This window comes from Lates calcarifer, linkage group LG20 (assembly GCF_001640805.2).
Source record: "Lates calcarifer isolate ASB-BC8 linkage group LG20, TLL_Latcal_v3, whole genome shotgun sequence".
NCBI classification, from domain to species: Eukaryota; Metazoa; Chordata; class Actinopteri; family Centropomidae; genus Lates; species Lates calcarifer.
In genome coordinates, this window is record NC_066852.1 from 13,394,090 (window position 1) to 13,637,882 (window position 243,793).

A 243,793-nucleotide genomic window follows, 5' to 3' on the forward strand; every position below is an offset into this window, starting at 1 on the left:
TTGCATTTGTAGTTAGTATTTAGTACAATGAGTGTAAGTCATTACGCCTCATCATCCACCAAATTGCACAGTCCACAATAATGTACAGGCACAATGTTTCCGCTTGAAGAGAGGAGAGATAGAAAGAGTGAGGGAGGGAGGAGAAGGAAAATGAAGATGAAATGTTTGATCTATGTCTCGAGAGCAAGAGTGGCCTTAATGATAAAACACTGCCAATGAATTAGTCTGCCAGTGGACGGGGCAGGCCTGTCAGCGTAAGCATAAAAGGTGATGAGTGAGAGCTTTGCTCTGTTAAACCTTCATGCTCCAGGATGCACAGTGTTGAAGGCACAAGAAGAGGTCTGTGAATATAAAACATAGCCATAATTAAGTGCTGGTATAAAAGTGGCAGCACCCACCCTATTTTGCCACAAATAAAAAAAATAGTTAAGTAAAAAACATGATTTGCTTCTGAATCAGAAAACCTCAATTTCAGTAAATTGTTTGCAGCATGAAGAATGTGACCAGAATCAAAGCCTTGTTAATAATTTCAGTCAACAAAACTCAGCGTGTTTAATCTTTGTTCATTATTTTACCAACTGTATGAAATAACTGTTATTTTTCAAGGGAATAACTTGAAGTGCAACAAAAATAATTCAGTCGTAGACGTGATTTAGCTGTATGGAGGTAGACATGGAAAATTGTTTTTTTTCCCCCCGACATGTCTTCTGTAAACAATTTTGTAAGACGAGTCTTAATAAATCACCATGAGAGTCAGAGGTGGCTGATTTGAAGTAACGTGTGTGTGGGTTTCATTTATTAACTCCATTGTGATCTCAAGGTTAAAGGGGAAATGCACCAATTTTACACACCAGTCTGTTTGTGGGTCTTGAGGAGAACTAGTGCGTAAGTGAAAAAAGTTGTTTAAAGCATTTTGTGGCTCTACAGGGAGCTGTGTGAAGTTTGATAAAGTGATGTTACTTGAGTCCGTGTCGGTTGAGTCTGAAGACTACAAATTTGAACATGAAAAAAATCTGGACATTACAAAGAACTGAATTTACCAGCCTTCTGTTGCCCGCTCCCCATCTCTGCTTGAGGCCAGTGGCTCAGGGCTACATCAGCTGTAACTAGCATAACACTCCAAATCTCTGACTGAATAAACAATGTGATACCTCTGATTCAATTGCATAGATTTAGATTCTTTAAAACACAACAGCAAAAACAAACAAAACTATCCATTGTGAGTCCAGCAAAGTATAGGAGTGTAATTGCTAATGTCCTCATAATTAACAAAGTTCAGTACAGTTCACACAGACATTGTAAACTACTCCCTCTTTGAATTCACCATCCAATCAACATCAGCCACTCTGAATATCACTTGAAGCCACAATGTCATAAACAGTTAAAGTCAAAAGCCGAACCACTGGTGATGAATGAGGAGCTGTAGCCAAAAGTTTTGTAGACTAACAGAACATTACACACTCAAATGATTTTTATTCTGCACTGCTGTTGCCATATCTGCAAGTGATCAAAACAAGTTCTCCCTTTAGCCAACAGGCACTTTTATCAGACACTTGAAAGCCTGCTTTGAATAGATTACCATGCATGATGAAGTCCGTGTTTTAAAAGTCTGAGGATATCTTGTTTTGCATTTGGTCTTGAATTCATTTTCACTGCCTTGTAAACACCTGTTGGCAAAGAAAATCCAAAATTCTATCCTAATAGGAGCACAGTGAGATAAGAGCTGAGATATTTCAGTTCAATTTTAATGAAAATAAATCAAGGTTTTTGCCAGTGTTTGGTTATTTGTACACTTTTGCTGTTTCATTCTGATACATCATATTTTAATATATTGCTCATGTGTGATCATAGCACAGTCTCACAGAGCTGCTAGCATGGCTATAAACTCTTACTCTCATTTAAAACAGTCGACTCTCACTTTGTTGTATTTCACCTTGAGGTTTAAAATCCACCTTGAGATTTGAAGTGCTCATATTCACACACTATTTTACTCACACACAGAAACATGCACACACACCAATGGACATACACACAGCGTTGACAAACCAAACACGCTCCCACAATTATCAGCACATACACAGAAAACGCGACTGTTATGACGTTATAAATGCCAGCCAGAGTGTCTCTCTGATGATGTCACTGCACTTACTTCTGTTAGACAGACATGACGACCCTTTGTTCTCCCAAATATACTGGCACAGTCACTTCACATTCAGATTCATCACTTCATACTGTAAACAGGCACAACCTAGATATTTACCAACATATCCATGAGAATCATCCTAACAGACAGATAATTTGAAATGCATTTTCATGGTGTGGTAGTTTGTGATTTTGTCATTTAATATTATAAAAGTCATCTCAGGGCAGACATCAGCTGATACTCAACTGGCTTTGTAGCCTTTTGAGCGCACCAGTGGTCAGACCTTTAAAGCCTACAGTCTGCTAGGGTGAGGTTTACACAAAAGCACTTCCCCTCTATTGAAACATGTACAATGGCAGAGGCCCTTTCTGAGACTTTTGCTTTGCGGGTAAATTATGCAACTTAATGGATTCATCTGCTGAGATGGATAGGATGGAGAGAATGCAGAGAAATCTCTGGGAATGCGGAGAATTACAGGGGGGATGAAGGGATATAAGAATGGGAGTGAAAAAGAGGAAGGAGAAGAAGAGATGGGATATCTCAGAGGTAAAGATGTAGCTGAGGGCTTTAAAGCTGTAAATCCTTCTTTCTCTAAGAGATGTGTGGCTTTTTTTCCTTCCTCCTCACACACTCACTTACTCTCCTCCCATTTCACCCTCTCTCCTTGATCATAGACAGACATAAACTCAGATGCTAACATTAATGCACAAAACACACTCCGACGTTAGGTTGCACTACCCATAAAATTCAACCATTTATATGGAATAGCCTGAAGTGCAGGAGAGGAACAGAAGAAAATATGCTCTTACATTGATGACAAGAGAGTGGTGAACAGGGAACTCAGCTTTAATAACAGGAAATGATCATCTGAATTACCTGTGAACCAATGTCTTTCAGTTTCTGTGTCATCCAATTTCCTCATTATCGATCTCCTACAGTGACAATGATGAACAGCAATGAATATTAAATATCACCGGCCAACTTTGCCAGTAATATTCATCTCCTCCTACTTTCATGAACGTGTTTATAGTCTTTGCTGTTGTAGCAGGAGGAAAAAGGGGGGTGAAAGGAAACAGGAAATGACATGCTGAAAAGGTACAAGGAGGAGTCACACCTGGGAGCTGATTAGGGAGGGAAGTTCAAACAAAGGAGTGAGACTGGAAGGAGGTTTGAGACTGGAGGAGTGAGAAAAAAAAGGAAATGGAGAGAAAACAAAAAAAGGACTAGTATCTTGGATAAAACATGGATTTACATGGTCTTTTACTGAGTTTGAGATGGAATGTTGAACTTGTGGAACTAAGACTGTAGGAGGAGTAAAGGGAACCCTGGAGCAGCTGGACCTGTCCTGCTCGGTTTTCTAAGGCTTTTCTCTCCAGTGCAGAGGACACTTTCATCATCCACACCCCAGATAAGTCCCTTCACTACCCAAACTCTCCTAGCTTCTCCCATGCTCACCTGAATGCATTTCTGCTCTCCCTCTCCCTCTCTCTACCCAGAAACATTCACACACCTACATACACCCTGAACTGAACTGAACAGAACTGGACTGAGTTGATTCACTTTCCCACATTCATCCATTCACACCTTCACCCTCCTTAAGTGACTGTACACCCCAAATGGACTCACACACACTCTTACCTGCATCCATACCCCCACTGGTTACTGAACTATAAAATGAGACTGACTAATGAGATTTTGATTTGTGAGATTTGATTTTTTTTTTTTTTTCTTTTTCTCTCTTTCTGGAGGCTGAAATTGTGATTTTCATCATTGATGTGAAAGAGTGAAATAATACAAGATACATATCACACCTTTATTAGTTGGTTTTTCTCCTGTTCCTTTGTAGCTAGGATGCAAGGCCTCTCTGATTTAAAGTTATTAACAAAAATAAATTTGACAGGTATAGGTGGATAAGTTTATACCTAGCCTGTCTGGTGCCCAACAACCTTATTAATTTCTGTTAAGAGAGGCGCCTACATTACACTGTGCAACAATGCTTGACTTTTAAAACTCTCTTAATTTCTTCTTTTATAATGTAAGATCTCATTCTCTATTTAATCTCACTTGAGAAATTAATTGTTCATACTTTCAAAGCTGAAACCTCCCCTACCAGTGTCAGGATATTATGCACTAGACACACACAATCTTCAGTGAGGGAGTGTTGACAGTGTGCTGTAAGCAAAAATTGTCTCACGAGTGTGGTCAGTAACCTGTTCAGCGTTTATCCAACTCCAGAAGATGCAAGTCAGGAAGATGCAAGGCAATGCAACAAGAAAAAACCTTTCTCACATGCACTTTGGGAAAATTTGGCCCCACCTTTGTCAACATAGCATCCCGTTCAGTAATTTCAACATAAATGTAATGATGTTAATGTGCAAATTATGATGTCATTTGCTTGACCAGCCAATAGTTTATATCACTGGACAACATTGGCAACATTGTGAGGGACAATCCTGTTGACAGTCAATATGATCAAACAACTCAGTAATCAAATCTAATGTGCAGGTAAAGTAAGTGACATTTTAAAATAAGCAATTACTCCCTTGTTCCCCATAGTCTTGTTGTTGTTCTGTACTTAAATTTATTTGGAAGGTATTTTATTGATACCTAATTCACACAGTAAAATTACACTGAATCATCAGGAGCTCTATTATAAAGTGTTAGAGCATGAAAAGAATGTAATGGTGGCAGTGTTACTGATATATCCATTTTATACCACAGGAAAACCAATACAGATCTGTTAGGGGTAAAAATAGCAAGAAAAGGGGTGATTTCAATTAACTTTCTAAAACAAAAGGTTACAGGACAATTACTAAATTACAATTACTAAACTATATTTGGACAGAAGGTAGAGTTTTGACAACAATATCTGTAAACAGTCTATAAGAGACTATGGGGCATATACTGAAACTTGTGGGACAGTTGTTTAGTTGAGAAAACCACAGGACACAGCTGACAGAGTAGAAGTGAGGTGAAGAAAGTGGGTGTCTGTGCACGTGCGATAGAAGAACACAAGCTACAGAAAGCATAGGAAGAACAAATGGTCAACCTATCTACTGTTTATTAAACGAAACTGGCATTGAATCAAGACGTCTTGCGAGAGCAGATAGAGGGAGTTGGAGAGGAGTGTGTACAGATTAAGAGTGGTATTAATTCTGACCCGTAATCTCTCTTCCTCTGTAATTGAGGTCACACATCAGGGGAGGCTGAGCTTGGATAGTGACTGGCTCTCTGCTTTACTAAGCTCTGAGGAGACACAGAAATGAACTGAGGTGATGTGATCCTTCCCAGACCTTCTGACTGTAGAGTTTGTGTTTAGAGACAAAGTGAAAGGAGACAGCCAGGGACACACTGAGGACGACTTCAGTAAAAAAAAAAAAAAAAAAAAAAAAAAAAAAAAAAAAAAAAAAAAAAATATATATATATATATATATATATATATATATATATATATATACAGTTTATGTGTCTGCAAAAAGTGAGTAGACCACAACTCCCAAGAATAAAATAGAAAAAGACATCACCAAAAAACAAGTCAAAACAAAAAACCTCACGTAATCAAACAAAAAGAAAAACATTTCTCTTGTGTGGAGACAGCTACAATTTGCAGTAACTATTCTGACATTCCCATTAAAAAAAAAAGCATCTGAGGATACTTAAACTGTCTACCTCTATTACAGCAATACCAAACTTAGCTTAGTGTCCTCATATGTGGTCCCAACCCATTGATTCACTGCCTTTGCTCTTCATGTCTCAGCCTCTGGAACTTCACCCCTCTATTCACTCTGTTCTTCTGCATCTGTTTGAGATCAATATTGTAATAACTGGAGAGGAGGCAGCCTCATCATAATCAATAAGAGCAACGTATAGCCAGGCAGAGGTAGACAGAGAGAAATCATTCTGCCCAACAGCAGAGCTGAATGTTTCTGACACCTCATTCATTACACTATTGAATAATCCATTGGCTCTGTCACAGCCACAGAAGAACAGAATAAGCTTCGGTGCGAGCACATCTGCAGGCGCTCGCAGCAGGGGGAAAAAACCTACAGAGAGTTTTATATTTCCTTTGATTTCACAGAAGATTCATATAAGTTTAAGAACATATTAATGTATCCACAGGAGGCTAGAACATGTCTCAGAGAAGTCTCAGGACTGTCAGAGCAAAGTGTCAAGTCAAATTCCAAGTCTAAACTGGAAGTCAGTGCTGCAAGTATCTCAGGTTTCTGTTTCAGCATCGCCTTTTAAAACAGCTGATAAAGTTTAGATATATAACTGAGACCCATCACATTACTATACCTATGTCTTATTTATCCCTTAATGTTTATTTTAACTTGAAACTTGTATGTTTTTGCCTCAAGTCCACTCCAATATAAAGTAAGTTAAACAACTCATTTAGTTCAGCTAGTTCATCGTTTCAGTCACCTCTCACAGCGTGTCATGCAGGGGTGTCAAAGTTTGGACTTTGGACTCACGATTTCATTCTTTACAAGTTCATCCATTGACAGCAACATCAGTTCACTAAACCCTGAGGTGTGAAAAATGTCATGCATATTAGTGGCTTATTACTTTCCAGCACAACACTGAAACCTGGCTCTGGTTTCTGGGGACAAGTAGGACACTTATAGATGATGTGATGTTATCAGAGTGGCTCTGGGAACATTTTTTTGTTTGATCTTCAGTTCAAATCAAATTTGGCCTCGCTCTGGTCAGAATTATTGCAGCTGTCGCACACGCAGCTGGCACCCACCTCCACTGAAATCATTACACCATGAGTGCAGACACCAAGGTGGGAGGAGAAACACTCAGACATAGGATGCAAAATCATCAGCTCAGATCCACATGTGTCTGACAGACAGAATGAAACACTTCTTAAGAATTGCTCTTGGAAGGGCCTGGAGGGCCTGTCAGTTGACTTTGGTGCGCTTTAAACTCAGGGCTAATAAGGATGTGCTGTTGGGAATTTGTGTGCATGACAGCTAAGCAGAAAGAGAGACTCTGATTAGCTACGGGGCCCATGCAAAGGAATCATAGCACAGAGACCAGATGCAGACCTGAACCAAAAAAAAAAAAAAAAAAGGTTACAAAAATAAAGTAGCAGTTCAAGAAGGTTTAAGGAAATTAAAGTGTACAAGTTGCATCTTCTCTGTCTGGGTATAGTGCATTTAAGGTCAAATGGGCAAAACAGCCTCAAGGTCAAAGACATTACTCATGCATTGAGTAATGTCCCTGACAGCTGTAGAAAACACATCAGCAGTGCGATCATGTCAAACACTACAAGCACCTTTGTGACATTTCAGCCAATCACCACACGTGAAATCAATTGAGGTTGTCAAACTGGATCGAGGTGCAGAACAAAGCACAAGTAATTGTTGTCAGGGTAACACACAGGATCAGCGTGTACTTGTATCTGTAAACAAGCTTTGACGGTACAGAGGAGAACGTCATAACTCATGAATCAACCTTAACACATGAAATGTGGCAGATAATGATTAGAAAACATCAGGGAGTCTCTGTGGGCGCCCCAGTCTAGTCCAGTGGGTGCTGTTTTCAGTTTATTTCACACTAAGAGGAACTCATTAAGATGTTGTGATACATTTGATTTGATTGAGGGTTGCAAAAAATATACTGTGACCATTTTGAGAATTTTTTTTTTCAAACGACAGCAATAATAACAGCTCAGAGGTGAAACCAATCCAACACAGATACATACACAACATTCATATTCATATTTGCACACTGTCACCTCTCTAAGCCGATTAGAGATCAATTGATGCTGCTGTGTGTGCACATCTATTTGATGCTACTAACACAATAATGATTTTTGGCTTGTGAAATATATTTCAGCGAGGTATAAACACACAATATTGAATAAAACAATAAAAATAGGTGAAAACACATAAACGCTGTTGTCACTGTGAGTTCAGAGTACTAATGCCCTGGCAATTATCATGCCAGTAGCTTTGGTGGAGGAAAATGTAGTTATCTTGTTATGTCTTCCTGAGCTTGAAAATATTGTTTTTCATTTCACTCAGTCCATCTGACTTGAATTGTTACATTTATGCAAAAATCAATTTCTTTCTTTTTGTCATCATATAACAGCTGAAATAGTAATAAGTGCAGGTTTAGAAGCATCCATACAGTAGCTACCTTTGCTATTGGTTATTGCAAAAGCTTTTGAAGACGCTTGTATGCATTATTGTGATATGAGCAGAACAAAATTACAATGCTTGCATGGTGACTTCAGAAACATGGTAATACCTCAGACAGAGGTCACTCAGACTTCACCTCCTCTGTCATCCAACTGAACTCTTTCATCAGGAGGTTCAACATGATTGACCCCAAGGGAGAGACTGGACTGCAGCCTCCTCCAATCATAACAGAGAGCAGGAGGATGGTCTTCATCATGTCGCACTCGATGGCTAGGAGCTCAGGGAAAGTTCAGGCCAGTAGAAGGATGTGATGACATAGGCACTCCAGCTGTTTGTAGACTTCAGAGTCATACTTAAGGTGGTAGGTGATGGCATGCCCTAGTCATGGGTGACTTTAAACGGCCTGAAAACCTAGTTTTTTCTATCAGCATCTCACTATTATGTGATGGCACCCTACTTGAACGCAACATTTTCTGCCAAAGTCAGAACAGTTTTGGATATTTCATAGAGATATGTGTTCTATTTTTGTCTTTGGTCTTCTCAATATGGATAAAAATGAGTGGAGTTCAGTTGGGACAAGGTGATGTCACGTACTGCCACGAACCAATCAGGATTTAGCAGCATTTGATTCAAAATGTAATGACAGTTGGTGCTTTGCTGATGTTGCTGGGCCACTGTCAATCAAATCTGCTGAAGCTGAGGTTGAGTGTTAAACTATAATGTACAGCCTCAAGATTCAGCTGCATATAAATCATACAATACCAGCATGTTGCTCTCTCTCCCATTCGCTCTATTTGCATCAGATAATGATCAGTCCAGTTAAAAGAATAAACATGTCCTCCATCTTTCTGTAGTAATTAGGCAGTTTTATCCATTTAGTTTTTCTCCTGTTATGACTGAATCTAAAAGCAGAATTAAAAGCAGTTCCAAGATCAGGATGCAGCATTTATGCCTTATTAGACAGTGTGTGGAGGAGAGAGTTGGGGGAATTTGGGAGTGAATTGGGGAAGATGTGCTATAAAGGTCACGTTTTGAATTTAAATCAATAGTTTGCACCTGGTTGATTTCTACCTTTTTTCTTCCTCCTCCTCACATCTGTGTCAATTAATCTTACTAAAGAAAAGGTAATTTGTTTTTTCTTTTTTTTCTTTCATATATGCAGACTAGCGTGACTTAAGAGCTCCTGACAGAGCAAGTGACAAGATGACAGTCTGGGGAAGGAGTGGAAAAGCAGTGAGAGATTCTTCTGGACAGCTTCATATTACTTGTTATTACCCTAATGCATAATGATTCTGAAACTGTTTACTCCCTGAACCTTAATTGGCACAGCTCATGTAGATGTGCAATGATTTATAATAAGGATCAAGAATGCAAATAAAGTCAAATGGGGACATGTTTCAAAAGCCACTTTGTTCCCCTGACTCCCCGCCATAGCCAACGCCAATGCTGAAATTTCATTACTGCTAAAAGCATAGCATGCAATTTTGAGTTGTATAACACTGCTTTTCTCACATAGCAGTAACAAATAACTGACTCTATTGACTACAGGAAAATATAATATTTTCAAGCAGCAGTCAATCAAAAAATTCTTTTAGGTATCAAGAGACGCCAGGATGCCCTTGGTCTGTTACCTTGAAATCAGCTGCAAAACCTCAATGTAGTACAGAGATGGGGAAAAAAGTCAGAGGAAAGGCAAAATTATGAAGAGCAGCTGTGATTTGGCCCAACAAAACTGTTAAGAAGATGTATAAATAATACAAGAGCAGCCAGGCCAGCGAGTGCAGACAGATGGCAACATCTCAAGGCAAAGCAAAATGAGAAGAGAAAATATGGGTGCAAGTACACCAAAGAAAGATGATGCAATAAAGCTTTGACACTACAGAGAAAGATGGGAGTAGAAGAAGGAGATGGATAGACGGAGGGTGAAATAAACTAGAAATCAGTGGGAAAAAAAAAAAAAAAAAATTGGATGGCGAGCAGCCGTTCATACCCACGCGTTTACAGAAGACAGAAAACATGGAGCAGTAGAAGAAGAGAGGTAGACGCTAGAGATGTGGGTGGGTGGCCATCAGTGCACAAGCCCGGAGCGATGAAACATTACGCCGGGATAATGAAGATGGTTCTGCTCGGTCACACTCCACATTAGCCCAGAGTCAGGCCGACCCCAAAGTGTCAACAAGTTAATAGACTGGGTATCAGTGACTCTTTCACACTGCTGCTCTCCACCACAAACACCAATTATTTACAGGGATTTTGCAGATAAATAAACGTAGACACCTCTACATGAAAATTAATAACACGGCCACAGCCTGAGGTACAGTCAGGAGTGCGATCATTAATGAGTGTGTAGAATTGTTTATTGCCATGTGGAGCGTGTGGCCACCAGTGTGATAACATTGTTAGTTTCTAATGGTATTTCTGTGTAGGCGAGTTCAAGTTAACTGTGGATCCAGATGCTTTTATGGACAGCAAATTCAAAGTCTGGACAATCATTATTTGTTATAGTCACAGTAGGATGCACAGTATGGAAAAAATAGCATGTTCTTGTCTTTTAATTTTATGTATTTTCTTTTGATGGAGGGTGCTGGGGTGGGACATAATGTAGGGAGTGATCATTCTAAAACGAAAATCAGTGGGGTGTCGTGTAGTGAGAGAAAGGCAATTTTATTTGATAGGATGGCGTGAAGCATCGAAACTGTCAAAAATCAGTTTGATTTTCTGACCACTGGTGCAGCATGAGCTCACACTGTAAAAACATTTTTGATATAAAACAGGTGGCTGTAGAATATAGATCAGATGTAAACACAAACAGGAAATATGCAGAAAAAGCTGTTTTGTGTTTTTTGTTTACATTTCTGTTTACTCATTTGGCAGATGCTTTTATGCAAAGCAACCTTGCACCATTAAATCTGTTGAATAAGACAAAGTGCAATGAGATCAGGTGAAGAAGTGCAGAGTGAGTGTGAGTTAGGTATGTTAAGATGTTTCAAGAATCAATAGATTCTTGAAGATAGAGAGGGGCCCTGCTCTGATAGTGTTTGGTAGCTCATTCCACCATGGGGGAACCATAAACAGGAACAATCTGGACTTTCCTTATGTGTTGCTGTTTGTTTTTTAAGGGTAAGTATACCAGGATTTGATGATAAAATCAGAGTGCTATGGCACTCCTGTGCACTGTGTAGCACTGACTTGTTTTCCTTGGCCATGTGAAACAGGCAAGCTAATTAGATAATCAATCAATTAATTATTGGGTAAAATAAAAATCTGTATGGGATCTCTTACTTCATTTAGTGTTATGACCCTTATAACGTTTACCCTCAACAGGTTTCCTTCTTCTTCTCCTACAAAAACATCTTCTACAATACCAACATGAAACAGGGCAATCCACAGTCATGCTAGCAGCTCTATAGACTGAATGTAAATATTGTTATACAGAGTTTGTACTTGGTGCTTTGAGTGTAATGCCAACATGCTCCCCATGACAATGCTAACATGCTTTTACCACCTTTACCATTCGCAAATGAGCACCAACTACTCCACAACTATTTAAACTAATATCTGTTCCATATCTTATGGCAAATTATTCAATACTTGTCAACACATTTCACTCCAAACCACTGTGAATCTCATTGGATAAAAACATATACATTCTGAATCCCAGTTTTTGGTGGAGTTGGTGGCCCCAACCACCGGGGAGGCGCATGGTTAGAAGTTATTCATTTTTTTTAGGCTGAACAGCACTTTCCTACAAATCTTCCATGATTCATTTCTTCACTCTGTACACAATGAGAGCGATTTAGTGTGATGCATTCCAATGACATTACGATAAAGACTAGCTAGTTGCGGCTCTGTCCTTTAAGGCACTTTTAACCCAAAGCCTTGAAGCCATGAATTTTAATTCAAATCACTGATGAAATATGCCATTCTTTTGGCTTGAATAGACACCACACAACGAACGCATGAACAATGTGTGATCTTGAATAGAGCTGAGAGCTATGTAACAGCCACATGGCACATTTGTGAATCCTGCATTAATCCTCATGTTGAGTCAGGAAGTGTTCCTGTAATATTTAAGTAACATTTGCCAGTGTGAAATACTGTACTCTATCATATCATGGTATAAAATCCAATCCCTCTCAAACTATTACGGCAAGTATATCTTTGAGTGTAGAAATCCAAGGCACTTTAAATATCTCAGTTTATTTTGGTTCACACAGCGGTAAACATTCAAAGGAGGCAGCCATAAACAAATCACGCATCTCCAAGTTTTTATTTGAGCAAAATTAAATAGAGGGGGAGCTCTTTAAGACAATTTGCAACCCTCTATCTCAAGCAATTAGGTGGAGATGGGATTGACAGCAGCAGAGAGCAGATGCAGAGATGTGACAGGCAGCCAGTCGCTCTGCAGCGTGCTACACCCAGTGCTCCTAATACTTTGGCTTGTAGATAACTTTACATATCAGCTATGATTACGTTGCTTATTAATTCAATCAGTCAGCTCCGGCTGGCTGCTCTTTTATTAGTGCAGTCTTTTACTCATTCACTCTACAAAGGCAGATGTGAGTGATGCAAGCAAAGGGAAAGGAAAAGAGAGACAGAGGAGACCTTTGGCAAACTCTGCAGTAATTGCCTTGAGTCATTTAAAAAAAGGTTTTGAGGATGAAAAATTGATCCATAGATCTATTTAATCAGGAGCTGTCTCAAGAGTTGTCCTTTAGAGTACCTCTGGCTGCAGACACGACTGAAATAAAAAATGGGGCATTATGGTTTAGATTTTTATATTTCTGACATTCAGAGTAGCCCCACAATAATTGACTACATCAGAGGCCTCTGCTTCTCTCATCAGGTTTCTAAGGATTCATGACAAACAACTCTTCTGAAAACCATTAGAGACCTAGCAGAGCATTCCTTCTTTCTTTTCTTTTTCCCTTCTTTTTTTTAGGCATAAGGTCACAGTAACAATCATCTTGAATTATTTACGATATCACATGTAAAGTCTAAATCTTAAAAACAACCTAAATCCTTAAAATATTTGAAAATCATAATTACGTCTTCATAAAAGCTTTATGAAGCTGCTATAGTCAGTATGGTTCAAGGCTTTTAAGAAAATGAATGTATTTATGGCTGTGGATTATATATTTCTTTTGCTTCTGACACATCAGAAAAACACTCTTATCACATCACAGCTGCATCAGAAAATGACATAAAACACAAAACTGTATTAGAACCATGTTACAGAGTCTGTGCGTAGATTTGCAGTGTAGTGTGTTGCTGTGATGCGCAAGTGTGCTTTCTTTTTTCTGGTTTGTAAAACCATAACACTATAAAATGCTCTGACTTCCCAGTGTTTACACATGAAAAATTCATTTCTTGTCCTTCTCCTCTCACTCACCCCCTCTCTCTGTCTTTGTGTGTGAGAATACATCATATTAACTAGAATATAACAGCATATGATGTTCTGTTATGAGGACACAAAATGCACTTCAACTTAAATAAAATATGGGGCTGAAAGAAAGTTTTTGCATCAATTCGCTGTATGGCTTCCATCAGACGTTTGGAAAACGTCTGGTAGAAGCTCTTTATTTTCCTCTAGAAAATAAATTTTTAATCATTTCTCGGCATTGTGATTGTATGACTGAAAGAAATTCAGATGCATTGCTCCACGCTGGTGTACCTAAAAAGTTTCTGAATATTTAAGCTATTTTGTCACTCATTTGAATGACGGGTTCTATATTAATAATGTAACCATAACATTTCAATACCTCTCTCTCTGTGCACCACAAAAGTCATTGATGTAAAAATAATTTAATTAGAATTTAAAACAAAGGCTCAGTCACATGCTGTTGATTGAGCCTCAATGACAATAACACATCCTGACCACAGAAAACAGAATCAGGAGAATAGACTTGTCCCCTCTCTAAGGGTAAAGCACATGTATCTTAGCTAATAATCTTCAAAATATGCAAAACTCCATAATTATGAAGAATGGCTGTAGTTAGTTTTACTTTACCTAACACATAAAGATGTCACTCAAAATGAAAATACAACTTGATATGCAGTTGTAGATTGCACAAAGCAGTGAGCCTTTTTTGAAATCAGCTGTCTAACCATCTTAATCGTTCTTTTGTCCTTGTTCAACATCAGTTTTTAATTATTCTGCGTAGTTGTTAATTAATTTTGTTTCAAGGCCACTGCGCATATTTAAAAGCCTGAAACAAAGACCAAGACAGAGAGAGAAGAAGAGGAAGGGATGCTTTTTTGGTTTCCAAATGAGCACGACTTCCTCAGCTTTTAAGAGCTGAAAGAGTTTTGCCATTTAAGTGCATGAATAACGCCAAGAGCAGTCTGAATCGGGGGGATAAAATAATGGCATAATGGGGACTCAGTGATGTTTCGCCTCTCTTCAAGGCTTGATGAGGTCTTCAGCACACTACTGCTGCCACTGCTTCTGGGCCTTGATCTCAAAAAAGGAGCAGCTGACTGTCAGTGGTTGAGATGGCGCACATATCTTCACACACAGCGATGCACTGTGTGATGTCCTTGTGTCAGTGGGTTCCTCTAAATTGACCCAAGCTGCTACGAACATTAGGGAGTTTGTACGTTTGAAACACTCCCTGAGAGGAGCAGCATGACGTGGTGAGACAGTCCCAGCAGAGCCTGTGGGAGCAGGCGGTAAGCGTCAGTGTTTGACATGAAACTCGAGTGTTTTGTCCACAGGGGCATGTCATCTTTCGCTTGTTGTTTGGGAGCTCAAAAGGCAGCTTGGTGTGGTTAATGTTACCAAGCACGATAACAGTGCTAAGCGTGGGAACCCTCCACTGAGGAGATGTGGCCATCCACTTCACAAAAGAAGGCAGTGGCTTCTAGCGGGATGTAAACATTAAGTCTCAACAATGGAAAAGAACTCTCCACAGAAGAAGAATGGACTCTGTGGAAGAGGTGAACAAAACTGTGAAATGCTACAGTATGTGGAGATGTGGCGCCGACCGTGAAGCAAATAACCTCACCTTTAAATTTAGAGGGTATTTCAGTTCACCTGTCAGCATGAAAAATAGTGTGGTCTGGAGGGGTCATTTCAAGCTCTGTTACAGAGTCATACTTTTGGTCTGAATAGTTTGCAAGAGTTCATTTCATACCTGAACAATTGGATATTTAAAACCCCTTAACATACACTTCTCTCCCTTTTAATCCTCTTAAGCTTTAAAGCGGTTATAATCAATACTGTCTGGTCTGCAACCATACTGTTTTGGTTCACTCTCACTGCTCTTGTAGGATTGTTTTCAGGTGCAGCAGGTCACTGTTTTCTATAAAGCTATAAAAACCTGCTGTTTGATGGTGTGCACATTACCTGCACACCATCAAACAGCTGACAGCAACTACCTGGTAAACATAGCGGGGCAGTTAGCAGCTGTGTAAATAAGCAACTGTTTGCTAACACGTTTCTCATATCAGCTCAAAAGGTGATGATACAGTATGTCAGTGTCAGTGGTCACAGCTTATGCACACTGACACCAAATGGAAATATTCTAAATGTTTTTTGCATCCTTTCATAATGTTCAGACTCACATGTTTGGTGTTTTTTTTTTTATTTTTTTATAGAAACTTTGGGATCACCACCAGAATTTAAAATAGAGCATTCAGGAGTTTGAACAATAGTTGGCTCCACAGTGTGAGTTTGCGACGGCTGACCCAGCAGCAGGTCAAAATAGCAGCTTCGGTTACTGAAACTAGAGAGGTCAAATCTTTAACCTCGGTGTTGATTTCCAGAGTTCTGGGCGTCTAGGAGAGAGGCAGTCTTAAAACTGTGTATGTGCTTTGTCACTGGTGTTTAGGAGGTCCAAATGAACTGTTATGACAAGTTGGTTGGTACATCACATTTACATTGATCTTGGATACTATCATCATCAGTCTCTGTTACTACAGTGGCCAAGAAACACTTTGTTGTTCTAATGCTAATAAAACATTTTTGTCAATTAATTTTTGGGAGCATGGATATGGAGCTGGAAAAGGAGTGATACACACTGTTGAGCCCTTTGATTAATTACCGGAACAGAGTAGAACATGTAAATTTGTAACATCTCTTCTGAGGAAAAGAAGAATTGATACCAGAATTCATGTACAAAGTCATGAATCATAAAATATTAAATAATGTATTTACATTGCCTTGGGTGCAGCAACCTATCATCCCCAACCACGCTCTGTGCTGCCATTTCTGACCTAAATTACATCTGTTAATAATTATGTTTGACTGGCTTATTACATGTCGAAATTCATCCATGCACCATAACTCCTGCAGTTGACCAGGGACCCTGTGATATGAAATTATTAAAAATCTGCTCTCAGTGAAACCAGAGGGATTTTTTTTTTCGTGTTTCAGTTTAAATTCGATTCAGCGTCTGGTTTAAATCAAGGGTGACTCCGACTGACTTATTGTAATTTGTTATGACCAGCTGGCCACATGAGTGCTACCAGCAAAATCCATATTCTCTCACAGAAGACAGAAAGTAAGAGGGGTATCACATTACAGGAAATAATAACAGTGGTGTAAAAGCATATTGCTGACAGAGATTTTCCATACGAATTAGTCAGTAACATGTTCCCAGTGTCCTGTGGAGTTGAATGAGGGGGAGGGGGGGGGGGTTACGTGTAACATTAGATTTATTGTGTCTGCTCCTGCTCCTTTCAGCACCTGTCCCAAAAGGCAAATTAATCCCATTCAATATCTCCCACCCCCCCACCCAACCCCCTCTGCGCACAGACATGACACATCTGTCTCAGCCATTATCCACGGCCTGACATGTCACTGGGACACATCACATGCCACCTTGACATGGAGGATGTGGTCACAGCACACTCTCTGCTTGACTGAGAGCAACTTAAATGTGGAGCTTTTTTCTTTTTCTTTTTTCTTTTTTTGCAGAACCCCTGTCCTCTTTTCCTCCTGTCTCTCCTCATATAACCTCTATCAAAACACTGTCTTCATGGTACAGAATAGACAACAGTTGAGCAGAAAAGATTACCCTGCAGGAGACAACCTATCTCCACACACTGAGGTGTAAAAGAAGGAGAAATTGCCTCAGTGTCACGTCCTGAATAGCATATTTTCCTTTCTGTCAGGAGAATACATGTATTTTACCAAGTCACGATCATACTAAGGCCATAAATATGACCAAGTGCAGACCAGTGCATGACTTTATCCCTGGGAAGGCACTGTGGTGGTGCAGTGCCCAGTGCTCAGGTGGTGGCTGCCCTGATGAGACATGGCTGTCGGCTTTTCAGTCCAACTAAACAACATCATCAACAGCCAATCACAGGGTCCTGATCAAAACCACAGGGACTGGGCATGCACGTAAAGCTGCTTATTCACGCTTACTTACACAAATGGAACAGATGTACAGAAATGTTTCGCTTTAAGGAGAAAATATTGCTGTTTTTTCGATTTGTGCTGAAACATCTTTTCTATCTATTTCAGCCATTTTGTGCTCATGTTATTTTCAAGCTCTTTGTTGCTATCTTCCCTATAGCCATACCAGTGGATTCTAATCTCCCCTTCCATCTAATGCTGCTTTGATACACAGCTGCAAAGGGAAATAAGAGAAGAAGGAAAAAAAAAAGTAAAAGAAGCCTGGATTCTTTTCTAATGATGAGTGTGTATTGAAATAGATAAAAATCCAACTGCATTAAGCTCATTTGAACCTTTGATCTCTACCTTTGAAGAGATAAATTGAGCAGTATTCATTTTATTATTTATACAGAGTCTGTATTCATTCACATACACAGACATTACTGGAATATTTTAGTGATAAAAAAAAAAACAGCAAATCAAAACGAGGTTAAATAATTACTGCATTATATGGATTTTTATGGACAGCCCTGAGTCCCAAGGTGAATGAGTATACACAGATGAAAACGCACTTACAAAAACAATCAAGCGCATTGCTGGCATTATTTCCCTTTCAATTACAAAGCTGTCTCAAAATTCTGTCTCAGCAGCTCCGTCATGCACTTCACTGGCCCATACCTGCAGGACGTGTGTGCATATGTGTGTGTTGGGAATGTTTAAGTGAAGTACTATAGAGGCAAGGGAAAAAAAGTCATCAGAAGTGTGTGTGTGTGTGTGTGTGTGTAAACTGCGTATGTGTAAGAGAGGAAGAGCTGAGTGAAAGGGATGGACTATATGGCCTGTCTCTGCACCTCTTTCACCCTGCTCAGTGAGCCATGTGCTCGGCCTTGTAAACTGCAGTGCTACTTGATTACTTTGTCAGTCTTCTTAAGTGGCTTTCGCTCTGTGGAGAAAATAGGGAGACATGTCCGACAGAGGATGTCCAAGAGAGAGAAGGAAGTGCGGGGAGGGTAGTGGAGACGCTACATCCAAATGAAGGGAAATTATGTTCTGTGGTCTTGTGAGAAAATAATGGAAAATCATCAGCCACATCAAGTTTTTTTGTTAAGTAAGTGGTGGATTTTATGTGTCATGCCAGACCAAACAACCGGAACTCCAGTATCATGCAGCACTCTTGTGGAGGACCTGTTCTCTCTCTGCTGTGAACTGAGCTGAAAACTATTCTATGTCATCCTCACTTACCCTTAAGGAGACCCTGGGGGACCAGAGACAATTAATTTCTCCTGCTAAATTCCCAGTTCAATTCTTTGGATAAAACTCAAGCAATTAAGAAAGACATTTCAAACACACTACCCCTACGGTACCTTTCAAAGAGAAGGGAAGAAGGATGTGGGTTTTCAACGTCATTGTCAGATTTGTGGAGGAATTATGATGATATTGGCAGATCGCTGTGCTCCATTGAAAACTCATTATCATCACGATACTTCTTTTGCTCTGATGATAAAATCTACATAATGTTAAAAAAAAGTTTTTGATGATAATTTTTAATCTGTTATACCAGTAAAACATTGGCTTGGGTACTTTCTTGCTTCTACCGTTGTGAATCCAGTTAGACAGCGCCTCCCCTTGGCAAAATTAGGTACTCCGTTAATCCATCCCCATCTGCCAAACGTCTGCTCGCTGCATATGTATTCTGCTGAGTGAAATGTTAAAGATGTCTATTTGCCCAACAAAGATGCAGGTGCTAAATAAATAAGTGTCACCTGCTGCAGAAAAATGACAAATGAAAAAAACTACTGAATAGACAGTTGTGCAAGTAAAAACAAAACAAGAACGAAATAATTGATTGGTACATACAATATATCAAGTAGAGCTTAACAAAAACATCCATAACACCTACTGTTTATTTGTGCAGAAAACCCCAGCATTAGATAGAGCTGCAACATCACTGACACCTTTGTTAACAGGAGGATTTATATGTAATTTATGCACAAAATAATGTTATGTTTTACATTTATTTATAGAATCTCACTGAATAATTTGAATGAATAAAACCTCTACTGTGCCCCTTTGTTAAATCCTGAAAAAATATTATTCTTAAAGCTTTTGCTAGTTCATCAGAAGGGCTTATTTTCCATAGTATTTTTTTTATTATTAATGTTATGCACCCAGACACAGAGTAGATGCTCATGAATGTGCAGAGGAAGTTTTAGTAATAAGTGCACTGCATGCTATTTCTTCTCAAATCTTACCAAGCTCATGTGTCAGTGGCACATCAGAGTTTATTGATCCTGCATACCTCACACATTCCTTTTGTTTTGTTGCTCTATTGATGAATAAGGCAGCTGTGCACATCACCCATTATGAGCTCTATGATAAAAAAAAGAGAGAGAGAGAAAAAAAGAATTGTGCCTTCTCCAGGATCAAAGTGCCTTTTGCAGTTGTCATGTGGGTTTTAGTGCCGTCTCAGTGTGTGAACACCTGCTAGTCTAATATTTCAAAGGTGCATGCTGGTCCTGGAGTTATCAATCAGGCTCAGCATTCTGTTATTGTGAATATTTAAGCCTTTGGAAGCATTAAGAATTCCTCTCACTTACAAGTTTTCAACTTTGTGTTACTGGTACTGATCTATCTTAGTGTTGTTGAACACTGTAAGTGAACCATTTCCATTCTAATGAGTGTCTACATTCCAAAACCTAAACTGTGAATAAATCATTTTATCATACTGAGGGGAAAAGTGAGAATTTGAATATTACACATAGAGAATCAGTGCTTGTACTTCTGTGCAGTGTGGTGGAAATCCCAAAGCCAGTGATGCTGCTGATTTTGACAGACAGGAACATGATGAGCCATGTCAGCTCTGCGCCAGTGAAGCAGGGCCAAGCACAGAGGCCAGTGGCAGGAGCTGGGCAGGCAATCAAATAAGACACATTATTGTACAAGAAAGACTCATAATGTTCTTGCCCTTTCACAACTCACTGCTGAGTTAGATATTGATGAAATAAGTTACTGCTGTTTCTGTGCAAGGTAATGCAAATAATATTGACAGAACAGGGGCTGGGTTTAGCAGAGCATAAAAGGGCCTTTCTGAAGACATAAATACAGACTGACAGTCTGACAGCTGTTAATATGTGGGGAATTTTCTGATCTCAGACTTAAGTTGTCACCAAGGTATTAGTCATTAATGGTCGCCAAGAGGTTTGGAAAGTTATGGAATACTTGAATCACCACAATGTATCCTGTTATATCATCTAAAATATGCTTTTAAAATAAATAAAATCTACTTCAGTGGCAGTGGTTTGTCTACATCTAAATGACCTGTGGCACAAGATAACCATTGTCCTTTAAATTAGTTGTTTGTAACATTTCAAACCTCAATAATGATGATCTGAAAAGTTGCTTAAAGTATTACTGTCCGATGCAATCCGACTTACCCCTCCCTACCTTTACAAAGTAAAGCAGGGATGTTTGCAGTCCAATTATTCAACAACATGATGTCAAGAAAGAGAAGTCTAAGAATAGATAGCCACTTAGAATTGTTGTTACTGTAAATAGTAACTGGGGTATTTTAGGGATCATCGGCAAGCATTTGAAAACTGTGTAAATGCTGTATACCTGCATGGTGACATGATGAATATACTGAAATGAACTATACTGGAGAAGGAAGGTGGGATGTTTGTAGTACAGGCTACAAAAACAAATTCACACAAAGGCCATTCACATTAACATCTTCAGAGTACTCGAAGCACCTGACTTGGTTACAATATAGCCACATCACAATAATTTGATTGGACAATGAACATCCTATTGCCTTGCTGTAAGTCCAGTTCACGTCAGTTATTTTAACCCTGATCCTTTCAGTATAACCTCGAAAAGTCAGGGATAACCCTGGTATGCAGCAGGGTTAAGCCCTGGGTTAATGGTGGGGATTTCCCACATTTGAAGTTTTGAGTGTGAAATAACTGTAAGCTCAGGGCTAACAGAAGTCTCAGCCAAAGGCCATGCCATGGTGATGTTTCATGTCTTTATCCAGTACATGATTTCAGGTGAAGAAAATAAAGCAGCATTGTTGCTAATCTAAATTAGCACGACACAGGTGTGCATACAAAGTAGGATGTAATTTCAAGTGTTTTTTTTTTTTTTTTTTTTTTTTTTTTACCACTTATGATATTTCAGCATTTGTTCAATGACACAAAACTGCAGGAGAAAGAAATTACTGAGGAGGCATTACAGATAAAGGACCATAATTTAGACTATAAATTAATATAGTCACCATATAGTCAATAATTAAAATTAATTTGCCTACATCACACATATTCTGAGATCTATTTTTTCAGTTTTTGTTGTTTTTGTGTCCTTTTTACAATAAATAAATAAATAATGGTCTTTAATATAGCTCTTGCTTGATAATGTTGTGGTTTGAAAGCTATTCTATGAAATACTACGACAAATACAAGACTTGGGGAATTGTTAGGCTAATCACATGTGGCCATGATACAAATACATAGCAGTGTGTGCAGATTTGTGTTATCTGTGATATATAACAGGGTCAAAATATTTACAGAGACTTTTATTTTGAGAGGAAGAGGAAGTGACGTCATTCCCGGGACTTCTTTGTAACTTCCACCAATCACACGCTTGCTTGCTAAAATATGAAAATGGCGGCTCTCTGTAGTGAGTTTGGGGACCTGGTGCAAATCAAGAAACAGCTAATATCGGTGATATCGCTCTGTAAAGAAAGAGGGCTTCTACATAGCGCCAAGTGGTGAGACTGGCTTTGACTAATGTGCCATTAGCTACCTGTCTTTCTGCTCTGTTACCTCAGTAACTAACACTAAACGTTAACGCCGGGTTACCTGTCTGTTAGCTACGCTAGCAGTGCTGTTGACAAGTCTCGTTTTAACAATTTAGCTAGTGCTGTTTACTAATTATATTAATATATAACACTGTAACTTTATATTTCAGCTAAGAGCGTTGTTAAATTATTGCTTGCCTTAAAAATCCAAGAGGATGGCCTTTTTCATTGTGGTATAGAAAGTCAAGTGTATCCAGGGAGCAAGACAAATAATTTGTAAATTCATTGTCAGTTTTTCTGGACAATACAGCATAGATGTATAGTATCGGTGTTAGCAATGTATGTTATGTGTAGCATTAATGCCGTTACTGGTTTTACTTTTGAGCTGTTGTTGTTAAATGCTGTTGATTAGCAAACACATACTGGACGGAATTTGGATTTATACATTTTCTTCTTGAAGAAATTTTTATACATTTTATACAAGAAATTTTTATACACATTCTAGAAGAAATTTGTATCCATTTTCTTCTTGCGCAAAAAGCGCAAGAAGAAAATTGATGTGATAGCACACAAACCCCGTATCTAAACATGACCCTGACCATAATCAGTGTCACAGTTATGTTACATGCTTCCTTGGTTTACCTTTCAGGGCTTCTGAGTTAGCATTTGCTTTGGACCCCCTTCCTAAGGATGAATTACCCCCATCAGCTCCCTTTACTGAGGTTTGTACACTGTCAGGTCTAAGGCTTCTCTGATTTGATTTGTTTTCATTATATCATTTTTATCATTCTGTAAACAGCTTTAAAATTATGTTAGTCCATATGGCACTATGTAAAAGATGTATTGGAGACATATTTTTAGGCACTAAAAATAAAGTGAGTAGTGTATAGTCATCAATAAATGTCATACTAAATGTGGTAAAAGGTTCAGTTTCCTTGTGAATTGCACCTGTTCTATCTGGCACAATTTTTCAAGCTACTTGCCAGAGAAGTTGTTCCAGGCATCTGGGATAACATGCCACAGTCGTCTGTCTGTCCCTTCATGTAATCCCAGACTGACTCAAGTGAGAGATCAGGGTTCTATGGGGGCCAGACCATCTGTTGCAGGACTTCTTATTCTTATTGGCTGTGTTCTTTGTGCATTGTTTGTCCAAAATACAGGAAGATGCGCAAGACCTGGATGCACTTACACTGGCCAAATCTTACTTTGACCTGAAAGAGTATGACCGTGCTGCTTACTTTCTGAAAGGCTGCTGCAGTCAGAAGGCTTATTTTCTCTATATGTATTCTCGTTATCTGGTAAGATTCTGTGTATATCTGCCATCCCAATATCCTTTGATCTTTGGTTTCATTTCATGAAAAGACTGCTTTTACTTTGTTTGTGGTGCATGTGAACCATTTTGAATAGTATTCTTATTTGTCTTCAGTCAGGTGAGAAAAAGAAGGACGATGAAACCGTGGACAGCCTGGGTGAGGACTTGTCTGTTTGGACCAATAAATGAGAACTAAAGGTGCTTTTGTCACCCTTCAATACTGAGCTTTTATGTGTTTTTGTGTGTGGTTCTAGGTCCTCTGGAGAAGGGTCAGGTCCGCAATGAAGCCTTGCGAGAACTGAGGGTTGAGCTCAGTAAGAAGCACAATGCAGGAGAGTTGGACGGCTTCACCCTGTACCTGTATGAATGTTTCTTCCAAACTGTGCACGCTGTCCCAGATTATGCAGAAGAATGGAATTAAGACTGCTGATAAACTGTATTATGTTTGCACGTGTGTGTGTGTGTGTGTGTGTGTGTGTGTGTGTGTGTGTATATATGTATGGGAGTGCAGGTATGGGGTGGTGCTACGAAAGCTGGATCTGCTGAAGGAGGCTGTGGATGTGTTTGTTGAGGCAATTCACACACTTCCTCTTCACTGGGGAGCCTGGCTGGAGCTCAGTAACCTTGTCACCAACATTGAAATGGTAATGACCTTTGTTTTACACATTTTTAGAAATGTTAGATTATTTTTAGGTTAGCATAGTCTCATTGTTTTCATGTGCCCAGGTCTAAAATAATCATGTACACCCAAAAAAAGTAAATCCTCACAGCCACATTGCTAACTTTACAGGAACTTTACATTTCAGAACAAACAGAATGTCAACAGTGCAAAGAAACTGGGAAAACTATTTTCTAAAAAGTCTGAAATGCTACCATCTAAACTGTCCTTTTTGGTTTTCTCCCCAGCTGAAGTCACTGTCTCTACCAGACTGCTGGATTAAAGACTTCTTCATGGCCCACATGTACACAGAGCTGCAGATGATCAAAGAAGCGTTGCAGAAATACCAGAACCTTATCGAGGCTGGCTTTTCTAAGAGCACCTACATCATTTCCCAGATTGCTGTGGCCTACCACAACATCAGAGGTTTATTTTTTGCCTGCTGAACAAGAATTGTGCCTGTCAGAAGAACGTCACGGGGGCAGGTTTAGTCTTTACAGCACTCTGTCTCGTTTCATTTCAGATATTGACCAAGCTTTGACTCTGTTCAATGAGTTGAGGGACCAGGATCCATATCGCATTGACAACATGGACACATTCTCCAACCTGCTTTATGTTAAGGTGAGTTCACTGCTTATAAAGTGACACCTTAATGATTAACAAAGACAAAGTGTATTTTGACTTATTCCCACAGCTGTTTGATAAATGGTAATAAGTCTGTCTGTCTGTCTTGACCATCTGTCCCACTCAAGGACAGATGGTCAAGGGGTCACTATATCATCTTGATATTTTTATTTGACCTTTAGATGGTAAAAAAGAAAAAAGAAAAAAAAAGATCTAAGTGAAAAAAGTCCTTGTTGAAAGAAAGTTTGGTTGTTTGTGCTGCTGATGGCATTTAATGCTTCCACAGAGCATGAAGCCTGAGTTGAGCTACTTGGCTCACAACTTGGTGGAGATCGACAAGTACAGAGTGGAAACGTGCTGCGTCATCGGTAAGCATTGAGCTAATCAGATCAAATGCCACTGTTCACAAAAGTAGTGTTACAGCAGTTTTGTGGTGATGGGATGATTAGTTTAATTCACTTTATCCAGAAACTCTAATACAAATCTAATTTATCTGTTAAAATGTAAAACAGGTAAAGTTTTACAAGTGCTCCTGTAGTTTTTGTTTGGGGTTGTTTTTCTCTATTTTATTCGATAAGAAAAAGAATGATTTTTTGTTGAAGTTTTGTTGTGTGTGTGTTTTTTTTTATAAATATAAATTATTAACAAAAATAAGGTTTGCACAAATTTAGAATAGATCAACTTTTTATTATTCTTCAGGGTTACTGAGGGCCAAAGCCTTGAGATATTGCGAACAAAACCAGCTCCTGTACAAGTTCTCATAAATCACGTGTCCACAGGTAACTATTACAGCTTACGCTCTCAGCATGAAAAAGCAGCACTGTACTTCCAGCGGGCCCTCAAACTGAACCCTCGCTGCCTCGGTGCCTGGACCCTCATGGGCCACGAATACATGGAAATGAAGAACACTTCAGCGGCCATCCAGGCCTACAGGTCAGACTGAAAATGAAGAGCACAGAAGACATATACGTTTGGTGGATATGTCAGCGTCTTGTTCAGTGTGTGAATGATGGAGTTTTAATTATTACCAGACCTTTCACAAACAGTAGAGTTCACACCGGCTGAATCAGTATTGTGAGCACTATTTCCTCATTTTTATTCATGTTTTTCAGGCATGCTATTGAGGTGAACAAGCGGGACTACCGCGCCTGGTATGGCTTAGGTCAGACATATGAGATCCTCAAGATGCCCTTTTACTGCTTGTACTATTATCGAAAGGCTCACCAGCTCAGGTATGGATTTTGACTAAATAAAAGGGCTTTGATAATGATTTCAGAGACTGAAAAGTATTTTGAAACAAAATGTTAAGATATGCAACATTCATAAATCAAACAATCATTATTTACTATGATGTACTCTTGTAGGCCCAATGACTCGCGCATGTTGGTCGCACTGGGTGAAAGCTACGAAAAACTGTCACAGCAAGTGGAAGCCAAGAAAGTATGTATTTTGAAACAGTCAGTGATTCCTTGTTTGTGTCATAAATTCACTAAGGTTTCTGGTTTGTATGATATAGACCATGACACTGTTTTTGTCTAGTGTTACTGGAGGGCGTACTCTGTTGGAGATGTAGAGAAAATGGCTCTACTCAAATTGGCAAAGTAAGTGTGTATATCTCTATCCTGAGTTTATCTATTTCTTTAATGTTCAAGCACAAAATAAAGATTCAATCTGCTTTTTTTTCATTGTCATATGTCAACATGTTTCTTGTTTTATCCAGAAATAGGTGCTTAATGTAATTTCTGTTAATTCCTTTGGCAGGCTTCATGAACAGCTGAATGAGTCTGATGATGCCGCCCAGTGTTACATGCTTTACATCCAAGACATCTTCTCTTGTGGGGTAAGCGTTTTGAAGCGTCTCTGAATGTGTATGCATTAACACCTCTGTCTACAAACTTATGTGCAGTTTAGGTCTGGGGCTTGGGCCCTCAGTTACAGTTAAGGAAATTATTACTACATCAGCAGAAGTGTGGCAGAAGTTCAGGGAAGGCCCTTCCTGTTTCTGCATGACAGCTCCTCTGTGCACAAAGCCAGGTCTGTAAAAGAATGGTTTTGTTTGGTGTGAAGGAACTTGACTGGCTTGCACAGAGCCCTTACCTCAAACCCATCTAAGACCTTTGGGAGGAATTGGAAAGACGACTGTGAATCTGGCCCTGTCACCCATTTTTACTAATGCTCTTATGGCTGAACAGGAGTAAATCCCTGTAACCAATCTTGTGGAAAGCCTTTCCAAAGGAGCTGAGGCTGTCATAGCAGCAGATTAATGCTTGTGGTTACTGAATGAGTTGATCAACAATCACAAATGGGCATTATATTAAGGAAATATATAATCAAACTAACTCTAATCTTGTGCTGACAGGAACAACTGGAGCACGCTGAGGTGAGCACAGCCCTGCGGTACCTGGGTCAGTACTATTTCAAGAACAAGCTCTATGACGAGGCTTCGCTCTGCGCTCAGCGCTGCTGTGACTACAACGATGTAAGTGTGCCTGCATGATCTGAGCACCCTCTTCTAGTTGTAGTAGTAGAACGTAGCAGGAACACACTAACTGGTGTTGGTGGTCACTCTGTCTGTAGGCTCGGGAAGAGGGAAAGGCTTTGTTGAGGCAGATCTCACAGGTTCGAGATCAGATTGAGACGCCATCGGCAGATCTGTTTGCTCCGCTCTCAAACAACAACACCCCAGTCAGGAGGGTGTCTCCTCTGAACCTCATCTCTTTTACACCCTGACACCCAGCCTCTTATTCACTGGCCTTAAAATGGACAATTTGTGTTTCCTATGAGAGGAAACCTCTTAGAGGTTTGATAGACTTTGCCAAAAGACCGTGTTTGATTTACTTATGGATGTATGCAGAGTTGTTTATGACATTAAAATTGCAGTTGTTTATAAAATTTGCAATCCTGATAATTTTTCTCCAGGATAAGACAAAACCTACACTACAAACATAAACAATCAAAGCTGTTTTAATAAATGCTGGTGACAGTCTGATTTAGATACGACAGTGAACTTAAGACAGAAGGTTTTTCAACAGATTTTTAAATACACAGGCAGGTTTTTATATAATTTACTGCTTGGGTAATGTAAAAAGCACAAGTAGAAAGGATCCTTCAGAGCACAGGCACTTCGTGTGAAGAGGAGACACCTTGAACTATTTACATATACACACACAACATGAACAGAACAAAACAAAGACAGCACATAAACAAATCATGTTTTGACTTGCAGTCAACAATGTATATATGTAAATAGTTTAAATAAAGCATACCAGCTATGCAAGGACTGTTTCTTTGTATTTTGTACAAGACATGAAAACACTTCAGTGAATTAAATGTTGATATTAGTGCATTGAATACATTTCATTTTAAAATGTGCTTTCATAGGTTTTATTGAGAGAAAAAAGTATTTACAGCAAAGGCTTGTGAAGGACTTGCAGAGGCAGAGAGGGTTAAATACACACACATGCACTATTACCATGCAGCCCTTAACTATCACACTGAGCAGCTTTACTGCTCAAGAGAACTTTAATTACCTTAGTAATATACTGCAACCTCATTTAAAGCATTAACTGTTTTACTGGCATGAACATAACTGTATTTGGCATAACAAGAGTTAACCGCACTGCAAAAAGTGAACATGCATATAAAAAAATATAAAAATACTATAAAGTTACCAGCAAGTATGACTTTGTTTTTGCATAATATTGAAAAGGACACACTTCCTTTGAGGCTTTAACTAATTCAGTACTTCCCCCTCAGAGTACGGGGGGTGGTGACAGGGCTGGGAGGTGGAGACCTCTGGCGAGACCGCAAGATCCGTGAGTAGGGGGTGACGTTTGGTTCTTCAACAGGACAAGTGTTGTATTTACGTGTTGGAGTGCGTGTCGGGAACAGAGACTGGAAAAAGGGGCGTTTCTGAGGAGGCCTGTTTTCAGCATCGCATGATGCGGCAGCCCCGCAGCCCCTCTTCTTACAGGAACCTGGTGTGGTGGGGGCAGAAAAGCCGGATGGGGGCAGCTGGGGCCGGGTGGCCTGTGTCTGAGCCAGGGTGTCTGCTTTCCGCCTTAAGTCAGCCTTGACAAGTATCAGGCCGTTCTGGAGCTCCACCAGGATCTGGTCCTAAGAAGAAGTCAGTCAACAGGGTTAGACAAGAACGCAGAGGGGGGAGGTGAAGGATAAGGTTGGAGGTTAAGTGAAGCAAAATGCAGCTCTTGAACATGCTTTGCACTTTTCACCTGGTGGATGTTAGAAACCTAGATTTAGTTTAAAAGCTGGCTGTGCATCAAGATTGTTAGTGAAGAGAGCAGAGGGAGAGAAAAACAGTGTTTTAGATTGAAAATTGCACTTTAAACAGACGCTGCTTTAAAATACTATTAATTACAGTGTCTCTAAAGTTAGAACATCCGTAATCAGCAGCAAAGTGAAGAGAAATATAATTACTGTCAAAACTCTGCCTTAACTGAAATTGTAGGGACAACAGTATGTCAGGTTCAGTACTTTTTTTAGCTGAGCTTTGGCTACTGATATTTTATGTCTGCAGTGGAGAGAAAGCCTTTTAAAATTTCTAATTTGAGACTGGTCTTATCAAACTAAAATGATAAATGAAACCTTTATTGGGTAAATTCAGTTTAGGCCTGGAGTCATTTCTTTGCACGGACAAAAACTTTCTCTCAGAATACAAAAGATGAAGCACTCTGTTAAATTTTAAGCTTAGTTTGGAAAACATTATAAATTACATAGTATTTTACAATATATGTCCGTGGTTGTACCTGTTTTACAAGTGTCTCATCTGCTGCGTTTAATGCCTGCCGCAGCCGTTCCCCTCCTGTGTTGCGACAGCAGGCTCGTTCGCCGGACTGAAGGTCCAACCCCAGCCTCTGCAAATCCAGACGCAGTTGTCGCAGGTTCTGTTAAGAAAGAGTCAAAATTTCAGTCTTTATGAGGGTGGAGACTTGCATGCAGCAAAAAACAAAACTGTGTTAAATGGTTCAGCAGTGACTGACCCGCTGGCCTTCCTCGAGCTTACGGTCAGCAGCACCGGTGAGAGTGCCTGTTGAACCTGGCACTTCCAGCTGCATCTTCAGCTTTATCAGCTCTGTGGGGGGCAAACAAAGCAAGATAGTCAACTACCATTAACAATATCCTAACATCAACACATAATCACAGCAAGCTCCCAGTCAGACTCTTACCTTGTGTCTTGGTGAGGAGCTCAGCGCGGCATTGGTCAAGCTCAGCGCGCAGTTTGCAGAGTTCTGTCTGGGCGGTGAGGCGCTGAGAACGTCGAGGGGCGTCTCCCTGTGGCTCCGACGTGGGGCCTGATCCAGCTTCTTTGTTTTTCTCAAGGGCAGCGGACAGAGCTTCAATCTCTTGATCACGCTCCTGGGAGAAATGATGAATAGAAATAAACTAGTGAAAATTCATAGCACATAGACTCCAATATCTTTTTATTAGTATTGTGGATGCTCGCTGTATTTGGGAAATATCTTATTTAACTGAAGTGCCGATTTTACAGATTACATGTGTACTGAAACACTGCCTGAAAGTGATGCCTGATACTTGAAGCTGATCTTGAACTCTCACCTTCAGCTCCTGGCTGTAGAATTTCTTCAAATGTTTCTGCAGGTTGGTTATCTTGTCCTCGTACCGCTCTTCGATTAAAGCCCTTTCTGCCTCCAAGGTCTCACTAAAAAGGTAAAAAAAAAAAAAAAAAAAACACACATTACAACTAAATATCTGTATTCATCTCAAAGTCCAACATTTTCTTAACTTTTCATTTTCTTCTCAAAGTACAAGTTTTATCAAACATTTCACATCTAAAACATTGTTAGAAATGCTTCTAATGTATGTCCTCAATGCAACTTGGTGAGTATTAAAAAGGCATCTTAAAAACTCAAATATTCTGATTTAAATGAAGCACACACGCACCTGAAACCATCTTGCATGCCAGTGATGACCTCCATCATTTCAGAGACCACCTGCTCTCTCACGTTTGCCTCAAGAATCTCTTTTTCCTCCCGCTGGCGCTGCACCTCCCTCTTCAGAACGTCAATGGCCTGCAGCAAAGCCTAAATAAAGCACAGCCAGCTGTTAGGAACACTGGACAAGTGTTTTGAAGATAAGATAAGATAATCCTTTATTAGTCCCACAATGAGGAAATTTTCAACGAAATTTACAAACGCTCCTTCTACACACTCACTGCTTGAGTGGTTCCAATTGTAGTTGATCTTAATAGCGTCATTAAGATGTTCATTTAAATATGCAAAACACTACTGTTGAAAGCCTAATGGCAACAGTTTACAACTGTTAAATAGATAAGCATGTATCACAAAGTAAATAAGTGTTTTTGAAGTGGTTGTGGAGATAAAAAAAAAAACAGTAAATATTTAGCTCTCATGTATGATGTTAGAGGAAGTTACCTCAGTATTTAACATGGTGATATCTCCATCTTCAACATCACTCTCATCCTCCTCCTCTTCCAGCACCGTCCCTTCATTACCATTTCCTGTGGGCTCGCGCAGTAGAGACAGGATGTAGGCCACTCTGGTCTTTGTGGATGGGCCATGGACCAGCTGAAATGATATGAGGGATATTTTATCTGTCTTTGGGCTTATCCCTAAGTCAGTCACTCTAAAAATTCCAGATGGATACACAACTGTGTCTTACTTGGGTAGCAATAGCAGAGAATTTGAGGGCTTGGAGGGTCTCATCATAGATGGAGGCACATGGATTGATGTTGACCACCATGCTGGAGGTTCCCCGGCCACAGAAAAAACCCTGCAGCACCCGGGTCAGTTTACTGTCCCTGAAGGGCACCACTTGAGGGGGTCGTGATCTGTGGATATATTAGAAAGTTTTCAAAATCAATCTTTCTCAAATAGCACATTCAAATATCTTACTTGTGAGACAAAATCATCTTAACTCAGAAGGTCCACTTAATGGATGCCCAGAGCAGTTAACTATTTTTCCATGATTTACTACACAACCACTGCCACCTGGAATATCTAAAAACAATCACAGGTGGTGTATCTTCATTCCAAGTTATAGTTAAACACGTACTTGTTGTTCTGGTTGTGCCTCAGAGCAGCGATACAGCGACCCAGCGTTAAAAGGGAGGTGTTGATGTTGTTGGCCTCCTTCATCCTCTCACCATTACGCTGCTCTTTACAGCGTTCAGACCCAGCCAGATCACACACAGTCAGTCTAAAAAAGGAGACACAGCACTGTTATATAATATACAAAAATCTGAATAAACCAAAACTGAAATCAGGGTTTCTGCAGGGTTCACTATGAATAACTGATATCGATAAAAACAATAAGACAGCTGGAAGAAATATTTAAAATGTTTTTCAATGCCTTTGAAGGCCTCTTTTTTAAGGGAAACACTTCAAGACCCACAGATAACCTGTGAAATTTAGGGACATCCAAGTAGGTGAAATTAAGATGACATACTCGCTGATGTGCATGGCCTGGCCTGAATCTGCCTCAGGGCGAATGTGCAGGACACGGATGGAGAAGATGCTGTGGCTGAATAAGTGATAAATTTCTGATTAGAGATAATATAAGTGCAAGTCAAACAGATCAGTCAAAGTTAATCAAAATAAGGTTTTGAAAGGTTGAATGTGCTCCTACCTGCGGCTGGAGTTTTGGTTGAGGTGGGTGCTGGCGAAGCTCTGGTTACGACGTCCGGCCCTCAGAATCTTCCATGCTTCTTCTGCACTGCGGACTTGGATCCAGGTGAGGTCTGACATAACAAGAGGAAGAAGCAAAAATTACATTCTTGCAACATGAAAAGCAGAAGAAGTGACAAAACATATTTTCTGTGCTCCAAGTAATAACAAAGTAAACACACTAACACTAAGTGATACACTATGGTAATTAAACTAATTCAATGTACTAAATATGATTCCTGTATTATTCCTGTGTTACCTTTCACATAGGGGTTGCCCTGCTTGTCGTCACTAAGCCGCAGCGTGACTCTTTTTCTGGGCTGCAGGGAGGGTGAAGCATCCAGCAGATCATACAGGAACTCATTGTAGATCTCATAAAAGGACACCCAGATAGAGAACTGCACCCCTTCCTCCAGGTCATCCCCTCCACTGTGAGAAAGGCTGTCCGGCTCCAGACAAACACTGTCAGTGTCTGCAGAGAGAAAAAGAGTCAACAATCAGTGTGTGTCATATTTCAAAGGAAAAGGCTTTTACAGTGACAGTAAACTATAGTCACACTTCAAACTATTTCAAAACACGATTAAACGCATCTCAGGATCTGATCCGACGGTCAGTGTACTAGCATCTGTTCACGAGGGCCAACATTCAGCGGCTGTTTTGTGATGTGACTTTAAATGAAGGTCCGACTGTCCCCCTCACCTTCCAGCTGGCTGGCAATGTTACTCGTTGAGGAGAGTCCTCCAAAGCCGCTGTCCCCGTTTGTGGTGGTACCAACTCGGCGAGAGGTCAAATTCTCATCCTGTAACATATAAATTGAGTATGTCAGCTCCTGTCTGTGCAAGAAAATACTCAAATTCTTTTAAAAGTAAATCAGCCAATATAAACATGAAAAGAACCTAGATATGACTTTTAAAAAGGCCCTTTGAAATGGCATTGAGATTGTAATTGCCTTCCACTTTTTGATGTGTGATTTGTTTATTTAACAGCTGCTGGAGATTTATATTTGAGATTTCAAAAGCTGCAGAACAGACACACAGTATTTTTTTCAAAAAGATAATTAGGCTCCATTCCATCTCCTTAAATAACATCCACTTACAGGAGTGACAAACAAGGCCTTCCTTCACTCTGAGATAAACATACAATCTTTCTGCACTTGATTGGATAAATACACTTCTTCGTACGTTGTCAGTGATCTTTGCTTTCAGTTAAGAGGTATGTGGACATATCATTATATATCTGAGCCAACTACTTAAAAGTTGTACAAGAGATTCAAAAAATCTCAAAAAATTGAATTGGAAGGAATCTGTATCTATGTGTCCAAGTTCAGGATGAGCTGTTGAAAATTAGACTTTGCAGTAAGAGGAAAGGCCAGGATTATAAGACAAAAGAACATTAGTAACATATACATGGCATGATGAAAGCTGGGGCACATTGTAATGACAAGGAAATTGCATTTTTCATTTCAAAGCGGTTCTTCTGTTTACCTCTTTGAGCAGAGAGTTTCTGCGGATTTCCTCCACCCTGACCTCACCGGGTTCAAGCTGTCTCACATCCTGATACATGACAGGCTTCAGGTCCATGGCACCGTAGAGACGACCCTGAAGTTTCCTGAACAGGGACGCTAAAGCTCGGGGCAGGAGGCCGGTCTCTCGACCACTGCCTGTAAGTAAAAAAGCACAAACAAATCCATTTCATAACATCGCAATCAAATCCAGGTCAAACATTATTAGTACAAGAATAAAATCTTACCCTGAATTGTGTATGTCTTTCCAGAATTGGTGACACCATAAGTGTAGAGGAGCCTATTTTCTCCCTGAAGCACATCTTTCACCATTGTCTTCATGGTGCTCTCATAAAACTGCTGCTGTGTGGTCTCTGGTCCAAAGATCTATGGATAATGAAAACAACATGAGTATGTGATTAAATAATATTTTTACTCCAGCTTCTTCAGTATTTATTACTGACATTCGCTGCTACTCACACCCATCTGCCCATATTGTCCATCAACATTTTCAGCAATATGTAAACACTGAGCACAGGTGTACCTTAGAGAAACTGAACTTGTGCATGCTCTGGGTGATGCCCCTCTCTGCAGTCCTCATGTTCTGAGACTCCTTTGGAGCTTTGAGTAGCAGAGTCCCCTCATCTTGGACAGCCACACAACCCTAAAAGAAGAATTAACAGTGAGTACAGTGAGCAGATGTACTAAAACCAATGAATGCACTTCATTTACTAAGAGCTATCATTTTAACAATTGGTACACATGCAGTATAACTGGAGTTATCATGAATAACTGAAAGGTGACATCTGATCCTGCCACTTAGAGTCTTACCTGTTCTTCTCCTCTCTCTCTCTCCGTCTCAGTAAGTGGCCTGATGCGCAGATAAACCTTCACCCTCTCAGTATTTTCTTCACCACTTCCTTGTCTCACCAGTCCAGATTTCACTGCTAGTTTCTAGACAAACAATTTTAAAATATCTTTAATGGCTTGTCGCCGGGAAATGTGTTCAACATGTTTTGTTTAATTGCCTGAACACACACAATGTGTTTCAGTGAGAAATGTGGAATGTAAACAAACTTCCATTTGTTTACAGTGAAGACTTAACTAGGCACTTTGCAGAGACATTCAAAAACAAAGCATACTCCTGTCAGCTCTCACCGGTTCTGCAGTGGTTGGGCGCGGATCCAGGCCGGGGGAAATGACAGAGATCTCAGGCAGACGTGGTCTGCTCAGGCCTCCGTGTTCTGCTGCCGTAGACTCAAACACAGCCATTTCCTCATCCTCATCAGAGGGGCATCCACAAGGGGAGGACAAAGACAGTGCCATGCTTACCTGTTGCAAGAAGACAAATTTTCATGTGTATGACATAATCGCATATTTCAACATGATTTAATCTTAGCCGTGAGCTATCAAAATCCATGGAAAAAGCCACTTTGTAATCTCTATTTGCATATATGCATCACAATGATATGAAGAAAATGCACATATGAGGGCTCAATAAGACCTGTCAGCACTGCTCTGTTACACTAGTTTCACTATTTGTCAGTTGAACAAGTTTGACTGATATAATTAAGTGTTATGTCTTTAATTTTTACACTCTAGGCAGAAGCTCACTGCAGGAGAGGATTACTAAAAAATAAGGTGTGTCAGGAAACAAGCTGAAAAAATACACACATACTGAATGAAACCTACTTTGCCCTTCAAAGCCAAACACTACCTGCTTAAGCAGTCAAACAGGAAAATTACTTCCCAGGCTATCACCTGTCGTGACAGGTTTAGCTTTGGTGCAGAACAGCTCCATCACGGAAACCAATAAATATGTTAATGAACCTTTTTTCCCAACTGAAACAAGTTACGATGAATGTCCTCAAACGTTTTCAATCAAATAGGGCATTTCAGGTTTTCAAGAGAGCAATGACAGCTCTTATGCATACGCTGACTTGGGCTATTTGTCCTTCAGCTAATTGGTACGTTGGATAGAAGGAGCATATACACGAGGCGAGTGTGTGAATACATAAAATTAACGTTATGCATAAACGTACACGAGAATCTGCAACGTTATTTCACCAAAATAACACTATCTGCACGAAGAACCTTCATATTATTGTTTCATAATTACAGATTCACTGTGACCTTATTGTTGTTAAGCACAGGATGACCCACCTTAAAAAGTAAAGTAATTTAACTTACCTCAAAAGTCCGAAGTGCGACGAGCGCCTGGTTTCCAGTGTCTAAATGTTTTGAAATAACTGACTAAATCGCCAGGACTCGAGTACTAGACTTAAACTGGAGAAACTGGGTTAAACCTGTATCAAATCAGGCTACCTGTGACTAACTAACAGCCTCAGCTGAGTTATTTTACCCGACTGCGTTTGGTTTTTGAACAATGCGCTTCCCCTCCAGCGCGAGTCACCGATTGGCTACAGCTCCTGCAGTCTGCCCTCTGATTGGCTGGCTGGGTTCACATGGTGCGCTGTGTAAACGGTACCTCCTTAAACTAAGGCGTCTTTCATGAGTTCCTATCACGCGTTGTAAATAAATGTGGCACTTGATCAAAATATGTGGGCGCTGGGTATGGGTTAACAAGGTTCTCGCAAGCGATTTCAATGCATAGGCAACACATGAGAGAGAGAGAGAGAGAGAGAGAGAGAGAGAGAGCGAGCAGTGGGAGCAATCATTATTTTATGTGGAAAATAGAGAGGGAGGAGGAGGCGGAGGCGTGAATGTGGAGACTCGCTGACCCAGAACTTTAAATGTCATGTTTATTTGACAAAATATCACAAAATTATTACAGTTTACATGATAATAGAGAGTGATAGAAACACAGCATTAGGGTATATATGTATATGTTATATATGGACATGTGTATCAGCTAAACTGCATAAATGTAAAAAAAAAAAAAAAAAAAAAAAAAAAGTAAATAATAATAATAATAATGATAATAATAATTGGGAGACATAGAACAATGTCACCTATAAAGGAAAATGCAGGGAACCTAAATACCATAATTTAATTCAACCAAATGTGGTCAAATGATTAAAAATTAATTAATTACACACTGCAATAACCATATTCATTTACAGTGTTTACCTGATACTGTCAAACTGAGTTGTGTATACACTGACATTTTTTCAATTATATGTATATTCAAAAAACTTTTCTAGACATTAAATTTCAACTTTCTGACCTTGGCCACATTTTAATTGAAATTAAAGCATTTTGCTTTGTACCCACTGAATGCTTTTATCAGTCAGTCATGTCACATTAGTCAATATAATCTTGTCCAGGTTCAGTGTTTTGCACTATAGTGGTGGAAATACTGTGAATACTGACTCGGTTGTGTGAATTTTGAAGCCTTTGTTTCTGCACACTGTGGTGAGCCCCGTAACAAAAGTAGATGATTAAACCTGTTGAAAGAAAAGTTACATTACCAATGGTCATTCTCATATTATTTGATTTTTCTTGCATATTTTTGTTGAATGAAAGTGTGTGTTTGGTGGTGATGTCGTTCACATACCTACAGCCATCCACACTGCATAGCGGATCCATGTGTCTGATCCAAGTTGAACCATTAGATAGACATTGACAAAGGTGCTGAAAATAGGAAGCAATGGCACAAAAGGAACCTGTACATATGAGAAAGCAGAAACATTGTGACAGTTTATAATCTCAATAATGACATGCCACTGGATGAAAAACTACATCATTGGATGCATTCCCAGAAAACCAGCACTTAAGATAGATGAGGTAGCTTTACCATGAAAGCTGCAGTTGTTGTACTTTGTGGTTGTCTCAAGATGATCAGGATACTGAGGATCAGCATCAGTACGATCACAGAGACACAAACTAAACTCCACCACTCAAGAGCCTGCAGGGATTCTACAGCCCCAGATATGAGGAGGCTTAGGATGATAGCTAAAAAGACTGAGGAGAACAATATAAGTTCCAGTGATAATTGACAATGGAAATCATCTATATGCAGCATAATACTTAAGGATGATGTTAAGGAGATCACTTACTGATAAAAACTGTTAAAACAGACACGTTTTTTGATGTCCTCGTGGTGACTTGTGAAGGAGGATATATTACTCCGCTAACTGTGAAGGGTTCTGGTTTGCTGATGCTTGAATCATCGCTGAGATCTGCTTGATATCTGTAAAAGTGAGGATATATAAATAAATGTACCCAGGCATAGGTTTAATATAACATTTATTTCTATATATTGATATAGCTGTGACTTAAACAGGAGGTTCAGGGGGTTTTATTCTTGTTTCGTTGTTATTTCCTATGTTATTTCCACATAAATTTAATCTTATTTACCACTGAAGGTAATTAAATGGAATTAATGTAGAGACTACACAGTATCAGCAAGCTGTTATAATGGCAGTCAATCAAAGTGTACTATTTGCTCATTTACCAAAACATTTTGACAGTAGCACTCTTGTTGTAACTGTTTTACCTAAAGGTGATATTTAGCCAGGTTTTCCACACTACTACTGCAGTATTAATATCATACATGTTTCATTATAGTGAATACTGATGATGAGGCATACCTTAATATGAGGATACATACAGCAACAAGTGTGTAGGCAAAGAGGGTTCCAATGGACATCATGTCAACCAGCGCCTTCAGGTCAAACAATAACGCCATGATAGCTGAAAAGGCATGAACAATGATAATACAAATTATTTAAATAAACTTAAATAACATCTCTCTTATTATCATTTTATTAAATCATATTTAAACTATAACTTCACCCAGGGTTTAGTCTAAAATGATTAACCAGTGATTTAATACGCAAAATTCACGCAGTATGTAGAGAGATATACAGTTTTAACATTTTCTGTGAATATTTTTTAGGTCATCAACTTATCACTTTTCTAATACATAAAATTTATGTAACTGAAACCGCTGGAGAACATATATGCTTCTAATGTTTAGGACGTGACTAACACATCTAGACCAGGATATTACAGAGAAAGTGTATTTACAGTTTGAGATGGACTGTGTGCTTTAACTCAGCAGTTGTCACGTATATTCTGCAGATTTACTCAGCTCTGTATTGTACAGCTTGAAAAGGAAAACATTAACCTTTTGCCAAATATTGTCCCTGAACTAAATAAATACATTTAGACATTAACAAATCAGTGTGGTGTGCATGGACCGTTTTGTGCAGTGAGCATGAGGATGAGCACCTTCTGTTAAAACAGGAGGAGGTTTATATAACAAAACAAAACAGGAACTGACTAAAAATTCCACAAAAATACAAATAAAAGACTTCAAATAATTATGTCTTGTAATTAATTGTTTTACCTGCTACAATCCCTGAAGCCAGGGTTGCTATGACAGGACTTTGTCTGTCACTCATTTTACTGAGAGGTCTGAAGAGGAGTCCATCCCTGGCCATAGCAAAAAGAACACGGGGCATCGGGAACATTGATCCCAGTAGGCTGTGGAACAAAAACTCAAATAACTCCATCAATAACTCAAATAACTCCATCAATGACCATTTGGTTGTTTATGTTAATAGTGATTCCAATCATCTTCATTTACAGTATGCTCTGTACATATTCTACATGTTAGCCAATGATAACGGGATGTGGCTCAGGAGGTAGAGCGAGTTGCCCCCAAATTAGAAGGTCAGTGGTTCGATCCCCTGCTCTTCCAATCCATGTGGCAAAGTATCCTTGGGCAAGATTTCCACCAATTTCCCCTGATCTACCGTTGGTGTGTGTATGTGTGTGTGTGTGTTAGAGTGCTTCATATGTATATAGAACAAGCGCTGTGTGAATGTGTGTAGGGGTGTAAAGTGCTTTGAGTGATAAGTATGACCAGATTAGTGCTATGTATGTATGAGTATATCTGAGTTTTTGCTGATGAGCCTCTAACACACAATTTAAGTAAAATAATCTATTTTCTTAAATTCAACTTTTGGAATAGAATGAGGTTTGCAAATGACATACTGCATTTCATACCTTGTTGACAGTGCACAGAGAGATCCCACAGCCACTGCGTACTTTGCAGGGCCCCAGCCGATGTACGTAAAGGCCACAGGCAGCGGGCTGTGAACACTGAGCAAATAGTATGGCATCATGAGAGTCAGGGCAGCAGACACGCCAAAGTAAGCCAAGAAGCAGATGAGGAGGGACGCAACAATGCCGAGTGGGATTGACTTCTGAGGGTTTTGAACTTCTTCTCCTAAAGAAAAACACATTTTAATTTATACTCATTTGTTGTGTTGTATATTATGCTATGCCCCCATATGCACTTACAGTGTATCTATGTAAATTCACTGTACATTCCAACGACATATATACTGTTTACTATATACTCACATGTAAAAGGTCTTTGAGTGTACATTATGTACACTGTTTAGTGTTTATTTGCGCTGAGACAACTGGAAATATATGTGTTTAACATGTTTATGTCTCAATTATGTCCCACCCAACTGCAGCTGAAAGTCATTCTGATCCTTTTTTTCCACTTGAAATTGTCTTGCTGGACCTCCTTTACCTTACCTGTTGTAGCGATGCAGTCAAATCCAACAAATGCATAAAAGCAAGTGGCTGCTCCTGCTAAAGTTCCCTCAAGGCCAAAAGGGAAAAATCCCCCACTGCCATATCTGGAGGTTTCATTCAGTGATGTGTGGTTTCTGCAGAGAACAGACATGATGATGTTTGGTCACTCAGTAATAATCCACAAACTGACTGATAATAACTCACAATCACTTTAATATTTTCAATTAACAGTATCAACCTGGACACAGTGGTGTGGTATGCTGGAAATGTTGTATGATACATACTCATATCCATTTAGGAGAGAGTCTTCACTGATGTACCAGTTGTTGATGTTCCCCTTTATGAAGCCAGAGAGGATAACAAACAGCAACACCAGGATGTTAACTGCTGTAAAAACCTTATTTACAATGGCTGACTCTTTCACACCAAATGCAAGAATCCCTAGAAAGAAAACACACAAAAAATATAAAGTTTATCATGACTGTGAAAACAGTCAAGCCTTGTTCAGCAAAAATTGAAAGATACTTAATATATATCAACAATATAATGTTATTATCTTACACTTTTGTCCTTCATTTTTACACATACATTTCAATGATAAATTGGATCATGAAACTTGCCTGCCAAGAGCATTATGAGACCAGCTGCAAAGAAGTCTGGGTAGGGAGCTAATCCAGGTAAATCCATCACAGCCTGTTTGCCCAGAGAGTTGGCAATGACATTTCCAATGAGGTCATCGAAGGTCCCACTCCATGCTCTGGCTACACTCGATGTTCCTTAAAAACAGCAAACAAGCAGGAGGAAAAAAGGCTAATTTCTCAAAGAGATTAGTAAATGTTTTTCCTTATGTTAGAATTGAGACTCATAATAAAACCAAGTTTTTGAGGAAATCGAGGCTTAATTTATTTAGATGGAGATTTTCCAAGACAACAGTTAAACATCCATCACTTATTACAAATGTATTCAGAGAGACATTATCTTTACCTATAACGTAAGACAACAACAGGTTCCAGCCTGTGATAAAAGCCCATATTTCTCCCACAGTCACATAGCTGTAGAGATAGGCAGAGCCAGTCTTGGGAACACGAGCACCAAATTCAGCATAACATAGTCCTGCAAAGATGGAGGCCACTGCTGCTATCAGGAAAGAGATTATGATGCTCGGCCCAGCCACAGCTCTGGCCACTTCTCCCGACAGCACATACACACCGGCCCCCAGTGTGCTGCCAACCCCCAGAGCTACCAGGTCGAGGGTGGTCAGGCAACGCCGAAAATTGGACACTTCACCCTCAGGCTCTAGCGGTTTCCTACGTGACAAGCTCTGGAGGAACAGCAGAATGGTGGCACCAGACATCCTATTAATCAAGACATTTTGTAATCATTGTCAGCACACAAAAATAGTATGATTGACACAAGCACAGTCACTAGACAAAAAAATATAAAGCTTGTGAGTTTAAATAGAAATTCAGTAAACACTATGTAATTCCAAAAATAGCAAGAGACACAACAACCAGCTCAAATTCATTCAAAACATTAGACACAAGAAAATGTATTTAAAAGTTAAACATTATCCAGATCTGCAGCATTTGTTTTGTCATAGATCATTTCATCAGAATTGCATTGCAGGAATCTTGAATTTACTCAAACTCAAGATCAGCAAATGTTGCAACAGTCTGAAACTATTAAATTGTCTGAGTGTGAGATACACACAGGAAAAGATCATTTTCACACCATGCCCATATGATTTTACTGTGTGTGCTGTAAGACTGATGCAGTGAAGGTCATTTTTGAGCCTTCCAATCACTCAGACATGAACAATATGACTTTTCATTTTACATTCAGTAAGCTGTAGGCACACACACACACACACACACTAACACACCTTTCATAAATTACTCTTATCACAAAGTGCACAGGTGTTCATGGCACTCATTCCCACAAAATATTGTTAGCGAGTAAGCAAAATTACCTATTCTTAGTCATCCCATATTTATAATCACCTCTAATCATTTCATATGTCAGTATTTGGACAATTTACTATTTACTTTTAAAAGCCTTTAAACAGGAAGAAATTAAAGCAGTAGGTAGCTTAATTACTGTGCATTTATTATCTTACTGTTTATATGATGTATCATGAGTCAAGTTATAACTTTTCTAAAAAAAAAAAAAGATAAATAAAAACTTTAAGAAGAACAAAACGCACATTTCTATACTAACTTAGATTATTTACTGAATTGAAGAAAGACATTCTTACCTTTTCAGCTGAGTGCAGCAGTGTGTGTGACTGTGTTTTGATCTGTCCCGGGCCACACTACATGTGAGGATAAATCCATTCACTGTGAACTCTTCACACAACTCACATTTTTTGACACATTATGTTACATTTCAGACATACGTGCCATTTCTGAAAAAGACAGGACATGAATGATTTGTTTGAGGACACCACTGACATGTCAAACAATGTCATAAATTTTACAAAGCGTTGGATAAAAATTCAATTTGGCTGTTTCCAAACCAAATTTTGTTTTCATTCAGCTTTTAAATCTAATCTAATCTATGATAGATGATTCCTTTATGAAAATTAGTAAACACATTATGAGTTGTAATTCATGGATTTGCAGGAAAGTGCAGGAAATTGATCATATGGTCATTTTCTGACATTTGAAAGAAACAAATAAAATATTTAGTGCTACATTTTCTTTTATGTCTTATTAGTGACATTTAAAGACAACAAAATAAAAAGTGCACAAAGTGAACATTCACTGCCATTTATTTAAACTAAACACTCGTCTGCTGAGACCTGTTTAAAGCACTGCTGTCACCTCATGCCACCTTTAGTGTTATAAATTGTGACATATTTGTTGTATGATTTGTACTCTATCATTTAAAAACACACATACCAAGTTATTATAATCAAATTTCAGCACAAAGTTGAAATGTTTTTGACTCAAATTTAATTGATTTTTTTCTATTTTTGGCTGAAAAGAGAAGTGCTGCATAAAAACAGTTCAACCATCACAAAGTCTAACAAAGTTGGATTTGAAGCGTGAGTATTCTTTCTGGCCTTTTTACTCTAGATTCTGAGATCAGGTAACTGAGAAGGCATATGAATCACATTATTTTCATACTTATCAAACCATTCAGTCTTCCTGTTTCTCCACTCATTTTTCAGGTTTTTCCTTTCTCTGTAAATCTTGGTGATTTGTATTTGATCACTGGCTTTATCCTCCACATGAGGGCAGTGTTTCCAGCTCTGGGAATACAGGTTCTGGAGACCACTGAGCAGGCCTGCCAGGAGTTTTGCTTGTCCCCAGGACAAAATGATCTCCAAAGCGCCCTCCTTTAACCCAGGGCCTGGGACAACTGACCCAGTGTTCCCCAGGCAGTCCTGCCTTCAGGTATTTCTCCTCTTACTGATCAAACAGCTCTTGAGGTCTGCATCTTATTTTCCAAATTGGCTTTTGTTTACTTAATAGACACAGCTAACACCTGGTAGAAAAGAAATTGGGGTACTGCTGCATCTATAGTACATAATATGGCCACGGTCATTAAAAGACCTAAGAAACACCTTTAAATTCAGCGTGATGTATCATGCATCCCAGCAGGACAGGTCACAGGCAAACTTTGCATTTCCTCTCATTTGTCTTTCAGATGAGATTGGGAACAAATGATGTTTTCATTCTCCATCTTGGCTTGAATCTACAGCACTGTTGAAAGAGCTTACATGGAAGAACTAACTCTCTCCACCAACTTGTGTGGTTTAATGTTAGTTAATATCTTCTTTTTCCCAAATAGAATGCTTTTCTCTCAACATGGACAGACATGGACAAGGGAAATTTATCAAGTTTTGCACTTAGGCTTTAAGAAAAGAGGTGAGTTTTTCAGGCATTTCTCACTTTTGAGATTTACTTCATTCTCTTTCAGACTAGTAGAAAGAAAATGTCCAAAATACACATTCAAGTGTTTATTTTACTTAGCGCTTATACTACTACTTTTTACTTAGCATCTATATGTGTCTGTAGATTGCAATTACAATACATATCTTTCAAGGCTATTTTCTCAAAATTGTTTATGGCTGTTGACTGTATCTTCTGGTTTACGTAGTGATATCCAAAATCACCTCTGTGAAAACCTTTGACTGTAATATGTCAACAAAATTAAACAAGAATTTTGAACCTGGCTTTATCTAATGTTCAGATTTTATTTTTCTACCTGTATAAAAAGTATGGGTTCAGGTGCGCCAGACTGCACCTGCCCCTCTGCTACACGTAATCACAACCCCGGAAGTAGTCAGTCGTTCACCTAAAGAAATTGCTGTCCGAACGTGTAAAAAAAGCAGACAAATCATGTCAGAAAGCCATGTAAGTTAAAAAATTTTAACATTTCGGCTAAAATGAACATCCCTGCAAAAGCAAAAACAGAATGATGTGGAAGTGCTGTAGTGCTTTGTATTTGGATGTCCTCCGATTCAAGTTTCAGTGCCATGTATGAGGACGTGTATGCTGGCATACACTTTCATAGTTAGTACGGTAATTTAAGCTCCCTGCAGTCTTGTAACATTTCTTAAAACACTTTTTGATGATATTACAGATTTCTAAAGACAATGCTGAAGTATTCCCTGGGGTAGCTGACTGTGATAATGAAACATTTTCCATTTCATCCCAACAGGTAAGGTCACTACTAGCTACTTTAAAAATGCATAAATACAATAATAATAATGATAATAAAATCTGGTTTTATTCATTGGATACATTTTAACATAGTTTTTTGTGTATTTTTGTTCACTGATTGGCCAGGATGCTACACAGGGGATGGTCTACAATCATGGAGAAGACCCTCACAGGTTAGTGTCTTGTATAGTGAGGTTCCAGTTGGCCCATCACAAAAGTTGTTTGCTGAAAATTTCCCTGTTATTACAACTCAAGTGCTGACATGAACATTATGTACAAGTCAGAAACTGGTAGTTGCCTTAAGTCCAGTATGACACTAACACAGTATTAGTAAGAAATTTGTCAAACAAATGAATCCTTATATGGAGGTTTCTGTGTACCAACCATGTAATCTGGTAGCTCACAGTTATTAGTGTGCATGTTAACAAATGGAAAGAATGAACTTTTCTTTTCTTCATTTTCTAATAATTTGATTATTTGTTTGCACTTTCTTAAAATCGCAAGGAATTTAGGAAGGAATTCAGTAGTTTATGAATGAATTATATATTAAAGGCAGATATGTTTTTCCTGCAGTGATGTGGGACCTCCTGACTGCCATGCTGATCAAAAAACCCTCAGGCAGGGGTAGACTAGTATGATATTTGCTGTAGACTACCACAGATTCTTAAACTTAATGTCCCATAATGACAAAGCAAAAACAGAATTTTAGAAATGTTTGCAAATTTATCATAAAAGTAAAAACTGAAATATTTCTAAATTTTTCTTTTCAATTAATTAGCAAAAATTTAAGTTTTTTGCTTTGTCATAATGGGGCACTGAGAGTTGATTGATAAGGGAAAATTTCTTGTAAATTGTTTCAGCATAAGGCTGGGACATAATAAACTGACAAAAGTGAATTATTACCTTGTCTTGGAAACTGAACAAGAACTTTTTATTCCATGAATGGTGGTATTAAGTCATTCTATGCTTATGTTTTATTTCTCACACTTTTGAGGAGGAAGAAGTACATGAAGAAGAAGGGGAAGAATGGAAAGAAGAAGGGGAAAAAGATGGGGAAGAAAGGAAAGAAGAAGGGGAAGAAGGGGAAGAAGAAGAAGATGGGGAAAAGTAATAACTGATGTCAGTTGGGTATTTTGAATGATGACTGGCAGAAATAAAAAGGAATACATTCCTGTTGATTATCAGATCAAAACTGTCATAAATCAAATGAATAAAATCGATCAAATCAGTTGGCAATTTTTCATTCTTTTTCAGTTCACATATATTTAATCACTTCCATTAATAATTTGTAAGCATTTTAATCACCTCCATTTTTACAATTTAATTTTTATTACTTTCTCTCTTGAGACCACTTTCCTGAAATTATAAATGGCAATTTTGCATTCTGAATGATGAGTATCACAACTGTTTTAATCAAATCACTTGATAATTTATCAACCCATTTTTAAATTCACATGCATTTTTATCACCTCCATTTCTATCAAGTAATTTTTGTTACTTCGACTCCTCATAAGTTGTTACATATTTGCCTGTGAAGTGTTCTTTGTGTCTCTGGTACTTTTAAATGGGAAATGTATTTAAGTTTTACACTCATGGCGAGGGTGATGATTTTCTTCCAACTGTAAAACAGTTGATTGAAACAAACAACAAAACTGAAAAAGAGATTTAGAGCATAGAGCTTTTATCCTTAACATTTTGTCTTATAAACAGTGTTGGGTTGGGACACAGATGAGTCAACATGTTGTAAACCGAAATAGTTTTATCTGGAGACAAGTGCTCAGCAACAAATTGAAGACTGGCTCATCAGAGCATAAGGAGACAGCTAATTGTTTGAAGAACATACTGGCGCAATCCATTGCTTCTAGGGGTTCCTGGTATCATGCTGCAGCTCTGCTGGTAAAATGCAAGAACTTATCACTGGATGTCAAGCACATTCAGACACAGGCACCAAGAACAACTGGAGGAAACTTTCTGTATGCCCCCAGAGTACTTACAGACATTTTATTTTTTCATTGATAAAACGAACATGGTGATGTTGCACTTAATGTGAGCTGTGTTTGAGATGAGATGAGCTTGAATATCAGTCAGAGGTTTTGATAAAATCACTGACTGAAAGTCTTGAAGTATAACATCATAAAATTTGTGCTTGGAGAAGAAATTATTGTTATGTTTGTAATACGAAAGACCCAACATCCGTAAACACAACTTGGAATAAGTACCTGTCTCTTTATCTCATATTCTGAATGTTGCTGGTGACAGTAGGTGCATGATTGTATTCCTGTAGTGCTGAACTAATAGTAGATTATTTCAAATTAAAGAAACCTTCCCAACTCATTCTCTGATACTTTAGGTTGTGATGACTTTGGTTCAGGAGGAGTGAACTGTGAGTAGACTTCATTAGCTAAAGGAAATTGACTACCCCTCTCTCTGTTAATGATTCATCTGCAGAAAGGAGGTCCAGAAGCTAAAAGCATTGTCCAGTGAATTCATTCAGCACCCTGGATATTTAGGGAAAAGGTTTTGAAAGTCAGTGTAAAGCTGCAGATTAAATGCTTTAAGTGCATTTAAAACACACTCAGGCGTTCAGGTGGTAAGTTTGAACTGGTGTTATTGTCCATGTTTGATGTTTTAATAGTTTAACTTTGGTAGTTAAAAAGCAATGAAGATTTTCTTTAGAGAATTTAGAAATAGACAGCATACGCGTTAATTTACCAATAAACAACAACAGATAATATTACTTTAAATTACTTTGCTGATTGTGCTTAGCCAGAAAACTGTGTTTTTAATTTGTATCAGTTTGGAACAAATGGAAATTATGTGATTTATATTTTTATTGTTATTTACAAAAAGGAGACTTGGGGGACATTGGATACTAACACTGGAGACTGGATAATTACTTATATTCTATTATACTTTTGTCGGAAATTATTTTTTTCAATACAAAACATGCTTGCCATCTAAAATAATATCAATTATAAATTAAAATAGATTTTATGTGACTGTGTGTAGAACTTAAACTGTCTCAATAATAGTTAATGTGGCAAACAGTTGCTCTCAAAGCTATTAGTTACTTCATTATCACAGCTCTGCCCCAGCATTTTTCCAGCAGTATTAGCCAAATGCAGTGAGGCTGGTGATTGGGTTGACTGGCCACAGCGTGAGACTGAGCATTTGCAGGAAGGAGGGTCATTAGAGTGTGATTTCACCCTCTGCTCATGTAAATCCTGCTTCTATTTTTGTTTGAGTGGATATTTCAAGCAACATGACCATTACTAAGGTGTTAAATGTTGAAACTGATTTCTGTTTAGAGATATTACAAGGGAAGTCAACTCATTAACACAATCCAGACTCTTAAAAGACAAAAGTATAATAGTCCTGCCAGGTCATAACAGCCTTAGGTCATGTTGGTTTCTAACACTATTCTTCTCACCATCCTGCCCCTGTTTATATGGGAGAGTGAGCTCAGTGATTGTTTATTGCACACTGCAATACACATGCACACACTACAGCACAAGTTTATTTTTTAATTATTAAGAAAATGAAAAGTATTTTTCCAGGCTTGAAATAAAATGTCCTTTTGTACATGTTTATTTTTATAGGGGAAATGCATATCAGATGTAATCATAGCCCTTTTGATTACTCTGAAACAAAGGCATAACAGTTTTTCCCCCTTATTTTCCTACAGGTAGGTATTCTCATCAGTGCAAACATGAAAGACACGAAACAGTGCAGCAGGCAGACTGGTAGGAGAAGATTATACTGAGAATATCTTCATTCTGAGGAGTTGTGGATCCTTCCTGTTAGGGGGGAAAAAAGTAAGATGAAACTAGTTTTGCATTATCTGATACTCTTGGGGTCCAGCTGTGTTATTTCAACTTATGGGCCTCATCAGAGAGCACAGATGACCGGTGATATTTTACTTGGAGGTCTGTTCCCCATACACTTCGGTGTTTCATCCAAAGACCAGGACCTTGCAGCCCGACCAGAATCCACGCAGTGTGTCAGGTAATATTTGAAACCAGTTTACGTATTGACAAAAAAATATTTTTGAACACTGGCTGTGTTCAACTCTTCTAAAATCCATGCCATGTGGTTTTTTGCAGGTTCAATTTCCGTGGTTTCCGTTGGCTCCAGGCCATGATTTTTGCAATTGATGAGATTAACAACAGCAGCACACTCCTGCCCAACATCACCCTGGGCTACAGGATATTTGACACATGCAACACAGTGTCAAAAGCCCTGGAAGCCACCCTTAGTTTTGTGGCCCAGAACAAGATTGACTCCCTGAATTTAGATGAATTTTGTAACTGTACTGATCACATCCCATCAACTATTGCAGTAGTAGGAGCAGCTGGATCTGCGATCTCCACAGCAGTCGCAAACCTGCTGGGTCTGTTTTATATTCCTCAGGTGAGTAACTGAACACCGGCTTTATCAGCACCACATCAATATTTCAGAGCAAATGTCACATAGCCTTACAATTATCTTCACATAAAATTCATTTGCAATGGATTTTACCCTTGATAGGAAAAGTAATACCTCATGGATGATGTTTTTTTAACAACAAAATAACAAAACCTTCGTAAAGATCAACGACAAAATGAAAACCTGATAGATTAACTGAAATCTTTCCTGTTTCAGATCAGCTATGCCTCCTCTAGTCGTTTACTGAGCAACAAGAATCAGTATAAGTCCTTCATGAGAACCATTCCTACAGATGAGTACCAGGCCACAGCCATGGCAGACATCATTGAGCACTTCCAGTGGAACTGGGTCATTGCTGTAGCCTCTGACGACGACTATGGACGCCCAGGGATTGAAAAGTTTGAGAAGGAAATGGAAGAGCGTGACATCTGTATTCACCTAAATGAACTTATTTCTCAGTACTTTGAGGATTATGAAATCCAAGCTCTGGCTGACAGGATCGAGAACTCCACAGCTAAAGTAATCGTAGTGTTCGCCAGTGGCCCAGATATTGAGCCTTTAATCAAAGAGATGGTCCGGAGGAACATCACAGATCGCATTTGGTTAGCCAGCGAAGCATGGGCAAGCTCCTCCCTTATCGCTAAACCAGAGTATCTTGATGTTGTGGCAGGGACTATTGGCTTTGCTCTAAAGGCGGGACATATACCTGGCTTTAGAGAGTTCTTACAACAAGTCCAACCAAAGAAAGACAGCCATAATGAATTTGTCAGGGAGTTCTGGGAGGAAACCTTCAACTGTTATCTGGAAGACAGCCCAAGACTGCAAGAAAGCGGCAGCACTAGTTTCAGGCCTTTGTGTACTGGTGAGGAAGACATCACGAGTGTTGAGACCCCGTACCTGGACTACACACACTTTCGTATCTCCTATAATGTGTATGTTGCAGTGTATTCCATTGCACAGGCCCTGCAGGACATACTCACCTGCACTCCCGGACATGGACTCTTTGCCAACAATTCCTGTGCAGATATAAAGAAAATGGAAGCGTGGCAGGTAAAATAATGCATTTTGCATAATGCATTTTCTAATTTCTTGATATGTGAATCATTCAAATGTGCGTCTGTGTGTCACAGGTCCTGAAGCAGCTCAGACATTTGAACTACACCAACAGTATGGGGATAAAGATGCAATTTGGTGAGAATGCAGACCTGGCAGCGAACTACACCATTATAAACTGGCACAGGTCTGCTGAAGATGGCTCTGTGGTGTTTGAGGAGGTCGGATACTACAACATGCATGCTAAGAGAGGAGCCAAACTGTTCATGGACAAGACAAAGATTCTGTGGAATGGCTATAGTTCAGAGGTCAGCCAAACTGTTTTGTGGCAGATGTATTCCTGTGTTTCCGGTCATTTGGTGTTTTTCGTCATTGTCCTGGCTTGATATTCGTACAGTTTTTGGCAGGTAATCACAGCAAGGAAGGAAAACAGTGAAACCTGCCAATAAAGCAGAGGATTACATGCTGTTCATTATTACAAATTTTCAGGCCTCCTATTTTTTCTTCACATCAATTAGAAGTCATCTTATCTTTATTTCATCTTAGTCTACATCAACAGATTATTATCATTATTATTATTATTAATTTTTTTTGGCAATCAATTGAAGTGATGCCTGTGTCAGCCTGATGAATGAACTCCATTTTAACCCTGTTTTGTTCTCCACCAATTCCTGAGAGAAAGTCTTGTTCTTTTGCTGCAAAATGCTCAGATTAGCTATATTAGCTAACTTAGCATACAGGTGTTTAATATTAACAGAAAGTTTGGGGGTTAAAGATGCTAAAATAATTTGTAGAGCTGAGAGAAGTTGACAAGTTGGGTGATATTTTGCCTACGCTTCATCAGTATGAGTGACCACTTATGTGCAGCTTTAGATTGCTTTAGAGAAATGGAGTCCTGGTTGTTATTTTTTTAATATATATACAAATAATGTGTATTTCCATCCATTCTAAGTGTATTTTCTGCTATTTGTAATGCAACAATTCTGTCAACTTCACATCCTATAGGTGCCATTCTCTAATTGCAGTGAGGACTGTGAACCTGGCACAAGAAAGGGGATCATAGATAGTATGCCCACATGCTGCTTTGAATGCACTGAGTGCTCAGATGGGGAGTACAGTTATCATAAAGGTATGAAAAAGTCAGACATTCACAACCTCGTAATACTAATGTAACACCTTGCTACTGTTGCAGTTTTAACAAACATGATTTTTTTTTTTTATTTATACAGATGCCAGCGTTTGTACTAAGTGTCCAAATAACTCCTGGTCTAATGGGAACCACACATTCTGCTTCCTGAAGGAAATTGAGTTTCTCTCCTGGACAGAACCTTTCGGGATAGCTTTGGCCATATGTGCAGTACTGGGTGTTTTCTTGACAGCCTTTGTGATGGGAGTCTATGTCAGATTTCGCAACACCCCAATAGTGAAGGCCTCAAATAGAGAACTGTCCTACGTCCTCCTGTTCTCACTTATGTGTTGCTTCTCCAGCTCTCTCATCTTCATTGGCGAGCCGCAGGATTGGATGTGTCGTTTACGCCAACCTGCCTTTGGGATCAGCTTTGTTCTCTGCATCTCCTGTATCCTCGTGAAAACTAACAGAGTGCTTTTAGTGTTTGAAGCCAAGATCCCTACAAGTCTCCATCGTAAATGGTGGGGATTAAATCTGCAGTTTCTGTTGGTGTTTCTGTGCACATTTGTCCAGGTTATGATATGTGTAGTCTGGCTTTACAATGCCCCTCCTTCCAGTTACAGGAATCATGACATAGATGAGATCATTTTTATCACCTGTAATGAAGGCTCTGTGATGGCTCTTGGGTTTCTTATTGGCTATACATGTCTGCTAGCAGCTATATGCTTCTTCTTTGCATTTAAATCACGGAAACTTCCAGAAAACTTTACAGAAGCTAAGTTCATTACTTTTAGCATGCTTATATTCTTCATTGTTTGGATCTCTTTTATCCCTGCCTACTTCAGTACTTACGGCAAGTTTGTTTCAGCAGTGGAGGTCATTGCGATACTGGCATCTAGCTTTGGGATGCTGGCCTGTATCTTTTTCAATAAGGTCTACATCATCCTCTTCAAACCATCCAGGAACACCACAGAGGAGGTCAGATGCAGCACTGCAGCCCACGCTTTCAAAGTGGCTGCCAAAGCTACACTAAAACACAGCACAGCTTCGAGAAAAAAATCCAGCAGCATTGGTGGATCCTCTGCCTCGACTCCGTCCTCCTCCATCAGCCTCAAGACCAATGGCAATGACTGTGACCCGACTTCAGGAAAGCACAAGCCAAGGGTGAGCTTTGGAAGTGGAACAGTTACTTTATCCTTGAGCTTTGAGGAATCAAGGAGGAGTTCTCTGATGTGATAGCATATGTATGTATGTGTCAAATTTCAGCTGTATCAGTCCCATTAATAGGGTGTATACTGGACTTTATTTTGAAATGCAATTACATATAGACCTTTTCATCTTCTCATTTTCTTAACATTTTGTCAAAAAGATCACTTGAGGAAAACAACACCACTGCAACTAATAGACTGTACTATACCTGTATCCTGTGACTCTCGTTATTTACAATGTAACACTGATGTAAGCTAAGCCTGCTAATAATAATAATTTTTTACAATTAAAAACATTATTTTAGATCCTAAGGTTGCTGGTGTTTTTTTCCCCCCTTTGGACATTATATCCTGTTTAGATTAGTGAACTCTTATCTCACAAAAGCTATCTAGATCTATCTAGACAGATCTACAATATTGTAACATATGACTAATAACAAAAATCAAAGCTTGGTTAGGACAGACAACTCAGATTCACTGTGGAGGTAACACATGATGTTCAGGACAAAGACCTGGCTGGTAGCATGAAACAACTTTTAACCACTTCACAACACAGCCTCCTAAACTGGTTTGACAAGACTAGAGGATGCATGAGTCATACAGTAAATACACAATTACTGGATGTTGACAGAATGTTCCATACTTGGTGATTACGTTTATTGTGGTCAAACACAAGACAACAAAAGAAATTGAAGTCTAGTTCCTCAGCATGACACTGCCAAATCCACAGCACCTTATTTGGGATGTCTGGGGGGCGTACTTTTTTAGGGTATTCTATATTCTTCAGATGAGACAGTACTTTACTGCAATACAACCATAAAAAGAAAACTGTGAAGCTTGGAGTCACTATGATAAATGTGGACTAAACAATAAAGATAATTCAGTTCTCTCCAAAATATAGATCTGGGTGAAAGAAAAAAAAAGATAAAAAACCAAAACAAAATGATCGACATGCTGATGAGGGTTTACAGTGTATTTTGGTGCAGGGGCTTTCAAAGAACTTTCTCTGCTTGCTTTTCACAGACCTATGACAACTGCAAATAGTGCAGGCCTATCTCACATGTTACTGCCATTCTTCCTATAGGCCTACACCACACAGTCATGTCCTCGCAGGGAAGAGGAGGATAGGGAGGAAGGAAGAGTAGCTTGTGCAAGGCAAGCTTGGAGATTTGTAGCTCAACAACGCCACCCTCGGAAAGGATCCTAGAAAATACTCAGGAAAAATCAGTGGCAAAATCCACCACAGGGATTTTTCCAAAGGGGAATATCTCAGTAGATGAGGGAAACTGATGAAAAAAAAAAAGAAAAGTAGGTAAAAAGGCATTTAAGGACTGCAACACCCCCCACACCTGCTGAGACATTCAGGATCATGGCTGACCTGAAGCAGGCTGGAGCAGCTGGACAACTTCTCTCCTCTGTTAGCAGAAGGAAGACCTTTATCCCCAGAGACAGTGGAACCCAGCAGAGAGAGCAGCATGTTGTATATGTCTGATCTGCAGGACACAATGAGACAAGGCTTTGGACAAAATGGAAGGATTGTGTGATGGGAGTGTTCATCACAGCCCCAGTCCTGGTTAAGAAAGAAAAGAAGACAAGTCCAAGTCAATTATCTAAAAAAAATAAAAATAAAATAAGGCCCTGCTTTCATATTTTATTTTGTGTGTGTTGAGAAGATTAAACCTAGATCGACACAGAACTGGAGAAAAACTATTAAAAGCTGCAGTGTATTTTACATAGATCTAAAATAGTCGTTACATAGATGTAAAATACAGGCACAATGCAGCCAGAAATGGCTACTTTTATTTTGAAAAACACCCACCGGAAGTATTTATAAAACACACGCACCATTCCTTGCTCATTTCCACAGTGTGTGTATTTATGATAGCTTGACGGCGTGTTGTCGTTTGGTTCTTGGGTGATAACCCCATGATAACGTTAGCTTGTGTGAAAGATAGCTGTGCTTACCAAACTGACTGGAAAGGACAAAACTCGCTTGCGTTGAAATAAAGTCTTACTGTGTTTTGCTTTCACAGTGTGCGACTGCATAAGGTAATGTATAACTTGTACAGCACTTTGCGGTAACTTAATAACACAATATCCGCATTCGTCAGCTAGCTAACAGTTAGATGAACATCTGGGCGCGTTTACAGCCAGTTCACGAAACAAAATTTGAGACTGGACATATTTGACAGTAAGCAGGAGAAGAATGAGCTGTCAGCGATGTAAAAGGTAGTGTTTCCACGAACAGCAGCAGATATCTCGGTGATGCTCAGCTAGCTAACGTTAGCATGTCACTGTCCCCAAAATTAACATTATCACGCAGGGCGATGGAGTCGTTGTGAGAGGACAGTTGCTAAACAAAACGTTTAACGTTTTTCTCAATGATTTTTCCTGCTAGAGACAGAAGCTTCTGACAATTTAAACATTTCTAGTTAAACGTATTTGCTTGTTGCTGGTATCTCAGGTCAGTTTTGCTGACGTTACAATACCAACGGTTATAACGTACAAATCCGCCTTCGGTTTAACGGTTTATTTTTTTAGAAGAACATTGAGCGTTACAGATGAGTTTTGGGTTTGTTATGCAAAGATTGATGATTATGCTGAAACAATTAGCCGCTTAATCGATACACAGAACATCAGCCAGCATTAATTAATGGCACACAGCTATGATGATCAGTCTTTCCTTTAGGAGATTGTGATAGGCACTTTCGTTTTTTGCTTGCGCCATTTTCAGGCACTATGTAGAGTAATGATTAATTTGTAAAATAATTGACAGAATGACTGGCACCAAGAATAAAAGTCAGTTGCAACCCTGATTAATAAGCTGTCCTGTGAGTTAACAGCAGTCGCATGTGAGGGGTTCAGTTTCATTGTAGACAAGAGAGGAGAAAGGTTAGACCTAACAGCCAGGCAATTTGATACTAAACTTTGTCAAGTGGCACAGAAAAAAAAACAGGTGTACAGTTACTAAGTAGAAATGTATCTTTCAGGAAGTCCTTTCAGTAGTGTGTAAGAGAACAAATAGATCTGGACAACACAGTAAAGAAAAGAAAAACGAGGAACTAGCGCTAAGGATACTTTACCAGAATCTTTGTTTTCTAGGATAATGTCTCATCTGGTGTTTTTTGTTGTTGTATGAAAGTAATGGATATATCTCTTTAAAATGTATAACCTGTCCTGTCCTGTCATGGTTAGTAATAGGTTTTCCCTCTAACTAAATTTTCAGATTTCTGCATCTTTTGGCGTCATTTCCTTAAACTGGACTTTGAGGGTTCAGTGATGGATTTTCACGGATAAGTATTTGTTACTTCATCAATTGACTGTCTAAATCACCAGCATGTTTCATCACCATGGGATGACTGGTCAGTGAGTCTGTGGCTGTCCATGTTTTTGCTGAAATGTCCTACATGGAGGAAATACCTTAAACTATAGCTAACAGGATCTACAGTCACCACTTTCACTGTGTCACACTAGCAAAGTCAAACAGCGATGGGCCTCTGTTCGCCTGTGTGCAAGATTTTGCGCAGGGGGAAATATTTTGTACTGCTCTTCCTCTCACTCTCGCTGCTGGCATGGATCGCAACTTTTTCAGGCGAAACAGTGAAATCCGCCCAGGTTTCCCCCAGTACAACACAAACTCTTGTGAAAGGAGACAGTCTAAGGGATAAACTCACCTCTTGGACAACAGCACCTGATCGCTTAAATACTCCACCAGCAAAAGGCGAGTGCCCTGAGAAGTCACCATTACTACGTAAGTACACGCAGACATACAGCTGACTAAGTTAACTTGTATGTTATTTTGATTTAACTCTGTTATTTAAAAGAAAAGTAGCCATCTTCTCAGAAGTAAATTAAATTGGTCTGCTTACGATGCCTGCTTGCTAAATAGGAATGGTTTTAGCCATGAACATCAGTGACTACAGCTCAGAGGTTTCTTAAGACTAGTGATGGTTGATTGTGCTATTCATGATGGTGGGAAACAACATTTAAACAGTTATAAAATAATAGGAATTAAAGTAGTAAAAGCAAGACAAAATTGTCATAGGACTTATTACTTGTTAGCTGTAACTGTAGGTGCTACATGTTGTCTGCACTGAGTGGGCTCAAGAACAGAGCAAAACAAATAGTTTGAAATGACAGAGTAGGAAAAATGTTTTAAACTGTTTATTAAGCAAAGCCTCATTTAAATGTGTTATCTTTCTTGTGACTTAATCTGCTGACTGTGGTATGAATCACATATAACAGAATGCTCACTACCACTTGAGACTCAGATTTCTGTTTAACTTTGATAACTCTGTTTCTACAGAGGGAGCTGTGAAGCTGTCCTTCGAGTCCTCTCTGAAACTGAAGGATGTGCAGAGTGACAACAAAGGAGTGACTGAGGGCGAGTATGAGCCCCCAGACTGTAGAGCGAGGCAGAGTGTGGCAATCCTCATCCCTCATCGCAGCCGAGAGAGACACCTCCTCTACCTCCTGCACCACCTGCACCCCTTTCTGCAGAGGCAGCAGCTACATTACGCCATTTATGTCATCCAGCAGGTATTGCTCCACACTGAGCACAGGTTGATGTCAGTTTTCATATGAAATCAACTTAGCATATCAGGGGACTGCACTGAAGTTACAGGAATTCAGCCCTTCAGCCAGCTGTGTGGTCCCACTGGAGACTTGAAACTTGTGACATTGTAGACTTCAAATAATGAAAAGTCATATTGAGTGAAGTACAAAGAAACAAGCAAAACATGTTCACATGCCAAAGGCAAATCATCTGCAACCAAATAATGTTGTCAGTGCTCCAAGGGGAATTGATTATTATCAGTAGGCATGTGGATCCTGAATTAGCCTGAATGGTTTTGCATGTGTCTTTGTAGTACAAATGTGCCAGTGAAGGGACAGAACTAGACAGGCAAGTCAACCATGTACACTCAGTTTCTGATTATTATCTTTTAATTTGAATGTAGTGCACATGTGTCTGTACAAATACATATTTATGGAGATGAGTTGATTTCTTTTCCAACTTGATTGTACTGAATATTTTGTTATTTTTTACCTTGTGTATGCTCATCTGGGTTCATTCTAAGGTAGTATTTGGCTTTCATGTTGATTAATTATAGAAAATAGTATCAATAAATATGTTCCAAAATAACTTTTTGGTATTAACAGGCCTAAACAAGGAGCATTAAATAATTTCTCTGAGCTGCAGCAATTCTTGCTGCCTACTGATTTTTTTTTTTCAGTGGCTGAGGAAAGAACAGAAATATCCGCATTGAGCTTTGAACAGTTTATAGCAGTCTATAAACCACTGAAGCAAACTGTGATTTTTATGATTTTCTTTTTCCTTCTTTAAAGGCTGGTGATGCAACCTTTAACCGTGCCAAGTTACTGAATATTGGATATTTGGAGGCACTGAAGGACTACAGTTGGGAGTGCTTCATCTTTCATGATGTTGATCTAGTTCCTGAGAATGATCACAATTCATATGTCTGTGACAAGCAGCCCAAACACTTGGTAGTTGGCCGGAATGCCACAGGATACAAGTGAGTATATGACTAAGAGTAAATTCCTGTAAGTTATGAGTCAGCAGTTAAACTTTATATCCTTTAGATAAACAATGCAGCATTAATGGATGACAGTCTCCTCAGGAATGATATTGCCTTGAAAGGCCTGATATCATCTGTAAACAAAGAACTGTAATTTTTCTTCGTAATCCTCAACTCTCAGGCTGCGTTACAAAGGATACTTTGGAGGAGTCACGGCAATGAGCAAAGAGCAGTTTCTTCAAGTGAACGGATTCTCAAACATTTACTGGGGTTGGGGGGGAGAGGACGATGACCTTCGCATCAGGTGAGACAGAAAGAAGTGAAAACAGTATTTAAGATAATCAGTTTTTGTTCGCACCAATCTGAAGCAGATTGTATGTGGTGCATATTCCTTCATTCATCAATGGATACATGGGGGTCTGATGTCTCATGCAGGGTTGAGCTGCAGAAAATGAAGATTGTGCGGCCACCTGCTGATGTAGCTCGCTATACCATGGTATTCCACAAACGGGACAGTGGCAATGAAATAAATAAGGATAGGTCAGTAAATGTAGATACTTGGGTAATGTGTTATACATGTTTCAGCAGATTTTAGGTTAATTAAATGTGTGCATTCTTATTTATGCAATAGAAATTTAATCTCTTCAATTAACTTTTTTTCCTCAGGATGAGGTTATTGGGACGAACATCACAGGTATGGAGAAAGGATGGACTCAACAGCTGTTCATATAAGACATTGTCAGTGGAGAGGCTGCCTCTTTATGTGAACATTACTGTGGACATTGGTAAGCCACAGAGTTGAGATTTCAAGCAGGAAGCTGCTGTGACCAAAAAATGTTTTATGATATATTTTATACACTATGCTAGGCCTCTGAGTGCAGCAAAGCTGCATATGTAAAAACACAGCATATTAAGCACACAGAATGCACATTGTTTTGATTAGTTTACATATTAGCTGGCATAGACATTATCTGGTACATCTTTGCACATTTTTGTATATCATGCTGCCTTCATTTCTTCATATTATTACCTGGCTTTCTTCATGAGGTGTCTGAACAGGCTAAAAAAAAAAAAAAAAAAGTAAATAAAACAGTTTTATTTATTTATTTTTTAAAGGAATGTTTGGCTGAAATCAAATAAAGAAGTTGGCCATAAACATTCCTGGTATTTAAAATATATTGCTAAAACATCAGCTGTCAGACTTTGATTCTTTTATGCATAAGCCTTATTATTTGTGTGCATTATATGTTACACATGGACAGTGTGCATTTTGTGTGCTTCATTCTGTGGATAGATCAACTTCCTAAAGTCTCTACACACATACACAGGTGTTGTCATTTATTTTGCTTGAGCAGAGGACTTACAAGCCAGATAACAGAACACTGGTGTGGGTGTGCAGAGCCCATAAGACTAAGTTAATGTTTAGGTTTGATTTAAGGCTGCTTGAAGACTTCGAGGCAATGAGATTTACTGAAAGGGATAGGTTTGTAATAAGCTGTAGACAATGTAATGTAAAGTGAGCACTGGATCAGTTCACAAGAGTAATGTGCATTTAAGCTGTATTAATTGATGCTTGGCTGCTAGATAGCAGAAGGACAAAACACTAACAGCAACAGAGCAATAGCCTATAACAGTACCTGAAAAAAGTAATCATCCCACATAGACTTGCTGTGGTTTAATGTTTTAGTCTAATCTTTAACACTGAATCTTTAACACCTAAATAAAAACAAATTATGAATCCACAGTTAAGATGAATTCATAATCTAAATTGTCTTCATCATCCAGTTATAACATTTCTGGTGTTTGTTCATAGAAGACAAAGTGAACATATCAATAAAGTCCTAGAAATCGTAGTAATGCAAATATCTGGGGTCTTGTTTGTCTAAAACATCCTGGTAACGTTACTGCTCTGTATCATCAAGTGTCAGTCAGCAGACGACACATGAACTTTGAGAGGAAAAACTCAAGAACCACTGAAAAGCAATAATAATATGTAGAAGGCTGATCATGTCATTCAGCAGACATTTTAACTTGTTGCAGTGGGAAATACATAGGACGCTAACTGGAAACTGGTTTACGTACATGAAATGCAGTGTCATTCATGTTATATGTTATGTAATAAATGTGAAAAGTTTATCAGAAGGTTAAATTATATTATTATTTCTTCTCTTAGGATTTTGTCTGCTCTGAAATCTCTGGCTGCTCTGTAGTAAACCTACATTATTACTACTTTTACTGACTAAAAGACTTTGGCTGCCTTGAGCCAACTGGCTTTATTTACAGAACTTAAGAACTTTAGCAGAACGATGTTTTGTCTTGAAAATAAGTTTTTTTTTTTTTGAGACATAATGATAATTTCTTATACTGCATGTTTTTTTCAATATTAGGCCTTATATATTTAAGCAAAAATTATGGGTGGTGGTTTCTTATTTATTATTTTAACATTTTTTAATTAATAATTGCTTGAGACTTGAGACAATAAATATAAATCTTTCTTACTATTATCATTTGTGGAGAAATTTCAGTCAAGAAAAATCTGCATACTTATGCTTTGATCATTGCATGTTGCTTAGAAATGTGTTTCTCATACACTCATATCAAATTTGTTAAACAGTTATATATATTTTGAAGGTATTGTAGCTGTTTGTTTGTTACAATGACAATATGTTTTGTCTTTATTTATCTGACCAGCAAGTACTATTTCTTTTTAGACTGAGCAATATTACTAACGATACAGAGAAACATGATTGCAGTTTACTTCAGTCACTCATTATATTTTCATATTCATAACTTTTAGACATAACTTCATAATAACTACAGGTTGCTCCAAATTACAACATTTTCTGTTTGCGAGTGTGTAAATTATGGCTCGGTTGATGAACTGGGCTACTTCTCCATAAATCTGCAGTATGCTCTTATTGCATTGTTTTCTGTGTTGATTGCATCCTGGCCGTTCATTATTCCATAGTCAATTCTCCACTCCTGAATGAATGTTTTGCTTACTGCTTGTTGGGTTTAAAACTTTTATATGTGAAAATATGTAAAGTGAACGTCTTTTGTAAAATGATCACAACCAAGAAAATTTGTGAGCGTTGTAGCATCAAACATTACACTGACATTTTTTTAATTTTTTTAAATTATATGAATAATGAAATTCAAAGTGATGCCATATTTTTTGATGAAGTCATTTGGTCTATCCATTTCGTATGTTGATTTTGGGTGATTTGTCATGTTTTACTTATGTTGAAGGGAGAACGCTGATCATGACGATTATGTATTTTGCTTCTAATAGGATTGTTTTCTCTTTAGAACACATTTAATAAATTGTATTTTTTCTTATGAATTATCCCATTGTTTAATGTGTTCTGAGGAAAGTAGCCACAGTTTTGGTACCACGATTTTGGTTTATCTTATAAGACATTCACCTGAATATTACAGTGTTTAACAGATACTAAGATTCAGACAATTATGATGGTGATATTTGAGGCTTGTTTTTGTTTAATAATCCATAATATTTTATGATACTAATTCAAACTGGACTTGATGCATCTCATCAACTTCCAGGGGCAGCTCACCTGGTCGCTTCTTAATCTGGAGATTTTAGTCATGGCCACAGCTCCATGCCTTGATCCCTTCCTATGGATGGTTTCAGGATAAAAATGAACTTCCTCTGAAATGGTTCTCCCTGCTTATTTAGAATGCCATGAATAATTCACTGTATTAATATATTATGGAATTTATGTTAATGTCTAATGGTAGCATGTTGTTTAACAGTCCAACCAAGATGGTAACAGTCTGCAGTGCATGGATCTGACCAGTGGAGGGCCTTGAGAGCATAACTCACTACTGGAAAAACATCTTGAGTGTGGTCTCTTGTCCTTGTTAATTACAGAAAGATTGCTTTTATTGCCTTGCAATTTGAGCAACAGTAGCCTAAATGCCTGGTGACAATCTGATTAAGTCTTGTTTGTTTGGACTGTGGGTAGATGTTACACTAAGCATGGACTATATAATGGAAAAAGAAAAACAACATAAATGGGGAAAAATAGTTTCTATCCTGATTAACTGTATTTTTTACCACAGGAAAACAAGAACAAAAAATGTGATGAAGAAATGGGTGAGTTACTATCATATTTTATTCTCTGGGATTTTGAAGTGAATATAGTTCTGCATGTTGCCAGTTTCAGAGGTGGTGCAGCAAAGAGGGCTTGGGTTGTATGTCAGACATTTATTTGGTGAATGAAGTTAGCTCCTCACATTCCCTTTAAAAGCAGTTTAGTCTCTCTAAGACACATTGTTGGTGATAGGAGAGATTCTGGGTGTGAACATAGGCTGTGGCATCCCAAACATGACTAGGCCAGCTTCACACCCCAAATATCCCAGTCAGGGTAGTGTTCCTTTTACAGCAGGATGTTCACCATGTTGTCTTTGCATTATGGCTAGGTGTAATTTATTTGGAGTCACACAATATGGATAATATGTGCAGTATTACGGTGTCACAGTGATCTCTCAAGCTTGATCATGCGTCATGACATTGGTTTCCTTTACAGATTAGACAATTACACACAACTTATTTATAGATAAAATAGAAAGTCACGACAAGTTTTAGGTTTAAAATTAGATTCCACAAGTTTTTTTTTTTTTTTTTTGTGCAGCTAAGTAAAGATGAGCCAAAATATAATCAAAAGGATACAAGGAGAAAATACACTTGCATCTAACGATCCCCTAATCTACAATGAATTTATTTTCTTTAAATTGTGAATGTTACATTTTAATGAGTTTGATTTCAGTCTTGGAGTAAAGAGTTGTTCATATTGACCTAGTGAATATTGATTAGATACGTCTGCTCTATCTCAATAAGTAACATAATTTAAATGCTTTACTTTCACCATCTAATCAAGAATGTTTTTTATATAAGGAGGAGTATTTTGTCCGTCTGCCTCATCGTATCATTTCCACTCTCTCACCCTAACAGACTCTAAATTATGCTGCTGATGTACTAAGACATTGCATCACTCTGAGGACATGTTCTAAAAGTAAATGCAAGAATAACCCCTTATTATTCAGATACAATGAAATGTCTTCTTAGTAGACAGATTTTTTTTTTTTTTTAACCAGTGTGCAAAGAAAGAGCGGGATGGACAGAATGATGTCATCTCCTCTTCCTATGGTGCAGAAAGAAAGCTTTGTCTTGTCGAGGCCAAGCCTGGTCATCTAGCTCACATGTGACATTCACAAAACACTTCTAACACAAAAATATCAACTCTGCAAGTCAGAACACTATGTTAAAAGAATGTCAGTGGTGTGGGTACGATGTGTACTGTATTGTTCCTGCTTGTAAATATAGTAACATTTGTATGGAAGAGTGTAAGAATTCACAGAACGTGCATATCTTTATTTACAACAGCAATGAGAACAATAATTTATAGTAATGCCACAGTGCTTTATATTAAATCTAAAATCCAGATTTAATCAAGTATATGTCCAAACTTTGAATCTACACATGTTCTGAAAAGATCTAACCGTTAAATGGAAAGTAAGTAAAAACTGATTAACAATCATGTTAAATTATTTCATTGCAGTATTTCAGGGCAGCCCAACAGCTTAGTGATACCACAGCATAGCAACAAGGTCCAGGGTTCTTTCTATGGCTGCTCCAGTTTTCTCCCACAGCTCAAAGACATGCAGGTCAGGTGAACTGAAAACTCAACAGTTTGTTTCCACTGCCCCAAAGTGGCCAAAAATGTTGCTATTTCAGGTTTAGCATGCTAAGCCAATTTGAGTCTGTAGGTTTGGCATTTTAATGATATTTGGAGGTGTTAAAAGATCAGAAGCATCAAATTCACTGCCCCCCTGGATAACCATATTTTTGGCCTGTAGAGAGGCCAGTTATGAGGCCAGAAAGTGTTACACCATCATTAAATGTATGCTAGTAGGCATTTAGTTAGGTATTGTGTCACTTTTGTAAGCCATAATCTGATGTTGTGGTTCCAGAGACTTGAAGTTGCTGTTTACTCCAAAACCAACAGACACGTATATAAATAATTAGACATGCCGTTTGATGGCTGCATACAGTAAATTGTCTGCTTTCAGTTGTGGTGTTAAAGTCTGATTTGATAAACGATTACAACCCAGTAAATTACTGCGGTCAGTGGTGGTTTGACAGTTGTCCAGCAGGGGCAGATACACTGATAATAGTGGGTCTTAAAATTAGGTCTTAAAATATCACCTCTGTGAAAGTTCAGTATTTTAGAGCTGGTAAATTTCAGACCACAGTTTATGGAATTTGGGTTTTAGGATCTGTCATTTTCCATGTGAAACTGTTAAAAGTTAAAAAAAAAACATGAGGAATATATCCTCATTTCCCAAGGAGTTTTACATGATCCTTCTCAGGCAGTGTACTCCATTGCAGGGGTGTGATTGGATTACATTTACTCAAACAGGAAGCAACAGAGAAACTTGGAGAAGTGGAAGAAAACTTTATTTACTATATAAAATTAGCATCAGTGATATATATTTAACACATTCATTAATTATGTGTGTGTGTGTAGAAAAGCTGCAGTCCAGTTTTAAAAAAGAAAAATTTGACATGCATAGCAGTTAGTAACAAGAACCATGTGTTGTCCATCTCCTCACCCCCACCCCCACCCCAGTTTCCCCCCATTTCCCATCTGTGCCCTTCAGGCCCTCACTTCAGTCACCTCCCACTTCCCTCTTCCTTCAGAACCCGTCTGTTTTTGTTTTCGAGCCCGGGCTCTTTGGACAGGAAATTGTATACATTGGGAGCATTCAGGAAGGCAGAGAGCTGCTTTCCCGTTAGCTCCGAGTTTGGGCACATGAAAAAAAGAGGAATAAAAGAGGTCAGTAATTCCTAAACTAGGAGAGAAACAGAAGTCAGCTGTTCTCCTCCCCTCACTTCATTTCCCTCCCCTTTACACAGTCTGAACATTTCAAAAATCCCTGCCACACCACTGCCACGAATCCATCTCTAAACATAGAATATTTGAAAAATCTTGAAGGCAAATCAGATTAAAAAGACAACACTAATGTTCCTGAAGGGATTTTCCTCTCATGATACATGTATGCCTCCTCAGCCACAGAGAAACCAGTGAAAAGGGGAGACTGTGTGGAATGAAGGAAAAGAGGAAGAGATAAAAAAGGAGCAGAGAGAGACTGGCTGGGGGTAAAAAAACAACAGGAAACCAACCGATTCTAATGCTGTTTCTGCAAATCCTTCAGAGATAAAGCAGCGGACTGCCACGTCCCGGCCAAGCAGCAGTCACGCCATGTATTTTCTCTGATCATCACTCGAAGTAATGACAATCTAAAGGACTTAAAGTTTAAACTGTGACGTCACTTCTGCTCTCAGCCTCCAACAGTGTGGTTAGTCAGAATGTGAGCGGATGCAGAGTTTTGGGAGCCGATTGCTGGGATTTTTCTATGCGGCTGCTTTTTGACCCACAGGCTCAACCTTTTTCTCGGGGTCATATGGATCAGTCGCCGTGCTTTCAAGGATCTTTTTGTTTTAATCATCTGGACTACTAACTGGAGCCACATGAAGAATAAAGGGACTAAGCAGAAGACCAAAAAGAAAGGAAGTGAAAATGCGTTCGGCTGTGACCTGACAGAACATCTCCAGAATTCGGGACAAGATGGTAAACTTTTTTTTACTTTGCCTTCTTTGAAATCTCTCTTTTACAAGCAGCTATCATCAAACTACACGTGATTTCTTTCATCAATTATTTGAGTCATACATAGACCAGTACACATTTATACTGAAAAGTGAGCTTTAATGGTCATTTCTTAGATTATCATAACTATTATAACCTTTTACATGCACATTATGTGGTGAAATTAAAACAAAAAAAGAAGAAAAAAAAGTCTGTAAGAAATGCAGGCTTGGTTCAAAGGTTACATATATGAATTGTAGGTGTACATGTGTTTTACGTTTAGGAAGGCCATTCATTCACCCATTGGCTATATTAAATGGTCATTTGTGACTTTGGGTGTGGCTCTTACATTTTTTGTGTCAATTTCCTTCAGTGACTATAGTTTCCTATGACTAGTTTTGTGTCTAACAAAAGACTGGGTGGTGCTGCTGCTTATAGATGAGAGAAAATAATGAGCCAGGAACCAAAGAAGCAGAAACAGACAAAACGTGTCATAAAATATCCAAATATGTGGGCAGGTTTGTTTGAGAGCTTTCTGTTCTTTTATCCCTTGATCCATTTTCTTTCTTCCGGTGGTAAGCCTTGTTCTTTTCTCACAGCCATCATCTGTGATTTTTTTTTGGGAGTACCATGATGAAATCCTTTTTTAAAAAAGAGTGAACACAAGTCTCCCATGTGTAGAGGCATATGAATAGCTATGTTGAGGATAACTTTAAGGAAGACCTGTTGGAACAGACACATTGAAAGGCGGGGCATTCAGTGCAGGAAGTGAGGGAGGAGGAGGTATGGGTCGTACCCCCACGTTATGGATGTCCAGCAGACATATTGTGGGCTGCCTTTTAATGAAAGCAGCTGAGTACCCCTGGAAGTAGCTGACAAACTTGCACAACAAGACACAAAGTGGATGTTAAGTTTGGATATGGTAACCATCATAAAACCTTTTTGTTTTGAAATAAATCTCTGTGCAGGGTATTAAAGTGTACCTGATGGCCTTGGTGTTCTTCATAGCTCTACTTTGGTTTGTTTATAGTAAGAGTCAGAACCGATCCCTTTTTAGCATCACAACCTCACTGAAAATCCAAGACAGTGTTATGCTGTTAGATCTCCATACCCAACAGAATATTGTTGAAATATCTAAAATACTAATTAGCAATTGAGAGTAATGAATTAAAAGTCTATGTCAAAGTCAAAACCTGAGATAGATCTAAAAAAGGTATGAAATTCAGACTTCCTGTTTCACACTGACAAACGTGGTCATGATTATGTAGTTCTGTAATTTGTTGCTAACATTTGGGTCATGTTGCCATGATCCAAAAATGTTCCCTCAGGACAGTGTTGAACTACAAAAATGTTTCACTTCACCTATTTTATAGCAAGGGTTTATTAATGTGGTCCTGAATCTTTATAGGTCAGGACAGTGTTACCATAAAGTACATTTATAAAACCTGAGAAAGAGAAAAGACTGCAGGGCTGTTAAAGGTCTTTGTAAAGCCAACCACTGAGCTGCAGCTGCAGTTTCAGCGTTTAATGCAACATTGAACATAACTGCAGAAACAAATAACTTGCATCTGTTGACTGTGCCGAGTTGTATTTTTACTCAAAATGATCCTTGCCACGCATGACGCGTTGATTTAATTTTATATGTTACCTTATAACATCTGTAAAAGTCAGTAAAGAGTCCAACTGTATTTTGCTGCCAATAAAAGAAGCAGCAATCTTCCCTCAGTGCAGACACTGAGAGACTCTAAATGAGGGCTCCAGAGTTGTTCATCATCCAGCATTTGACCACAGGCATGTCGCTGAAAGTCCAATTAAGTCAAATAGATCAGCGTGTAAATAGAAGGTTTTGGGGCTGCAGGGATTACTCAGACACTGACCATTGCCAAAAATATTCACACACTCATTTTGCGGAGGATGGATTCTACCTTTTTTTGGCAGGATGATCATCTTTTTTGCTTAGAAATAAAGGAAGTCTACAAAAGCAGTAGAATCGATAGAATAAATCATTATTCATACATCATGAAATGAAATAATGTTGATTCAGCAAGCCACGAGGTTTAGAAATATGAGTCAGCATGTGGAACTGAAACAGTCAATGATGTTTTTTATACATTATTTTCTATCTGTTCCATGGGAGACTCTTAAAAAACCACACTTTATTAACATTAGTTCCCAATCAAGATAAACCAACATTTTTTTTTCATCTGTGTGAGTATGTAGTTAAAAGCCTGCTGATCTTCAGTGGGGTCACAAATACAACAAAGTCAGCTTCTCCTTTAGCTCTATGTTTTTACAAAGGCCACTGTTTGTATCCCAAGTGTGCATGCATCAGAAATTTCGAAGGGATCAGCCAGTAAACTGATCAAGAAGTCAATTGTTGTTTTCAGAATTAGCCAAAGGGAAGTTGTGGTCTGACTGAATCAGAGCATGTGATTTATCAGACACTGGAAAGCCTCAGTTAAATCTTTTAACTTTTAAAAAAAGTCTGCCCAAACACAGTTGTGTACAGAAGGTGATGTACTGTGGTTCAGAGAGCTGTGTAGGTCAGTGGTAACATTTCAAAAGCCGTTTTCTATTAGAGGAAATGTCGTAAGTAATACCAGCTACAAGGACTGGGTGTGTCAACCTTCCTTTGAAACAAACAAACCATTTTTAACTTCCTGCCAAAGTCCACCTACAATCAGTGGCCCTAAGGAATAGAAAACAGCAATAGTGGAACAAACCCATACCATGAAGTCAACCTTACGTGTATTGTTACCACTGAAACATTCCATTTAGAAGTCTTTCCTTCTCGCTTTTGAGATTTAATGTGACCATCAAGGTCCAATGTGCGACCCTTAAACACGAGGCAGTGTTAAAGAGCTGAAACAGGACAAAATATATGTGGAGATTCTCTGACATGTTTCTAACACAATTTTAATTCTCAAGTTCCACAGGTTCTGAAGAAATGTGCAGAGTTTATTGAGGAACATGGGATTGTGGACGGGATCTACAGACTGTCGGGGGTCACCTCAAATATCCAGCGTCTCAGGTACTCATGCAACATGTTTGTTGAACAATAGTGCATTTCTCAAAGTTCACAGTAGTAAAAAGTCCATCTGATGATACCGTGCAGCTGCACGAGGCTTCAAGAACTTTGAGTCATAAAGAATATTATAGACATCATATGATACTGATTAAGAAGGATGATCTTTATAACAAAGCATGAGTGTTTAAAATCTTTGACTACAGTGTATGTGCTGTGTGTATCACCTCTGTACATATTCTCAGTAATTACTTGAGTATACATGTACATCCTGTTTGGAGCTGCTCCAGTTATTCAGTAGAAACTGCTGCTACACTGAATCAAATGTTATTATCTCAAATTATGCATTTAAAATTAGTCAATCTGAGAATAAATCATTATGGTATATTAAATTATAATATTGTTTTCTCAGATTAGTATTCAGCTTGTTTGCTGATTTTTGCCATAACAATGCAACACTGCACAGCGACAGTAGTTAGCAGGGGTGTTAAACAATCAAAGCATTCAGCTAACTGTGTGTGTGTGTGTGTGTGTGTGTGTGTGTGTGTCTGTGTTTGCGCGCACACAGGCAGGAATTCTGCTCTGAGGCGTGCCCTGACCTTACAAAGGAAGTGTACCTCCAGGACATCCACTGTGTGGGTTCCTTATGTAAGCTGTACTTCAGGGAGCTACCCAATCCTCTGCTCACATATGAGCTATACAGCAAATTCACCGTGAGTACAACCACATCACATTTGAAGTTTGGAGAAAGGGCGAAAAAAATGTTGTGATTTTACAGCAGATTTATTCTGAATTCATGCTTCACAAAGAGTAATTAGTTACAGACAGAATGGCAACCCCAACACTATAAGTCAATAAGGAGTATTTATTCCACATGATACACTATACAGCCCGTATTTATTATCATTTTTCATGAGTGTGACCTCAGCTCTCTGGCTCACTGTTGATCTGCTGTTTTCATCTCTTCCCTTGAGAATACAGTACCATTAGCAGATGTCAACTGAACTATAAGCAAAGAACACATTACAGAAATACAAAAAAAAAAAAACATTCCCTCCACCACAGTATGATTTATTATCATCTTCATTATTAAAAGTGGTAGTTTTGATGACCCTGCATATTTTATGACAAAGTTGATTGTAAAAGATTAAGTGTTTATGATGTGTTTTATCTTTTATGTTTGTGTTTTTTGTGGGTTACCCTGTTGCCAGGCTGTCGTGGCAAATAACAGTGCACTGTTTAACCGAGGGGCTTGACTTAAAGCTGAAAACATATTGTTTCTGGCTCCTCTGGATCACTGTTGGGTTTAAGGTCTGTAATGAAGCAAGGACAAAAACACTGAAAGTAATGAGATCCTAAATGATGTCCCGTGTGGCCAAAATTGGGGTGACACAATATCTACATTTAATACCAGAGAGAAGTTTTATGGCTACTCTCTGGGCAAACTGCAGTTGTGAAAGATACTTTAGACAGGAGCTGGGGAGAAGGGAACAGGAATACCAAACTGTGGACCTGGTTCGTGCTCTCTCTGTGCAGCTTTCTGTGTACCTTGACAGGCCATTTGCATACCTTGGCATTCACACGTCTTCTGCTGCTTGTGCCTGCCTCGTGCCAGTAGTCCAGTGTTTTATGAAAAATCAGTTCCTGACATGGCGTAATACAAAGAAAAACATAACACTGGAACACCATTTCCCTACTGTAGAACTTTTTATTGTCTTAGAGAGAATGAACCCGGTTTTAAGTTTTTAGATGGGTTGCGTACTGGATGTTGGCCATGTTTTCATTTCCACACCCGTTTGATCTGTTGTAGATTGTACTCTTTTTGGATGTGCTATGTAATTCTGACTTCAATTTTTGAGCTTTGGCCATTAGATGTAACAGCACAAGACTGCACAACAGCACATTTTGAAGACCTCACACATGACTAACAAATGCAACTAACATGCTGCTCAGCTGTTCAGACCTCAATCTCATTAGTTTGACTGCACGCACTCCAGCGTGTCTGTTTACATTTGTTCAGCAGGGAAAACTAGGCTGGTTTGGGGGCTGGGTGGAAACCTGCAGGACCATGCAGTGCAATCCTAGCTTTACCCTGCAGTTCATCAATACACTGATTGTGTTAACTGGTGATCTTGGGGGAAACCAGCTGCTAGATTTTATGTTAGAGTAAGGGTATGTATGCATGTTTTGCAAAGAAATCAAAGATCATTATCAGAAAGAATTTCAAGAGCGTTGCAGAGACCACAAGTGTGAGAATTTAGGGGTTAAGTAGCACAACTTCAGAATTCAGACATTTTCTAAGCCATAATCATGAGCTGGGAATGAATAATTAACACAGTGCTGGCTAGACATGGTGATCAATCATCTAAATCTTTTTATTATTTTACCAAACCTAGATACAGATTCTTTTGATATGGACATACATCTGTTTTACTTGCAGGAAGTGGTCTCAGTCCAGGGAGATCATGAGAGACTTTTATACATTCAGAAGGTCATCAAAGAACTGCCAACCCCTCACTTCAGGTGAACTCCTTTACTTTAGCCCTTTTTATTCCCAGAAATTGTCCAACTGATTGTCCTGTTTGCTTGTTCTTACTAATAGTGTTATAAGAAATGTGACAAGAAGTGTTTATCAACTGTCCTCAGGACTCTGGAGTATCTTACTAAGCACTTGGCCCACCTCGCCACCTTAAGCACACAGACAAACATGCATACGCGTAACCTGGCCCTGGTGTGGGCTCCAAATTTGTTAAGGTGAGCTTTGTTTCATGGATGTGCTTGAAATACCTCCCTCACATGCAAATAATCTCTAAGCATTATCTAATGAATTTCAATGCCTATTTTTGGAAAATGTGCAAAAATAGGATTTTAACATTTCGTATTTTCTTCTCTTATTTTCTTAGATCTAAAAACATTGAAGCATCATCCGGTAACGGAGACATGGCTTTCCAGGAGGTGCGGATACAACAGTCAGTGGTTGAGTTCATTCTAAACCACACAGATCAGATCTTCAGCGGTGGTCCAATGCAAATCAAACCCAAAGAAGGTATGACATTCAAAAAACTACAAACAAAGTAATCTGTGGGAGATTGGTAGGCCTAAAACTGACTTATTCCACCTCTCCAGGACTGACTTTGATGTGTGGAGAGAAGTATGCCACGCTCCCGATCAGTGGCCAGTGTGGACCAATGAAACTCATGAGCCTGGAAGAAGCTCAGGCCCGCTCCTTAAGTCCAAACCATCCTGTGCACAGAGAACGTCAGCGAGAGAACAGTCTTCCTGATACCAGCACTGCCACACTCTACCACACAGTCATAGACATTTCAGACAGCAAGTATGACAGCTTTGCGTTCAGTCATAGTCCCTATGAGTATAATTTACAAATTACATGCTTGATGCTTGACTGTCTGATGCATGCATGATTACTGTATTTATTACTGTCAGAGTAAGCTTTGGGATAGCACTAGGTTTAAAAATCTCTTTGTCTGTAGGAGAAAGTTTTCTGGGAAATCAAAGAAGTGGAAGTCTATCTTCAACCTGGGAAGGTCTGTGGATTCCAAGGGAAAACTGAGCCGAAACGGTAGTGTGTTCATTAGAGCACAGGGGATAACAGGTAAAGTATCCAACAGGAAAGATAACAGTGATCACTCATGTACGTTTGAGGGAAAGGTCACTTTGTGTATATGTTGTTCCTGCAGATAGTTCAGTGTGAACATGAACAGTTCCCCAAGCCAAAAAACAGAGAGACAGAGACAAAGCTAGAGATCATCCTTACAGGACAAGTAGGAATGGTAACTAGTAGAGCATCTAAATGGGTTTTCTGCAGATAAGAGAGGGCTGCATGTTTTAATTCAGGGCACCTGATTGGACTATTTTAGACCACTCCACCTCCCAAGGTGATGCAAGAATCTAAGGGTCATGGGATAATTCCTGGGCTAGTAAACAAGAAAAAAACTCAATTCTGCCTCACAAAATCAGGTTTCTTTTCAAGGGTTTTCCCTCATATTTGCTTTTTCCCTTTTTCTTTGGTTGAACTCTGCTCAAAGCCATTTACATATTAGTATACATTTTTGGATGTGTGTAGTATGACTTTAAAGTTCCCTCAAAAAGTGATGCCATGTCATCGTCCTTTGAAAGTGTGATAATATCACTGGAACTTTTTTCCATAGAAAAGGCAGCTCTACGTCCATCGAGGAGCATGGAGTCTTTGTGCTCCTTACCAACAGGTGGGGCTAAAACCTGGATATATTCATTTGCATGAAAACTGCATTTGCATGAAAAGTGTAATTTCACAAACTACCACTGTCTTTGCCCCATTCTAAAATATTGCTCCTGCATCTATTACAGCGAACTGATATTTTTTACGTGTATTATTCATCACCTGTGTTATTTTTACTGCACAGATGATGACAGAACAGGAAACAACAGTCCAGCTGGTGGACCTGGCAACATTTTCGTTCCAGATGTAAAATCCAGAACGCTGGGATCTGACTCACTCTATGACCTGAGTGAACATGACCAAAACTGGGAATTTAAAGGGAAGAAAGCTGGTGGGGCAACAGGTGGCTGGAGCTCTGGCATGAGCCAAAAGGGGTCACCAGGTGCTTCTGCGCCCCCTCAAAAAACACTGCCAGAGCAACTGAAGGTGTTCAAAGGTGATGACCTCAGCGGCTATAAGCCCACATCTCCGAAAAGCAGGAGGATGTTGTACTCGGGCTCCTCCCACAACAGCTCGTCTCGGCCCTCCTTCCCAGGAAGCTTCTTCCCACTGGAGTCCTCGCCAAGGCATCAGCGTCGAGCCGTCAACATATCTGAGCCTTTTGCTGTGTCTGTACCCCTCCGTGTGTCTGCTGTTATCAGCTCTAACAGCACGCCATGCAGGGGGCATACCAAGGACAAAGCAGCTTCTCTGAAACCCTGCAAGGACACCTCAGAGCAGAGCAGCAACAGTGGAAAGAGTAACACTTTCCCCCAGCTGGAACCGAAGAAGCAGGAAGGAACAGAGAAGAAAAATACAGAGGAGCCGACATCTAGAGTACTGCCAGAGGGTGACTACATCTCTCCTTTATCGTATTTTAAAATGACTTGTTTGGGTCAAATAATATGTAAAGGATAATAAGATGTAATGAAAACAAGCTAAAAACATGCTTTTTCCTCAGATACAAGCAAAGAAGCGGTGCGAGAAGGTCAAGGAGGGATGAGCACTTCTGAACTGGAACCGCCGTCCCTTGCAAATGCAAGAGAAGGCAGAGATGCAGTGCCATCTCCTGGGAAAGAACTGCACAAGCAGCCCTTAGCTATACAACTGGTAAATTATTTGCCGTTGAGGCATAGTTAGCAGTGCTGCCTCAAGGGCAGAATTAAATTAGTCGAGATAAAAAACGAAAAATACTTAAATCAAAGATCACATGGGACCAGTATTGATTGGTTGTTGATTACTTGCTAGTGTCTGGTCTGTCCAATTCTCAGGAGTAACAAAGTCATGTCAAATTAAGTCAGACTACTTGGATTTACAAGTGGAAATGGTAGCATTGTCCTCTGAATCCCAGTATTCCTGATTTAAAATAGGTTAAGACATGTTTGCACTTTTTTTTAATTGTATGGGTACATAGTTTTATTTCCCCCAATCCCTTGTTATTGAAATTTCTAGAAAGGGGAGGGAGACAGCACATTTGGGGAAGATTATGGTTGTTTGTTTTAGAAATAAATGGTGGAAATTCATTTTGTTTATATTTAATCCTGTCTTTGTTTCATTTATTTGTTTTCAGGGCAAGGGATGTTCTACTGGGAAAGAGCTGTGGTCTGACCTCCACCAAGAACTGAAGATAACCGAACCTGAAATTGACCTGCTGGATGAGACTTTTAAACCTGTTTTCGGCTTCAGGAGCACTTGCGAGGGCGCAAAGTTAACAATGGATGTCAAGTCAAAGCGAAGCCGTAGCTCTCCATCTCTATCTCTGTTATGTAGGGAGCAGTCTTCAAATACCTCTCTGAGTGATCGTGTATTTGCCACTGGATCAGACTCTGCAAAGAAACAGCCGTCTGAGTCAGACATCTTATTTTCTCTTCACAAAAACTTTGATGTAATTGTTGGTGGAAGCACAGAAAATGCCTGCAGTGCTGACGTGGTGGATGAGAAAGAGAAGAAACTGCATCCAAAAGTCACACCCTTAAGACAAGACGTACCAGCTTATACCAAGCCGTGCCACCTTGCTTTAAAGGAAACATGTTTAGATAAAGTTACAAAACCTCTGACAAAAGAGGATGCTGCAACAGTCAGAGGCTTTTCAGGAGCAGATGATACAGACAAATCACAGAAACATGAAATTCATCAAGAAGACAAAAACATCTCCAGTGATGGGGCAAAGAAGAGTGTGATTCCTGAGCTGGAACTTATACAGCGGCTTTCAGTCTGTTTGGAAGAGAGACGTAACACTTTGGAGCAACCAAACCTTGACGACGATGAAGGATGTGGAGGAAACTCAGAGGACCTGGACTTGGTGGAGCCCTGGGAGGATCTAAGCTCCACCAAGCAGTGGGTTACCAGTCCTCTCCACTCACCTGACGTGGAGGAGTTTTTGAGCCAGCTGTCACCACTTGCCTCTTGTGGGGAAACTTTGAGCTCAGAGGAGGGAAAGATTTCATCCCCTTCAGTTGATAATAACAAACAGTCTGCTGTTAAGAGCGCCGAACGCTTCTCAGGAAACATTCCTCAAACGTCCAGTAGCAAAACAGAAACAAAGTGGATGTATTTGCCTTCAGTACCTTCACGGAGCAGTGTGAACAGCAATAACGCGACACAACCTCACACAGGAAAATGCAGTACAACAAAACAGAAGAATACAGTGTCATCTCATAGGTTTTACAGACAGATGTCTTACGAGGCAGCTGCTCCAGAAAGGAGAGAGGAGAACTGCTTTTCTAAACACAGACCATACTCGCTTAATTTAGACCTGGGGTATAGATGCATCAGAGACATTTCTAATCAGCAAAACCGTAATTCGTCAGAGTTTTCATCTTGTCAGAGAGGATTACTAACCTCATCTGGGACTGTGAACAATGGGCTGCCCTCTGAGTTGGAGTTGTTTCTGAACGATCGCCAGGCACCTCTTCGCCGAAATTCAGCCCCAGTCAGTGTGTCATCAGTGCGAACGGCCTTCATGATAAAAACATGCCAGGCCAAAGCTGTGCCTGTCATCCCTCCAAAGGTGCAGTACAGTCAGATACCTCACTCCAGACTCGAGAATGATTTTGACGCGTTGCAGGAACAAGAAAAGGAATATCCTAAAATGAGTGCAGAGAAAAGCAACGCTACACCTCCGCAGATGATGTCTGATCTAAAGGAGGAACTGGAGAACAAAGAGCCTGTCTCTAAACACCCAAAACACCCAAATGCTGAGAAAACTGTTGAGTCTGTGAAGACCACATCTACTCCAGAACTGCCGGTCATAAGAAGGAGACATGCTCCCAGTTTGGAAGTGTTTGTAGATTGTCCGAGACCTAACAGAACGAACCTTTTACAAAGACCTTCCTTCAGGAACAGGCAGAGACCTCAGAGTCTTATCCTGCTCAGCCCCCCTTTTCCCATCATGGACTATCCATCCTCAGGGGACGATGGCAAGCTCCTTTCATCCATCAAGAACCTGAATGACACGTCAGTGGTGAACGTCTTTTCTAAAGAGATGGCAGAGAATTTCAGGACGGCAGAGGGGATCACTCTTCAGAACAAAATGACTATTCCAAAAAGTGGACAGAGACTGGAAACGTCGACCAGCTGCTTCTACCAGCCACAGAGGAGGTCGATGATATTTGACAGCAGGAGCCACAGGCAGATTGAGTGACTGAAGGGGAAGTCGCCAATTGTGTGACTGGATATCTGTAAATAGATACAATATATAAGGAAACTTAGTGTTGAAACTGAAAGGAAGGTGATGAGGGATGAAATTGTAGTTAAAATAATGATTCCTTTTTCCAAAAGTCATTAAGTATTTGAGGAAGGTTTAGGGAAGCAGTGGTGGAGCCATTTAAGCAGCTAATGATTTTTGTCATTATCCATTAATCTGCTGATTTTCTTGATTAGTAGATTAATTGTTTGGTCTATAAAATACCAGGAAATTGTAAAAAAAAATTCTTATCACTGTTTCTCAGAGCTCAAGTTGACATTGTAATATGTTTGGTTTTGTCTAAAACTAAAACATATTTAGTTTATTATCATAAAAGACTATTAAAAAACAGTAGATAATCACATTTGAGAAATTGAAACTAGTGACAATTGTATTTTTGCTCAAAATTCATTCAACATTGATTATCAAAATTGTTACCAGTTAATCATTTGACTAATCGTTTCAGCACTACTGACATGAGGGACATGTTTTTAAAAGTGCCTTGGAGTGACAGACATTTAGTTTAATGCTCAAGTCAAGTTACAGTATTACTGAAATATAGAAATCAAAATCTAGCCTGTCACCCACAGTGTGGGGTACTGCACAGATTAAGTGCATAACTGCCAGATCTTCTCAAAAGATGTAAGTTTAGATTTAATTAACAAATTAACTGCTGCCATTTGCAGCAGAAGAGACACTTCCAAATTTTACATATTCAGGAAGATGGAGTATGAAACCCCATTTTTAACCTTGGAAATAGCAGCCTGACATTTTTAAAGAAAGAAATTAAACATTTCAACCTGCTTACTTGCTTTTTCTAGAGGTTTCAGTCAGTGGTGGAAGAAGTACTTACATATTAATACAACAGTGTAAAAAATCTCCAATACATGCAAAAGTACTGAAATATTATCAATATGTACTGTTATGCAGTAAAATGTTGTTAATGCTGATGCAGCAGTGTAAGCAGCATTTTATTTTTTTGATTTAAATTTTCTCATCTCAATAACCTTATCTTTCAAATAAATGTAGTTAAAAGAACATTATTTCCCCCCTGAAATGTAGTGGAGTATAGAGTAAGTAAGTTAGTATAGTAAGTATAAAGTAACATAAAATGGAATTACTTAAGAAAAATGTGAGTACCTCAAACTTTACTTGAGATATCTCACAGTTCTTGAGTAAATCTACTTTGCTACTTTCCACCACTGGTTTCATCTGTATCTCACATTTTTTCTCAGTGGACGGAGGTTACTCAGTTGTCATGGAGACAGATCATTGAGCAAGATCCATTCACTGGTGAAGACTGTGAGATGCAGTTGACATCCCCAGAAAAGGTAGAAATGTAAGCTTAAAGGCAAAATTTGTGTAGGTTTTTACTATCTCTACATAGTTAGCATTAGCGTTAACCATTGTTTACTGACCAAGAGCCTCAGTCATTGTTGCAGCACAACTTCTTCATCCTCTCATGTTGGACTGTGTGTAGACTTGATGCCACAATGACTCACAATTGCAAAGTGTTATCACAAAATGGGATGGGACAGGGCTAGCTGGTTAAGCATGCTAACTTCAGTAGAAGAAAAGAAGTGATAGAAATAGAACCATAACATGCCATGTCTTTCCACCACTGGAAACAGCTCATGGCTTGGTGGTTTTATGCTGAACTTGCAACATTTCTTCTGTACTGGTAAACAGCTGTTCATGCTAATGTTGGCTATATAGCGATAGCAAAAAGGTACATATGCCACCTTTAAAAGCTTAAATTTAGAGTTTAAACTCAACATAATTTTCTGTGAAATTCATAAAAATTAGTTGTTTTTGTTACTCCATTTTTGTATCATTTTATGTAGCTCCTATCAATGGGCAGAATTTATGCTGTATTTAATTACAACCTCTTCACATAAATATTAATGTCTGAACTGAATTTATCGCTGAACATGAAGGACACAGTACAGGATGTGTACATTCAGCTGAAAAATGAAATGGCAAACAGAAGAACTGACAATTAAACTGTTAAACAGTTTAATTAATATTAAGCATTTGATAATGTAGGTGAAGATGTGTTTATTTATCCCAGTTACTAAAGTGAACTTGATACCTATGACGCATTATACTGTATGTAGCTACTGGCTTTGTGATAAGCTGATGTCAATGTATTTTTTCTAAACTAATATTTAAAAGGAAATTCCTTTTTCTGAGTAATAGTAATTCAGTAATAGTATTAACCCACAGAAGGACTTTAATGTGTATCTTTTTTTCTGTAATTGCTTTAATTTTTTATTTCATGGCAGTTGTTTGGTTTTTCACAAGAATGATAAACCAGCATTGTGTAAGAGTTGCAGTCTATGGTGTCGTGAAAGGTAAAATCCTGGAGCTGCTTGTCTGACCATTAACTGGAGGCTGACTTTGAACGCACTGACTGTATCCAATGTGTTTGGACCTTGATGGTGCTTTGAGTCAAAGTCAGAGGATAGTATCTCCAGGTTTTGTGTCTTTTGTCTGCATCTGATATAATTACCTTTTGTGCTATTTTTGGGTGAGCACCCATTCGCGTAACATAGTTTGGATGTTAAAGGAAGTTACAGTATTTTTAAAAATGATTTGGATGTTTTTGAAGTTGCAGTGTGTTTTATACTGTAGTTTGGATGGGCTGGATGAATGATTACACTGTTAATCAAAAAAAAAGTTTGGATGTCAATGGAGATGTTTTTTCTGATTGTTTTGTAACTTTTGTAAACTTGTTGATAGTGAAAATGATTGAACAGTGTGTATTCCTAGGAAAAACACATCAACTGATTTTGAGTTTTGCCTTAATTATGTGGTGATGGCACCGAAAAATGTACATAAGACACTTGAGTTTAGTTACAACAAAGCGTTATGAGAATAAAAATGTATGAAAGTCATTGGTTTTGTTAACATATCACTTTGACAAAGCTTTTTTGGAGCTATTCTGTTTATTACCCAGGATTTAAACATCACCAGTGACAGTAAGGACTGAGATTATTGCTGACATTATTCACTAACTGTCTCTCTTCCCAGGTGAAGCACTATTTTGGAAATTTTGGAAAACAGGCTTTTAGAGTAGGGAAAACACAGATTATTAATTTTCCTCATGTATATTCTTAGATGTCAGTGTGGCATCCCACATTTTTACTACTAGTATGTACTTAGCCTTCTTAATTTTGGTAATAGCCTGAGTTACCGTCTGTTGGTTACTCCAGGTGTTAATAACTATCTAACAAATGAGGTATTTAAGATACTGGATGAAAGTACTTATCGCTATTTTTCCTCAGAGTGCAGAGAATTTGAAAACTTTCATAGACTCCTTCATAAAGCACTTCACTGAGAGGGGCGAGATAAAAGAGGCTGTGGTGCTGCTGTGTGAATGAGGAGCATTCAAGGGGCCCCCGAGAGGGATTGGGGCCCTTTGGAGATCAGATGTGATTCTGCACCCTGCTGCATGTGCTGTGTTTGGGACCTATAGCAGCATGTCTGTTTTGTCATTGCATGGGATGTCTTAATATTGTAGGTTACAGTATTAAAATGTTATTGTTAATAAAACTGGAGGTTTTTTTTTTTGTTTTTTTTTTAAATCAAAGTTCTGCAGAGCATGGCTGTGCAGTTTCATGTTGATCGACTAATCTGTTCTTTGCCACCAGATGACGCTCCTGCTCCACCCTGAGGGACCGGAACGAGCCACTGAGCTGCGGGCTGAACAGACCTGCTGGAAACAGTCTGCGTGCATCAGGTACATAACGTACTCCAACACTTCTACACAAACTGTGACCGAGAAGTGATAGTTAGCCTGCCTTTATCTATAGACGAAAACACCACCACTCTGCGAACCATGCTCCAGTACTATGTTTTACTTCTATGTGTTTCTGTGCGTGTACGCATGGGTAGTGCGTGTATGTAACTCCCCTTTACCAAAAAAGATGTGTACTTGCATCTTTGCGGTCCATTTCAGAATAACTTTTTACTTTAAGCTTCATGTTTCCAGATTGCAAAACCACAATCAAGTCCATTCACTTCCCATAGAGTCATTCAGCTGTAGGCTTACATTTCTGCTGTTTTCTATAATAGAAGAGGGCTGATTATCACAAGTCATGATGCACAACAAGTGTTTGTTTTGAATATTTAATAGACCACTGATACTGAATGCAAGTCATGGAGTAAGAAATAATTCTGTTATGTGTACCTTTAATTTTTATTATTACATAGCTTTATTTTTCAATTAAATTAAATTGACTTTTTTTAAAACCTGGATTAAAATACAAGAGATTACCGCCTTCCTTGTTGCTTCCAACATACATCTCAGTCAACCAGGTGGGTCTCTTGTTCCCAGTTTCTGAGCTGAGCCCTGTTCACACGTACACTGACTGACTGCAGGTGACAGCAGTCAAACGATGAGTGGGGGCAAAAAAACCACTGTAATTTTTTTTCCATCCAAATGTCACGTAATATTTTGATCAAAATCCCATTCAGAGTCATTCATTCTGCACCGTGCCTTGGCGCTTGCAGAGGTCACTTCCATGTCTGCGCAGTTCATTATTTCTCGACCTTTGACACTGCTTGTGTATGGGGCCGAGAATTAAAAAGGCGCATTCTCTCAGCACACTGAAAAAGGCAAGCAAGAGCACGGTGCGCGCGTTGAATATTCAATTAGAGGTTGAGGGGGGAACTGAGGAAAGAACGAAGCTGCGTGCCAGTCCTTCATCTTACATTACTGATTAGCTGTTAAACAGATTATATACAGCTGAATGGGCTCAAATGTTGCAACAGAAAACAGTCGCAGTTCAAGGCAATGACGGGCGGTTTCCTTCCCTGCCACTCGAGCAGGCTGAACACACTTTGTCACCGCTAACAGCTCCATAATGAGACACGTTGCTGCTCCAGTTTCTCCCACTTTAACCACAAAAACCACAGAGAAAAACTGAAACTGTTTCCAGTTCATCGTGCGGGTCGAGCTGTTTTGGATGAAGCTGTGCTAAAATATAGAGGGAAATACCTGTTATACTGACTATAGATGTAATGTTGTAATGATGAAGATGCTAAATTAAATCTCTGCCATTTTCAAAACATTGAAACATGCTCAAATTTCTGTACTAAAAAACATTCTCCTTCGAATAGACTATTTGCTGGCGAAAATGAGCTAAAAGAAAAAAACTCCTCCACACACCACAAAGTCATGAAACGTGAAGTTAAAAGTGCATTAAATGCTTATTGAAAAATATCCTCTTGAAAATTGAAAATAGTCCCTTTTCCAACAATAACCCAGTTCTCTACATGTACAGGCGAGGTTGGAAGCCTGGAGCAGCGGGCACTTCTCCTTTAAAAACGAGGAAACAAACACGTTCTAAATGTGCTTAAGTGTTTAAAAGTGTATAAACTATTTTGTTAAAGTTGGTAGGTTAACATGTTGGGTTTACTACACACGTTTATTTAGCGGGATAAGTTTTAAGTAGTTGAATGTGCAGTGCCACAGCAAGCCACGCGGGTCCAAAAGAGCTCTCATTGAGAAGCCACGTGTCCGTTTCCAAAGCCTCTCCAACTTAACCACCTCCTTTGTACGACTAACCCACATCGGCAGCGTCCCTCCACATAAAGGGATTTGCAATTTCAAGATATTTCAGCTTAAATGTTTTTGACAGTTCCCTCGCTTTTACCTCGGCTTGGTTATTTTAACTGTGCCAAATGGGTCACCTTGGGTTGCTGTCTGCGCGCAAAGGGCTTTTGCGCGCATTCAGTCTGAATTTTTTCCAACTTTCCTTGACGGGGAAACCAGCTGCTGGTCGTGAAAAGACGGCTTATTAATTGTCCTTTGTCATGCAGAATTGCTTGATTTCTAAAGAAACGTACAAAGGCTCTTTTTCAGGATTCAAGTATTTTGTTTCGTGCGTATTTTCAAACCATCGAATCAGCTGCAGCGCCGCGCCGTCTACCAGACTCTCAGGTACTGACTGCCTGCTCCCTTTGTCCCCTTTTAATGCTGTTGTAAATCGTGCAGACTGATTTGTTACAAGCTGTTCTTTTAATCTGATAGATAAGAGACATGTCAAAGAAAAGCCGTAAATAAAAAATTAGCCAGAATAAAGACAAGGGCGAGTCTGCTAGATGGGCGCCTGTTGACTCAAGCGGCTCTCCAGCGTCAGGGGAGCCCTCTCCTCAGCTCCGTCAAGGTTACGTCCACAATTCCCTTTTCTTCTTTTTAAAAAGACACCGTAGTCCTTTTTGCTTCAATGAATTGATCGGCACAAAATTAAGAATAAATAAATTGAGCATTTGGAGCACCGAGCGTATAAGCTCCCCCAGGGCGCATACCCCCGGGCTATTGAATGGATAAAGGGCGCTTTGCAGAGGACGTTGTGAGCAAAATGGGGCTCTATGGTGCAATTAACAAAATAGTCTAATCCCATATCTTAACAAATGCAAATATTAGAGTTTTGTTAAAATGGTTAAGTGAACAATTAAATGAAAGTTTACAAGTGAAACCTCACATCCCGAAAAGGCACACTGATGCAGATAATGTGCTGTACGCAATTTAAGAACAGTTTTTACTCCCTTTATAAAAGTCCAGAGATACGTTTCTAAGAAGGGAAATATCATTTAAAGCCCATTCAGCATAATAAATATAATTTTGAGAACCAAAGCTTCAGTCTGACAGCAGCTGTAGCGGTGCGTAAAATAGGCGAACAAAACTGGAACTATATGCTCAACTCATGGCTTTGGTATTTTTGAAGATGTTTTAGTGATCAGATGACATATTTCATAACTGCAGTTAAAATATAAATATAGACCCCTTTTGGACTAATTTAACTAGAAGGGCCCACAGAAGTATTTTTCTTTATATACATTATATAATGTATGTTTTAAAAATGCTGCCTCTTACTTGACTTGGTACACTATTTAATTTCTTGGGTTAAATTATTTACCGTAAAAAATGAATTATATGCTAATTACTAATTATGTTTTTTAAATTTAAGATAACATTGTCTCAGTTGGAGAGGCTTGTATCAGGTCTTCCACACACCTGGAGCTCATAAAACAGTCAATAAACTTGACCACACTGGTGCGTTAACAACACGAACAATACGGGTCATGGACACCAAACTGTGTCTGTCCCTCATTTATTTTCATGTTAGATCGATATCTTAAGATATGCACACTCCTGATGCACCATTATACACCCGCGTAGTGATTATTAACTCAGTCACACGAGACGGATCATTTCAGCTGGGATGGAGCTTGAAAAGAGCTGCATAAGGAGCCAAGTAGTGATATCTGGGGCTGAGTGTCCCCCAGGGAAAGCAACATAAGAGGACCCCGATAACAATGTCTTTATCACCTCTGTGATAAAGATTACTTAGCACTTGATTTACTCCTTCAGCTCATGTGGCCTAATGCGCTCCTTAGATACACAAGCACATTTAGTTTGTTTATACTGGTGGCCAATGTAGGCTGGAACTGTTCTCATCCACGATTTCTTTTTGGCTCCTTGAGCAACAACAAAAAAAGAACCTTGTCTATGACTTTTTCAGTCATAAGCAAATAGTTATTTTTCCTTGCAGAAAGCAGCTTTACCTTCATGTATTATATATATATATATATATATATATATATATATATATATATATATATATATATATATATATACACAGTCTGAATGGCAAAGAAATTGAGTCTTAGATCTGAGATGATACACTGCACATTCACGCACCATTTTCACCAAAGGTGGTCACGCAGTATTTGTCATTATCTCATTGTTCTCTCACCACATCATTTTTAAAAAACTGAATGTCAAAATAACTAATATTAACCCGGGTTTACGCGCGCCACTGTGCGCTCTCAGTGTGCGCAAAAAACCCAAAATATTTAACTCACACGACAACGTTGCCTACCGGCTCAGAAATATTTTTTATTTAAGTATCAACATTTTTAAATAAATAAATATTTTTCAATTACACTGAAGATATAATTTCAGAGTGATCTCAGCAAATGTGACAGTGAGGGAATTTCTCTCCAGCTTTCCATATTTTTAAGTCACAGTTCCATCCACATAGAATGAATCTAACCATGTATTCACCATGTATACAAAATACTGTCTTCCCCAAAATACTAGTAAACAATGTTGCTATTGTTTTTTTTTATCATTTGGGTTTGTCTTTACAAATATGCCTACCATATTCATCGGATTGGCAACAACAAAATGGACCGTTTTCAGAAAAAAACTACATACAAAACGTACAACATGTATACAGCTATACAATAATTCAGGGCAATTCCCTGATTAAATATTCTCTGTCTATGTACAGACGTCTGAACACAAGCGGAACAGTCTTTTTTTTTTTTTTTTTTTTTTTTTACTTTTTGGCTGTTTTCAAAATTGTGAGGACCGGAGAGGGAGGGGGGGAGTTCAGGGGGAGACGGACAGGTCCACATCCTCCTTTTCGGACGAGGATGGAGATATGGGAATGTCATCCTCCTCTTCCTCCGAGCACCTCGCCGTTGACAGGGACGAGCATTTGCAGTTGTGTGATCCAGTCCTTTGGCCGCTGCTCTTGCCCTCCTTTTTGTGCTTCACCCTGCGGTTCTGGAACCAGATTTTCACCTGTTTTTCGGACAAGTTCAGGTACGTGGCGATCTCGATGCGCCTCAGTCTGGACAGGTACATGTTGGAGGTGAACTCGCGCTCCAGCTCCAAAAGTTGTGTGCTTGTGAAGGCGGTGCGCATGCGCTTACTGCTCTGAAGTTTGCCATTGCTGTTTTCTGTGAAAATAAAGACAACCTGTCAGCCACTGAGGTTTTCTGAAAACACGTGAAAATGTGACTTTGTCATCTTGCTTTAAACGTATAATCAGACTCTGCTTACCGATGGAGATGCAGTGGAACTGCCGTGGGTCTGGGACTGAGTACGCAGCTTGGTATATCCCCGGTCCGTGGCTGAGGTTGACGCTGTTGGATGAAGAGTGTTGCCTCGACAGGGCTGAGTGACAGTACTGTGAGCTGAAGGGAGGGAAGGACGCCTTGAGCAGCGGCAGCGTCGGTGGAGACGGGTGGAGCTGGGACGCGGTCATGCACAGCGGGCAGAAGCACAGCAGCCCGGCTTTCCTGGAGTGGCAGGAGCCCGGCAGCCCGTGCGGGTGGTGCGGCGAGTGCACGGCGTACGGGAATAAAGGTGGGTTGTTCTCGTTCCCTTTGTCGTTGGCCTCCCTTAAAATCAAGGAATCCACGAGAAAAGACCTCGGCATGTTTGCGGACTTTGTTTTTGCGCGGTGCGGTTGGAAGTCGAAAGCCGGCGGTGTAGTGAGTTCGCTGTTGTCAGCCTGCTCTCCTCGGGGACGCGGTGGACAGCGAAGTGGTGCTGAAGGCGCACCGCCGCTCCTTAAATAGTCCTCGTGGACTCGGTTCGGCCATGTGACGGTTACGCTGCAAGCGGCCAAGAGCTCTCAATAGGGTTTTGTGCCTTTCTCTCGGCATTCCCACTGCACGCTTCCCCATTATTTCACTTGTTAACTAAATGAACTGCATAATGTAGTCTATTCTTGTCAGCCCCACCCACGCCGCAAGAGGCGGCACTGCCCATTCTCCCTTTTATCATCACTCTCATTTTATCATAGAGCAGAGCTTAAATTCGCGAGAGAAAACGTTTCTGTCACTTTCGGAAAGCCAGCATATGTATTCAAGTTTTGTTTTAGACACTGAGCAGCCTGTTTGCATGTGCATAAGTTCTAGTCTTAATTGAGTCTGTATGAGGAGGCGAGAGGGAGACAACTTTCAGGAAGATGCAGAACTGTTAATGTACATTTACTAATAACAGCAGGTAACTACAGAAGCATTTCCACCTGCTTCTTTTATGCTTCCGGTGAGAAGATAAAACCAGTCATTTATTTTAAAGGTCTGAATCTGGCTTTATTCTTTTCTAAATAAACACCGAGTGTTTGTTGTATGTAGCTATAGTTTGAGTGTTACACGCACCCTGGCACGTCCTTTGCACTTGTGTGGCTACTTCACTGACAGCGCCGAGCGTAAACCCCAAACGCAACAGCTGAATGTAAAGTTTATGCATATCCATTTAAGGTTAATGTGTCATTTCTGGGCACAAAAACAGGGACAAGTCATCGCCCGGAGGCAGTGCTGTTAAAGAGCAGTGATTAATTCCTTTGCTCGGGCCCCTGCCGAGTCGGGAGGAGGGAGGGGAGGGGGGGGGAGAATATGTAAAAATAACCAGGTTTTCACTCTGCGGCCCTTATTGAATGTCATTGTGGAGGGTTTTCAATGAGAGAGAAAGAGAGTCGAATTAAAGTGTGTGACAGCGGCGGATAGACGCAACAAAGGCGACTCTGTCATAGAGGAGCCCAGTGCGCGGCGCGTGAAGCCCCCGCCTCGCGCTCTGATTGAATTAAGTAATAGGAAAACATTTTCTTTCACTTTAAGGCTTTCTGAACAAGACCTTCAAAGCGACGGGAGCCGTAATGTGTGAGTAAATAGTGGAATGTGCTTTCTCTTCCTCTGAGTTTTCTTCTTCTTCTCACTAAAGCAGGCAAACCCGAACCTTATCTGTTTAAATCAATGATAAATATGACATCATAACGGACCATAGCCTCTAGCAATGTGGCCAATGATAACTAAAATTAAGTTCGTACAAAGTTACTACATACATACGCATACCTGTTTTTGCTTTATTGTTCTTACTTTGTATGTTGGCTTAACAAACGCACCCTTTCCCTTTTCTGTTTATTGTTTACATGACACCTACTCCAGGCATTATTTCCTATAAATTGTCACCTCCAGCGAAATTAGCTCCCCAGCTCCAAAACAACGTCCACACGGCGGTGTGATGCTATCTGTTTTCTCCTCATAAAAGAGGCCTAATGTGCTCAGCTTCACACCACTAATCTTCCATAAAGGCTAGACCTGTAATTAGGCTGCGCCATTAAAGTAGGCGCAAATTAGGGAGCAGTTAAACCCTTTAACGAGATCTAGTTATTTGGACAAAAACCTGTTATATCTGCCAGAGCCATTTTCATTTCTGTATTAGTCTGGTCTTTCATTTCCTGCCAGGAATTAGCCATTAACTAGTCCGTCAATCTTGCTGCAATCTCTGAAACCTGTAAATACAAATCTATCGCTTTTATTCAGATTCTTAATGAGGTAATACGCGTTTTCATCACACGTTAAAAGCACTATTATTCTCATGAAGAGTTTGCAGAGAATGCTCTGAAGCCCAAAGTAAAATAGGCAAAAATGTGTATGGGTTTTTTTTCTCCCCCTCAGCTCAGGCCTAAACGCTGCAGATTTAAAAAGAATGATGTCTCAAATCCAGCTTTTTACAGCGGCAGAGAGCCTGTACGCGGTGGCAGTTTGATGTATTGCTCGACATAAAGATGTTATCAAAGGCCCTAATTTTCAAATTATGTACAGCAGTCACCCTGTGGATAGGAATAGAGGTTTCATGGGTCGTCACGCAGGGAGGCTCATCCCTAATTTGCAATCCCAACTGGAGACTGACAAATAGTTTTGACCTCCCTCTGGAGGCGCGGGCCAGAAGTGCAAAGAATCTCATTCTCCATAATCACTTGTTACTGAGATAAATAATCGAGGGAAATAGCCCACTCACATTATAACAACTCTATTATATTTTTTGCACTAGCTCCAAGCTCAAAAAAATATACATCTATAGCCACTTATGGGCTCATGCATCATCACATCCATGTCTGTGTTTTCCCTCACAAACCAATGAGCCAGACTTAATTCAGCAGAGCTTCGTGTGTTCAGTAACTAGCATACAGCTGTGGGTTGGCAAAGCTTCTTAACGTTAATGTTTGATAGGGGGGAAAGCAATGTCCCTGAAATAGTAAATTATTTATAAGATATTAAGTTGGAACAATTGCCATCACTCAAATTCATCCCTGATGATAACGCTGACCAGTGCCTGCTGTGCTGTTGGAGAAGCACATTTTCAGGGGCTTTTATGCAATTATACCCAAAGATCTCGTGCCTGATGACATAAAGAGAGCAGTCTGTTTATGGAGATGTAGTCAATATCTCCTTTTCTTTTTGGTATGAATAATTCATAGTTTAAGACACTATCCCCCCTCACTTAATATGTACACACACTTAAACACCCACACATCTCTAATACAAATGATGGTTTTAGCTGACAGTGTAACAGGATTTAAGGTCCCAGTGGGGTTTGGCCCAGCCGTGGATGGGCGCTGTGACTGTCGACGTGACACAGAGGGCCGGCTGCCCCTCCTAATCTCCCCCTGAGGCAACATCACAGGCTGCAGATCCTGCTGCACCTCTATGGACGCACAAAGGCCTGATTATCATTCATATGCTCACCAGAAACACCAGTCCAATAGATAACAGATGACACATAAGTACCAGCTGAATGGTGCAATATGTTTAGGCTGCTGGAGTCTATAGGGACTAATGAATCCTTAAGAGAGAGAGAGGCTGACAAAGAGATGCAGTCAGTTGAGGTACCATAACATGACAGATATAAGGCTCTACAGGTGAATTTGGACTTGAATGAACCAGAGTAGTTGTGTGATAAACATTTGTGTTGCAGTTGTATATCTAAGGAATTAAATATTAACTCTCTTATGTGTTTTATCATGCTGAGCAGTGACTGATAACATCTAAAAAATGGAGGCGTTTCACTGATTATTTTTGGATGAAGAGGTATTTAAGTGATCATTTCAAGATGATAATTGTGCTGCTTGACTCAACATGGCCCCACAATTAAACTAATCAAACAGCATTTTTATTTTACCTGAAGTTACAAGAATCATGTGGCATCAGGCAAATCAAAATTAAAACAACATTTCTCGACACAAGAAACTATTTTCAGAAGTTGAGTTTAAAAAAAAGTATTTTATGTATTATGTTTGAAATGTTTTCCGGATCAAAAAATTAATGATTTTCTACTATGTTTCCCTTTTTCAGTGTTAAATGTTAGCAGGATAGCACAGGACTGACCCTATTTTGGTTGAACCTTGCCAAGCTATATGTTGTTTGAAAGCACAAAACTTTGCAGTTCTAGCTCTGTAAGTCTTTTTACGATCCACATGCTTATTTTTTAACAGGAGTGCATAGACGAGAGACCAGAAATGTATTCAAAAGAGTTTAAGAACAGAAATACTTCTCTGGCATGTGCACAAAAAATAGTTGTTATGTGGCTAACCTACTCAGGCACATCAAGTGGACACTTGGTTTCTGAATGAATAAGAGTAAATCTTTAAAAGCCATAATGTGTCTGTCTGTGGAAGATCACTGAGATGTGAAGCCTGGAACCACTTGGGTTTTTTTTTTTTTTTTTTTTTTTTGACACCCCAAATTTAATAATTTGTAACCAGGTTTAGCTGAAAGATTTTTATATTTCTCAACAATTGCAGGGATTAAATTCAGTTCTCCCACCAGGATGATGGCTCTCATATTTTGTCACAATTTAAAAAATATTACATAGTAAAATTCTTAATGGCAGAGTTGAACTTTGTCTCTGGTGTCAAAGTTTGCAGCTGCAAAAAATTCTGAGCACTAGTTGCCACCTCTAAATAATAATGCAGGCAACAGTAGCTGCTGATGCCTCTAAAGAGGAGGTCACAGGTGCAAAGGACTGTTTTTAGATTTTATTTTTAGATGCTATTGAGATTTTTTTCTTTGTTTATTTCAGTCCAATCCAGGAACAGCTATGATTAAGCTGAGACCAGCAAAAAGAGAGAGAGAGAGAGAGAGAGAAGAAGAGCAATCTACAGTGTTGACATCAGCTAATGAAAGTGGTAAAAATACATGTGTAGGTGGTTGTTGATTCTGTGGAGGACAAAGTAAACTCATTCGAAGGCCACAGAATGCTTCAATAATATACAGAACATTTTATTCTTTTCTTTTTAAATTTCAGACAACACAAGCGAGAAACTGAATCTCCTGCAGTTACTCTAGAAGTGACACATTCAAAATAAAGATAGGAGCCAAGAAAGTGTTAAGAATTTTCATATGGTACTATGAAGCGTTCAAGTATAACATAACTCTGTCTTTATGTGTCTTCTGATTCTCTGAATGATGGCCATTTACTCTGTGCTGCAACAGGAACTCCATTCATAATACAAAGCAGAGCCGCCCAGTTACACACCCAATAATCATCAGTGACCAGAGCACAACACCATCATCCTAACCCGTTTGCAGGTCAGTATCTACATATACAGGAATAAGATTTGATCTCAAACACTAGGCCAGTAAGGTTGAATTGCTCTTTGCTGCTTCAGTTTTTCTGAGTTTACATATCCACACACAGTCTTCAGTACTTTTAATTTGAAGGATTAATTCAGCTGGGAATTGTTAAGTTACATTTGATGCACACTCAGTTCACATACTTAAACTTAAAAACATGCTCACTGAAAAGTGAGAGCTGCACAGGGAGACATCTCTGTGGTGTCTGAATATGACAAATGACACATCATACGTCATGCTGACACCCTAAGTCTGGGGTGCCATTCATTGAGGTGGGTCGGAAAAATCTCCCAGCAGCCTCCGTTGGGGGGTCAGTTAGAACGATATGACTCAAATCCTGCAGGATCATATATGTAAATATTACTACTGCAGTCAGTAGTTTTGGAAAATTCACCTCTAACAGAAATGAAAACAAATAAGGCATTAATTAGCACATTTCTATGCAAATTGAAAATCATTAAATAAAATGGAATAAAACTCAACAAGATGCACAGAACAACAGCAACGAGTGGGAAAGCAGACAAAACATACAGACAACAGGAACACATAGGCCTGTATTTAGAAATCTATACCTTGCATCACCATTCCTAATTAGGAGAAATGACTAAGAAGAAAATAATAAAATGGAGAACACTGATGTGACTGAAATGCTTAAAAATGTGTTTACTTTCAGAGGGTTTTCTTTTTTAATAAGCATCATACTTGTCATTCTTATGATTTCTCCCCTGATGGCAAATCTGATTGCTGAATTTATGCCTCTCTCTCCTGTGTAGAGCCTCTCTGATGTGGTTGAGTCCAGGTCAAGTGCTGTTGCTAGGTGCGTCTTTGTAGCTATGCCTGTCCACACAGCTGGCCACACTGACAGTCTCAGTGCTGAAAACTATAACGACTGAGCGGAGTCAATGAATAACTAATAATCAGAGAAAATTAGATACCTTGACAGGAGCTATGTTGTGGCCGGAGGTTTATTCAATACTGGTAGAAGTGAGTAGTCTGAGAGGGAAGACTGGCTTTCAAAATAATGGCAAACTGCTGAGCTTATGTGGTGCTAGTTGTTACTCCAAAACCACCTTTAGATGTAGGTCTGTCTTTAGTCAAACCATATAGTTTGAACAGCTCAGCTGGAGGTCACTGGCAAAAGCAAATCGAACACATTTATGTTTAAATATATACAGTGTTTTCTGTCCCCAGTATTCTGCTGGTAGATGGTTAAAATGAGCAGCAAATTTGAAGTTTAATAAATCTTAAACTTCTTGTTTTTTTGCCTCATTGAGTCTACCAGGTTCAGAATGTCAAGCTATTAAATAAAAACAATATGAACACTGATATAGTATATTCTATTTATTTATAGAGCACTTTTCTAAATCGAGATTACTTTGCTTGGGTTCAGAGGTTATATACACTAATTGTGAGAATGTGTGGATGAAGTGGATTGAGATACATTTTGTGTCATCACCAGGTCATCGCCTTTGGCTTAGTATCCTCTACAGTAGTTAACTTTCTGTTTACAAAATCGCAAGAGCAAGAGACAGACCTGGAGGAACTGGGCCGAAATGAAAAAAGAAAAATGCCAAATTGAGCCCAGATTGATACAAGCAATGGCCAAGTACAAAAATAAAGAAGCTATAAGAATAAGAAGTTATATGAATGAGTGTGTGTTTATATTGTATTGTCAAATGACAAACACATTTGTTGCAGCAAAATACAAAAATATAGATAGTTATTTTCAAAGAGCACCTGAAAAGCATTATATTTGTCATCCATTTCTGCTCTTAAAAAGTCTTTTTCCTTGGCATTACTTACCTCCTGAATTACCCTCTTACTTCTTTGATTAGCGGTTTGAAATTTCATTACACTTGACTCTACAAATCATCGCTTTAATAATATTAACATTTACTTTTAAGTGTTTCTGATTCGTTTTACAGAATCATGCTGCTACAATTCAAAATAAAATCAGTATTTCTCTGTTCATACTTCAGCAGGAAAATGCATGCTGTGGGCCCTGGCCTGTGTTTGTCAAGAATAAATGGGAAATGGATGCAAACCTGATGGTCTGGCCTCTCTATTGAGCCTATTTACATCTAAATGTGATACTGTTATGGGAACTAAAATGGTTAAGTACTTTTTTTCCCTAAACTTTTTTTTTTTACTTCAGAATAAGACAAATAGTAAAAACCAACACCATTTCCCTTACTACTATCCAAAACATTTATTAATGAATTTTTCATCTGTGTTGTTTAACTTGAAGGTGATCGATAATCACACTTTCCTCATGGATGAAAAATAATTGGAAATTGAATTTTGATCAAAATGTTGTTAGAAAAACTCCACTGAGCCATTAGAGGTCTAAATATCTTTTGATGTAAATCCATTGGTTCTGCCATAGATATGTCTCAAACTTCCCCTTTGACCCTATTCATATAAAAGCCTTGAAATGCTCTTCAAAAGGGTTTGTTACCCCACCGAGGTCAGTAGGCTATTACGTATGGATGACTCACATTTTTCCAAATCAGCAGACTTTTGGCCTAGAAATAACAGGTCAAACCAATGAATTTAATGAACTCTCCCAGACACAATGAATGCCTCTTGCCATTTGAACCCCAATAAAGGGATATGGGCAGGTCAGCAAGCCCTTTCAAGGGGTTTGTACACAAATGTGACAGAATGCAGTTGCTTCAGTGTCTGCGCTGACAAGTTGTTCAAAGTACTGGGGATGTCAGTGATAGTGCCTTCGTCCACACTGCTCTCTTTGTTCCCCATTTTGTGTCTGTTGCTCTTTCACGAACAGTCCCACAAGTACAAAAGCGAGAGAATGCAAAGCGTCTTTTGCGATGTTCTGTTTGCCTCATTTCTCTTTGCCGAGTGTTATGCTGCTGTCCAACATGTAGGAGAGCTTATTGTGGAGAAAACAAAGCAGAATTACGGCAGAGAACAACTTCTGATGGCAACTCGCTACTCCTCCCTCCTTTTCACCGCTTTACTTTTCTGATCCTCCCCTCTTTCCCTCCCCTCATTCACTTTTCCCTTCATCCATTGTCACATTTTTCTCTCTGATTTTTCATCTTCAGTGCTTTGATGTTTCCAGTGGGTTCTCTTTGACAGATAAATTAAAATAGGACAAGGGAACAGAGGAAGGAAAGAAGCCGGATTTCCTACCAAGTTTTATCTTGAACTTTTTGCAAAAGTATCTGTTTCCTTGTTGCAGCTGCCCAGTTGTTTTGTGCTCAGTTGAGAAAAAAAACATCTTAAAGCATATGGTATTTGTGTGTTCACTTAATTGAATCTATTGGAGGCCCATGGGAAACCACCGAGGGGGGTAAGGGTTAGGGAGGAGGGAGGTCAGAGAGTTAGAGCAGGAGGGAGGGGGGAGATAAACACTCCAAAAATCTCCTCATGTAAACATTACTTACTCATTTTCAGCTCAGCAGTTCATGATTACCTCATTCTCAGTGTGTTACTCTAAACAACAGGATGAGGATGAGCTTCAGGAATAAGTCTTAGAGGAAGCAGAGACTAAAACCACTGTGATTCTTTAAAGTTTATGGTTTTCTCATTAATGACCTCCTGCGGTTTGGCCCATTTCCTCCCCATTCATCTGACATTAGCCTCTTTTCAGGAGTCACCATTGTTTTGGGATTGTTTTCATTTTTTTAGGATACAAATGGCACAAACTGTCGGCACAAACTCTTTTAGTATTTTTATGTTTTAAAACTAAGCCATAGCCATTTTGTCCACTTCTCAGCCACATGATGTAGAGAAATCTGAGTATACATTCTGATGAAAAGAAAAAGAAAATATCTAAACAAATAATTTCACACATTTTACTTTTAAATGTTGAAGGAGGTAAAATTTTGCCATGTATTACCCTGTACCCATTCTTTAATAACTGACTGGAGTGTGTTTCCTGGGTGAGAGCAGCACTCTCAGGGCAATGAATGAGAAATTAAGAAGCATTTGCATGAGTAAGACCAGACCCCCTGTATGATTTTCATAACCTAATATCCCCTTTTCTTCTCAAATTTCTATTGCAGGCATTGTGATTTGCAGTCAGCTTTTGTTTGATTTTTTCTCCCCCCCACTTTGTGGTTGTTGCATTTTACTTCTCCCCCCTCCTCATCCTAATGACCTCTGTGACGGCTTTTTACTCCGTCTCACACTCTGCTTTTGACAAAAACAGGGAATATATGGCTCAGTCTCAACTTTCTCTCAAGAGTTATGACGTAAGCAGTGTGAAAAAGAGGTTTAGGCTAATTCAGTGTCTATATATGACCATATATGTGATGACGGGTCACTGCCCATCTCACAGGGTCCCCCAGTTTTCTGCAGATGCGCTCTATTGAGGAGGCGACACGCGGCGGGACGCTGCTGGGAGGTAGTTACTATTTCTCCATTACCATAGAAACTAACACACTGGCTTTCAGCTGGTCTAGGCCAGGGGTCCACTGACACCAACTTTCACACTACTCTAAGTCCTGACAAAAACCCCAAATGGATCTCAGCACTCTGAATAATACCCATTTGTACCCAGTTCACTTACAAAATGAGCTGCCAGCAAAATGCTATGACAGCCTGGCTGCACACATGACACCAAAAAATAAAGAGGCCTCCTTTCTAGGAGACATTTTGTGATCAACACAAGATGGGAAAATGAGTGCTCGGCCACTGATGTGGAGTGAAGCAGTCAAGTGAAAAGCTGTTTACATATTATGATAGCAAATGCAAACAGGTTATCAGTATCTAGATTCATGTTTATCACGTCCAAGTTATTGTCAGTTTAGGCTCTTTCTCTCACTGCTTGGACCGCTCTCAATACAAAGTGCTCAAGCAGTGCCAGAAAATGTACTAATTACAGTAAAGGAAAAGGTTGACATTTTGCTTCCTTCAAATTTACCATCTAGCTTAGCTTAGCATAAAGACTGGAAACAATAGTAAACAGATAGCCTGGCTCTGTCCAAAATGAACAAAGTCCATAACAGGTCATATCTTGTTTTTTTAATCTGTGCAAAAACTGAACTGTGAAAACAAGTTGTTGCTTTACAGGGGGTTATGTGGTATAGCATATTTATTGTACAGACAATATCTACTGTAGATTCATGATTATCTTTTCGATGGGAGAGAATACCATTGTAGATTGTAGTCTGTTAAATGAGAGTCTGAGTCTTTACACCATACTTGCTCCCAACAAAGTGTTTCTGCAGCTGCACAGCTATCTGATTTTAAAGGAGCTATTTGTAAGTTTTTTGCTTCATAGCCAACATTAACAGGTGTTTAGTTACCAATATAGACAAAAAGTTAGAAGTTCAGTATCAAACTTTATCCCTTTACTCACCAATAGCTGACTCCAGTGGTGGAAAGCAGCAGCACTGTTTCGATTCTGGTTCCATCACTTCTTTTCTTTTACTGAAGTTAGCATGCTAACCAGCTAGCCCTGGCCAGGCAGGCCTGTCTTATTACTCTCTGATTGAAACTCACTGTGGCATTCAGACTGCCCACAAGAAACAGCACTGTCTTTATGCATTGTTAATGCAATGTTTGCTGAAGCTCTTGGTAATCATCCATACATAAAGGCGTACATATAACATGATTAACAGTGGGGTGTTGTGGAGGGAACAGGTACAAGTCTACTTAAAAAAAAAAAAAAAAAAAAAACTCACACTCAGGTACTGATGTTAGTGAGTCAAGTAAAAACTAAAAAATTACAGCAGTTAACAGATTGTGATGCTGCAACAGGTTAGCAATATGTAAATCAATGTTTATCTTGTCTAATAGAGAAAACAGTGTAGGTTTAATTTGTTTCTCTGCTAGTCTGAGTCCTTGTTTACATCCTACTTGCTCTCTAATTGTAAAAACTGTTTCTGCAGCTGCTCAATCATCAATGCCAGAACAAAATTTATTTTTAACCTATGATGTATATATTACATGGTATGGGTAATAATTGGGCATTGTGGAAGGTACAAGGTCAGAGTTCACAATTGATCCCCTCACCCCTGGCAGGTGCAGCTCACAGGAGTGAGAGGAGGCGGCCCCTCATCTCTCCCACCTCTTCACGCTGCTCAGTGAGAGAAAGGGAGGAGTGTAAATGAGTGCTCTCCAGAAAGCCATCACCTGCTCCCTCCACCCTAAAATCCCCACTAACTCTGCCAGACAGAGATATCCTACAACCCCAGCTCAAATTTCTCCAACTCCGATTAATGAGAGAGAGAGAGAGAGAGAGAGAGAGAGAGGGAGGGAGAGAGAGAGAGGGAGAAAGGGAGGGAGGAAGAGAAGGGGAGTTAAAAATTTTAACTATTAGCATCCATGCAGTGATTTTGTTTTTCGTCTGTTTTGTTGTTTAGAGTATGAACGCATTCATCGGCAGCAAAATGTACATTTGTCATGCCTATAGAGGGAACTGAATTGGACTGGAAGGGGTATTGAGTTTGTGCGCACAGAGAGCCCAAGGGTGAGGTTGTGTATTGATGGGTGCCCCTCCCAGCTTCACCCAGATTCCCCCTCTTTTGTGACTTTGAGTGAATGTATCCTCTTGCTAAGGGCACTGGAATGTGTCTTCTCAACTCATGTGATGGATGGGGCCTTGTTTTGCACTCCTCCGCCCCTCCCTCTGAATCCCTCTTTCTCTCCCTCAGCCTTTGACTCTTTTATCACATCCTTTTATTCGGCACCAATAAAAGTCAGTGATTCTTCATCAGCCGTTGTGCAGATCTGAGGGCTGCTGTTATTTTTCATCAGGAGTGTGTCACACATCACCATTCAGCCCCTCCGTCACACAAATTCAGACACTGGCACAGAGGCAGAAGCAGGTGGAGATACACCATCAATGAATTATTCAAATGAGACACTGGGCATATCCTTTAAATTTAATTTAAATACTTGGTTAATGTTGTTTAGTGGGTCCCCATTGCCACTTATGCACAAGGGTGATATACTGTTTTAGCCTGAACAAGTTATAATAGTGGTAGTAGCAAAAAAATAGTAATACTTCTACTACTAGAGTAAAAACAGTTTAATGCAAAATAAAAAATAAATTACATAGAACATTTGGAAAAATGTCTTTTAAAGGCATAAAATCCACAATAAAAATCAGTATATATAAAAACACTGCATGCTTTTTCTTACATTTGTAACTCCAAATTTGAACCATTTCCAACCTAACTGTAATTATCAGACTAATAAGAGAAGTAAAAAAAAAAAAAATCTAAATTCCCGAAACCTTGAATGAATGCAAACTACATGTATGATTAAAATGCAGATCACATCCCTTTCTGTGTAAGATATATTTGAACAAATAAACAAACGTAAAGCACCATGAGCTACCAGCATTGCATACTACTCAGCTGATGTTATTATTTTGCGTTTATTCCACCCTTGACAACATGCAATGAAATCACTGCAACAATGTTTGTAGGGATATTTTTCAGATGTCAATGCTGCATGTATTTTACAATGGTCAATCAGAATAACTAACTGATGTTTAAAGCAATACATTGTATTCCTTTGTTATGTATTACAAAATCTTCATATGTGTAAAGCTAAAAATAATTGGGCACCCAGGTGGCTTAGGGGTTCAAGGCACCAACCGTGAAGTGCACCCTCACTGGTTTAATTGTTATCGCATGATTTCCCTGTCCCTCTTGTTGTTGATGCTCATATAAAGGCTCAAGATACTCATTGATGGTTTGACTATGATGATATCATCTCAATATGATTCTGCTGAAAGTCAAGATTTAGTTCAGTTATCGTTAACCCCCTCTCTCATGCTGCTGCTCATCTTCCACAGGTTTAAATGTGCTGATTTCACGTGACACAGGACTGCTGTTTTTACCGCACTGTATGCCCCTTTCGTAACTGAAGGTAAAGAGAAACCATTCAAGAACTGTCAAATACATTTTTTTGGTTCAGTTCCAGTAGCAAAGAGCAGGCTGTCATTACGTCAAACATCATGTATTACAGCTTGTTTTAGGGCAATAAAACCACCATCTGATGACAGAGTTTTTATTGAGGTTTGCTAACATCTTTTTTGAAGTTCTCCCCAGGTCATCTGCAAGGATCATGTGAAACAAATCAGAATCAGTACCCAAAAAGGAAATACCAAAGTTACTCTAGACAGCTCTCAAAGATTTTTTTGTAATCTTCTGCATTAAGGTGCTATGTGTAAGTTTTTGCTACCGCTAGATTCAGTACAATTTTAGCATCAACATACTTACTAAGAGCTTCAGCCATTGTTTCATTTACAAGACAAGAGGTTATATTGGACTGAGGGCAGACTGGACACTTCAGTGACTCACTATTGCAAAGTAGTATTATGGGATGGGATGCGCCACTTAGCATGCTGGTTAGCATTTTTTTTTTTTTTACAATAACTGCAATGGGTTGCTTACAATTACTGCTGTAAGTGCTGGTTAGCATACTAACTTCAGAAAAGAGAAAGAGGTTTCTGCTGGAGACGGCTCTTTGTGAGTAAAGGAATGAAGTTTGATGCCGAACTCACAGTTTATTCTAGACTGATGAGTAAAGTTAATACTGAAAAAACAAACATTTAGCATCTTTAACACTGCACATCCTGAAGAACACCTGATAGTTTTTAAATATTTTGTATGCAGGTTTATGCATTACAAACCACTGCAGCTCTCACTGTTCACCTTAAAAGCTGAAAGGACCAAATCTTGGGATCAAAACATGCATCCAGTATGTCATGGTGTATCTTAAGTATGTATTTTGTATCCCCATTATTGTCCTTTTTTCCTGTTTGCATTGTAACATCCTAAGATACCTCACACTCAGACATCATTTCCCATCAGTAGCCTTGTGGAAAGCAAGAGTGTCTCTATTTAAAAAGTATTATTCAACAGAGAGTTACATAAAAAGCTCCAAACAGGAGTCAGGCCTCGCAACTGAATCATCAGCTCAGTCATCATGTCAAACAACGATCCTCTGGCTCTTACAGCACTTTATGACATTTTTCACAATCCAAAAAGACTCATACGCACCTAAATACAGACAGAAGTATCACTTAGATGAGTATTAACACATTTTACTTTCTGCATTAGTGTATGGACACATAGAAATGTCAACACTTACAGCAGTAATTGTAAGCAACCCATTGCAGTTATTGTAAAAGAAAATGTGTCAGGTTTAGCCTCAGTAATGGTACATGGATTGTGATTACACATCAAAAGACGGTCAGAGGACAAAAAAGTAACAGAGAGTAAAAAAAAACATTTCATTGTCACAACATTTTAAAGATCACAGACGAATATATATATATATGTATATATATATATATATATATATGAATAATGCACAGATATTCAACTTAGCTATATGCACAGTTTTCTTGTGTCTCCATGTTGAAAATGAAATATTTTTTCCCTCTGAATGCAGTGTTTGACCGCTGTGGTTCCTGTTCATATTTTGGACTCTGGAGCGATGCATCCAGCCAGCTGTTTGGCTTTGAGAGGTAAGTTGCTGCATAAAATGCTGCCATCTACTTTTATCTAAATAGGTTGGTGAGACCTGCCAGCAGCACTCTCACACTTTTACCAGTTTATTAGGCACACCTGAATGATTTTTCTCAATCTGTATCATTTGAACCTGATTTATAAAGAAGTAAATGTGACTGGATTATTGGTGGTGATGATAAGAACAGAAAGTAGCATCTGTCTTAACTTTGTAAGCTTTCTCAGGAAATGCAAACTCCAGTGAGTTTGGTGAGAGTCAATACATTATTTAAAGTATAAAGTCATTCCAACAAATGTTTATAAAAACCACAGTCAGTAGTACAGTGTTTGTTGGGATAAAAGTTGGCCTGGTGACAGAGCTGGTTTAACAAGCAATGAAGTAATGGAGCCAACAAACGCAGCTCCGACTTTTTGCAAGTTTGCAAGTTTTTGCATGTAAAGAAAATATAACACACTAAGCATGAAAGCTTTGTTTAGCCAAGCCAAGATAAGAATATGTCATTTGGTGTCGGGGGTGATGGGGTAAATTTGGGTCATGAGGTCTTTACATTTAGAAGTATCAGATAGGAGAAGCCCACAACTGCAAGAAAATCCAACCCAAATTGCCTTAAATGGTCATAGACCACACCCATATGAAGCCCAGAGACATGCTGGCTGTTATTTGTTTTTTAATATTTGTACACAGAGGAACAAACAGGAATTTGAAGTTGCTGTGCATCAGGTGAGTGGAGCACAGAGGCTGGATTCTGTCTGTCCCCGTCCTTATATGCAAAAACAAACAAATTGTTTAGTATTTTAATCATCAAATTTATTTGTTAATATGTTGAGTCTGTCAATTTCAAATACAAAACAAGTCCAGACATTTATATATTTCATGGCCCATTTTCTAAGAAGCCCATACAGTGAAGTCATTACAGACCAACACTTTGAAGATCTAACTTACATTAGTATGTCATTTCATTTTTACCAGCGCCCTCTGCAGGCTGTTAAAATCACCAGTGCAGGGAGACTTCCCCACACACTGATAACTGTCACCTATAAATTAGATTTAAATTTAATATACTCACTATTTATGAGGTATTTATTAAATACAATATTAGTAATATAAGTAATAACATTTCAATAAAGTTTAAATAGTTTAAATGTGGTTTAGTTCAAATGTAATGAATACATGGCTTCTACAAAAATAAATGATATCAGAGTTCAGTTTCATGAGATTAATCCCAGAATGCAAACTTTCCTCTTCTGTACATTTTCATCACTAGCAAGCAGCATCATTTTATTTCCTAAAATAACGTTTCAATGAACAAAGTTGCTACATTTTCATCCTTTTGTCAACAGGAGCTCAACTACAGTTCAGCATTTTAACTTAGAGCCATTTTGTTTTGGACATGTCTTTTCTTTTATGTTTGCTAAAATCACACAGCAACATTAAATTACATCTGAACAATGAGCTCATATTAGTTTTGTGTTTATTGTGCTGTTGTTGTCTTCCTCCTCCCTCCACAGCACTTTGCAGACTGTTGGTAATGATGGAAGAAAAGGATGAGAAATTGCTTATCTTGCCATCTCCATTTCAGCCACAGTTGGTAAGACTAACTTTGTGCTCAAGTTCAGGATATTTAGTGTTGTTTTGTCCCAGTGATGTTGGGGGTCATATGCAGGCAGGGAGCCATTGACAGGGGTAGACTTAGTATCGCCTCCCAGCAGCTGCCTCTGTTGTCTGCAGCTGTGTCAGGAGTCCCACTCCTCAAACTTTAAACTCTTCTCTTTGCTGTTTAATTTAGATTTTGGCTGAACTTTAATAATTTTGTGGAATAGTCTTGGAAAAGAAATCAGGAATTACCACATTATATTTTCCATTATTTTATTTTTCTGTCTGATCTTTTAAATTAAACAGGATATATACATATGATTTAATCCACCTAAATTTGGATCGGTTTCTTCCTTCCATAGCCTTTGAATTGTTCACTTGGTCTTACATTTGTTTTACGATATGACAATTTTCATAATCATAAATTGTACTTTGAATTTTTATGCACACTTTTTCATATATGACTCATCTAAAATAGACACTGTGTCAGTGTGTTTTCACCTACAATAGAGAAATCAAAAACTGAGTGGCTGAGCAGTCACTTATAGTTATTACAATATGACTTTAAAGTACTTTAAATGGCCATGAATTTGTAGATAGTTAAATCTTAGTCTGTTATTTAATATTTTCAGTGATCATAATCTTTCAGTCCACACATTCAGAAAAAAACTGAACACAATCACACATTTTTGGAAACTGATTTAAATACTTGGATTTATTTATTTTTAAAAAATTTTTTATTGTTCATTTATAATAAATATTTTTGACCAAATGTTTTATCTTGAAAGATTATCTTCCACTTCATCTCTGCAAGGTTAGGGGTTGTGATCATTTAAATCTATACTATTAGATATTTTTTTGAAAATCCATAGTCTCATCTTTCAAAACTTAAATATTAAACAATTAAATACATATTATTAACTATATCTATATGGGATTCCTCAGGTTTTCACACTCTTAACATTAAACACAAATTCACATTGGTGAATTACAACAAGTGATTATCTAAAATTCACCCTCTGTTGACAATTACAGCAATGTTAAATTAAACTGAGAAAGTGATTCTTATAGATTATTTTCAATTTTCTCATTTAAAGCAGATATTGTCAGTGAATTACTGATTGAATGTAACCTTTTTCTAACAAACGGAATTGATATTTCAGGTTTAACAGACACTTGTTTAGGAGGAGGATTGATGGCAGGCTTATCTTCCAGATGTTTTAAATGATGTGCATGCATTTATGTGTGTGTGCATGCGTGCGTGCGTGTATGAGGCAAAAGTCTAAATGTGCATGTTTTTAATCAGTCCTGGTATAACCTCTTGAAGCACAGAGAAATGGCAGAGGCATTAAAAACATAAAAGGGAAAAAGGGCAGTAATGAATTTAGAGGAAAATGGACATTAATGGTATTAGCATTACTCATGTTCCATATAACAAATTATTGGAAATTTGACAAGCACACCAAATTATCTCCTCATGCCTGACGGGAGTGTGGTGAAGTCCTCTCTACCTGCTGAGGAAAGACAATTTCTGCTCATTTTACTATTTTTAACAATAGAACCAACCCATTAAGACAAATTAATGTCATTATCAAGTCTCTATGAAAATGACAAATACCACCGTTTCGAGCAGCTTTAGAGGCTATTGACAATAATGAAATTCGCTGTACAGGTACTGAAAAGAAACACTCCAAGTAATTATTTTCTAGTAGCTTGTTTGTCTGCCATCCGTTCATTTGCTTTCAGCTCAATTATCTGACTCTGTGAGCATGTGGAGGCGCATAGTGCTCTGCGGCCCACAGAGCGAGGGCCCTAATTGGGCAATTACCGTTCTGTTTCGGGGCTTTTAGCTCCAGTGGAGAGTGGAGGGAGACCGCGGTGTGTAAAACCATGAGGACCTTACATGCACAAAACCACACATATACACTGTTTAAACAAAAACAAAACCCCACGTCCTCCGTACACATAACACAGGCCTATATGTATGGTGCGGCTTTAGTGCAGCTTGTGCAACAAACACTAAAAACATGAAAAGTGACAGGAGCTACAGGCCACAACACAGTCATTTCAGCGACACATAATGCAGGTGCAGCACTGAATTATGTGTATTGTAACTTTTCAAACATGCGATTATGTCATTGCAGGGTAAGCTATCTCATGTACATATGCATCCTTCCAGGTTTCCCTTTAAACAGCATCTCATCTGAGTAACCACTGGCTATAAATAGCTGAGAGTACTTACTGTATAACCCTGCTGAGGTTTTTTTGGGGGGGGGCTGAGGTAGCAGGGTTGCAGATGGTGTATAGTGACTGCAGGGTCAACAGTAGGTACCACTTAAAAGTGTTGTGCATCATCAGAAAGCTGGAAATGGCAAGATTCATTTCAGAGCTTAACGGTCAGGTTTCAACAATACTGTTGCTGTTTGCAGTCGTTTCAACTGGAGGTAAAAAGTCAAGGAAGTCTGTGATGGATTCCTCTGTCACCATGTCATTCCCACACAACCTTATGGACTCTGTAGTGTCAGGAATAAATTAAAGGAAAAACCAGAATAAATGAGCAGAGAAATAAAACAAACAGGCACTTCCACACAGAGGCTAAGTAAATGGTTTGATGAGTATAAAAGTGTGTGAATCATATGCCTTCACAGTCACTACTTCTCAACCGAGCTGAGTGCCTATGGAAGACTTCATCCCAGTTTGTTAGTTAACACTCTCCACCACCATCATCAAAACAACAAATGAGGGAATATCTTCTGGAAGAACAGTGGTCATCCCTCCAATAGTGATCAATAGGCACCTTAATTTGGTGTTGTGTTTGTTTACTCAGTCGCAAAACACAACAGAACCAATCAGTGCTTTGTTGGTGGGATTAAGAATGGGGATCTTCTTGTGCCAGAGCCAGAAAAGTGGCCCAAAAAACTAGTTGACACAACTTTACAAGCTGTTGTTGGTTAACTTACAGAAGTAGAAAAGTACAAAAATATATGTGTAACAAAACATTAGGTTGGCCTCTCCTTTAGGTACTGCTATTGCATCCACGTTGACTGGAGATGACATCTACAGCACTGATATGAAAACAAAATGGTGATCCAGTCTGATCAGACCAGAGAGATCCTGTGGATTTGTTCAGAATTTACATGTCTCAAATTTCTAACAGGGTCAGCTGGAGAAGTATTCAGCAGCTCCTGCCTTAGAAAATAAAACAATTTCAACAGATTTTGCTTGATTATGAAATCAAATATTATGAATAGTATAAAAATGCAGTTTAACATAATCAAATTAAACTACATTCTGGCTTCATGGTCTGTACAAATCTCCATGTGTACAGATGTTGATTATGTTTGGGACACAGATGCTCTGGTATCTGTTGTAATGTGCAAAAACAGGAGCAAAATTCTAGACTTTAAACCAGTGAAATAAAAGTTGGCACCTCAACCCCCTTCCCTTCCCATCTCACCCTCCTCCTCACTAATTTTCATATTATCCCTGCGCTGTGTGCTCTCCCCCTCACTTTAACATTCTGTCACGCGCTCCCTGGATCATGTAGCTTGTGTTAATTAAACCCTCTTTCAGATCATTTTCTTGCTCAAGTGGCCTCAGTGCAGCACCCATTAGGCAGAAAGCTCTGTTATCTGAATTTCCAAATGTAGCTCAACATTTATTAAAGTGAAATTCATCCAGTAATTGCCCGCCTCGGTATGCCCCATGTCTCCCTCTTACCTCCAGGGCCACCTGCTCAGAGACACCTCCAACTATTTACCAGCATGACGCAGGGTAATTAGACCTCTCTGACCCCGTCCACTAAGAGCCCCATAATTGCGTTAATAAAAAAATTAACAGCAGCAGCATGAGGATCATTATGTAAAAATACCCGGTAATGAAGCATTAGCCTTGATTTTATTTGGATTAAAAACAGCTATAGGTATTCAAAGGTTACAGTGTCTACTAAAACAATATCAGAGGAGAAAGTTGTTTTTTTTTTTCCTTTTCATTAAAACCTGGTGTAATTACATGACATATAGTCACACAGCTCAGAGGTAAGACGTCAGCTATAGAGCAACAACCCTGGAGTGTCGGTGTCTTCTTCATCTCACTTCAGCAGGAAGGAAACTTCCTGTCAGAGGTTCCAGTTGCTTCCAGTTCCTGCTGTACTAACAAGCAGAAAGAACTTAAAAAAAAATGCAACATCAGGCCCAAGCATGATAATTTTGCATGTTACAACTGGGGCAACTCCATTTGCCATCCCCAGCAATGCTTCATCTTTCATTGCTGCAGAAAGTATCTGATCCCTTTAATGTCTGAACTCTTAAAGGGGCAGATCAGATATTTTAACACATGGTGCCACAGGTTACTAAGTGATGGTGAACAGCAGACAAAAATTTTGAAAAGAACCAAACAAGGCCAAGGCAGCTGTATCCTCTCTCAATATATTGTGAGCAACTGTTTCCCAACAGCATCAGGTGGAGTCACAGGACGAAGAGATTCATTCATATGAGATGCAGAGATGGAGGCCATTCTTTGCCTGGTCCATCTATTAACACAGTTTGGTTTTCAATAGCCTGTGCTTTATTTTCTTTTTCAAATTTGAGCTAACCTGCACCACATGACTCAGTCCACTTTTTTTTTAGAATGACTAAATAAAATCACATCCTGTTGTGAGAGCATCCTGTCACAGCTTTGTGTCCATGATTTGCAGATTAATTGAAAATGAAAACAATGGTTTTTGACTTTTGCAGTAATTATTTCTAAATTTAATGGTGAGATGGTGTCATAAAGCATTATAATTTTCTTATTCCATCCCAGAAATACACTAATAATCAAAACATCCTTATACTTAGACTTACAGTTTCTCAAGAAACAGAAAAATCCATTTTCTCATTAGTTGTGTTGGGTTTAGGTGGAGAAATTATCAGGTGTGATCATGACTATATGAACTTGACAGGCACACATACTGTTTTCTAAGAGATGCTTTAAGATAATCATCTATATAGTGACATCCTATGGGCAAATAGTGCAACTGCAGTTGATGTAGTTACAGAATATGCTGTCAGCCTGTTTAACTACTATTAACCTAATGATACATTAGTGATACACTGTTGTGATCTGCAGAGACTGCTGCATGAAATGTTAGGATTGCACTTCAGATCTGTTGTTATATCTTTGAGTCACAAAGTTATGCAGAGTTCTGTCACACTTACTGTGCTCCAGCATTTCAAAAAGATGAGGTGTGGTCAACTTTCTCAGAATAAGTCCTTGGTCAAGTTTTTTTTTTTTTTTTTTTTTTTTTTTTTTTCCACAGCACACTGTGATAGAAATCTCCTCTTTGAACGCATATTCACTACATTAAGCTCAGTTTTAACAAGACTAAGCTGCATGTCCTCCTGGTTAAATCCTGTTGTCCCCATGACCATCTAAGCTTTCTTCTGAGAGGTTCAGCTGGGACGTGATGAGCTTTAAGTTGCATTTTCTTTACGTACCTGGTAATCAATTCTACCTGTAGCTAAATACCTATAGCTTTTTTTCTAATCCAGATAAATGTCAAGACTAAAGCTTCATTAGCATATGAAGCTATTTAGACATAATGATCCCCCCGCTTCATTTAACATCAGTCCTGCAGATCACCACAGGCTGCCTGTGGTTTTCTCACATCAAACAGCAGCGCTCCATCACCAATGCTCCACCTAGGAATGTTTCCTCTTTCCAGTGGTTCTGCAAAGGTGGAAACCTCCCCACTCCAGTGAAAAAAAAAAGCCATTCCCTATTTTCTCTCATAACCCAGAAAGTCATCCTTCATTTGAAAAAAGAAATTGATATTTTTGTTTTGTTGCTGTGGATAGTTTAAGGAAGACAGAGGGTTGTCACAAGACAACGGTCCTCAGTCAGGAAAAGGTGCTGAATACCAGTATTTCCCCCCTGTGCTGTTTCTCTAATATGCTGCTGCTGCTGATGGGAAATCATGTTGTTGGCCTTTTTTTGCCCTCACTTTGCACCTTTCTCTCTCATGCTCAGTCATCATGGTGAGGGGAACCCAGCAGATGAGGAGCAGAGGGAGAGTTCACAAACGCTACAAAAGCCTTTCCATCGGTTACCTGTCAGGTTTCATATTGTTTATTAAATTATTTTAATAGTTTAATAGTTACTAAAGCTTTTAATGCTCTTTACCAGCCTGTTTGACATGCCTGCAATGTATAAACTAGGATGGCATCAGTCTTTAAAATGTTCCAAAGTCTGGGACAGAGACTTTTGTTTTTATTCTCCAAGTCACATGAGTATTCTGCCCGAGGATCTGAGAGGAACATGCCTCTCTAATTTGGCTTTTGATTAGAGTTTGTTCTTACTGCAATTTGTCTGCTATTTATCTATTTCATTTTTATTATCTCTTTTTCTCTAGTGCTTAATATTTGTGCTGTTGTATTATCAGCTTGTCAGTCCTCTGTAAAGCACTTTGAAAGGTGCAAACAAATAATTTTAAGTGGCTGATGTTTTGTTGAGTCCATCAGAAGGACACATGGCTCTGAACATGCAAAGTCTTGTGACTGCTGTTGTTGACAATAACCTTTTTTCCTTACTTTTACTGCCTAATTATTGACCAAAAACTGACACATTATGATAGATGATGATTAGATCCTGACATCAGCTTCAGACACAGGCTTTTATTATTAAAAATCGAATGTATCCTCACAAGTTGTGAGTATTTTAGATATTTACCATGATGGAGTTGTCTGCCTGCCGTGGCCACTTTATCTCAAACCCTTTAGAAAATCCCACAGAATGCCAGCAGCTGAAGTTACAGACAAGATTAATGTGAGGTCAATAACAATTAGTTTCTCATTTTGTCTGTTGTAAATGTATCTCTTTTTATTTGTACCTTTGTTCAGGGACAACACTGTTCCCTGTTCAGCTCCTTTGGTTAAAGGCTTGAATAGAGAGCTGGGCCGTGGCCTCACTCATTACCAACTGGTCCTGTTAGTATTTACAGCATCATGGTGGGTTGACCTCACAGTATTCATAGCTTCACACCTCACACCCCATTCACTGTTAGAAAATAAACACGGCTGCGCTGGCCCCCGAAAAGGAACCGTTCCCTCTGAAAAGATACAGAAGGTTTTGTGGCTTAACTCAACTTTTTTGTTGGTTTGTGGCAACAATGCAGGATGCTGCACAAGGAAGCAGAATCCCAACACTAATGAGGAAATGAGGAACATCGCCCTTCCCGTCTTGAATGCTCTTTCGGGCATCTTTTTATCTCTGATCGGTCGACCGTGCACAATCATCCACCTGCTACCTCTAAATGATGGACGTTTTTTTGTTTGGATTCCTTCCTAAAAGAATTTAAATGTGTTTTCAAACATGTGCACTTTGTGGCCTGACAACATGGAAAGTACTGCCAGGCCACTGGGGTGCTGGATTGTTGTGTTTGGCAGCCTAACATAAAGTTATTTTATCAACCAAAATAAAAGCTTACAGAATAATACACAGCCTGAGCAAGTCTAGACAATTGGGATACAAAGCACGGTATAACTGCATAATTTTTTAGGTTTTATGTCTTAAAAAAACAGAAAGACACATGCAGTGATTTAAGTATCCAATGTAGAGCTTAACACTACCAAGTTAATAAATATAGAGATAAGTGGAAATAAACTCAATAAAGCCACAGTGCATCATGTGTGAACTGATTTCTGGCTGTATTGAGAGCAAATGCTGTGCTGAGCCTCAAGCCTCACACTGAAGTAAGCATGTGAGAAGACACCTGTGTTGCGAGCAGGTGATGGTGCTTTATTTAAAACAGTTGTTTAAAGACACTCCACTCCATTGCCTGACGCTGAGGTTAAAGCCACAGAAGAAAAGCAAAGATTAGACTCTCTTTATGCTGATCGGCATTAAACATATTAATCTTTTGCTGTTCATTTGACCGTAAAATCTCTGGGACCACTGTTTCTAAAGACCAATGAGTTGGAGCTTATCACTTATAACTCGCCCTCGTGGAAAGTTTTGCTGACATTTGGAGTTCAGCAAATGTGATGAAAATTGCGATCCCAGTGTTTTACAGTCAACTTTGAATGAAAAAATACGATACAGTTTTAACATTTTCCCATATTTTGAAACATCTAAGTTAAGCTAACAACAATAGCCTCTTCATTCAAGCCTCTAAAAAGGGGCTTTTCCTTTGATGGCCAGGCCCAGAGAAACAATTCTGTCAGACCCCCAGCCTCAGCAAAGGCCTACAAAGGCCCATTCCTGAAAGGAGGAGTTCTGAGAAATAATAGAAAAGCAAATGTTGAGAAATGAGAGCTTAGAAGACTAGAACATTTTATAGAATGTGTAAGGATAGTATTAAATGCAACTCCCAGGAGAGAATTTGAAAACAAAGGCCAGCAGAGAGGGGTATCAGCTGAGGTCAAATTGTGTCAACCTGAGTTATGTTCAGATGAGTGCACTGAAGTTGACCTGTGTACCAAGTGTAAGCCTGCACCGGCCTGTTTAAAAACCTCGCTTTCTTTCCAGTTCCTTGATGTCAGTATATCTCCAGTGGGCCATGTGCTTTTAGTTGACAGCCTCCCGGTTTGACGACATTATTTTTTCACAGCCACCCATCGGTGAAAGCGTCCCCAAGATGGGCCACATTTGTGAAATGCCACATTTGTGATCTGGCAACAAATTAGGCTATTCATAAATTCAGAACAATGACAAGAATTCCAGTGTTCAGAGTATAACTCTCAAAAGCCTGTTTCAGTGAATGAGCACAGACATAAATGACTGCGTCCTTTCTGTATGACTAGAGCTTGAAATTGTTTTGAATCTTTGTACAATTTGTTGATGTGATCCAAAAATTAACATTGCGTTTAGATCCTTTATAAAACTGAACTGAATTCCCTCAATAAAGAAGAGTGTTGTGATACCGCAGGTATAGCTCAAACAAATTTTTTAGTCAAGCAAATCTTTTTTCAAACCTTGTATCGGACTCACACATCAGCACAGAAAATGACTTACATTGACAACAGATGTATTTTGAATTCAAGTTTGTATTAAAATACACATTATGGTACTGCTACTGTTAATAGCACATCCCTCCAATTATAGTATCAGCTCTGTCACCTGATCATGGAGACAGCTGATTCAACTGCCAAACACAGAGGAAACACCTGGGAAATGGCAGATATCTAGTATGCTGGAAGCGCTGGCTTGCGGACAGGGTTTTTATTTGGGATAATTTAACTGATGATATCTCATTATTCTAATGGTCATGTATAAAAATGTTAAATACGCTTAGATGCTCTTATTTGTTGCTACCTTGGCCCTGAGAGGAGATGAGGGCAGCTTGTGTGGAATATTTGGCAGCAGATTCAGTTAGAAAAAACTGCATAGCTTACTGGTCTCATGAGAAACTGTGATGATGCTGAAGTGAAAGATATTAGCACATGAAAAAAAAGTAGTCTCTCGAGTACTGGAAAAATATATGTCCATATGAGCTATCCTTTGTTCTACAGAATATAAATTATATGCTGTTTTACACTTAATGTTTTCTGTTATGGGAGGGGTTTAATTTCCCCATGGGAATGCAAGCTGGATCTTAAAAGGTAAATGGTGCCATTAATGAATGGATCACTGAGCGCTAGGTTTATGTAGCAAAACATCACATAGCAGGCGACTTTTTTCAGACTATAACCAATACACTGTCATTTCTGAAATGACAGAGGCTAAAACAGCTGCTGGTAGGTTTTGTTACCTGTGGATAAAGCTAGGCTAGCTGTTTCTCCCTGTTTCCACTCTTTGTGTCAGCCATCTGCTGGCTGTAGCCTCACGTTTAATGCTCACAAATGAGATAATAACAACTGAATACCTCAGTCCCACTTCAGTAACACCAGCATTTAGGCGTTACCCACAATGGGACTCTAAAGTATGTTACTGTAATGATGAGGATGTGGCCAAAGATGTGGGCTGAAGGAAATACCACTGTAACCCAGTAACATTAATGTCACAGCAGACAATGGAAGCCATATTAATAGCCTTGGGAACGAGTTGAATGGTTGGCAGTGTTTCACTGAAACACCAAACTGCAGTGTTGTAGCTGTTTAGTTCAGGAGATATAAAGTTTCATGGCTTACATATTGACTAAAATACTTCAAGCCTAAAGCCTAGATTCAAGAATGAGCTTTGACTGCGGTCATGAAGGCATGTACAGTATACTGACAATTCAGTGTTGGAGACTGACTCTTAAACATATTTTCTGTATATTCTTTAAGTTGAATATAAATACTATTCACAACCAAGAAAGAAAAATAAAACGAAGTTAAAATTAGATCATTTACGTGACTTCTTAAAAGTGTAAATAAAGTAATAGTTTAAAAAAGAACTGCACTAACTCATCGTAAATGTTTCTGAACAACAGCAGAACATTAAAGTAAAAATCAGCTATTATAAGAGGCCAAGAAGTGGTTTCACAAAAAGGAAACATTTCCAGTTGGTGGTGATGCCCCATTCATTTAGTTAGATATCCACCTTGTGGTTAGAAAGTAGTACTACACTTTTCACTGTTTTACTGAGGGTGCATGTGTCAGTATCAGTTTTGCCTCACTTTAACAATCTGGATTACTTGGGAACATTGCCAACAAAATATATAATTTGATTAATAGATGTTACACATCCGAGGAGCAGAGACACATGCGGCATTGAAAACAAACATAAGTAGACAGTCCCTTAAGTTTCACATGTACCAGTTAAATATGAGTTTGATTAGATTTTGTGGCACTTTTATTGGCACTGTATAGAATTAGTGAGCTAAAACACACCTGTGAATGTTGTGATTACTCTAGTCTTTGGCTGCATAAAGCCTCTGAGTGTTGCTTTTTTTTGTGCACAGTCCTTAGACACATGATTGAGGTAAAATTTTGGCTGTAAATCTCATAAAAACTCTGAAAAAGTCTGAAAATGGAGATTCCTTAAGTTGACATTTTGATCAGACGGTGTGAGTGCAGCAAAAGTTTACCTGGTAATCTGTATTGTGTGTATCAAATAAAGTTGCCTGCTCATTTTCTCCTCTTTATATCTCTATTTGAATTGAAGCACTTCACACTCCTCATGGCCTCACGTGCCCCCTGAGATCTGTGCGGATGATGGACGTTTTTTTTTTTTTTTTCCTCTCAGGCTGCACTTTGTGGCCTCGTCTGCTTTGCAGAGATATTGTCCTTTCTTCCTACCACCCAACACACACGATGAGATTCCTCAGCGCACACAGTCACACAGGCTTTTAGACACTCATTAGCCCCTGCTAATACAATAAGTGTCACCTTCCATTACATGGTGCAGGGTTGGATATCAGGATTGGAAACCCACCAAATCTCCGCACAAGGGGTGCTACCCCCTCACGCACAGTATTGTCTTTCAATCACAATGTCGAATTGTTTTCTCTTTGCTCTTTCACTAATGCCTAAAGTATAAATATACACACTTAATATAGATAAACACACATACTAAAAGTCGTCTGTGGCATACAACCCATATCACAGACTATATTTGAAGGTAAAACTCAAGTGGCACGCATTCTGTCATCGTGTGGATCTTCATGTTAACTCTGGGGTTCATTTCAGAGCACGCAGCTGTTTACGGATCCACCACACCCCACCCTATTCAAGCCTGTTGTCTCGCGAATGAACAGCACATGCAGAGTTGTGAAAAAATCTTAATTAAGACTCTTAATTCTCCGTGCTGTCGGCCGACCGAGGGTGTGCGCTCACGTGAAGCACTGCTGAACACAGCATGAGGGTAGATGTTGTTGGATGGGGACTGTTGTTTTTTGTTTTTTGTTTTTGTTTTGTTTTGTTTTCAGATGGTGGGGCGTGAGGAAAATCTGTCTGTAATCTTTAAAAGCAAAACTAGGCTTGAATCAGTTCAGGTAGTATTTTATTTTCTGCACAGATCCTCAGGCAAACTAAGAATAATTCATTCTGAGGACAATCTCCGCATCCAAAAGTCTGTTTCAGAGCAGCTCAAAATTGTACATCCTGTTTAAGAAAATAGGGAATTTGAGTATACATGATAGTAATAGCTTAATTAAATTTTTTAAAATTGGTTGTGAGGAATTTCTCTAAAAAACAAACATGATCTTTTACGTTTAAAGTCCTCAACCTCACCAAGAGGAGTTTGTTAACAGATGAACAGTGAGCATGCACATGTTAATTCATTTTCCCTATTATACCAAGAAGCTACAGCTTGCTGTACATCACCACACAGATAAAAACATGAAGTGACAAGTGTTTGCCACTGTAAAGGTGATTTTGGCTCTGGGTTTTGTATGTGGCCCTTTGGTTCGAAGGCTTCTCCCTCTGAGCGGTGGCAAAGGGCATGTGGTCCTCTGCGTGCAGCAGATGCCCGAGAGAGGACTTGCAACAGATGAGTCGAAAATGAGCGTGACATGTGTTAAACAGGCGAAGCCCCGCAACACTGACATTTGACAAGATGATGGGGCGTAGGCAATCATTATTGTCTCCACTTAAGCAAGCAGTAAATATTCAGTGCATCGCAAATGTGCTTTGAAAGCAGTAATACAAATCAGCCTGAACAGATTTTCATTAATGACTTAGGTGTCCTGAAGAGACTGAACGCAACAGACTGGTAAACTGAGATCTGGCCTCTACATGTGCAGAAGGCAATGCAGATTCATTTTTATGATTTCAAGACAAGAATGAATCAAATGGTTGGTTGTTTGTTTTAACAATAATTTTAAAGTTCTATGTGTCTATGAATCTACGGATTCTTGAACTTGTCTTCACACCCTTACAGACCTTCGACCTCGGTCCTTCCTGCCCGACAAAGGTGCCAGTGATGGTGAGTCAGGCATTAGGAGGAACATGCCAAGGGAGGTGCCCCCCTCCCCCGCCTCCGCACCCCCTCCCTCCCCCTCGACCCACCCTCCAGAACCATTTGGACCACAGGGAATGGGTTAATCACATTAGAGGCCCAGAAGAGAGATGGGAAGTAGACAGTACCGTGACAGCCGGGGTAGCACTGGCACGACTAATCCCGTTAGGCCAAGGAAAAAGGGGGACGCCATCGCGCCTACAAGGCTGAGAAAGAAAAAAACATTTTCCCAGGAATGAGTTCACCTGTATGGTAACACAGAGAAGTTGGCCTGTTGATGCCTATTAGAAGAAACAATTGCACTTGGCACATACAAATGTTTTTTTTCATGCTGGGCACCACTTTATTGTCAGTGCCTGAAAAAAAATCAGCAGCAGACAGTGGCATTGCATGAGATCCTCTTTCATGCCACGGTGAAGCAGCCCCTTTCAACCCAGTGCTATCAGTCTCCCAAACAGTGAGAAGATGGGGAGGGGTGCTGTAAGAAGGATAGAGCTTACTTCATCTGCCATTGTAAGTGCACCCGAGTTCAACCTTAATGTAAACCTTTGCAGGCAGGATATGAATAGGATGCTCTCTATAAAAATATATCCTGCTGGGTAATCCGGCAGATGGCCACAGCAGCGGACACTACAAGCGAGGCTGGCCACTGCAGGGGTAACAGGGAACGTCCGATCAGCAGCCACTCTCCAGCCTGGGAGATGTGGAATCAAGATTCTTAACTCCCCTTGGCAACGCTGGGAAACAGAGCCGTCAGTTTAGATCCATCAAGTTTCTCCTTAATCTCGCCCACCATTTTTTTTCTCTCCATTTTCTCTTTTTTTGTATCTTCCCCTTTTGTTGTGGGGATTAAGCCAAGTGGTAAAACAGTGATTTAATGATCTTTCCATGGCTATGTGCACCACTTAAACCATGAGACAAACAAGCTGAGGCATTCTAAGAGTCACCCCCTCTAAAGGCGGCTGCTCAGGAACTGTGAGGCTTTTGATACAGCATTAAGCTCTGGCTGATTATTTTTCCCACTGTCGTGTGATGTGCTGCGCTCTGCTATGGGAAAATTTAAGGTTTTGTGTTTTGTAAAGGCCCATTGTCGACAATATAAAAGAAGAAAGAAGAAGAAAACAGTTTGATAATTACTCGATGATAGCTTTATAATGATAAGGAAAGGTGCATTTAGATGATTTGTTAATGCAGAAAAGAGGTGATTATTACTGTACGAAATAATTTGAAAATTAGCTAGGTTGTTAGATTTTGTTAATTCCTTTTATCCACTGATCAAAAACCAACTAAACAAACCCCCAGATAATATATGAGATATGATTGAAAGCTCTCAACAAAGCTAGTAAGTGGACTTTGAGTTGGGTTTGGATTGTCACTATCATTACGAGAACGAGTTCAAGAATGAACTTGTATATCGTAATGATAGCCAACATAAATGAGAAGTCCTAAAATAGCTACAGATTATGATAGCTGTTGAGTCCGTGTGTCAACAGATGCATCTCCATGACAACAAAGCAAAGTCCTCCTGCTGATGAAGATCATGTGACAGGGTTAAAAAAAGCTTGTAAAGGGGCCTTGATTTGAGGTAGTTTTGTTATATATTGAGGGAAAATGTGTTAATAATGGCCCTTTATTGACATAACCAATAATACAACTGATGCACAAAATCAAAATATACACATGCAAACAATAGACCTACATGTGTGCAGACAAAATAATAAAAAAGAAACCATCAAAACATTATACAGTGTGAAAACATATGTAGTAGGAGCTGAATATAGCTGCAGTTGCAAGTATGTGTTTTGTATGCGTATAGATGCAGGACAACTTTCTCATTAAGGCACCAAGAGTTGGCCAAAATCTTCTTGCTGGCACTACATCAGCCAGGCAAGGTAAACCATACACGAAACTGAGTGTGGGTCTTGATTGAGCTGTCATCATATAGACATGTAGTTAGTGAAATCAACAACAATAGCAAATTACTATTACACAGTCTGACTGGAGGCAGTGATCCACAAATCCAGGAGACAGACATTACATGAAATGAATTTTAGTTTCATTCAAAATAATAATGTTTAAGTGACTGAAATCTTCACAAAAGTGTTTTATAAAAGTATTTCAACATGAATCAGGTATCTCAGAAGCTGAATCTTTTGTCTGGGATTTCTGGTCATTTGAAAAATGCCTCAGCTCAGGAGAAGAGTTGGACTCAACTTCCTCTTCATCGGTCCCAGAGCTAATCAAGCAGCAGGATCTGTGCAATGAATTGATCTATTTGTTTGAAAAAATATGTGTAAGCCTCGGATAGTTTTCCCCCCAAAAAATGACAAGTCACTGAAATACACACATTACATATATTTGTAAATTCTTAAAATAATCTAAAAGAACATGTATTTCAAGCCACATATTAACTGCTCATTCACTTGTGCTACCAACAAGAACCAACAGATGGCACCAAGTGAAAAGTGAAAGAGTACGAGCATCAGAGGATTATTCTATATATCAGGTTTACTTTGGACTAAAATTTACAACAAAAAGTGATTTATTTAATTTCTTAAACTTGTTGAAAATTAAACCACTATACACCTTAACTTTGTTTTTCCGTTAACTTTAAAGACCCCTCAGTGCACCTCCACAAAGTTAGGTGACTTCCACTAGATTAAATTACACCGTCAGAGTTATTTTTCCAGAGCCACAGAAGACATACACCAATACTCTTTGTTAGGAGTAAACTAAAAGCTATGAGTAAGATGGGCAGAGCGCTCCTTTAATAAAATGCTGGTACATGTGCAGGACTGTTGTTAAGACACTTAAAACTAAAGTTTCCAACACAGTGAATGAAGCATTTAAATGTTTCATGACTCTGCCAGACATGGATACTGCAGCTACAAGGATCCTGATCACATCCTCTCCTGTGGGGGGGGAACTGGCTGTTAGATTATACACTGATGCTCATGACGCAGCTCAAGTGTGTGTGTGTGTGTGTGTGTGTGTGTGTGTGTGTGTGTGTGTGTGTGTGTGTGGCACTCACTCTCACCGGATAATAACTGGCAAGGCATTGGCAGTGATCAATATAGAGTAGGTCCAGAAAGGCATAATAGGAGGACAAATATCAGAGGAGAGGCAGTCTGGGTGTCAGTGTGTAATGGATGATAGAGGTGTTAGTGTTTGGGTTGGGGGTGTGCAGTAAGTGGTTATAAGCTGGTGGTTGGCGACATTGTGTGAAACCAGCGGGGTCAATGATGGCGATAATGGGGAGGGTAAGTACTGTATTGGGGTTAATACTTCTGAGCTGGCCAAGAGATTATAGCACTGTCTAAAATATGGAAGATCCCTCAGTGAAATGCTTTGGTCTCAAGCTTAACAACAGAAAATTGATATCCTCCAGAGTACACATGCAGTCAAAAGCAAAAAATGTGTTTTAAAACTGCACATTGAAAGGGCGGACTGAAAAATGGTGGATCCTAATTTTAAAATGAGGCAGGGATTATGACCAACAGCTCCTTCAACATGAAACTTCCCGGATTAAAATAATCTGACAGACAATCTGACAGGCCTTGATTCCTTATTTACATGATTCTGGATGTTTTGTCTGGTATTGTGATGTGACTGATCATCCTGTATCTGCAATATGAACATTTTAACATTTTTGAAGGTGTTTTTTTCCTCACTTTATCTTTGTTTTCAGGTCAGTGTAAAAAAGTGGCCAATGTATCTTGCGTGTCCTATTTCAATCAGGTTTGTACCTATAATTATACTGTATGTTATTTTCTGTCATGCAGTTATAGCTTTGAAGCCACAGTATTATCCAATGTGTGAGGATACTCTTCTGTTTCCTTCACTGAATTTACCATTCTGAACCTCCCTTAATGTAAGATGGGATATACCACTAACCTATTGCACCCTGATTAAAATCACAAGATCGAAATGGAAATGGACAGTCGTCAAAAGATCCAGTTTTATCTTTTCTTCATGGTCTTTATGCTAAGCTAACGGCGTCTCTGAATCATATTGAACTTTATATTTGATTATATAAACTTTAATTCTGTGTATTTTGTGATAAATACATTGTCCTCCCTGTATGCTTCATATTTTTCTCTCCTCTTCTTTTTCTCAGAAGTTGCATTTTTGCTTTTGGCGCTCATGAAAAAAAAGAGGAGTTAACTTGCCCTTTAAACCCATCATGAGTCATACTTCCATGGTGTGCTGCTTATAAAGATTTAAGCCCCCATATCTGGGTTACACTACTCCCTCCCACAATCCAGATGATGCCATCTGTGAGAAAAGAGCAGTGTGTGTGTGTGTGTGTGAATGTGACTATCAAATCAAACATAGCGTCTCATTTCACTATTAATCCAGGTCGTCCCCAGTGAGATATTGATGTTAACAGACCGGCTGGGACTGACATGATGCTGTTTATACAGAGTAAAATAATAAAAAAAACAGAGAGGACTGATTTAAATTGAAAGTTAAATTTTAAAGTGTCAGAGCAATAATTATGGAGAGTGTATGGGAGAAACTAAAGGGCTGCAGAACTTGTGTACTTTTGGTCCTGAGGAGGAACATTTTGATTTCATTTTAGAGCTGAAGCTTTTGTCAGTGAATTAGGAAATCAATCGGGGGGAAAATTAAATGTGTCAGTGTCACTAAAATGTCAAACATTCAGTGGTTACTGCTTCTTAAGTGAGAATTTGCTGTAAATATTTTTCACTTTTGGACTCTTAGTCAATCAAATAGAACAATTTTAAGACTTCATGTTGGGCTGTGTGATGGGCATTTCCATTATTTTCTGACTAGACTTAATGATTAATCAAGAAAAAAGGGCCCAAACAATCACATTTATCTATAATGAAAGTATTTACTAGTTGCAGTCTTAATTGTATTAGTTGTTACTATTAATAATTAGAAATTGCCATATTACCATCCAGTTCATAGAAGGCAGCTAATGATTTATAGTCCTTGCAAACAGGACTAGCGCATCGTAAAATAATGCACTGGATGTCAAACGGCTGGCATGACAACTGTGATTGGATGACAGGAGTAAATCTGCTGACCAAATCCTCTCATGGCTCAAGCTGTGACTTGGACCAGAGAGATTTGTTTTCAGAGTGAATTCTGCCCTGTAGAGAGATGACTACTGCCACCATCCAACACATGTCTGCAGCCGGCCAGGAGAGGGATTGTTTAATTTGGATGAGACAGCTTGGACTGGACCGTCACTGCTCCTTCCCAGTGTGCTGACGTGATAAAACAAAAAAACATCAGCTGACCAAGGAACAGGGAAACCCAGCGGCAACCCCATGGTAGGTAGTGTCTTTAAGCATCTTCTAATACTGCTGACATATTGTCATGTAGCTCATGTGTTGCTGTGCTGTTATAAAACTAGGATGCTGCCCTAAAGCCAAAACAGATTAACTAACTAATTGACTAAAATATGGTTTACCTGTGCACATTTCTGACACGCCTTTTATAAGTCCTACTATTTACTTGTAACTCATTGCATTACTGCCCTCACATTAAACAACGGTTTCACATTTGTTTTTTTAAAACAACATACGCTGAAAGGCCTTCATGGCCACTGTGATTGTTCCTCCTGTCTATACTGGCTGCAAAGACATCCAGTTCTTAAAAACAGCAAAAACAGCAATTATCTTTCAAGTTCATTATAAGTTAATATGAGGCTTCGGCAGTCTGAGTCAGGGGCTGCAACTAACAATTATTTTTCATAAGTGACCATATCTGCCCATTATTTTTTCAATTAAACTCAACTTTGCAGAGCCCACAGTGATGTCTTCAAATGTCTTGCACTGTAAACCCAACAGCTTAAAACTCAAACACATGTAGTTTACAATGATATATGACAAAGAGCAAGCAGCAGATCCTGCCATCTGAGAAACTAGAACCTGAGGATGTGTAGAATTTTTTCACTTTTGCTTGAAATACGTACGAAAACCTCATTTTGATGTTATAGCTCCAAACTCTTACTTTCACTGTCAGAGAAGCAGCTCCATGTGTAACCAAACCTACAGATGTGTTACTTATGGTACCACAGTTACGGTAAGTTGATGTTCTTATTGTGACTAGTGTGCTGGCTGGCCCCTACCTGTAATTACTGGCTCTCACTCAGCCATTTGTTTCAAGTCCATTTGATAAAGGAGTGTAAAGTGACTTACAAAGTCACTTAAAAATTGCTCTCTTTTCTCACAATAAGCTTGTGCTGAGCATGTGAAATAATGTTTTTTTTTTTAAAGCCCAGTAACATACAATAGGTGTACCACTTTGACAGGTGGTGATAAATTGTGACATTCAACAGCAAATGGCCCAATATACAACACAGGAAATATAAAACAAAAACACAAAAGCTTTTATTTTTATGTTGATGCTGTCCATTACACCGTTTTTAACTAATATGATTAAAACAAATAAAGGATAATAGGCCAATAAATTGCGTTCTTAAATGTTAAGTCCAGTTTAGGCAAAACAAAGAAAAAAAACATACCATCCTTATCTATTATTAATGTTCATTTTTTCCTGACACCTGTGAAATGATCAACTTGAAAATCATTATTCTAGTTACTGGTGACAAAATCAATAACCATATAGTAGCAGTTACATGCATTAAGATGGAATATGCTTGATGTACAGGTACATGCATTCAGACACCACATCTTGCATTATAAATATGGATTAATGTGTTGATAGCTGTGTATCCAGTGAGCTGTCAGAGCTGTCCTCCGTCTCCCAGCAGGTGCTGTGGTCGGGACGTGAGAAGGGGTCATGCCTCTGGTCAAGAGAAACATTGAGCCTCGACACCTGTGCCATGCTGCGGTGCCTGACGGGATTGGCAACGAGCTGGAATGTGTAACCAACAACACGCTGTCCGCCATCATCCGCCAGCTCAGTAGTCTGAGTAAGATCACGGTTACTCATATTCAGCAGTGTTTTTTATCACTGCATGTTGAAATGCTTCTTTAACCTGAGATCGTTACAGGATGGGAGCTTCATGACCCAAAACAACTGTCGAGTCCACTACTAATGTATCTTGAATTTACAGAATGGTTTCTAACTCATTTCTTTTTCTCATCATAAGCTATAAACACAACAGCCAATCAGAGTTTCTTCATGGGCTTTCAGATGATTTGACCTTGGCATACTGATTTACAGGAGTTGTTAGGAGTGCTTAAATTTTCTTAATCCTTGAAAGGTGATTATCAGAAAACAGCAACTGTGCAGCATATCCCAGTGTCACTTCATTGGCAGGTTTTTAACAAGCCATAGAGCACATTAAAAACAATGAAATTATCACCTAACAGTCAAGAGTTAGTGTGGATTATTATCCATCACTGTGGTCAGTACTAACATCTATCTACTGTATGCTCTGACCAGCCAATTTGTACAGAAGCAGAGTAGTTTAAATTGTTCATTTAGTGTGGCAATGTTGGTGAAAAACTTCTGTTTTTGTTGTGTTGTTTCACTGAAATGAAAGAGAGAGAGGGGAAAGTGTAGAGGAGGATGAGACTATTTTTGGAAGCAAATTTACTCCTGGACATCTGGCCCATGGATACTCTCATTAGTGTGTGTGTGTGTGTGTGTGTGTGTGTGTGTGTGTGTGTGTGTGTGTGTGTGTGTGTGCGTGCGCGCGCGTGTGTATGGATTTAGTGAAGTTGCAGGAGCTTAGAGCTTACCGTAAAGCTCTGTATCACAGGCAGATAAGACGGAGAGTGGGTGGGCGGAGACACAGACACAGGCGGTCTCATGATAGCTGCCATGTTAAGTGGACCTGAGCTGTTTGACGTGTGCCATTCATGCTGTTGCGTGCAGGGACCAAACACTTAATGCTTGTGTGTAATCCAGAGAAATATAATGGATTCAGAAATGCACAAATAAAGAATCACTATGTTATAAGGTAGTTGAATATTTATATGCCTTACTAAATTTTTGTCCAAATTAAATAATAAGAAGGAAAGTGTAAAAACAGATTTGCTGTTTATGTTCCTGTGTCATGCTGCTGTTCTTATAAGTTTGATACACTTTTCTATTCATTAACAGCTCCTCTCCTTCTCGTGTTTGCTTTGGTTGCAGGTAAGCATGCAGAAAATGTGTTTGGGGAGCTTTTTAATGAGGCCAACACCTTTTATGTGCGTGCAAACTCCCTCCAGGACCGTATCGACCGCTTGGCCATCAAGGTCACCCAGCTGGACTCCAGCGTGGAGGAGGGTTAGTTCGCTGAAAATCATCTGCCTCTTGATTTAATATCTTATTTTCTGCCCTGTCATTCATTCTCCTTTGCTTTATATTAAACTTAAAGAACCTCTGTCCTGCTGGGGTTTTCTTTTTCTTTTTCTTTTTTTTTTTGCAGTCTCTCTTCAGGACATAAACATGAGGAAGGCGTTCAAAAGCTCCACTGTCCAGAATCAGCAGGTTTTGTCCAAAGGCAGCACGCCAAGCTCGGTGGCTGACATGTACAACAGCAGCGACAGACCTCCTCCCCTCAGTGCCCTCACCGCCTACAGGTACTGCATGTGTTGTAGAAAGTGATCAGCTTACATTTTCAGTTAATTTCATGTTGGAAATGTGTGTGTTTTTAACTACAGAGAGGACTCCACTGATGCAATGAGATTCTACTCAGACCCATCGTACTTCTTTGACCTGTGGAAGGAGAAAATGCTTCAGGACACGGAGGACAAGAGGAAAGAAAGGAGGAGGCAGAGGGTGAGAGCTCACTCGACTCACCTCTTCATTTCTGCGCATCTATTTTTAGTGAAAGATTTTTCATTCTCTCGCTCGGGCCCTCTCCATCCACCTTTCCCACCCAGGAGCAGAAGCGATGCGTGGAGAGCAGCACCCTTCAGCGTGAGGTGAAGAAGGTGAGAAAGGCTCGAAACCGCAGGCAGGAGTGGAACATGATGGCGTTCGACAAAGAGCTCCGTCCAGACCACCACCATCCGCAGACTCTCCGGCGTGGGGCCTCGTCTGAGGGCTCCCTGTCCCCAGACGCCAGGTAGAGATGTTTTGGATTTGTTCTATATTCACTAGAAAAATTAGGATATTAATGTCAAAAAAAGCTAAATTAAAATATCACAACGTTTGTCTTGATGGGTTTTTTCATAAACATAAAAAAAAGAAACATCAGTAGGAATAAATTCTAAACTGGACTTTAGAGCAGCAGATAGGGCCTAAAATCATGAAAAGCACTTAGTGACTCAAACAGCAATATCTCTGTCGTATTAAGCCTCAGTTTTGATTTTGTAACAATAAATCCACCATCTGGACATGTGAAGGCATCTGCATGAGAAGCTCTCTGTCCCTCATTGTTTACCCAGGCCTGACCTCCTAGACTACCCCGTCCCTCCGCTGCCTGCCCACGCTGCTTGTAACTATGCCAAGTCTCACGATTACATCCCTGGGAACGCACACCCCTCACCACCTGTGGAGCATGAATACCACAGCATTGATGTCAACTACAAGAGAGTGACCTATGCCACAGCAGAGTTTCAACCCGCAGACCGACTGAACGGTTCAATACGTCCACCTGCAGATTACAAGTATGTTTGTTTGTTTCATTTGAGAAAGAGATTTTGAGAAAGAATAAATACGTTCTCACTTTTCCAGCATAATCCTCTTTCTTTCACTGTCGACCAGCTCTCTCCCTCCACCTCCTGTCCCGGGCCCACCTATCCCGTCAGCACAAACAGCCTTTGGTTTCCCTCTGGGAGCACTACCGTCAACACCACATAATGGAGTTTTGCATGTAGGCCCGGGTTACCCACTCCCACCTGTGCCTCCTCCAGGACCTCGCATCATTCCTCCTCCTCCCCCAGGTCCCCCACCTCCACCTCTCCCTCCCCCAGCTGCACCCTCACACCTACCAGGACACAGTGAAGGCAGCAGAGGTGAGACTAAACCTGTAAGAGATGCGAGAAGTGACCTCCTGTCTGCCATCCGCATGGGTGAGTCAGGGTATCTGTTCAGATAAAAGCAGACAAAATTGTACAAAACTATGTCCTGTTTTGCCCATGACCCTGTGTGTGTCAGGTGTATACAATATGTGACCTTATCCATATGTGCCTTTATTAGGCATCCAGCTGAAAAAAGTCCAAGAGCAGCAGGAACAGCAGAGCAAGCGGGAGCCAGTGGGGAACGACGTGGCCACCATCCTGTCCCGACGTATAGCTGTGGAGTACAGCGACTCTGATGATGACTCTGAGCTGGACGGAGACGAGTGGTCAGACTGACCAAACACAAAGGCAGCATACGGTGGAGGTTTTGCTTTATTGGATCTTTGGTGCAAATGAGGCAAAATTGTGAACGACTCTCTTTGGCTCCATCTAGTGGGCTCTACACACCAGGCCACGGCTTCCAGTGAGCAATTACCTCATCTCTGTTTTCAGGAGGAAAATGTACAAATGAGCAGTTTATATACAGTTCAAAATCAGATTAATTGTATTATAAATAAATGTTTAGTTTTCTACCACAGGTGAAATGTGAGCCATCAGTGAAATGAATAGTAACTCTGTAACTGTGTTTCTCCTGCTCCAAGTCAAAATGTCTGCTGTTAAAAAGGCCTATTATTTATGAATGAGTGCAGTGTTAGCAAGTAAAACATATTCATTCATGGACTGACACACTCCTGATAATATTTTTTTGGATTAAATGTACACCTCCCTATATTATCTGAGTGAATAATTTTATCAGATATTTTGTAACTGCTACCTCAGTTTGTGACATTTCACTGCCCCACAGTATGCCTATCAAGAAATGAATTTTTGTTCTGCCATTAAATTATGTGTTGTGATGTGTCTTTGAAAATGCTGACATATCAATAAGTTGTTTTTTTTCCAGTGTTACAATCATGTCGTCACTGTCTCCTCCTTTACCATGTTCTTCCCCCTCTTTATAGTCATTTTAAACTCTCTCAGATTCTGAGCACCAGTAGATGCAGTTATAATACAGCCTGAATTGCAGAGGTTTTTCATCATGTGAAAAATCAAGTGTACAAATGGCAGCAGCGAGGCATTTCTGAGATGGGTCAACACTCCTCTGACAGTAAACATACTGTTATTTTATAGCTGTTATATATTTTTCAATTAGTTACTTATGCCACTCAGAGACTGCAGGACACTGAAAAGATTTTTTCACAGTTCATATTTCTAGGTATTTATATGATTATGTAACTGTTACTGATATAACAGTATCAAATATAGTTACAGGTTGCCATGTACATAATAAATGGAATTGGTATTACCCAGGTAAAAGCTAAGTCTCAGTTAACTAGCTTACAAAGGGGCAACACTGATTGACCACACAAAGATGCAACACAACCTCAAAGAGAAACTAACTGACCACAAACACACACAAATTAACCACAATGACTATACAACAAGAGATGCAAAAAGACCATGCAGAAATGTAAACCTGCTACAAAGACACAAGACGACTACAAAGAGACGCAAAACAACAACAAATCTCTTACAATCTGGATGTCTTGAGAGGGCTGAAAGGTATCTGTGCAGAAAACTACTGGAAACCATCATAGTTGATTAATTGAGGTGAACGTTTCATTTATATCCAGCAGATGTCGCCGGTGACAGCAGGCAGATCGGCGGAACTTATCGTTGACTAGGAAACTGTTGCGTTACTGGCGCCATGTTGGCTCTACAGATACCCTATCGACGTTGGAACGGAGGGAGCCTTTTGAGCCACAATGGAGATGTTTACTTCCCGTGACAGTCCAGTGCCTGGCAGGTGATTAGCACAGCGAAGCTCCGCCTCAGCCTGCTACGATACAGACAAACCTGGACAACTGCTTATCAAGACAAGGTAAGGTATTTATTGTAGCGGTATAATGTGTGATTTTGAATTCACAACAGTTAGAGATTATCTTGTAGTCTTGGGCTAAACAATGTGTCAATATTCGTTAATTTAGCTGGGCTGATAATGATGAAGACAGCTAGTATTTGCTAGCTAGTCACCTGACTTAATGCGCGCACACGCACAAATCAGCTTTGCTGTCAGTGCTACGTGTGTGTAGTAACAAACATAATGCTGCCATCTGGCTAGAAAACATATCCTCATCGATGACAAGTAACTTTAACATTACCTCGTCTTCTACACGGAGTGAAACACATTAGAGGTTTTAAAGTATCTCCTGAGTTAGCTAAAGGTGACTGCCCTTACACTGCTAGACTTGACCATTCATTTCACATCTGTGTGTTATGGTGCACAAATAAATGTCCATCTCATCGAATGTGTACAAAAAATAGGTTGATCTATTTGTATATGTAGCTTCAGTCTTGCTGTTATTATTGTTATTGTTACTATTAGCTAAGATGAGGTATGTCAGTGGTGATTATGTTAAAATTATGTCTTCTGTGTGTATTCAAACCCTGACAGCATCTGTGTCTCACATTCATTCCTCAAGGGATTTTTCAGGACACAAACAATCAAGATGGATACCTCAAAACTTCCTAAGATCAGGGATGAGGAGCGGGAAAGCCAGTTTGGATATGTACATGGGGTTTCTGGTCCAGGTCTGGTATATTGCCTTCTTTCTTTTTTAAATGGCTAGTTGCATTGTTAAGTCTGATTGTTCAAAAGCCAATGAACTGTAAGTCATTTATTCCTAGAAGTGGATAACATGGACAAAATCTTCTGTCACTCTAAATGTAATTTTACACCTTGATATTGATGCACAGTGTGACGTTGTATAGTGATTTTATGAAAACATCAGTCAACACACTATATTCGAATAGAAAAACAAATGGTAATATTTTTTCAGAATACCTGACAAATCAAGAAACAATGCATTGCATTGATATAAAGATCATACTAAAATCCTGGATCACCATGATGCATGATTTCCCACAATGGCCTGTTACTCTGAGATATATAAAAGGGTGAGCTACCACGGCATGAACTGTATTAAAACCTTTGATAGTACACACATTCATATTATCTTATGGTATATATCATATTTAAAGACCCTTAATCCTAAATCACTGTTAAACATGTTTTTCCAGGCTATTACATTTCTCATTATTGTTTTCATACAATATTTTTCTAAGTTGTTTGAGTGTTGTTCAAATACAAAATGTTAACAAGAAAAATTGTAATGAAAAGAACATACTTGATGATTTTAAGAATCTTCTTTATCCAACATTTGGTTTTTGTATCAGTTTTTTATATTTTACTTCTTTTACTTCTTGTTTTTAATCCTGTCCAATCCACAGTGGTGACAGCTACTGCGATGGCAGGAGCAGCCATGTACGAGCTGGTTCGTGTCGGTCACAGTGAGCTAGTGGGAGAAATCATTCGTTTAGAGGGAGACATGGCAACTGTCCAGGTCTATGAAGAGACTTGTATCCTTTCTGCTGCCGTGTTACATTTCTCTGTTGTAGAACATGTAACAAGCCGTGTCATGATCCTCTTTAAAACTGATTTCACATATCCAATTTTTACAAAAGACACATTTCACTTTAACACGTGAATCTGGAAATTGGAAGAGTAGTGTGTCAGAGCTCTGGCAGTGTGTTTTGTTTTTCCTGACTTTGTGCTACAGCCGGTGTGTCTGTTGGTGACCCTGTCCTTCGAACTGGAAAACCCCTCTCTGTAGAGTTGGGACCAGGAATCATGGGCTCCATCTTTGATGGTATCCAACGTCCACTAAAAGATATCAATGATCTCACTCAAAGTATCTATATCCCAAGAGGAGTAAACATTGGTGCTCTAAACAGAGACACCAAATGGGAATTTTCTCCTGGCCAGAATCTTCGGGTAAGAAAAAATAAATTATCAGTGTGGTGTGGATTTGGATGTCTGTCCTCTGCAACTGTTCTGACAAATTTCACTTGATCCCCTCTCCAGGCTGGCAGTCATATAACAGGAGGCGACATCTACGGCATGGTGTTTGAAAACTCCTTAATCAGGCACAAGCTGATGCTTCCACCTCGCAACAGAGGCACCGTCACCTACCTGGCCCCGCCTGGACACTACGACATTTCTGTGAGTGTCTTTTTTTTTTTTTTTTTGTCCTGAGTCAGAAATGTCTTTCTGTTTGATCAAAATCTCTACGAAACTGATTTGTCTGATCTTGTTTCTTTTCAGGATGTGGTTCTGGAGCTTGAATTTGAAGGCGTGAAGGAGAAGTTCACCATGGTGCAGGTGTGGCCAGTACGACAAATCCGCCCAGTAACAGAGAAACTACCTGCCAATCATCCACTGCTGACTGGTCAGAGAGTTCTGGATGCACTTTTTCCGTGAGTAGTGTTCTTGAGATAGAGAGATGCACACATTTCCCTGCATGACTACAGATCTACTCCCCTGCAGACCTTAAAATCTGCATTTTAAATTCAGCAGCTTTAGTCTCTGTTTTAACTTATGCCTTTTCTCTTTGAAATACACTGATAAAGTCAGTCTTTAACTGTTGATCGCTCACATGTGTGGAGTCACTTACTTGATGCTCTGCTGTATAAGTGGGATGAAACCACATGGCTTTTTTTGCTGTGTAGATGCGTTCAGGGCGGCACCACTGCCATACCCGGAGCCTTCGGATGTGGAAAGACGGTGATCTCTCAGTCATTGTCCAAGTATTCCAACAGCGACGTCATCATCTACGTCGGTTGCGGAGAGCGTGGAAACGAAATGTCTGAAGTGTTGCGGGATTTCCCAGAGGTTGGTCGATTTCTGACACACATTTACAGCACATGAACTGTCCCTGGGACACCTGTTGAGCTTAAAACAATGAACAAGTAAAGAGAGATTTCATTTTTAAAGAAAAAAAAAACTGCTCTTGCCCAACAGCTTACTATGGAAGTCGATGGTAAGGTTGAGAGCATCATGAAGAGAACAGCACTGGTTGCTAACACATCCAACATGCCTGTGGCTGCCAGAGAGGCTTCCATTTATACAGGTACCAACCATTCACATTAGAGAGAACAGTCTCATTGTTTATTTCAAATGCTACTTTTTTTTTTTTTTTCATTTTTTAAAATGATCAAAGACAGTATATTTTACCTCTCTTATTTCTTTATAAGTAATGGCACAACTTAAAACACCCTGAAATCCCATTGTCAATGTTTGCACTTTCATGTATCACCTTTGCAGGTATCACGTTGTCCGAATACTTCCGAGATATGGGTTATAATGTGAGCATGATGGCTGACTCGACGTCTCGATGGGCTGAAGCTCTGAGAGAAATCTCTGGAAGACTGGCTGAGATGCCTGCTGGTAAGTCCATCAGTCACATGTCATTTTTTTTTAAAAAGACAGCGCCAGACAGTAGCTGCGACAGTTTGCTGTGATGAGCCAGATAACAGCTGTGTATGTTGTCCTTTGTAGACAGTGGTTACCCTGCTTACCTGGGTGCCAGGCTCGCCTCCTTCTACGAGCGCGCTGGACGTGTGAAGTGTCTGGGAAATCCAGAGAGAGAGGGTAGCGTCAGCATCGTAGGAGCGTGAGTTGACTTTTGTATAAGCAGTATCTTTTCAACACAAACATATTGAAGCTTACAGTAGGTGGATGAATTCAGATTCCCTACATTACAGTCTTCTACTTCTAAATGCCTGTACTTTGTGCTGTTATTGCTATTCCTATAAAATAGGCATCTTAACAGGTCAAACCTAGGCATGCATAGTAAATTCTTAATTTTTAGGCTCACCTTTCCTTTATTATGGTGAATTCCTCTTAGTGTGTCACCCCCTGGTGGAGACTTCTCAGATCCTGTCACTTCAGCCACACTGGGAATTGTTCAGGTAAGTAATGGGGCATCCTAACACGCGACTTAATTCAGTCTGCAGTCAATACTTCTTCCTTTTGCGTCATTCTGAGTGAGTGTGAGTATTTGTTGTTTTCATCTTTGCAGGTTTTCTGGGGATTGGACAAAAAGCTGGCTCAGAGGAAACACTTCCCTTCTGTAAACTGGCTGATCAGCTACAGCAAGTACACACGAGCTCTGGATGAATATTACGACAAACATTTCCCCGAGTTTGTTCCTCTCCGTACAAAAGCCAAAGAGATTCTACAGGAGGAGGAGGACCTGGCTGAAATCGTGCAGCTTGTAGGCAAGGTAAGGCAGATTAAGATTATGTAACGTGGAATAAAACAAGATATGACTTCATAAGTAACTAAAGAGTCATTTCAACACCTGTGAAAAGCTGAAAAATATATTTTGTACCAGATCTGTTTCAGTAATTCATATTTTACCTGGTGATGGTCAGAGGCTTGAAATGCCTTTAAAAAGTTAGTACAAGTGACAATATGTATCTGCCATCAAAACATAATCTTTTAAGCCAGTTAAGCGGTGTACTATGTTGAGAAATCTGTGTTGTATAGAAGATGCTTCTGTCAGAGCTGTAGAATTAATTATTTAAATTGTTACATGACAACTGTGAGTAATCAACTGCTCTGAAAATATAAAGGCGATCTTCTCGTTCACAGGCCTCCCTTGCTGAGACCGACAAGATCACTCTAGAAGTTGCTAAGCTCATTAAAGACGACTTCCTGCAGCAGAACGGCTACACGCCCTACGACAGGTAAAAACAAAACAACTCACCAACCATTAGACACAATCCTTATCCATTTAGGCATTATGAATTGACTTTAGCAGCTTTGTATTGTTTTTTAAATCCACAATAAACATTTGGATACCTGTAAACACTGAAGTAGCCACTCTCCACACTACAAGACATAAACTTAAAAAAAGTCTAATTTTTAAGAATATTTCTTAAAAATAAAATAAAATAAAAATTACTGTGAGTTACAGCAAAGTCATTACTGTCCAGCAGCTACACAGCTTGGAAATGGATGCACTAAAATGGTCTTTCAGTTTCACATCTAATCTTGAGTATTTTTCCTTTGTTGATTATTACATGCACTGTGGGCTTCACTCATTCTTCTGTCCCTACACACAGGTTCTGCCCCTTCTACAAAACTGTTGGCATCCTCTCCAACATGATCGCTTTCTACGACATGGCCCGACACGCGGTGGAGTCCACAGCACAGAGCGACAACAAAATCACCTGGGCCATCATCAGGGAGCACTTGGGAGAAATCCTGTACAAGATCAGCTCCATGAAGTTCAAGGTACGTGACTGTTCATTGCTTTTAGGGGAGAAGCTCTTGTTGACAATCTTTTTTTTTTTTTTTGGTCCCGTTTTCCAACAGGTAAGTAGCTTCTTCTTTCATGACATAATCCACATTTATGTTCAATGGATTCTTTAGGACCCTGTAAAGGATGGCGAGGCTAAAATCAAAGCAGACTTTGCCCAGCTGCTGGAGGACATGCAGAATGCCTTCAGGACCCTGGAGGAATGAGTTTCTTACCTCTTCAGCTCCTCTCCCAAATATCCAAACCCCAGTGCAGTGCAACATAGTGCAGATTAAACGGCCCATGTTCTGAGTGTCTGCCTCAGTCATGTGAACTCCTCTCTTCCTCTGTGTTTACGTCCCCTTAAACATTCCATGACGTTTTTGTTTCAAACACAGAGCACTTATATTAGATCACTACATGATCATGTTGTGGTTAAAATCAGTGGGCCCCAATCAGGTGCTGCACTTGCACTCAACTACTAGCTGCAACAAAGAGTGGAAAGGGACGTTTTTTTTCCCCCTCAGATGTGACCGTGATAAATACAAATTATTAATCAAATGGGAACATGCACAAAGGTAAAGGGACAGATCCGCTGTGTTCCATCAGGGGGTTCAAAGCATTCTTCCACCTCTTACCTCTTTAAGTGTGATAGTGATATTGTGGACTATATACTTGATATGTTGAAATGTGAATGAATGATTGTTAGAGTTTTGTTGTAACAGATGTCTCACTATTCTATTCATGGTGCATAACTGTTGTCTGAAATAAATGTAAAGAAATTATCATGAGCTGCGAGTTTGTATTTTTGTTTTTATAGGTTACACAGTCACTTTCTTTTACCTTTGAAGCAGCTGAACATGAGCGAGACACGCAGACATTCAGTAAAGGACTCTCACCTCTAGGTGGCACACATGCCGCTTTACCCTGCATCAGTAAAGCAGCATGTGTGCCAGCTAGACTAACCTATTGAAATCTATACATTTATTTTAATAGCTTTAAAGAAGTTAGTTTTTTAAATTATAAAACACTTGGCATATTGTCCATCTGCTTGTTTCACCTCTTTTTTTGATTGAGTGAAATATTTAAGCTCATAATACTACATTTTTTATGGCTGCTCTGCCACATCCGTTACAAATATTTTCAACATCATGTGCATCATTTTATCATTATATTCTCTCCTTTTAAAAAAAAAACAAGTCTAACATATTTGGTGTCAAATAATCAAAATTGTGCAAAAGATAATAAAAGTGACAGTTATTGAGAAAAATAACCAATTTGAAGAAAAGAGAGATTAAACAAAAGATAACAATACCCACGATACACACAACTTTGTGAAACACAAACTACTCAACTTAAACAAACCTGTGTTGTTATTTGTGTAACCTGGCTGATAAGTTAATAAACTGAGTGAAACACTGGACTGAATGAATGATTTAACACACATAGACACAAAGGTGATGTTGGGAAGTGGGGCCTAGTGAAAAGGGAAGAGGAACAACCTTTGTTAACCTCCTTTCACAGGTGCATAACTGAGTATTTGTTGCCTGTCTCATCTGTAAGGACAGAGCTGCTGCTGTTCTACAGAAATAAGGTGACCATCTGCATTGCACTACATTCACTCATCATGCTTTTGCTCTTTGCAACTACAGCATCTTTGCAGTTTGCTGATGTGTAATCTCCATCATGCACTGTTGACTCGGTCTGTTGTCCGTGACTCACAGCATTAATTCCTCCAAAACAGATTAGAGCTGGTATCTCAGGTTCCGGGCTCCATCAAGACTAATGGAAGCATAACCCACAGGAGCAAGAGCAGCATCTTTTCTCAGCATTGATTCATCCACACTCACACTGGTGCAGACATTAAGAGGTTTCAGTGGTCTCAGAATACACCAGGCTATAGCTCATAATGTACCTGTCTTTCTCCTATTCTTCAATTTGTAATGACTGATGGGCAGTGTGTGTGTGTGTGTGTGTGTGTGTAAAGCCCACATTAACAAAACTATATATGGGTTTGCTGATGTGAAAGTGGAGGAGGGCAGGAGCCATCACTCTCAGTCTGTGTGTTTGTGTCTGCCTTCAAACACAGAATCAGTGCCGGTTCATCTTCATCAGTTCATCTTTCGTGCGGCTGATGCTGAAGTTCTCCTGTGAACTCACAATCTTTCCACATCAAAGAAAACAGAATAATAAAGTGCTAATTTACCTACTTTAAATTGTAGTTTATAAAAGTTCTTGTCTTGTCTCTAATATTATGCAAAAGATAACTCCTGCAAATGCTGCATCAGTTTTTCTCCAAGCACCAGTAATGCTTGATATGTCTTCAATATTTTTGCCACCACCACAATTTACTTTGTTTTTGACTGGATTCGAGCTCCCTGAGTCGGCAGACAAGCTCTCTGCAGAAGTGTTCATGAGAAAGAATCTGAATCCAACTTCCAAACGCGTGCAGGGAAGCTGACTTGTATTTGACCCTTTGCTTTGGGGATGGAGGGCTGGGGTGGTGGGGGTGGGGGGGATGTTATCAGGAGAAAAGAAAATTTCCCAGCAGGGAACACTTATCATACTGTCATTCTTAGTATCCAGTGTTGTCACACAAAGAGTGCAGTGTACAGAAACACAGGCTCACACACACACACACACACACATAGCCTTCCAGAGTTTTCTGTCTGTGAGCAGCAAGGCCAGGTTGCTTGTGAGAGGAAATATGATCCCAGAGGGTGGGGCTGCCCTGTGGATCATCGCTCACTCCTCTCATCTAAGAGTGCCTGTCATGTGTCTCATACTCACCCCTTGTCCAGCTCAGCGTGGATTATCAGGGCTGCTGTTGCAGTTTTTAAACACCTCACCACAGCCCCCTCAGCTGTGAGAAAAAGGTATGAAACACTCCTGGCTCTCTGGCTCCCTCACACCAGCTGAGGTAGAGCCTATATTTACCAAGCATGCCAGAATTAAAACCTAAATTGGTAACTGATAGAAGCTGTAAGGCAGAAGTCAGCTGAGTGCGCTAGAGAACGACTTGTGAACTATTTAATGATATGTGAGGAAGGAAGTCTTTGGACATGTGAGCTGGCAGATGCAACACAATATCAAACCACTTGTCAGGAGGAATCCAAGTTTGCCTTCTGTTGGGACGCTTCCACCGGGGGAATCCAAGAAATGAAAACCATCTCACTGTGCTGATTCGGTGTCGCCGCCGCACCACCAGAGCAAGAAACCTGCCAATTTCCTTTTTCAACACAAATGACTGATGAGAAACTAGGATGCCGTCTTCATTTTTTTTCCTTCAGTCATTCACAGAAGGAGCTTGGTGACAAGGGGTCATTTCTTAATCATTTTCCTCTTCCTCTGAAGATCGCATAACTTCTGCCTGGAAAGAGTAAACTTGACAGTTCCCTGATGGTTTTGTATTTTTATTGCAGAGACAAAAGGTAAGTCAGAAGAGAAATTGTTTATTTTGGGTTTGGGGATTTTGCTATAACACAGCTAGAAAATTTTGATAAAGAGTTAAATAAGTCACTGTTTGTGAGTAATAGTGATTATTAGTAGATAACATCACACAAAAACTGTTCAATTAGGAAACTACAATAAGACTACAAACAGACAAACACTGACTAAAATATATATTTTGTCTCCTCATTTTTCAATATTTCTCTTTGTTAGTTCCTGTATAGACAAAGGTCAGGCTCTGCACACTGTAGAAGAAGACTGTAACCCAAGTTATAAACCAAACTAAAATAATAACTCTCACTGACAATAACTCAAGTGCATCTCAGAGTGTTGAGGACTTGGGTTCGCTGGCCCAGATAGTCTGTCCCTGTGGACACAGTGGCCTTGTTTCAACAAATTACATTAGAAGCTCTTGGGGATGTGACAGGACTGAGAATCCTCTGATTATGGAAATTATTCATTATTATAACAAACAGAAAATCTATCAGTAAGTTAGTCCAGCTGAGTCCAGTATAACTTGCTGTAACCTGTGTTTTAATGTTATTCTTTAGTATTACAGAGGTATTATATCATTGTTATTGGCAGTAAAAGTAGTAGATGTATTGCTGCCAGTTCAGATATGTTTCCATGTCTCTTCCATTGTGGACAAACCACTGCAGTCATACAAGTGTGATTTTGCTGTGTGCATCATGTGAACTAAGTCCTCTGTAATCATCATCATTGTACTTGTTCAATGTATATTGTTCTCTTTTACAAATGTACAGGTTAGGATTTAGATTTAGACCAGGTTCGGGATTTCATGTTTTTTTTTTTTAAATCATTATCATCCTTGCTTGGCATAAATGAAGAACCAATTTAAGGAGATTTCAGTGAGTTAGGGTCAGATGTTCATGTGTGTGTGTGTGTGTGTGTGTGTGTGTGTGTGTGTGTGTGTGTGTGTGTGTGTGTGTGTGTGTGACATACAGAGTGTCCATGCTTAGGTACTGCATGCCCACCCACGTAAGTAAACACAGAAATCACTAAAAACATTTTTGTTCAGAGTATTGTTATTTGTTGTGTTGTTACATTTTTATGTTCAATGTGTTCCCTTAATGTGTGTGCTGTAATGGTTTAGTTCATTACTCAAGAAAACAAAGTTTTAAAATGACGGCCTTTTGTGTTGAAATAACAGCTTGTAAACTCCAAAGTCATCTTTAGCAAGCCAGCATGAAATGGGAGAAGTTAAAGCCCCCAGAGCCTGATGATCCTATGTGTTGCTGTGAGTGTGATATCTACCAGTACGGATGTTGCTGTGACTGTGAAGATCTGGATGAAGCCTTTAACAGGTATGAAGTGCTTGAAGAAAAAAGGGTCAGTACCGAAAACCACTAGAATATACAGAAGTGCTGTACTGGAGAGTAAAAGAAGCCTGGTGACGCTTGCCTTACATGTTACTCACACAGAAAAAGCACTTTTGTTAAATATTAATTAAGTTTAGTGTCTCTTTAAAAGGCTGTTCTAAGTAATGTGTGGTTTACCAAGAAAGAGCCAGGGTGTTTTAAGGCTGGATTACATACCAGGCAAAATGAACTAATGCTCCAAGGCACCAGACTCTCAGGAGGCCTGAGGGATCCATGTGTTTTTTTTGTTTGTTTTTTTTACCTGTTTGTTAATACTGAAAGCCTCTAAAAAGCATAATATGAACTAAAATGAATGAAAAGGGACCGGGGTTATTATATAAGAACCTTCAGTGAGATTTCCTCACAAAGTAAAAAAAAAAAAAAGAAAAGAAAACCTGATATCTGAGCTGGGCTGGAGATCTTGAATTTGAGCAGAGTACATTATGACTTTAGAACGCCTGTCCTCTGTAGGTGGCTGAAAGAAAAACCACCTAAAACTGGATGTCAGTCTCCAGTTCTTGGGGCCATGATTGACAACCTAGAGATCTCCATGGTCCCGGCCCTGGTGCTGCTGCCTCTTCTGCTCCAGGTCGCAGCACTTCACATCCTGCTGGGCCTCACCATCCTGACAGCTCTGCCTGGCCTGGTCCTCTGGTACTACTACGCCACGCACCGAAAGAAGAGACGCACTGTCTTCTTCCTCACCCTTGCACTCTACTCTCTGGCCTACATGTATTACCTGTTCATCACAGAGATTTTACCACGCGGGGACGTCAGCCAGCTGCAGCTGTGCACCGTCACAGCTGGGATGTTTTTCACCGTCGGTTCTCTTATCCACACCAAGAGAGGCCCGGGATTTGTGACCGCTTCCTTGTTTGAGGCTCACAGCCAGAGTCAGGAGGGTAACAAGGACTCTACACACCTTAACGGACGTGTCCAATCAACAGTCTCCTCCTCCTCCTCCTCCTCCTCGGCAGAGGCTGTGGTGGAGACGACAAAAGAGGCCCTGACAGCAAAATGGAGCAAGTGTCCGGTGTGCAAAATAATGAGACCCCCAAGGGCCGGACACTGTCGAACCTGTGGGTCCTGCATCCAGCGTCTGGACCACCACTGCATCTGGTGGGTTGGATTTAACAGATAGGGTTAGATAGACACACAAACATATATTATATATATATATATATATATATATATATATATATATATATATATATATATATATATAATTCAAGTGATCCATTAGATAACTGCCCCGCAACTCATATCTCCATCAAAGACTCCTCCTACTGTAGCTACCTCCTGTTTTCTTCCACTTCCACTGTAGAGAAACTAGACCATTACAACCTAGTTGCTTCTTTGTAAAGTGTGCAGACACACACACACACACACACACACACACACTTCAGGCCTGACCTGCTGATGCTCCTTAATATCCTAAATTTGTCTGGGCTTGTCATCCACAAATAAGCAGAAACAACAACAAACTTGCCTGTTAGATGGGCACAGACCAGTCGTTAAAGGGTCATGTCAACAGATTTGTTTTTATCTGGCCAGATTTGGACGAGGCCATCGCTGAGTAGGGCTTGAACAGTTGTTTTAATATCCACTTGTTTGTGTGCTTTGGCAGACCGGGATGCTTTCCTGCAATGCACTCTGCCAAGATCATTACAGATGATGATGTCAGTTTTACATTGCAATAAATCATTTTACACCTCATCCACAATCGCTGCATGTTGGCCTAGTTTATGCATTGTTAAACAACAATCTAAACGGCAAAAATAAATTATATATTTTAGTTATTTTTTCTGTTTATTATTCTCTGCAGACAGAAACAACCTATCAGCATCTAACACAGCATCAGCATCAGCACCAGTGTAAAATACTACAAATACTGTATCATTTAAAATACAACAGGTGTATGGTGCCAAAACATCAGGGTCAGTTTGGGTCTAACTCGTTGTCTTGTGTGTGTGTGTGTGTGTGTGTGTGTGTGTGTGTGTGTGTGTGTGTGTGTGTGTGTGTGTGTGTGTGTGTGTGTGTGTGTGTTGAGGTGTTGTAGGATAAACAGCTGTGTAGGACAGGCAAACCACCGCAGTTTCCTGCTGACCCTCTCTGTGTTCGTGCTGACATCTCTGTACGGGATCAGTTTGGTGCTTTACAGCATCTGTCCTCGGCAGAATGTCGTGACAGCTCTCCTCTACTGCCCTGGCGTCTACAGCCAGTCCAGGTACAGCCTCTCCACCACGGCCACAGGTGCCTGGGACTAAATGTGAGAGTAGGTTAGAAGTCCATTTTGCAAAAGCTCTTGAAGTCAATACTAACATCCTTTCTTTATGTTTTCAGCACAGCGCTTTGCTTCACCTGCGCTTGGTATAGCAGCATCGTCACAGGTGGATTGCTTTACCTGTTGGTGGTGCAAGTTCTAAACATCAGCTTCAATGTGACGGAGCGGGAGGCTCAGCTGGCTCTGAGGAACAAAACGGGGCAGAGCCGTCTGTGGGGACTCGTTATTGACACAGGAGACTATTCACGTGGCTTCTATCAGAACTGGGTTGAGTTCCTCACCATGGCAGATGCCTCGGTTTCTCCTCACTCCGGCCTCACTGACTTGGTCTAGTTTTACTTTCTAGCAACATCACAACAACAGCATGTGTGAAGAATTTCATCTCATGTATTTCTTAGGACGTATCAGATTTCCAAAGCTTATTGCATTCCAGTCTCTTAAATATTATAAATCAAAAACAATTTTAACTCTAAGATAAGTCGCAGGGGAACATAAAGGTGCTAGTGTTTACTGCTTAAAAAAGTACACACCAATACATGTTCAGGAGTTGGAATTTGTAGCACAATTGTCTTTTCACGGAATAAAGCTGCTGGCACTGCCATGTTATTTTAAATATTCTCTCTACCTGCACAAAGTGAACATAATCTATGCTGCCTGACTGACTTTAACACATCTTTGACCAGTTGTAAATTAGAAAATGAAATAAAAATCTAAACTCCTGTAAATGAAGATTAAAACAGGAACAACGGCTGCGTTTTCAGCTCTGTGAGGCTTAAATGATCATTACATACGAGGAAACAAAACTGTTGGATGGATGAAAAACTGAGAAATAGTTTAGGTCCATTAGCGTCATAAACACCTTAAATTTGGCTGTGGGGTGGCGCCAGCGGAAAGGCCATGTTGTCACTACGCTTGAAAGTGTATCATCTTCTATGGGACATCTCAGCTTGTCAGGCTCAGCTCTACATTGTCATGTTCATGCTCAGTTTTCATCAGTAAACGACTTTTTCAGCCGCAGTTGTACTCTGCCAGGCTCAGCTCTGACTCTGCTCTGCTGTGCTATGAACTAGCTGCAAGTAGCAACATGACTTCATTTTGCACGTTTGCACATTTAAATGTTATCATGCTTATGCGTGGTGTGTAACATTTTAGCATTTTATCATGCTAGTATGTAATATACAGCATACTACAACTCTTGTAGAGTTTATGACTGAAGAGTTAGAGTCAGATGAGCTTGCGTGAGCAGGTATCTTCATCCTGGACACCTCCCTTTAAAGCAATCCCCTGGAGATGTCAGGGGACCTGAGCACTCAACACATTGGAGTGGATGGTGTTCACTCATAACTTCCTGGAGCAGCTTCAGTCTTGTTTACTGTTATGACTGATACAATCTGGTTTTCCCCTGTATTTACAGAATATTTTTCTCAGCAGTGCTCTGCGTTATTGATTTTTTAATCTAATGATGTTTGTCCATTGTTTTCTCATGGTGTAAGTGGTGCTCCTTTTACACTGCCCAGACCTACCAATTTAAAGACATACAGAGGTTGCTTCTGTCAATAACCAGTTACAGGTGTTATTTATTTATCATTAGATGACGGAAAATCCTACCCTTTGTAATATATCATATTTGAATATTACAATTAATAAATATTTCTCTTATACTTCCTATAGTACAATACAAACAGCAAACTAAACAGGGTATATACTCTGCTGTGATGTTTCCCTCCATACACTTCCCATTATTTCCCATCATCAATTCTCATAATGCACATCGATCAAACTGTTTAAATCAATAAATGTCCTCCATTTAAATCACTCAACTGAAAGGTTTATTTGGTGTCTCTGCTTCCCCGTATTTCTGTGCCAGTGGCCCCAGAGGCTGTTGGTTGGTATGAATGGTCTATCCTCTGGTGCCACCCTCAGGGCAATATGTGCATTTTCCCCCAGTAGTGCAATCTAGAGGCACAGCTGTTGTAAAGAGATTATATAATCTCAGTTGAATTTAAAAAAAAAAAAAAAAAAAAAAAAAAACTTTTGTTGTAATATTTTACATTAGTGTCCAATGTGTTATGAAGCGCCTTGGCGCTGAAAAAGGGAGGACTCAAAGATGCGGATTCACCAGGGCGTTTTATTGTCCAAAGAAAACAAGGAGCCAAAAGGGCTGGGGAAGAACACAAAGAGGCCGCCAAAAGAGCGGTGGGTCTGGCAGGGTCTGGGTCCGTGACCAGAGCGGGGCCCGGGGAATAGCGCAGGTAGAAGGCAGACGAGGGAAGCCGGGAGGACGGGCTGGAGCTCGAGAGCCAGGACGACCAGGCAGGGACCAGGGGAACAGGAGGAACGACACAGGAGAGACCACGTGAGCGACCTGGAGCACAGGGAGAGCACACAAGAGCGACAGGGCGAGGAAACAGCCAGGGACCCAAGGGAGGCACAGCGGTGTGGAAACACGCTAGGGACGAGAAACGGGGGAGCAGCAGGAGGAGTTAGAACAGCCTGGAGCTTCTGGCATGATCAGTGGTGAACTGCAATGAAGAACTCGCGAGGAAGGGAAAACAGAGGGCAGGTTAAATAGGGAGAGCTGGGCAACACCCGTGGTGCGGGCTTGTCCGGATGTGTGGCGTGGAACTCCCTTATTAATGCCGGATCCAGGATAGCAGCGGTGGGAACCCAGCTGCGCTCCTCCGGCCCATACCCCTCCCAATCCACCAGGTACTGGAAGCCCCGCCCCCTCCGCCGGACATGAAGGAGGCGGTTGATAGTATATGCCGGCGCTCCGTCGATGATCTGCGGAGGGGGCGGAGCGGGGGCCGGAGGTTGCAGTGGGTCGCCGAGGTGGGGCTTGAGCTGGGACACATGGAAGACGGGGTGGACCTTCATGGAGGGGGGAAGGTCCAGCTTGAGGACCACCGGATTGACCACCTCCAGGATGCGGAAAGGGCCGATGTACCGGGGAGCTAGTTTCCTGGAGGTGGCCTGCAGGGGGAGGTTCCTGGTGGACAGCCACACTGACTGTCCAATCTGGTACTGGGGAGCCAGGGTCCGGTGGCGATCAGCGGTCCGGCGGTTCTGTTCGGTGGTCCGGAGGAGCGCCTGGCGAGTCCGACGCCAGGTGCGGCGGCAGCGGCGGAGGTGATGCTGAACGGACGGGACCGCGATCTCCTCCTCCTGGGCCGGGAACAGTGGGGGCAGGTAACCTAGTGAGGCTTCGAAGGGGGAGAGGCCGGTGGCAGCAGAGGTGTGGGTGTTGTGGGCGTATTCAACCCAGGGAAGCTGCTCCGACCAGGAGGAGGGATCCGCTGCACAGACACACCTGAGCGTGGACTCGAGGTGTTGATTTGCCCGCTCGGTCTGCCCGTTGGTCTGGGGATGGTAGCCCGAGGAAAGGCTCACTGTGGCTCCCAGCGCCCGGCAGAAGGCCCTCCAGACCCGGGAGGTGAACTGGGGTCCGCGGTCCGCGGTCCAAGGGGATACCATGGAGACGAAACACATGGGTGACGAGGAGTTGGGCTGTCTCGGAGGCTGAGGGGAGCTTGGGGAGAGGGACAAAATGAACAGATTTAGAAAAGCGATCGATGATGGTGAGGATGATGGTGTTACCATGGGAGCGGGGCAAACCAGAAACAAAGTCCAAGGCTATGTGAGACCAGGGTCTGGAGGGCACGGGCAGGGGGCGCAGGAGTCCAGCCGGTGGGCGGTGTGAGGCCTTTCCCCGGACACAGACCGAGCAGGCTGCCACGAAACGCTGAGCATCCTCTTCAATAGTGGGCCACCAGAAGAACCGCCGGAGGAGATGCAGGGTCCGGGAGAGTCCGGGGTGACAGGACCGGCGGGAGGAGTGAGCCCACTGGAGGACGGCGGAACGGGCTACCTGGGGAACAAAAGCCCGGTTAGGGGGGCCGTTACCTGGGTCAGGGTCCGTGCGGAGTCCCTCCTGGATTTGGCTCTGGAGTTCCCAGGTAACGGCCCCGAGCACCCGGAAGGGCGACACGATGGTGGCTGGAGAGGGTATGTCCTCGTCGGGAGAGTGCTGGCGGGACAGCGCATCAGGCTTAGCGTTGCGGGTTCCTGGTCTGAAAGTCAATATAAAATTAAAACGGGTGAAAAACAGCTGCCAGCGTGCCTGGCGGGAGTTGAGCCGCTTGGCGGACTGGATGTAGGAGAGATTTTTGTGGTCTGTCCACACTACGAATGGCTGTTCCGCCCCCTCTAGCCAGTGTCGCCACTCCTCCAGTGCCAGCTTCACCGCCAGGAGCTCTCTGTTCCCCACATCATAGTTCCGCTCTGCCGGGGACAGTCGGCGGGAGAAGAAGGCGCAGGGGTGGAGCTTGCCATCCTCCTCGGCGCGCTGGGACAGGACGGCCCCCACCCCGGAGTCTGAGGCGTCTACCTCTACTATAAACTGTCTAGAGGGATCAGGCTGGGTCAGGATAGGGGCGGTGGAAAATAGAGTTTTTAGTTTTAGGAACGCCGCCTCAGCCGGGGGAGACCAATGAAAGGGCTTAGCAGGAGAGGTGAGCTGGGTGAGCGGGGAGGCGAGCTGGCTATAGTTCCGGATGAACCTCCGGTAAGGGTTAGCGAAGCCCAGGAACTGTTGGAGCTTGCGCCGGGTGGAGGGACGGGGCCACTCCACCACCGCCTTGACCTTCTCGGGGTCGGCCAGGATTTGTCCTGGACCCACACAGAACCCCAGGAAGCTGACGGTGGTGGAGTGGAAGAGGCACTTCTCAGCTGATTCTCCAGGAGCCGCTGGAGAACAGAGCGGACATGGACCTGGTGGGCTTCAAGGGTGGGGGAAAACACGAGGATATCGTCAAGGTACACGAAGACGAAGTGATTGAGGAAGTCCCGGAGGACGTCATTAATCAGGTGCTGGAACACCGCGGGCGCGTTGGTTAAGCCGAAGGGCATCACGAGATACTCGAAGTGGCCGAGGGGGGTATTAAACCCCGTTTTCCACTCGTCCCCCTCCAGAATTCGGACCAGATGGTATGCGTTACGCAGGTCTAGTTTAGTGATTCAGGAGGGGGAGCGGGTACTTATTGCGCACGGTGATGCGGTTCAAACCCCGGAAGTCTATGCATGGCCGAAGAGAGCCGTCCTTCTTCCCCACGAAGAAGAACCCGGCCCCCAGAGGAGAAGAAGAGGGCCGGATGAGACCCGCGGCGAGAGACTCTCGGATATACTGCTCCATTGACTCCCTCTCGGGCCGCGACAAGCTGTACAGCTTGCTGGAGGGGAATGACGCGCCCGGGAGGAGGTCAATGGAGCAGTCGTACGGCCGGTGAGGGGGGAGTGACGTGGCGCGGTGCTTGCAGAAGACGGGTGCGAGGTCGTGATACTCGGGGGGCACAGAACTGAGGTCGGAGGGATCCGGGACTGGAGCGGCCACGCCAGGCGCCGGTGGAAGCGCCGACTGTAAACAGACAGCGTGGCACATGGCGCTCCAGCCCAGCACCCGACCCCCCGCCAGTCTATGTGGGGATTGTGGAGCTGGAACCAAGGGAACCACAGGATCACCGAAGTGGAGGAAGTGGAGAGGATAAAACAAAAACAAAAAAAAAACGGAGGTGTTCGCGGTGATTGCCAGAAACTATAACTTCTAGAGGAGGAGTGTAATGGGTGACGTGGGCAAGGCGGTGACCATCAAGTGCGGTGACGACTAGGGGGACTTCCAGGGGTTCGGGGGGGTATGCGATTCTTAGCGCACCAGGCCGCCTCCACAAAGTTCCCATCAGCTCCGGAGTCTAGAAGAGCAGAGACACATAAAGAAGACTGGGCAAAATTAATAGTGAGAGGCAGGACCAACCAGGATTTATTCTTACTTAGAGTATTGCTCACCACTAACCTCGGCACTAGGGGTAAGCCCGGCCTTTTGGGCGGACCGGGCAGGCAGACATGAAATGACCAGGGGCACCACAGTAAATGCACCGACCTTCCCTGACCCGTGACTCTCTCCCCTCCGGGGTGAGGCGTGCCCTGCCCAGCTGCATGGGCTCACAGGGGTCGGGGGATAATCCACGCTCCCCGTCAGGGGCCGTGGAAGACCGGAGACGCCGAGGAGGGGGGGGCCGGTGGAGCCGGCCGACTGCTGGAGGTGGCGTGCCTCTCCCTCCGCCTCCACAAAGTTCCCATCAGCTCCGGAGTCTAGAAGAGCAGAGACACATAAAGAAGACTGGGCAAAATTAATAGTGAGAGGCAGGACCAACCAGGATTTATTCTTACTTAGAGTATTGCTCACCACTAACCTCGGCACTAGGGGTAAGCCCGGCCTTTTGGGCGGACCGGGCAGGCAGACATGAAATGACCAGGGGCACCACAGTAAATGCACCGACCTTCCCTGACCCGTGACTCTCTCCCCTCCGGGGTGAGGCGTGCCCTGCCCAGCTGCATGGGCTCACAGGGGTCGGGGGATAATCCACGCTCCCCGTCAGGGGCCGTGGAAGACCGGAGACGCCGAGGAGGGGGGGGCCGGTGGAGCCGGCCGACTGCTGGAGGTGGCGTGCCTCTCCCTCCGCCTCTCCCGGAGGCGGTTGTCCAGGCGCACCGCGAGGGATACGAGGGCGTCCAGCGTCGGCGGTTCGTCCCGGGCGGCGAGCTCATCCTTGAGCCGCTCGGCGAGTCCCCGAATGAAGATGCCCCGAAGGGCGGATTCGTCCCACCCGGTCTCCGCAGCCAGGATCCGGAACTCCACCGCGTAGTCTGCCACCGACCGGGTCCCCCTAAGAGAGGGCGAGGAGGCGCTGGGCGACATTGCCGGCGTGGTCGGGCAAGTCAAACACCGCACGGAACAGAGTCAGGAAGTCGTTGAGGGAGCGAGTGCTCCAGGGTCTCTGGGAACCCTCTGCCTCTGCCCAGGCGAGGGCGCGTCCCTGTAGCAGCCCGACCACATAGCTGATCTTTTTGTGCTCGGTGTCATAACACAGCGGCTTGAGGGCGAAGACGTTTTGGCACTGGAGCAGGAAGCCTCGACAATTCCCCAGGGTGCCGTCGTAGACCTCGGGGTGAGGTAGGCGGGGTTCAGGGGAGCGTGAAGCAGTGGCCACGGCCGGGAGAACCGCCGCGGCAGCGGACAGCTCGTTGAGCTTCGTGTGGAGGTGTTGGTTCTCAGTCTGCAGCAGGGAGAGGGCCTGCTCATGCTGGCGAAGGCAAGCGCTCTGCTGTAGGATGAATTCTCTCAGGTCCACCCCGGTGGGATTGTCCGCTGAGTCCATTCTGTTGGCCAGTTCTTCTGTTATGAAGCGCCTTGGCGCTGAAAAAGGGAGGACTCAAAGATGCGGATTCACCAGGGCGTTTTATTGTCCAAAGAAAACAAGGAGCCAAAAGGGCTGGGGAAGAACACAAAGAGGCCGCCGAAAGAGCGGTGGGTCTGGCAGGGTCTGGGTCCGTGACTAGAGCGGGGCCCGGGGAATAGCGCAGGTAGAAGGCAGACGAGGGAAGCCGGGAGGACGGGCTGGAGCTCGAGAGCCAGGACGACCAGGCAGGGACCAGGGGAACAGGAGGAACGACACAGGAGAGACCACGTGAGCGACCTGGAGCACAGGGAGAGCACACAAGAGAGACAGGGCGAGGAAACAGCCAGGGACCCAAGGGAGGCACAGCGGTGTGGAAACACGCTAGGGACGAGAAACGGGGGAGCAGCTGGAGGAGTTAGAACAGCCTGGAGCTTCTGGCATGATCAGTGGTGAACTGCAATGAAGAACTGGCGAGGAAGGGAAAACAGAGGGCAGGTTAAATAGGGAGAGTGGTGAGGGGAAAGTGGAGACAGGTGTGGGAGGCTGCGCAGGTGTGACTGGTCGTCGCTACTCAGAGAACTCAACCTCCGGCTCCGCCTCCCAGCCTGCAGCAAACGAGAAAAGAACACAAAACAGAAAATAATCCCTGAACCCACCCCGATGCGGCCCCAGCTGCCGCATCATGACAGTACCCCCCCCTTAACGACTGCCTCTCGGCAGTCGCCAATGTCAGCTGGGCAACACCCGTGGTCCGGGCTTGTCCGGATGTGTGGCGTGGAACTCCCTTATTAAGCTGCCGCATCATGACACAATGACCCAACTACACACCAAAGATGTTGCAGCTTGATTACAGCTGTACACACCAACAAAATAAATTTGACAAAATGACAAGAGTAACCCTATGATTTATAAGTCAGTGGTCACCCATGTACATTTATATTTATAAATATATTATACTGCTGTTTATATTTTAAACACTGAGTGAACATACTGCATTATGTTAGAGTTCACTTAGTGTAATTACTATAGACAGAGTTTGGTGAGTGACACACTGATTAATATCTGGACCATACATGTGATACAGTTGCTATAAGTGTGTTGCATTCACTACCCCAGATAGTTGGGTAATCTCAGAGGCACCAAATACATTAATGCAAAAGTAGGTCATATTAATAATGCCACACAACTCCATTATCAAATTCTCTGAGTATGGAAAATCATCTCACAAGTATGAAACCATCCCTGCCTCAAAATGTATTTATTTCTCATTATTGTTTCCCATGTAAATAACCTACAGCCAAATTTCATTAGTTGATGTTATTGTTTAGTTTTATAAACTTTGTTAGTCGTGCTTCATTACTGGCAGAGCCTAAAAATGATGGTACCAGTTTGTCTCTCGGACACTGTGGTTCACAGTGAGACACTGCATTTAACTGATCAGACTACAGTGGTACCCGTATTAGTCCCCAAAGAATGGTTCCTAATGATTTTGGTGGACATATGATGGTTCTTTAAGCCTCACAATCAGCTGAAAATGTCTTTAATTTAGATTTAATTTCCTGTTGGATATTGATGGCACAGTGACTGTTATTTTTCACTGAGCCTTTCCGCTGGCATTGACATGAAATTTCTCTTGTCATCCCTGAGCTTTCCTCTAGCTCCATCCTCAGGCCAACATATCACCCCTATCAACTACAAATCTCATTCTCTAAACAGCAGATTCAGCACATTAAACTTTGACTTATATAAATCCAGGCACATACTTCTTGTTCCACCCTGAGGCCAAACTATTTTTATAGCTTTCCTGGTGAAGCTGTAAAGGTATAAAAGTTAATTACTACATGTGCTTTCTTTTTCTCTTGCCGTCTGTGTGCATACACTACATGTAGCATGTGTGTCTATGTGTGTGTGGTGCATGTGTGTGTGTGTGTGTGTGCGTTCCTTTCCACATAGTGCAGATGTCTCAGCTTAGAGACTGCGATTGCTTTGGGCAATGGGCTGTTAACAAAATATTCAGCCCAATTTTCTCTGTGATGATTTACAGCGTTATTGATAGCTGAAGCAATTCAATGGGAAGTTTCAGTTATTCATGAAATTTTAAAAGTCAGATAAAGTGAGACAACTCCTACATCACTTTTTCCAGGTGCTGTGCCAATGTTACACATTCCAAAATTAATGTCGCCATCACATATCATTCAGACTGTAATTATGACAAACCAAGTGAGAGTAAGAGAATTTCTGACAGCTACAATTTGTCTCACTTAGTGAAAAGAATTACAGGAGTATCTACAAGTTGGTGGGAAAATGGCTGAAAAGCCACCATCGCTAGCTGTTACATTGATACTGAATATCAACTCTAACACAACTAACACACGAGAAGGGGCTACATTGTTTGTCAGTATCTGGTTTCAGTTGTTAGTGAATTTTTACAGATATGTAACACAAGTGCTTATTTAGGCTTTTTATGTGGTGTGACAACAAGACTAACGTGGAGGTACACTCTTGGAATAATGTGTCAGTGCTCCCGAGTTATAACAGGAGGATTTGTCATTTTCCTCATTCGGCATGAACTAGCAGGAACTGTTAACTTTCTGCTACACTACCTTTGCAATGTAAAATTAGTGCATTTCTGCAGTAGGTTTTTTGCGTGTTTGACGCCGTCTTTATAAATGTGCAAATGTGAAACATTTCTCTGGCACATCATTACTTAAAATATTTGTTTTCTGGGAGCAAAAGACATACCTGTTTAAACTGGTAAGGTATGTAGGTCGGAGGAATCTTTGCACTGTGGCATGTGTCTGCCTGCACTGGTCTGCGTCCAACTCATTACACTAATTCATCTAATCAGCGCTGCTGGATTCATATTTGAATCCGTGCAGCGGAGACAGGATCCTGCAGAGAGTCGAGAGCTCAGTCTTGTAACCAACCTACATGAAAGTGACAAAGACATCAGAATTACAGACAAACCTAATTGTTCTGAAAAGGTTTTAAACTGTGCAGTTTAATTCAGCTCATTATCTTTGTACAAGGGATCATGCATCCAAAAACTTAGCAGTACAAAAGTGCACTCCAGTATACTTCAGTCATGGTAGTTTGACCAAACATTCAACGTACGCTGTGGCTCCTGGCAGAAATCATTTCTTGGTCTATGGGTGACGGATAACTTCATCCAGTCTGCTGTTGGTTTTGGCTCCTCTGTTGTTGTTGTTGTTTTGCTTCAATTCATCAGTGATGGTTCTGGGCCAGGACAGCCAGCAGGGAGAGGAGCCAGGCAGGAGCAGCAGAGCTGGAGGAAATAGATGACCAGATGATTTTAAAACCAGATATCTCTGATAATAAAGGCTAAGAACAGCTACAGTTGACTCTTGACCTTTGTAACATGTTACATTTTCACAAGGTCAGACAACATCAGCATGAACTGAAACATGTGTTCAGTCATAGACTACTATTGTGTAGAAGTGAAAGCAGATCAGAGTGAATGGAGCCAATGTTTAGTGTTTAGGTTAACCAACATGTAGTGAAATTATCTTGAAATACAGTAGCTGCTGCTGGCCTGTGACCAGCACTTAGCAGTAGCACAGGCTTTAAGCAACAGCCAGTATCTTAACATGGATAGCATTTGGTTAGCAGCAGCAACAGATAGTGTGAGAGCAGTGGCAGTTAGATGTATGGAGATAATGGGGACACTATTTATGTACCCCTCTTTGTTATGAGAATAGTCTTTAGGTCAGCGAGATCAGCAGATCTCATTTTTAAACTTTGGAAAGTACAAGCAGTTAGGACTTGAAGTGAAGTGTGTGGGTAATTGGCTCTTGAGGAAAAATATAACTTTTTGAGAGGTTAGCAGCTACTGCAGTGTCAAATAACAAAAACCAGGTGGAATAATCTCAGCTGTCTGTTTCTGATGCTTTCGATCATATCACATGATACTTATCAGCATGTGAAGTCAAATTATACTCCATCTATACTCCAGTTTTACCTCCATGCTTTTAATTGATATACTGAGTGACTCCAATTTTGCTCAATCTGCTGATGAAGGTCATGTGATGTGCTCAAAAGCTCCACAAGAGTGAGATTGTGAGATTGTTGACCTTGTTTGTTCTCTTATTTACTGTGAGGGAGCCACAAGCTTTGTACAAAATAAGTCATTATTTTCATCCCTCTCAATAATTTGAGTAATTCTAAAACAAATGAGGGATGTGAAGTATGAACAAAAGTATCTAAACCTATAGAGGATACACTATAGTGTCCCAGGAAAGCATTTCAATTCACCACATGGTGTTGCATGATTAGGAATCCAATCTGCAAGGGCATTTGTGTTGTCTCTTGTTTTACTATCGCAACTGCTGACAGATGAATTTGATTCTGTGGTCTCTGCCACAGAAAGCACTGGAGCGCAGCTACAGCTTTGTTTACCACTTTTGGTTCCTGTTCTTTTAGAGCTAATGCCCACACGTGGGTAGCTGCATAATGAAACGGCATCATCAAATAACTGAGCTTTCCAACTCTAACACTGTGACAGACAGGATGTCACATCTACCCATTGTTATTCAGGTTATATGGTTTCTTGGCATGTTTCTCCTGCCTGTCGTCCACTGTTGTGCATTCACTTCTCACACGGTTGATTGAATTCTGCCCTGGCAGGACTAAAAGCTTGCCTTGTGGCTGTGGAAACTCTAAGTGTGTTTGTCTGAAGCTTCACGTGTTTGAACCCATCCCAGCTCCAGGGTTTGGGTGGGTGTATGTGTGGGTGTGTGTGTGTGCGTTGGCAGGGAGGGAAAAGGTAATCACGCTCCACTATATAAAGGGGCTTCGACAACAGACCTCCAGATCTTCATCTGCGCTCCTGTCCATCATCATTCCTGCAGCTGACCCTGCTCCTCACTAACCATGACTTTACTGCTGACAGTGCTGGGAGCTGTGCTCTGCTCCTTGACGGTTTCTTCTGAGGTCATGCCTCAGGCAGACTTCGATGCACAGGGGGTAAGGCACACAACTGGGTGAACTATTATCTTTTTGTGTGTGTTTGTCACAATTTAGATGTATTGTGCCTAAATGCATTTTGTTTAATTCCTTCTCACAACTGAGTCAGCTGAAGCCTGCTGAAACACACACCGCAGAAATATGAACACAGAGATTGAAGATTAAGTAAACCTTTCCTGCTGTTTAAACTTCAATGACTCTATCCTCTACAGTACCTCCATATGGTTATTGTTTAAAAGAGTGTTACTGTGAGTATATACAGTGTTTTTGTTTTATTTCTGCTATTCCCAACCTGTGTGTACCCACAGATGGCAGGGAAGTGGTACCTGATTGGATTTGCCACTAATGCCCAGTGGTTCGTAAACCGCAGAGCCAGCATGAAAATGGGCACGACCATGTTCACCCCAACTGCCGAAGGGGACCTGGACATGTCATACGCCAGTCTCAAGTGAGTGTGAGGAGAGGACAGACAGAGAGAGAGAGGAGATCAGTGATCACACAGCTAATCATGTTTCAACGGTGTCTTTGCAGCACTGATGGTTCTTGTTGGAGACTGAACAACCTGGCTAAGAAGAGCGACGTTCCTGGAAAGTTCACATACTCAAGTGAGCGTGAGTTCACCCCCCCCCCCCCCCCCCACACACACACACACACCTCCCCCAACACTCACATAGTAACAGCACAAACACATAGAGGCATGCATGCAACAATCACAGTTAATCCATCAGCAATGTTTCTGCTTCCACATGATATATTTTTCTAACATCTGCCAGGCTGGGGGAATGAGAATGACATGCGCATGGTTGAAGTGAAGTATGACGAGTATGCTCTGACTCACACCATCAAGACCAAGGGGGGTACTGCCACTGTTGTCAACAAACTATATGGTAAAGTCATCATTTGCCACAATGTCACACTGTCCAATTAGTGTAAGTGTGTGCAGGCAGTTCTGTTGGCAGTAGCAGATTAACACACTGTGTTTTGACAGGCCGTGGACAAGACCTCGGTGCTGATATGCTGGAGAAGTTCAGGCAGTTCTCCTTGGAGACTGGCATCCTGCCTGAAAATATTGCTTTCCTTCCAAAAAATGGTATTTTTTTATGGAGAAGTTTTAGGTAAAATAATCCACGATTAAGAGTGATGTCATACACTGATCACCTTAACTCTTTCCTCTTTTCTCTCCTTCTTTAGAGGAGTGCCCCGCTGCCTAGTTTTCTGCCTGGTCATCATATGTCAGCGATGCGGTCTGAAGACTTTAATCTTTGTTAATATTCAAAATCTATCAAGGTCACTGCCAAGAACTGAGACAGTATCATTTTTAAGTTTACTTACTCTGCTCTTTCAAATGTTTTAAGCTCATAATACCATTTAACATGCTGTAAAGCCTGGTTTCAACATACATTGCTTTTATCTACCTACAGTTTTAACTAAGCACCATCTTTAAAGATCGCCTCCAGGCGTGTTTGTGACATAAAGTGCTCTGCCTTGAATTATGTGTCTGATGTGGTTTTTCCACAATAGCCTTAAAAGCGACAAAAATGCAAGTATTGTTAATGTCAAAGATTTAGCCACTGGACACAAGGCGTTGCCTACATCACAGAAAAATCTACACTCAGTGTGTTGTGCCGTGGAGGCTTCAAGTTTTCAAATCACAAGTTGCTGATGCTGAACCACAACTTATATCACAAAATCAGGCTTGTGTATACTCATCTTAAAGGTTCCTTGTGGCGTTTTTTGTCATCTTGTAGCTCTATGAAGTTGTTGCTTCCATATGTAGGCTGACATTAGTCTCATGCACAACACGATACACAGTCCTGCCCATGGTTTCACACTATTCCACTGATCTACGGGAAAAAGCACAGAGACAGACAGCAATTTGCCAAACAAAGGCAGGAAATAAGAAGACAGTAACACTGAATGTAAACATCACTTTTGCTTGTTTACAATAACTCCACAAGGCACCTCGAGCTCAGACAGAAGCTGAGCAGAGAATTTCTAAATCTTCCACATCTTCTACTGTCAAACTCTGCACATACAGTCAAACATCTGAGAGAGGGAACAATAAGCGAAACACATTTTTGAGCAGAAGAGGACTTAAACAATGTGAGCAAATACAAGACAAAGGGCTAAAATACTTTGCTTTTATTACTTTTTTAACAAATACGTTGAAGTACATCCATAACAACACAGTTCAGATTTCCTTTTTATCAAGTGTTTACATCTACACGCTTTGTACAGATTTGTATACAAAACAATAATTTACGTCCCATAGAAGTCTAGTTACACTTAACTATACAACAACTTGTAAATGAAATAAATATAAAAACAGAAATAATCACAGGTGATAACAAAAATGTAAAAAGCCATAGTACAAGTACACCACCAGCACCTGTCTTCTGAAGTTGCATCTAAAAAGATATACATTTTCCCTTTCTACTGGCAAAAGTACATCTGTGTTGGCGAAAACAAAGAGTTCAGTCGTAGTTTCAGAACAGAAGCACCAGATATACTGTACGATTCCTATTTAGGCCAGACAGTTATACTGGGACACTGATGTGAAATTTTTTTTAACCCAGCCTAATATTGGTATCATACTGATGCTTGCAGATAGATTTTTCTGTGATTGAACAGATATCATGTCAATTCATATGGAAAAAAAAAAGGTTTGTTCATAGAAACCATCTGTACGAACAGCTTGTCACCAGTTAATGTTGAAAACAAACATTTTCTCATCATATCGACTGTCTTTTTCAAATTAATGGGATTTCACTCCCCAGGTAGCATACTGGATTAAAAATACTGTCAGTCAGTGCTTCATCTGCTGTTTTGGGCACTTGTTCTGAACAACTTACAGTACACTTACTGACTTAAAACAAAAATATCAGACATGTATGTGATAATCCAGTGATGGGGTAATGTTCGCATCGAGATACAGGTGCATATGTGAACTTTTATTCACTACCAGGACACATCCACTACTTCACTGTGTATTTTGTGTAAATTCAATGATCACAGACCCCTGCTGACGAAACTAAGGATGATTGTATCTTTTTTCTGGGTGCTGTACACCGCCGGCCTTGTGTTTTTGTTAACACAAAAAAAGCATTATGTTACAGAGTGGTGGGGTCAGAGCACCAGGAAGCACAACAGATGCTTTTGTGTCACTCTCTCTCCGTCTCTCTCTCGCTCTCTCTCTCTCTCTCTCACACACACACACACACACACACACACACACACACACAATTACCAGACATGACTTGATTACTGCATTTATCATGATCTTTACCGAGATGGCAAGTGCTACTGGGAACAGGTTGCTAATCCTTACTGCTGTGTTTAGTACATTTTAACAAAATGACGCAAACGTTTAGCAAATTACACTTCAGTTTTGAGACAAATAATTAGGACCATTGTAACTGAGAACTGATTGCTGCCTGCAAAAATCAAAAAAGTGTATCTACAAAGAGACATCTGCACAATCTGCCATGCACACCGTCACCAGCAAGGGACATGCAGTTAAAAGTGCAAGTCTACAGAGGGGTTCTGTTGCTATCTCTGACAGAGCATTAATGTTATGTACATGTGTATACATTTCTGAACAAACATTAGGCTGAGGATCAAAAAAGAGCAAAACAACAGAACAGACTAAGTGCAGCACGCACACACACCACATTATTTTAATGTGAACGTTGCTGTGCTGAGGGTGCAGTGATTGGGGTGTGATGTTTGCTTCAACATTGTTCTTTGCAGTGGCACAGTTTATTGGCTCGGTCAGAGTCACTCTGCCTGCACCACGTCCTTGTGGTGGCGCATGATATGCTGGTTCTTCTCCGATGGTCGACGGAAGCCTTTCGAACAGATCTCGCAGCGGTGTGGGTAGTCTTTTGTGTGAATGGAAATCACGTGTCGCTTGAAACCCGAAGCGTCCCCGGTGCTGTAGTCACAGTACTGGCACTGGTAAATTCTCCTTTCTTTCTGTCCCTTGCCAATAACTACAGTCACACTGCTGGCTAAGCTGGCTGCGCTGACTCTAGCAGGAGGGCCGGAGCCACTGGACCCACTAGGCGCAGATTTTTTAGGTGTCGCAACAGAAGTGTGCGTCTCTGTCCTCTTACCCTCACTCTTTTCAGGAGAGGCCTGTTGCTCCTTCGTGTGGACAGACAAGATATGGCGACTGAGAACAAAAGGGTCTGCAATTTTAAAGTTGCAGTGTCGGCACTGATGGAGTTTCTTGGTGCGGTGGGATACTGAGTGCTTCTTCAGTTCAGACGGCCGGTGGAAACCTTTCCCACAGACAGCACATTTGTGTGGATAGTCCTTGGTGTGAACAGATATGATATGGCGTTTCAGGTCACTGGAGTTGGAACTTTTGTGATCACAGTGGGCACAATGGTGGGTCTTATTCTCCTCATGTGTTAGTCCGTGTTGCATTAACTCCTCCTCCTCTGCAAAGGTCTGGAAACAGCGCTCACATTTGTATGGCATCTCTTTGCTATGCTTAGTCTTGATGTGTGTCTTGAGATTAGAGGAATCGGCCGACTTGTAGTCGCAGTACAGGCAGGAGTACGGCTTCTCACCCGTGTGTGTGCGCATGTGTTTCTTCAACTCAGAAGGGTGTCGAAAGCCTTTTCCACATTCCACACAGATGTGGGGGAAACTTTTACTGTGAACAGCCAACAAGTGCCGATTGAGCAGTCCTTGCTCAGCAGTTTCATAGTCACAGAACTTGCATTTATGCATCTTGGTGGGCGGTGGAGGCGGCTGGCTCTTGGGCTCTCGGTGGTGGTGCTGCAGTCTGTGAGAGAACAGCGCCGCCTGCTGGTGGAACTCCTTGCCGCACATATCACACTCGAAAGGAGCCTTGCTGCTCAGAGCATGCACCTCCATGTGGTTGTGGAGGCTGGCTTTCTTGTTGGTGGTGAAATCACAGTCTGTACACTGGTACTTTTTCCTGGTCAGAACATCCTGGTGATGATTCTTGGTGTGGCGTTTCAGGAAACCTCGTGACTTGAACTTTTTACCACAAAGCATGCAGGGGTAAACTGTCAGAGGCTGACCATATGGACCGATGATGATGGCTGGAGAGGATAATGACAAGAGGAAGAAGGTGAAGACAACATGGCCACAGTGTTTGTCAAGTAAACTTTTTTGGCATCTTTGCGTTGATTATGTTTTTTAAATCCATTCATTCATTTTAAAAAGGCAAGAAGCTCCATATTATTTACCATATCTGGCCTAGATTTTAATTTATGTAAAAATACAAATGTATCAATAAATACAGCCACATCATAAATTCTTTGTGTAAAGTGTTCTGTGACTATACTGACAACACAAGTGGGACTTGGGACTTGAGGATAAAAGATTTATGCCATCTGGATTAAAGGAACATATTAAAATTGAAAACCAAAATCAGAAAAATGAAAAAACAATAACTAAGAAAACTAGAGCACAGCAGCACAAAACATAGACCAGATTTTAGAGGTCCTCGGTATTAGAATCAGCACAAATGTCTTTTACTTAAGTAGTACAAGTTTACAGACATGGCCCTACAGTTTATTAAATCAAAGTTCTTTCATGAATTCTACCATGGTGATTTTTTTCAAAACCGTAACTTTTGAGCAGTTTTCTTTTTGCTCCACTTGACAGTGAAAGGTAAATTATGAACTATTTGTCCGCATGATGTAATTGTCAGACAGGAACACACAATAAACTGGTGATAAGCCTGTGCAAAGGACATAAGTCAAGTGTAACTGCTGCTACAAGGCATAGAGGGACTGGAGACAAACAGGTTTACACAGTGTACCAATACACAGGCTTGCTGACACATCACTACGCGAAAAGGTCATATTGTATACAGCTTTTGGTTGTATTCATGACTGACAGTGAATAACATAAGATTCCTGTCACACCATTATTACAATGCAGGGGCATCTTCAAAATATTTGTCTGCACAATCACCGGGATAAAATGCTTGACACAAAGGGCAAATGACAAAACAAATAAGCCTTTTCAAAAAAAAAACAAAAACTGCCATTTGAAACAAATGCAGCGTTTTGCTTTTTTTTGTTTTTCCTATAAATTTGAGTTCAGCAGTTTTCACTGCTGGTTAGACTGCAAATTTAAAATAATTTTGGGCTACTGAGTAAAAATATTATCAACTTATTCAAATCCATATTCTTTGTGTTGCCCTTACCCGTCTGAACCTGTCGCGGCTCTGACCGTCTCTTGTTCTTGTTGCGTTGTCTATTGATTTCGTCAACCCCGTCTGATTCATCAATGTGCAGCAGTGCACTGGCTGCACCGTTGCGGTTTTCACAACTCTCACTATCCTCCGCACCTGTGAGAGCAACAGAATTGTTTTTAACAAAAAAAAACACAAAAAAACAAAAAAAAAACAAAGCCAGCATCTGTAAAGCTTTAGCCAAGACACTCAGAGACGTGGTTGATGCACAGGCTTCCAGTGTTGTTTTAAAAGCAATTTAATAGACAGGGGTGCTGACCATAAGCAGCTGCCCAGGCCACAGGCATGAAGTCCTTGCTTAGAGACACGCTGTCATACGAGCGGTCGTGAGTTACTGGCTCTTCGCCTCCTACCACCACCTCCATATATACCTCATCAGTCACCTTGGACCCACCTGTAGATGAGCCCAACATGTACAAAACCAAAAAACTACTTAAGTTTAGTTTTATGACACTCATCCCCACTCCTTAGATGTAGACAACTCACCGTGGTTTCCTTGATTGTGATGAGAATCGCCGACCGACATGTAAACCATCTTCTCTCTGAGCGTTTGGCCTGAAGACTCTGTTAGCGCCACACTTTCTGTGTCTCCATCGCTGATGTCAACCGACTCTCCTGCAGAATAAAAACAACTTTTAAATCCTGTGGGAAACCCTCGAACATTTTCAGATCAAATACAGAACATGTTACAATTAGCCAATAACCTCCAGAAAGTTCTTCTAATCAGGAATACAATTCACAGAAAACAAGACAGCTAACTGCTACTCACCCATGTCATCCTCTCCAGAATCAGCCTTGAAGATGTACACCTTTATCACCTCCTGCCCATCCTCATCCTTCTCCACTTCCTGGTCCTCCACGGCCCCCTCCACCGTTACCTCTGTACCATCCTCAGACACCATTTTACCAGCTTCATCCACTAGCAAGAGAGACACACGTTACCTTTCATTAAAGATGTGTGGGGTCTGCCAGCCATAAGCTGGTGACTGTCAATTCTGATCAATTAATACTGTTTTTCTGAATACTCAATAACAGTTACTGTCAACTCTGGTATCTACTACCATTAAATGTCCTAAAAATTAATGGTTTAGAAGTTGTTCCAGTTTAAAAATCCTACAGGCAATCTAAACAGAGTTTCAATTACCCCATTTCAAACTATCCTTAATCTCAAGCACCCCACAACCTCTTAAATGTAATCAGTAAACCTTTACTAAAGCATCAGTGGCAAAAGACAATCTATAAGCTTGTGCACACTGAGTTTAGATTAACTTCCATCACATCATAAATGGTAATGATCCAAGTACCACTTTAGGTACTCAGACAAGAAAAATGTACAGTGGGGCAGAAAGTGCTGCAATTATTGCAGTGAAAGGAAACTAGCTTCTTGAACTAATTATGTGGTCATGCATAAGATATGTTTGAAATTTGACATTTATAATTTGGTACAGTCTGAAGTATTTAGAAACTCTATAGTTGCACAGAACTTTCTGCAGAAACCAGACTCAATATTTTGAGTGTTACAATTTAATCTTACTTAGACCAACAAAAATCAACAAGACACAGAAACTGTAGATGAAATTTTGGCTAAATTTGGTACATTTACGTTTTCTAACATTAGACTTAATTAATGAGCGCTCTTGATATATAAATAAATATTAAATAAGTTAAACAGCTAATGTACAAGAGCTAAACATTTGACAAAACTTAAAAAAACAACAACATTAAAATCAGTCTACATCGTAAACTGGTCAAAATCATTTTAAACCCACTACTAGCACTTTTTTAAATTTTGGAATGTAAACACTGCACACATTATTCACATAAGGCTTCATTTACACTTGGCATTTTAAATCCAGATGAGATTTAAGACACTTGAATTTACACTCAGCCACATATATGCATCTCAGGTGATAATGCACCTGAAACATGCCAAAAATGCCAGAAAAGCAACTTCTGCAGTGTTACAACAGTTTGGCCAGTGTCAGCTAAAATCTGTCCACAACCTAAACAAATGTGAATAAATTGGCTAATTTCAATGTAATTTTAATAAACCTTTAACTGCAGTAATCAGGACAGAGAAGACAGGCAATGAGTGAATCTCATCTGTATCTGGGAAAAAAAAATCTGTTTCAAACCACCTACAATCAGATTTCAAAGCATCTTGAATGCATTTACTCTCTTTTTTTTTTTCAGATCAGACAGCTACCCAATCCACCCTAGACACATGAAGTGTAAATGTGATCTCTCTGTGACCTCCAGAGGAGCAATGGCACATTTAAATCCAATCTGAGCACTGCAGAGCAGTAAACTTACAGGATATCATTAGATAATCTCCACAGCCATCTTGGTCATCCTCCTGTTGCTCTGGGTCCAGCCCATCTTCAGGGATGTCTCCCATGGCAACACCTTCCTCCTCACCTTCCAGAGCCATTACGCAGGTTTCTACAGCGACATCTTCATCTTCGTCGCAGTGCACATACTCAGAAACCACATCCTCAACAGCATCCTGGATGACAAGCTCCTCTGGGGCAAACCTGTGAACCGCCATGCCTTCCCCCTCGCCTTCTGACACCAACACAGTTTCTTGAAGCTCCACAACAAACTCCTGCCCGCCAGCACCACCCTCATCTGGAAGAAGCAGGATATCCCAGTTAACCAGATAACAGTAAAGAGCAACGGCTTATTGAGTGTGGATGTTTTAAATGTGGTTACGGATTTGCTCCCGATATCATAAATCAATACAAACATCTTATTACAGGAAACATTTTACTTATGTTATTCAAATATTTTAAAGTCATCTGTCTAACCAAAAAATCCCACTTCTCGAAATACCCCAACCACATTTATCAGTACTCACACATACTCACACTCATGCTCTGGGCAAATTAAAAAGCACATATTAATGTAAGCATGGCTAATTACCCGATCCGTGTAATATTATTTTAGGCTCTTCAGAATGTATTGCAAGCCTGGTGACATCCTCATCCATTGTCCTCGCACTGCATTTGTTACTGGACAGCTGAAAACAAATGATAAAAATCTTAGATCTTCAGGGACTAAAATTGTTGGGAAAAGTTAAACAGAGGAACCATGCAAGCAATATCAACAACTGATAGATTAGTTATTGAATATTGTGCTGTCACTAACTTGAATCAGTCTGTCATCTACATCCTCACACATGATCTCATACACATAGAGTATGATGCTTACATAGTAGACATGACAAATGCACTGCAGGTCATCTAAGGCTAAGCCCATTTTCTCACACAATGTCTTAACAGCATAATGGTAAGTATTGACAGTGGTCTTGAAAAAGTTTTCTTTGTGCTGCATGCGCTAGAACTGTGAATTTCACTGTATCTGCACCCACGTGAGCAAACCTCACATTTGTGTTCATGGCCACTGATGTGATTTGAAACTATTTGAATCTTATTAAAGCAAACCAGACCCCACAGATCATCAAACATGATTTTAATATTGTTTGTAAAACTACACAGAGTCAAGGTAAATTCCTTTCCCAGACACAACCAGGAAAAGCTACAATCAGCTTGTTATCCTTTGCTTGTTGAGGAAAACCATGGTGTGTGTGTCTGTTGTTAATTTGATATGATAATGTGATTCACATGATAGAGAGAATACTGGACTGGTGCTGTGCAACCACTTCTGCCTGAATACTGCCTTAACAATTAATATATAGGCATTTTAAAATGACTGTTGTAAAACAGTTGATCCTGTATTAAATGATTTCTGTGGGATTGATAACATTGTGCACACTTGACATTTTCTACTAGTAGTTGACAATTTCTACTCAGAGTTCCAAACCCCAATACTTTTTATTTTGTCACAACAAGCAAGGACTTGTGTACAAACTTTTCAAATAACATCGAGCCCTAATGCAACATATTTAATTGTCAGTTATGTTATTCTTGAGGCTATATTGACTGCTACATGTAACAGCTGATTGTACTTTGTTGCATTTTGTTTTAGCTGCTGCAATGAACAAGTTTAGTCTGTGGAGAGCTTAATTTGTTTTGACATTTTATTCACACAAACAACAAGATAAAGCCGCCTGGTACAAAAACAAAAAACCTGCATTGTAAAGGAGTCCTGCCTCACTGGCAAATCCACTGAAACATAAGGAGGGAGAGGCTCAATAATCAATTAAATTAGTATTAAGAAAATTGATTTTTGCAGGGTTAGCTTGTGTCTGCGGCAAAGCACAGAAAGTGATATGACCAGTGGTATAAGTGCCATGACTGCATCACTACCTCAGCGACCAAAATCAAACAAATATTTCCCCCAACACACTGCATTCATCATGAAGATGAAGGTGAGATAATGTGCGACAGAAACCTCGCTGTCTCATACACAGAAATGGGTACAGAGATGTAAATAGTGGAGTGAACGATGCAGCCGGGGTGCCATTTAATTTCCACTGGATGTACCATCCCCCACCTCCAGGTGAAAAAGATGATAACGGTGTGTGAGCTGCGGTTCACAACGCAGTACACTAGCATGGTGAAAAATGCCGCCAACACATGAAAACCTACTCGGACTGATCGGACTAACCCAGCATCTCATTCATGCACCGCTTAACAGCGTAAAATCCGATGATTAACGGTAGTGTCTTCAACTGACCACTGGAGAAACGTTAGCGCCGATAAAAACGCGACGCAAAGTCCGCCTGTCACAGCCAAAGCACACATTTAGCAACAGCTGACTGTACCGACATACATGCAATAAGATTTAACAAGGAAAGAAAAGGAGGAAGGTTACGCTAGGTCTGCACTGATGAGGCTAGCGGGAGGAGGGCTAAACACACTCCTTTTCCACAACCGATTTTCATTACACCAGCGTCCGCCATTTTGTTAGCTTGGTGTCTGGACGAATGCTAATTTTAACACTTACTGAAAACGCTCATCGGCGGTGAGAAATACCAACTGCGCTTCTGCTGAAGTCTATACGGCACACCGAGTGTTATAATCATATAGAAATTACGTTAGCCAACGACGAGTGGCGTATACAAAAACACATATTTTCAGCAGGACTGGCTAGCTAACCGGATAGGCCTGAATTGCCATTTACGGCCTCTATTGAGGCCCGGGCCTGAGAAGAAAAGGCCCAACCCTTTGCGGCCTCTCGGTGTGAATAAAGAAATAAATTAAAGTATCACATGCATGCAAAAACAAAGAGACACGGACTCGCACAAATGCGAACATAGCTCTGCAAACGGGCGCCCTGAGAGCAAAAATGACCCGCGTACCAGATTGGCGCTGCAGGGATGGCCTCTGTCCGCTTCTCGGCTTCCCAGGCCGCCTGGTTCCCCCAGACTCGGGCAGGATTCAGTCGGGAATTTTGTGTTATTTGGGCGGGCCGGAGAGGAGCAGAGAAGGAGGGGTTAGGGGTTGTTTCTGGAGCTCCGCTGAAAGCAAAGCAGGACGTCTGGAGCCAGATCTTGTCATGCTACAGCCCCCCGCTCCTCCAGCTCCGAGGCCGCCGTCAGCACGACACGTCACAGCCCGAGAGCGGCAGGAAAATGCGGAAGGGTTGCGGTGGAAATCACACCGGCAGGAACCAACAGGCCATGATCTGAAGACCACCGTTCAAACGGGTTATGTCAAATCGTGCACCGTAGTGTTAATTCTAATTAGCTCGTGCCCCGAGGTTAGTGTAGCTAGTAATGGGCTGAGGAGTACTTCAGTTTGCCACACACACCAGAGTCGTATGCAGCGGTGAGTTGGTCAATGAAAGGTGATTAAACTATGACCTCCACATGGAGAGCATTCAAAATTTAAACAAACCGCTTACTAGTTTACAATGTGTGTACATTTTGTCATTGTATCATTTTCATCCTTTGGGTGTATAAACCCAATTGTTTCATGGCAGTCTCATCTGCTTTATCTTTAGTTTAGGCTCTCCCCATACTATAAGGAGTAGGTTTTGTACAAAAAGAACTTTAGATCATAAGTAAAATTCTGGTAAGAAAAAAAGTAAAATAAACAAATAAAATAAAGGTTGTAAGATGGTAGTTATTACAGCAAGATTAAAAAAAAAAACTTTTGATGCAGGCAGAGGTAGAAAGTAAAAGATATTCCACATGCCCATCAACTGTAATTGAATTACAATTATAAGCAGAGTACATTTACTCAGGCACAAATTTTATATCCTTTAATTTTTTCATTTACCTGACAAATTACTATATAACATACAAAGTGATTATAACTCTCAATACATGTATTACACTGAACTAATAGTATGCAAAATAGTTCACATTAGTTCCACTTAAAGTGCCGCTTCCATTATTGCGTTATTTTTCTTGTGATACTGCAAGTGCAACATTTTCAATACATGACTTTTACTTGTAATGGAGTATGTTTACATTTTGGTCTTATTACTTAATTAAAACATCTCTTCCACTGATTTTAAATTACTGGCACATTAGGATTAACATTGTCTCGCAACATGGTATTTGTAAGACTACAACTCAAGATTCATTTTAAAATGGATTTATTGTAATGACAGTAAAAACATGTATATGAAACAAAAACAACCTTTCTGCAAATAATTATTCCAATGTCAGGATTCAGTAAATGGTTATGTGATGATTTATAAGATGGGAATAGTTTAGATTTTTTTGTAACTTTTCTCAAATCTTTGGAGAATTTTACATTTACAGCCCCAATATCTGCCAGCAGTATAGTTAACTTTAGTTTAGTTATTCCTGAAGTTCATTTACTAATCAGCAGAGATTTAAATTTTAGACTGAAATGAGCAAAAGCAGTTTATTATCAAAGGTAACAGTTGATTGGTAAACACAAATGTATTCAGACTGCGCCAAATCACTGACCAAGCAAAACAGGATTGTTGCTATCACCAGCAGTCTGTACAGGTCAATTATCAGTAAACTCTATTTGGCAGACATTTTCAGCAGATCTTGCTTTTCAATCTCAAAAAGACGCCAGCCCTCCTCGGAGGAGAGATCAGCTGCTCCTCTTCGCTTGTAGAACTCTATAGACTTTGTGTTGTTTTCTGCTACGATGAAGTGCATGCTACTGCAGCGAGTCCTCACCGCCGTCTGGGGGGAAAAAAACAAACCAAAACATAAAACACGAGAACAACTGAAGCATTGAGTACAGGTGAAATTAAGTTGAATCTATTAACAGAGAAGCTGTAACTTCACAGTGGTGACCGTACCTCACTCAGAACCTTCAGGATCTGTGAACCAATGCCAAGACCTGTTGCAAGATTAAGTGCAATTAAAACAGTTAATGCATATGAATTAATGTTGCAATACCTTTCCTCTGTAACTTATTAACTTTTACTACCATCATATAACAGCACATGTCAACAACCTTACCACGAAACTCCTGCATGACGAAGAAGTCTTCCAAATACAGGAGCTTTCCAATCCAAGGGTCATATGTGAAGTAGTACATGGCAAAAGCAACCACAGTGTACCCTAGAAGAAAAACACCATGAGTTGAACTTAACAGGAAGGGGAGAAACATGAGTCTTAAATTGAGATGTGCCTTGTGTTGGAGGTATGTTTTTACCATTAGAGCTCTGCTCTTTTGGGACTTCCGCAACCAAGCAGTGGTAGAATGGATGATCCCCAAAGCCGTCTTCAAGTAGCTCTGCAAGTAGGGCATTAATTTTATAAGAAAGTATGAAGACCGAAAGCATTTTTTTTCAAGATCCAGTTAAATATATGTTTAAAATGTATGTTTATAGTTCAACATAGTGTACACGAAACTGAACTACCTTTCTCAGTCAGCATGACCTTCTCCTCCATCTCTTCAAATTTAGCAAGTTCCTAAAAGGCAGAAAGAAACAAGAAAACCAACAAATTAGGAGCTACAATTACAGATATGAGGACAGAGATAATAGATTTGCCATCAAACAGTTAACCTGTTGGCTGCTAAAACACTAGGCATTAACATTTGGCTTACCTTTATGAGTCGCAGGATATCAGACACATCCTTGGGTTCAGCTGTCCGTAATATAAAACTGGCCATTTTCTCTTTTTCCCCTTTTTCCCTTTACTCACTAGTCCTCTGAATGTGAATAAAAGCAAAATTTGTTTCTTCATCCGCTCCTCAGGAGTTCACCCCCCGACAATGAATTTAGAGATCCAGTAGAACTGCATTGGCTGTGTCGCACAGAGTGGTTCAGTGGTTTCAGCAACCTCTCTTTTATGTATCCCCACAGGAGGAATACCTGTTCATTAACTCATATATGGGCAAAATCCGGTTTCTTTTTCTTGCCTGTGGCCTCCTTATCTTTGTGTTGATGACTGCACTTCATTTGAATGTTGTTTAAAAGGTAAATATTAACCAGACCTGGAAAAAAAAAAACAGGACCAGTGCTCATAATGACTGTGTTGCTGGGTAAAGAATAACCCACTTGTGAAAATGAGTGTGGAGTTTTTCCACAAAAACAACATTTAAATCCAAACTGATTGCTATTCAGAGGAGTGCTTCTGATTGTGTATGCTGCTGCTCTGTAAATACTCACACACAGAGACAGTCAAACAATCATTTGCATTGCTGAGATTGAAAAAAAAAATCTTTTCTTGATCTTCCACTTATATAACATGTTGTGCATGGGTTAATCCTCCAATAAAAAGGAAACAAGGAAAATGAACTGGGACTTCGGGTTAACAATAGCCAGGAATGACCAGGTGAGAGATCAGCTCTTGATGTGGCAGCTTAGCGACGAGGCAGTGACATGGTGACATCTTGTGGTGTGATGGTTAACCAGAAAAAACATATTTTAGTGAAATGTTTTCAGACTTTGTCTTGATACTCCGAAACGGCTTGCACAAGATGATATTCTGTCATCTGGTGACGGTCATAAACCCATCGACCCTTGACTGGGTCTAGTGTTCAGTGTCTGTTGTGTAAACAGGATTTGTGCAATTACATTTGGTTCACTTGCTCATGATTATTTTTTCTACTGATACAAAGAAAGAATCATATTCATTTTTAAATAGTTGGTACGTAATTGCTACAAATCAGTCATGCCATTACTTGCTTGCAGGCTGCTTTGAAATCAGTGCACCTGTACTCAATATGATCTCCCACAGTCAATACTCAATTACTTTACTTAAACCTAATCTTTCAAACATGCAAAACATCAGCATGTTGTTTGGCCCTTTTCCCACAGTTATTACAACACTTTTCATTATTGATGTTAAAGTTAAGTAAGCACCATCTTCTAGAAATTGCAATTTGCTCTCAGACAGCTCTCAGTGCAAACTTATTTAATCACTTGATGCTTAAATTCTGGCCTGACCCTGCATGATGTACAGAGCCTGCAGCTGGTTTCCAAGGCAAGTAATGTACAATATTCTGTGTATTAACCATACATTAATATTTTAGCAAATTGACACCATGACTGGTACAGCTAATACTGTGACATTTCTGATTATAATTTCTTCCTTACAATGTAATCAGCTGGTGCTGGTAAGCATCTGGCAGCTGGGTGAAGTGACAGCTGTTCTTTCCTACTGTTATACAGCTTTTAGCACAGAAGAAAACATAAGTTTGAACTGAGCTGAATCTAAACGACCAGACAGCATTTTAAGAAAAACACATTTTATTTGAACTTTCAGTAAGTGGTGGATTTCACAGACTGGGAAAACACAAACGCAGATCAGTTCAATTTATCAAAGTACTTCAGCTTGCCTGAAGGGTCGGGAATGATCTGTGGGGAAGAGTGAACTAAATTAGTGCACAGCAAATATTTCTTAATATGATGGCAATAGAAATATATTACAAAATGCTACAAACCAGGTTGTGACTAATGTAGATCCCTGACAAAAAAAACTAGTCTGATATTGTGTGTATTCCAATTATTTCTCCATTTCCCACTTCACAATAAAAAGTCTAGTCCACATTTAAAAAGCAGTATTTTCAAACCACCAGTGTGGACCAAGTTGAACATTATGTTTCCCACAAGCAGCAGAAGTATGCTTTTCTTTTTTGCAAAACAGACTGAGACAGCGTGTGTTTTAGCCTGGCACAGTATTTGTTAGTGCACTTGCTGTACAGAGACAGACTGATTTGTGAATAAATGGTACCCTGTCTGTGATCTACTATCTAATCTAGGACAACACTAATTAGTAAGCAAGGATCCTAATCAGTCCAAGCCCCAGTGATACTCACTGTGTCACTGCCTGGCTTCCATCCTGCTGGACACACTGTAAAAAAAAAAAGAAGATATAATTCCAGTCAGCACTTTAGGAAAATCAGCTCCAGTGAATCAAAAGACAGAATCTACTGAAAATAAGTTATATGTTTCAGATATAGATTGTGTTGTGCATGAAAAAAAAAGCTACATTTCAAAAGTCAGTTTGTTTTTATAAGCTCCTCATACCTTCTCCGTGCTTGTCAGTGTATTGGAAGGCCTGGACCAGCCGCAGAGTCTCATCCACAGATCTTCCTACTGGAAGATCATTCATGGTGATCTGCCTCAGGATGCCTTTGTCATCAATGATGAAAAGTCCCCTGAGAGAGACAAATTAGATTCAAGCATAACTTAGTGTTAGTTGTTTACTGCGCTCCTATAACTTATCGCCTATTGCTCACTCCTAAAGCACTTCAGAGTGGCATAACAGTGTTATATAACAAGATGTGTTTCATTAAGTCGGTCGCCTATAAAACTCTGATTATGGCCATAAATTTGAATGTGAAACTGTACCTCAGTGTGTGCCCTTGGTCCTCCAGGTAGACTCCATAGTCCTTTGAAATCTGGTGAGTGAGGTCAGACAACAGAGGGATTTTCATTTGTCCAAGCCCACCCTGCTTCCTGGGCGTATTGATCCTGTAAAAGAGAAACATTTACAGCGTTAAAAGTAAGCACTCACTCCTCTTCAGAAATGTAACACAACTAGAACCAGTGAAATTCATCATCCGACCTTTCAATGTATGTGAATCATTATTCCGCTTCAGTCAGTCAACTATAATGTCTAATACTGGGCGTCTGATATTATTAGGTTTTGTCTTCAGGCATTAAAGCCTGATAGCATGTAGATGCACTGGGGACAGCAGTCTTACCAAGCCAGGTGGGTGAACTGGGAGTCCACTGAGCAGGCAACCACCTCTGTATTGATGGCTTGAAACTCATGCACACGATCGCTGAATGCAATGATCTCAGTAGGGCACACAAATGTGCTGCAAAAGACACAACAAACACGTTAGCATAGGAAGATACTAACAGAAACATACCACTCTGTCCTGCAGCAATCCCTACAACACAAACAAAATGATTATGTAACATGGGCCTCAGATGTTACTCACAAGTCCAGGGGGTAAAAGAAGAACACAAGGTATTTGCCTCTGTAGTCCGACAGCTTCAGCTCCTTAAATTCACCATTGATGACAGCTGTTCCCTCCCAGTGTGGTGCAGGCTTTGAAACTTAAGTGGGATGAAAAACATATGTTTGATAAAACCAGGATTTTTTTCCTATTGTAACTGTAATTTGAAAACATACATGACATAATCTCACAAAATTAAGAATAGCAGCAAATACACATTTTAGGAGCTGGGACCAGAAAATGTTTGGACTTTCTAGTAAAGAAATTAGTTAATCACTGATCAGTTACATCAATCAACAAATCAATTCAGCTCTATATATACAGTATATCTAAAAATAAGTATATAGTAATAATAGTATAATTCTCGCAGCTACACTAAATTGCTTTTTTCTTTACAACATCCATAAACATCTTTTGCTCTTTTGCTTTTATTAGTCTCTTATGGTTAAATTTGCTTTTCAAAATTTTCCCACTTTATATCATTTTCTCTGTTTTATTGTACATGCTTTGTACAAAGTCTGTGGAGATGGTGACAGAAAGCATTTCACTGCACGGTTTGTTAAGAGCTGCAACAATTAGTTGATTATCAGAAAACTAAGCAGCTATTTTTATAATGAAATAATCTTTTTAGTCTTTTTTTAATGCCAGACATTTGCAGGTTCCAGCTGCTCAAATTTGAAGATATAACTGTATGGGGTTATGGGAAACTATAATAGGCTTTTTCACTATTTTCTGACATTTTATAGGCACAACAGCCCTGGTGCAACTGTGGTTGTGACAAATAAATATATAACTCTTTGTGTCCCCTGTTCTTTTTTGCAGATGCAGTTTTTTCCTACATTTGACGAAACATGTGAAATCATTATTTTGAAGACTCTTCTTGAGACAGTGGAACAAGCACAGTGGCCAATGGCTGCTGGTGCACAAACACTGCAAAATTAGGCTCTGTGGCATGGGACAGAGTCTCAAATCTCTTGAGGACAGATGACAGAGAGAAACTCTGCTGGTGAAGAGGAAGGTGCTTTGACTGTATATGATATAATTCATACCTGACCAGGTGAGTTTAATGCATGCCTCTGACAGTGTTTGTTATGTTGTCCCCTGGTGTTATGTATATGCGTGTGTATGAACCAGTGTTGGTGCTGTGCCATGCACCGTCATGTGTCAGAGGGGCGGGGGAGCAGGATCCAATGAATTTCATAGAATGACGTGTCCTACAAACACCACCTGATTTAAAGTTAGGCCTAATGTGTGAATGACACCAACCTCTTAAACTGTCAACTACGAGTTAAACTATAAGACACAGCCAGTTAAAGTATAAGAGAAGCTGCAGACAGACCCTGTCAGTTTGTCTCTATTGTCCTGACAGCAGGAGCAGCGCGCTGAAGCTGCAGCAGCTGCTGCGTTTGTCGAGAAAGGGGGAAATGAAAGGAAATCACAGCGCACTTTGAATATGCAAACACGAATTAGGGGTGAAATGCTGAGAGGAACTCACTCTTGGCTTTGCTGAGGTGCAGGGAATGGTCAGACACAGGAACACGGAAAGCCTCTCCAGGATAGACGTGTCCTCCCGCGTAGTTGTGACACTGGGAGTTTGCAGATGTGGCTCTGGTGAGGAGGAGGAGGAGGAGGAGAGCGGCGCAAAGCGCAGAGAAAAGCCCCTGCTTCGTACTCGTGTGGGGAAGAAACTCCATTGTGCCGTCCCTTTGAGAGCACGTAGCCACTGACTGGCAATGCGTTTCAGCCTTTTGACAGGATTTGAAGAGTCTTCTTCCTTCGCTTCTTCTTCTTCACTCAGCTGGCGGCCTTATTGTTGCATTACTGCCATCTTCTGGAGCTAATTAAGTCATGCTACCCACTTCCTGCTCCACAGTCTTTCCATTAAACTTCCATCAGTGAATAAGTAACATGATACATAAAACAAATATGTAGATAAATAAATGCTGTCTTCTGCCATGCCTGCTTCCTCCATAACTCAACACATTTATTTATTTATAGGACATTAATTCCTCAGCTACCTGCCCAGTCTCTCTACTGCATATTAGCACTGTGTCCTATTTTGCAATGTGTATATACTTACATATGTTTGTGTGTGTCTATGTGCATAACAGAGGCTGCACTGTTTTTGAGACAATGCCAACAGACAGACAGAGCCTACCATGTGGCTCCGCCAGTCATTTTATTTATCACAACAGAACGGGACATAGAACAGGACCATATAGGTGTAGATTTTTTTTTAATTTTTAAAGAGGGAAACCCAACAGTTCCCACCCTGAGCAAGCATTTAGCGACAGTGGCAAGGAAAAACTTCCTTTTAAGAGGCAGAAACCTTGAGCAGATCCGGACTCAGGGTGGGCGGCCATCTGCCTAGACCGGTTGGGTTGAGAAAGAGAGAGAGAGAGAGATGGGGTGGGGGAGTGTAAGGGGGGGTGAGAGAGGGAGAAAGATTGGGGAGGGTGTCAAAGAGAGAGAGAGAGAAAAAAGAAAGATGGGGGGGGGGGGGTTTAGAGGGCGGGGTGGTGGTGGTGTTGGGGGGGGGGGGTTATTTCCTGGTCTTCTTCAAGATCTTGTCCAGGGGCCGTCTGTCTTTTTCCGGGATGATCTTCGTCCACAGGTGCAGAAAGTCCCCATGAAGTACCAGGTCCTGGAGGATGCTCTGTCCATGGTGCCTGTGGAGGAACACGCTTCTCGTTTAGCACAATGTTCAGAAAAATAAACATTCAACTGACAAACAAACCAAGAGCCACGAATCACAAGCTGCAGTAAACTTCTTAAACTTGATAGCCTACCTGACGTCTGACGCAGCATCCACTGACATTTTGGAAACAGCAGTGACGAAGCGTTCGGTGAAGCTCTTTCCTGCTGTCATGATGCAGTCCACTCCAAGCTTGTCAGCGAGCTGGTGCAGGTGTTGTGCCATACTCGCCCGTACTGCAACACAACGGTGGCTGAAGAGGGACAAAAAGAGAGGAATGTCAGACAAACAAATTAAGTAACTGTGTCTGACTTCACTTGATTTCAATGATTAAACAAATACAGTGTCTTCTATCCTCTTACTTCATCCCTGTGTTCAACAGAGTGGTCACAATCCGACCATGGCTGCAGTTTTCAACCATTGCGTCTAAAGCCAGATTGGCCTGCTGATGAATAAAGGCATTAGTAGTTTGTGCCAGTTTCAGTAGCAGGGCTCGGCCGGTTCTTTCTGCCTCTGGGTCCATGGCTTTCTGCAGGTGTACGTATAGCTCAGCCACGGTGTTCATAGCTGCACAGGCCACTGCAGAGCGCAGGTTTTTCACCTGTGAAATAAAAAATCAACATCATCAGTCAAGACTGCAGTTTGCACATTCTGGGAAAATGAGTGTTGCATGAAATAGAAAGTGGGAAACAAATATACAAAGAGGAAAGTGTGTACAATACCTCCTCAATGAGGACCAGACACACTTCGTGGAGTTTGGTCTTCAGGGTCCCTGAGTGGTGCTGTGCCAGAGCTTGAATGGTTTCCAACGCATCCATTTTCTTCTTCCTGAATGTTTACGTGAAAAGAATTAACTAACCGTGCTGTACAATTACACAAATACACTGAACACACCTGCAGTTGAAACTGCAGCAAATATTGCCAAGTTTGTTTAAAAAAAAGTGCATCAACTGATTCAAGGTTTAGCTCACAAAATGTACAGGCTTTTCAATAAAGTTTTGTAAAACAGCTTTTAGCAGGATGAACTGATGTCAGTTGCAAAGTAAGAACCTGACTTAAGATCAAGCACATGTTCAGCTGGTACAACAGACTTCTCTAGTGTCAGTGTCTTACCAGTCATCTGAGGCTAGCAGCTTAAAGCAGAGGGACAGGCTCTCCACAGGGTTCCTCAGCCGCTGTCGCTCAACTGTTGTAGCATTTGCAGTCTTGGAGCTGTTTCTGACTGTCTTCTTGCCTGATAAAACAGCAAAATAGTCTTTACTCACCTCTCTTTTTATTCACAGCATTGTGCATACTGCAGCTACTATATTTAAGTCTACACATTGTTCTACAATTACTCAGGATGTGTATAAAAGAACTTACCTGCCCCACTGGCAGCCTTTGCAGGGTGCAGGAATGTCCCAGGTCGAGATCCTCTCCTCTTTGTTTGGGCATCCTTTGGAGGGGTTGGAACCAAAGGTTTCACCACAGAGGTCCTAGGGGTCTTCTTTGCAGCCGCTGGGGGTCGAGGTGAGGGGTGGGAGTTGACATGGAAGCGCTCCAGTGTTTCCACAATAGCCTCGACCTTATTTTTTGCCGTCTGGAGCCTGAATCTATCGCTTTCCTCCTTGTCTGTTGAAATCAATGACAAAATTCTCATCACTTAAACGTCTACTGTGCTTTTACTCAAGTAAACGCGTAAATGCAGGCATTGTGCTTGTAATACAGCAACCCAACAGTAAAAACACATAGAAGAATAGCAGGGGTTTCTGGAAAATAAAGCCATTATCAGTTTGTCTTTAGAGGAACTGACCTTGTCTGGTGAATTTGGCAGAAAGCACAGGCAGACGAGATGCTCTTCTCCTGGGCAGAGGAACAGCTTGTGGTGGAGTAGGTGACACTTCAATAGGGCTTTCAATCAGGGAAATGGCTCTCAGCTCACTGGGAGTGTGAGTATCTACAGAGCTGAGGCTGTACACAGAACTGATGGAAGCCACCGGGCTCCTGTCTTCGTCTCCCATTGAAGCCTCCTTAAAAGCAAGTGCAGTTTGACTGCCGAGGTGCACTTGGTCCCAGCAGTTTTCCTCCTCATTCCAAATCTTCTGGTTTCTGTCGACGTCCTCCACGTTCAAACGAGGTCCATCTAAAAGAGGGCTGATCCTCCGTCCTCTCACTGAGGATTTTCTGCTCCTTCGGGGAAGAGCTGGTGGTTGAGGTGAAGGCAGGGTGGCATCCCCAACGGAAAGTCCTAGTCTCTCCAGAACAGAATCAGCCCGGGCTTTCTCAGCGTTACACAGTCTCTCTGCACGCTGAGTTAATGCAGCCCTCTGTGCTTGCTCAGCCCTCTGTATGTCCACAATCCTGGACTCACTGGTGAAGCCATCGTGGCTCTCCTCTGTACATGGGCTTCCAGTTAGCTGTGGAAAATGAACAGTAAAAATAACTAAGTGAATTAAGAACAATTACAGAGTTGATCTAGTTTGACAAAGTTCTTGACAAGATATATTTTTTGATTACTCTGTACATGTAAATGAAAAACTTTCAGATATGATCAGTAAGAAGGTCGGAGATTAGTAGAGTATGTTACTTACATCACCACCATCGCAAGCCATCAGGGTCCACTTCCAAAATCGATGGAAGATGTTTGATGATTCCTTATTATCCATTTCTTCAAGAAAAATGCAGTTAAATTTTCCACAAGTAGAAACAACCTTGAGTACTTTCTCTCAGTCAGATCAGTGTATTACTGAAGGGTGCTGGGTTATATAGTTAGTCTCAGAACATCTACTATGGAATGTCACAATTAGAGGTGATGTATCAGTGGATCCAGGAACATCTGACCGTTCTACCAGGAACATTCTACATTCTCTACTGTTGTGTGTGCTTATGTCCAGGTATTACTCATGTTGTGGGGACCTGTATGTGTTTTTTGCAGACATCATGGGGACTTGCCATCTTCAATGGGACAAAAAGTCCCCATAACAAAAATCATGCATTTTTAAGGTGAGGGCAGCACTCCCCAATGGCAGGGGCATCCCCCAGCAGGACAGTGCACACACCGTGCCACAAAAACTGCTCAGAAATAGCTCAAGCTCAAGGCATGCCCAATGCAAAACAAAATACATGTTTAAAAGGATTGTTATTAAAAGTTCTAAGCACGAAAACCTACACCTCATTGTATTTACAGGCCAAATATTATTATTTTCTTAAATTTAACATTCCTCTCATTTTTTTATTATTATTATATATTACTACCAAAAGACAATGGGTGCACACATAAACAGAAAGTTTAGTACTAACAGCTGCTCTGTTGAACCTTCACAGTACATCAGCGTCACTATGGGCAGTAAAGTCTTTACTTTAAAATAACATATTTGTCATTCTGGCTGTCGTGTTGACAGCACTTACTGACACAGAAAACATGATTTGAATGATTCAATTCTGTGTTGGGTGTTTACAGTACATTACAGTACATTTCTGTGTCAACTGTGTTAAAAAGTTGCATACTGCAACTAAAGACTATGCTGGGGGTATAACAACTTATTAAACTTTAGCTGACAGACTTCAGTTTAGTCCATGGGTTTGTGCCATGAACCTCAGGTTTTCTAACAGCAAACTGGAGTTTTTTTTCAGTGTCTTTTTAAATTCTCACATTAGTCTCCTAAAGCAGGCAAAAGCTTCTGAAAGCTTCATTTAAAGGTAAAATATTTTGTTAAACCACAGTTGACAAAACAATTACACCCAGATTATGTTCAAGGATCAAATCATCAGCAAGGCTTAAGTAGATTATGATCTGATATTTATAAAACTAAATTTGAGGGTCTTGTTTAGGCTGGAGTTCTCAGTAATTGGTCTGTAGAGCTACTAGTAGCAGAGCAGTAGGGGGATTACTTCCCTGTGGCAGTCAAAAATCATGATCATGTTGCTGTTACTCGGACACAAATTTGCAGTAAAAAATACACTGTAAGTTACTACTACTACTACTACTGTTACTACTTTATTGAAGTCACTTAACATGGGGGTCAATACCCTCACTGAGCCAGAAGAACCTCATCAGCAGATAAAATAAACCAATATCCTATTGCATTTATAAACCAATTACTTTGCTGAAAAAGTCGTAAGTGTTATTCATTGAAGTACTTCGTGAATTTACCCAATAGCTCCATATAAACAAACAGGAGTACACACATACAATACCTTAGTCTTTTTATTACAGTGGCTCACACATAAAACCAATATTTCTATGGAGCATTTCCTTATGCCACCCTCAATGTAACAGTTCACAACAAATACTCTATACACTGTAGGCATTTTCAGTTGTATTAAGACAGGTATTGACATTTTAAGCTTTAGTCTGTCTTCTTATTTAACATTTTTCACATTACAGAGAAAAGACCCTTCCCTTCTGGTACCCTTACAGGGCTACAAAGACTGTTAGAAAGTTTATGAATAGTCATAAGTGAAACCTAACAGGGTAGCTTGCTGCTAGCAGTACATGCTGATATGCAGGTTGTTTTTATTTTGCCACCTGAGGTGTCAGTTTTGTCACAATAATGTGTTCAGGAACGTGATAAAAATAAACAGACTGAAACTCAAAATGTCCATATATCCCTGCACATTTGAACCAATAATGTGCCACTGCTGTTGTTAAAATATCACAAAACACCTTCTGAGCAAAACATACAAGTGGCTCATAAAGCTACAGATAAACCATGAGCTGAGCCAACAATACTCTGTACAACTCTCCTAGATCTGAAAAATTGGAATAATGAAGCTTAGCTGAGAGAATAGAAGTCACAATGTTTACATTCACCTTTGGTTAAGATTGGGGTAATTGTGAGTGTACATATTTAGGATAACACATATGCACACCAGAAATTGAATAAGTGCTACTCCAAATATATGTAACTGAACTGTTAATGTTTGTGTCATGAAACTCAAAAAGGCACCTGAGCACCTGAGTATCTGCAACATAACCGTATGAATGTAAACACACACTGTGAACATCTGTCTTCACACATCTGACATTTAGATGCATAGAGTCACCTGCTCACCTTGGAGTGCGGCACAAACAAGAGAAAACACATTCATCCTCCAAACAACACGAGATCTGCCAGGCACATGTTTGGTTTGGCGAGATAACTTATAACATTTCAAACCTTTCCCTTGGCATTCTTTACCCTTTATTACATACAGCATAAAGAAAGAAAATCATATGGAGACATATTGAGAATGTTGATAGTAACAACAGTCTTTACCCTGCTGCCTTTTATGGTGTCTTTGTAACAAGGGGTTAAATAAAAATAAAAAGACAAGAGCTGATTAACTCAAATTGAATTATTTATCCTGTACACTTAGTATAAAGAGTACAAAGCTATTTTTACAGGTCAGACAGTCTCTTTCTGAGATGAACAGTGGATGGACTAAATTACACCTCAAAAATGACTTGAGCCAAGCATCAAACAAACAAATTTAGAATCTGATAAATATATTCACTTGGGGCCAGATTTACAAAACCTTCTGAAGTTTAAAAATGCTAATTTATTGAGTTCCCCTCTACACTTAATTCCGAACTTTTAATGAATGTACTTCATAAATTAAATTAAATAACCCACAAATGTCGTGGATGGTGATTTTAATTACTAAACATAAGAATAAAGCTCAGAAATCTGGTGAGTTAGTTCATAGGTAAATATTCTTGCAAAAAAATAAATAAATATGGGACAGCATTTCATGAAATGGCACTTGAGGAAGAAGATTATCTAACTTACTGCTGGGTCCGTCTGATTTACATTTCCCTCTGTAAGGCTTCGTGTTTACAGTGATTTATGTTGTAAATCAAGACTCTCGAAGTTGGGATCTTTGCAAACTGTAGAAAAACTAATGGCAGTAAATGGCTCTTCTAAAGGTAGAATGATGAGCCCTGATATCTTTGACTGTGTCTGTTTGGAGACACGGACAGAAGTAATGTAAAAAGGACGGACTGACAAGACAGTAAGCATTTAAAAAAGGTTTTCAACATTTAGTGTCAATCTTTGTTTGTTTAATTCTCAGAACATCTTTGTGAATTTGGCCCCTGCTGTTAAAATAAACAGCTTTATTACCTGCTGATGCTTTAAGCTCTGGGTCTGAGGAACTAGTTTATGGAACATTTTGTGATGTGTGTGTATATGGGACAGGTGGGGAGAGGGGGTCAATTTATTATAGGGTGGATGAGGTGATGAGATGAAGGGATGAAAAAAACTTTAGCTAACAGACTTCAGCTTGGACCACGGGTTCGTGCCGCGCACCTCCACCGGTGGATTGTTGGAAAAGATGTGGTTGCACAATTCTTCCAGTGGGGGTTCAGGATCTGTGGTGGCAAACTGAGCAGCATCTTCAATTTCTTTCCTCACCTCTACATCAATCTCCTACAGACACAACACAGGCAACATTTATGTTGAACCTATACACAACCAGGGAAATTTGATTGAAGAAATGCACTGTTTAGAAAAAGTATGTAAATAAAATTACATAGATTATATTTTAACACATTAAAATTAGAGAATATTTTTAATAGATCTTGATCACAGAGGCATCTGTGGTAGACAACATACATACAGTACATAAAGTATATGGAGTACTGTACAGTCCTAACCTCTGTGTTTGCCTCAGGCCAATCCCTAGTCCTCTACAGTATTTGTGCTGTGGTGAGTTCAGCTGAGCTCACAAGTAGAGATGAGACAGAAACTAAATCCAGTGAAACCAGCACTCTCTTGTGTTTAAATAATGCACTACAGGTGAATGTGTGAACTCAAACAGTGTCTCCAATCTCAAAAGAAAACTGCAGCAAAATGGTCAAACGGTCTTTGCAGCATTTTCTCAGCATGTAATTCATTCAGCAACCACTTAACAAATAACATTTATGTAACATTTCTAGCACACAGATTTATGCAGCTAACTTTCTCACATAACATTCATATTCCTGACTCACAAACTGACTAGAAAACAGAATTTTGTAACTTCATAAAACTGAATTTATCTGTTGTATTGCTTGTGTTTTCTAGTCAGATTATATGTAAACGTTTTGCACTTATGCATTGTTCTAATTTGGTAAACTGGATTTATAATGACCTCAGAAGGTTTGGCCAATTAATAGTTTTTTTTTGTTTTCCATTGATTTTGTTTTCCTACCTTGAGCTCCTCCACGCTGGCCATGTTGTTGCTGAGCATGCGGTCCTTCAGCATGGAAATGGGGTCACTCTTACTGCGGACCTCCTGGATCTCCTCACGTGTGCGGTAGCTGAGAGGGGAGAGATTGGTGCAGGGAGGTTGTAGGGATGCACTAATATTAGCTTTGTTTTTTTTTTTTTTGTTTTTGTTTTTTTTGGGGGGGGAGCTGGGCTATAATCTTGATAACTAACATCACATTACTTTTACTGACCACTATTAATTTAACGATGATTGATTTGGAGTTTTTGTACAAAATCATAATAATTGCCTAAATGCTGCTGAGTGATCTAAAATTTTTTCAGAACAACATTTCAGTAACTTTGCTGTGATTTCTGTTGTGTTTACTTTTCTCATCATAACTTTGAGAAATTCCTCCAGTATCAATACCATTATTATATTATATACCAATATTAGGTGCCTGTGTTCAGTCCATCCCTAGGCTGTGATCAGGGCATTGCAAGGCCACTACAGCGGGAAGGTGAATACGTGAAGACTACCGTGGGACAGTGGCAGAAGCAAGGGGCAGCAGCAGTGAGGATAACATTTAGAGATCAGATACTGTTAATCTATAAAGTACAGTACAGTGCTAAACATACAGACTGTCTTAAAAGGATAATTAAGAAAGAGTAATGGCAATCAATTGCAGAGTTATAGCAAAGATTTATATTGTGACAAATTCAAGTTTATGGCAGGTCAGGAACTGTGATCACTTACCTCACACCGGGATCACTCATACTGTGTCCGTGATAGCGGTATGTCTGAAGTTCCATGAGAATGGGACCCTGGTGAAAAAACGGTCAAAAATTATTTAGCTATAAAAATTAAAATCACATTTCCTGCTTAATATAACTCAGTAATTGTATAACTTACCTTTCCAGATCGGCAGTGATCAGCTGCAAACCTGGTTGCTTCCCGAACACACAGAACATCCATCCCATCCACCTGCACGAGAACAATTTCCAAAATTTCAATTTGAATTATTATTTGTCTTTTTCTGGAAATGCACTAAAGTAATTTACACTAAACTGATCATATGGACAGAAGGACAACACTTTTTTAAATCAAGTATCATGTCACATATCTACTATGTGGATAACTTGATCAAATCAATAGAAAATCTATGTACATGAATTATTCTGTGCGGTCAGTTTTATCAGTGGAGAAAAAGGTTCAGAGAAATGAGTAAGATCAGTACCCGGAGACCAGGAATGAACTCTCCTCTCTTGTAGTAGTCTGTGCTGGCTGCAGCTCGCTCCACTGATGTGCCCATGCCATACCTGTTGTTCTCACAAATGAAGATGACAGGCAACTTCCAAAGTGCGGCCATATTATAGGTCTCAAAGATCTGACCCTGTGAAGTACACAAAGGATTTTTTTAATGTGGCATGAAGACATAATTAGTCTGAAAATAAAATAAAATAAATACAATAGTAAAGGTGTGCAGTGAGCAGATGAGGTTTGCTCAGTTACAGGATGTCTAGAAAGATCAGTAGCAGCTCTGATTCAAAAGTAGACAAACAGACTATTGAACTGAACTAACACTAGGTGGATGGTCTAACTTTACTGTATTTCTTTCATTGTAATGCATTTCTTAGTGAAGTTTCTCATCTAATGACTTCATGTTCTTACAGGAATCCCAACTGAGCAAAGCTAGACTATAGACTAAAACCACAGTAATTTCTGTGCCATACCTGGTTGGCAGCACCGTCACCATAGAGACAGACACACAGCTGATTGTTTTCCTGATATTTGCAGGCCAGAGCTACACCAGCACCGAGGGGAACCTGAGGAGAATGAAGATATGTGTAGTGTTACATTATATCCACCTTCAAATATAAAGTATTCCTTTAAACAGTTTTACAAGGAGCTGCCTGATGCAGCGCTGTTACAGAGAGTCTTATGTTCATGCTAACATCACACATTTTTCAGCGGGATCAGCCCACATGTTCTTACAGGGTTTTCACATAACAACAGATTCATACAGAACAACCTGACTGGATATATTTGGTGTAAATAAACCACTTTTATGTACAAAGTCTATATTACAAGTGGATGCTAAGCAAGGAAAAGACATTTGAGCTCCCATTTCTCTTTTTATAAATTGAATATTAATTAATTTGTTTTGCAAATGCCTTGCTTGGTCAGTCTCACAGAATAAAGAACTAGCCGGCGAGTTGCTAACAGACTTTGGTGATATACCTGAGCTCCAACAATTCCATTTCCTCCGTAGAAATTTTTACAGTACATGTGCATGGAGCCTCCTTTGCCCTTTGCGATACCTCCTCTTCTGCCTGTGTAATAATTACAAAAACATGCAAGCATAACAAGGGTAAGAAAGATGAGGTGAGAGAAAAACAGGAGAACGATTTGCATGTTAAACTCAAACATGACTGGAGCTCAAAATTCTCCCAGTCTTCAATTTTCCATTTTCCTGTGAGCATTAGCCAACTCACCAGTGAGCTCAGCCATGATCTCCTTCACAGTCCCTCCTCTGGTGTAAGTGTAGCCGTGGGCACGGTACGCAGTGATCAGGTGGTCTGTCAGATTGATTGCTGCTTCAATACCAACTGCACAAGCTTCCTACAAGGGGAAACAAACAGCTTGACATGTTGCCTGTCTTTTCTGTGTGCATTTCCTTCGCTACAACTTCTCTTTTAAATAACACTTGTGTGTGCCTCTGTTTTATGGTAATGTGTGATATCTGGATTTATTTCAACAAGGACTGTGAAACATAAATCATTATTCTAACAGTGGAATGAAACTCTCTGTATATTTTTGTTGTATAGAAAATTATAGTTCACTCAACCTGGCCATCATACAAGTGGCAAAATCCTCTGATGATCTTCTGCTTATATAGCTGATCTGCCTTCAGCTCCATACGCCTCATTGTCTGCATGGTGCGGTAGTACTGCAGACCCTCATCACGAGTCATAACCACCTGGGTGGCTGGGGCCTCATCCAACTTGAAGAGGTCACATTTCTAGAGGAAGGGAAAAAAAACATAATAACTAACAATAACACAAACTGCCATGTGCGTTGATCAGTTCTGCACAATTACAATTTTGTGCCTTAAGCTTACCTTTATCTCAAAGGTAGCCTGGGTAGTGAAGTCAGCATATGTGCGTGCTGACATGACCACTGCAGCCCCCTGACATGGGTGAAAAGATGATTTTTTTTAAATGACATATAAAAAAGTTTGCAAATTTCTGAGTAATTAAATTCCAGCATCAGCACTAAAAGAATATATTTTCTTGTAATACAAATAAAAAAATACAAAAAATGTTCTATTTAGCAAAATAAACAAGACATTTTCATATATTCAATATAGTCTAAACACAAGCAGTTGTACTAGAAGTTTAAAACATGCCTAAAATTGGCAAATCAAGTATTTAAATAGAAATGTCTGTTCAAATAAAGTATGCAGCACAATATACAAACATCTGGCCATAATCTCCAGCTTATATTCATCATTGCAATAAATCCAAATATAGTTAATGATTAGTATAACTGTATTTAACCGTTTACCACAGCTTGTTAGGTGATTTTAGAAATCTTTAAGGACCTTCCAGTTCGTGTTGTGATAATCCGAGTTGACAGTTTAAGAAAAGATATAACAAAGTGTTTTAAAGTGACATAATAATATGTTTAAGGTAGTAAATATCTATCAAAGTGGACTACAAGTGAGACACATTTTAGAAAAGTCTTCACAAGAAAATGAATCTCAGCAGGAAATTTAATCAGAGTGGACGACCAGTGGTATAACTGGCCTTAAATAAGCCTATTTTTAACAGGCTTCTCCGCCCCAGTCTGCATAATGCAAACCAAAGAGTGAAACTACGTAAAATTAAGGAACACCCAAAAGGACTGGGTCTTTACAGACCAACATATTAAAACTGTCAGAGATTTTTGTGCAGTTTTCGCTGTGTTAGCCAAACAAGCTATCATTCGGCCTCACAAGGTCAGAACAACGATGACTGTCTTGTTTAGGGTAAACACTGGAGGTTTTAGAGGAAGACTGTAATGCCGTGTTTGGCTATGACAGTCCATAGTTTAAACTTTGAGTACTTACATTTTTCTGAGCACAAGCTCTGAGCACGTTAGAGATATTGGACAGCATCTTTCCTGAGCTAGCAACAGAGTCACTGCACGGCACGGCTCCGTCCTTCTGTCAGCCTCTGTCCTTCCGGCTCCGCTCACTCTTCTTCTTCTCTGTCGTTAAGAACGGCAGAGAAAAACCACTGCTGCCGCCTCTTCTTCTCTGGTGTAAATGTGACAACACAGATATGAAACAGCAATTCGTTTTAAAATTACACTGAATAAAAACAACAACAACAATAATAATAATATTAATACTACTACTACTACTACTACTAATAATAATAATAATAATAACAAATAACTAAAAAGTGACAAAACACAGAAATGAGCACAAAGCCTTTTTATTACATGAACCACAGATCAGATACAGCAGATGAAACTGTTGTATTTTACCATGTTTTACAGTTGGGGGTCTCTAATACTCCAAATAGATATACACCAATCAGCCACAACATTACAAACTACTGACAGATGGCATGAATAACATTAATCATTTAGTTATAATACAATGTTCTGCTGGGAAACCTTCCCAGTGGCAATGGCCTCTCCCAGCAGGACAGTGCTCCCAGCACACCACAAAAACTGGGTAGTGGGTTGGGGCCTCCGTGGATCTGGCATCACACAGATGCTTGATCAGATTGGGATGTGAGGAGTTTGGAGGCCAGGTCAACACATTGGCCTCTTTGTTGTGTTCCTCGAGCCATTTCTGAGCAGTTTTTGCAGTGTGGTAGGAGCACTGTACTGAACAGTGTTTAGATGAGTATAACGTGTCAAAGTAATATCTAGATGACTGTCAGGACCCAAGGTTTCCCAACAGAACATTGTATTGTAAATAAATGATCAATGTAATTCACTTTATCTGTTAGTAGTTTTAATGTTGTGGCTGCTCAGTGTATTGCTTCATTTTCAGCTGGTGAAAAATCATGTTTCAGACTGTCTCACAAAAGTAAGAAAAGTCATAATGAATTACAGTGATAAGACAATGATAATATGTTTTTGAGCTGTTAAAGAGGTCACCAGGACCTTGACCTGAACATTTGTTTTAGCCTGTCAATATCCTGTCAAAACTGCTGTAACTCAATGTAAATATGCCAACAGGTCATACGTCATATTCTACAACCCATCGTCATTTTTTAAGGGGGTGTTTGTCAGGTTTAGCTTTAATAACTGTAACTCTATCTGGTGCATATTTCTGACTTGTATTAAACCTGGATTGCACCACAGGGGCACATGTTGGTTTTTGGAACAGCAGGAAGAATCTAGTTAAGCTGCCATGTGTAGTCTACACTGTGCACTTTCCTTGATGGGCACTTAAAGATGATGTAACATACACTCATAACACAGAGAGTTGGAAAGATGGGGAGGACATTGAGGCCCATAGCTAATTTAGGTCCCAGGGCCCAGTAGTGAGTTAATCCAGCCATGAGCACTGTAAAGGCTTTTACCACAATCAGCCATCCAATATGCCACCCTATCTAAATGATGATGTATGTTTACAGCCATGATAGCAGAAACTGATGCCTATAGATCTGCGTGGACTTCACTAACCCTAACCCTCAGCTCTCAATAGTTCAAACTATGAATCCTCTTTTCATTCATGGCTTTCCCAGATCTTTTTTTTTCTTCAAAAAGGAAAACAGGAAATCAGCAACTGTACTTTTAATGTTATGTTGTTTTAGTAATGCTGGAAAAGTGAGATTTAAGGAGGGGGTGGGGAGGTTAATCCAGGTGTTTATCTATTCTAAATAAGTGAAGTCTCAAATTAGACAGTAAGATGATGCTACAAAGTACCAACATCCAAAATTTGATGGGTTCACTGCCTCAGCATCTGAACATATGTGGTGCAGTATCTTATTCAACCATTTGTGAAGAAATACATTTAGGAAATACTTATTATGGTGCAGCAGTATGCACTGATTCTGCTTTCTGTCCTGTTTATTGTTACTGAATCCAGGTCTGCTAAATTTGCCTCAGTCTCCGGTAATCTGTTTGCTGATGGGAAATCTTCATCTACCGGTAAATGTGTTAATAGCCTGTATATATCGGGGCGGGCTTACGCTGCGACGCACGGTGTGGTCGGTCTGTCGGTCGTAAACTCAATTGTGTGCGCACCATCATCCTCAGTCCCAGCGGCGGCAGCAGCATCACCTCTCTCCTCCCTCCCTCCATCCACACATACACACACACTCACACACACAAAACTCTCCTCTCCTCGCCCATCATCTCCAGCCTCCGTAATGACCTTCAGACTATTTAGCTGAATGGTGTCTGCTCGTGTTTTTCCGCTGTGGCTGCGCTCACTGCTGCTGCTGTGGAGAGGAAACGGATACCTGTGCTGCATTGGCATCACCGCAGAGTGTTGTGGGTGACAACGCGTCTACGCGTTTGGGTGTATTGTGCTTGTGACAGCGGCCATGGCGAAAACAGTCACATCATCCAATGCGATACCAGGTAAGCTCCGTGTGTACAGCGTCAGCTCGGCCGGTGATGGTTGTGCCGTCGGGCTCCGTGTTGTTGTGCTGTCTTTGAGGCAGACTCATGAATGACGCAACTGACATTTCCACCGCTTTATGTGCGGTGATGATCCGGCTTCACTGTTTTTGTTTGGTCAAAAATACAGAGGGACCTTTTTATGTTTTATAAAAAAAATAAACCAAATCACGACAGGCCGTGTGGTTTTTTATAACGAGATAAAGTGAGCAAGACAGGACCGGGGTGCCTCTTTGTGTGTCTCTGTCCTCTGTCGCTGTGTAATCGATACTTTCTCGTGAGTACATATTACACATTACAGATTTATGGGGTTATTTCAAAGCAAAATCAGTCTGTGTGTGTTGCCGTCTTTTTTGGGTGATGACGCCACTCAATCGGATAAAAGGGTTCAAATGGGTGGAGAGAGGAGGACTGACTGAGGATTGATGCCCAACGACACAGGACGGACCAGTGGATTACACTGTTTAATTTTAAAAGCATCAAACCATTGTTCGATGACTTTGTGGGGTTGAAGACTGCGGTTAGATTGACAGTGCAGAGCAGGATGGAGATTAATCTTTCACCTCGTTATTTAGTTTTCACCCTCCACGCCCCTGAAAGAGGCGAAAGCAAATCAAATGTGATACAATTGAATGAGTGAATCCAGACTTGTCACAGTAGAGTTCACTGCTTCATTGAGAATGTGCTGGAAAAGATGCAAGGACTGCTGACTACAGTGCTGGAAATCTTTTATAAAGACAAAAAAAGAGGAAAAGTCATTCATTTTACTTTTACCTCTATAACATAATGTTGTTTCTGTAGCTTGTATTTTTTTTTAACAACAGGTTATATGCACAACAATAGTGCCTGGACAGCTCTATAAGATACAGAAATAAGATGTAGTATGAGCGGTACTCACCTCAAAGCCATAAAAGCTATTGTAAATACACCCCTGGATCATTAGAGGTAGACTACCCATGTGGCCACTGTAAAGATCAATACAATATGTTATCATGGAAAATGTTCCAAGCTAAGCATGATGAATGAGTGCAGTAATATGTTTAGTTAAGCATAGACGTTTAGGTCAAAGTGAAATACAGCAGCAGCAGCTCTCCTGTCTGCCAAAGCACACTTAAGTGGGAGTCAGGGTTGTCTGCCAGGTTTCAGTTCACAATAAAAGCCCTGAGTGAAGAGAGAGTAATTCAGTTGATCAAGAGAAGCGACTGACTTTGTGTTGTCAGTTTAGCCTACAGTGCACATACTGATTCAGTGAATTTGTGGAATTAAACGTTTTAACTCCATAGTTCACACGGCAGTCAGAAAGAGGCTCTTTCCACTGTTGAGATGTAGGTGTAGTTATTTGGGATCCAGTCTCATCTCTGAATTTCCCTGTTACATAATATATTTACTTTATATTTATTAATTTGTTTTGTTTATTTCAACTATTATGTTGATATAAGGCATTTGTTTGACTATATCTCCTTAATATTTGTATATTACATTAAAGAGGGTTCAAATATATTTGGGGATTTACTCCAGTATAGGCATCTTTTTGTCTCTTTAATACAGTTTATGAGTTAATGTGTGATGTGTCACTCCCTCCCTCATCTGTGATTTCACACACATCATCCACACACACACACACACACACACACACACCATGACTGTAATTTCTTGGCCGTGTACCAGCAGAGCTCTCCCCTCACACTCATTTACAGCTGTCATGATTTGTGATATTAATGTTTCAATAGAGGAGATTACTGTTTATGTTGATGCTCAGCATATTCTGTTATTGGCTTTTGTGTGCTAGGTGAAAAGATGGCACCACCGTCCATCACTCTACTTCCTGACAAGAGATCCCCAACAAACAGTCACAGCTCTCCAGCCCGGACTGGAAGAACAAGTGAGTAATCCGCTCTGATGTTCTGTCACATAAGTCACACTTTCCCTCCAAAGTGGCTTCATCAGGGATGAGAGTCACTCGCTAGAACAATGACTTGGATTATTTCACAGTGACTAGACAATCATAAAAGATGGCATAATACGAATCTGTAGGCTTATACACATTAATGTGTTTTCAGAGCAGCAACAAAGGCTCAGCAACATTAACTGAAAGCAGCATTCAGCATATGTGGAGTGACTATCACATCAAGGACAGTTTCCACCCCTTGCCTGCATATTGCTGCAGTTTGCCCTTGGCTTGGGGGATACTTGGCATTTTGCAACACAATGCACTTAACACAGAGCTGAAGTAACATTTCCCCCTGGTGGTACCATAGCAACACTGCGGCTCAGTGATATGGTGCTGATGTCATTCCTCTTCAGACAAAGCTGAGTGTGCTTCTCTCTCTCTCTCTCTCTCTCTCTCTCTCTCTCTCTCCTTCTGTCATGGTGATTCCAGCTCCATCTAACACAGAGAAGAAGGTACACATAAATGGACACGCGTCCCCTTCACACCTTGCAGCTAATGCCAGTAACAATAATGCAGGTAAACAAAGTAAGTCTCACTTTTTGTTTCTATCAAACTGCCTTTTCGTCTCCCTTTAATTTGAGTGCACTGCCACTGCCCTTTTTCTTATTGACATCTTCATTTGTCTTTCAGTTGTGGAAGGTTACATGAAGACGGACGACAGGATGCGATTAGCCAAAGAGAGACGAGAGGAGAGGGAGAGAAGCCTGGGTAGGTGACGTCTTGGTTTTGTTTGGCACAAGTGCAACTAAAGAGGCCGATCTTTACCGGCCTTTAGAAGCTCCAAAACGCCCCTAGTTTTCTTTTCCTGTTCCCAAGTTTTTTTTTTTGTCTGTGTCACCGAGAGGGCTTTTTTAACCAATAGAGGATTCATTTTGAGTTCACTGACTTCTTGATGTGATGAGTCCTGCCACTTCAGAGGATGTGGCAGTAACACAGAATAGTCGACAAAAGTAGGTCTCACACTCGCAGTTAATCCTCTGGCTCCTGCATTTGCCTCATGGTGACATGGATTTCTATCTTCATGATAGAGTCTGGAGTCTGGACTGACAGACACAATCAAATTCACTGCAACAATCACAGGCTCACATTATACTGACAGATTATGTGAGTGTTCAGTTAGAGGAAAAACACTGAAATTATTTCTACTGTGATTTTGTGATGTATCCTGAGCTCTTCAAGACAAACTGAATAGCCAAAGGCTACCTGCAACAACACTGGTTCATTAACTCTTATTTTTTTTTCATGGGAACCTGTGTCAAAAATTGTGTCATCGCCTCTTTCAGCGGCCAGGGAGCAGCTGATCAGGGAGAAGGAGCGCAGGGCTCGGCTGCAGTACGAGCGCACGGTGGAGGAACGCTGGAGGCGGCTGGAGGAGCAGAGGCAGAAAGAGGAGCTCCGCAGAGCCGCAGTTGAGGAGAAGAGGAGGCAGCAGCTCGAGGAGGAGAGGGTCAGCTCATTAAAAATTCTGCGGTCTAGTGTTTGCAAGACTGCAGCGACCTGTGCTGGTTTCAGATTATGACAATTCATGTGGTCTGTTTAAAATATTAGATTAATAAGCAAAGCCTCAAAATACATAAAAAATATAATGTGGACTCTGCATACATGGTAGGACAAATGGAAACAAAGCCAGTGATGGAGGGACAGTGTTTGAATAAAAGTGGGTTCTGCTGTGTGTGCCTTCAGGAGCGGTTGGAGGCCCTAATGAAACGCTCTCTTGAACGAAGCCTTCAGCTGGAGCAGAGGAACAAACGCTGGAGCAGGGGCTGCACTTCGGGAGCAGGTAAGGACAGAGCTTACAGATGCAAGCAGAGATTGTTTTGGATACTTGCAAGAGGCAGGAGAGTTACAGATGAATGTGAATGACCTCAAACAGCAGGGAATGGAAGAAAAACAGCTTTTTCTTCAGAGTGATTGCATTTTGCTGAATTTCTGTGAGATACCGTTACACAACGAGTGTGTGCGTGTGTGTGTGTGTCTGTGTGTGTGTGTGAGAGAGAGCCTTTCCTCTGGCCTGATTACTGCTGATGGCCTGGCTGCTGAAGTGCGCATGAGCAGAAATGTGTTCCTGGTTTCCCACAGAGACAGGATGGAGTTACATATCTGTGTTGGTGTCTGTGTAGAACTGGGACATTATGCTCTATTGAAATCATGGAAATGTCAAAACAATACAGTGCATTTCTGTCTGCCACAGTGTTATTTCTGATACCACAACTGGCACATCGCCACAGGTGGAAATTTTCAAAAACTAGTGCACTGTGGCTTTTAATCAGACCAGCACATCATGACATCCCTGCTGGTATGTTAACTCCCATCCAGGTCTCTACAGCTGGATGAGGAAATTTTGCTCAGATAAACTGTTCATAATGCTCTGTCTGCTCTGCTCCGCCTGCTGCCTATAGGTGACAGTGAGAATGCCCCACTCCCTTTCTCTGCTGCCTCCGCCTTTTCCCATGGCATTGCCTCCCCCCTACCTGCTGTCAGCGAATCTGGTAAAGTTAAGCTCCTGCCCCCTCCCTAACCCCTTGCCCTTCCAAATGTATCTCCCCTCCTGTTCATCCAACAGTTACCGTGTTTTTTGTGTTGCTTTGCCTTTAGGCGGGCTGAAACTTCAACTTAGACCAAAGGCAAATACGTTCTCTTCCTGTGATGCATGCATGTTAAGCCGCTCTGTTGTTGGACTTGTAAAGATTCTATTTTTGTGCAAATGTGATACATCCTGTCTGTATTGCAGGCTTAATTACGTTTGCTGTGTTTGTGCTCTACTGCGATAGCATTTATCTTCGAGTTATCTCTGACTGTTCTCACAGTGATTATACCAACATTTCTCAGAACATTTGTCCTAAAAATACCCATCTTAATAGGATCTAACCTATTCTTCAGGCCGAGCAAAGCGGAAACATTCCAATTGTCCTAATATTCTGGCAGGACTCTCACTCTCTGCTCTCCTGTAGAAGCAAACTCTGCAGTGCGACCTCATGTGGACCACCACACAGAAAAGCACAATAAGAAAATGCACCAGCATCAGCTATTTCATTGAGCTTAAACATGTTTTCCTGCACTAAACACCAGTATTCCTACATGACATGTCTGTTTTTGTAAACACATACTTCCAGTATGTACAACGTTCCCCCAGAGGTCAACCCTCTGGATTAGTCGCCCCCAGATTAGTAACCTCTCAGTAATTACAAACAGGCTGGCTATAATGACTTGGGAATCTCAATGATCTCCAGCACAAGTGGTATTATTCCCACAGTGTGTGGATGTGTAAGGAGCATGTGTTTTTGATATCCTTGGATTAGAGCTTTGAAATGAAAGCAGCTAAGTGGTTGCTGACTCCAGGTCCCAGAAGCAGACAGTTTGGGAGCTTAAATTGCAAATGACCTAGAATAGAAATATGTGCACTAAAATAGACTCTGAGACAGTCAATCCCACTGAGATGCCTGTACTCTTTAGAGATTACTCTTTACAGGCGGTGACAGATGGATGAGAGGTTAACAAGAGATGGTGAGAAAACCGCTTCTAGTGTTGTGCGATGCTTTCCATGTTTAGGGCCTGTACTATTGTGATCGTGAGTTTGCACAAGGTCTGTATGTCTTTTCGTGTGCTGTCATTGTTTAGGGTGTGGCACGGTGAGAAATGTTAACAATTCGAATTGGGATCGGGATTATCGTTCACAGCCGTTACGCCGACATGTGTGCACTTGCATCGTACTGAACAGTAGCATACAAGCACAGGGATTAATTTCTAAAAATGACTAACTGTGGTATTAACACACATGTGTGTCTGACTGTTGGCTGAAACAGCCATACTGGCAGATGAGAGACAAACGTTTTCAATTTCCTGCCCTGCCCAGTCAGGCCTAATCTAATAATAGGAAATCAATGACCTCTTCTTTTTTTTTTGGCAGAATCACAACAAGAAAGTCTCCCTGCGTATCTGTTTGTCAGTTTCAGAAGTGACTAGGAGTTTATCTGGACAAAGCTCACTATACACTTTTATCTATTGCTGCAAAAAATAAACATGAAAAATTCTCAGTGCTGAATAACATCTGATGCTTGAGAAATTTTCTCTACGTTTGAGCTGTAAGTTTGCAGCTTTTCAGGCCAAATCAAAAGCTGATGACCATAGCTACAACCAGAGAAGAGAAACATTTCCCCAATATATTTATACCTGAAATCTATTTGATTGACCAAACCCTTACATTTAATTATGTTGCAGCATCATTTCTGCCAGCTGCAAAAATTTGTCTCCAAGCTTCAGTTAAATGCAGCGCACACTGACCAGACGAGTCCCCTCCCTCCAGCTACTGTATTAATATCCCTCTGTCAGAGGTTATTTACAATCATCTGGTTTGATAAGCATCATGTCTGTCATCATGCAGCGCCCTGCAGTCCTCACAGGTCACCCTTCTGTGGCTCGCTGAACCCCGCAGATCACAGCAGAGCTGGACTTCAGGGAGGCTCTCAGTCCACTCCCAACACCCCCAAGGTCAGTCCAGTGCTGTGCCTCGACATTCTAACATTACATCTGTAAGGATCGAGCATTAATGTATACGAGTTGCGAGATGTTATTGCTTAAGTCCACTCGCTGAAACACTGCTTACAGAAAGAGCGCCTGCGCAGAGAGAGAAGAACTGCATCACCAGGTTGTGGATCACCTGTGAGAAGATCCGAATCTCCTGCTGGTGTCACCAAGCACTTGGCTTCCCCTACTACCTCCAAGTAAGATAATTTGTTTGATGTTAATTTGAAGGGTGGACAAAGGTGGGACCAGCTGGGATCAATACCTCGTCTGCAATTCTTAAAGCAAACATCTCTATCTGTGCGCAGGCTTGCATCTAAGATGCGTGCCCATTCTCCCAGCAATGCACATCAGCACCATAACTCCCCTACAAGACATCGTCCAAACACGTCAAGTGATGAACGGAAAGCAGATGACAAGAAGGAAATACACAGTGAACAATCCAAAGCTGAGGCCGCTGTGAAAAAGAACAGCGACATTAACAGCACGAACCCGCTCTCACAAGCTGAGAAGAATGTGGTCAACATTGAAATCACTAAAACATCATCTAAGGGTGAACTTTCTGATAAACGCCTCAAAGGCGACACAACTGAAAAAACTCAGTCCCCTGACAGAAAGGAGCACTCATCTCCCAAAGTGAATGTCTCAGAGAAGAAGACGCAGAGTAACGTCCAGGATGGAGACAAGAAAAAAGGTGATGACAGTAGAGTATTTGTTACCTTGCTCGACATTCAGTTTTAGTACATTTAGATGATTCTTACACCAGTCTTTCTGTGTGTGACAGAATCAGCACCATGCACATCCGCGGGGAAGGTAGCAGCTGGCACAACAAATGAAGAGGAGGCTACCAGGTTGCTGGCAGAGCGTAGGCGTCAGGCTCGTGCTCAGAAAGAACTGGAAGATAAGAAACGGGAACAAGAGGAAGAAGAAAGGTGAATCCATTGAATATATCACAAATTAAAGACTACATTAGATAGAATGTGATATTCATGTGTTAAAATGTGTATAACGAGTATATGTACCTGCCAATCAGACTAAAGGCAGAGCAGCTAAGGAAGCAACTCGCACAGGAGCAGAAACAGCAAGAGATGAGGGCTCAACAAGCAAAGGAAAAGGTGGAGAATAAGGAAGATCCTCAAAGGCTGACACAAAAAGAAGACAAACAAAAGAAGGAGGAGCAGGAGAAGGAGCTACAGACCCAGATGGACAAAGAGGTTAGAGATCAGTATAAGGTTCCAGGCACCTTATAACGAGGCCAAGCTGGTTTTTGCCCTAGTGCTGTATGTATTGGATTTAGATTTCTGGTGAATTCTCGGCAAATTCAGTAAATTAAGTCCTGTCTTACAGTTCCTGGTTACAAATAGATTTCATCTCGATCTTATCTTAACAGAAAGAAAAAGCCAAAGTCCAGGCTCAAGAGGATGCAGAGCGTCAACGGCAAGACAGAGAACTGCTGACGCAACAAGAGGAGGAGGAAAGGCAACTAAGAAAAAAGGTTATTTTTAACAGAAAAACACCCTCAGAAAGGACAGTCCACACACTCACTGCATGTTGGCTGCATGTTACACTTGAAATATTCAATACACTTGAAGTTCACACAATGATTAAATGTTGATGTATTTTTGCAGAGAATTGAGGAGATCATGAAGAGAACAAGGAAAGGTGAAGCTGACTTGAAGGTACTGTAAGAGATACCTTCTGTTCTCGAACAGTAGACCCGCTGCCTTTAAGCACCTGCTGATTATGTGATCAAGATTCTTTTTTTTTTCCAACTTTTACTAATACTTTTTGACTTTCCGTTGTTATTACCTTTATTAAATTCCATTTGTTGGTGACACTTGGTTTTGTGTCCTGATTGCCACAAACGTTGACTCGATTGTCTCTGTTCTGCATTGAATCAGAAGGACGAACAGGTGGAGACAAAGTCCGTCTCACCGCCAGGTTAGTGTGTTACTCAGTCACCCCGCAGATATTTCAGCTTGTTTGCTGTTCATGCTCGCTCCACGCCTCGCTGTACACCTTGCAGCTGTAAAAAAAAAAAAAAGCAATGTGTGGGCATGTGTGGTTTGTGATCTGATTCATTTCTTTGCTTATTTTGAGCATGCACAGCAAAACTACTGTTTTAAGTTGGCTTGTGTGAAATCTCAGTAGGGGACAGATGCCAATATTTCTGCCAGTGTACTTATTATATAATCACTCTGATGCTTTGGCTTTGGCTATTCAGAAAAATGAACAGTAATGATGCTTGTCCTCATCAGCTTAAGTTGGCAAAGCAAAATTGCTCATTGTTACATTGCTTATGCTTCGGGCTGCGCATTAAAAACCATGTGGTGGGGGGGGTTATACAGTATTTTCTGGAATCTGGAGCAGCAGCCAAGGACTATACTCTTGGTGCTGATAGGGCACCTTTCACTGTAGAGCAGTACCATGGGAACAGGCTGTAAAATTAGCTGCTCTTGAAAATACCCTTGAAAGAATTACTCATTACTCTCTCTCTCTGGGGGATTGATGTGGATAGTGTGAGCGAACACTTTATTTGAACTGTCCTGTTTTAATATTCTACTCATTCAGGTTTTACAGTTGAGCCAGTGCAGATATTTAGTGTCAGCTTGTCCAGTGATACTGGTAATGTGTGACATCAGCTGCCAATGTCAGTCTTAATTTTGGACAAATTAAGCTCTTCTACTAATTTATCTAAAGTTAATGTTACCTGGACAGTCTAGATAAAGTGAAGCCCACTGTGATTTTTTTTAATTCTCTACAGGGGATGTAAAGACTATTCAAGCTAATGCTCAGGTGACGGAGCAAGCGTCCAAAAATGTTGAGTTACAGGTTAAAGAGCAGGTCACAGTCCAGGTCAACACGAAGGAATGTGCCATGGTAAAGACAGAAGCAGCAGCAGCGACAGCAGCACAGACGGACAATCAGAAGAGTGTGCAAGTTAAAAACAACACTCCTCAAGTGACACCAACTCGCAGTGTTTCTGACAAGAGACAGGACACCAAACAAAGCAGCGAGGAGCACGGCAGCCAACTTAACAAAGAGGGCAAAGCCTGCATTCTTAAGCAACAGGGGAAAGACGTGGAAGCGAATGTTAACAAGCAGCAAATAGCAAATGTTAAAGCCGCAGACCAAATGAATAAAGAGCCAACTAAGCAGAAAGCAGATGCCAAAGCCAGCCAGAAGGAGGGTGGTATGATGAATGGAGCGGTGAAGGGTAAAGGAAGTGCCTTGATGAGTAGCCATCTAACTGCTGAGGGCAGCAAACAGCAGAGCCTGCACGTGTCAACAGCTGAGGGAAAGGCTAACGGAGGGTCACAGATGGAGGTCATTAGACCCTCAGTAACACCCCTGCCGGTGGGACACCTGCCACCGCCGATCATCAAGCTGGAGCCACTGGATGTGAAGAGGACAGGGTCGTGTGATGAGGTGCAGTCCATGGAGGTCAGGTGAGTGATCAGGTAACATTTTATTATCAAAGTCAGGGCTAGGAAGAGTTAAAGGATCTGGATATTACATCATAAGTAATCGCTGTTTTCATTGTTGAATTTCAGCCCAGCTTCAAAGGAAGAACTGATCTCAATCCCAGAGTTCTCACCAGTCAATGAAATCCAGAACAGCGGCATGAGCAACACCAGTGCTCTTGAGGATCTGATGGACCTGACAGGCAGCGTCACCTACCCGAAACTGTCCTCTGAGAGCAACATAGGCGACTGCAACAAGAACCTCATTGAGGGTGTCGTCAGTCCCATGTCAGACTCGAAGCTCACTGGGATGTCGCCTTCATCCGCAAATAAACTTAGCATCCAGTAGTCCATTAATCTCTCTCTTTCTCCTCTTCTCTCTTTCTCTTGCTTGCCTACTCTCTCTATCTCTCTCGCTCTTCCATACCCCCTCTCCCTCCCCACACACACATACATTAAACGGGGTGTCACATTTTGAGTATGGGCCCCTGTGTTGCCACATTTATGGGAAAAGAGCCATAGAGATTGACTTTAAAAAATGACTTGCAATATAAACAAAACATCTCCTATATTCTAACCACATAGCAACTGACCATTGAAATAGTCTGTCAAAGATTTAGTGTGAGTTTGCGAGTGAGCACAAGTGAGAGTCAAGGAGCGAGGGTGTGTCCGGATATGTGAAATAATTACAGAGAAAAAGACAAATATCAGGGTTTCAATTATAGACATTTAGAAAACCTGTTGCTAATGCACAGTAGCTTGGTAAGAATCTTTCATTTTCCCTGCACAGATCCCTCAATGGCTCCCGGTTCAGTCCCATTACTGGAGTAATAAAGCCTGTTAAGAGCATCGAAGACCGCATTTGTACCTCTGCCTCTCCACAAGCCCTCTTAAGCCTTTCAGTCTAATTCAGTGTGTGTTGCTGGGAAAGGCATGGCCATTCCATTTTCACGACAGCCCAATTTTTATACCCCAGAAATGGTCTTTCCAGGTAATGTTATTCATGCATGTACTCATGACTGGTCTGGTCTGATCAGGTCTGATCAGGTTCTTCTCTTGGCAATGAGATGATTCCCTTTATTCCTTTTTATCCTTAACTGGGACTTTCTAACTGCACGTGAGTGAGAAGGATGAGCTATCAATTTGAATGTTATCGCACATTAAAAAAATAAATAAATCATGGCATCAACACAAATTATGGTACATTACTACATGTTTGTGGCAGACTAGAGAGAATCACTAACTTGGACTTTTGTGTCCTTTCACTTGCAAGGACGTCTTTTAGCAATGATTCTACTGATTAAATGGAGTTCTAGTGATGAAGATACCAACAGTTGAGCACGTTTTTTGTAGGTGTACCTTGCTATATGAAGGGTTTCCAAGGCACAGAACTAATGGATGCATTATCTATCAGACATGCAGGAACATACATACTGTAGATTCCAATCAATAGATATCTGGCTATTGATTTGTAAGACTGAATGCACTGGGGCAGGGATGTTTCCTTAACAATCAACTTGTAAGTGTGCCCTGTAGCTATACAGATGCTGTTTGCTGTTAAAGTTTTTCTCCATCCATCATGTTGTACTCCTATGGTCCTGTATAAGAATTGTCTCCTTTAACTTCTTGAGCAATGTCTAAATGTAATTTCAGTAGAGATGCCTTATGAGGGAATGATTAGTTACTTTATTCTGTGCTGAAACATTTGGCTGTGTATGTATGTATGTTTATTCTTTCTGTTTGGCCACTGGGATTGTTGTATGTGACCTGTAATACTTGAACCTTGGTTTTCAAACGCATCATTTCCACCATGCTGCAAACAATTATGCCAACAGCTTATACATATTGTCTTGTCACTTTGTAAAGTGACATTTAGACTTGTGTTTCTCAGACAATGCACAGCCTGATAAGGCTCTCTGAATTGTTACAAGTGAAGTAGCCATATAGCAACTTACAGTATTTGAACGTTAGGATTTGCTGTATATTTTGCAAATTCAAACAACTGTTCCACATTGACTACAAGTGTTTTTTTCTTTTTCTTTTCTTTTTTGCAAAGGGGACTTATCTTAAGGAAAAGCAAATGAGTACAAAGAAATGAACATGTACAATCACTTCAGGAAAGAATTCAAGTCTGCTCATACCCATGTTTCAAAACAGTGTCTCACAGCCAGCTTAACTCTTTAGGTTATGTAATTTCTGTAGACATTGTGCATGGTTAGCATGGTCATAATAATGTTATCCGAAACAATAAAATGTAAAACTGGTGATTCTGTGTTTTTGTTTGTGTTTTAATGTGTGTTTGTGCACAATCATGTAGACAGGAGTTAGCCACAGTCAGACAATAGAGAAAACTGGTTCATACAGGTTACATACCTACACATACATTCAGTGCTGATCAGTTATCTTTAGTTGCCTGTTTTGTTTGCCTTTTGACTTTCTTTGTGCAGAAAAACAAATAGGATATTTTCTCTGGCTCTCATATTCACTAACAGAGCAGGGGCACATAAGTAGTTAAAATTAGCCTTACTTTTACCAACAAAATTGTCACATACATTAATGCATCAATAATTATAATACATTAATACATATTCTGCATAATGAGCACTTTTATTGTTTGTACTGTAAGTATGTGTTAACCCTAATACTTTTCTACTTTTACTTAAGTAAATTTAAATTTTTAATGCATGACCTTTATTTGAAACAGTATTTTTACAGTACTTTCTCTTATGTAAAAAAAAAAAAAAAAAAAAAACAGTGCTTCCTACGCCACTGCATAGAGGTAAGATTTTCTGCAGGGCTCTTGTAGTAGGCTACTTAAGTTTTAGCCATAGACTGTATAACCTAGTGTACCTTCTAAATTGATTGAGGAGGAAAGAGGCAGACTGCACGCCGGCCTTCCAGCAGTCCGGCCGCATGTAGTTCACACTCCGGGGCGGTAGGTGGCGCTTCAGTGTGGCTGTCAAATCCTGTGTTGAAGAGGCGAGGGCGGTGCGACGAGGAAGAGCAGCTGAACTGTGTCGCACGTAGCTTTTCATCTAATCGACGGTTTGTCTTCGGTAAGTCGTTAAATATATAATAAAATCAGATTTATTGGCAGTTTAAGTTTTTAACTTGTCGTCAGGATGTTTCAGCTGATTCACACTGTCATTTCTGAGAACTGTTATAAACTAGCGAAATACCCAGGCTAGCTGATTAGCTAACTTAGCGATAAGACAAGGTTGTTAGCATTACCACGACTTGCTTTTCCACATTTGCGTTGCTAAGTATAAACCGAGTCGAAACAATATCTGTGTGTTTCTAAAATTGCTCCCTACTTAAGTGAAGCACTCTGTGTCCACCCAGAGAGAACATAGTGAATTGAGTCGTTTCATTTTCTCCGCCAGCCGTTGGACGCTCAGACCAAAAATGGTGGCACGATCAGTCCTGATCCTTCCCTCACCAGGATTTAAGGATCAGGACTGAAAGTGAAGGAGCGGCCTCCATAAAAGCATACTCAACCCAAACGTGTTGTAAACCGTGTTTGGTTATAATTGTGACCTTGTTATCTGGCTTACGTGAACATATATAGGACAATGAACTATTACTATTTATTATTATTATTGTTATTATTATTATTATTATTATGTTCTCGCGCATGATAACAACGGATCAACGTTTAGGTAACTTAGAAGGTAGGTAACGTAGAAAGGATGATTATAATGTATTTAAAATAACATAACCTACTTATTCAGAAATGAGTAGTTATATCCGGTGTATGTGGTAATGTGGCCATTTTGATCTAAGAATTGCATAATACCAAGGACAGACACGTTTGGGTGTTTGTTGCTACAACAGCGTAAAAAAAATGACGTTTGATTTGAGGACTTTATCACTATCATTAAAACATTTGAACGAAGACAGCTGTAATACTGTATCGTCTGTTCTGTCTGAGAAACTCCTGATTAGATTAAGTCTGAGTAGACAGTTATCTATGATCAATAGCTCACATATTGCTGTGGGTTGGCACTTAACTGATAAAGACTATGCACTTTGTACCATTGCTTTGAAATTGTTGTTGCTCATTTCATTTACTCAAAAATATGAATTCAATTAATATACTATTATTAATTTCATCTGCACGTTATGGTGTTTTATATACTGTTTTGCAAAACCTTTTAATTTTATTGAATGGGAATCTGTTGTAACAAGTTTCTTCGGCAGCATTTTAACATAAGTTAAAACATAAGTATTTTTAAAATGTTAATTTAAATGCTGTAAGAACTTTTGTATGTTTTATCCCATCTACTATAATTAACATGTGCTTTGTGTATATATTGTCTGTCTCCAAATTACACCATTGTTTTTGAGAATTGTGACAGCATTTTTCTAGGCATTGTTAGTGTTATTAATGTTCAAATAGCTTTTTTCAAACTGACCACCCAGCTTACCTGACATGAGTGAGATAAAGAGAACATCAAATAGAAGGAAAGTAACAGTAACTCAACTGACACTGATGCTTAGATATGCTATTATAGATATTATTTTGATTAGGTTACTTGTTAAAACACAAAAATAGCTGGAAGAAAGCACAAAACTAACATTTGGACAAGTGGCTCAGCTTCAGAGTGCAAGGTATTTGTTTCACCTGCAGAGTCAGGGCATTTCAAAGCTTGTGTCTGGCTTTAGGTATCTAACATTATATCTACTTATGGCTGCCAGGCTCAGTATAATGTTTTTTTTGTCCATAGATTATACAAACTCATCCAAAGATGGTCCGACCACATTTTGGACCACCACGCTTAAAGCCCAGGTAATGTCCTTCAGTTATGTCAAATTACACCAGGCACTTTATGTTCATGATTTTCAAATCTTCTGTTGTGTGTCTGTCCCACAGTGCTTCTGATATTTTCAAGTGGCATTATGTGTTGTAATCCACTTATCTCTGTTTTTCTTGTGTCTTATCAGACCATACGGAGATGGTCATGGCACTGGGCCTAGTGAAGGGAATTACAACCCCAACACCAAAGGTCGAAGAGATGCCCAAGGCTACCCAGCAAAGACTCCCTTCAACTGGAGAGACTCCAGAGGTAGAGGACGACCCCCAGTTGTCAAGAGAGTCCCCTTGATGGGAGAGCAAAGGGAGCCACGTTTCAATCACTGGAGGTCCCCGAATCAGGAGTCCTTTCATTCATACCCTCCCAAAATGGAACCACACCATAGCCAGAGGAGGCCTTCTCCATCTAGGCCAAACCGCTCCCCCCATGGCCAACATCAGCCCTCCTCTCGCAGTCCCACACAGGGATCCCCAGGTCACAGGGGCCCACCTTTCCACGGCCACCCCTCAGGACACAGGTCACCCTCCCCAAGACATTTTCGCGGCCACCCAGCAGACAGGAGGCCAGGCCCTACACAAGCCTACCAGGGGTCTTTCAGGGGCCCCAAAAGGCAGGCAGGTTCTCCCCATCAGGAGCACCGTAATCGAGACCCTCGTGGGAATTACAGCCCCAGAGAAAGGCCCTATGAGCACTCAGGTCATGGCATGAAGCGTTGGAACGAGGCTGGAGCATACTCTCATCCACACAATGGAGAACACAGGCCCTCTGGGTCACAGAGGAGCCCCAGAGAGATGCATGGGAGAGGCTCGTGTCCAGAGAGGTACAGGAGTGAAGCAACAATCCCAGCTGGGTAAAATTGTAAAAGAGGAGGCCTGAAGCTGGCCCAGTCCTCCCAATCACAGGGGTCTTTATGATTACCTCTACTCTGCCCAACCCATAGCTATTAGAGGGGATTAATGGGGGTCTGATGTAAATGTGGTTTCACCTGCCATTGAGAGGAGTGTTACATCTGTAATTACTCGTTGAAAATTTACTTCTCCTACCTGTTTCATTCTGTCATGGCATTATGAAGGGGCTGCATTGAGATAAAAGTTAAAAGTTCCGCCTCCCACTTAACATGGCAATGGATCTCTCATTGTAATGATTTCTCTATTGTTTGATGGATATGCAGGTGGTCATCTGAGCCAGACTCCAGGCGGCAGCGTGGTCCGGTGGAGAGGCAGGGCAGCAGATCCCACAGTAGAGAGAGGGCACAGGATGTCCCTCACCAGCCCCCTTTCAGATCCCCCTCATGGAAAGGAGGACCACCACAGCCGCCATCCTACCACAGGATCCCTCAGGAGAGGCAAGTGGCAGGACCCCGCAAGAGGAGGATATCAGACATCAGCATGCCCTCCTCAGACCCTGCAATGGAGCATGGCAATCCAAAACACCCCAGGAGAGAGAGACCTCAGCTGCTCAATATTCCCAGGCCATTTGGTGGTAAACCTTTGTCTTTTAGGGATAGAAGTTACATAGTTAAGAACAGACAAATCAGAGCAGCGTCTCTCATGAGGCTCAGAATACCTCCATCGGTGAAACCCAGGCCTCACCTGGGCGACTCCACACCACGGGGAAACGTCAGCTCTGTTTTTGCAATCAGGAAGAAACGTTTCCAGTCAAATCCAGTTCCACTGGAAAAGCTGGAACCAAGGAGGCCAAAACCACAACAGTCACCCCCCAGAGAAGAGGGCAATGACAGCACGTCTTCAAGAGACTCTGACACAGGCAAAGAACAGGTGGAGTCCCGCCGGTCCTTGAACACACACAGGTACGGTATTTTCCTTCTAGCACTGTTCGCAGGGGCTTGATGATGATTAGGAGGTCAAGAAAGAATGTCTCAATGTGAAGGGGGTGCCAGCTGTGGAAAATGGAGATGTCGTGATGGGCTAAATGTGCAACACTGATTGTCGATGAAAAGCTACAAAACTACTCAAAATGCCTCCCTGTCTGCGTGCTGCCTATGTTTCAAAATGTCTTCCTAACAAGTGGGCTGAAGAGAGAGAGAGGGCTAAGTTACACAGCATATCACAAAAGCCAACCTGTTTTAAAACCTGACAAATATGTTAAATACCCTTGATGAGGAGAGTGGAAAAAAATAGTTGATCTGTGCTGGTTAAGGATTCCTGTTTGTCAGCATTAAATGAAATAAAAGAAAGAAGTGCTCTTCAGCATGTTGTGAAGACCCCCTCATCCTCAGTAGAAAACAAAAGCAAACTGAAGCTGAAGTTACAACACTTAGTGTGAAGCAGTACACAGAATAAGGACATGTAGAAGACTGCCCTTAACACGACCAAAACAGAAATGGCCATGCTGTTCCTTTTTAAATTAATGTCTACATGTCAGCCATACATGGACCTTGGGAAAAGAGATGCATCAAATGGATGTTCAATGCTGAACAGCGATTGTTCAAGGCACTAACTAAAACACAGGACAGCAAAGTTACAAGTCAAGTGGCATATTTGCTCAAGGAATTTCCAAAAAACAAAGCTAGTATAAACTTTTGATGATGGTGACGAACAGAGACAGCGAAAGCCACAAATCAATGAAGAGGAATTTCTGTCGCTGGAAATCACTACCCTACAGTCACCTGCGTTCATTTTCACAGATAAATTAACTGATACATAACTTATTTGCAAAGATCAAAATTTCTGACTCCATTGTTTATGCAATACCAATAATAAAATATCTTTCCATTAAGTTCCAAAGTGGTAATAATTGTAACAACATAAAAACAATTAAAGCGGAAGACAGAGAATTCCACAGTTGATCTTTTTTGACTGATAGACGTCAGCCACTGTATTCAGGAATTTTTATCATCACATTCATCAGATGCACGCCTACATGTATACGTGCATCATAGATGGTATATGTGTTACGCGGGAGTGGAATTTGGAGGTGGACATCATGTTCTTGTGTGCAAAATTAATAAATGTATGGCAGATGGATTGGCTTATGCAATTAAAATACATGGTTCTGCACAACCTGAAGTGTGAAGCCTCACTGAAGCATCATTCCCATTCAGACTGAGCAGAATGAAGAGGAGCCAAGTTACCACTACCTGCACTTCATACAGTGCGTCTGAGCACTGGAGTGGTCTGCTTCTCTGCAGCCATAAGATCTGAGAAGAAGCTTTCCTGCAGCTCCCATACTTTCAGACAGGCACCAAGTAATAACCATGTCAAAGCCCGGGAATTATCGTGAAGCATTTTGATGGAAAAAAAAAAAACAGGAATGGATAAGTCAACTTTAACGGAATCAAACCAGCAACCATTGAGCTACTAGATGGCCAGTGCTGTTTCAATCACATCAGCAGTACCTGCAGTGGAAAAAAAAGGATATGAAGTGGCTGAGAACTCTACAGAAGATCAAGCTCTAATACGGAAAAACGAGACAGACGTCAGAATGGATTTAAAATAGATCAAAACAAGACGAAAAAGATTGCAAGTGGCCAGGATTCCAGCTTGTCACTACATAGGAACAGAAGCAAGAACAGCCTGTTCTTTGCAGCCTTACCACACCACCTTGTTGTATTATCAGTGTGAAAGCATGTGGGCTGGACCCACAGGTCAGCATGTGCTGTGGTCAGTTCCTGTGTCTAATATGACGTGACCTAAATGTAATAATCAGTAGCCACTTTACAAGGCTAATACAAGCAAAGTCTATGATATCCAAAGTCTAACCCAAACCACTACATGTCATCCTGCAAAGAAATTGCCTAGTGTGATGGCCAGAAGATGTCCTCCTATCTCTTATCCCACTATAACTTCAAACTACTGCATGAAGAGGAAAAGAAAGCACTGCACCCTTAGCTCCTTGACTGTCTTTTTACTGCAGAACCAATCAGATGATCATCTTTGCTAAATTCCTGCCTTTTCCTAAATCAATCAACGATCAAAATTTTAAAGAGAAAAGATTTTTAGAGAAATCTAAAGGAATAGAAGTCTCACTTGAGGGCACTGCAAAGCCTTTAGCATGTAGCCTGTGGACAGACAATCACTAGATCATCTCTTAAAACCACACTGCAGCTTTGGAGAAGAAGCTGACATAATCACCAGCCTGGACGTGTTCAGCCATTCCCTTCAGAACCACAGATGTTTCCAAGACTGCCAAGTGCATGTCGTGAAACCCTTTGGATGATGAAAATGATTGAACACAACTAAAGGGAACAACTTAAGAATGGCCTGATGATAAAACCCTCTGAACTTCAGTCTGACAGTGAAAACACAAGCTTCTGAGAGAGGGATGATAGAAGATTTGATGACGTGATCTAGACCGATATCTTAAAGTCCTCTCCAAGATTTGCCCGCTCTAACGATCACTGAGTAAATGAAGAGAGCTCAGATTGATTCAGGGTACAAAAATAGGAGTAAAGGAGCATGGACATTCCATGGTTTTTGTAAGTACCCATGTATCACACCTGCGTGGCTTTATGATCATTTATCTGCCTGCAAAACAGTGCTGTTCATTACTGGTTTAAAATGCTTTTTTCCCCTAAGAGTTGACAGGTTGATTTTATTTTATTTTTCATCTGCAGTCTGTTTCTTTAAACGTTGTGATAACTTGAATGACATGTTAATGTATCCAGGACTCATCAAAGATGTTTATACACTGACATAAACCTGACATGATGCTGAGAGAGAGATGTTGATGTCTTTAACACCTCTTCCACAACACTCTTCACAGATCTTCTCCCATAGAGAAACGTGACCTTGTTGTTTTGTCCCACTGGCCACCCGGGCCAAGCTCCTCTTCCAAGGATGGCTCACCTCTGAAAGATCGCAGCCCAAAGTCGAGAAATGGTAAATAACTTATTTTCGTAATCTTGTGTATTGTAACAACAAATGGCCAGTATCTCATGTGCAATTGTTTTGATACTTCATCTTTTTTACATGTCTGTCTTGCCCTTTATGTTCAAAGTTTTTTTAAGCTTCAGCCTCAGGCTTCATTATCTCTCTGTTTGTTTAGAACGAAGTTCAGATGAAGACACCACACCAGACAGCCGACTCCCAAGGATGAATGATTCCAGATCATCACCTGAAGACAGAAACCAGGAACGCTTGGATAAGAGGATATTCAGGTACATTTCTTAGAATTATTACATAGTTTGAAACAAGGTTCTTGTTCATGAGGAAGTCTGGTGTTTTCCATATGTTTAAAAAGAAGCTTTACTCAGGGAGTGTCCTGTTTCTGATGTTCCCTCATTATTATTATTATTTTTTTGCAGGCCATTTAATAATGTGATGCAGGACAGCCACAGATCTGGAAGGCCCTTCAGGAGACCGGGACCAGGACCCATGCAGGTGAGTGAAACATTTGTTGTAATTGACTATGCAAAGCTTGTGCGTCAGTATGTGATAAATCACTGAAGAATCACAGCAGTGAATGTGCAGTGATCACTAGCCAAACAAGCCAAAGTTTTATTTTATTCAAATATTATAAATAAGGATAATTGCTTACTGTATTAAGCTTTCACTGTTGTGTTTTATAGAGACCAAAGTTCACTGGTGTTCCCAGGAAGCCAGGTGGTCCTGAACTGTCTGGAAATGTAAGAAGACCGCTCATGGTATGCAGACTGCCATCAGAGATCATTTGCTTGCTCTGGGAAATGTTAAATGGCTTTTCTTAATGATTAAAATTTGAATTTCTTCTGCTTTCTTTTTATAAGGAGAGCTTAGTGCCGCGTCCCTTCCCAAATCAGAGACCAGTGTTCAGAAAAAGTCACAGTATCATGTCTAAATACCGCAACATGAGAGTGATGCGTCAGCGAGTGCCGTACAACCGAGGACCCAACCAACAACGCTGGTGATAGCCTCCGGTAAGAAATCATAATGTGTGATGTATTATTGCAGAATATGAATCAGCCGCATTACTTTTACTGCTTCTGTCATTTAAGAAATCTTGATTTATCATGACAAAACAATCTTATGATTTTCAAAATCTTCAAGAGATGTTGTATTCACATGACTTTTTTTCTTGGTCTTGGCTCAGGTCCTACATTCTGCAGACATGACACTGGAAAACGTAGAAGAAATCTCAAGATGTTTTCTGCTCGGTGAACTGCACCGCACAAACCCATCTCTCACTACAGTCCCTGTATATTATGGAAGTGTTGTTGCTTACATTTGTTCTCTGGTACAAGTGTTTCAGTTGCACCATTGAAGTACTGCAGTACTTTGTTTTAGAGTATTTTAACACATGCCATTATATTATATTACACTGTCCTGCCTTTTTCTGATGCTTTGATTTGGGAATTGCTGCTTGTGATCTTGGAAGTCTTTGTTTTACTTAGTCTTAGCTTATACTTCTATTTGTTTACCAGCAACAATTAATTTCAGGTTTGTTAAATCCAAGAAATGTTTACTTAAACATCTCCCCTTTGTTGTTTGTAGAGACTTTATCACATGAGATGTCCTACCTGATTAATCATGGGTGTTTTGATGAAAAACCATGGCTTATTGACTGACACTTAGCTACTAGTTAAACTTGTATAATCACATGTTCAGTTTATTGTTTGAGACTTGAAGTAAAGTTGGATTTAACAAGCTGTATGTAAGAGTTGTCTTTCTTTTGAATATAGATTTGGACAGTCAGTTCATCAGTAGTGCTGTTTTCAAGAAAGGTGAACTTACAATCCAGTGTCATTCATAAAGTCAATTTTTGAGAAGTAGTAAAATTTTAAATATGGCAGCCATTTATATCCAGTTTTTATACGCTTTACTCCCTAATGAGAATACTTTTTCAGACTGCTTGATTAATCTTTATTGATTTACTGATTTTTAACTACTGTTCAATTTCTAGTATTCACTGTTCCCCAGCAATGTGGTATTGATTTAGTTGATTAAGTTGGGGGACTTAACAAAGAGTAATAAAAGTGAAGCAGCAGAAGCCCAGTTATTCTGACACATTTGACTGTTTTCACAGACTACAGAATAATGTGTAAATGTATAAAATCAGCGAAGTGACGATTTAAGTGCTGTTTAGGAAGCACTAATAAAGCCAATCAAAGCAGCTCCAGAGCTTTTTCAAGCTAAAAGCATTCATCATCCTTTGTGTTTTCTTTCTTCTGCCTAGTCTAAACACGAGTTCCCGTGTTGCTGCTCTCCAGTTTGCCCCTCTAAACACTGCTCTCACCCTTCAGCCCGTGACGCCCTTCTCTCTGCCCTAGTGATATTTGTGAGCAGAGCGGAGCTGCACTCTTGTCCCGAGCTAAACTTAGCCCTGACAGTACCACTCCTCATCACTACATACTCTGCAGACCACACTGGGTTACAATGGACGGTGTCGAGTTACCACAGATGCTGCTGTATCTCACCGGTGACACTGGCAGAACACAAGGTGAGTCTACGCACCAGATCCTCGACTCTAACTGACAATAATCTGGTAATTGGTTTAGTATGTTTACTAATGGCTGTATAATCTGCCTCTGTGCATTGGTCCCAGCATGTGTTTCACATTTGTTTCACTGCTGTGGCATGAGAGAAACAGCTGCCTCTACTGTAACACCTAAATTTAGTATCTCAGTTTAATGTACAAATGGAAGTTGCTGAATTAATCCGAACAGTTCAGGTATTAGTTAAAGAATTACCTCTATTTTTCAGTACATTTCAGTTTCTTAAAGGTGTAGCATGAGGTCATTCTGAGCTGACTGGTTTCTGTTGATTTCTGCTCCACTGACTTGCTCCAATCTGTCATTTGTAGATGTAGACTTAAAGGCTCTGCAGGTTTTTCTGTCTTTCACTCTCTACACTTGTATTCCTCTCTGTCACGATGGGCAGCTATAGCTCAGTCCTCATTCCTGGTAAGCCTTGCAACTATTGTTATTACATCTGTTGCATTTGAAATGCTACCATGCTTGACTGCTGCATGTAAAAAAAAAAAGGATTAGGAATGTTAGTTGGAGGCTTTGGAATCACAGAAATGGGACAAGATGCAGGTTTATTACTGTGAAAACAGTCTACAGTTTTCTATAGCAATGGGTTTAAAGTAGTTGTGGGTTCTGGGGGGGTGTGTTTTAACATTTATTCTCGGTTTTCTCTCAAAGACACTGAAGAGTTTCACTCAATTGTGTCAGTCGCGGAGAAGCTGAATGAGCAGGTAGCTCATGCTGCAGATGAGAGGTTACAGTCAGAGCTTCAGACTCTGGGAAGTATACATTTTTAATAATAGTTCATCTGGAAGTCAAACCATTCCACTGCTACATTATCCAGTTAAATACTACTGCTACTACTGTAATACAACTACAACTTGGCTCACAAATGAAAAGACTGTGTTGTCTGTTCTGTTTGTGTCCCATCTGTCCTTGGGATAAATTTAACTTTTCTGAGCTACCTCATACACACACACACAGCCACGTTGAGTAGCTGAAGATATCTACTCTGACTCCTTACATAAAACAGGGTTAAAAGATACTCACCTTGTTTTTAATATGAGCTATTTGTCTCTGATCTAAAGGCCATTTTGAATATTTTCTTTGGGGACACCAAAAGCTGGGACATTTGTTTTCATACTTTCAGTATTTTACTCATCAAAAGTCTCAAACTAGACTAAATTTACAGGTAACACTCATGATGGAGGAGGAAAGAAAAGAAAATCAGACTGAGGAGCTGGATGTTTTAACACATCAAGAAAACTCTCTGGACACGAGTCAAAATGGGTCTGCCCTGCCTGTAAGCATAAAAGAAAAACCTAAGGCTCTACGCACTTTTTAGATTTTTGTTGTTTCATCAGCCAGTAATGATGAGTTATTCTCTACAGGCAGCAGTACCCAAAAGCGTACCCTCGCAGTCCTTCTCCTCTCTGTTACCAAAGGCTCTCTCCGCCGTGCTACATCCGACTCTACCCCCGGGCCTCAAATCCGAACCTGGGCCAAGCAGAAATCCAGCGAAACACACCTCACCGAACCTGGAACAACTGCAGACAGAGCTGAGAGACCTGAGGGACCAGTTTGAACAAATGAAGACTCAGCACAAGTACGGCTTTGTTATCTCTGTTAAGACTTTTTGTTTTACTTGCCTCAGCCTCAACCTGGCCATCACTGCCTCTGCTGGAGTGTCCATCAGGAGAGTTTGTTTGCTGCACTAAGTTGGCAATGCTCTGTGTTCCAGCAAAGAAATTAAACTGCTGATGAATGAGCTGGATGAGGAGAAGAGGATTCGCTTGACTTTACAGGTGCGTAAAAAAACAAAGGACACTAGAATTCCTGTAAAGTATGATTTGCTTTTTTGACAGAGAATATCAGACTTAAATATGTAGAAACTACACTCATGGTTTGTTTTGTTTTAGATGGAGATTCAACGTATGAAGAAGCGCATGTCTAAATGAGTGGAGTCATCAAAGACATGAGATCCTGATTTGACAAAAAGTCTCTGTTCTGCCAAGGTCCTGTTGTACGCTTATCTGATAAATGGTATTTTTCTAAGTTTAAAAAAGTCGTCCTTGCTCCTTTTTGATGAAAAATTATCGTATTTTTTTTTTTGTTGGACTGCTGAATGGTCAAGGGGACTGAATGTTTTTACTGACTCATTGCTGAATGTGTAAAAGATGAAGCACAGTGGGAGCAGACTCAAGGTGAGAGGCTGCAAAAAACAAACTGTCCCTTGATCCAGCGTCGCACCGAGAGGAGTATCTGTATCTGACGGTCCTCTCTGGAAATGAGCAGTGCGAGGCCCTTGTCACACGTGCAGTTGTCTTGAGGTTTCCTATGGGAGTCCAGATTTTGAAGGGCTGTTTGGCGTACAGAGAGGAGGATGGGAAACGAGAGCTGGCAGTTAGTCTGCAGGGCTGAGTGATCATTTGTTTATAATAATGTGATATAGAGGCACAAACATGAAGCTTCATTCATATTTTAGTTGCATATATTTTTCAACTACTGTAAGTTTGCTTTTTGATTGTATAAAAAGTTGACCAAGCTGTCAGTGAATTTGTTGTTGGCTGATGTGTGAATTCATTAAAGATGCTGGAGCTGGCCATTGATGATTTGATTTGTTTTTTTATTATTAATAATTATGGATTAATTCATATACATAAATAAATATATAATGATATAGGGTTTTTTAAAAATCTGTGACTGAGACAACAAAAATCATTCCCATTTCTAATTTTCCCTACAAGTGACATGCAAATAGAGTCTGGAAAAACATACATATATATATATTCTCTTACAAATGCATGTACATTATATACATCACATTTCAGTGTTCACAGTAAATATATTTGGGTGTCAGGTGGGTGTCCTGTACAGTCAGGGACTGATGATTCAGCTGAACCACATTCTGAACGACAAAGTTTTCAATGTTTTCAAAGTCTGATTTTTTTTTTTTTTTTACTCAAAAGTTGGATCCTTCACACGGAATGGGCCTGAAGGTGACCTCAGTGTCTGCCTTAAGAATGATGTCGTATCGACAGAGAGATCTGTGAGAGACAAAGAGGATGTTACTGTAAATCTAGAGCTGAGTGAACTGAGGGATTACAGTTGACTGAAAATGGAATGGAGGAAAGTATAGGTCAAGAAATTACAAAACTTTTAAAATCAATATGTGTTGCTTACCTCTCCTTGTGTTCCAGATGTGTGAGACGGAGTTGGAGAACACGGAGCTTATATTTGGGCTTGAAAATATTCCCAGTGGAGAATTTGACAGAAACCTTTTCCACTGACTGAACGTCTTTGTCAAACTGAGCAAACAAGTGGGTCTCTGTGTATCTCATGAACTTCGCTGATTTACTGATTTGAGAAAAAAAAAAATAGCACATTACTGAGAGAAAGTAACAGTAACAGAGGGGCAAAGAGAAGTCAGTGGAGCATTGGTACTTATTTTAAATGGAGAGAAGACTTACTGGTTAATGGTCGCCAGTGCTTCTGTACCATTATAATGAAGTTTAATAGTAATGTATCCCCAGCGACTTTCCTTGTTCCATATCATCACATCCACTCTGTAGCCTGTCACTAAGAGAAAACATTACATTCTTTATTTTTAAAAATATGTCCACATTTGAGCTTTTGAATGTGTGTCTTTATTTTATGGTCTTCATTCACATGTGACCACAGGAGGTTGTTTTCAGTGTTTGGTGTCCTCAAATTAAAAGTTTGCTTGTGTTGGATTTTATTTGTTCTTTCTCTATAGAGCCCTTGACTTTCACACTTTTTAGATTATCATCATACAATTTTGGTTTTCCTCCAACATAACTTACACATTGTACATCTAACAGTGTGAAATCATGTGGAGAAGACATGATACCACCACTGGTTGGCACTGTGCACAGGGTTATTGGACTGAGTGAAGTGACTCCTCAAGAGATGCAGTTGCTTTACTGAGATTAAGAGGCTCTACTGTTTCTGTTAGTATGATCATGGATTATTATTGTTACTTACTGCAGAATGGAGACTTTGGGTTTGTTGTAAAGAAGGTTTTAGTTTGGCCCAGCTTCAGTAGGATGTTACGCCACTTTGTGACGTCATAACCTGCAAATGAGTAAAACAGCTGGGTCAGGACTACAACAACATAACTTTAAAATATTCATCTTATCATATTTCATCAATATCTAAAATGCCTTAAGACTAATTTAACCAGTAGGTCTTCAGTAGGTTCATATTATTTTTGATTAAAACTATTAAACTTCATATAGATAATCAAGAGTACCAACCAAAGACAGGACATCCAGCAGCACCAAACTCATCACAGTCCAGGCAGTTACCATCCAGGAAGTCCTTGTAGGACGAGCAGGGGAATGCCCTGCTGACACACGTCCGGTTCAGAGAGTCAAGATAGAGGAAGACTGATCTCTGGTGGTCACATTTGAAATAAGATCCTCCTGTACAGGGGTAAGATAGAAAGTGAAATGTTATTATATTGTTTATATCCTTTATGACACAGGTCCCACCATTTTGAAGATCTTACCAGAAAAGATTGTCTTTGGGCAGCCGGGTTGGTCTGTTCCTCCATTTGCATAGAAATCAATGTGACCCAGAGGTTCTCTGAAGCCCAGGGCTGAGAACACACGGTTGGCACATGAAAACCATCAGTATGCTTTTATATTTTAAGAGGAAAAACATAAATATGTTCCAATTATGTTCCAATTATAATTATATAATACAGAATTTACAGAATTTCAGCTTTACTAACCATCTATATCTGTGTGCAGGACATCCACGAACTGGGCATTTGTGGAGTCCAGTCTGTCCTCTTTAGAAGTGCCTTTGAACTGAGGCCCAGCAGGATCCAGAGCTGCACACATCACATCAGTAGACCTCAGAGGAGCTTAAAGTTTATCCTCAAACCAAACTGAACTGCTCGACCTTCTATCCCTTTTCTAAATTATTTCTACTGCTCTTCACACAAATCTGACAAACCAGTGTAGCTCTTCTCCAAACAGAGATTATCATGTCTAGTTTCTGTTTTATATGAATGAACAGTTTGAGGGTACAGAGGAACTCCAGACGTCTAGGCCTGTTTTTATTGCTGGTATCTTTGTGGCTCTGCACTTGACTCATACCGCAGGAACTGTGGAGAGATTGTAAAGTGAAGGCAGAAAATTCTCACCACAGTCACAGGGATATCAGATAGAATCGATGAAACTGTGCTCATTTTTTTCATGCTGACTCCTGCCAAACAGCCAAAACCTGAACTACATGGTATGTTGTTACAACTCTACAACTCTACCGTGGCCAAATCCTTTCCGACAGTCTGCAAAGCCAGCAAAGATTTCACCACTCACTAGTTACTGTTACAGACTGAGTAGTTCTGAATCAGAGTGATCTGAATTTATGTGCCAATATGCACCACTCTTACCTGTAATTCTTCCAATTAACCCTTTCAGGTTGGCGCCCACAAAACCTGATATATGAGCTCCGAGGCTGACTCCAATCATGTGGATGGAGCTCAGAGAGGCACCTTGGTCCTGCAAAGAATTAGTGATTAGTCTTATTACACACAACAGTCTGTGACATTCCAGTGACACTGATGGTCACAGAGAGTGTCAGATATACGTCATACCTGCATCATTTCAATGAAAGCAGTCAGGTTGGCTGCTGCTTTCTTTGTGTTCTCCACTGCCTTGAGATAGTTCAAATTGGTAGCTCCGTAGTTCCAGTCCACCACTATGATGTTCATGTCGTCCCTGGCCAGCAGCAGCTCTGTCATATCGTTAACCCACGCCGGCGGAGATCCCGTGGGCCTATACCCGTGAACGATGAAGGTGGTGGTTTTGGACAAACTGAACTGGGGATAGTCTGACAGGTCAGTGTGGGACAGGAGCGTGCCGCAGGTACTATTCTCCCTGGTGTACAGCAACAACCTAATTCTGATGTTGGTGCCAATGAATGCATGACCGAGATTTAGATCTGTGAACTCGTCACATTGTTGACCTGGTGAGTGGTGGTGAGAAAAAAGAAGGAGCAGAAAGAGAGAGGTGTTTAAATAAGAATAAATTAGACACAGCTGTTTTGATATCTTATAAGCATTGCTCAAGGTTGCATAACCTTTATATCACCCTAAGTTTCTGCCCTCATTAATGAATGACATAATGTCCATATGACTCAGTGAGTGTAGGAGTTTTCAGTGTAATTCTAGGGTGAAACCGTTTCTAAACACAGCTTCGCCCACTGGAAAGACACATGTCATGAACACGTTCAACTGGGAAAGCGCACAATTAGGCAACTCTGACATCTCTGAGTGTGTCTGAGTTATAGTAGCACTGTCATGGTTTGCTGACCAGTGGGCAAGCAAAATGCAGTCACATACGGCTATAGATCCTTGGAAAAGCAGAGGATGTGGTAAACCAAAGTGTACCCACGCCACATTTTACAAACAATTCCAGTATGTCTGGAGGTGCAGCACAGACACTGACGTGTGGAAATAATGACTAAATACAGTCTTTAAAAACCTACAGTGCCACCTACCACACTACATGATATCTGAGCTAAACAACCAATTATAATTAAGACATTCAAAAACAGACAGATATTCATCTGTTTCTGTCGGCAGTGATGTCTGGATTAATAGTTTTCTTGCTATCAACCTGACTCTGTGTAAACATTTTTTTCTCTAGACAAATAAACCAGGTTTATGTTTAAGAAAAGCCATCAGCTGTTCTCTTTAACTGCTGCGCAACAAATCACCATAGCATGGCTGCAGATAGGTCAGCTGAGAGCCAAATACCGTGTTTCTGGTTTTTGCAAACCACAGTGAAGGTCATTTGTCAGAGCATCTTGGTTTTGCTATGAAGTTTCAGTTCCTCAAATATTGCTCGACTGCTTCCCAGGAGAACAGTTGCTATACATTTAATTACAGAAGTGATTGTGTGTGTATGTGTGCATTTGTACATTCATTTACATTTCAGTGTTTTATGTCATACCTTTGCATATTTGAACAGCTATCAGCAGGAGCGGTGTCAGATATTGCCACAGGAACATGCTTTACACCAGCAATGGGCAAAAAATCTACAGATAAGAGTTATCTGAGTCAATTACATGAAAATACACCGGTCAGACATTATTTGGCCCATAATTAACAGTAATTAACAGTAAATCACACGGATGCAAACACAACAGCAGACACAGCAACATTTCAAGGAAAACACTGTCCTAACCCTTCATATGTTTCCCTGACACTTTGTATTTTCTCAGCTTTAGTTTGAAAGCAGAGAAAACAGGTTAGTTACTTATCTACTTACTCTAAACTGTGGTCATGAATAAGCTGTAAAAAAACAACTTCCATTCCACTGAAAATTAAGTTTCTTTTATTTCTGTCTCCACCCACTGTCATTAATCTGACACCGTGGAACTGGAAGTTACAGCAATAACAGTTGGACACCCTGGTTTTTATCTGTGATCATATTTCTTTTACTACACTAGACGCCTCACGTTTACTAAGTAGACAGTGTCTTCCTCAGATCCTGTCTGCTCAAATTTGTCAACAGTGACAGAGTATAGTAAGAACTTCAGTATTATCAGAGAGAGTCTTACCTTTACTGTAGGATAATACTTCCCCACTTGACTGTCAAAGGTCCAGAATATTACAGGTTATCTTCTGTTTGTCACTCCACATATTTGGCCAGTGTCTCTGAGACCAGGAAGTGAGAGGGAGAACAGCAAAGCAATACTCCCGCCCTGCATGCTTTCGCAGGGATAGCCACACCCCTTGCTCCAGGTCATTGTGTTCACAGGTGAAAAAAATTCCTGTGAAGTCACTCCCGGGTCCTCGGTCCTCAGACCGGTTGGGTGACTGCTGCGTATCCACTGAACTTGGTTTGATTCTGTAAAAACAAGGCTCTTGTTGCCATTTATTGAGTCCATTCTTATTCGTTTGGACAAAATAAGAATGAAAGTGAAACATGTTATGGGTATTTCCAGAAATTAGCATCCACCCTATTCCCAAAAATGTGTCACTTTGACTAATGAATGAAACACCCACTCCCCTGACCAGACTGTTTTCACCTGGAGTCTGTCAAAACTGTGCTGACATTTGTAAGGAGTTGCACAACAACTGCTACTCTGTAATTTAATCTCAGTATTTCCCAACATTACACAGTGTATGGATTAGTATATTATTGTTTCAGCTTTGGGAGACGTTGTTGTAGTTTTTAGGTCTCTGTATAAGGTTTTAGCTTCCTACCTCTCCTGCATAAGCTTCATGTGTCTGTGAAGATTCCCAGTCATCCAGGTCATGGTATCTCTAAGTGCTACATGAAGCCTAGTGAACTTGCTTGAAGTGTTTGAAGACATTTCACCTCACATCCACTGAGGGGAGAGTCCCAGGGTCTCTGGCAACACTGGGACTCCCCACCAGTCTTGGACTCGCGGAAGTCCCAGAATCCCCTCTAACGGAAGAAGTCTTTCGGATGTGAGGTGAAACATCTTCAAGAACTTCAAGCAAGTTCAGTTGTCTTCATATAACATTTAGAAATCAAAATGCATGTACACCCGAGTACATGTAGGTAACAGTGCATCTGTAAGATAAACTTCAAACTTCACTGGTTGTTTATCTTTACAAATGTTTTTTGATGCTCTGCAAATGTGATCACACACCTGTTTTTCTAAATCAACCAAAATTAAAGATCCCAAAATATAAAATAATGACAATATGTTAAGCATGATGTTATGTTTACATAACCATGATAAAAATAATGATGACAATGGATCAGAAATATTTCCTATGGTCATGAAACACACTCACAATTATAACAAGATTCAACAGCCAATTCAAGTTCAGCTTGTACTAAGGGACCGTAAAAAATATTAGTAGAGGAGAAAAGAGGGATGGTTAGGTACTTTTTGTCAATGGGAGGATAGTCTAACTTTTTTGTGGGAGCAGTAGAAGGTCTTTTAATCTTTTTAATATCAGATTTATATTTTATTTTATTTCTTTCTTCCTTTGTGCAATTTATTGTGTTGACAAAAATCTGGCAGTTACATATAAAAAAGATGTTAGTTTTTGTGCTTAAAAGGTAAATTAGAGAACAGCTGTATTTCCACCACTTTGTTGTGTTGATCATAAATATATTAATCATAAATAATATATACTGTGATATCATGGGTAGGGTCTAACAAAAATATTGATTATGCTAGGGAACACCTTGCCTTTTTATGTTTAAACCACCTTGTAAATCAAAATAATTTTCAATCTCTAATGTGTCCATAATTATAATGCTAACATGTTGGTGTTTAGCGGGTTTAATGCTTGCTCAGCACACAAAGTACAGCTGAGGCTCAACTGTACTTTGTGTGTGTTTGCAGGTATTTGCTCATAAACCATAATGTATTAGACAAAATAAAAAATTGACCCAATGATGGCACTAGATGAAATGTTAAGAGATCACCGAAGTTATCATAATTCATCCTAAGTGGGACGTCAATATCTGTGCCACATTTCATGGAAAACTATCCAGTAGCTGTGGAGACATTTCACTCAAAACCACAAGTGTCAACTTCATGGTGGTACTATAGGAAAAGTCAGGGAATCAGCAAAGTCAATAAGGTTCATCCTCTAGATACCATGTTTATCTGTACAGAATTTCAAGTCAATCTATTCAATAGTTTTTGAGACATTTAGACTAACATGGTAGACTGATCCACCAAAATAATTCTACATAAATACTATAATGAAAGTATTTTTGAATGTCCATTTAATGTATTTAAGCTTGAGTACAGTATGATTTTCTGCAATTGTTTTAGACAATATGTTTATGAATGAATCATGTAGTCTTTTACAACAGGGTCAAACTTCAGCTGCTGCTACAGTGCGTATGGTAAAGTAGCAGGTGGTGTCGAAAACGAAATGTACTATAACCAGTAGCCAGGGCAGCATGTTGTTGATCTAAAGATGTACCCATACTGTATTCAAAACAGAAATTACATAATATCCAGCACAGCACTGTGATAAGTTTTCTAAAACACTGGGACATATTGTCCCTCTGTGTTTGGTTCCAAAGGCTGACAGTGTAAATGCTCTGGGCACTTACCAAGCTCCCCTCAGTGTACAATGTTACACTATTAATAGATCCTCCTCTCGATATATTAAAGTCTGGAAGGAGATATGAGAAATGTCCCAGAATCTGTATGTATATATTTTTCACTTTCACTTCAGGCTGGACTGTTACATATAGTGTATAAAGTTTACACTAACAGCATAACTTTGCAACTTCCCTGTTGTGACAAGCTTCAGTGTTACCACACAAAGAAAGAGAAAGTCCTCCCAAGCTCAGTATTGATGACAAGTGCAATCTACATTTCTGAATGCTTTCACCGGAGTGGCTTGAACTTTGCTCACTGCTTTCTCCCGTCATCAGGGTCAGGCAGGCCGACGGGGATGTATACTTTAAAACACAGACAGGTTTGGAAATCGCCCCCGTGCATTAGTTGAACCGGCCGAGAGGAACGGCAGGCGGGAGCAACGGTGCTGTTTACAGGAAAGGCAGCACGACATCCAGGATGCCTGGAAGGAGACGAGGCCGAGGTGGCAACGGCCAACAACAACAGGCCCAGCAGAACCAAAGGGGAGGCCCTCGCAGGGTGAGTCCTGTTCTGTCAACATGAAACGTGGCTGTATTTTTTTCTTCTTACGCTGAGAACTCAGAGTGAGACTCTGGCTGTCTTGTTATTGTATGTTATTTAAAGACACTGGAAATGAGAATATGTATCAGAAATGTGTCAGTCAGACTCATACTGTATTTTTATGTGACAGGCTTTGAATATTATAGTTAAAAGTCTCCTCTGTGGTTATTAAACCGGTGCCTGGGAGTGGAGAGTTACCTCATTAACTGGGTGGAATGCCGTAGCAATGAGTCATTTTTATGTGGTGCAGTAATACATTAATGATTATTTCCAAATGATATTAATTATTTGTTTGGTATGATTAAAATGGTAGTTTTAACATAATTATATTGTAACCAGTTTTCATGGCTGAAAATGTATCAGACAGCTGTGAATCGTATGATGTAGAATGTAACTGCATAAGCTGCCCATTTTCTCTGACTATATGTGACTCTATTGTGAATACTTGTATACTGACTTCTTGAAGGTGTAGAGAAGAAGAGAAATCAGTGGCTAACCATACGGACTAAAACTAGAAAACTATCCAAGAAGCATGGAAGCAAACTGAAATCAATATCATTCATAAAGTACTGAGCATTTCCAAACAAATTTCCAAGTTATTAAGCAAACAAACTTATAGTTTAAAGCAGGAAACAGAGGATGTTTGAGCAGAATCAGAGTTCAAAGTATATCTTACAAAACAGCAGATAAAGCTGCGTATATGTATCTGCACACAACACAAAGTCCATGACATATCAAGGTGCTCATGACTTCAGAGTACTGAGACTGTTCAGAACTGTCCTGAAGGTATTATCAAAGTTTATCTTGTTTTAAATTTTTTACAATGTCAAATGTAGAGAGGAGTGCAAACCCACAAAAATAAAATAAACCATAGCAGCACTGTTAATGTTGCATTACTTTCTATCTATATTCTACAACAACTCTGTTGCTGCTTATCTTCTTCCTGCACTTTTTTGTTTTTGAATGTTTGAGTGTGTTTCAACTGCAGCATGATTTCCAGTGACGCCCATTTCCTCCCCTCCAAATACATGCTCGTTAGGCAAACTGAAAACTTTACAATTGCCCTCAGGTGTAAACGCAAGTACGAATATGTTTGTCTGTGTAGTATAATGACAGCTTGTTCAGTTTGTCACCTAATGTATGCTGGCAACATGAACAGGATGGAAGTGGTTTAGAGCACAGATTAACCAAATTAGACAAACACACTATTTGATTTAAACTTAGTATGTATTTGTTTTCTCTTTACTCTCTGTCCTGTGTTCAGGCTTTGCGGGAGCCGGCTGCTTTTGCCAAGTCTACAGGTTGTGAAACAGATACCCCCCATGAAAAGCTGACAATTTCCCAAGCACGGAGGGGCACACCAGGTCACACTTCTTAGTAGTTTTGGAATATTTTTACATTGCCCATTAATGTCATGTAACTCAGTGTCTTTGGTTCTTGTCCCAGCTAGTGGCAGCAACGAGTCAGGGAAATACAGTATGTTGGTATCAGCTGACATCAGCTGTAATATGTGATTTCACTATCAGCACAATATTATCATGATCTTTTTTTTTTATAGGAATGTGTCACGCCATATGACTTGACTATGACTTGACTTTATGGCTGATCAGATATCAGTACCTACTTCAAAATGGCATAGCAGTAAATCCCTCTAAATCCCCATCAGGTTTTGTGATGTCATGCTGGTATTCAAAGACATGTCTTCGTATTTCTTATCTTGTAGCTCATCGTCCGGTGCGAGTCTACGCTGATGGAATCTTTGATCTTTTTCACTCTGGGCACGCTCGAGCTCTGATGCAGGCCAAAAATGTGTTTCCCAACACTTATCTGATAGTAGGAGGTAAAGTATGGACGCCTCTCTCACTAACTTAGGGGTTAAGCTGACACTTCTGATCTTCCATTTTAATTCCAGATTAAAGCCATAAGTTTTAATGTAAGACATCACATGTAAGTTCTTGTTTCCTTAGTCTGCAGTGATGAACTCACCCACAAGTTTAAAGGCTACACGGTGATGACAGAGGATGAACGCTACGAAGCCCTGAGGCACTGCCGCTACGTTGACGAGGTGGTACGGGACGCTCCCTGGACCCTTACCGCAGAGTTCCTCAAGAGACACAAGGTCAAAGGTCACGCAGTCACTGAACACACAGCTTTTTGAAATGTCAAACTGTGACAACAACAGAGATGTTCAGTCTGTCTCAACACTGTGATGTTGCACTCACAGATTGACTTTGTGGCCCATGATGATATCCCATACACCTCTGCTGGATCAGAGGACGTTTATAAACACATTAAGGAAGCAGGTGAAGATACTAAAAGTCATTATGATGAATTCTAGTTCTGTCATTTCGCATGTCACTTGAATGAATTACGTGTGTTTGAAGTATCTGTGTATTCACGTCAGGGATGTTTGTGGTCACTCAGAGGACAGAGGGCATCTCCACATCTGATCTGATCACTCGCATCGTCCGAGACTACGATATCTATGTTCGACGCAACCTGCAAAGAGGATACACTGCCCGAGAACTAAATGTTGGATTCATTAATGTAAGGAAATTGTATTCAGTAAACTGAAAAGTCTTTAAAATAAACAATATCCTAGAGATGGTTGCATGCTTTGTCGTTTTCTGACAGGAGAAGAAGTACCGGCTCCAGAACCAGGTAGACAAGATGAAAGAGACAGTCCGAACGGTGGAGGAGAAGTCCAAACACTTTGTCTACAGAGTGGAGGAAAAGAGCCAAGACCTCATCCACAAGTGGGAAGAGAAGTCACGAGAATTCATTGGAAACTTCCTGGAGCTTTTTGGACCTGATGGAGCCTGGGCATGTTTACTTTTTTTAAAACTTTACTTTAATCCACAGGTCGCACTAACTGAGGGGAAAAGCCCCTCTTCAACCACACAGAACCATTCATTTCTAGGTTGAGTTCATTGTTTAGTGACTGAACAGAACAAACAGAAAGCATTTTTCCAAAAATGTTGAACTATTTCTTTAAGCTTCAGCAGTAAACATCAGGTTTTATTGCTAATGTATCATGTTAAATGTCAAACTTATGAAATATGACATTTAACAACAAAGAGCCTATCATAGAGGAAGTAGAGACACCAGTTTATCGACCAACATAAGCCTCAGTGGCAAAGACTGCAATATAATCTCTGTCAAATGTAACTCTATACTCTTGCTCTGCTATTGCCAGTGCATGGGGAAACACATGGGTAGTATGGCTTGGTGCTGCCGTCACACACCTTTCCTAACAGTCATAACTCATCAATCTCAATCTGTACTCAGACACAATGGACACACACCTAGAAGCAGTACAACTTACACTGTGGGATAGTGGTATCTCTGACAGTATCTCAATATGTGAATAAATATCCAGAAATTTGCCTAAAAATCATGGGGAAAAAGAGGCTTCTTATAACATTCATCAAAATTACTCAAGTGATAGCTACATCCATTGTTTCATTCAGAAGTTTGCCTAAGGCACCAAAACCTCCACGGCCACACCTCAACACAACAAAACTTTTTGCCATCGTCTGGGCAGTGACAAAAGGCACTAATGTGGAATGACAAGAATATAAATACATATTTGAGGCTGGGTGAAAGTAAGCACAATACACTGGTCACAGAGCATTTCATCACAACATCACAGAACCACTGCAACAAAACACAACAACGCAATTTAACTCTCCTCTGTCTTTGTCCTTGTTTAGCACGCAATTCAGGAGCGGAGTGGCCGTATGCTTCAGGCCCTGTCACCCTACTCTTCACCCCGTGGCTCCCCGAGCAGCAGCCCCACCAGACGACGCTCGGTTTCTCCCGACTCCTCCCCTGCATCTGCCTCTGCCTCCCCGTCTCCCTCCTCTCTCTCCCCTCCTTCTTCTCCATCCTCCCCCACCTCACCAAAAAAGGGGACACGCCCCTCTCTCAAATCTGCCTCCACATACAGTAGACATGTTCAGTGAATTCCTCATATTAATGTCATCTTTACTTGTCCTCTTAGAGGCTATTGGTCATTAATTTGGTACATAATATATCTATGGGGGCTATTAATAAAATTAACAAAGAAAGAGGAAGTACTTTATTGCTAGTTTATTCAAGTGCAAGTGCAATATATTATAATGTACATAATGTTTCTTCACTGAAAATAAAAGGAAAAGAACATTAAAATTTAGCTTGGATGTGATTTGTCCTCTGTTATTTGTGACTCTTCTTCTTCTCTAAATAAATAAGACACCACAGAGTGTTATGTACTCTTATTTGGATGCTGCTGCTCCAATAAATACTTTTTTAAATATCAAAATGGAACAAATGACTAGATTGTATGCAATGTGAAAGTCTTAATGAACAGTTAATTTTGACAAGATGTTACATCAATTCTGTGGCGATAATGAAAGTAAATTTGCTGGTGGCCAGATTTATATCTTTAACGTTTCCTCGGTATCATCCCAATCAAAGTCAGGGTCCAGATCAGGGCCATCTCACCACCAGATCCCACCTCGTGGGAGAGAGTCAGATATTGATATTCTACAGACACCATGCTCTTATTTCTGTTGTAAAAGTGCTACAACTTATAAACAGGATGGATGTTTTTTTTAAAGCTGGCCTGATCTGTAAATAGAAGAAGCACACTGAATTTCCTGTGTGAGTGTGCACAGGCCTTTCTCATGATTGTAGATGTCACTCAAGAAGTGAGTAGGACTAACAGGCCTACCTCCAATCAACAGACCTTAGTTGTGATTTAAAGGAGTCAGCTAAGAGTTGTTTTCACTCCTTGTGAATGTTCTTCAAACTAGATCTAAAGTTTTGAAGAGATGTGAGGGTATGGCCTATGGTTCAAGAGATTCAGCTGAGAATATTTCTGCAGTCAAACAAAGATGGCAAGATGCAAGATGTCTGACTTGTGTATGGCTGGTATGTTTAAAAATACTCATAACCGGGCATTGGCTTGAGTTGTGCTCCATTACAAGTAAAAGTCCTGCACTGAAAATATTATATTAGTCAAAGTATGTCAGTATAATCACAGCAATATACTTGAAGTATGACAAATAAAAGTACTTAATGAAGAAAAATGTCCCCTGTGATCATTTTACCATCATATCATTAAATTATTATAACTGATGCATAAAATGAAAGTCAGTCAAAGCAGACTGATGAGTACAACAGGCTACATAAACCAAGCGTTAAAATAAGCTGCTTCACTAAATGTTTCAGGGCTACAAAAGTATATGCGCATGTCACAGTCGAGTATCTGGGTTTTGTAGTATCTTTGGCTGCGTCATTTAAAACCGTGGATGTGACGTCGCCGTCAGCTAATATCCCGCACGGATTAAAGATGGCGCCCTCTCATGCGCTAAGGTGCTGCAAACGGGCTCTGAACTGGATACCTGTCCTGTTTATTAACCTGGTTGTCGGCTGGTCGTATTACGCGTATGTCGTGGAGCTCTGTGTGTGTAAGTACACCCACTTTTATGAGTGTTTTTCTCTCGCGGGGCGGATATCTGCTTGTATTGACTGTTTCACGGGTTGCCAAGTTTGATAAGCCAGTTGAAGTGAGATTTAAATTCATCCCCCGGCTGCATACATGCGTGTAAACCTCAGACGTGGAGAGTCTGGGTAGTTACAACAGTCGTCAAAAGGGATGAAGGTGCATACGATTGTAAAACGTCCTCAGATTTTGTTAAACTGTGCAGCGTATTGTGATGAAAGCTCATTTTACTGACACAAACTGTTTTAAACATGTTGTCAAATTAAAAGTCGGCCCAAAATTTATTGTTGCTGTGTATCATAATGTCAGCTGATATGACAGGACTTCGACCCGAACTGTTTTTTTCTGCGCAGTTGTTACAGAAATAATTTTTAATTCCTACCATAAGTTTTCTTCTGATGTTTCTGTGCAACTTTACGTGTACTTAAGTACATATATTCTATCCACAAGTTTACATTTTACAAATGGTAATGACTGTTATTTATTTAATGTAATTTATTTTAAACTGTTGTTAAGCGAACAAATATTAGCAACTCGCTAATAAAAGTCCTTAGGTTAACCATAAATAGGGTTGGCTATTATTTAACTATCCCATGCATCATATGCTGTTCATTGAAGATATAGAGGAAGGAAGGTGGTTAAGTAACACATTAAGTTAAACATTGGGCAATAAACATAGACCATGTAATAGTGTCTTTTTGTAGCTGGTGGTAGTGGTTTAATTTGTAATTGAATGAATAGCTGCAATAGCAGCAGATATTTAAGTCCATAAAATACAAAAACATTGAGAGAGATTATTAATTCAGAGGAAGGACTTGTTCTTTTTCTCAATCAAATAATTTTAAAATTAAACACATTCATCACTTAGTAGTGGGTCGGATTTCCAGTTTAGGATGAACCTGACTTTGTGTTACAGGGGTCTCAAAAAAGTTCAGTGAACCTGGGTATTGCATGCATTATTCATCAGATAGATATTGATCGTGCACCTTCCCTGCAGTAGTTTTTTTTTTTTTTTTTTTAGTCTGTTTCATGCTGGAACTGATGACCACAATAGCATGTATGTTACTGTAGTTATGTCTGTAACTCAGTGGCTGTGGTCAGGACAGGGACATCCCTGCTGCCTAAACAAAGCTCTCTGTTATGAGTGGGTCACTGCTGGCCGTGCCAGGCTGCTGCCACATGGTGCGAGAAACAGCTAGTGTGTGTGTGTGTGTGTGTGTGTGTGTGTGTGTGTGGTGGGGGATGTGTAGTCCTGCATTCCGAGGACACTCTTTACTCACTAATGTATTTTTTTTTCTCTGCCTTATGTAGATACAATCCCAAATAATGCAGAACGAAGTAAGTGATACCCCCCCACACACTGTTCATTTTCTCTATTCACATTATTTACTAATTCATGTTTGACCTGTAATTCCTCTCATATTAATTATTCATAGCAAAGATTATGCCAGAGATTCTAGTCTAACTACAAATCAACCTTTTTCTTGCTCTCAACAGTCAGCTACCTGGTCATCTTTCACATTTTCCTCACCATGTTTATATGGTCCTACTGGAAAACTATCTGGTCCAAACCAGCTGGCCCATCAAAAGCGGTAAGCAGAGAGAAAAAAAATGTTATCCCTTGAACACATTTTTGTCTTCATGTTTAGAGGGCAGGATCTGGTAGATATGCAAAACTCATAGAACAATCTTCCATGACTGTCCAATACAAGTTTACTAGTTATTATTATGTGTTAGTCTTTCTCTGATCGTTGGGCTTTCTTTTCTCCTCCTGTTAGTTCGCTCTGCCCAGAGCAGAGAAAGAACTGTATGAGCGAGAGGAGCGAGCCGAGACGCAGCAAGAGATTCTGAAGAAAGTGGCGAGGAATTTACCCGTGTATACGCGCACGGCAGGGAGAGGTGAGACTTTCACCACAGCAGCACAACTACCTACAACTGGCTCACTTTTTTTTAATGCCCACCAGTTTCTCCAAAGCGGAAAAACTGTGTTAAGTAACTGTTTTAGTGTTGTTACCAACTCCTCTTGCGAAGCAGGGAGCACGCAGACACTTTCTTCATCATTCAGCTTGTGTTTGTCACTCACATGCACAACATTAAATTGGCAAATGATATTGTGTAAACATGTTGATACATCGTGTCTTCCTCTTTTTTTGAAAAACAACATACACCATGATAGTAGAGGATGTTACTTATCTGCTGATGCTCAGGCTCATCTGTCTTGTGTTTACGGAACTGCACGTACCAGGAAGCTTAATTGGACCCAGGTGTACCTCGTTATCTCCTGGGGCCACACCTGGTGCCTCCGCTCACCAAGTCATGATGTCACCTGCTTTGTTTCACAGGGACATTTGAAAAGACACTATAAAAATAATGCCCTCATATACATTTAACTTACAGAAACAATTACTTATTTTTGGAAAGTGTTACAAAGTGTGCCTTGAGTTCTTACTTTGCACAAATATCATGTCATATACACCATGATGCTGCTGTTTTTGATATAAGAACACTATGTGCAGGGGGGAAAAGGTGATAGTTATGCAGTAGTATTTTAAACATTCTGCTTTCTTTTTCTCTAAATAGCCATCCGATACTGTGACAACTGCCAGGTGATCAAGCCCGACCGCTGCCATCACTGCTCAACCTGTGAAATGTGAGTGTTTTCTAAGTGTACACACTGTATATTTAAGATTCATCACTCAAAAGTTTTATCTCATGTTTTCCCCAAAGGAGCAGATATGCTTGAACTGAGTCTCACTCCAAGTTTATGTTCCCAAACACCCATGAGTTTTTATTTCTGGCTACAAGAACACTTGAACTGCTAACAGAAAGTGAAGAGAAAACTGTGGAGAAAACGCAGATGTGTGAAAAATAAGACAAACAGTGTGAATTTATGCTGCAAATAGCAGTTTTAAACCAGATGTTATTAAACATAAACACAGATAAATTCTTACATATTTATTTTTAAATATTGAGCCCTGTGTATTATCTTATCTGAATGTCTACCATGTAGACATTTACTAGATTTTACTAACAGGATGTATCTTTTCCTTCTCATCCTTCAAGGTGTGTGTTAAAAATGGACCATCACTGCCCCTGGTAGGATTCTGTCACTGAACTATGATTTTAAATAGTTCTTTATTTCATCATGATCTAAGTTTGCTGGCTGTGCTGTTTTATCAACTTATGTATCTTAACTTTACTGTAGTATTAGTCACCTTTGGCCCTCATGTTTCTTTCATGTTTTCTTTCAGGGTGAATAACTGTGTCGGATTCTCAAATTACAAATACTTTGTCTTGTTCTTGGCCTATGCCTCACTCTACTGTGTAGTAATTTGTGCTACAGTCATCCAGTATTTCATCAAATTCTGGACCGTAAGTACAGAAAGTTCCTCTTATTTATTTATTTATTTATTTATTTTTTAAATTGACATGTGATTGCATGTGAATGCTTGTTGTGGTCACAGATCAGTCAAGGTGGTTGCATGATCTTGTGAGGCCCATTTTCCTCCTGTCAGTCAGCAGTTCTGGGTTTAAAAACATGAACATGCATGCTCTGTCAGAAATATTTCCATTAAATCAAATCTCTTTAATCTTCTGAGGGGTATTATTAAATATTAAACATTATTTAACAGTTTCAATTATTAATACAACTTAAAAGATAAGTGCAGTCAGGCTGTTGTGAGCCATGTGATCAGACCACTGCTGATTGCATCGAAAGACATCGACCAATTGGTTTACAAATGTGTCACTGTAGTGCACAAGTGTGTCATGTGATCGCTTATCAGTGGAGTCTCTTCAGCTTGCACTTTGCATGAGACAATGGCTCCTGTCACATAGTCCAACAGTGAAGAGGTATATTGTGTCATAGCAAAAAATTCTATAAGTAAAACTACTAGACAATAATGAACAGTGTTTTCCACTACTTGATTACATAAAGACAACTTGACACGAGGACAAGAAATATTCTTGCAGACATGCAGAGTGACAAGATTAACACTTTTGTTCTCTCTCTTTTTTTTTTTTTTTTTTTTTTTTTTTTTTTTGCACCCTGAAGAAACAGCTGCCTGACACACACGCCAAATTCCACATCTTGTTTCTATTTTTCGTGGCGGCCCTGTTCTTTATCAGCATCCTATCACTTCTCGGTTACCATCTATGGCTGGTGGGAAAGAACAGGACCACTATAGGTAACTATAAAGAAATATGTAATTTAATTCAACTGCTGATAATGTTCTTTGAAAGTCACCACTGACTAACTATATTTTTATGTTCTCTTCAGAGGCTTTTAGAGCTCCTGTCTTTGCAAATGGTCCAGACAAAAATGGGTTTTCACTTGGCTTCAGCAGAAATGTAGCTGAGGTGTTTGGAGACCAAGCAAAGTACTGGTTTTTTCCAGTTTTCTCGAGGTGAGTCTACTCTGTCACAATATAACTACACTGTATGTAAGGGTGATAAACTCTGTATCACCAGAATTATAAACTCCTCATGTGTCATTAGTGTAAAAGCTATTTTAATGGAGTGGAGAAAATAAGAAAGTGCAGTGCCAAAAAGTAAAATTAACCCTGAATCAGCCCAAGGGCAACATGTTCACTAACGCTGTCTTTATCCCTGTTTTGCCAGTCTGGGAGACGGACATTCCTTTGTTACCAGATTGGTACACATAGATCCCGAACAAGCAAACAGTGTCCTTCAGCAAAATGGAAAAAGGCAAGTGTTTTTGTTTGGGGTTTTTTTTTTGTTTTTTTTTTATCTGCTTACTTTCAGTTTTGTTTACTGAGTGCTAATCTCTAATGTGACTTTAATTACAGCTCTACTGATGGGGAGACCAACCCCTCTGTGCATGGTAACAACACACAACACACAGGGGAGGACAGCAAAGAGAAAATTGGTGTGTAACTGATGCTTTTTCACTTATTTAAATTTTCTGTCATCACAGCCCATATGTTAATCGTTTTTGGTAATCAAAAAGTCACATTTAACAGTTCCTGAACCATCTTGTGTGTCCTCACTATTTCCTTTCAGACAGAGGCCAGATAGTCTCTGTGACGATGGAGAGTGAGCCATAGCAGGTATGTGGACACGACACAAATGCTGTAGAGTTTGGGTGTTTTGTCACCCTCTTGTGTTCATTTGTATTTCATTTGTTGTTGCTGCAGATCGCAGGCACATCAGTGCAGAGCTCATCAACTATGATGCCTTAAAGCAGGAGCATCAGCACCTCCACAGGAGCCGTCCTCCACCCTCATTCTGAGTTCGACAGTGCAACCTCACGCCACACGTTTTGTATGTACATTAAACGGATCCTTCATCTACCGTGCTTTAAAGCAGCACCACAGCAATACTGTTAAGTCAACTGAGACCGAACAGGGACCTCATAGACCTCATAGGTCAATAAGAGGTTTTGTCTTTGGAGCCAAAGACATTCAAAAAATGTTCTGTTGATATTGCATCTGAAAAACTCTGGGACTGCTCTCCCCTTTGAGCCAGTGTATGTCTACACTGCCTGCATTCATCTACATGGATTAATCACATTTCAACAAGAAAATGATCCTTTTCAGTATTAATCAAGCGTTAATGACTAAGCCTCTGAACTTGTTATCTTTGATGTTGAGTGGTGGGAACCACTGAAGCGATATCTGTATAACTCATACAAACTGATGGGTCATTTCAGCACCGTCCGTAGTGCATGCAATATGTCTTATCAGTTTTTAACTCCAAGCACAGTGCAATTATTAAGACCAGCAGTCAATTATCAAAGGGTCTGATTTAGTTTACAGTTTACATGATTGAAAAGATTTGAAGGTCTTTCTGTTTACACTTTTAAGACTTTATTTTTGCATTTCAAATTTTATATGATGGATAAATAAACAGGTGATATAAGCTTGAAATGTGAAGACCAAATCCAGTTTAACTGCAGTTAAAACTGTCTGATCCCATTCCAAATAATTAAGCAACCAATAGCTCTCCTACTGTCATCATTGTCATTGCCATTTTTCATTGCACTATGAATATTTGTGATTTATTTGTTATCAAGCTTTTATAAATTAATTGCATTGTCTTTCCATTTATATTGATTTTATTTATTTATATTTATTTCCTTTCTAAAAACATACTAGATGATAGTTTGTCCTCTTCATTTCATAGAACATTTTTACACTCATGATCAATCTTGATTACTTTGATTAATTTTATACAAATCTCTTGAGTGTTATTGCCAAGGATCAAAGATGAAATCGGTTTTCTTTCTATTTGTTTTTCCAGTTTGATGGTAAGATTGCAATAAATGAAACCACAACAAAAACACATAAAGATAATGTCAGAGAGGTCAGGGAAATTTGTTCCATGAGTGTAAACCAGGACAGATGAGGTGGACTTCATATACCAGTGTCGTCATAAATGCTCCTCTCTGTGCTCCTGGCAGCTGTTTCATTACATTACATTCCTTTTAGTGGAAATGATGCACAGCACAGTGTGGTGTTTGACTGAGTGATCAGTAGATAATTATGTATAGATATTATTAACTGAGTGGTAGCCTATGTGAATGTACTTATAGTAGTTTAATAACTAATCTCACTGACTGAACTTGGCTTAATAAACCACAAGGCAGCTAGAGCTGCTGATGTAGTTAGGCCTGTAAAGAACTGCTTTTTTATTGAGAAAATTGTTCATGCATTCTTCATTGTTGTGTAACAATAAATGTCATTTAAGAAACAATAATGTGTGATTCTTCATCTTTAACACTGATGCACTGTGACTCTGCAGTTGACTGCCTACGAGTATTACAGCCCTGCCTTTCCAGATGCTCATCACATCATCTTAAACTATAGATGTGTCCAGATTCCAGTCAAATGACATGTGCTTGATGTGACTTATTTACTGCAAAAAATATCAAATCATAATGCTTCCATTACAGGTTGATATTTATAGCCTTCAGTGAAATTTCTCTGTAACTACTGGATGGATTGCAGCCACAATTGATACAGACATCCATGTATCCCTTCATGACCTGCAATTGGTGATCTCTTAACTTTTCATCTAGCGCCATCGTCAGGACAAAATTTTTACTTGCCCAATACTAGTGTCTATGACTGGTTAAATACCAGGGAAAGCTCACATTACCATTTTTTGTGCTAATTATCAAAAACATACAGGTATTATCATTAAGCACAAAGCTGTTGTGCCTAAGTGCAGCCTTTCAGTGCCACTAGCATGACTGCAGAACCCAGTGGATGTTTCATCCTCAAAGAATTGTACTACTATTGATACTAAATGAGGAACATATAGAACAAATACACTCAGGTCTCATTCGAGATTATGACACATAAGCTCCATTAAAATTAAACTTTTGAGCAAAAATTTATGAAGTTCTATATGAATGGTACCAATATCTAGTCCTCAAATGCATGGTTCAAGTACAGTGTAAGTGCTGGTGATGCTTTAACAGCTTTAACAGCACATGTATTTCACAAGAGTTCACAGTGAAAATTGTGACACAAGACAGTTTTTTCAAGATCATTAAAAGTTGGACTCTGATGATAAGCTTAAGCAAGTTTTTTGAGCTGAGAACTATTTCACGGCTAGCCAGGGAAAGGTGGATGACCTCAGAGCCATTCATCTCTCCATGACTGTGCTACGGATTAAGTTGTAAGAATCTCAACACTCAGTTTTACATTGGAAAAAGTTGGAAAAATTGGAAAATGTAAGACTGACAAAAGGTCAAGAATATATTTTCTTCTCTTAATGTTGAATGGATATGGTTATGAAATAAATGAATTTCATTTCTCTTTCAGTTAAACCTGAATAAAATATATGTCATGTCCAACCACCCAAGTAACCTTAGCCTGAATAGGAGTACTATGACAATATTTATAGTTAACTTTTCTACATAATTCAGTACTAATATCCTGAGGATCTGGTGAGAGACCTAGGGGACACAATACAACAAATTAATAACCAAAACGAACAAAATAATGCAATTTAGCTGAGAAGTACTTTGTGTGTGTGTGTGTGTACTCAAGAAACTGAAACTTTATCTTTATCTTTTTATATCCTTTAAAATTTACTGGGAAGGACCCAACACACCCTGTCAAAGTTCATCTCCCCTGACACACTCACTGTGTCTCACCCTTTTAACTAAAAGCCTGACCTTGGTGTTATTTTAATTACTGTGACTTCAGTCTGTGAATGAATGAGCGACAGTTACTTGAAGGAGATGTCATAAACATTTAAGCGCTGTACCGGTCATCTCACCCTCACTCCTTAAAAGTCAACTAAAGGGTAAAGTACACTCACTGGTGGAGCCTCAGCGACAATCCAGCGCTGGACACTACAATGTGAAAGGAAAATTGATTATTGAAGTGGACCTTGTTATTTTACAATTACAACCGACTGATCAGTTTCTCCTGGAGTAAAAGCAATTTGAATTTTCTAGGCCATTTCTGTTATAACCTTAGTCTATTACTATTACTACTACTATTGAATTTCTCAGGGGGGATTTCTGCACACCATGGAGGAAGCTCTTAACAGCACCATTCATCCAGCTTGTTTACAAGAGCCCCCGCTGGCTATCGACGTGATAAAGCGTAAGTGACCCACATTACTACGTCCTGCTCGCTGATAATGTTTCCTTATCAGGCCAGTCTGCGCTAATGACAACAGTTCACTCAGCAGTGTCCTGTTTGCATTTCTGTCTTAAAGTCTTGAATGTGAGTTAGAGTAACAGAAGGCTTTTATCACAGTGTCTTGAAATGTACATTTTTTTAACCTGAAGAAAACCTGTTTTCTCTCTGTTTATAATCAGAGCTAGATGTGTTTGAAATATGCCTGTACTCCATGCTCACCTTCATGTCCTGCGTCTCCCTGCTGCTGTACCTGGAGCAGTGCATCTTTATTTATAAAAAACTTCCCTACCCCAAGAAGACAATCATCATCTGGATAAATGGTGCAGCACCAGTAAGAACTCAGGCCTATTTTGATATTATAATATGATGCTAATTCTGAAATTGAAATATAATCATTATCAAGCACCACCTTAATTTGTGGATTAGTTTTCAGGAACCTGGACACAAGGCCATTTGAAACAAAATATGAAATCTAAACCCATGCTGCATTAACATTAATCATAAAGACTATTTTTTAATACACATTATCATATTTCTTCACATCAGGTCATTAGCACCATGGCTTGTTTTGGGATGTGGATCCCAAAGGCAGTCATGTTCACAGACATGACATCTAACTGGTAAGTTTCCTCTCAACTACAACTAAATGAGTACACACCCCTTCAGTAAAGGGTTTCTTTCAGTGACACTTCTAAACAGCTGAAATGTGATATTATGGTTTCTCTCCATATTCTAGGGTATATACAGATGAATTGTATCGTTGTCATTTTAGCAAAGATAAAACACAGATTATTAAAGTCTTGGCCTGACAGGACTATAAAGGATTGACTGCAAACAGAATTATTTGTATTTATGGATATGGATGTAAATACTCCCCCCGCCCCCAACTCTCACTATATGTTCTACTACTATAGTTCACAACATAGTTCATCCACTCAGTGAATCATTACACAGTGGTAAGTTTTATGTGTTTTCTAATTTATGTGGTTTATGTACAGTACATAGTACATTATGTTCAGCAGCTGGGTCAAAATCCATTAACGTTACACTGTCTTTAGTCTGTCCTCACATGAGTAGATGAAATCTAATATATTAATATGAAATTTAACATTTTCTTCCTGGAGAAACACAAATATACTGTGAAAATGGAATGCTTGACTCCATGAGAGTGATTTTTAGGGAATTACTACACATCAATCCTCTCTGTCCTGACTTCTCTTTCCCTCTTTAGTTACTTTGCAGTGGTGGTATATAAGGTCTTGGTTCTGATGATCGAGGAGTTGGGGGGCAGTGATGTTTTTCTGAAGCGGTTTACTGGTGAAACCTTTCGGATCAGCACAGGACCCTGCTGCTGCTGCTGCCCGTGCCTACCCCGCGTACCCATGTCACGGTATGTACACCCAAATACAGTCTGGGTTTTACTGCTCTAATTCTAATCAGTCAGGCTTGTGTTCTTTACAGCTCATAAACAGAGATTTTCAACTAAACGTAACATCATTATCCTTTATATACACTTTCTATGTCTTTCTATACTGACTAGACATTGTTTTATGATTGTAAAACATTTCTAAAGTCATTCTGTCTTTTGTTGGGATCATTCAGGCGAATGTTATTCTGGCTGAAGTTGGGTGCTCTTCAGTATGCAATCCTAAAAACAGTGCTCTCTGTCCTTGCTATAATATTGTGGACAAATGGCAACTTTGATCTCTCCGATGTAAGTATTTCTACATATCTGATTGTACTAAAAATTAAATATTAAATGAGAGTGACATGAAATTTAAATATTTTTGCTCCTTTTCCAGCTAGAGATCACTGGTACAGCTATTTGGATTAACCCATTCATTGGCGTTCTCACAATCATCTCCCTCTGGCCTGTTGCCATCATCTTCATGAACACAAACCGCTACCTACGCAGCCTCAATATTGTACCCAAATATGCCATGTACCAAGTAAGTCACAAAAAAGTAGTATATTATATGCTACAGTGCTCAGTCAGTCTGTTAATAATTTGTAGTAAAACCTCCCTGTTCACTTGAAATTCAGATTGAGACATTCAAAACAGTCACATGAGCTGCTTTGTGTTGCTTGAACACAAACATAATCACACTGAGACAAAAAGAGAGAGGATTGCCAGCCTCTCGCACAGTTCTGTGTTGATTGCTTTATGGCTCACAATGATAAGAGTGCTGCTGTTTTTGCAGCACAATTAAGTTTATCTTCCATTTTTTACTTTTTGTAGTTTTCTTAAGTTGGTCAATGGCAGCTAACACAGTGAGTGACAGCCTGGTGGATAAATGTGTTTCAGTGTGTTCATCTACTCAGCAAAGCAAAGAAAAAATGTTTCACTGAAACAGCGACAGGGTTTAAGGGAAAAGTAGACTCAATTTAGAGAAACATAAGCACTGCAAATAACCACTGGTGTGACAGAGTTTTAACACCAGTCTCCTCGGCTGAGGTTGTATTTGTTTGGTGTCAAAAAAACAGATTCCTACGGGAAAATACTGATATTCAGAGATGCTACTGTGTACCTTTGATTGCATGTATATTGTGTATAACTCATCAATCATTGGTTTTCTCCTTAGCTAATACTTGTGTTGAGTCAGCTGCAGACATCAATCATTAACATTCTGGCCTTGGATGGAACCATCGCCTGTGCCCCTCCCTTCTCTTCTCAAGCTCGTGGATCCAGTAAGAAAAATATCTCTGAAAGTGTTTCTGCACCTGCTGCTGATGTGTGACGTGGGAAAAAAATGATCTCTCTCTCTCTCTCTCTCAGTGTTAAGTCAACAAATGATGATCATGGAGATGTTCATCATCACTCTGGTCAATCGGGTTTTGTACCGTCGTACATATGACACACTTCCCTCTGAGGCACACGACAACAACCAGAACAGCAAAGTTCTCGTGGAGCATGATGTCTAAAAGAGGAGACACTTAGAGTCAACAATTTAAATCCAATCATCTATATATAGTAACATGAGTCTGATAAACTTTTTTCATTTGATATAATATTTTACCTCATTCTGTAACTCAGGTTTAAAGGGAAAGAACGTCTTTTTTTTCTATTCAAAAGATTACTCAGCCGCCCTTCAGCTCTATTCACACAGTACTCACTGACATCTGTCTGTATCCTGTAGGTGACAGAACATTACTTCATCCTGCCCCAAAACAACTGTCCCCCTGAAGGTTGCACAGTGAGGCGAGTGGGTTATTGATTCTGGAAAGAGATGTCAGCTGCTGAACTGTTTACATGTCTATGTAAATTAAAGTGGTATCAATCTCCTGATCTAAGCCTCTGCAAGAGAGCGAATATGTCTGTTTCACAAAATGATAAACTATTCCTTTCAGCTTTACCAAAAAGCAGAGGAATCATCAGAGATATTTTCAGCTTATATTTCGGATCTAGAGGAGAGGACCAGAGCCTTCTTACAAAAAACAGAGTGTATCAGCATGCTGTTTATATGCAAGTCGTACTGGGATAAATATAGAGCAGATGAAAGGCTGAAAGTTAGCAAAGTGGTACTTTAGACTGGAATTGTGTAGGTTTATGAATGTGTGTGTATGGGAGAACAACATTTTTACATTTGCCTAAAAAACAGTAAATAAAAGCACTTATTTATTTGTGTTAACACATATGTGTGTTTGTGTGTGAGAGAGAGAGACATCATTACAGCCATACTGACTTTGGTCAAGGTAGTAGTAGTAGTAGGTAGGTAGTTTGCTGGTAGTTTATATTTGTATTTAGTACAATGCCCAGATTGCTGAACATCTAAGCACCAAATCATGACTACATTTAATAAAAAGGATCTATTCTCTCTATTGTCCATTGAGCAGCATGTCCTGGAAGGTCTTTGTAACCCTAGAGTTATTTAATTTATTTATAGTTCAGTATTAGTGTGAATCTCATGTCAATCTGTCTCTGGTGCTAACATTTAATATGCACCCTGGTGGTGTAAAAATAGACCAAAAGTTTTAGAAGGCAACTTAATCCGTAAGTTAAATCTCTTTGTCCACTGCAACTGCGTATCAGAGTGACTCTGTTCTCAAACCTCCTACTGTGTCTTAACACAGCCTGGAAAAACAGCCAGATTTGTTCAAAGATTGCTGACCCACTTACTCAGACTTATTTGGGCCAGGGAATACACGAGAATGAGACAGCAGCTTTATTTTCAGACCTGGTGCTCATTTTATAGCTGTCTACAGCCAAAATGTGCCACGTGTTGTTTCTTGAGCAACCACAAGGGGCTGCACTTGTTCCACCTCAGAACCTCAGTCATTAACCTGGTAATGAAGAACCACTCGTTGCCTTCACTTGACTCACATGACTAAAAAACACACACTCTCATTCAATTCAGGGGAGACGCAAATATTACAGGAAATAAGCATTATCCTGGCTATTACGGGTCAGGCTGAGAGTAAAACAACTCTATTTGTTTTTAGTTGTGATGTGTTTAATGTAAAACATGTAAAACATTCACACAAAAGTAGACTGTTTTGGATTAAACTGAAATTCAAATTAACTAACTAAGGTCATTTATTGAAGCCTGTGCAAAGCAAGCAGATTATTCAATTAACTGATGGCACTTAATGATTGATCCTAACAACACGCATATGACTGCTTAAGATTGCACTAACTTCAGACTAACTTCTCAAGTAATCTTTATATTGGCATTTATTCCTACAGTCTGGAAAATATCTATGAACCTTCTGTCTCACCGAGCCCCTGAAAAAATTAAATGAATGAAAATGAATCAAGGCTAGAGCACTGTGTTAATTAGAGGATTGCATTTGACATTAGAGTCACTTTAAATAGAAACTACATCTCACAGTCACTGAATGCCTTAATTATAGTTAGTTAACATTAACACATAATAATACTGACAGTACCAGATGATAAGGGGAATAATTAACACTACAATTCTCATTTTCCCCTCTTCCCTTTGAAGTGAAATCAATGCATTCATTTATAATTATGTAATCATTCTCAAAGGCTTGATTGTCTTCAGGACTGTTGTTGACTCTGCTAGAGATGTTCAAAAGGTCACACCCTCCCACAAGATTATGATTTAATCTTATGATAGAAGTATCAACATTTACACTTCACAGGAAGCATTTTAGGGAAGTAATATCCAGCCTGGTTGATACACTGAAAGAGGAAAATTCTGTGCATGTAGGTCAATATGCTGATTATCTCCCAAACTTGAATGTAAAAAAATTGTGACACTTTACAGCATTAATATTTTTTAAATTGTGGATTTATGTTGTTAACAGACTGTGGTAAGTTACTGTAGGTTGCAGTCGCAAAGCAGATGTGAATAAGATCAGTTTATTTAGAATAAAAGTGAATCTGTTCCACTAACAGATTATTATGCTACATATAGAGAGGTACACTGCATTAATCTGGATGAGACGTTTATATAAGGCCAGATCATTTGGAATTCAGAATTTGGCCTTATTAATGGAGTATTTGTCTTTGCTGTTTATGTAAACAGAGTCATCAGACAGAGAGGAAGAGAGAGAGGGAGAGAAAGCTGCGTTCAGGGTGGGTTGATGACAGCCCCTGGCTCTGCATTGCTGACGAAAGCTGCTTAGCTCCTCAGTTGCTATGGCAACCAGGGAGAGCAGCCAGACAAAAAAACGAGGCAAAGGGGAGGGGCTTTCAAGGGAGAAATAGAGGAGAAAGGGCTGGATGGGAAAGATAGACAGAGGGAGGGATACAGACAACCGATAAAGAAACGCACTGAGAGCAACAGAGGTAAAGCGAGGCTACACACGGAGATAAAGATAAGGTCTGGATATAAATGCTTACTCCACTGGCTGGGGAATAAAAATTGCAGCAAGTGACTGAAGGATACAGAGAAAGGGGGAAACAGAGAGAAGATGGATGTACAAACGGAGAACGTGGACCCCCCGCCTTGTGAATCCCAGCCAAGTGGAAAAATCAGAAAAGGATTCAAGCTGTTTGGCAAACGCAAGCCAGGTAACATCTTCTCTATTCGAAACAAAGGGGATGGAAACAACAAGTCACCTGTTATCAGGAGCAAAACCCTAGATGGATTATCGGAGACCACTGCACCAGATTCGGAGCAGGAGCCAGACAAGGAAAAGGGACAGGAGGTGAGTCAGGGAGAGAGGGAACAAGCAGAGGAGGATGGCGAAGATGGCGTTCTGGCTGCTGCCCCTGCTCGCACCTCCATTTCTTCAGCTAGCTCGGCCAAGTCCCTCAGCTTCCTGTCGCTTCTGAGGGGTGGCCGGAGAGGAGTGGGAGACCGCCGAGTCCACACCGTGTCACAGCCAGTGGGTCGGCAACGTCGTGGGCTGAAGGGTCTCTTTGGCAATGTTAAGTTCCGCTCAAAGGATAAAGAGGACAAGGAGGAAGCCCCTCCAAGCCCACTTCTCATGTCATCCCGTGCCAACAGTGTGGAAATCATCAAAGAGGACCTCACCCTCACCCCCAAATCCCAGCCTCGATCTCTGGACAGCCCCGAGACTGAGAGCTGCGAGCCTGTCAAGAGCTTAACATCACAGGGCAGTGCAGCCACGTCCCCGTCAGAGACACTAACTCCCCAGGCAACAGCAGGCAATGTGAGTAGAACTAATGAGCATGTGCCGCCTTTGCCCACCTCTGAACCACCCTTGGTGCCCGGTGATAACAGCCTGAGCTCCTTGCTGGCAGATATCTCCTCTCTCCTGACCTTTGACTCAATCTCAGGGGGTGGAGACATCATGGCTGATGTGGAGGCAGAGTGGGGAAAAGCCAGCAGTCCTGTGGTGAGTGAAGTCACGTCATCGTCCACATCTCTCTACTATAAACCCACCATCTCCTCTCCGCTGACTTCTACCTCAGTCAGCACTGCTGCTATAGCAAAAACCTCTTCTGTAGCCGCCCCCACGGCAGCATCGACCCAATCCTTTACTCCTCTGACAAAGACAACCTTGACCTCTTCTCCCATTGCCAAGCCGAGCACCATCATCACAACATTGACCAAATCTTCCACTTTGACAACTCACTCAGTCAAATTGAGCTCAGACTCTAATGCAGCCTCTGCCAGCATTAAGATTAAATCAACTCCTGTGCCCGCCGAAACAAAACTCTCAACTACCCCTGCAACATTAACAAGCCTTGCAGCTCCAATGATGTCTTCCTCTTCGATAACAATTAAATCAACACCGAGCTCCACCTCTGCTACTACCGCTGCTCCTCCGAATACGCCAGCCACTATAGTCAAGGCTCCCTCAATTAGTCCAACTCTTACCTCAACGGCTAGCAAATTGGCTTCTGAGATTGCAGCACCTCAGCCAGTTATTGACTCAATAAGTAAACCTAGCCCTTTAGCTACTCCACCATCTGCATCAGCTAAACCTCCACCTGGAACGCATAGCCCTCTCACCCCTGTTACTTTTACCCAGCCTCCACCTCCTAAATTGGATTCAGCAAGCAGTTTGAACCTCCAAACTCCCACTTCCTTCAAACCTTCCGTAAGTTCAGCTGCAGGAGAATCTAAAGCCCCAGTGACAGCATCAACAGTATCTCCAGCCTGTACTGTTACCAAACCCTCCTCTCCGTCACTGGTTATTCCCTCCAAGATGTCGACGGTTACCACATCAACTACAACCTCAGGCTCGGTATCTGCAGCCCTTTCCAAGCCTACACTCACCTCTAGCCCAGTGGACTTCAGTAAGACCCCTCCCTCCCTTGTCACTGTCCCAGATCTTTGTCCTCCATCTACCGTGAGTGCCACAACTAAAGCCCAACCCAGCCATGCATCTGTCCCAACTCCATCATCAGCTTCGTTAGATAAGATTCTTCCCACAACTAAACCCACTCCTGCACCAGTCTCTTTAGATAAGACACCTCCTGCTCCCACACCGACTACAGCTCTTACCACTCATGCTGTTGCTTCTACAGCATCCCCAGCCCCTCCTGTTCTGGGTCAGATCCCTGCTCAAATCCCAATTTCTGTGTCTAAACCCTCTTCTGCACTTACTCAGACCCCAGTTTCTGTATCTAAAGACCCTCTTGCTCCTGCTCAGATCCCAGTTTCTGTATCTAAACCCTCTCCTGGATCTGTTCAGATCCCAGTTTCTGTACCTAAAGACCCTCCTGCTCCTGCTCAGATTCCAGCTGCTGTATCTAAACCCTCTCCTGGACCTGTTCAGATCCCAGTTTCTGTACCTAAACCCTCTCCTGCACTTACTCAGATCCCAGTTTCTGTACCTAAAGATCCTCCTATTCCTGCTCAGATCCCAGTTCCTGTATCTAAACCCTCTCCTGCACTTGCTCAGATCCCAGTTTCTGTACCTAAAGACCCTCCTATTCCTGCTCAGATCCCAGTTTCTGTATCTAAACCCTCTCCTGCACTTGCTCAGATCCCAGTTTCTGTACCTAAAGACCCTCCTATTCCTGCTCAGATCCCAGTTCCTGTATCTAAACCCTCTCCTGCACTTGCTCAGACCCCAGTTTCTGTATCTAAAGACCCTCCTGCTCCTGCTCAAATCCCAGTTTCTCAACCTAAAACCATTCCTGCACCTACCCCCGCCCCTGCTCCTTGCCCTGTCACTTCTCTCCCTTCTGCCCCTGAACCTTGGCCAAGTGAACCCCCAGTCTCTGCTAAGATAAGAGGAAGTGGACAGGCATCAGTGGATGGGCCACTGGCTAGTCCAACTAGCACAGGTGCCCAGGGGGCCCAGACTGGGCCATCCAAACCAGAAGAATTACATATGGAGTCACGAACAAGCCTCCAGGGCCCATCAAAAGAGAGAAGGATACCACAAGTAAAGGCATCAGGGCTTAGCAAAATACCTGTAGTCGGAGGGGGCAGAGCAGGCAAGCTACCTGTCCGGGACAGCCAACATGTTGATGATGAAGCAAGCAGAGACCCACCTACTCCTGTTCTAGAAGAGGAGAAGCCCCATTTCAACTCACATGATGCAGGGAGCAAAGATAAAATCAGTGACATTGAGGCTAATGTGCCCACCTTTAAACACACCCAGGAGGAGAGTCAGCAGCCTCCCCAGCCGAAAGTCCTCACCAGTTTACCGCGTGACTCAAAGATCCCTGTGAAGCATGGCGCACAGTCTCACACTGCCTCCCAAATCCCTCAAGCTAAAGAACCCCCACGCACCAAGATACCGGTGTCCAAAGTTCCTGTCCGGAGGGTTGGTAATAAACCTGCAGCTGCAGGAGGCAGCACCCAGATAAGAAAATAAAACAAAGGACTGAATCAATCAAGGACACAGATTACGGCTTTGACTGCAACTTCTTTCCAATATAACTACACGACCACCCTTTTTTAATTCATATTTCTATGCTGTAATTCTTGGATTGTCTCTCTGTCATCTCTTGGCTTCACTATACCATAAGCAACAGTAACAGAGTCAAGGAGGCTGACAGCACTCAAGCACAAAACATCTCCACAGGGAGCCAAAGCAACAAGCCTGGCTCTTTGGTGCTGAGCCAACTGGACACGCACTCAGGAAAGGTTCAGGGTCACACCTGAACACACAGCAGCATCGGAAACTAAGGATAAGCAAGAAAAAAAGGTCTTCTCGGAACACAGTCTCACACACACACAACATGGGCGAGTGCCTTTCTAAGGGTGCTTTTCCTACAGACTTTCAGAATTTATTCAGTCTTTTCTACAGTACTTTTAACTTTTGTTACTCCCACTTTTTGTAGGAACCGTCAAATCTTTTTCTCTTTTCTTTCCAGAAAGTCTCTTTGATAACAACCAGACCCTTTACCTTTTATTTATGTCAGGAGAAGAACAGCAAGACTTCTATAAATAAATGCAACAACCAAATTTACATTCCACACCTATCTCTGGATGTATGTAGCAGAAAATGTGCCACTCGTTTTTGCACAAGATGTTGAACTGTACAGCGCCTATGTGTCCGCCTGCTCATATGTAACTTGATCAGATCTCACTGTGAACTATGGGAGAGACTGTGGTTTGAGGGAGGAAGGAAATAACTCTTTCCAGTGAAATGGACAGTGGACAGCAGCCATTATGAATGGCACTATGGACGTTCAAGCAAGACAGAGAGGATGCTGAGATGAGATCTCCAGCTCATACACTGGCACATCCTTATCCCACTTACACTGAGATGAGGACAATATACCTGTGTATAGTCTCATCTATGTTGTTCTGTTTCCTATTTAATCAATAAAACAATATGAGTACTTAGCAAGATGAGATCTGTTTAAGTTGTGAATTGTATCCTGTTTTCCATATTGTGGCAGTTTGCAGACAGATAAGAAATGTGAGCACATCTAAAACGATTTAATGGCTCAGCATTAAACAGGAATACATCATTTCTTGAGTTAATTCTATGTGGAAAGAAATTACATAACTCTGTCATCTAGAGAAAAGTTAAGGATCTGAGGGAAGAGAAATGACAAACATTTTATATTTTCACCTACAAATCCCCACAGAGGCTCAACATCTTACTACAGCCTGGGCTGAGAGTGCCCTGAGAGGAACATCGTTCCAGCAGCATCATCCACACTCCAAGCTCACTGACCTGAATAGCCGGCACATGAATGTCAGCAGAGCCCAGCCAATCAGCTGCAAGGGAAAATGCTTAACATGCATACCTTATTATCAGGAAAAGGGTTCGGGAATGTGTGTCATCGCTATTCTTAGCGTGAAATGCACCCAATGGATCTGCTGAATAATTCCCCCTGGATTGAGTGGATCATTTGATTTGGCTTGCTATAACTGCAAAAAAGAACAAAATACTGATAATTATTTGGACAAGAGGCTTGGTGACCTGATCTAAAATGTTAAATAGAAACAAAAAGTAGAAAAAAAAATGTTGAAAAGCAACTCTAATAGCTACTGATGGTGAGAGTAAAACCTCAGGTTAAGGATGGGAAGCTGATCTGAGTCATGGGGTAATGTTAAGAGGAGTCTGGTGCTAGGAATAAGGACTAAAGGACAAAGGGTATTTTTTTT

At 40.4% G+C, this 243,793-nt stretch overlaps 24 protein-coding genes across 35 annotated transcripts; 15 read left to right on the forward strand and 9 right to left on the reverse strand.

Annotated features, from left to right (window-relative positions):
- Window positions 1–22,245: 22,245 nt before the first annotated feature.
- cdc23 (CDC23 (cell division cycle 23, yeast, homolog)) lies at window positions 22,246–28,296 on the forward strand. Its single transcript, XM_018692363.2, has 16 exons — window positions 22,246–22,400; window positions 23,080–23,152; window positions 23,591–23,728; window positions 23,857–23,899; window positions 23,997–24,102; window positions 24,254–24,386; window positions 24,649–24,826; window positions 24,924–25,021; window positions 25,311–25,392; window positions 25,804–25,957; window positions 26,137–26,256; window positions 26,389–26,464; window positions 26,564–26,625; window positions 26,786–26,864; window positions 27,384–27,503; window positions 27,602–28,296. The coding sequence occupies exons 1-16, from the start codon at window positions 22,288–22,290 to the stop codon at window positions 27,752–27,754; spliced, it is 1,728 nt and encodes a 575-aa protein (XP_018547879.1). The 5' UTR covers window positions 22,246–22,287; the 3' UTR covers window positions 27,755–28,296.
- Window positions 28,297–28,394: 98 nt separating this feature from the next.
- On the reverse strand, window positions 28,395–36,584 carry kif20a (kinesin family member 20A). 2 transcript variants are annotated; one of them, XM_018692359.2, is made up of 20 exons: window positions 36,380–36,584; window positions 35,348–35,521; window positions 35,021–35,143; window positions 34,734–34,853; window positions 34,438–34,576; window positions 34,173–34,348; window positions 33,388–33,487; window positions 32,948–33,160; window positions 32,651–32,762; window positions 32,471–32,545; window positions 32,078–32,221; window positions 31,685–31,853; window positions 31,438–31,590; window positions 30,947–31,086; window positions 30,602–30,704; window positions 30,211–30,400; window positions 30,025–30,116; window positions 29,791–29,928; window positions 29,257–29,296; window positions 29,002–29,140 (listed from the first exon to the last, which is right to left on the reverse strand). In XM_018692359.2, the coding sequence occupies exons 2-19, from the start codon at window positions 35,513–35,515 to the stop codon at window positions 29,267–29,269; spliced, it is 2,385 nt and encodes a 794-aa protein (XP_018547875.1). In that variant the 5' UTR covers window positions 35,516–35,521; window positions 36,380–36,584; the 3' UTR covers window positions 29,002–29,140; window positions 29,257–29,266. The 2 variants fall into 2 exon arrangements, with proteins under 2 accessions (XP_018547874.1, XP_018547875.1); XM_018692358.2 differs by lacking the exon at window positions 29,257–29,296 and having other exon boundaries at window positions 28,395–29,140.
- An 869-nt stretch (window positions 36,585–37,453) lies between these two features.
- zgc:175280 (cationic amino acid transporter 2 family protein) lies at window positions 37,454–42,062 on the reverse strand. Its single transcript, XM_018691036.1, has 11 exons — window positions 41,693–42,062; window positions 41,329–41,484; window positions 40,993–41,149; window positions 40,709–40,842; window positions 40,166–40,388; window positions 39,504–39,640; window positions 38,743–38,845; window positions 38,209–38,342; window positions 37,947–38,113; window positions 37,707–37,815; window positions 37,454–37,596 (listed from the first exon to the last, which is right to left on the reverse strand). Exons 1-11 carry the CDS (start codon window positions 42,060–42,062, stop codon window positions 37,454–37,456), a joined length of 1,833 nt encoding a protein of 610 aa, XP_018546552.1.
- Window positions 42,063–49,198: 7,136 nt separating this feature from the next.
- Window positions 49,199–53,367, forward strand: casr (calcium-sensing receptor). The gene is made up of 6 exons (XM_018691629.2): window positions 49,199–49,383; window positions 49,482–49,788; window positions 50,020–50,853; window positions 50,934–51,164; window positions 51,862–51,985; window positions 52,086–53,367. Exons 1-6 carry the CDS (start codon window positions 49,199–49,201, stop codon window positions 53,219–53,221), a joined length of 2,817 nt encoding a protein of 938 aa, XP_018547145.1. The 3' UTR covers window positions 53,222–53,367.
- A 1,684-nt stretch (window positions 53,368–55,051) lies between these two features.
- b4galt4 (UDP-Gal:betaGlcNAc beta 1,4- galactosyltransferase, polypeptide 4) lies at window positions 55,052–62,076 on the forward strand. Its single transcript, XM_018691634.2, has 7 exons — window positions 55,052–55,242; window positions 56,420–56,944; window positions 57,500–57,732; window positions 58,540–58,727; window positions 58,912–59,034; window positions 59,166–59,270; window positions 59,397–62,076. The coding sequence occupies exons 2-7, from the start codon at window positions 56,683–56,685 to the stop codon at window positions 59,530–59,532; spliced, it is 1,047 nt and encodes a 348-aa protein (XP_018547150.1). The 5' UTR covers window positions 55,052–55,242; window positions 56,420–56,682; the 3' UTR covers window positions 59,533–62,076.
- A 3,345-nt stretch (window positions 62,077–65,421) lies between these two features.
- On the forward strand, window positions 65,422–80,205 carry arhgap31 (Rho GTPase activating protein 31). The gene is made up of 12 exons (XM_018691628.2): window positions 65,422–66,385; window positions 69,329–69,431; window positions 69,994–70,138; window positions 71,866–71,948; window positions 72,072–72,179; window positions 72,329–72,471; window positions 72,552–72,759; window positions 72,917–73,038; window positions 73,595–73,651; window positions 73,829–74,473; window positions 74,585–74,733; window positions 75,194–80,205. The coding sequence occupies exons 1-12, from the start codon at window positions 66,286–66,288 to the stop codon at window positions 77,264–77,266; spliced, it is 3,936 nt and encodes a 1,311-aa protein (XP_018547144.1). The 5' UTR covers window positions 65,422–66,285; the 3' UTR covers window positions 77,267–80,205.
- A 5,000-nt stretch (window positions 80,206–85,205) lies between these two features.
- gsx1 (GS homeobox 1) lies at window positions 85,206–86,717 on the reverse strand. The gene is made up of 2 exons (XM_018691637.1): window positions 86,172–86,717; window positions 85,206–86,068 (listed from the first exon to the last, which is right to left on the reverse strand). The coding sequence occupies exons 1-2, from the start codon at window positions 86,548–86,550 to the stop codon at window positions 85,716–85,718; spliced, it is 732 nt and encodes a 243-aa protein (XP_018547153.1). The 5' UTR covers window positions 86,551–86,717; the 3' UTR covers window positions 85,206–85,715.
- A 35,194-nt stretch (window positions 86,718–121,911) lies between these two features.
- Window positions 121,912–126,276, forward strand: wasf3a (WASP family member 3a). The gene is made up of 8 exons (XM_018691631.2): window positions 121,912–122,354; window positions 123,527–123,661; window positions 123,804–123,957; window positions 124,039–124,156; window positions 124,261–124,445; window positions 124,768–124,989; window positions 125,087–125,394; window positions 125,522–126,276. The coding sequence occupies exons 1-8, from the start codon at window positions 122,222–122,224 to the stop codon at window positions 125,677–125,679; spliced, it is 1,413 nt and encodes a 470-aa protein (XP_018547147.1). The 5' UTR covers window positions 121,912–122,221; the 3' UTR covers window positions 125,680–126,276.
- Window positions 126,277–127,100: 824 nt separating this feature from the next.
- On the forward strand, window positions 127,101–133,318 carry LOC108893523 (V-type proton ATPase catalytic subunit A). The gene is made up of 15 exons (XM_018691630.2): window positions 127,101–127,264; window positions 127,866–127,974; window positions 128,674–128,802; window positions 129,003–129,217; window positions 129,308–129,445; window positions 129,548–129,699; window positions 129,952–130,114; window positions 130,244–130,352; window positions 130,547–130,669; window positions 130,781–130,895; window positions 131,130–131,193; window positions 131,304–131,507; window positions 131,879–131,973; window positions 132,352–132,523; window positions 132,662–133,318. The coding sequence occupies exons 2-15, from the start codon at window positions 127,893–127,895 to the stop codon at window positions 132,752–132,754; spliced, it is 1,854 nt and encodes a 617-aa protein (XP_018547146.1). The 5' UTR covers window positions 127,101–127,264; window positions 127,866–127,892; the 3' UTR covers window positions 132,755–133,318.
- A 2,000-nt stretch (window positions 133,319–135,318) lies between these two features.
- On the forward strand, window positions 135,319–140,358 carry LOC108893580 (palmitoyltransferase ZDHHC23-A). 2 transcript variants are annotated; one of them, XM_018691731.2, is made up of 6 exons: window positions 135,319–135,958; window positions 136,943–136,976; window positions 137,149–137,302; window positions 137,828–138,475; window positions 139,416–139,583; window positions 139,700–140,358. In XM_018691731.2, exons 3-6 carry the CDS (start codon window positions 137,184–137,186, stop codon window positions 139,971–139,973), a joined length of 1,209 nt encoding a protein of 402 aa, XP_018547247.1. In that variant the 5' UTR covers window positions 135,319–135,958; window positions 136,943–136,976; window positions 137,149–137,183; the 3' UTR covers window positions 139,974–140,358. The 2 variants fall into 2 exon arrangements, with proteins under 2 accessions (XP_018547247.1, XP_018547246.1); XM_018691730.2 differs by lacking the exon at window positions 135,319–135,958 and having other exon boundaries at window positions 135,998–137,302.
- An 11,324-nt stretch (window positions 140,359–151,682) lies between these two features.
- Window positions 151,683–153,345, forward strand: zgc:153704 (Lipocalin-like). 2 transcript variants are annotated; one of them, XM_018691735.2, is made up of 6 exons: window positions 151,683–151,855; window positions 152,164–152,303; window positions 152,387–152,466; window positions 152,629–152,742; window positions 152,844–152,945; window positions 153,047–153,345. In XM_018691735.2, the coding sequence occupies exons 1-6, from the start codon at window positions 151,763–151,765 to the stop codon at window positions 153,064–153,066; spliced, it is 549 nt and encodes a 182-aa protein (XP_018547251.1). In that variant the 5' UTR covers window positions 151,683–151,762; the 3' UTR covers window positions 153,067–153,345. The 2 variants fall into 2 exon arrangements, with proteins under 2 accessions (XP_018547251.1, XP_018547252.1); XM_018691736.2 differs by having other exon boundaries at window positions 151,684–151,855; window positions 152,387–152,460.
- A 637-nt stretch (window positions 153,346–153,982) lies between these two features.
- Window positions 153,983–163,825, reverse strand: LOC108893579 (zinc finger Y-chromosomal protein 1). Of its 2 annotated transcripts, XM_018691728.2 has the most exons (8): window positions 163,360–163,825; window positions 161,019–161,115; window positions 160,410–160,724; window positions 158,866–159,015; window positions 158,583–158,711; window positions 158,356–158,490; window positions 158,049–158,192; window positions 153,983–156,933 (listed from the first exon to the last, which is right to left on the reverse strand). In XM_018691728.2, the coding sequence occupies exons 2-8, from the start codon at window positions 161,083–161,085 to the stop codon at window positions 155,633–155,635; spliced, it is 2,241 nt and encodes a 746-aa protein (XP_018547244.1). In that variant the 5' UTR covers window positions 161,086–161,115; window positions 163,360–163,825; the 3' UTR covers window positions 153,983–155,632. The 2 variants fall into 2 exon arrangements, with proteins under 2 accessions (XP_018547244.1, XP_018547245.1); XM_018691729.2 differs by lacking the exon at window positions 158,356–158,490 and having other exon boundaries at window positions 163,360–163,824.
- A 761-nt stretch (window positions 163,826–164,586) lies between these two features.
- On the reverse strand, window positions 164,587–166,286 carry LOC108893583 (diamine acetyltransferase 1). The gene is made up of 6 exons (XM_018691737.2): window positions 166,046–166,286; window positions 165,858–165,909; window positions 165,650–165,730; window positions 165,454–165,555; window positions 165,291–165,331; window positions 164,587–165,171 (listed from the first exon to the last, which is right to left on the reverse strand). Exons 1-6 carry the CDS (start codon window positions 166,109–166,111, stop codon window positions 165,004–165,006), a joined length of 510 nt encoding a protein of 169 aa, XP_018547253.1. The 5' UTR covers window positions 166,112–166,286; the 3' UTR covers window positions 164,587–165,003.
- Window positions 166,287–167,675: 1,389 nt separating this feature from the next.
- prdx4 (peroxiredoxin 4) lies at window positions 167,676–171,218 on the reverse strand. Its single transcript, XM_018692559.2, has 7 exons — window positions 170,910–171,218; window positions 169,397–169,514; window positions 169,154–169,270; window positions 168,798–168,920; window positions 168,474–168,604; window positions 168,263–168,297; window positions 167,676–167,801 (listed from the first exon to the last, which is right to left on the reverse strand). The coding sequence occupies exons 1-7, from the start codon at window positions 171,106–171,108 to the stop codon at window positions 167,751–167,753; spliced, it is 774 nt and encodes a 257-aa protein (XP_018548075.1). The 5' UTR covers window positions 171,109–171,218; the 3' UTR covers window positions 167,676–167,750.
- A 702-nt stretch (window positions 171,219–171,920) lies between these two features.
- Window positions 171,921–175,044, reverse strand: LOC108893160 (uncharacterized). The gene is made up of 8 exons (XM_018691019.2): window positions 174,680–175,044; window positions 173,902–174,505; window positions 173,472–173,720; window positions 173,223–173,343; window positions 172,832–172,937; window positions 172,472–172,710; window positions 172,204–172,362; window positions 171,921–172,083 (listed from the first exon to the last, which is right to left on the reverse strand). Exons 1-8 carry the CDS (start codon window positions 174,752–174,754, stop codon window positions 171,957–171,959), a joined length of 1,680 nt encoding a protein of 559 aa, XP_018546535.1. The 5' UTR covers window positions 174,755–175,044; the 3' UTR covers window positions 171,921–171,956.
- Window positions 175,045–176,277: 1,233 nt separating this feature from the next.
- On the reverse strand, window positions 176,278–183,525 carry pdha1a (pyruvate dehydrogenase E1 subunit alpha 1a). The gene is made up of 11 exons (XM_018691274.2): window positions 183,370–183,525; window positions 182,380–182,448; window positions 182,107–182,280; window positions 181,754–181,880; window positions 181,500–181,591; window positions 180,992–181,084; window positions 180,496–180,651; window positions 180,171–180,242; window positions 180,015–180,082; window positions 179,262–179,370; window positions 176,278–178,498 (listed from the first exon to the last, which is right to left on the reverse strand). Exons 1-11 carry the CDS (start codon window positions 183,415–183,417, stop codon window positions 178,334–178,336), a joined length of 1,173 nt encoding a protein of 390 aa, XP_018546790.1. The 5' UTR covers window positions 183,418–183,525; the 3' UTR covers window positions 176,278–178,333.
- Window positions 183,526–185,463: 1,938 nt separating this feature from the next.
- map7d2a (MAP7 domain containing 2a) lies at window positions 185,464–198,091 on the forward strand. Of its 4 annotated transcripts, none has more exons than XM_018691265.2 (17): window positions 185,464–185,849; window positions 187,678–187,770; window positions 188,269–188,364; window positions 188,470–188,547; window positions 189,123–189,286; window positions 189,523–189,619; window positions 190,239–190,328; window positions 192,221–192,327; window positions 192,445–192,560; window positions 192,669–193,054; window positions 193,145–193,292; window positions 193,394–193,574; window positions 193,751–193,855; window positions 193,989–194,039; window positions 194,262–194,301; window positions 195,125–195,809; window positions 195,915–198,091. In XM_018691265.2, the coding sequence occupies exons 1-17, from the start codon at window positions 185,813–185,815 to the stop codon at window positions 196,171–196,173; spliced, it is 2,733 nt and encodes a 910-aa protein (XP_018546781.1). In that variant the 5' UTR covers window positions 185,464–185,812; the 3' UTR covers window positions 196,174–198,091. The 4 variants fall into 4 exon arrangements, with proteins under 4 accessions (XP_018546781.1, XP_018546782.1, XP_018546783.1 ...); XM_018691266.2 differs by having other exon boundaries at window positions 194,265–194,301; XM_018691267.2 differs by having other exon boundaries at window positions 188,269–188,355.
- Window positions 198,092–198,755: 664 nt separating this feature from the next.
- si:ch211-114c12.2 (uncharacterized protein LOC336578 homolog) lies at window positions 198,756–207,228 on the forward strand. Of its 2 annotated transcripts, none has more exons than XM_018691270.2 (10): window positions 198,756–198,880; window positions 200,552–200,613; window positions 200,769–201,458; window positions 201,810–202,448; window positions 205,364–205,479; window positions 205,646–205,757; window positions 205,905–205,980; window positions 206,169–206,225; window positions 206,346–206,495; window positions 206,669–207,228. In XM_018691270.2, the coding sequence occupies exons 2-9, from the start codon at window positions 200,573–200,575 to the stop codon at window positions 206,484–206,486; spliced, it is 1,872 nt and encodes a 623-aa protein (XP_018546786.1). In that variant the 5' UTR covers window positions 198,756–198,880; window positions 200,552–200,572; the 3' UTR covers window positions 206,487–206,495; window positions 206,669–207,228. The 2 variants fall into 2 exon arrangements, with proteins under 2 accessions (XP_018546786.1, XP_018546785.1); XM_018691269.2 differs by having other exon boundaries at window positions 198,757–198,880; window positions 206,169–206,243.
- A 151-nt stretch (window positions 207,229–207,379) lies between these two features.
- si:dkey-71d15.2 (SH3 domain-containing kinase-binding protein 1) lies at window positions 207,380–210,652 on the forward strand. Of its 3 annotated transcripts, none has more exons than XM_051078550.1 (7): window positions 207,380–208,015; window positions 208,379–208,478; window positions 208,722–208,821; window positions 209,235–209,346; window positions 209,435–209,649; window positions 209,785–209,848; window positions 209,963–210,652. In XM_051078550.1, exons 2-7 carry the CDS (start codon window positions 208,448–208,450, stop codon window positions 209,999–210,001), a joined length of 561 nt encoding a protein of 186 aa, XP_050934507.1. In that variant the 5' UTR covers window positions 207,380–208,015; window positions 208,379–208,447; the 3' UTR covers window positions 210,002–210,652. The 3 variants fall into 3 exon arrangements, with proteins under 3 accessions (XP_050934507.1, XP_050934506.1, XP_050934508.1); XM_051078551.1 differs by lacking the exon at window positions 207,380–208,015 and adding an exon at window positions 208,036–208,060; XM_051078549.1 differs by lacking the exon at window positions 208,379–208,478.
- Window positions 210,649–215,999, reverse strand: lipia (lipase, member Ia). Its single transcript, XM_018691271.2, has 11 exons — window positions 215,640–215,999; window positions 215,030–215,114; window positions 213,670–214,040; window positions 213,466–213,574; window positions 212,800–212,901; window positions 212,575–212,664; window positions 212,321–212,488; window positions 212,049–212,138; window positions 211,514–211,622; window positions 211,227–211,400; window positions 210,649–211,090 (listed from the first exon to the last, which is right to left on the reverse strand). The coding sequence occupies exons 2-11, from the start codon at window positions 215,085–215,087 to the stop codon at window positions 211,006–211,008; spliced, it is 1,356 nt and encodes a 451-aa protein (XP_018546787.1). The 5' UTR covers window positions 215,088–215,114; window positions 215,640–215,999; the 3' UTR covers window positions 210,649–211,005.
- A 2,123-nt stretch (window positions 216,000–218,122) lies between these two features.
- On the forward strand, window positions 218,123–222,900 carry pcyt1bb (phosphate cytidylyltransferase 1B, choline b). Of its 2 annotated transcripts, XM_018691276.2 has the most exons (9): window positions 218,123–218,229; window positions 218,462–218,684; window positions 219,991–220,090; window positions 220,450–220,566; window positions 220,694–220,845; window positions 220,951–221,029; window positions 221,131–221,273; window positions 221,361–221,549; window positions 222,440–222,900. In XM_018691276.2, exons 2-9 carry the CDS (start codon window positions 218,604–218,606, stop codon window positions 222,689–222,691), a joined length of 1,113 nt encoding a protein of 370 aa, XP_018546792.1. In that variant the 5' UTR covers window positions 218,123–218,229; window positions 218,462–218,603; the 3' UTR covers window positions 222,692–222,900. The 2 variants fall into 2 exon arrangements, with proteins under 2 accessions (XP_018546792.1, XP_018546791.1); XM_018691275.2 differs by lacking the exon at window positions 218,123–218,229 and having other exon boundaries at window positions 218,363–218,684.
- Window positions 222,901–223,982: 1,082 nt separating this feature from the next.
- Window positions 223,983–230,931, forward strand: zdhhc20a (zinc finger DHHC-type palmitoyltransferase 20a). The gene is made up of 13 exons (XM_018691277.2): window positions 223,983–224,179; window positions 225,526–225,552; window positions 225,712–225,806; window positions 225,993–226,113; window positions 226,795–226,864; window positions 227,278–227,310; window positions 227,466–227,586; window positions 228,269–228,401; window positions 228,494–228,620; window positions 228,835–228,921; window positions 229,023–229,102; window positions 229,237–229,283; window positions 229,371–230,931. The coding sequence occupies exons 1-12, from the start codon at window positions 224,062–224,064 to the stop codon at window positions 229,278–229,280; spliced, it is 1,056 nt and encodes a 351-aa protein (XP_018546793.1). The 5' UTR covers window positions 223,983–224,061; the 3' UTR covers window positions 229,281–229,283; window positions 229,371–230,931.
- A 1,425-nt stretch (window positions 230,932–232,356) lies between these two features.
- On the forward strand, window positions 232,357–237,355 carry LOC108893234 (organic solute transporter subunit alpha). Its single transcript, XM_018691117.2, has 9 exons — window positions 232,357–232,491; window positions 232,703–232,796; window positions 233,015–233,166; window positions 233,382–233,455; window positions 234,067–234,225; window positions 234,438–234,549; window positions 234,638–234,784; window positions 235,418–235,523; window positions 235,612–237,355. The coding sequence occupies exons 2-9, from the start codon at window positions 232,721–232,723 to the stop codon at window positions 235,755–235,757; spliced, it is 972 nt and encodes a 323-aa protein (XP_018546633.1). The 5' UTR covers window positions 232,357–232,491; window positions 232,703–232,720; the 3' UTR covers window positions 235,758–237,355.
- Window positions 237,356–237,470: 115 nt separating this feature from the next.
- si:ch211-244c8.4 (APC membrane recruitment protein 2) lies at window positions 237,471–243,031 on the forward strand. The gene has a single exon (XM_018692476.2). It carries the CDS (start codon window positions 238,716–238,718, stop codon window positions 242,043–242,045), a length of 3,330 nt encoding a protein of 1,109 aa, XP_018547992.1. The 5' UTR covers window positions 237,471–238,715; the 3' UTR covers window positions 242,046–243,031.
- Window positions 243,032–243,793: the final 762 nt, after the last annotated feature.

Coding starts and splice junctions, on each gene's coding strand:
- map7d2a (XM_018691265.2), top strand. CDS start 185,813: ATGGCGAAAACAGTCACATCATCCAATGCGATACCAG. Junction 185,850..187,677: donor ATCATCCAATGCGATACCAG/GTAAGCTCCGTG, acceptor TTTGTGTGCTAG/GTGAAAAGATGGCACCACCG. Junction 190,329..192,220: donor ACCTGCTGTCAGCGAATCTG/GTAAAGTTAAGC, acceptor GTCATCATGCAG/CGCCCTGCAGTCCTCACAGG.
- b4galt4 (XM_018691634.2), top strand. CDS start 56,683: ATGGGCCTCTGTTCGCCTGTGTGCAAGATTTTGCGCAGGGGGAAATAT. Junction 56,945..57,499: donor TGAGAAGTCACCATTACTAC/GTAAGTACACGC, acceptor CTGTTTCTACAG/AGGGAGCTGTGAAGCTGTCC. Junction 57,733..58,539: donor CCATTTATGTCATCCAGCAG/GTATTGCTCCAC, acceptor CCTTCTTTAAAG/GCTGGTGATGCAACCTTTAA.
- zdhhc20a (XM_018691277.2), top strand. CDS start 224,062: ATGGCGCCCTCTCATGCGCTAAGGTGCTGCAAACGGGCTCTGAACTGG. Junction 227,587..228,268: donor ATTTCATCAAATTCTGGACC/GTAAGTACAGAA, acceptor TGCACCCTGAAG/AAACAGCTGCCTGACACACA. Junction 229,103..229,236: donor GGACAGCAAAGAGAAAATTG/GTGTGTAACTGA, acceptor ATTTCCTTTCAG/ACAGAGGCCAGATAGTCTCT.
- LOC108893580 (XM_018691731.2), top strand. CDS start 137,184: ATGAAATGGGAGAAGTTAAAGCCCCCAGAGCCTGATGATCCTATGTGT. Junction 138,476..139,415: donor CTGGACCACCACTGCATCTG/GTGGGTTGGATT, acceptor GAGGTGTTGTAG/GATAAACAGCTGTGTAGGAC. Junction 139,584..139,699: donor GGCGTCTACAGCCAGTCCAG/GTACAGCCTCTC, acceptor TTATGTTTTCAG/CACAGCGCTTTGCTTCACCT.
- prdx4 (XM_018692559.2), bottom strand. CDS start 171,108: ATGGAGTTTCTTCCCCACACGAGTACGAAGCAGGGGCTTTTCTCTGCG. Junction 169,515..170,909: donor GCACCTCAGCAAAGCCAAGA/GTGAGTTCCTCT, acceptor ATCCCACTTAAG/TTTCAAAGCCTGCACCACAC. Junction 168,605..168,797: donor GACCAAGGGCACACACTGAG/GTACAGTTTCAC, acceptor TGTCTCTCTCAG/GGGACTTTTCATCATTGATG.
- zgc:153704 (XM_018691735.2), top strand. CDS start 151,763: ATGACTTTACTGCTGACAGTGCTGGGAGCTGTGCTCTGCTCCTTGACG. Junction 152,467..152,628: donor GTTCACATACTCAAGTGAGC/GTGAGTTCACCC, acceptor AACATCTGCCAG/GCTGGGGGAATGAGAATGAC. Junction 152,743..152,843: donor TGTTGTCAACAAACTATATG/GTAAAGTCATCA, acceptor GTGTTTTGACAG/GCCGTGGACAAGACCTCGGT.
- gsx1 (XM_018691637.1), bottom strand. CDS start 86,550: ATGCCGAGGTCTTTTCTCGTGGATTCCTTGATTTTAAGGGAGGCCAAC. Junction 86,069..86,171: donor GTTCCACTGCATCTCCATCG/GTAAGCAGAGTC, acceptor TTATTTTCACAG/AAAACAGCAATGGCAAACTT.
- si:ch211-244c8.4 (XM_018692476.2), top strand. CDS start 238,716: ATGGATGTACAAACGGAGAACGTGGACCCCCCGCCTTGTGAATCCCAG.
- zgc:175280 (XM_018691036.1), bottom strand. CDS start 42,062: ATGTCTGGTGCCACCATTCTGCTGTTCCTCCAGAGCTTGTCACGTAGG. Junction 38,846..39,503: donor GGCTTCAGGGATTGTAGCAG/GTAAAACAATTA, acceptor ATGCCTTTTCAG/CTATCATGGCGTTATTGTTT. Junction 37,816..37,946: donor CAACAACTGCAGCTTTCATG/GTAAAGCTACCT, acceptor TCATATGTACAG/GTTCCTTTTGTGCCATTGCT.
- wasf3a (XM_018691631.2), top strand. CDS start 122,222: ATGCCTCTGGTCAAGAGAAACATTGAGCCTCGACACCTGTGCCATGCT. Junction 124,446..124,767: donor TCCCTGTCCCCAGACGCCAG/GTAGAGATGTTT, acceptor TTGTTTACCCAG/GCCTGACCTCCTAGACTACC. Junction 124,990..125,086: donor CGTCCACCTGCAGATTACAA/GTATGTTTGTTT, acceptor ACTGTCGACCAG/CTCTCTCCCTCCACCTCCTG.
- arhgap31 (XM_018691628.2), top strand. CDS start 66,286: ATGAAGAATAAAGGGACTAAGCAGAAGACCAAAAAGAAAGGAAGTGAA. Junction 72,180..72,328: donor TGGGCTCCAAATTTGTTAAG/GTGAGCTTTGTT, acceptor TTATTTTCTTAG/ATCTAAAAACATTGAAGCAT. Junction 73,652..73,828: donor TTTGTGCTCCTTACCAACAG/GTGGGGCTAAAA, acceptor TTTACTGCACAG/ATGATGACAGAACAGGAAAC.
- LOC108893579 (XM_018691728.2), bottom strand. CDS start 161,085: ATGGATGAGGATGTCACCAGGCTTGCAATACATTCTGAAGAGCCTAAA. Junction 160,725..161,018: donor AATAATATTACACGGATCGG/GTAATTAGCCAT, acceptor TGCTTCTTCCAG/ATGAGGGTGGTGCTGGCGGG. Junction 159,016..160,409: donor AGATTATCTAATGATATCCT/GTAAGTTTACTG, acceptor CTCTCTTGCTAG/TGGATGAAGCTGGTAAAATG.
- LOC108893160 (XM_018691019.2), bottom strand. CDS start 174,754: ATGGATAATAAGGAATCATCAAACATCTTCCATCGATTTTGGAAGTGG. Junction 174,506..174,679: donor TGGCTTGCGATGGTGGTGAT/GTAAGTAACATA, acceptor CATTTTCCACAG/CTAACTGGAAGCCCATGTAC. Junction 173,344..173,471: donor AAAGGCTGCCAGTGGGGCAG/GTAAGTTCTTTT, acceptor CTGTTTTATCAG/GCAAGAAGACAGTCAGAAAC.
- si:dkey-71d15.2 (XM_051078549.1), top strand. CDS start 207,952: ATGGACGGTGTCGAGTTACCACAGATGCTGCTGTATCTCACCGGTGAC. Junction 209,347..209,434: donor AAAATGGGTCTGCCCTGCCT/GTAAGCATAAAA, acceptor TATTCTCTACAG/GCAGCAGTACCCAAAAGCGT. Junction 209,650..209,784: donor CAAATGAAGACTCAGCACAA/GTACGGCTTTGT, acceptor TCTGTGTTCCAG/CAAAGAAATTAAACTGCTGA.
- casr (XM_018691629.2), top strand. CDS start 49,199: ATGAAACTAGTTTTGCATTATCTGATACTCTTGGGGTCCAGCTGTGTT. Junction 50,854..50,933: donor AGAAAATGGAAGCGTGGCAG/GTAAAATAATGC, acceptor TGTGTGTCACAG/GTCCTGAAGCAGCTCAGACA. Junction 51,986..52,085: donor GGAGTACAGTTATCATAAAG/GTATGAAAAAGT, acceptor TTATTTATACAG/ATGCCAGCGTTTGTACTAAG.
- pcyt1bb (XM_018691276.2), top strand. CDS start 218,604: ATGCCTGGAAGGAGACGAGGCCGAGGTGGCAACGGCCAACAACAACAG. Junction 220,567..220,693: donor CACTTATCTGATAGTAGGAG/GTAAAGTATGGA, acceptor TTGTTTCCTTAG/TCTGCAGTGATGAACTCACC. Junction 221,550..222,439: donor TTGGACCTGATGGAGCCTGG/GCATGTTTACTT, acceptor GTCCTTGTTTAG/CACGCAATTCAGGAGCGGAG.
- pdha1a (XM_018691274.2), bottom strand. CDS start 183,417: ATGCTGTCCAATATCTCTAACGTGCTCAGAGCTTGTGCTCAGAAAAAT. Junction 181,085..181,499: donor ATGGAATTGTTGGAGCTCAG/GTATATCACCAA, acceptor CATTCTCCTCAG/GTTCCCCTCGGTGCTGGTGT. Junction 180,652..180,991: donor GTGACGGTGCTGCCAACCAG/GTATGGCACAGA, acceptor TGTACTTCACAG/GGTCAGATCTTTGAGACCTA.
- lipia (XM_018691271.2), bottom strand. CDS start 215,087: ATGTTCCTGTGGCAATATCTGACACCGCTCCTGCTGATAGCTGTTCAA. Junction 212,902..213,465: donor GTTAATTGGAAGAATTACAG/GTAAGAGTGGTG, acceptor TGATGTGTGCAG/CTCTGGATCCTGCTGGGCCT. Junction 211,623..212,048: donor CCCAAAGTCTCCATTCTGCA/GTAAGTAACAAT, acceptor GTTTTCTCTTAG/TGACAGGCTACAGAGTGGAT.
- LOC108893234 (XM_018691117.2), top strand. CDS start 232,721: ATGGAGGAAGCTCTTAACAGCACCATTCATCCAGCTTGTTTACAAGAG. Junction 233,167..233,381: donor GGATAAATGGTGCAGCACCA/GTAAGAACTCAG, acceptor TCTTCACATCAG/GTCATTAGCACCATGGCTTG. Junction 234,785..235,417: donor CCAAATATGCCATGTACCAA/GTAAGTCACAAA, acceptor TTTTCTCCTTAG/CTAATACTTGTGTTGAGTCA.
- LOC108893583 (XM_018691737.2), bottom strand. CDS start 166,111: ATGGCCAGTTTTATATTACGGACAGCTGAACCCAAGGATGTGTCTGAT. Junction 165,910..166,045: donor ATATCCTGCGACTCATAAAG/GTAAGCCAAATG, acceptor TCTGCCTTTTAG/GAACTTGCTAAATTTGAAGA. Junction 165,172..165,290: donor TCCTGAAGGTTCTGAGTGAG/GTACGGTCACCA, acceptor TTTTCCCCCCAG/ACGGCGGTGAGGACTCGCTG.
- kif20a (XM_018692358.2), bottom strand. CDS start 35,515: ATGGCACTGTCTTTGTCCTCCCCTTGTGGATGCCCCTCTGATGAGGAT. Junction 32,546..32,650: donor AACCAAAACTCCAGCCGCAG/GTAGGAGCACAT, acceptor TCACTTATTCAG/CCACAGCATCTTCTCCATCC. Junction 30,705..30,946: donor GGCATGCAAGATGGTTTCAG/GTGCGTGTGTGC, acceptor TTACCTTTTTAG/TGAGACCTTGGAGGCAGAAA.
- si:ch211-114c12.2 (XM_018691269.2), top strand. CDS start 200,573: ATGGTCCGACCACATTTTGGACCACCACGCTTAAAGCCCAG. Junction 200,614..200,768: donor CCACCACGCTTAAAGCCCAG/GTAATGTCCTTC, acceptor GTGTCTTATCAG/ACCATACGGAGATGGTCATG. Junction 205,981..206,168: donor CGGGACCAGGACCCATGCAG/GTGAGTGAAACA, acceptor TGTGTTTTATAG/AGACCAAAGTTCACTGGTGT.
- LOC108893523 (XM_018691630.2), top strand. CDS start 127,893: ATGGATACCTCAAAACTTCCTAAGATCAGGGATGAGGAGCGGGAAAGC. Junction 130,353..130,546: donor AGAGGCTTCCATTTATACAG/GTACCAACCATT, acceptor TCACCTTTGCAG/GTATCACGTTGTCCGAATAC. Junction 132,524..132,661: donor TCAGCTCCATGAAGTTCAAG/GTACGTGACTGT, acceptor TGGATTCTTTAG/GACCCTGTAAAGGATGGCGA.
- cdc23 (XM_018692363.2), top strand. CDS start 22,288: ATGAAAATGGCGGCTCTCTGTAGTGAGTTTGGGGACCTGGTGCAAATC. Junction 24,387..24,648: donor TTGTCACCAACATTGAAATG/GTAATGACCTTT, acceptor TTTTCTCCCCAG/CTGAAGTCACTGTCTCTACC. Junction 26,626..26,785: donor GCTCTACTCAAATTGGCAAA/GTAAGTGTGTAT, acceptor TTCCTTTGGCAG/GCTTCATGAACAGCTGAATG.